A 237,788-nucleotide genomic window follows, 5' to 3' on the forward strand; every position below is an offset into this window, starting at 1 on the left:
ACCTCAAATATTCCTGTCATTTAATTTGTCTCTCACATTCTAAAAACGTTTTCCTTTAAAAATAGTATCAGCCAAACTATATGCAAAGAAAAGTCGTGTGTGTGTGTGTAACTGGATCATCATAAGCACAGAAAATGTGTTACTATCCCATTAAAATGTTGGGAACGTAGGTATTAATGACATGTAACCAATCAGAAATGTACCTTGGTCTAGATTATTAAAAAAAAAAAAAAAATTAAAAAAAAAAAAATCAAAGAATCAAGGTCTTTTTGGACTAACTTATATTCTTACAAAAATGAAAGAAGGGGTAGGGAGAAGAACATGGTAGGCAGAGATCCTTATCTATACAAGGAGAATTATTTCACAATTCTGGCAGAACTGGAAATTGTTAAAGCACATTCAGTGTATGAATTCAAAGTTGGCAATGGTTCTGCCATTGTGATGTTGTTTATAAAACAGGGAGTGACCCTAAGAACCACCACTATCTTAACCTCCAAAATACCAGTAATTTGATTTTTTTGGTCCCTCTCCCATTGCCAGCAAAGGGAAGAGACACTAGCACCAGCATCAAGGAGTTAACAGAAATGTGCTTTGTATCAGAGTCAGCGAACAGTGAAATAATGTGTGAAGGATACAAAGCTGTAAATTTAAATCTACCAGTTATTCCATCACATAAAACTGAAAATAACAAGTGGCAGAAGACTGGAGAAGAAAAAATTCTCTTCTCAAGTCATGATTTAAGGCTGTATACACGGTTTCTATATAACTGCATGACAACGTTTTAGAGCCGTAGTATTTAAGAATATTGCACTCAATTTTGTCTCAAGAGAATTTTCAGTTCCTATGTTTTATTCTGCACAGATGATATAGCACGAGTCCAGACTTCAGTCAAAAGGAAACAATATCATTTTTCTCTGTCTTATCACACTCACTAATTTCAAGAAATGGGTAGGTATAAAAGTATTCCATAATTTGAGGAATCAACTCTAATCAAGAACTCAGCTGTGTACATTTTATATATGGAATACTGAAACATACAGATCTGTATTCTTACCTAAGTTTCTCATGTTTGATGATGGTTTTATGGCTACTAAAAACAAGCATAGGACTTTAGACAGTAAACCTGTGGAGCTGCTACTATTATGGAAGGGCTTGTTTTCACTGAAAACAATTTGATATCTCCTGTATTCAACACATGTAAGAAGATTCTAGGCAACATCACTGACATGAGAGGGAAAAATGTTACATCCTATTTAAACACAGTTGAAACGCTAATATGGAACATGGCATTTAAGGGATCCAAACTATTTATGCAGTTGAGTTCTGTTAAGCCATTGATTCCTAAAAAAATAAAAAAGTTCTCTCTGATTTTAACAATCCGTTTAGTGCAAAATCACATTTATTTCCCTTGGGAAGGTCCTGGATTTTTGCCTCTCATTGGGGGTGGGGCACGCTGCAATGGCGGTGGCTGCAGACCACCAGAAACTGCCTGATACATTCCTCTCATATCTATCTGCTGGTAGGTGGAAGGGTTCATGATTAAATTTGGAGGCTTTGGCATCATGAGATGACTCATTGCTGCTTGCTGATAAGACATTTGCTGCTGCTGCTGCTGATTGTACTGCTGCTGTAGTCTTCTGTTCATGAGTATCCGCTGAACACAACTGATTAACTGTGTGGAGGGAAAGTGGAGCTGTTACAAGTGCATGACCTGTCTTACTGCAGCAAATATCAAGTTTAGAGTTAAAAATCAATTTGTTAGGGGTACCATGGCTGAAGAAAAAAACATCATTGTTATCCCCATCACTAACGTGATGGCATTCACAAGCGGATTACAGTAGAAACCAGTTAGTAACACCACGTAGGACTAAGGTCTCCTAATGACTTGCCTATTGTATTGCAGGCAGCATTTATGTTAGTTGCCATGGTGATATGCACTCTACTGTGAAATTACTCCCCTGTATTAGTTACAGCATTTGTTGTCAGGTACTATTTAACATCCCTTTGAAAATCCTCCAAGTTGATGGGCAAATAAACATTTAGTGACAAACACCAAAGGAGAAAATACTTCCAGTTGGACTAGCACCTACTGGGAAAGTTTCAGATTTCTCAAGATTACTTAGAAAGTCCTAATGAGTTACGTGGTTTTAAGTTATGTGCATTCTGCATAAAATAATTCCTTAGTGCCAGGAGTTAGAACTTTCCAATACAAAGCCTGTGAATGGTAAAGGAACACACCAGGAAAGGGTGATGAGAAAGGTTTCAGAAAGAGCATTGGCATGGATTATTTTGGTTTCTGACTTGTTTTAAGGAAGATTTAATGCACGCAGGAGTGCTGTTGATTTGTTTTCCCATGGAACTAAACTGCTGTAAACAGAACTATCCTGAAGAGATGCAAGTTCCTATATATGATTAGAAAGTTAACATCTTTAAGGAGACTGGGTCTTGTGTAAAGGTCACTGTATGCTACATGCCTATTACCACTTTAGTATTTGGTTTTCCTTAAGCCACTTAGTCTTCAAGCACTTCAAATACATGAATTAATAGCAGAATTCAGGAGATGGAATTTGCAATCTACTTTACACAACATCTCCCTAAATGAGCAATGCTAGTCCAAAACATTGTATGACTCAGCACTTTCTGGTGTGGAGGAGCAAAACACACTGTTGGTAATTACTGGGCCCAAGGGATTGATAAGAAGCTGGCATTCTACAAAAACATCTTTAATATCATGTGCTAGTTCAGGTTGGTATCACTCATGCATCCCAATCCAAACAAACATAACTATCTAAAAGGCATTCAGAATTCTTACCATCTGTTGTTTTGTCAAGACATCATTGTAGATGGCTTCTCGGCGCTTAACATCAAGCTCCTGGCTTGCCTGTCTGCTTAGGGCCAAGGCCTGCACTTGGGTCTCTGTCAGGGTCAGATTTTCCTTCCACTGAAAAGGAAAAAAAATACATTTTATTAGTCACCCTGATAGAAAAGTAAGGGCAATCAAGTTCTCGCAATTTTTTCAGAGCTGGATTAATATAGTTGGCATTGACTGACCGCCCAGTTTCCAGTAAATATTCTGGGGAAGTACAGTTTTATAACTATAACCAGAAGTTATTAGATCTTTATATTGCCAATAAAAATTTTCTTTTAAAAGGGGAAAATGTATGGAGAAGAAAACAGGGGGAAAAAATACTCAGCTGAGCCAATCAGTCTCATTTGCAGGAAGCCAGCATTTTCACTGTCTGGGAAATACTGACATGGAGCTATGGACCAAATTGTTGGCACTATAAGATTCTACTATGCACACAGGTGCTATTACCCAACTACATCATTAATTAGCTGTTATTACAAATTGTGGTAACAGAAATCAGCACTAATTAAAAATACTGCTTTATTAATGAAGAAGAAATAATATGACAATTAACTGGATGACTGTTTATAATCTGTAGTCACTTCTTTGCTTGACACTGCTTCTTAACATTTTTCCAGCTCCTGACCAAATGTGGAATAATATCTATTTTACTTACTATAGTTGAAATTATATCTTCAAGGGGCTGAATTCTCACTGCAGTTACACTGTTGGTTGCTTCCACAACTTTTTCTCTTCCTTGATTAATGAGGTCCTGAGAGAACAGCAGACAATGAATTATAAAGGATAGGTGCAAAGCAAGAGATTAAGTTGTCCACACATTTAGAAATGCTTTTCTCCATCTCCAATTTATGTAACTATATTTGAAACTTTTTTACACAAGTGAACACACAGAGTTGGGTAATATGATGGAAATAAATTCACACACAATTAGACTTTGGAGGTAAGTAAATGAACAGAAAATACAAATAAGTCAACTGAAAACAATTGCTCACTCAGTGCTTTTTAGAAGATCAAAACTGTGTTAGACCTAAGTGACGAATTTTGCACCTAACAAACTTTTTGCAGTTGGCATTGTAAAATTATTACAATTGTCACATTCATACTCACTATGACTGTGTTCAACATTACTTCTTGTTTTAAATTATACTAGTACATTCCTAATATTATACAAATGCTACAGTGATCAGCTTCCTATAATCAGAATACACTGTTGCTATAAACATTTCAATATGCACACACAAGTTAATAGATTTCAACTAAAGAGACATATCACAAACCTACTTTTAAAAAATGTTACATTCAACTAGAAGGTATTACTTATCAGGACGTTAAAAAAATTTCAGTAATTACTGATTTGTAACTTAATTTGAATATCTGAGACATGCTCAAAGCATTGTGGATACACTGTGCCATTTGGATTTCACTACCTACCTCTAGCTGTTGGTTACTCATTGCCGACAATGCTCCCAAATTGAACGGAATATATGGAGTTTGAGAGTTGAAATTGATAGGGGGCATATTAGTCCCAGCTGGCATGTTGAAGCGCATGGTCAGACCCTTAAAAACAAAAATTGTACTTAGGTTTAGCGACTATGAATATTCCTAAGTGCTATAGCATGCCACTGCTGTCAATTCTAGGAAAGAACTGAACACACACACAAACAAAACACACCCTACAAGAGAAATCAAAGATCTTATAAAGTTTTAACCCTTAGAAGTGGAACCATCTGAGTGTATTGAAAATTCTTTCCAAAGCGTGGAATCAAAATGATTAAGTTTCCAACTACTTAGAGAAGCCTCAGTATGTGTCTTGAGATTTGAGTCTAGTTCATCTATAATTATTTGGTATAAACATAGTAAGAGAAGAAAATCCTAACAATGTCTTCAATTTGTCTAGTGATACATACTACACTAATGTAAAAGTGTGTATGTGATATGTATATAATCTGACAAAATACATTGTTTAAGGTTTATATGATAACTGATTTTTAAGCACATGCTGAAGTAGTGCGATATGGATACAGTAGTACACATTTGTGTAGCCAGACACCATTACAGATACATCAACAACAGAGCAAGGACTTCAAAAATGAATTAATCAAATACAGAAAAACTAGCTGAACAGGGTTAGCCTGACTTGATAGAAATGCAGTATGCAGAGTTTTATTCATTGGAAGAAAGAAATACAAGACCTCTTGCAAGGAATAATTCTCAAATACACAAGTCCATTGTTGAAATAAAAGTCAAAAACACCAGTTAGATCACAAAAGTTATTGAAGCAGAAAAATAATTCCCCAAAATATTCAAACAAATTATACCACAAAGCAACTGAGAGGCATGTCAGATTGCACAAAGCCATTAGGATATTCTGGCAAACCTGTATTTCCAAAATGTAGGGACACCAATGCCTAAATAGGCGTAGTGTAACCACCAATGTTCCTTATAAGAACAAATAATCCCACCCTCTGCAAAAAGCAAAGATGAATACTTTTTCTGTAAATAAATTTGAATTACAGACACCAATACAGTAAACCCTTTCCTTTCGGACTGTTAAAAAAGCAGCTATGCCAGGCAGGTATAAAGCTATGCCTTTGCAACAACTAGGTCTCCATAAATCAACCCTATATAATTTTATCTTGGATATCACAGAATCAATCCTGAATAGGTATTATTCTTTTTCTCTTAATCAGAGTCTGATCTGAAGTGGTTAACTTTCTCTCAGATTTCAAAATCTGGTATTTATATAATGAAGTTGGACAACTCTGAGGATGCTTCTTTCAGACTCTATATGTATATAAACTGTTGCTCTGTTTTAGGAAGGGTATGATTTAAATATTAAGAATAGTGGCAATGTGCATTAATTAGTAACATTAGGAGTTGGTAACTAGCTAGGTGTATTAATAGCACTTTCAGCTTTGCCATAAACCATCCTGTGTTTGTTAAGGATTCTCATATACTGTAATTCACATATAGCCTAATTTTTTAAAATTGAAAAAAGGTCTTTTTACTGCAGAATTCCTATTAAATACCAACGAACATAGAATTCTCAAAATTTTGGTAGGAATTACTCAACAATCTTCCAAAAAATCTAAATTTTGCAGGGCTTCACATTTCAAACGAAATAGAGAAAACAGATTTTCAATTGCTTGATCATTCCAGTCCTTAGATTCTAACCCCCATGCATAGAGCCCTGCACGATACAAAATTTAGAACCGCGGATATAAATTGGTATCCGCAAAGCTGAAGGGCTCTACCAGGAACCACACGAGCAAAAGTAGCAGCATGTCGGGCCGCTGGCAGTTCCTCCAGCATGGCAGTATCTCCCCGCCCCACCCACTGGGGTGGGCACTAGAGTCACTGGCAACTGTCCCTGGTCATGCTAGTGTGTACAAGCAGCTTGCAAGCTCCCAGAGAGGAGTTGCACACCACGCAGGGTTGTACTCATGCATGATGTTCTTGTATCCTTCAGGCAGGTTGTTTTGTCTACTGGAAATGGTACTACTTTATATGTTTTTAAAATAAATGTCAAGAGCTATTATGCACTATACAAGATGATAAAACTGTAAAAAGACACTTGTAACAGGAAAAGAATTATTCAGAAGCCTTTCCAGCTGCCCAGGCATGAATGAAAGGGTTTCTTGGGTAATTTTGTTCTAGGTCCTGTTCATAAGTAAGTTTGGAAGACACATGAAATATAGTAAATTAAGGGGTTTTAATCCCTTTTGAGGGGGGACGGGACTCACAGGACATTTTCCTCTGATCATACTCCCCCATCCAGATTGGGTATGGTGTTCTTTCGTGAGAACTTTTGTCCTCAGGACAAGACATTAAAAAAAAAAAATTAAAAACAGATGACAGAAACAAGAAACCGTTCAAGACATGAGTTCATGGTCCATTTCTGGCCCTACACAACTTCATATAGATGACTGTTAAACTTATCCACTTGGAGCCATCCAGATGTTTTAGTGTCATATCTCACACAGTACTTTGGTTCCCTCAGAGAAATTACATTGCTACCAAAAATCTCCAACTACTCTTCATATCTGCAAACTCCTGAAATTCTCCCTGAGTCAGATGCCCACTTAAAATCTTCAGCAACTTTCCATATTTCCCACTTTGTGAATTCAAAAGAGAAAATATCTTAATCATCAGATCTGATCACCCAGGTGCAACATCTTTCAGGCATTTTTCACTTCTGCTGCCTTTACATCCTTTAGAGGAGTACTCTAGCAACAATACTCCTATTTACACCAAACAAACCAATACTTAAGTTCTTATTCTCCTTGTACAGTATGATAATGGAGGCTAGTTTCAGTTTTCTCTGTTCTCCCACTGAGTTAAGTGAAATGTAATTATTTTCAAGACTTTTGAACTAAGTCACAGATTTATAAGCATATTTTAAGAACAAAGATTTTTATTGTCTTAAACACTAGAAAGTTCGTTCTACTTATTGCAATGACCATTCCCACTAAAACTTTCTGTCTTTCTGTTCATAATTCAAACCAAAGTAATTACGTTACCATCAGTGGGTATCTCCCTTTCTGACAGTTTATAAAATCCTTGTTATGCACTCAATTTCCTTCTCCCACTTCTTTTTGATCTAGTAATTCCTGGGTTATAATTAAAAAACAAAGCAAACAAAAGAACTGTCTCTAGTTTAAGAATCTAGGACTTTGGGAATGAATGAACTGCAAACTCTCAAGCCACTTCCAGTATTTACTTATGCCTCAACTGGATTATATTTTCTGGGGTTGGGGGAGAGGCGGAGGGCTTGTTTTGAAATGAGATGCCCATTTTTCCATTAAAAAAATCTCAAAAGGTAGAGATTTTCCATACATTTTCAGAATGAAGTATACTAAAGAATGTCAGCTGGATGTATAATATGAAATGTGAAAACTACAAAGCTAATTATTAATAAAAAAAAGTAACAAACACTAAGTAAAAATATCTTGAAGCAAATACATACAAAAGTCCACCACCAAAACAGCATCTATCTTTTCATTTTTCATAGTCTGTTTAGCTTTTATAGAGGTGATATTTAAAATGACCATTTTACATAATATTATTCAGAAGCCCATTTCCAAGCCTGTAATAGAGCTATTTCTACAAAGATTCATTATGCTTACAGAACAATTATAATTTTTTTTTTAAACTGATGGTTATTTTTTACACACATGACACCCACTTTACGTTAGGGCAGGCATCTTTACCTTCTTTTCAGCTTCATATTCTGCCCAAGCTGCCTTCCTTTCCTCTTCGGTCAATTCTTCCTCCTCTTTATGGTCTAGGAGGGAATCATGCTCATGATAGCCCACTATATGTTCTTTGTGGATCTGAAGCAATTCTGCCAGAATTGTATCCTGTTTAAATGAAAAAGTACCATGAAATGAAGGTCACTTATTAAATATTTTTATCTGTAATAGTGCTACAGTATATTTTTGCTGAGCATGTGCAAGTCATATTTCTTTGACCTGACTTTCACAATAGAGCTCAAAGCACTTCATATATAAACAAAACTAGAAGAAATTAAAAAAAAAAAACAAATGTAGTTTTCCTGATGGGAAAGGTAATGGAGAAACAACCTCATGCAACAGATAGTCAAATCACTTCGTGCACCACTACAGTATACCCAGATTCCACAATGACTGATGCAGTATAGAACCTAAATAGAATGAAATGTGCAAAATAATTGCTTCTTTAAGAGATGCTTGCACCCTGCCCCTGACGGGAGGTAATGATAATCTCCTTCGGTGATGAGGTAGAACCTCCCTGTTGGATTTTATGAGTTGGAAAGTTTTGAGTCCAAATTGCACGTTTCAACCTGAAACTCCAGGAACAGTTTCACAACTATACCACCAATAGCCCCTGGAAGGGGCCACCTTTTTCAAAACGGCAAAATGCATGTGTTGGGATATGTAGTCTCCACATCTCTATATTAAAACGTCACATGTCTGGGTTCCATGTGCTGGATTTGGCCAACAGGCCATGCTTTGGACACTCACATTCTATACTATACTAATACTTTTACACGTTTATAATAACTAAAATATTTAAATGACCTCAGTTGCAAATTGTTTTATTCAAAGTCCTGAATATTAAAGGTCCTATGGAGCTGTGTTAAAAACCATTACTATTTTTCAAAAGTCAGTCACTAACCTAAAAAACCCTAATTTATTAATTAAGCAAATAAAAGAGAACGTGGCAGTAACTAACGTATTTAGGTGCCTTGTCCTTGATAGGAATACAGATGTCACGTAATGAGATCATGTTATCTCAATTAAAAAATGAAATAAAAACAAATGGAGGGGAAAAGAATGGTTGGAACAAAGCTGCTTGTATCTTAAACTAAAGTTAAAGGTTTAGCAGTCTTCATTTTTACTGAGTCAACATTTCCTTCTCCATGGGCACCCAGATGATGATGTTGAAATGAAAGCAATGCCTCTAAGGATCAACAGAAACAAGGCCCATAAGATTGCTAGATCCCGCTCCTGTTTGGACCACAAAGTTCAGATTGTGTTCCTGCTCTGAAGAGCTCACAGTCTATATAGACCTAAGATGGGAGAAAGGGAAACAAATACAAGTAGAAGGTATGGAATTGATCCACAGAGAAAAAGTGACTTGTAGCCAAGGTCACACAGGGAGCCTGTGGCAGAACCAGGAAGCGAACCCAGATATCCTGAATCTCAGTCCAATTCCTTAATCACAAGTGACAACTATCTGCTTCTACACTTTATACTGCTACACAAGCAAAAAACAAACCATAATTTTGAGTATTAAAGCAGTTAACATCTTTTTTTAAAAAGTCAACCTCTTCGTTTCATCCTTGTCCTATCAACTGGCCTCTTCATGTGGGAGCCACCACATTCTCCTTCAGCCCCTCAGGAGCAAATTCTGCGATATATCCGTGTGACTAAAGGGCACATGAATCAAATAATGGGATTTAGCAGAAGAGAAAGGATGTGGTAATAGGATACACAGAAAACATTTAAGGGAGGTGGGTGAAAGTCCAGAAGAGATTACAAAATGAAGTTAACACAATAAAAGCTTTCTCAACATACTGTAGCTGTACATAAGTGTGTGGAGGGTTCTTATACGTGCATATGCATTAGTTTCCATAGTAACACTATTACTGAAAACAATACTGGAATATAATCCACACTCACTTGGCCAGCAGAGTCATCAAAATGTGGTTTAAATTACATCCAACTGTGTATGTTTGCTTTTCTTTGTCTAAACTTTATTTTGTATTAAATAAAGCGATGACGATTGAAAGCTAAGTAAGATACCGCCATTACATTTTCTTAAATGTTTTTACACTGAAAAACTAATTAATTCAATTTTATGTGAAATTCAGCAAAAAAGTTTGATTTGCATTAGTATACTCTGAAATTTAAAAAAAGCATTTAGCAATATGGTTTATAGGTTTTTAAAACGATACTGAAATGCAATTTTGGTGCTGAACTGAAAATTTGCTGGAAAATGTGTCCAAACTTCAAAAATGTTTCTCCCAGTTGTCATTTTCAACTTTTCATGGAACTAAATGCAACAGAAGAATTACATCTAAAAGAAGACTAACCCAGGAGGGCACACAACCTATATACTGAGTCATAAAATAAAGACCTTTTCTCATCCAATTCAGTGACTGATAGAAAAGGAGCAGAGAAATTTACTATTCTGGAGTTAGCAGCTTTTTAAGAATCCACAATTTTTCTCTTCTTAGACTACAGTGAAAAAGCAAACACTTGCTAAATCCCAGACAACTAATGCTCACATATTGCAAACTACTGCTAAAGAGATACTATGCCCAACCCAGTCAGAACTATTAGTTTTATCTGACTTTCCAATCTGCATTAAATGACCTTAACTCAGCCAATCCTATATTTAACAACATAAATACTGTGGCATTAAGGCAGGAATAGTCAATAGGTGGACCACAGGCAAATCCAGACTGCCAGATGCTTTCAAACAGACCCCAAAATCTTTTGATGTACTTACTATAATCATTTTTTATTATTTTCTTTGGAGTCTGGACCTTGACTATATCTTGACAAAAAATAATTGACTACCCCCGCATTAAGGCATTGCTTGCTTTTGCTGATAGGCGGTGCTGCTGGTGGTATTGGGGACATGACGATGACACAAGAATAAATGACAGGGTACACGCTACTGGATGCTCCTAGGGACACTGTTTCATAGAATATCAGGGCTGGAAGGGACCTCGGGAGGTCATCTAGTCCAACCCCCTGCACAAAGCAGTACCAATCCCCAATTTTTGCCCCCGATCCCTAAGTGGCCCTGTCAAGGATTGAACTCACAACCCTGGGTTGGAGCACAGGCTTAAGCAGTACCTCTCCCCACCTGGCCTTTGGTCTGCTCCTGCAACACCTCTTTGGGAAGTCTAGTGCCAGTGGCCATAAGCGGTAAAGTGACAACTGCTTGAACTTGTCACTTCGAACATACCTGTTACAAAATGAAAAAGCCAAGCCAACAATTGGGGAAAAATATTTTGACAGTGACTTTAACATGCGCTAAATCAGGGGTTCTCAACCTTTTTCTTTCCGAGCGCTCCCCCCGCCCCATGACCCAACATGCTATAAGGCATAGCTTGACTTCTATTTTGGGGGGCAGGGCCCAGCGGGGCTTGGGTGGGGTCCGGGAAGAGAACACCACCTCTATCGCCTGATTCATCTTCTCAGCAGGCCACCCGGCCTGTCTCGGTTGGGAGGGGCACACAACCAAAAATTATAACTCAAAGGGGGGAGGGGCTCAGCTCAAAAAGTTTGAAAACTGCTCAGGGTGCAGGCAGGGGGTACCTCAGGGTGGAGGTAGCTGGGGTTTCGGCCCCGCAGGGGATGCTGGGGCTCAGGGCTTCAGCCCTGGGGCTCCCGGCTTCAGCCCCACGGCCCCTGTAAAAAGGGCTTGTGGCCCAACAGGGGGCTGTGGACCCCCCCTCCCCCGTTGAGAACTGCTGTGCTAAATCTTTCCCCCAGCACATAATCCTGTGGGAGTTCAGTGTAAAAATTTGTGGGAATCTATTTAAAAACACTATAATAGTACTCATAAGTCAATTTATTTAAAGCACCCACCTCCATTGCTGAAAAGCCCAACGCAAAGCAAAACATAACATCTGAAATATAATAAAAATATAGTAAACTGAGAGAGTTCTGTTTAAACTATCTCTTCCAAGGAAAGATAATAGCTCCAGTGTGCCTTCTAACCTTATAATCTGCTGTTCTACAAAACTAAAAACGCTTTGAAGTGCCTAAAACTTCAGTCTGGATTAGATAACTAGTCACCAGCATAACAGAAATCTACACAAAGCCCACTGTATATACAGTAATTATTTCTATACTTACATCATCTAAATTGATGTTCATTTTTTTGCAACAGTATTGTACTTTTGACTCATAGTTTGTGATCCATGATAGCCCCCAGATCCTTTTCTGCAGTACTCCTTCCTAGGCAGTCGTATCCCATTTTGTATTTGTGCAAATTATTATTCCTTCCTAAATGCAGCACTTTGCATTTGTCCTTACGGAATTTTCATCCTATTTATTTCAGACAATTTCTTCCGTTTGTCAAAATCATTTTAAATTCTAATCCTGCCCTCCAAAGCACTTGCAACTCCTCCCATCTTGTATCATCCGCAAATTTTATAAGTGTACTCTCTCTGCCATTATCAAAATCACTGAGGAAGATACTGAATAGAATCAAACCCAGGAAAGATCCTTGCAGGACCTCACTCAATATGCCCTTCCTGCTTAACTGTGGACCATTGATATTTACTCTGATTACAGTTTTCCAATCAGCTGTGCATCCATCTTATAGTTGGTTTGTTTAGGCTGTATTTCCCTAGTTTGCTTGAGAAGGTCATGTGAGATTGTATCAAAAGTCTTATGAAATAAAGTTGATAAATATCACATTTACTCCCTTCCTCCCCCCATCCACAAGACTTGTTACCTTGTCAAAGAAGGATATTAGGTTGGTTTGACATGATTTGTTCTTGACAAATCCATGTTGACTGTTACTTATATTATCCTCTAGGTGCTTGCAAATTCATTGTTTGATTATCTGCTCCATTATCTTTCTGGGTACCAAAGTTAGCTGACTGGCCTATAATTCCCTGGGTTGCCTTTATTTCCCTTTTTATAGACAGGTTCTATATTTGTCCTTTTCTGCTGATGGGCTCTCTCCTCTCCTCCACGCATTCTAAAAGCTCTAACTCCTGAGAGATCTCTTCAGCCAGTTCCTTAAGTATTCTAGGATGTATTTCATCAGGCCCTGCCGACTTGAAGTCATCTAGCTTGTTGAAGTAATTCTTAACTTGCTCTTTCCCTATTTTAGCCTCCGATCCAAAACCCTTTTCATGGACGTTTGTTAGTCATCCGATAACTGCTAACCTTTTAGGTGAAAACTGAAACAAAAATGGCATTTAAAACTCCGGCCACTGCTGCATTTTCTATTACTGTCTTTCCCCTCCTCATTGAGTAATGGGCCAACCCTTTCCTTAGACTTCCTCTTGCTTCTCATGAACAACAATAAATTCACAGAACACCAAAAATCAGATATTAGAAGGAAAACTGGTGAAATTACAATAATTAGGAAGTATAGTTATTAGGATTGAAGGCTGGTGCATCCTACGCTACCTTTGTATAGATTTATGTTGATGTTTGTCTTTATGTTAAAGATGCCTAGAGCCTGAGATATACCTTATTTTAAAAAGTGTCTAATTCAAAAGAAACAAAAAAGACAGCCATAAGTAAGAGACAATCAACAATGACATTTATATGCAAAATGTATGGATCAAGAAGCAGTCAAAATGGTTACTGGACTACTCAAGGATTTGTAGGTAAAATAACTCAGTGCTGGAAAGGATGGAACCAAAAATAATTAATCAATTTACAGTGAAAAAATAAATACATCTAAAAAAAGCAAACTGAAGCCAAACTGAATTAAAAAGAAGCCAAAAGAATTAAAGTAAAACTCCAGGGATTCATCTTCAATTTTTTCCATAGTAAATGAAAAAAAAAAAGAAAAATATTTCATGTATACAATCCCCTACCTGATGAAGTTGGAATATTCTGACTCATGTTAGAACCAGTAACAAATATCAAAAGAGGTTGCCAACTTGTGATGGCAAAATAGGACAGGAACAAAATCATTCTCCGTTTTAATGAGAGGAAACAATTCAGTTTGAATCTTAAGTGATTGTTTCTCCTATGTGTAGTTTTGTTTTCTTTAACTATATATATTTTTGTAGGCAGACAGTGTCCCGGACTTTCAAGAGATGACAAGTAATTTGCATGCCCATATCTGATGGTCCTGTAAAAACAGTCTTCTTTCATTGCACACCTTAGCCCAATCCTCCTCGCCCTCTCCAGTGCTAGGCTGCTTGACTAAGTCCCAAAATTCTACTCATTGTAAATGTATAGCTACTTCCAGTTACTCACTGACCCTACAGCAAGGGTTTTGGGGGCGTGGCTGCTGATTTTGGAAGAGCAAAATATAGACTGTTCGTTGGTGGGAAGAAGAGTGGTGGTTGAGGAAAGCTATGAGAATAATGCAACATGCAGGCAAGGAACCTGGCACTTGTGAGAAAGATTAAGCAGAGGAGTGTAAGGAAATAGCTGGTTTTGGAGGAGCATCCAGTTTGGAGAAAAGAGATCACCTGATTATGGGAAAAAAAAATACAAAGTTAAGGCATAAAACAAAGCTACAGAAAAAATGATTGCAGAATCCAAAGTAGCAAAACTGCCCAGTTTCTCCCACTGAATCTAATGGAGATGGAATTTGATTCTGTCCTAATTTGTGGACAGAAAAATGTCTGGCTCCATGTTCAAAGTAATTTTTCTTTTTTATGTTTAATTTTGAAATAAGTGTCAAATTAATTGTACTTGAAAAAATATACAATTGTGAAATCATGGAAATACACACGAGTTGCTTTTTAAGAAGGACTTGCACAAAAACTGATTTTTTTAAAAAAATGGTTTATACTCCTCAAAACTTCACATTTTAAAACAGGTTTGTAAGGTTTCAGCATAAAATGACCCATGATACAAAGAGACAGTGGGTATCATCTCTGCCAGGGGATCTCAACCTTTCTTTCTTTATGCCCCCAAACATGCTGTAAAAACTCCACGGCCCACCCGTGCCACAACAACTATTTTTCTGCGTATAAAAGCCAGGGCCCATGTTAGGGGGTACCAAGGAGGGCACTTGCCTGGGGCCCCATGTCACAGGGGGTTCCACAAACCTAAGTTGCTCAGTCTTCAGCCCTGGCTGACAAGGCTTAAGGCCTGGGGCTTGAGCTTTCTGCCCCAGTGAATCTAACACCGGCCCTGCTTGGCGGACCCCCTGAAACCTGCTTGCCGCACCCCAGGGGACCCCGGGACACTGACTGAGAACTGCCGATCTACACCACACAGTGCTGTTTGAAAACATACATTAAAAATTATACACCTCCTTTGACAGATTCATGATTTGTGCAAGGCAATGAGTGTCTCCAGGGAGCACCCTTAATTCCCAACTTCAGTAGGAGCTGAGAGAGCTCAGCACCTCACATGACTGGATCTTAAACTATCCTACCCAAAAATCTAGTTGAGGAGGAGGGAGAAAAGGAGAGAAAGGACAGACACGTTACACGTTAACAGATCACCAGTATTCTCAGTTAGTGTTGTGAGAATACAGGAACCAGCACACAAGGAATTATTCTGTGCAAGCCAGAAGCTGCTAAAACAAGGAGATAATTAGCTGATAATGTATAGCCTCTCAAGTGAAAAGTTATAAATACTTAGAAGTTTGTACATAGCATATAATGAAGTGTACATCCTTAAAAGAACACCAAACTGGCAACTGGACTGGAAAGAGAACCAAGGCACAGCCAAGCAGAATTACAATATACAGAGATTTTCTTTTTTCTAGCAGGGGGGGACTTGCGTATGTGCAGGAATTCACCCCCGGCCCATCTGTCTCTATCTGGATGATAGGAAGATAACTAATGTGTGAAGTTTAATATTTAAAACTAAATGTTGACACAAACTGTTCTGATATTAAAACCAGCCCTGAATGAGGACGAAAACTGTTTGCTTGCTGGGGCAGTCTTTCTTGAGAGCAATCTACTCACATATAAATAAAAAAAACCTAAACAAATATTTGAAATTAAGCGTTTTCAACAAATGAATGTTTAAAGTCTTGTGCTGAGTTAAATCAGTACAACTTTCCTTTGAAATAGATATACAAGACGTCTCCAGTTCCACATCCCATATGCTGAATGGGAAATTTTTACCTGTTGTGTAAAGGTGGATAACCTAACCTCCTGTTCAGTCTGTCTCTTCACAACTTGCCTATCATCACTTTAGTGGGATGAGGAATTTAGTTGATGTGTGCAAATTTGTTCTGAAGTATTATATCAGTTTGTCAACTTGTATGTGTGTCTTTTTTCTACACTCATGTCTCTCTGTCAAGATATCCATTCTAATGACACAGACTTTTTATTTAAACAAATCTATATTTTTGGAATTTATTTCCAACATTTAACTCCGTAGTGGTATTTTAATATTCACAACTGGATAGACTCTTGTGAGCATTAGTAAAATTGTACGTTAGAAAAGACGTAACTTTCAGAGTATAATTACTACAGAAGATGGTTTGCTCAAAATTCCAAAATCACTAATCATAATCAGATCATTTCATGAAGACCAAAACCAGTCCAAATTTTACTGAAGAGGCATTTTGATATATTATGAAGAACTATTCTTAAGAATATACAAATATCCTGAGATGCACCAACTATTCTTTGTGGAGCTATCAACATACAGTAAATGAAATAATCAAAATAGGGTAATATATTAACTTTATAAATAATTTTCTTTTAAAGCAGATGTTAATTCTAAACTGGAGAAACAAATTAAATAACGAGAGAATTTAATTCACTGACAAAGTTACAATAAAACCACTATTAAGAAAATGATCTATGACTTGCTGCTTGAATTGAAAAACCTCATAATAAGAAGGGTTTAGATAGAGTCAATAAAGTTTGTTTTCAAGTGTTTTAAAATGACCATGCTATAGTGGCTCTGTACTGGGCTAACATCGCCTAAAGCCCTCTGACAGCTGCATGGCACTCTAGGTGGTCTAGTAAAAATCCATCTAAAAAAATGTCTGGCCTAACAATTCAAGGAAAACCAGTCTGGTGTTTAACAATAATGAATCATATTCTAGTAATCTAAAAATAGATTATTTAAAATGGAGAATATGCCATCTTTCATTGAAAAAGAAACAGGGTCACGATAAAGCAGGAGAAAAGCCTTTCTCCCCCTCCAGACAGTTTACAATCAATTAAATACAATAGCAACCAAGTCATTTAGAAATATCTATATTTTCCCTACATGTATGCTTGGAACATTTGCTCTTTAATTGCTTACAACAAATTTAAATTAATACCAAATTACATCATTTTGACATTATTTCTATTCTATTGTATTCTTTTCAGGAGTGCCTTCATTACTGTAGTATCTCAGTGCCTAACAGAAATATATTAAGTTAGATGAGTAGCTTCTACCATGTGTGGTTTATTTCTTTCTCCCTTCCTTTCCTCAAGAATTGCATGGGAATAAAAAAAATTAAATAGTACTTTTTTTATTTGTTAATATTAGCAAATGCAAAGTCAAAAGAATGCGTCTTGCACTTGGTGGTGGGCTGTGTGGTGGTTCTTAGGTCCTGCAGAAGTTTGGTCCACTTTGCTTCAATATTATGAAACCATTCAATACTAATTCAGCTGCAACTGAAAAAAACCCACCTAAAAAAGCCCTAAATATTTTCTCCAGGGGCCAACTACAAAAGTCTTACAAATAAAACAAAGAAATATGATCACTTTACTACATAAAGGACCTACTTAGGTTATTTTATACATGGAAAACGTGAAGTTGTATGAAATGATTGTTATAGTAAGTGAAAGACTTAATTTCACAACACGTTGGTTACTCAGGAATCAACCTTTATCAGACTACATTTAATGTTAAATTTATTTTTATTAACTGTGATCTTAAATGTACTACAAACAATAGCTATCTTACACTTACCTTATTTTCAAATCTGTTTTGAAAACAACGAACAAAACAAGTGCTCTGTGTATTTATGGCTATAACACACTTTCTCTACTTGAAGTTACTGTAAGACTGACATAGATTGACTTAAACCAGGGGTGGGCAAACCTTTTGGCCCGAGAGCCACACCGGGACGCAAAACTATATGGAGGGCCGGGGTAGGGAAGGCTGTGCCCCCTAAACAGCCTGGCCCCTGCCCCCTATTCACCCTCTCCCACTTCCAGCCCCCAGACTGTCCCCCTCAGAATCCCCGACCCATCCAACCCCCCCGCTCCTTGTCCCCTGACTGCCCCTCCTGGGATCCCCCACCCCAAACCGCCCCCCCTGGGATCCCACCCCCTATCCAACCTCCCCTGCTCCCTGACTGCCCCAACCTATCCACACCCTCGCCGCCTGACAGGCCCCCCAGGACTCCCACACCCTATCAAACCCCCTCCTGTTCCCCGACTGTCCCAGAACCTCCGCCCCATCCAGCCGCCCCCTGCTCCCTGTCCCCTGACTGACCCCCCAGGAACGCCCGCCCCTAACCGCTCCCTGACTGCCTCCCGGCACCCCCTACCCAACCCCCCCACCGCCACCACCGCCTCACCATGCCGCTCAGAGTGGCAGGAACCCGCGCGGCAGCAACATAACTGCATGGGCAGGGGAACAGCGAGGGAGGGACCGGGGGTGAGCCTCCCGGGCCAGGAGCTCAGGGGCTGGGCAGAATGGTCCCACAGGTTGGATGTGGCCCGTGGGCTGTAGTTTGCCCACCGATGACTTAAACCCTGAAGAACAAGGTTTAATAGCCGCTAAAAATTTGTCATCATTCAGTGTGATAACTCTGAACATTCCTGACATCCATGTAAATATCCAATCCCTTTTTGAATCTTGGCCTCAATGACTTCTTCTGGCAACAAGTTCCACAGTTTAATCACATGTTGCGGGAAAAATCCTTCCCTTTTTTGGTATGAATTTCCAACCTTTTAAGTGAATTGAAGGTCCCCTTGTTCTTGTGTTGAGGGTCAGGAGGAACAGAAGATCCATTTACCTTCCCTATATCATTCATTATCTTATATACTTTTATCATGTCCCCTCTTATTTGTTTCCCTTTAAAAGTAAACACTCTTTCCCTCCTAAGAAAGAGAGCACTGTCCACTTGAACAGGCTTAAAGATTTATGAAAGATTTGTGAATTATGTTACCTTTGGCAGCATGGGTGTATCCCTCTTCTTTTTCTTTTCTGAATTAGGGTCATCCAGCAAGTCTGGCTCAAAGGTATAGAGCTCTGTAAGCTCATTCATGGTAAAGTGACGCTCAACCTGCTGCTGGTCAACTACTCGGAAAGACAGTGACTGCTTTGTAACTTGACGATCATATATCTTGTCCTCCATTGTTCCCTAAAAAAACCCCAAATATTTGTTTTTATAAATCTAAACACACAAATGGGATCAAGTTATTCTGTCACTGAGAAAAACAGCAATGGTAAGAACAACACTATCATATCATTAACGTTTGTTCAAAAAGATAAAGAACTTTACTCCAATACGTCTCCCGTAGTTTGCTAAATTGTTTAAAAATGAATGTAGTCCCTGAATGAAACACCACAAAGGAATATGAACTGCCAATGCAACTAATGGTGCCTGTCTATTTATTAGAGTAATCAATATATTTTAATTTCTTTAGCTCCCTGAAGAAATCAGCTTTTGCACAACCTCCCTAAATTGTAGTTTTTAAAATATGAATATGAAAAAAATTGATAATTCTGTTGCATCATTCACCTTATTTTAAGTTAAACAAAAACAAAAATCACACTAAATAAGAAACAGATGGGTTACATTCAATGACAGCTTTTAAAAAAAAAAAAACTTAGGGGACATGGGACTGGGCTCAACTGAACATGAGTTCTGGTGTGATATGGTGGGTAAGAAAATGTGATCCTTGAATGTATAAGCAGGAGAATAGAGAGCAGACGTAGGGAGTAGTATTGGCATTCTATATAGATTAAATGAAAATAGCGCGTGTAGTTCTGGTGTTCACAATTTTAAAAAGGATGTTACACTGAAAATGATTCAGATAAAAGCTACAAGAATGATTTAAGATCTGGAAAAACTATCTTACAGTATTCAGAGTAGCAGTCGTGTTAGTCTGTATTCGCAAAAAGAAAAGGAGTACTTGTGGCACCTTAGAGACTAACCAATTTATTTGAGCATAAGCTTTCGTGAGCTACAGCTCATGTTGCATCTGATGAAGTGAGCTGTAGCTCACGAAAGCTTATGCTCAAATAAATTGGTTAGTCTCTAAGGTGCCACAAGTACTCCTTATCTTACAGTAAGAGACTAAAGAAGTTCAAGCTATTAAGATAAATAATTAGAAGATTAAGATATGAATTGAAGACCTATAACTACTTAAATTAGAAAAAATTCTTGTAGTAGAGGGCCTTGAATCTATCAGAAAAAGGCACAAGATCCAATGGCTTGAAGCTGGAGCTAGACAAATTCAGACTAAAAATAAGGCACATATTTTTAAACAGCGAGGTTAAACAAAAACAGGAACAAATTACCTATGGATATGGTGGATTCTCCATCACTTGGGAGTCTTTAAAACAGGACTGGACGTCTTTCTAAAAGATATGCTCTGGCTCAACCAGAAGCTGTGAACTTGATGCAGGAATCATGAGTGAAAATCTGCGGTATGTATTATGTTGTAGGTCAGACTAGCTGATCTTACTGGACCCTTCTGGACTTAATATTCACAATTTTTTTCTTTTCTAATGGTCTGACAATCTTAAACCCCAATTCTACTATCTGATCTACACCAGTGGACCCCTCTTCCTGTGTAGCCCCCCACAGACTTCAAAAAGAGTCCATAAGGATGTAAGGGTCCGTCTTTACAGATAAGACATCAGGATATGAGCCTGAAAGGATGAATGAGAAGCATCCAAATCATACGTACCTGAGCCAAGAACCTGTACACAAACACAGGTTTGTTCTGCCCAAAGCGGTAAACCCTAAAGATACTCTGAATATCATAGGATGGATTCCAAGAGGCGTCAAAGATAATCACTCTATTAGCAGCCACCAGATTAATTCCAAGGGATCCTGCCTTAGTGGAAATAATAAACAAACGACCTCTGAAACAACAAAAAATAAAATTATGAAATGTAATATTTTACAAACTGACTTCTCTTACCTTGGATTCCTTAACTGTTATAAACATGAAGTTTGTGAAATGCTGTAACCTAAATCCTCTGAGGTCCTATTATGAATTATTCATAAATTATTATAGATTCAAAATCTTCTAAAACCATGAAGTTGTAAAATTTGCAACTTATGTTCTAAATAAAAGGGCAAAGCTGCTAACCAGCTGTCAGAACTACAGGACAGGGACTTTAAGAAGTCATTTGTTACCAAGAATTGTTCTGAGAGGAAAAAAAATCTTTTTCTTCAGACATCTGAATTCAGGATCAAATGTAAGAAAATTAGTTATGCCAAGTTAAACCATCATTTAAAAATGAATACATGCTGGTTGGTGTCATTGGAACTATTATCTGGAAAGCAGACTTTAAAAATTCCTTGGCATGAAACTGTTTCTAGGACATTTTTTTATAAAATAACGCACCTTTGTTTCTTTACATGTCACTATCACCCAAGATTAACTTTAAATTAACAACGCAAAAAATCTCATGTAACGTTAAGATTGACATTTTAAAAAACACAAAATGCAGGGATTCTAAAGTTATAACAACAGTAATTGTACCTTTTTGCAAGTGTGTAATATTCTTATTACTGCATAAGTTTTAACTTGCAACTTAACATGTAAGTAGTGGCAGAATTTGGGGAATATAACTTAAGTCATTGATTAGTGCAGTTTTAACACTGCATGAATTAAGTTTATTCCATTTATTGCTTTTTAAATATAAAATTGGCTGCATTACAGATATTAATTTGAATGTTGACATGTGTATTTGGGAAAATTCATGAAACAAAAGAGAGCTTCAATTAATATGTACAATTGCATATTATATACACACACACACACACGCATGCACACGTATATCTATCTATCTGAGAGTAGAGGTAGCTCATGAGGCACCAGGGCTTGGCGATGCACCTTCTGCCTTTACTCCAGATATGAACTTCCAGTGCTTTATGGAAACTCTGAATCCTTATTAAATTAAACAAACAACCATAATGCCTAATTCAACTGTGTTAACTAAACAGATGGACCCACAGAGACCATCATCAACATACCTGAAAAACTCATCTTGAGTGAAGTGGACATTGAGACAGGTCAGACCCAGTAAAGCAGTAATTTGGTAAACTTTCCATTCTCAATCCTGAAAGTTCCCCAAGTCCAAGACATTTGGGATGTAGTGAGCAGGAAGAAAATATTAGAGAGAGGAAGACATAAGGAGGACAGAAGCAAACTTGTTTCCCCTTGCCTAAAATGGTATTAATCTATTTTGAGACAACATTGTTTGGAGACACTTTTCTGTCTGTACTGATATATAAAAGTATCCATGGATGATAAGGTGGTAGCTTCACAGATTTCCTCTGTGGTAGCTGATGTTCTTTCTGACCAGGATGAGATTGTGGAATAAGTTGAATCACGTTTTTTTTTTTTTCCTCTCTCTCTCCTGGAATCAGTCTATCTGTGGCTTAATTTGCTTCAGTGATACATTATTTGATCCACCTAGCCACAGAGTATTTGGATGCATTCAAGGCTAGACATTTAGGGTAAATGGAAATGAACAAAGATGATGTTTTTCTATACTGATCAGTTCCACTTAGGAATATTTTAATTGCTGTTCTGACATATGCTGTACTTATCCTTTCAGGTGTCGAAGATTCAAAGTAAATGAAGACAAAACAATTTCCTATGAGTTAACCTTGATTACCAATAACTACTTTGTCATCACAGAAGATACAGTAAGAAGATGTGTATTCCTAAAAGCAGAGATTTCCAAGACTGTTCTTGCCAACCTGGTTACAACCAAGAAGAAAGTTTTCATGGAAAAGAAATAAAAAAGGGCATTTCAGGCCATTGGATGGTTCATAAGAACTTGTACCACTCTGGGCCAATTCTAGATAAGAAAGATACACCTAATGGTTGGTTTGGACAGTTATACTACTATAAGCTACTTTGATGACATCAGGTATTTAGATGAGCATGAGTTTATGGCCTAGTTTAACACCGAGATATAAGACACTGTGGAAGGAAGCCTAAGATTGAAGTCAAGGCCACCGCAAAGAACTCCAAAAAGAGCTGGAATGCCTGATTTCCTGGTGCTGATTTTTGTATGTTAACATCCTTACGGGCATTCAGTTCAAAAGCTTGCATAGGCAGAGAATAGGACAGCCTGAATGAGGTTAGAAGAGTATACTTTGGAAAAGTATCCCATTTTGTTCAGTTCTTGCTACTCAAAGCCAAAGTTTTAGGCTCGGTCAGTCTGGAACAGAATGCAGGAGCAGACATCTACCTAATGGAAAGACAGAGCAGGGACTTTTGCAACTTTTCCACTAGGTCTAAATACCTTCTTGGCCAATTTGCAGTGACAAAAATGATAGATTTCAGAGTAGCAGCCGTGTTAGTCTGTATCCGCAAAAAGAAAAGGAGTACTTGTGGCACCTTAGAGACTAATAAATTTATTTGAGCTTAAGCTTTCGTGAGCTACAGCTCATTTCATCGGATGCATGAAGTGGAAAATACAGTGGGGAGATTTATATACACAGACAACATGAAACAATAGGTGTTACCATACACACTGTAACAAGAGTGATCAGGTAAGGTGAGCTATTACCAGCAGGAGAGCGGGGGCGGGGGGAACCTTTTGTAGTGATAATCAAGGTGGGCCATTTCTAGCAGTTGAAAAGAACGTATAAGGAATAGATAGATGTTTCCTCTTTTATCTAATAAATCACTTTCTTCCTAGTGGCAGAAGGAGGGGGAGAAGGAAAGAAACCAATCTAGCTATCTGAGAGTCAGCGTGGCCTTGCTAATTTGTGGTCTGCTTCCCTGGTGAAGAAAAGCCACACCTCTGAGTTTCACCTGGATGTATATACTTGAACCTGGCTCTACGGATATCAGAAAGAATACTTCCTGATTCAGGGACCATATAGAATATTGACTGTCTGCAGATAGTTTAACCAGTCTGATTATGTGTTCAGTGACTTCTTTACATGGACCATTTTAATGCAGGCCAGCTGAGCTTTTGTCCAGGAAAAAAAATCTGTATTGTTTCAGCATTTAGACTTGAAACATTTGTACGCCACTACTGATTTATATATGCCACAGTTGTGGGGTTTCCTTTTTTGTCTGAACTAGGACATACTATTTCCCTTAGCACTAATAAAATGCCAAAGAGCCAGCCTAACTCTATCTAGATCTCTTTCAAGATGTTGTTCAGGAACCTTTCTGCCTCTGACCTTTTTATCCACTCTTTGTATTTTGATGGTCCATGTGTGCTCCGCAATCTGAAATACTTGTATCAGTAGACAAGATTTCAGGGACTGGGTAGTGGAAGGAGGATCCTGCCATCATATGGGTTTTTCTATCACCATGGAACCATAGATTTTAAGGCCAGAAGTAACCACTAGATCATCTAATCTGACCTGATGTATATCACAAGCCTCCAACCCCACCCAGCACCCCCATACTAACCCCAAGAACCAAAATTAGACCAAAGTATTACAGCCCACAGGAGACTAGACTACTATGTGCTACAGGCAGAGAATAGGAGGGACTGAGGTATACCATGCGCAAAGCCCCTGCAATGGCAGGGAAATGATTAACTGTGGGATTGTCACTCTTCTCTTTCCTTTATATCATCTCATATTGGGAATGGTTCCAGACCCCAGGAGGAATCCCTGAAGCTCTGTCATGTACGGTCATGTCTCTTGAACACTGATTACTCCTCAGACAGAAGATAAATGCAAGTGACAATAGATGGATGACCTTCAGTTCTGTAACACCTTCCAGAATAGTGCCTGGATCTTTTCAATCTCTACTGTTTCAGGAAGACTCTAGTTCTCTTTGGGTCTCCCTAGGTGGATGATCCTCTTGAAGAACAGCTAAGTTTACCAGGAACCCTTATGCTTGAAGTACAGAAAGGATCCTTAATGTAATTTCCTCTGTGGCCCCTGAAAACGATGCTATGATGAGTCTGCCTTTAATGAATAGATATAGATAAATCCCTGGACTCCTTCAGTAAGTTAGTGTAACTAAATGGCTTTGTGAATACCAAAGGAGCAGAGGATAGATTGAAAGGTAATGTTATTTATTAAAATTGGTGATTTTTGTAGGCAAAATGAAGAAACTGGTGAAAACAGGGCCTGACTATAAAATTCACATAAGGTTCTGTTGAGCCCATGAAGTCCTCCGAAGAGATTCCAATGGTAGCAAAAGCTAGAGTCTCCATTCTGAACTGTTTTCTTCGTCAACCTTTTCACTCTCTTGAGCCTGATCTCCTCTAGTTCTTTTTCATACTTAGAAAAATCTGGAACACCACTTTGGAAGTGCTTGCTCTTTCTTGAGGATGGAGAGGTGATGATGAAGGTGCTTAAAGTTCCAGAGTGACTAAGTATTCATCTTGCACTATCGCCTGTATCCACCTGTCTGAAGCTGATTAAAATTAGACGTCTGAGAAGTGGAACAGCCTGTCACTAAACCAATTTGTGGATGGAAGTAATCCTAGTTGCGTTAATACATTAATATTTGGATTGGAAAGAGGGATTGAACCCATTCTCTGATCTGGACTTCCACTTGGCATCCCTTTTCTGGTATTTTTTGGGGGGAGTAGGAATGAAAGGAGCTTATGCCCTTATATAAGGCTGTATTCGTCCTTGACCTTCATTGGACTTCTCACCAGCCAGAATTCTACCTGCAAATTTTGAGGCACAGAGGATTTCCTTTGAATAGTTATCTGCTACTCAGGAACTAAGCTAGAGTCAATGCCAGGTCACTGCATTTGCTTCCATGGCTCTTGTTGCCAGCTTCCTGATGTCCCATGGATGTATTCACTATGAACACTCTACTTAGCATACCACTTGAATCAACCATGGTTCTGGCAGTTAAGGATTTGTAGGTCATCTGCAGCATGTGGTTGCCCTGTAAGCCCTTATGGGCTGCTGAAATAGCTTCAAGGTTCCCTCTGTGGATGGCTTCTATTTTTCCATCTAGGGAAGAAAACCCCCTCACAACAGATATTGACATATACTTTAACTTTGATGCCACTGGTGCATGTGTCTTAGAGAGTTTAAAAAGAGAATATTTGTGTTCTAGATCCTGTAGATTTTCAAAACTGAGGCAGAGACTTTGGCATGAAAGCAGGAGTGTGGTCACGCCCAAAGGCCTCACTGACAAATCTGAACAGCCTCCCATATATGCAGGAAGCATGACATGGCTCAAATGTCTCAGACTGGGGCAGTATCAGGATCCAGAAATGTTAGCTTCCTGTATATTTGATATGCAATTTTCAAACATGTAATAAAAAAAATTCAGACAGAAGTTCCATAACTGCTATTGTTACAAATAAAACTTACGATAACTAAATTAGACTTGAGGAAAAAAAAAATCCGTTTTTCAGTTTGCTTTATTCATCTGATAAAAAACTTAGTGTATGGCTGGTTTCACTGTACAGCCAGTCTTCTTCCCCGTTTGTGTAGGCCTTTCCAATTGTAACAGAAGGAGAGAAATTTTAATAAAGAGGAAAATATAATTATAAAACCAAAACCAAATTGACAGAGAAATTGAGGGACGGTTTCAGCTGTATGGTTTAAGGTTTATATTTCAAACTTATCCACGCACAACAAGGGGCCTGAAAAAACAAAACAAAAAAAGCCAGCTATATTTTTACTAGAATTTCTCCACAAAAACCAATGTCAACAATCATGAAAAATATCAGCCAACGATTAATATTTTCAAACTGTTATATGCATCTGAAAATAGTCTTTTCCAACCATAACTAAATTATCCATGAAACAGTGCTATAGAAAGAGAACATTTATATTTATGAAAATTCAAAATTGTACACAAATAGCTGTGAAAATGCAATACAAAGCATACCTGTTACACTGAGAACTGTTTATTGGAGAAAACCTAACCTTGTTGAGGAGATATAAGGAATAACCTTTTCATTCATTTTCAAACTAATTTAGTAAATAAATATTAGTGAGATGCATTTATTGTCAGGTTAATGGGCCAATGCTGCAACAGAGTGATTCCCATTTGTTCCATTCAGAAGTTGGCTGAATATGTTCAACATGTGCAAGGGATAGTAAGCTTGCCACATCAAAGGACAAGGCATGTGGCATAGAGTAAACCCTATAATCAACCAACTTAATAGGAAACCTTTAACAAAATGACAGAAGTCCTTTCTTCTCAAATAAAATCCCAACATCAAATGCATTTCTCCTCATTAAGGGCGGAACTACACACTATCAAACTCACAAGTCAAAACTAAAAGTTGTTTTTCATTATTTCACTGACTTAACTCAAAGTTAAGAAAAATCAATATGAAAGCTTATTTTGCTACCCCTTATTTAATTCATTAATTTTTGCAGTCTGGTCATCTCCATGTTTAGCGTAAATAATTGTCTTTAAAATTCATTCACATTTGGCCAGTATTGAGAGAGAGTGTCTAGAGACAAACTACATTACTAATTTAAACGTTAGCAGGTTGGTGCAGTGGCCTTGCACATGCATAGTTTACGTTACAAACACACACACACACACAAAAAATTCTCTCCTGGATAAGACTAAAATTCCCAGACAAAAATTACATGAAAATAGAGTTAATGTTAAGAGTACATATTAGTAATGTAGGGTAATGTACGTTATATGGATTTTGCAATTATCCCAAAGCCAGGTGTATATACCCAGGAAATCCAGAGTTGTTATTAAACTTAAAAGAAAACAAAAAAATTAAGGTACAAAAATACATAGGGTACCGAAATACCTTTTAACTCTGCCATACAGTGGCACCATGTAATAATCTCATGACTGAAGTTTTACATCCCCATGAGGTGCAATGGTATCAATATTTTTTACACAGGGGGAGCTGAGACAAAGAGACTAAAGGCAAAATTGTCAACTAATTCTGGGTGCTCAATTTGAGATACCCAGAGCCTACTATTTCAGCATAATTAGCATTTAATAGCACTTTATATGTTCAGAACAGAATTCCCATTCACCTTTGTTGCAATTCTGAGTGCTCAGCCCTGCTGCAAATCAAACCCCAGGTGTCTCAAGTTGGATACTAAGAAAATGAAGGAACACACTGGCCACCTGTGAAAGTTTTAGTTTACATGACTTGCCTATAATCAGAGGCAGACACCCGACATAGAAAATTTAAATTTAAATTACGTAGGTCAGCAAAGTTATAAGCAACTGAAAACAGGATCTCATAACAGAAAGTGCTGGGACACTTAGCTATAAAATATTACATACATACACACACACACTACAGAGGAAGAAGGGGCAACAGTACAGGTACAAAACCTATGTAAAAGTATCTTTAAAAATAATTAAAGTTCTATCACTGGGAGGATATTTTGGTATCTGCACTATCTTAAAAAGAGTTCATAAGTAGTATAAGTACAAAACAGATGTAGGAAGAAAAGAGATAGGAAATAAAAAGCTACATAGAATGATCTTACCTCACATTAGTTTCGTCATTAAATTCTTCAGCCCATTTCTTTCTTGACTGAGCCGTGGTTGAACCATCTAAACGATAGTAGTCAATATTTCTGAACCATTTTCCTTCACCTAGAAATTTGAAGGTAAGGTGATTAAATGACACCAGCACAATATGAAAATATTAGCAGCACAATAATTTACATACTGATCATTCAGGGCCAGATTGAGACTAAAAGTTAAGGGAGCAATCATGCAACCTCACATGAACCAGCTATTCTATAACAATCAAAATATTTTATACCCAAGGAACTTGATCTCTATGATGTCCGTGCCCCAAAGTACATGTGCACAAATAAATGAAGAACCCATAACGGGGTACCTGCCATTGCTGCTCGTCTCAGTTGAGCTGTGAAAATGATGCAGTGTAACCTGAATTATGAAATATAATCCACAGAAGGATTACAGAAAATAGTGGTAATCATAATTTGGGACAGTAAGTATCCAAAGCCTTTACTCTAATAGTTCATATCTTTTGTGATACTCCCCAATCCTCAGGTAGCCTTGCCCAAAATAAGAAGTGCAGAATTAGAGTTAACCAAGAATGAAATAACATTTATTTTCTGAATAGGATTCTACCCCCTATGTAGGGTCCAGCAGTATTGTCTTCTTCCCAAGGAAAAGTCTCAATTTAAAAAAAATGAACTAAGTGAAACTTCCACAAGCAGCTTTACGCAGCCTGCAATTTAGAGAGATTTATTAAGATTTATACACTGAGGGAAAACTTTAATTGCAATATTTTCAGTAACCTTTAGTTAGCTCTTCTAAGATTCACGTGTTTCCCAGCCCCCTTTGTCATATCAAATTTCTAGAGGTCTGGACACGTTTGCAACAAAATCAGTCGAGTTTCTTGTTTAACCTCAGTGCAAAAGTTAATTGTAAAAAGTAACTACATTTAACCTTTAGGCATTATGCCAGTAACCCTAATTTTCTAATTGATCTTTGGAGTCTGTATGTTTCCAATTACTCTAGGCTGCAGTCTCTCTTATAAGAAATTGTACCCCTTAGGTAAATGCTTGAAAGGGGATTTCAAAAAGTCAAGGTATAATCATTCTGGAACTGAAATTTAGAGCAGCTGCTTGAGTTTAATTAGCCAGTGAGTTATGGCTACTTCTTTCCAAATGTAAAAAAAAATTACAGCTGATAGAAGCAGTTTTTTCTCTTCCCTTTTAGAACTAACCTTTTATTTTTTTCTGCAGGTCAAGGTTTATTTACACAAAATGAACCCCACCGGGCCATCGATTAAAATCAGAGCAGCTCTTGTAGGAAGTAGTAATGCTGAGTGACAATGAATTATGAGAAACTGCATGCTAAGTCATGACAGAGATGTCTATATGGAATTGATGACCTAGTTGTACATCAACAGAACCATCACAAACAGGAAAAAACAAAGACCATGTAAAATTAGCTCAGGTTACATGGACAGGCTATAAAGATATATACAGCTCAGAGGTCACAGATGACCAATGTTCTGAAGCAAAATACTGGAAATACTCTTTAGAAGCTTGCTATATGGACAACAGAGTTCCGGGTAATACAGCAGCAGTGAGCAATAAAATAAATATATAAATAGACAGCAGCTGGAGACCTATCGATGTCTAGCTAGCTAACTATGATATTGATATTTCTAAGTCCCTGTATTACTTGGTATTTAATTGCTCAACACCGTGCTGCCAAAACAAAAATCTTTTAAGGAATGTTATATGAATTCATATAAAACACAGTATGAAGGATCTTTCACTGCAAGATTACAGAGATGTAAAACAAAATGCTACAGTACACATGTACATCTATAGTTAGAGAAAAAAGTTCACACTACTGACACATTACTAAGAAAATATGATCTAATACAATATACCTTGTGCCATGTGTGAGAACATGAAAAAGCCTATTGCAATGCAACACAAGGGAGCAGGTTTAGAAATGTGTGGTTGATTAAAATCTCAAAATGTTAAATTTTTCAGCACAGCCAGTGTCATTTCCTTTAATAACCTCTCTTAAAAATGAGGATCAGACTCAGTGTTTTTCCATTTGTAAAAACTGTTTTCATTTTGTATGGCCCCTGACTAAACCTTCCTCCCCCTACTTCTAGAAGACATCCCATCTGCTTAGAATATAATAAATACATGAAATATGGCACACGCTTGCAATCAGTAGCAACAGCCTAAGATCCACAGCAGGTGGGGTAGACAGCATGCAATTGGACCAATAGCCCTCCCATATTTGGTGATGTTGGGAAAAGTGTAGCAACTCTTCTGGTCTGAGAATGAATTAGCTGTTTCATCTCCCTTCCATCTAGAATGAACAAAGAGCTAAAAAGGAATAATTAGCTTCACAATTTTTAAGTCTGCTGTGCAGGTGACAAGTTGAAATGTGACGGAAACGTGAGCATACTGTCACAGGAAAAGGGTGATAAGCAGCGTTCAACCTGAGTAACAGATCCATACTCTAAAGAGGGTTAATAAACTAGCTGTATAATGGACTCCTTCATTTGGACAACCCTAAATGATCAGGAGGAATGATTTAGAGTATCACATTCTGATTTCTATTTGCAAAGTTTAAGAAACTAATCTATTGTTTCTATTCAGAATGCTCTCTTCAAATATCCAGAACTTTTATTTCAAAAACAATGTTCTTTCAAACAAGACAAAGCACACAGCCCTTACTCAAGAGTATAAATGTACCAAACTGAAAGATTTAAAAAGGAGCTATTTTTGAGATAATCAAATGCAAAATAATTAAACATCTGAACTTTTTTTTAGATAAAATATAGCCTCCTCAACATGTTAAATAAATTTAAAAATGAGGCACACATTTGAAACCAAGCCTGAGAAATGTTACCAGCGAACGTATGTTTTTGGTGTTATGCATAGCGGACCACAGGGTTTAGGTTCAGATGTTAGTGCCATTCTAACAATATTTACTTTTATATTTTACATGTCTGATTAATGTCTGTGCTTCAGTTTGATTCTCATAATACTCATGTGAAGTAGGTATTATCACCCCCTTCTTTTAGATGAGGTACAGACAGACAGATTAAGTGACTTGCTGAAGGCCACCCAGTGAGACTGTGCCAGATGTGGGACTAGTATGCAAGACTTCCTGGCCCTTGAGCCCATATTCAGTCCACAAAACCATAATAGTTTTCCAACTACAGAATTAGCATACACTTATTCAAGAACAAATACATTAAGGAATTTAATAACTAATTAGCATACACTTATTCAAGAACAAATACATTAAGGAGTTTAATAACTAATTTCCTTAATGACTTTCATAGGCAAAAAAGAATTCCTCCTTCTGCAGATGCCTCCATCACCAAATTAACTTTACAGAACAATTCTGAGGTGGAAAGATGGAAATATTACAGATGCTACACCAAGTTATACAATGTGTTGTCCCAAAAATACAAAAACTAGCTAAACATCAACTTATCATATTGGTTTTGGCATGTCTTCGGGAGAACTAAATCAATTTTACACAAATTTATCCTTTGAGAGAATGTTACAATAATCAAATAACATCTTGAGATAGACCCAATGTTTCACTTTTTCTTTAAAAAGGAGTTTGGACCACAATATGTCAAATATTGGGTTTTCTACAGAGATAGCCCCAGTGACGAGCTGGGAAGCCAGAGGAATTGGCAATGGGTCAGTAAAGTGAAAAAAAATCACTGTACCCTGGATTGGATTAAAATTCACACCTATACTATCTGTAGCAGGAAATGACATTAAGAAATTCTCTCCACTGTCACTGTTTGGAAGATATAGAAATGCTATACTAACCTTTATAAATAACAGGTTTATCTTTGTCAGTTTTGTCCCTGCTTGCCAGTTCCAGAAAATCTTCTATCAAATCCAGTGATATTAGAGACTGGCTAAAAACTAGACTGAAAAGAGAAATACGGAAATATACAACATTTTCCACTAAAATTCATTCAATGCATGTAATTATTGTATTGTTTTGCTTTACTTCTCTTCCTTCACCCTGAATGTGATCTTTAAAATGGAGTGAATGTCTTTGGTGGAGTACTGGACAAGCATGGAACGCTCTTCTGATAAAAATAAGTTAAACACACACATCTCTAACACATTGAGCTACAGCTCTGAGCGCAAAATAAGTGTTAACAAAGGGTGGACAATAAAGAATGGTAAGGCAGAATAATATATTTAAACAATTTAAAAAATTTCCACAAATCTATATATTATTTAACATGACTTACACTTTATCTCCAAGCTCTTCCGCCATGCGAAGAATTTCAAAGAGAAGCACCATTTTCCCAGAATGTTCCAACACTTCAGCATCTGCATCAGTGACAAAATCTTTGTACCAGTCTGGAGCTGGGCTGCCTGGGTTGGAAGAGGATGTGGCTTTACCTGTATAACAAAAACACTACTAAGCTAAAAAGAATCTCCTCAAAACGAAAGCATGAGACTTTTCCTAAAAGGCAAATGTTTTAAAAAAAACTCTTAAGACGCCGATTTTTAAAAGTGACACAAATTTTTAAAAGAGGACTCCAGAGGTGATCCCAGCAGTAACAGGATGGTAAGCCTGACTTCAGTACCAGGCAAACTGGTTGAAAATAAAGTAAAGAAAAACATTGTCAGACACACAGTTGAACATAACTTGTTGGAGAAGAGTCAACATGGTTTTTGTAAAGGGAAATCATGCCTCACCAATCTACTAAAATGCTTTGAGGGGGTCAACAAGCATGTGGACAAAGGGGATCCAGTGGCTATATTGTACTTAGATTTTCAGAAAGCCTTTAACGAAGTCCCTCACCAAAAGCTCATGAGCAAAGTAAGCTGTCATCATAAGAGGGAAGGTCCTCTCATGGATTGGTAACTGGTTAAAAGATAGGAAACAAAGAGTAAGAATAAATGGTCATTTTTCAGAATGAAGAGAGGTAAATAGTGATGTCCCCCAGGGGTCTATACCGGGCCCCGTCCTATTCAATATATTCATAAATGATCTGGGAAAAGGGGTAAACAGTGAGATGGCAAAATTTGCAGATGATACAAAATTGCGCAAGATAGTTAAATCCCAGGCAGACTGCGAAGAGCTACATAAGGATCTCTCAATACTGGGTGACCGAGCAACAAAATGGCAGATGAAATTCAATGTTGATAAATGCAAAGTAATGCACATTGGAAAACATAATCCCAACTATATGTATAAAATGATGGGGTCTAAATTTGCTGTTACCACTCAAGAAAGATCTTGGAGTCATTGTGGATAGTGCTCTGAAAACATCCACTCAAGGTGCAGTGGCAGTCAAAAAAGCTAACAGAATGTTGGGAATCATTAAGAAAAGGATAAATAAGTCAGAAAATATCATACTCCCTCTATATAAATCCATGGTACGCCCACATCTTGAATACTGCATGCAAATGTGGTTGCTCCATCTCAAAAAAGGCATGTTGGAACTGGAAATGTTTCAGAAAAGGGCAACAAAAATGACTAGGGGTATGGAACAGTTGCCTTATGAGGAGAGATTAATAAGACTGAGACTTTTCAGTTTGGTAAAGAGATGATTAAGTGGAGATAGGATAGAGGTCTATAAAATCATGACTGGTGTGGAGACAGTAAATAAGGAAGTGTTCTTTACTCCTTCTCATAACACAAGAACTACAGGTCACCAAATGAAATTAATAGGCAGCAGGTTTAAAACAAACAAAAGGAAGTATTTTTTCACACAACACACAGTCAACCTGTGGTACTCCTTGCCGGACGATGTTGTGAAGGCCAAGACTATAACATCTACTTTTTTTGAAGAAAAAAGAAAATCCTAAGTTCATGGAGAATAGGTCCATCAATGGCTATTAGCCAGGATGGACAGGAATGGTGTCCCTACCCTCTGTTTACCGGAGGCTGGGAATGGGTGATGGGATGGATCACTTGGTGATTACCTGTTCCGTTCATTTCCTCTGGGGCACCTGTCATTGGCCACTGTCGAAAGACAGGATACTGGTCTAGATGGACATTTGGTCTCACCCAGTATGGCCATTCTTATGTTCTAAGATATAGAAGGCTTATCCCTTCAACCAAAGGTCCTGCCAGTTAGTGGTATGGAATTAAAGAAAAAATTCAGAGACTAGTGTGTTATCCTTAGAGGGTCACTATCTGCCACACACTTTTTCTGTGTTACGTACTGTTTTAACACACAGTCCTGTCACCTTCCATTTTCCTAAAGTAGCATTCAACTTCTTCACCCACAACTAATATTTGCTTCCTAAAACTCAATCACAGATTTTACAAAAATGATATAACTGCTTTTAAAATACTGATCTTAAATTCCAAGCAAATATCTACAACCCTTAGAAAGGGCACTGTACTTGGGCCTTGGGGTTATCTAGTTCATCAAACCAGAGCTATGCAAGATTGTTCCCAACAATACATTTTTTTTTTTTGCATTTAGGGGGTAGGGGTCTGGGAAAATAGATTTAAAATTCTCTTAGTGATGAGACTTTAAAAAAAAAAAAAACTCTTTGCAAAAGGCATAATATACAGGAAGTACCATCAAAACTAGAGTTTTGGATTTATTTCTTTTGCAATAGTTAACATTAAGTGCAAAACACCATTATTTTTTTAAACACATTCCTGTTAATGGTGTCATCCACATTTGCCTACAAAAGGGATTCTAATATTTAGTTGTTTAACAAAAAAAGCAAAGGAGGAGACAATTTTCATATGATTATTAAAAATCCAGACTGAGGTAATACTCAGAGGCCTTCATCAGGAAAGATCCTTTGTACTAGGCACTGTACAAGTACACACAGAGTCTCTCCCCAAAGAGTTTACATTTTGTTTTGGAACGTAAATGTATTCCTAATTTAAGTCTATATAATGTTATTGACTTGAGATCATAAACAGCTGTCTAATCTGCTATTTACATAAAACTTTTAGTTAACTTGCCACTTCTATACCCTAATAAGCTGACTTCAGTCAAACTTCAAGCAAGTGATGATACTTTATATCCGAGTCACTCCTCCTAAAAATGTAGAAGATTAAAAGTGGTAAACCTGACAAGCTAGAGAGAATTAGGAAAGTCTGTATCTCACTGCATTTCTATGCCAAAATAACTGAATACCCAACAAAACAAGCAACATTTGTTTAGCTCTAGATTTGTCATTCAACAACACCTGGTTGTGAACTATTTGAAATACAGCATGCTCTCCTTCCAGGGTATTAGTATTCTCTTTATCTATTGTGAAACACTTTTGAATTCAAATATACATGTAGGCTTATTTGCAACCTCATCATTTGATCCTGAAATGTAGACAGGAATCAGGAGCTGACTTTATTTATGTTACCTAAATTCTTTTTACGGTGTTGTATGTTTCTGCCTTTAATCTCCTTTGCGTTAGTGTGATAAATATTGATTTATTAGAATTAAATACAAAGCTTCTTTCACTTAAAAACTTTGATCTTACTGAGGTATTTACTTATACAGAATATTTTTCTCTTATTATCTTACTATTAATTCAAAACATTCAACTTTTAAGACCACATATAGCAAACTAGCTGAAAGGCAACTTCATCATGACAGAATAGTCATCCTCAACATTTCTGCAAATACCTCCTTCAGTGCAGAGGAAGGAATTAACCTGCAAAAGAACTTTCATTTGAAAATTTCTTTGCACATATTTTTTTAAGCATACTTTTAAATGAATGCTGAATTCTGTCCCTAATGTAGGCTGGTGTGACTGTTTAAGTCATGTTAGTGACATTGTTTGATGTTAATACCTGACAATGCAGCATGTAAAGGATGCAGGCTGTGCATGCCTGAACTAGAAATTTCCTTTTTTGAAAGTATTATCACACAACATTTAGTTATACTGCTGCTATATGAATTTTATTTAAAAGGTTAAATAAAACTGAAATTGGCATAAGTGTATGAAAGAGCCATTGTATAGACCAGGGGTGGGCAAACTTTTTGGCCCGAGGGTCACATCAGGGAATAGAAATTGTATGGCGGGCCATGAATGCTCACAAAATTGGGGTTGGGGTGCGGGGCAGGATAGGGGTGCGGGCTGGGGCTGAAAAGTTTGGGGTATAGGAGGATGCTTTGGGCTGGGACTGGGGGGTTCGGAGGGCACGAGGGGCATCAGGGCTGGGGCAGGGGTGCAGGTTCTGGCTGGGGATGAGAGATTTGGAGTGCAGGAGGGTACTCTGGGCTGGGATCGAGGGGTTTGGAGAGCGGGAAGGGGATCAGGGCTGGGGCAGGGGAGAGACTCAGGGGTGCAGGCTCCAAGCAGCGCTTACCTCAAACGTGGTGGGCCCCTGACCCAGCACCCCGGCCGGAGCGGGGCCGAGCCACGTGGTTGTGGCCCCCGACCCAGCACCCCGGCCGGAGCGGGGCCGAGCCACGTGGTTGCGGCCCCCGACCCAGCGCCCCGGCCGGAGCGGGGCCGAGCCACGTGGTGCCGGCCCCCGACCCAGCGCCCCGGCCGGAGCGGGGCCGAGCCACGTGGTGCCGGCCCCCGACCCAGCGCCCCGGCCGGAGCGGGGCCGAGCCACGTGGTGCTGGCCCCCGACCCAGCGCCCTGGCCGGAGCGGGGCCGAGCCACGTGGTGCCGGCCCCCGACCCAGCGCCCCGGCCGGAGCGGGGCCGAGCCACGTGGTGCAGTGCCTGACCCAGCGCCCCGGTGGGAGCACCAGAGCGGGGCCAAGCTGCATCATGCAGCTACCAGGCTGGATCTGGCCTGCGGGCCGTAGTTTGCCCACCCATGGTATATATGGTCAAGAACAAGAAACAAATCACGGAAAGAGTGATTACCAGGTCACGGAAAGAGTGCCTGCCCCTCAAAAATACACACACACTCCCTCCCTCCCTCCCCCATGCTGGCCAGAAGGTCAAACTAAAGTGAGTTTCAGTCTACACTGGAGACCCACTGAAATAGGTCCACTGCCTAGTGGGAGAAAAGGTGGTCTATAACCTCAAATTGCAGGAGATGATCTGAATATGATGAAGGGGAAATGTTATTGTTTATTATTTATTTATTGGACCAGGACCCCATTTGTGCTAAGTGCTGAACAAACAGAAGAAAAGGATGGTCCCTGCCCCAAAGAGCTTACAATCAAACTATAAGACAACAGAGGGACAGACAGACAGGGGAGTACAAAGAAACAATGAGACAATATTGGTCAGCATGCTAGACAGTGGTTTCAACACAGCAGCAGCCTAACCGTCATTAAGCATTTTGTACCCATGGCAAAGGAGTGTTTAAGGAGGGTTTTGAAGGCGTGTGAAGAAGTAGGTGTTGAAGATGTTTATAGGGAGGTCCTCCCAAACATGGGAGGATGTATAAAAGGTCCTTGTTTGAAAATTTAACAAGTGGGTGATGGTGGCTGGCAGCATGGGCTGACTGAAAGCAGGAGTTGACATCTCAGTAGTGAATGAGTAAGGATACGTAGGGTGAGGATAGGTTGTGAAGAGCCTTGAAAGAGAAGACAAGTAGCTTATGTTTGATGCAAAAGCATAAAGAGAGCTAGTGGAGGAATGCAAAGATGGGGGACATGGTCAAAGTGATGGGCTAGGAAAAATATTTTTACAATAGCATTTTGAATGGATATGAGAAGGGCAAGATTACATTTATCACTGCCACAGAAAAGGATGTTGCAGAAATCAAGATGTGAGATGAGGCAGCCTGGATTAGTTTAATTGTGTGGATGGAGAAGAAAGGCCACACCTTAGAGACGTTATGCAGAGAGAATGTGCAAGATTTAGATACAGCTTGGATGTGAGAAACTAGAGGTCATATCTTTCTCATTCACTTTCACTTAGGAGTTAGTGGGGAGGACTTGGAGGAGGGGTTCTGATTAAGGGCTCTGTTGAGCTTCAGCTGGACATCCATGTCAGAGAGGCTGAGATTTTAGTTTTGACATAACGAGGCAGATCTGGAGTAGAGGTAGATCTAGGAGAAATAAGGTGTAGAGGGAGAAGAGAAGGAGAACAAGGACAGAGCCCTGTGGAACACCACAAAAAATTGGGAGGGGGGTGGGGGTCAGGAGAATTTTCCAAAGGACATGCTGAAGGAGCAATCAGAGAAGGAGAACTATGAAAGGACAGAGTCAGAGAAGCCAAGGGAAGATAAGATTTCAAGAAGAACATGGTCAATAGTGTCAAAATCAGCTGACAGCTCAAGGAGGACAAGGATGGAGTATTAGTGCAGAGCTCTGGCTAGAAAGAGGTCATTAGAGAGACTTTGGCAAGAGTGGTTTCAGTGGAGTGCAAGGGTCAGAAGGTAGACTGGAGAAGAACCCCAGAGAATGACTGTAAACAGCACATTCAAGAACTCAGATGAAAGGAAGAAAGGAGAGGGGGCAGTAGTTGGAGAGGCAAATGGATCAAAGGTGTGGCGTCGTTTTTTAAGATGAGAGAAACTGAAGTATGCTTGAATTGTGAGGAGAAAAAACCAGAGGAGAGTCAGAGTATCGGAGAAGAGTAAGGAAATGGATGAGAAGGAGGGTAGGTGAGCAGGAGATGGGAGGACATGGGGTCACTGGGGAATTAGAGGAGGACAGTAGATGAGAAACATCTGTGTCTTTGAGAGAGGAGGAGGGTAGAACTATAGGAAAAGCAGAGAAGGGAAGGCAAGCCTAGCGGAAGGAGAAGGTCACATTGTATTTTATCAACTTTTTCTTGGAAGAAATCAGCAAGATCCTGTGTGGGAAGAGAAGTGGAGACACAAAGGAAGGCAGTCTTCATCCCTTCTGTTACTGAACCCCACCCTTTCAGACAAGACCTGGGACATGATCCAAGATCCACCAATAAATCCAGATGAGTCAAATACCACTGAACGAGCTACTTAGTTCAAAATGATACCTGCATGTGCGAGGGGACAAGCCTAGACTTATAAGTGTGATGGGATCACATCTATTCCCATCTTAATCTCATTCCAGGACTTGCACACAGGAGACATACTCACAGCAGTCTACAGTGCAGGTGGACCTTTTATATCTGAAGCAAGATGGAAACAGGGCAAACCCTCCTCAAACTCACACTGTACCAAGCATCCATTTTAAAACTATGTATATGAAGTTAGATGAGGTCATGGATAGTAGAACCTTTAGTATTACCCACTAACATTGTAGTGATTTGAGATTAGTAAGAAATGGTATGACAGATTGTTTCCTTTTTATTATTATAAATTAATGCTGATAATATATTCCTATATATATTATCTCTATATAAAAGGACCACCACCCTTTTACAACTGTATTTTAATCACAACTGTTTATAAAAACAAGGGAGAACATATATTTACAAATGTATTTTAATTATGAATTCAAATTCACTGTCATAAGAGTAATTTATCTAGGAAAGGTTATTAAACCCATAAAATGAACCTGCCAAAAATTTACCTACAAATGATTCCCATCACTCAGCAGAAAAGGAAAACAAGATTATTTAAAAACAACCATTTGAAAGTGAAGTTTACAGATGTATGCAGCTGAATAATAATCTCAAAACAGCCACCTTATTCTAGATCTGTTACAGCCATCTGCTAGGTCAACATCCAAATAAAATTCCAGATGCATCAATGCATTATGTAGAATATTCTTGTTACTAATCTTTTTATTCAGATTTCCTCATAGACCCCATTTAGAAGGTGAAAAGTAACACATTTATCTATCATCCAGCAGCACTGTTCACCTCTGAATTCTACTCCGAATCGACCTTAAGTTTTACAAGAATGAAACTGTTGGTTTGTGTCACCTGAAGCAGGCTTGCAGGGTATTTTGCTCAAAAATAAAAGAAAAACAATAGTTAGTTGCTCTGTCACAACACAAACTCACCCTTAGGCTGATTCTCCCTTTGTTTTCTAAAAGTATATCTATATTAGGGTTTGTTTTGTGGGGAGGGGAATTGGTGGGGAGAATGGCTTTATTGAACTGAGGACTCACCAGTTGTAACCAGGCATAGTATAAGCATGGACTGCACTAATTCCCAGCCTTGTCACGATCACCTTTTTCAACATGATGCAGCATCATATCCCGGTTTACTTGTGCATTACACTCACCTTCGTCTGACTTTACAGCCGACGGAGGGTTGTTTGCAAGTTCCTCTGTATTTCCTTCTCCACCCCCACGAGATCTTGAATTCCAGACTTTAATCACTTCCACATCATTATCACTTCCACTTCCACTTGAGCTACTCTCTTTCTTCGCTTTCTTCCCCTTGGATTTTTTTTTCCTAGAAACATAACATTGTATGTTCACTATTTAAAAATCTGCAGGTGAGAGATCCAACAGCTGTAACAGTAAAAAAACAAAAAACCCCAAAAATATTGCTTAAATTTTTGTAACTTTAAAAGAAAAGAAATCTAACAGAATTTAAGTTAAGCACGTATGTTTCACACAGAAAAGCTCAATTTACTTAGCATAATCATCAGAGCTTAAACTCATTGAAGTTTCATCTGAATCTGAAGCTATGAACTCATCCAAACTGTCTTCATCAAAGTAGCCCTGAAAAACAAAATTAATATTCTTAGAACACAGATTTTTATTAAGTACCATCATCTAGACTGAAGCCTCTATTAAAACACAAACATCTGTTTATTCTTCATTTAAACAAACCAAGAGTTCAGTGAAAGATCAACATTTCAAAATGTTTTAATGATGACAAAATTTCCCGGGGGGGGGAGGGGGGGGAATTAGTGGCCATAAGTGAAATAGCTGGCAAAATCACTGTGCCCCACACCAACAGAGATTTCCATTAATTTGCCAAAAATCTACCTAGCATTTGTCATGTCTTATTTGGAAAGCTTTCAATAGAAGCAGAAGTATGTATTTTGATATCTCTAATTTACCTTATTTTCTTTACTAATATAGTCCAGCTGCAAACACCAAGGGTGAGTCCAGATTCTGCTTAACATCTGGAAGTCCTGGAAGAGCTTAGCTCCAGCTTTGCCTCTTCCACCTTCACTGCTACTACCTACACCTGACAATAAAGTTCAGATTATAGAATGAAAGCTTGAAGTAAGTTTTCCAAATACTGTTCCCCCTTTGAACAACACATTTGTTTAGTATAGAGTGTTCTCTCCAGGTGCACATCTCACATTGTAATTTCTCTTTTAGAGAGGTCAAGTTACCTAGTTACAGGATTCTTTTCTAGTTAAAACGGTCAAAACTAGATTTCCGTCTTTTTCTTGATGAGTTACATGATAACATTTTTACAAAGGAGTGCATTCTCTCCTCAATGGGAATACATATAAATCCCAGTGAAGGGGCACTCAGGTTTATTCACGTTTATAAAAGCAATTATTTATAAAACCTAAGATTAATATAAATGTTATGATTTTGTAAAGTTTCAGTTAATTCAGATCATTGTTTAATGTAACTATTTCCTGGCATATTTTGTAACTTTAAAACTGTGCTAATGTAAAACAGCCAGAAGGTGTAAATACCTTGTCTATTTTCATTGACTAAGCTGAATTTGCTGCAAAAAGTGAACAGCATTTGTGGTGAACGACTGGATTAAAAAAATTCTTTTATTTTTAATAGCCTAAAGCAGGGGTATCCAACCCATGGCCCACCAGAGCATTTCATAAGGCTTGCGGCCTGCTTCAACACAATATACTAACAGATGATTCATTAGCGTTTTGTCATCAGGTTTACATCATTGTGTGCGCTCTTTGCTGTTTTTTTCCTGTTTTCTATAATGCTGATGCACGTTTTATGCACTGGATTTCTTTCTTTGTTTTTAAATAGACAATACTGTACATAGAAACAACCTATCTAAATACATACAAAACAGAATCTGTTGGCTCTCACAAATTTGTGCTTAGGTTTATGTGGCCCTCCTGTGTAATAAGGTTGGGCACCACAGGCCTAAAGTGTTGCCAAAGAAACTATGTCAACTTGAAGTTTTTGAAACTGACTTATCTGTACAGTGAAGCCTGTTTAAACAAAATAACTGGAAAAATCATACATTTGCTGAATCACAAAAATAAATGCCTGTGGGTGAACCAGGCTCAAAAACTTATTCAAGAATTTCAGTCAACAGGCTATAGAAAGAAGACTGTAGTAAAATGAAGGCATAAGGGAAAGTATGATAGCAAGCTGCTTTTTGCCACATTATGAAGAGTTACTCTACAGTTAGCTCCATGTAATAATTATTCCTTTATGTTCCTAATAAAAGGTAAAAATAATACTGTGGTAGCTGGGATGGCTCTTATGGATTTGGAAGGGTCCCTACAAAAGTGCTAAGTTCAGATGCCCTAACTCCATGATACAGAAACAGAGAAGAGACCACCTCCTCTAAAATCTGTCATGCAATTAAAAAAATTATTACAGATGATATAATATTTTCTACATTAATGAAAAGTAGAAAAACTATTTTCATATTTGGAGTAAAAACTAACTTTCTAAGATTATGTATTCTAGCGGCAACTTGTACCACATCTGAAAGTACTTCGATAAAACACTGAACTTTTTATTTTTATTTGTATTTGTGGGTAAAAAGAAATTTCTTCTACTGGAACTTCAGCCTCAGTAGTAGGATTCATTTTTCAGATATTTAACTAATACAAATCAGAAGGTACTTCGCTTAGTTGAAACTGCTGGAATACCAAATGCAGAAAGTGGCACTTAACTTAAGGACCAGTAAAAAGGCTTAGAAGATAGCAATATGGATGTATATTAACAAGGAAGACTCAAGATCTAGATAGATTTGCGACACTGTCAGTCCTTGAGTGAGCTGGGGAGATTTAGTCTCAATAAAAAAAAAACTAATGACTTATCACAGAACATCGTACATCCCTGGGGTGTGAGAGACTCAAAGCCCATTGAAGTACATGAGAACCTTTCTATTGACTTCAGCGGCCACTGGATCAGGCTGTTTGCCTTCTATCAGCTACAAAGTAAAAGGTATGCAAGCAACTGCTGTCCAGTAAATGAATAGGGAATTCTTCAGTGGCAGCACAGAATAAGAACAAAGTAACAGCACTAAAAGATTAGTCACACTGGGCTAATTTTTCAGTCAGTATGTGCCCCATGAGATACATATTTTTAAGGGTATGTTGTTTGTAGCATGGTAGGTAAAACACAGTTTATACCAGGAAGCCTAAAAATTTCAGCAGACAAACACAAGTATAAGAAGCCAGCAAAAGTTTTGAAGACTTCACAAAACTACTTCTATTGCTTTGATAGAAAATAGTTGTTCTGAGGAAGCAGTGTGTTTTCACCTACTGAGCTGTTTCGATGAAACTTACAGCTCACTTATTTTTAAGCACACGGATAACTTTAGGAGGATATGCATTTGGAATGTTGTAGTAATGAACAGAATACAAATATATTTTTCTTCAGTGCATTTATATAGGTGAGAGCCAATACTGAATAGAGATTTCAGAGTGGTAGCCATGTTATTCTGTTTCAGCAAAAACAATGGAGTCCTTGTGGCACCTTAGAGTCTAACAAATTTATTTGGGCATAAGCTTTCGTGGGCTAAAACCCACTTCATCAGATGCATGGAGTGAAAAATACACAGTAGACAGTATATATATTACAGCACATGAAAAGATAGGAGTTGCTTTACCAAGTGGGGGGCCAGTGTTAACGAGGCCAATTCAATTAAGGTGGAAGTGGCCTATTCTCAACAGTTGATAAGAAGGGGTGAATATCAGAGGGAAAATTACTTTTGTAGTGCTAATGAGGCCAATGCAATCAAGGTGGATGTTGACCAAAAACAGTTGACAAGGTGTGAGTATCAGCAGAGGGAAAATTACTTTTTGTAGTGACCCATCCACTCCCAGTCTTTATTCAGGCCTAATTTGATGGTGTCCAGTTTGCAAATTCATTCCAGTTCTGCAGTTTCTCATTGAAGTCTGTTTTTCAAGTTTTTTTTGTTGAAGAATTGCCACTTTTAAGTCTGTTATTGAGTATCCAGGGAAATTGAAGTGTTCTCTACTGATTTTTGAATATTACAATTCTTGGTGTCTGATTTGTGTCCATTTATTCTTCTTCGCAGAGACTGTCCGGTTTGACCAATGTACATGGCAGAGGCGCATTGCTGGCATATATCACATTGGTGGATGTGCAGGTGAATGAGCCCCTGACGGTGTGGCTGATGTGGCTATGATGGTGTCCCTTGAATAGATATGCAGAAAGAGTTGGCAACGGGGTTTGTTGCAGGGATTGGTTCCTCGGTTAGTGTTTTTGTTGTGTGATGTGTAGTTGCTGGTGAGTATTTGCTTCAGGTTGGGGAGCTATCTGTAAGTGAGGACTGGCCCGTCTCCCAAGGTCTGCGAGAGTGAGGGATCGTCCTTCAGGATAGGTTGTAGATCCTTGATGATGCTGACCCCCTACTTGGTAAGGCAACTCCCATCTTTTCATGTGCTGTAATACATATACTGCTGACTGTATTTTTCATTCCATGCATCTGATGAAGTGGGTTTTAGCCCACAAAAGCCTATGCCCAAATAAATTTGTTAATACAGAATAGACTAAGTTATAGGGTTGATTAGTGATGAGCTCTACAAGACTATTAAAACACTGTATGTGTTCTGCTTTGAAACACACTCACGTGGGGGGGGGGGGGGTTTAAATAAAGGTTTTACTCCTTATTAAAAAAAACAAAACAAAACAAACAAAACCTGAAAAAGAGCTTTTGGTTTTTAGACCTGCAATTTTTATAAATGAAATTACCAACACTGGTTGCGGATGACTGTTTAGATTAGCATCTTAACTGAAATAAAGGAAACAGCCCACACAAAGTTTGAAAAAGAAAACCTAGCTGGCAATTTAGCTAAGACACCACAAACTACACCCAGCTATAATCCAAGCAAGTAAGACAACACTCTGAATATCATATCCAAGTTGAACATCTCCTGTAAATCACAGTTTGATACAAAATGCAATTAATCTTTTATCATCCTTTTCTTGAATTAAACTTGGGAGGGTAACTGCAACAGCAAAACAAATCATGAACAGTCACTGCAGCAACTAGATACAATCAATTTAAACTGTGCCACATACTTCAGTCTATCTAATGCTAAAAAGATTAAGTTAGTACACATTTGTATGATGGACTAATTTAGTAACAGTTCTAAAAAGCAAATGTATGCTAGGTTATTCATTAGATAAAAATATGACTGTATCATCATCATGACCATATATTCTGCAACTACAGAATTTAACATGAAGAATATTTCATTATCATAGAATAAATTAGTGTTGCTACAGAGTTTAGGGATAGTTGCTGTAGAACTTTAGAGCTGCTGCTGTGGAATTTGGTCCAATTGTGCCACTGAGTGCATAAGGCCTTTGCTAGCTTCTTGAGTTACCATTATTGATGGTAAATACAACACTATCACTTTAGAAGTGCTGCTGACACTGGCAGGTCTTGCAAGATGCTGAACTGCAAGCCCCAAGAAAACCACCAATGTTTTAGAGTCAAGAGCACAGCAGTTCTCAGCATTTGAACATGCCTTTGCTCAAGCTGTAAGATTTTTTAAATTCAACAAGTTTGTGTGTGGCCTTGCTTCTTCTAAAATACTAAGGAAGTTAAAAATTAGAAAGGCAAACTGGTCCTGAGACATCACGGAAATCTAAGGACAAACTTAAGTCTTTTCACTACCAGACCAGTGGGATGTGGAATGAGACAGAGGGGGCAACTCCATATCATGCTTGCAAATGAGTAACGTGAAAGATTAACCAGTACTGCCCTCGGAACAAAGGCACGCTGAAAGATTCTGAGGACAAACCAGGTCTAGGATGTGATCAAATCAACTAATTTCCTCTTGAAACAAATGTGGGTCCCCAGATGTAAAAGACTTGTGTAATAATCCAAAGTCCGCTTGAAATAACGTGTTTGCTTAAAGAGTACCAGCAATTAATCCACATAATGTATGAATTACTTAAATTATATTTTTGGGGAGGAAGAGAAAGGAAAGGAGTAATGAACCACAAACAAGAAATGTAAGTATTCGTATTCTTCAGTAAATATTTAGTTATATGTAACCATCTGCGCCAAAGTGGACTTCTACAGCAAACCAAAAGGGACCATTTATAGCGTGTTATGAAAACATTAAAAAAAACCTGATTAAATGATGATTAATCACATTACCTAAGTGTACTTTAGTTACCTACCTGTCAAGTGATCCAAGTAGTACTGATACAGCTTACACTGAATAGATGTCATTCTAACTGCTAAAACATATTCATATTTTGGTGGCAGGAACTTCGTTAATGCTGTGTAATCTTTCCTCTGTTAATTTACAGAAGGATGTTAGTCAAACAGATAAGTGTGTATAAAGCAAGTGGATTCTTACTCAGAGTTTAAAAACCTGTGGCACCTTAAGAGACCAAATGTACCACAAAAGCCACCTCTAGGATGTTTTCTAACCACAGAGAAAAAACTATAATACACAATGAAAGCCAAATTATACCAGCCCATCTGCACAAGACCATTTAATCTAGTGCAGCTGGTCGCACACTACACATATCTCCTCTATGCACACATTTTCCGTCTCTGCTGTGTCAAATGCAATTTCAATAGTTGTTTCCAGTGACTGCTTCTCTTCAGCATAGTTACCTTCTTCAGGTCTGGGTGAACGAGCCCCACATGACAGTGTTTGTATTATGGACACTGAATGTGACTCCACAGGAAAGCCACTCATGATTTTGGAGGGTGGGTGTGATTCATGATTTTTGAATGCTTGTTTGGCAATCCTATTTCTAATCCCTTTCCTCATTCACTTGCCTACAGTCTCTGCTACTCTTCATCTGCCTCCTCACCCTCAAAATGGTGGGTGTTGACAGTTTGGGGGCTGACAAAACTCCCCACAGTTTGTCACAGGGCTACTCCCTTTATGGCAAACCAAGAGAAGTTTGTTGGACCCAGGGACTAGTTTAGGACATCTAATAATGCTTAAATATTAAGTTATTTGTGTATTAATTAAGATTTTCATAGTTGCTGCCTTCCTTCTTTCTGATATGAGCAGGACAGCTCAGTGGGAATGGCTTGTTTTCCAGTACTGTACTACTGTATATTTAGCTTCAGCTGCGTAAGGCCCCTCTTGCTACTGTGTATCTTCAAGTGGCTTTCCATTTTCAGATGTATTGGTGCAGGAGATACCAAGAAAAATTTCCAGTGTGGACCATTTTTATTTTTTATTATTATTATTTCTTTAAATAGAGACACTGCCTGATAGTCCAGCCCCCTTCCCTATTTATGACCACATGACTCACCATCACACCCCTTCATAATCATTTATAACATCTCTGTGGCAATGACAGCAACTGCCTAAACATGAAAAAGTAATATTGGGGAAGGATTTATGTATTTTTAGGTGTCTTTCGGGCAACAGGTGTTTCGTCCTTTTAAAAAAAGTTAATCAGTCTTCATCCCCCCTTGCTGCTCTTCCATCTATTTTGATTCTCTCAAATGGAAACAGGAGAGCCAGCTTCAACAATTAGACAGTTCTCCATGGACCTCCATCTTACCATACATTTTAGGAAACAGTAAAAGGCAGGCTGGTTTTTAAGTTTAAATTCAGAATATTTCAAAACTGAAGTACTGATATCCTACCTGATAATATAGATTACTTGTCCAGTAAGTCAGGAAAACAATTCTCCAAGTTGTATGTGTCCTGCCTAGGATGCACTGACAGGGTTTGTAAAGACTGTGAAGCTTTTACAAGATTTTCTGTTTATATGGGATTTCTGAATTATTTACAATTCAAACTACTTATGAAAACTATACATTGAGTCAAAATGATAATGAAATTACTGGACTATGTATGTAGCAATTGTAGATGCAAATTTAGAGGACCCAAACCATAACATTTTTTTAATTCAAAGGAAAATAGATTACTATAATGTTAAGTTGCTTGAGTTAACGTGAAGGTAAAGTATTTCCATACCTGAACACATCCAGCTAGCATCTCATACAGTATGTGGGCACGCTTCTTCATTACTCTAACATCTACCAAGGTGGAGTCTGCACACTGACCATTCTGGATGGGATTTATAAACCGATTTCTGAATTCCTTAATTGACCCAAGCAAATTTTCCTTGATAAAATTAACCATGCAGTGATCTGGAAGAGAAAGATCAACTCCAGTTCTTTAAAATTAAATAGTTCCTATGGAAAAGTTTGTTTTAAGAAAAGCAGACAATGGGTGTGTGTACACCATTCATAAACTCTTTTCTGTTAAGCAAGGTAATTTAAGGCCAAAATTTTCCCAAGTGAGTCCTTAAAGTTAAACATCTACCATCCATATTTAGGTACCTATGTACTTAGATTTTCAGAAGGTATTAACCATTTTTGAAAAATTGGCATAAATGTTGATCTGATGCATTGATGTAAGACTTACTTGGAATGTCGTACTGCCAGTGGGCTTAAACATGCAGGGAAGCAATGATATAGAAAAATTATAGTTATAGTAGGTTTTGTAATAGTTGAAAACAAAATTATGGCAGTCAGTAGAGGCACGCATTACCAGGGGATTTCATTCTAAATTAACTAGACTTCCAAGAGTGACTTAGTGTGTAAGCATCAGATTTCTAAAGCAGTTTACATAGCTAAAACATCTCCAATACATTTATCCAGAAGGTAAACTAAAAAGTAATGAAAATTATTCTACTAGCTGTAAGGTGTGGTCTGGTACCACCAGGAACACATTATTTTCTCCTACTTCAAAACTAAATATATTTATAATAATATATTCTACACTGGCAGAAATGTATTGAAGGAAATGTTTTCTGCACTGACTACAGAAGCATTTACTTACATTCTATAAGATTATTCTGCAGGGGTGTTCCTGTAAGAATTATTCTCCTCCTGGATCGTATAGAATTCATAGCTTTAGAAACAGCAGAAGCTTCATTTTTTAATATGTGCCCTTCATCACAAATAACAAAGTCAGGGCCTAGAAGAAAATCAAGATGTCTAATGCAATTAACTTTATTTTCTGTAACCACGAGGACGCTTGCCATCTACAAGAGTCTGACTTTGCTCTATTAACAGGCAACCATATGCTGTTTTTAAATAAAGCTCTCTAGATTTAAGGGCTTTAAAGCCCATACCCTTGGCTTGCAAATGCATTCAGAGTAGTTGATTTTTCCAAGATACATAACGTAGTGCATAATGTATTAGTGGGTAGAATTAAGCAAAACGTTTTACAGTACATTCCTATTAAAAACGTCTAAACGCACACTATAGAGACAAGATGAGTGAGGGAATATGTTTTATTGAACCTAAGGAAGAGCTCTGGGTAGCTCAAAAGCTTGTCTCTCTCACCAACAGAAGTTGGTCCAATAAAAGATATTATCTCACCCACCTTGTTTCTCTAATATCCTGGAATCAACACGGCTACAACCACACTGTAAAACGTATATTAGTAATGCACGTTTTCCCTGTCAAGTTTCATAAGCACACATTTTTAAAGTCACGTTACATTGCCATCTATTGGTGACTGAGAAGAAGTTATAAAGAGAACCAAAGTCCAACAGCAACTTTCTGTATGAAGACAACAGAGCAGTATGCAATATCCTACTTGACAACAGATAGAGTTGAAAGCCTGATGAGTTATCCAAGTGGTAAACTTGATTTGCCCACTGGTAAAAGGCAAATTTTATTTGATGTCAAATAATATCAAAGGCCCAGCTCAAAGTTCCCCCAAACTTTTTTTTTTTTAACATTAATTTTATAATTTCAAGCAAAGCAACAACTTCATTTTTATTGGGTTTAATGCCAACACATCTCAATCACTTCTTGATACTTAACTTACACAAAAATTCTTAAGATTTAAATTTACAACTACCTCTATAAATTTGGATGCCAAGATAGCAAGAGAGAAAAAATATATGAAAACTTCTTTTAGAAAGCCAGTTGCCTGATCAATCCCTCATAAAGATAGTTTGTTTCCAATACAGCTTTGCAAAATTCTACCTGCCCGTTCATCCACGACAAGTAGACTTTTCTAACAAGTAACCATACGATTTGTTTCTTTCATTATCACAGTCAAAGCCAAATAACTAGGTTTTGTGCTTAGACTAGTACTTTTTCATGACAAATATGCATGTCTAATCTAGGCCATTGTAGAATAGCTCCTCATCATTCTCCTAGAAGCTAACGCTGAGATCAGAGACCCATCACTCAAGGTGTACCTATTAAATAACACAATGCATTTATATTGTATTTTCCATCAAAGAATCTCAAAGTGCTTGAGAAGTATTAATTCAGCTTTACAAATGGAGAAAACTGAGGCACAAAGAAGCCCAAAATCAAAGAGAGACAGATCTCAGGGCTACTAATCATGTGTTTTAGTCACAAGACCATTCTTTCCTCATCAGTAAGAATAAGCTAGCAACTCCTTTATGACTAAATGCATCTTGCCTAATGCACCTTCATGAAGCCAAAGACTTAGAATTTAAAATTAATTTGTCTTGCTTTGTGGTCATTGTCATTTGATCAGCCATTAATTTTTCCCATGCTGCTGTGAAGGACCAACCCAGAAAAAGGACATGAGTTTGGACATGATGGAGATGGAGACAAGGCAGAGCACAATGAGCCATCAGACAGCCAAGAACTATTTAGGGTCTATTCATCAGAAGAGTGGTGCAGGTCACTCTTCTGATGAATAGCAGTTTCAGCTGAAGAGAGTTCACAGCTTTTCTTCACTCGTGTTATACTTCAGTGGCCTCCCTACTGGATGAAACAGGGAAGCCAAGGCTGTCTGTAGCAGGGAGATTACATATTAGGCAAACAGTTTTGCCCTGGCTCTCCACTTTAGGCAGCTGGCAGCTTTCCAGACTCACGACCCGCTCAGAATATCTAGTTCATTGTTGACTTCTTCCCTCCCACAGATACTGATTTTTCCTTAACTTTTAATTTCCCTACTCACAGAAAAAAAAGCATTCAGGGATCTGAGTTTCCCAATTAGTAGAACTGTGCATTAATCAAACACTGGGGATGCACATAAGTTTCATCAGTGTATCTTAAAATTTCTTTTCACTGTTTTAGGTTTTTGAAGGTTTAGATCCTCCTTTCCCTCCCCCCCCGCAATTCTCTTGTGTTACCCATTCATTTAAAATTGTTGGAGGAGGAGTCTCTGCATGGCGACCATGGAGGAGTGGCTCCCACTGGTGCCGGTGACCAGTGCCAGGGTGGGGAAGACAAGGACTGAGCCAACATGGCTCGTTTCCCTTTAAATGGCACTGAAGGCCCCGGTACCAAATAGTAACCAGTGGCCACATGCTCCCTTCCACCAGCCAGCACCACCACCACCAAACTCTTGTACTGTCTGTGACTCTGGTACCAACAGCGAGAGCAAGTTTCTGGCCGAAGCTAAAGCCTCAGCCGTGGACGGCATTGCAATAATCCCGGCACCATGCTGACCTCCCAGTGCTGACAGTTCGGCTGGTACCAGACTCAAAGGAGCCCACATAGGGGCCGGAATCAAAGCATTAACTGAGCTGCCAGAGCCAAGAAGTGACCTGATACAGGTCACACTTTGCTCTGGTCTCCATGTCTGGCCATCCTTGGGGTCGGAGAACATCCTCTCTCGGTCAGCAGCTTCTTCTCTTTCTTCCTTGGCATTGGGGATGTCAAATGGCTCTGTGACTGCTGGACAGTGGAAGGAGCACTCCTCACTGATGCTGAGGTACTTGGTGCCAAGTCCGAATGGCATGGTTCCAAGGAGGGTCTCACCTCTGCTTCCATTAGTTCAGTCTAGCCTCTCCATCCTTTTTGGTATGGGGCTTAAAGTCTCTGCAAATTTTGCAGAAGTCCCCAATATAAGCTTCACCCAAGCACTTAAGACAACTGGAGTGCAGGTTACTCAGGGGCACAGCCTAGTTGCAAGAAGCACAAGGCTTGAAGCCTGGCAACCGAGGCATGCCTCGGTACTGAGAGCGGACGCTAAACAGAGAGAACTAACTGAACTAACTACCAAGACGTAACTATCAACAGCAAATACTGAGAAGACAAAGTCTACTGAGAACTTGCAAGAGTGAGGGGAACAGTCCCAGCAACTGTCATGGGTGGTAAGAACGAACTCAGGGGGTGTGGGGTTGGCAAGGCCCTTTATACCGGTGCAATGGATACGCAGCACCAGAGCCGACCCGATGGATACCACTGAAGAAAAAATTTCTGGTGACTGTGCTCAGGGCGTGCACATATCTGCACTGGAATGGACATGTGCAATCACTTGAAGAAAAAACAAGGTTGACCAAAAGGGATATTTAAGAGATGAGGAAAGGTCATCAACATATTTTTTGTACCTTGTATCTTTTTTCATTTGAGTACATCTCATTCATATCCACAAGAGAGTCCTAGCTTAAAATACTCTGAGTCATAACTGAAAATTTTTGTAAGATACCTGTGTTACAGAAATCACCCGTGCAGAAACTAAGTTAACTGTAAATAAAACAGCTTAGTGGGTTCATTAATACATCATTAAATGATTTTCCTAAAAGTATATGTAAAAAGAAAAATACTAAAACATTTCCCACTTGCAAGAGTTCTAAATTCAGCCCATACCCTTAAATGGACAGCTTAATTGCTACTCTGAGTCCTTACATTAACAACATTCACTTACCTGGATCAACCAGAGCCTTGTTAAATATTTCCTTAAGTTTTCTACTTTTCACATTCCTGCCTTGTGCAAGATTACGGTACATCTCATAACCTATGATCATAACTCCTCCATCTTCCTGCCATCGCTGCAGCATATAGGATCTTTCTTGAGGGCGTTTTACAGTTGCTAATTCAGAAACCTTTTGAAAGAGAATATTGGATGTTGGACTCTGCTTTTAACCAAGACAAAACAGGAGTCTTGCAGAGTACTACACAACTTTTACATACCTAGATCACACCTACTACATCAGTACAAGTAAATTTTCTGTATACATAAAACACAATCTCTAGTGTGCACTTTGAATGGTGTAATTTTGTCATAATTACTCAAACTGTTCAGCTATATAAGGGACTTTTAAAAAAAGAAAATTCTTAAAAATGAAATACCTCTAGTTTCTCATCATCTTCTAAACCTTCTTGCCATTTTTCAAACTCATTCAGCCAGTTCAAGGCAGTGTTCAGTGGACACACCACGAGAGCTGTGCTGAAATCCAGTTTATCACACAACAGAACTGTATGGAGAAAGCTCACTACCTGTAAAGGGAACCAAGCAAACTACTACTTAATAGGAGAATACTTAAGGAAAAAAAAAAGTTGCACACAGACACACACAGCACTACCATCATTACACACACATCCATGTCCAGTCTTCATTTTCTCCAAATAATGTATAAAAGTTTACAAACAACAATCTTCCTACCCAAACAGCCTCACCCTTTTTGGGGGAGTAGTAGTTAAAACTTTGGGAAGAGGCAGGGCAGAGCAGAGGCCGGGGGTTGGGGGAAGGGATGGAGTGGGGGCGGGGCCTGGGGTGGAGTGGGGGTTGTCCCGGCCCCACACCCCCCTAGGGACCGCCCTGTGTGTTTGAGCCTCCTTTCTTCCCCAGTGAGAATAAGCCCAACTCCTTAAATTATTTACAAGGAAAGACTGGAGTTTCTTGAAACTTGGCACCAATCTTGCATTACATGCTTTCCAAGTTAACAATTCCTTCAGTATGGTGACCAGTTCTGTACACCATAAAACAGTTCATTCCAAACTTCAGGACTGTGCTGCAAATATGCAACGTTCAATGCAAACTAAGCTGCTTTTAGCCCTTGGAACTATGCTGCCATCACCAGGGGGAGAACTAGTATACCTGCTCTTATTAAGATGCGAGCTGCTGTTAACATCTTATGCTAAAAATACTCAAGAGTGAAAGGAAAGAGTGCCCAAAGAAATTGGTCATTTAAGCCATCCTGGAGACTTTGACCACTCATTTTACTTGACCTTCATCTCCTTGTTATTTCAAGGTGTTATAGAAAATCTCTTAAAACCTGTCTTAAATCTACTTCTTACAATGGAAATAAGTGGAGGACAAAAGAACACAGAAGCAGCCGAAGGTTAGAGAGGAAGTACTGAAAAATAATTGTAAAGGGGGCAGGAGGAACCAATTGTGATTAGATTATAAAGAATGCCCATGAAGACACAATGTATGTTTGTTACTGGCCTTCTGTCCAATTACAGGAGAGTTACATCCATTAATTCCTTAATCATATGAGCAGTTATAGGTGACAGAGAAAAAGAAACCTTCTGCTGTGAAAATATTTCGTAGTGATAGAAAACTCTCTTGTTTATCATCTGGATTATCAGATGATCCAACTTGCACATTTGTCATATTAACAGACTCCAATATTTTCCAATGTCCAGTATAAGGTACTAAAGGTTTGCCTAAAAGTCAGATTATGCCAATTCAGAATTGTTTTAGGAAATACTAAAAGGTCAATTTCAGGATTTATGTGAAACCATAACACGTCCTATGATTTAAGATTGACAAAATAATCGTTTGTGACATCCATAAATGTTGATACTCTTAGAGGCATCATATCTTCCAACAGGATGCTACTTCTAAAGACAGCAGTCTCTTCACACTGGAGATGAGACTATTTTTTTAATATATTAAAACCTATACTGCATCTGAGTTGCCTGATTTTAATACAACTTCCCCTTGAGAAAATAAGGGCTAAATCTCTACAGAACTCTGCTATAGTAGTACTACAAATGAAATCACTGATAGTGAACAGACAGGTATCTCAGACATGAGCAGGGGATAATCCGGAGCCACTGAGGAAAGGAACCAATTTAAATAGCACACTCACTGAAGAAGGAATGTTTTAGAGAGCACAGCCTACTTGAAAAATAAGAGTAATGTTAAATAAATTCAGAAATATGGGTTTCAAATGAAAATAACAGATGCTTGTTCATCCCCCTGTAGCTACGTATTATTTTGGAATGCAAAGAAGTTGTATGTATTAACTCTATACAGATCATACGCTTTTAAACTAAGACCAAATTTATTACCTAATTTAGTTATTTTTAGGCAAGTATAATATGCACATTGATAGAGCTCAGGGTGCATGAACATATTTTATAAACGGCAAATACATATTAACGCCAACTCTTTCAGAAAAGAGGACCAATCTCTACCAACACGCACTTCCTCTTTTTAAGCAACCTCATCAGGCCATTGCCTAGGAGAAGGGGTGGGTCTTACACTGTGTCCTGAAAGTGATTAAACTTGGCCTCTGGTTGGACCAGTTGAGAGAGTGGGTTCCAGAGTACAGGATGCCTCACCAAAAGTCCTTTGCCACTTACCTGCAATGTTTTTCCTAGACCCATGCAGTGGGCAAGAATGCATCCGGAACCTGCAGATTTCTTTGTTTTTTTCAAAGATTCACAACAGCAATCCCACATGAACTGAACACCTGGAGAGAATTTTTTTTAAGAGCTCCTTTAAAAAGTATTAAACGTTTTAAATTTATTAAAGAACTTATCTGAAAAGATATTTTTATATAAATCAGCAATCAGATTAAGATATTTCCAACACAATAAAACAAAAACTCATAGTTAACAGCATTTCCCAAGTAATCGTACATAAGACACCAGTTCAACATGTAGGCCCTGCCAGCACAAGGGGAAAAAAAAAAAAGTTCAATTAACATAATTTTCTTTATATTTTCTTACCATCTACTTGATGTGGTTTCAGTTTGGTAACTATGTTTCTGTGAACCTGTACTATAGGTTCTTTGGTTTCTTCATCTTCATCTAAAACCAGTTTAGTTGTGATCGGACACTTCAGAGGTGAAGCATCTTCTATTTCTATCACCTGGAAGCAAAAAACAATGTATTATAGGAATGCTTTGCACATGATTAATTCAAGCCCTTTTAAACACACAAGTTCAATGAAATAGCAAGGCCCTGTTTGCTAAATCCAAAAGGAAAGATTTTAAGCAATCTTCCCCTTTTTATCCCCTAACATCTCAGTTCCAAGATTTGTCTCCACAAAAAATAATTTCAACAGTTGAGACACGAAACAATAATTCCTTATTTATTGATCATTAACCTTAAACAAAAAAGCTTTATTCTGCAACAAATTACAAGTTTAAGTATGAATGTGTGATTTATGGTGTGACTGTCCCTTTCAGGGAGATCAGTCAACACCTGGTCTGTGGTGTGTCCCTTTAAGATGGTGGTTCTCAACCCATGGCCCACTTGCGGCCCAATCAGCACGAGCTGCGGCCCATGCGACATCCTCAGGGCCATAGAGGTAGTACATATATTGTGTGGATGTGGTCCCATAACACAGAGAGCTGCATATGCGGCCCACAATGGTAAATAGGTTGAGAACCAGCAGTTTAAGATACCTGACCACTAATCCTTACTATCCTTAAGGGGATTGTCATCCTATTACATATGGTTCCACAAATCTATAATTTCTAAACACTTAAAATTCCTTACCCGCAGCTAAATTTATGATGTCTTTAAACACCATCAGCAATTAAACTTTCAATCAATATCTCATGCAAAAGTAAAAAATAAATAAATGAGATGTACCTCTCTTAATTTCTCTCTCTCTCTTTCTCTTTCTGCAATACGTTTTCTTCTCTCTTCCTCCTCCTTCAGTGCATTTTGTGTTTCTGTTCTAAGCTTATCATCTTTAAGAATCTTTCGTATTTTCTTCCGGCCTTTTCCAGGAGATTTTGAATCATTGTCATCTTCATCCTCAGAATTACTCTATTACAAATCAAACCAATTAATCATTAGTATAAAACCTGAGACACGAGGACTATTATAATCCTGACTTTTGAATAAATGATCGAACTTTGTGACACAGTTCTTACCTAAACAGAAAAAGGAGTTTTCAAATTGAATTATCCAGCATAATTTGAAAGATCCTTTACCAACTTGTGTTGACAGTTTAACACATTTAAAAAACACAGGTTACATTATTTTAAATTATGCCTACACAAAGATATTAAGGGGTGTTTTCAAATGATATTGCTAAAAATGAAAAAAGCACTCTTTCCCTCTTCAACTAGACATACCCATACCTGGACCTAAATCCACTTCTACCACCAGTAATTTCAGTTGTGACAACACAAAGGGAAGCTTATAATATTTTCCTCCCCATTACTGCTATTCAATACGGTATAACCAGAGAAATCCTACAAGACCTGGTTGACTCCTCGCTCCAGCTATTGCCACTGGTCAGGTGGATAATGACTCTTCCAAGTTTGGTTAAGAAATTCCACTTTACTTAAAAGTAATAGCTGTGTGTCTTCACATAACTCCAAAACGTAGCTGGTTTTAGTTTCTATTAATGGAATTTTATCTAGTCTAGTCAACAGTTTTCTTATTTAAGAAAAAATAGTTATGTAACAGAGTTCTGTTTTGGCTTTTTTTACTTAAAGTATTCGTTTTTACTGTTTGTATATTTTCCTATTTGGTCTGTTTTATGGCTTGAAAGAATATAAATCAAATCTAAAGAGAAATCAAGTATGTCCTAACTCAAATAGTTTACCAGCAGGAACACCTGATTTTAAAATAAAGTCTGATATCTGAAATGTCCTTCATTCACATGGCTAAGTAGCTATTTCTAAAACAGAAAAAAAATCAACCATTCGAAAGTCTAAGGACAATGAAAGAAAAAAAATCCTTCCACTGTATAATCCATAGGTTTAAAATCTGAGTATTCTGTAAAGCAGTTAGAGAAAAAAAGGATTATTCTGATTGAAAAGTGATCTCTATAGATCAGCAGGTTGGAAATCTGCAGGCGAAATCAAAAATTGGGAAGAACTCTCTCACTCCTTCACTGTAATGGCTGCAAACTGGACTGTTCACTGTAAGAAAATGATGTTTCTTTGAGCTCTAAATGTGAATCCTTGGGAAATATTCTGAAAAATAGAAATGTAACAAAAACATTGGATTTTCCCTCTCACAAACAATATATTGAGACAAGTTTTAACTGAAATCTGAAATAATAATCCAATTGACAGAGCCTTTTAAATCTCCATTATGGATATAAACTATAAATATCTGGATCCTGAAGTAGAAAATATGCCAGCTGAACTATTCTCTTCAGACACTAATTCACACAAGTTTCATTATTTCCAAAGTGAAAGAGTTGTAAGGGGTTTATTTAAAGTTGTGAAATACCTACTAACTAGTCTAAACAACACTACATAAGGGCGTTACTGTCAATCCCCGCATTTTAAAAAAATACCAACAGAGTTACTGTGTGCTATACTCTGTTAAATTAAGGGACAAAACTTCAAATAATAAATGTATTTTTTAAGTTTTTGACCAAACAAAATATTTTCTTGATACAACAATTATGGAGAACAGCTTTACTAAAGGTTTCAGAGTAACAGCCGTGTTAGTCTATATTCGCAAAAAGAAAAGGAGTACTTGTGGCACCTTAGAGACTAACCAATTTATTTGAGCATAAGCTTTCGTGAGCTACAGCTCACTTCATCGGATGAAAAACTAAAAACCAAAAACAGCCAGGACTCTCTTTGAGCTGATTTTGATGCCTGTATCTATCCCTTAGACAGCTATACAAACTATTCATCAGAATAATTCCTTTTCCCTTCCATTACCTAAGATTATGATGACCTCTAAAAGAGCTAGCAATTATAACTTGTGTGCTAATTAATTCTCTGTTTCCGTGAATTAAATAAAGATACTAAACTCAACAATCTGCTTAGTACTTATTTTATTTTACACTATTGCACCTGGAAGAAATTAATATAGTTTTTTTTATTTTTTCTTTCCACTTGAATAAACTGAGGATCTTTCTGCATATACGAGACAAACATATTTGGTGGTTTCCCTTTTTAATCTTGAATATTTACTATTACTGCATGCCTGTATCTTTCAGAAAATGTCCACTGATTAAACAAAATGTACATATTATTCTATAGGTAGTCATATACAGAAATATATTATCTGTGCATTCATAAAGAGGACATTCCAAAAAAAGTAAGACATTTTAAATCATCTGCTTTACATTTTTTCTCCACGCTGTTCAGAGTCAGACACTATAATTGCACATACTGTGAGATATAATGAAAGGTGTTCAACTGTTACCTAATGTGTGTTTTTGAATTTTGTCTAAAATCCAAAATATATGTATTGTTCAACATTTAAAAGATCAAAACCATTGTCTAGAATCTGGCCTATTGCAGACAGCTTCTCCCCACAGAAATCTGCCACTGCTCCTCAAATTGATTTCTTAATAATCCATATCCCTACCATTCCAGCACATGGTCTCTGACTAAAGGGTAGAAATAAAACAAAAAAAAAAAATCAAGTGTATAGAGGTTTATACTACGTATTGTTAGTATTAGAATAACATTCTATTTGAGGTTGTCTGGACATGCAATAAGAATGGAAATGGGAAAAGAATGACCAGCAAAGAAAACGTGGGAGGAAGTTTGAAGAGAAAGGGACTGGAAGTCGAAGACCTACAAAGAACTGCCATGGACCAGAAGGCGTGGCGAAGAATGGTGGACGCTTCCGACCCCATGTAAATAGGAAAAAGAATCAAGAAGTGAAGTTTACATTAGAATAGCATCCAGAAGGTCACCAAATCAGGACTGGTGTCCCAATGCACTGGGATTATACAAACACCTAGGAGACCACCTCTAACCCCAACGGACTACAATTTAGTTTAAAACAAGATGCAACAATGGAAATATTAGAGGGATGGGGGACAGAGGATGTGAGTGACACTGACAAGAAAATATGATTATACAAACAAGCTGCATGTAAAATTAACAGGTTTTAAGTATTTTTTAATAAAGAATGAATGAATAAAGTACTGAATTGATAGAGAAATGATTATTATTAATATCAGTAATTCTATTAGGTACCTATTATCAACTAGCTATATATTGGAAGTGTCACAGAAGAAGAGAATCTCAAGTACGAATTTGAAGGCTGCCAGAGTACTGGGCTTTATGGATTAGTTTGTAGTGTATAAAAATATGCCATCAGCAAGTAGGATCATTTAGACCAAACTTTTTTCACTGTAATTTAAGTTTGGACTGAAGTCTCATAAGGAAGAACAAGTGCCAAAAATAAAGACTCTTGAAAGACTTCAGAAGCTTAGGTATACAGTCATCTGCATTTGAAGTTTAATCTGGTTTGGCAGACTCAATCACCTACTAACAGTTTAATGTAAAAATGTAATTGTAATAAAGAGAATATGCGAGTTAAAAATTTTAAAATGTTACAAGACATACAGAAAATGAAGACTCCCTAATTGCACTTTGCAAAAGCAAACTCTAGTTATCATTAAGGTTACAATTTTTTCCACGAAGGTCACAGAAGTCACAGAATCCGTGACTTCCAGTGACACCAGTGACTTCAGCCCGTGGCGGCTGGGAGCTGTAGGCTACTGTGGGTGGTGGGGGCACCCGGACCTCTGAGCGGTCCCCTGCAGCTGCCTAGCCACTGTGGGTGGTGTAGGGACCCCCAAATTGAGCTCCCCATTTTGTCGTGGATATTTTTAGGGAAAGTCCCAGACAGGTCACAGGCTTCTGTGAATTCTTCTTTATTGCCCGTGACCTGTCCGTGACTTTTCATAAAAACATCTGTGACAAAATCTTAGTTATCATCGGTTTCAACAATTTGTTCAGAACATAAGGCATTGCTATATGGTACCTTATTATTGTTTTCACTAGAAGAATCCTCCTGAACCTTTATGCGTCGTCTTTTCTTTTTCTGCTTGTAACTCCGCTGATTTTCTTCTGCCTCAGCTTTCTTAGCAGATCTGAGAAATGGGAAAAAATTTCATTGATAAAAAGGAGAACACTGATGGATCAAATGTTTGTTTTCCTCTTATAAAATACTCTACTACTCAATACAATGGTGTATTTCTCTCTTTTCACCCTATAGACTAACATCCTCTTACAAGAGGAGCATCACTATTATATCAATTCTCTAGATGAACTGTTTATTCCTTAACAGAAATGCAAAACAATATGTTCTTCTGTAATGTGGACCCCTTTACTATCTTCAGATATGCAATAATGATGAATTATTGACTTTATCAGGCAATAATGGAGTAGATTGCACAGTTTACCAATAGGGTGCTATAATTTCTAAAGGGGTAAAGGAAAATGCCACATCGTAGTTTTGCATTGAGTATTGCGACACCTATATTGTAACTGGTTTGTACACACATCACTTCCATAGCAAAATAGTATCAATGTTAGTGGTTTATTTTCCACCTGTCTCTTTCACACTACACAAACAAGAAGATTACATCCTAGACAACTTCCCATAACCTCATTAAAACTCAATCCTTAATTAGAAGCCATTGTTCCTTGACTGCAGCAAACGTGTTAGAAAAACACCACGTGTTTTTAATGGTCTTATCTTCTCGTATCCCAACTCTCCTAATTATACTGAGACATAAACGAGGAAGTTCGAACTCTCACACTCAACTCAACTTCCAGGCTTTTGAAATAAATGAAATTGCAGATACCGAAATTCTGTAACAAACAACTAAAATTTGTTTCAACTCAGATGAAGTGAGCTGTAGCTCACGAAAGCTTATGCTCAAATAAATTTGTTAGTCTCTAAGGCGCCACAAGTACTCCTTTTCTTTTTACTAAAATTTAGTGTCTGATCTAAAAACCATTGAAGTCAATGGCAGTCTTTGGATCAGGTTCTTAGAACACATCTAAACATTTCAGACATGACATGTGATAGGATTGTACCTTCCCAATAATCAGTTTTTAAAAAGCTCACCAGAGATGATTAGAACTAAAGTTTATTTATACCTTGTTCTAGGACGTTGCTCATCTTCAGATTCACTGACTTCTTCACTAACTCCAGATTCATGAAATTCTGAGTCATCTGAATCATCACTGCTCACTTTAAGAATAAAAAAAAAAAAAAAGAACATATCGACCTCTGTTGTAACCTAAAGTAATATCAATATAACTTTACTAATAATACAAAAGTAATTTGTTTGAAATTAATTTCTGCTGCTCGTAGCACTTGTAAATTCTTGGTCAATAAATGCCCTCATGTGCAGGTAATAAAATATCTCAGTAAGGTAGTGCAGCAATAGTTGTTTCAATAGACAGAGCAGAGAAGATAGCATGAAACGCCTGAAATGCAATTGAAACACATATGGCTTTGAACTGCTACATATTAAAAACCCAATGCAAATTTTTTTAAAAATAACTCAAAAGGTAATAAAGAGGTCTTTTAAAGGTATATTGTAAGTAATATGTTTTGTTAGAAACCCTAATATTAACAATAATATTTTAAGATTCTTTTTAATTCACTGAACAGTTTTGTTTGGATTTGATTTTCCCTTATTGGTCTAGTACAGTGGTCACCAACTAGTCTATCGGAATCGACTGGTCGATCCTGGAAACTCTCCCAGGCGAACGCGCTCTCAGGCGGTGCACCAGAGCTGCTGCTAAGGTAGGCTCCCTGCCTGCCCTGACCCCATGCCACTCCCATAAGCAGCCAGCATGCCCCCACGCGGGCGGGGATTGGGGGGTGGGGGGGGGAGGAGAGAGAAGGGATAGAGGTCTTCTTCTGCGTGCTACTCCTGCCTGCAAGCACCACCCCCACAGCTCCCACTGGCCTGCACCCAAACTCCTTCCTAGAGCCTGCACCCCCTCCTGCACCCCAACCCCCTGCCCCAGTCCTGACCCCCCTCTCTGAGAAAGCACCCCATACCCCCTCCTGCAGCCCAGCCCTGACCCCATTCCTAGAGCCAGCACCCCCACACACACCTCAACACTCTGCCCCAGCCCTGAGCCCCCTCCTGCACCCCAACCTCCTACCCCAGGCTCAGCCCGGAGCCCCCTCCTGAACCCCAACCCCTTACCCCAGCCCGGTGAAAGTGAGTGAAGGTGGGGGAGAGAGAGCAAAAGAGAAAGGGGGGATAGAGTGAGCGGGGCGGGGATTTGGGGAAGTGGCAGGGCCCTCAGGGAAAGGGCGGGGTAGATCCTGGGTTGCCCTTAAATTCAAAAAGTGATCTTGGGAGTAAAAAGGTTGGAGACCACTGGTCTAGTACATGAAAACAAAAAAGTGAAAACCAACTGATGAGAATCACACTTGATGAAAAGCAAGGCTTTGGTTACACGAAGCAGCAATTCACACTACAGAGGCATGTTTTCTAAAGCACACTAAATGTGCTGTGCTTTTATTGGTCTATGTAGACTCTGCTGGTGTGCACTAAAAATTCCCTAGTGTTTTATAACACTGTGCTTGGGATAGGTTAAAGCGCAGTAGGACACTTTTAATGAGCACCATGAGGATCTACACAGACCAATTAATGTGCAAAACATTAGTTCACTTTAGAAACCACACCCCGTACCGTGCATTACTCCACCATATAGACAACCCCTAAATTAGATTAAAATATGAATAGTCTACACTGTTAGTAACATAGATAATAAACTGTTGTATAAAAAAAAGTATATGAATTTTTTGCCTGACACTGCCCATTCAATGGAACATTTCTTGAGAATTACAAACATGAGGATAGTTTCACATTTCTCCCTTTTCCCCACCACCCAAATAAAAAGCTTTACAGATGGCCTTCAGCTATGTCCCAAATAAGATTTCCATATTTCATTAAATTTATCCACTACCCAAGAGTTGGACCTCATTGCTTTAAAGTTTCAGACCAATTTGGATTGACTTTTCACACATCAGACCAAAGAATTTATTGGATATAAGCTAACTGTTGAAAAACGATTTAATATATATTTGCAACGGATAGAAAGTTGAACAGTTTTTCCCATTAAAATGGGAGACGGGGTAGTTGAAATGAGGTATACATAAACAGATACTTATTCAAAACAAGTAAATACTCTCAGGGATGTTGAAGCCATTCAAGGTCCCCCAACCCTGATAATGACAATACAGATTCAGGGTACATTCAGAGGTCACAGCTGTTACTCGAGAGCTAGAAGAGCAGGCACAGAGGATCTACAGAGCCATCCTGCACTGCTTCCAAGGATTGATAGTAGTGTTTCCTTCAAGCCCTGTACAGTTCCTTATTTATAGCCATTGTAATCATGCTTTGTGCATATAAAGTGGAATGTAGTATTTATCCAATTCATATTAAAGTAAGTACTACAAAAATCAAGTTAGTGATGTAGAAAATAATCCCAGATTAAGACTTTTCTATCTGAAAGGAGTTATAAACAGAGTCAACCATACCACCATTAAAAGTTGATATACATAACCAAGTTTTAAAATATACACAAATCTGAGTATTTTATATGAAAACAAGTGCTCAACCCAGATTGAGAAACTGTGATTTTTGGTGAAGTGTGTGGATTTAATATGCTGACGCAAAGACTAAGTTAGAATACAGTTGCTTTACTCAGTCACACTAAACGTTCACTGCAAGGGCTAGTTTGTTATCTCCTTTTTATGGATGTCAGTGTTTTCGGACAACAGCACTGCCAACGCCAACGAGCATTGTCAGGATCAGCAACTTCTACGAAAAAAAAGGCAAATCTAAATCCTTTGTGCTGAGAGTTCATTTCATTTCTCCCATCTCATGCAAAGTGTGCTACCTCTTTATACCAGATTGCCATCTTTAATGATTTTATCATGAGTTCATTATGTTTAAGTCATGAAGACTCAAAAAGAGGCCAGTGTCTATAGTTCATAATTTTGGGGGGCCTGACTCATGATTTTTTAAAGTCTGACATTTATAAGCAGCTAAAAATACAGTATGCTATTCAGTCCTATTTTATCATTTAAGATTAATTTTGAATACACTGGAAAGCTATACGAGTTTCTTACTAAATGGTATATGTTGCAATAAGTAAATAAAATGCTACTCAGTAAATAACAGAATATGAGTAACTGGGAGTTAGGTTTTTGTTTGTTTTATGTACTTGGAGAGGTATAACAACGGAGGACCAAGTCACTGAGCTATTTGAAGTGAAAGAAATTTTACTGCTCCAGGTCAGGGTTAAGGTAATTGAGGAGACTTATGACTAAAGGGTTCTGGAGATTGGTCCGGCCATGCCTTGGTCTGGCGTTTTATTTGCTAAAATACTGTAAAAGTTACAACAATATCACAGAAGATGCAAAAATGAGAGACTTTTATGGGGGAACACTGTAAATATAATACAATACAGGATGATTCATCCTTAGGTACATGGAAGACTACACATGTATGGTATCCTGGCATTACTGCAACACTAAAAATATAAATCTACTTTCAAATTGTGCAATAGGGATAATTTGCTTCCAATGTAAATAAACCATTTACACTCTGAAATGCCATGGTTATTGGAGTCTGCAGTGTTGGTCCCAGTTGGTCCCACGGTTATTAGATGTAAGAAATCTGCACTAACAGTCATTCCTTTGCTCCTCAACCCAGAAAAAGCTAGAAGAGCTGCATTCTTAGCTTCTTAAGACAAGAAAAATGAGAAATAAACCCAAGTTTTCATTTAAGAGTTCCATCTGCCGTCCTATTGTGAACCACTTTAGAAGAACTTGGAGAGATGTAGAGTTTAACTCTCTAGGATGAAGGAAATTTCTGGTGACACAAGGGCCTATGTATAGTGTGAGGAAGAGATAGCAGTTGCAGGAGGAAGGAGGAGGAAAAATTGGGTTTTCCTGAATTATACCTATTTGATTTGGTATTAAAATTTCATGACTCAACCAGATTAACCCAATTTTTTTGAGTGTGGGGAGAAGAGAGGGAGGGAGATTTAACAGAGAGAAGGGGATTAAATAAGAGTAAACTATCCTGGAATAATCACTGTGTTATAATAAACCTAGTAAATGAACAAAAACAGACAACAGTCTGGGATGACAGCACAGGAGGAGATGTGTAAAAAATATATTTTAAAATTCCTAGTTCAAAATCTGAGTTCTTTCCAAATTGTTCTAGTTTTAGATATACTGATTTAGTTTAAATGGACTTTAAGAAAATGTGTTTGAGTTAACATCATTTTCTTTGAATTTGCTAGCTTTTGCCCTTGTAAATAAATATTTCAAATAGTTTCAATGATAGGTTTTTTAAATTATTATTTCATCAAAAACTTACCAAATAATTTCATGGGGAGTTCACTGTCCCATGATTAAAGATTATAATTAGAGTATTTTGAAAACACACACACACGAACAAAGAACCGTATTGACAAAAATTCAGTGACAACAACACTGTTTTCCCTTATTTGCCTGTAGAGAGTTGATGGCACTAACTTCCTCAATCTCAACTGCAAAACAAGAAACAACTATAGGTGTGAAAGAGTGAGAGGAGGTGTGAGGAAGACAATTTGGAATTCCGGGAAATCTTTTGTTCACTGGAAATCTCCATTACGCCACATAACTGAACATATTTCATCCAACCACAAATACATTCTGCCACACAAACATTTAAATTTTGTACCTTTCCTTCTATTTCTGCGTTTGCCTTCTTTTGCATCTTTAGATTTTCCCTTTTTTTCTTCCTCAGATTCTCCATCACTCATACTTAGCTTGTGTCTCAGCAGTCTGTGTCTATATCTAGGCTTCTTAGACTCTTCATCATCTGAATCTGATTCAGAATTATCTTCCTTTTCATTCTCCTCTGTCAGAGAGAAGAAAAATCAGCACAGAACTCATACAGGTAGCTATTTGCTCATTTAAGTTGCATTTCATCTATTAAATATTTCCAGGAAGATGTGATCGAACAAATGCACATATGCACTCCCCCCCCCCCTTATCTTTGCAGTGGAAATGGTTTGATCTTACAGTTATCACATGGTTTATCAACTGAAGCAATTTTGTTTTCGTCATACATATCTCACATACTTTACTCCTGGGGGAATTTTACATCACTGAGCACGCACAGAATTCATATCTCCGACAGATTTCTTTGTTTCCCTGCGGAAAAATGAATTCTCATGGGGAAGCAAAGGGAAGCTACAAGAGTGGTCACACGCCCCTCCCCGGCAGCGCAGGCAGGTCAGTTTGGGCTCCTGGAGCAGCCAGTAGAGACATCAATCGGGGGGGGGGGGGGGAGGAAGGGAGGGCTCGGCAGTCATGCCTGTGAGAGACAGACAGACAGACACTGTCCCTCTCACTTGCTATTGTGGCATGCTCAGCATGGAGGGACAGGGCGTTGGGCTGTTTCTGAGGAGGCAGGCGTGGGGCAGGCTCCGTCCCCTAAAGCAGAGCAGAATGCAGCAGCCGGCCTGCTTAGTGAATTGTTCCCATTGTCTTTGTGAATTCCCCCAGGAGTAAAAAACAGGTATAAAAGTTTTAAGGCTCCTTTACACATTGCCAGAGTGGTATAAAGGACCGTATGGCCTTATAAAAGCTTATGGTGCTTTAGTGATTAGAACTGAACTAAGTTTTGGGACTGAAAAAATTTCCTATCAAAATGTACTCCATGAACTGTTTGCTACTGACCTATCTGGACATGGTCAGTAGCCAACATAAATTGTGAGTTTGATTCCACAGCCCTCACTTGCTCTTCAGTTGCCTATGATGTACCACTGAGCATATGGCTGCATATATTTGTTGTCTAATAACTAGAAATAAAAGGTCAAACCTAGTTACATTATTATTAGGCAAGGGGGTTTAGGGATTTTCTCCACTGCTCCCCACTCCCATTCTCCATCCACTGTATTGTAGTTTAAATAAATTACCAAAATAATTGAAACCAGCGTGATTATATTGCATTATTTTGACAAATAAAATATGCAGAATTTTAAAATGTTGTAAACAGAATTTAACTTTTTGGTGCAGAATTCCCCCAGGAATAATACTTGTATGTCTTATTGTCTTTTATTAATCAAATATTGCTTAGCACATACTCGATTCTAAATTGGTTATAACGATATGATCATAAAGTAAAAGTACACTTTTACAGAAGTCAAACAGAGAAACCCACAGAACCATACTGACTGAGTTCAGTTTGGCAGTTGGTATAAAAAAATGCATGATGTTGTTTGGGGATTGTTTACTGATTTTGCTGTTATCTTTCCCCGAACGACTTCTGAAATTATGACAGATTCTAAAGCACCACTTTTTTCCTGCCACATTTTGGTGCTCACCATCATCTTCTGCATTTTCATTTTTCTTTCCCGTCTTCTTTTTTCCTTCATCTGATTCTTCATCTGAAGATACATCCTCATCAGAGGAAAGATTGGCTTTGATTTCTTCTAAAAGCATTTTCTTGGCAATTCTTTGAAGTAAAACAAAAAATACTATGTATTCCATCGCTTACACAATAGATCAATGAATGACAAATGTAATCTTATATAATTCAGCACTTCAGTAACAGGGTTGTGAGCTCAGAAAGAATTAGGAATGGAGAGCAATCATGGTGGTAATGAGAGGATATTCTAACTGACATTTCATATGTTAAACATGGTAATCTGCTTTGGAAAAAGTTCTTTGCAGTGCTCCCAAATAAGCACTTTCCAATTTTAAACCATGTTTACTGCAGATTTTGCTGAAATGTGTTTTTTTTAAAGCAACATTTAATAACTTGGGCCCATTTCATTCCTTCCCACCTGTCCCATCTTCCAGGTCACTCATCTTTTCTAATAAACTGTGATGCAATATTAAGCTGATTTTATTATTTATTTTTTTTTAGTTCTAATGGCCTCAGGAACACTAAGTGTTTTGGGCCAAGTCTCTAAATGATTAGAGACAAAAAACCAACAGTCAATCTCTGGACACTTTCCTCTATGCATTTAATTTGTGGTAAAGGCAGTATGCACTGAACACCTTGAATTCTGAAGATAAAGGATATGCACTAAAACAATTTTTTATACTATAACTCCACATTTTGCTCCTGACAGCTGTTCCTGAGGTATATGTTACAATCCTTTATGTCTGTGCCCTTGTACTTCAAAGGAGATGCAGCAGGAATAAGTGCAGTGTTTTATAGGGCACACACGGTTTCTCAAGAAGATGTGGTTGCAAATGGCTGGAAAAATCTACATCAGTAGAAGACCAGAGAAAAGGGATGAGAGCAGTCTCACATCCCCTCAAACATCTGCCAGCAACCCTCTTAGGCACAGTGACCCACAGATGAAGAAAACAGTGATTTGTCAAAAGTTACGGGTCTATATAAACTTGCAGAGTCAGACTATTATCCCACTTCCTGTGGAACAAAAAAAAGGTTGATCAACTTCTCATAGCCTCCCATTCCAACCCAAAAATATTTTCAGTTAAAATACAATAATTTAGACTATGAAAAATGCATTATTTACAGGATCTTTCAACAAAGGAAAATCAAGTATGAAAATACATACAGGGAAAAGTGATGTACAAATGGACAAGAAAATTGTGGACTTAATCTGATACTTTACTTCAAGGGGGAAAAAAGAATTGTCCCTCATAGGGGATCAGGTCCTATGGAATTGAGGAATAAAAATAATAATATTTTTAAATATATTTCTCCTGTCTGCAATGTTAACTGCAAGATTTCATGTATTTTCTCGATCAGATCCGATCATTTTAGCAGTAATGATGAAAAGCATTTTATTGTATGTATGTATGTATGTAAATAAAGTAAGTAAGTAAGTAATTCAGGAAAGGGAAGTATCTATAGCTAATCAGAAACCCAGTTCAAAAGCCAGGAATTTGAACAGTTCTATTCTTCATTCGGAACTGGCACAGAAATAACTGACCCTAATGTGTTGCTTTTTATATTACACAATTCAAGTAATTAGTAGTCACATTGAACTATAAAATATATTTTATTTTATTTATACTTTATTTAAATTTTCCAGGAATTAATTTGTGCCCCCAAAACAATGCCAAATTTTCCAAGACCACTATTTTATTTTCCCCACGGTTTTTGCAATTACACTTCAATCATACAATATTTTCCATCTTTTAATACACTTTAATATGATTTCAAATAAGAAATTCAAGACAGGCATGTGTTCAACTGTTATTATTTAAAAGAAAAGAAAGGGGGGGAATTAAAAATTATCCAAGAGCATGAAGATGTTTATGGTTGGTGCACTAAGTCACACTGACCTGCAGCATCCACAGAGGAAATATTAAGACATTAAAGAATTATCTGACCCATATATAACTAGATGAGTCATGATATCAAACTATTTTTTTAAAACAAGTTTACCTAAAAAGTTGCTTTTAATTACTTATATCAACAGACTTCATTTTGTGGACCTGACCCAACATTTATTGAAGTTCATATGGACAAAGTCCCATTCATTTCAATTAGCTTTGTATCAGTCCGTGTAGGAGAAATAAGAGAAGAGAGTAAATTTTAAATATTAATGAATGTGTATAATATCTGACCGGAGGAATAAATAGTTACCTGTATTTGAAATTTAAATCTTCCCCCTTTTGTAGTTTTTTTGAATACTGTACTTATTTGCCCAGATCAGTTGTAATTTTCTTCAGAATACAATGGTTTGGATTCCCAAAAAAGGGGAACTATTTCCTTATTTTTAATTATTTTGTAACTTTCATATATAAGTTATTTTAACCTTAAAGTATAATCTAGGTCATGTGGACATCACCAGTAGGTTTGCTAACTTTTACATAAGAAACACACTCAACACCAGGAAAGGAATAAGGTACCGATGAAAAAAAACATTGCAAAACTTAAAATTAAGTTCACAAGTCTCAACATACTGCCCTGTACCAGTGCACCTAAATGATTTCACATTATCCTCAATAGTGCTAAAAGAGTTAATAAAATTTGAAATTGGATAACAAATTCTTACCTGCATTGCAAACCATCTTTTAAAATATACATATATTTATATATTTATTTAAATAAAGTGGATTTTGACTCTTAAAAGGAAGGGTTTTTTCACATTTACAGAATAATGTTTGCTGAGAGAAATCTAAAGAATACATTCAGCAGAATTTCTTCACAAGTACAAACTTGAGTATGCACACATAGAATACTATTTCTTCTCTATTCCAGCCTGCTCCTAAGGATACAGGTCACTGTCCACAGTACCATCATCATCTGAACTTCCTCAAGCTGAATAATTTTAATTATTACTAATTAAATAATATTAATTAATAAGCATTTCTGAAATTGGCAGATTAATAACTAAATACTTTTATGTTCCACAAGACATTAAAAACACTAATTTTTCACCTAGTGAAAGAAAGTTCAAACACTGCACATCAACAGGGGATGCAACTATTTATTTAGTAGAAATAAGATACAAATTATGGTCCTCAAAAACTAGATATTCTCTAGTATGTTCCACTGAAGTGGTGCTCTAGTCTGAAAATGTAAAGCATGTTTAGAAATTAGGACTATTTTTCCACTTTTGGTGTAATCAAAGGATTATATATAATGAAATTGGTAAACAATACTGAAAAGACAGTGCTGAACAGATCAAACCCTGTAAATGCTTCTGATAAATATTTGGCATAACAGTATTCACAGCATCATGTGAAACTGGATGTTTAGTTCTTGAAATCAGTTTTATTAAGTTAAATTATATCTGACCTCAAAGTAATAAAATCTATTGCAACTTCAAGTTCAACTTCCAAATCTTTAGAAAGTAATTAAGACCGAAGATCAGCAGTTACCTACACTGACAAACTTTTATTCTTTTCAGCACTTGTTTAACCATCAAACTGTAGAAGCGCCAAGACAATACAGATTATGATAGTGTGCAAATCTGTTTCCCCCAACAAATCTCTGGGGGATTTTTATTTATTTTCCTGGGATCGGGGAACCGAGGTGGATTCTTAGCCAACATCAATTACAATTAAATGCTATAAAATTTTTAAATAAAAATAAAAACAAAAAAACTGGGGCCATGCGATCCACTCAATAGTATACTGGGCTGCAAGTGAGGAGACCTGGATGCTATTCCCAGCTCTGCCACAGACTTGCTGTGTGATCTTTAGCAAGTTATTTCACATCTTTGTGACTCTGTTCCCCACACCCTGTAATGTCTAAATAGGCAGTAACCCTTTGGCAAGAACTGACTCATTTATAGCTTTTCAAAAATCTTGAGGATACAATGTTGCCACTGTAAAACAAATTTAGCTGAGAATTTAACTAAAAATAACGATTAACACTATGTGTTAACATTCTTAATTAAATTAAATCAACTCACAGGTGGTGTCCATAAACACATATTAGTTATATGTATAATCGAATTGTCCAAAATAAGCTGCTAAAGAGACAAAACCATAAGGCTGCGCTAATAGAAAGCAGCATCCTTTAAGAGTATTAGAAATTTAATTAAATTTCACCTTTAGCGTATTTTTAATATTTAGTTGTATTCGTATTTATAGTTTTATATATGTATGTTTGACTGACATTTAGTACACACACAAAAATACTTTCCTTCAGATTAATAATTTACCAAATACTTTGTTCTATAGACTGTATTATGCCTTTGTATCAACGATCTGATTTTCCATCTCTCATAGAGGTATTACAATTAAATTAAATGCTTGGACAAGAAAAATGTTTTACAAAAATTTATTGCATCCATCAAATACTTAAAAGGCATTCTGCATTAATACACTATTTACCTCTTAATAAACAAAACTACTGCGAACATATTAACAGTACCATTTAAAAGATCAGAAGGACCAACAATAAACAAATACACAACATAAGATGACAGCATACAGCACTGCCTGTCATATTGTGACCAACTCAGATATTGCACTTTGGCAAAGATGATTTCAAGACTTATTAAAAAAATTATTCATGTCATTCACATTCAAATGTATTCAAACAATAGAACTTCTAAACTAAACTAGAGACTTGCAACCATGAGTGCCCACACTATAAATATCTCATTGGGTACTAGGTACCCTCTTTGGTCTGGTAGAAAAGAGGCAGCTTGTCTGAGTAACACAAAATATTTTTCTAAAGTTGTGTTGAGTAAAGAAAAAAAAATTTTTTTAAATCTTCTCAAAATGTTTTCCATCTTTTTACAGTTTTGTACCAGTGATTACGGTACAAAGTACAATGAGTGTTGAATGTAATATTAGTGAGTTCAGTTATCAATTACTTCCTGAAGGTTGAAAAGTGTATTTGGTAACAAATACCTCCCCCTACACCTCAGAAATGTATATTCAGAATATTTCCTAGATAAAAATTTAAACAATGATTCAGTTTGAAAAGTTACACAAACTGATTTTAAAACCTAAAAGAAAATATAATGATATTTAGTGACCAAATCTATTTTGTTCAAGACCTGTAGGGGTTGTACGGAGAAACACGATAATCCCCTCCACAGTAACAGGTCAAATCTACCAGTTAACATTTGTACTGTAAAAAGCTGAGCTTTCAATGATAAATATTTGCTTTAAATCAGCTGAATCATCAACCAGAAATGTTTAAAAACGTAACAAAGGTAGAGTGAAATTAAAGTATATTTAAATAAAAGTAAGGTTAACAATGTTTAAATGTTGTGCTTATGGACCTGTGCTGTCAGTCCCTTAAAAGTTATTTTTTAAGAAGTGAATTAAAATGCTTAAATTTTAAAACTGAACATACAGAAGAGCTAGATTAGCAGCAATATTTCTGTACCCAACTGAGGTCCATATAACAAAATTCTGTTTTTAAATTCACTTCAGCTATGTAACAAAACGCAGCTATTTTGTGGAACAGACACAATATTCTATGCTAATAAGGCTCAGAAGCAGAAAAGCAGACTCCATCAACAGTTATGTTGTAAAGTTACAAAGTCGGTCCCACATTTACTACAGGACAAAGAATTCAGTTTCAGAAATACTGTATAAAGTTTTCTTGGAAAAACTTAAACTACAATAGCTTCCAAAAAGAAACTCCTGCTCATAATTGAGTGTTTAGCATAGAGTCCCTTTAAATTAATACTTCGTTTATGCTGTTACTAATTCAAAAGCCAAAAACTTTTACATTTTATTTCATTCACTATCCAAACTACTTTTTGAGGACTACATTGTAATAGTAAAATATGACATACGTTTAAAAAAACAACCACCTAAAAGTAAAATTACATCTATTAGTTTTTATAAATTTAAATTTTAAAACTAAATAATATATAGGCCCAGATCCTGAAATCACTCATTCACATGCTTCACTACGCATGTGAGTAGTTCCCTTCATGGCAAGTAAGCCTATGTATGAGTGCATGTAGCATCAAGACCTTAACCATCATGTAGGTGATTTCAGGTACTCATCAATTTATTAAACCTCAATTTCATTAACAGTCCAGAATATCCATGAAAATGTTTTCTCCATAAACGTGTTCCCATATTTTTGCTTTATCTTTCTAATGAGAAAAGGTGTTTTAATAAAAAAAAACAAATTATGTAGCTCTAATAATCAAGATCCACTATAAAGATTTTGTCATTGTATATTGCACAGATGCCAATTTTTATCATCTATTCATGTAAGTAGCTGAAATTCACATTTATCAAAGCAGGCTTTTACTTGTCTCAATGAAGAGCTTATCACAAAACCCACATTTTACATAGGAATATAAAACAGACAGTGCTGCAATGCATTTATAACACACCCTATGCAAGGTGTGTTAGTTAACACTTCTAAATATTTTCTTTACATTTCTGGATTTTGGCCTCTGTTTTCTGGCCTCTCGTTCAAACTTGCGGGAAGCCTGTGAGCGAGTCTTTACAAGGCAGGCAGTCCTGGTTTTTACAACCTGCTTGCTGTTCCGTTGCGCCGGTTTGCGCCCACGCCTAGGGTGTGTTATAATCTTTTTAAAGTCCTTATGGATGGAATCATACCTATTCTCAGGATCGTCGTCATCCTCCTCCTCCTCCATTGGAACAGCCCCCGATTTAGTATCTCCTTCATCCCCTGGGAAAAAAGTCAGAGATTTGACATAAGGATAAAACCAGCAATGCACATATCAATTTTCTATTATATGTGACCTGTTGCAGCACACACTCAATTTAAAGATAACTTGGTACTAAATATCACAACCCAACCTTTAAAAAAATAAAAAAAGCAATCTTGAATAGACAAAGTATTCCCCCATACAATATCTAATAGTAGAAAACTCTTTGAAGCAAGAGCCTTGTTAACATCTATATTTACTATTGTAATTTTCAAGCAAATCTTTAATACCATATAAAATGAAGCCATAATCTGTATAGATTTTACTTTAAAATGCACAATAATTGAATGCTACACTCTTCAGGTATTTTAAAAATGAAAATTTTAGGTTTTCTTGTCCACTTCACGACTGGATTCCCATCACCAAATTCACAGAGACTGAAAAGATGATGGCAAATAAGCTACAGTACTATCAACTTCCAAGTATACAAGAGCTTGCTTACTCATAACTGAGCTGCCTAGTCTTCACAAGAAATATTTCAGCAGGAAAAAGTTTCTCCTGATGATCTACTTCCCTCTCTGTACTACCAAGGAAAACCAAGCAACATCCATCCATCTTGGAGCATGCACATTTATGTATGAAGACTTGTATTTTGAGAACTATGCTGATTAGCCTTAGAGCAACAATATCAAAATTCAGCTTATTATATAACATACCTCACAAATGCAGGAAGTTAATATACCTAATTTATCTATTAAAACCAGAAGTCAACTTAAGCAGGAGGAAATTTTTTCCTTCCTTAAAATTACACGAGAGAAGGGAGTTATACATTCTGATCTTGACCCTGCCAACTACCTTTTTAGTTCACACACACTATTTTTCCCTAAAATGTTTTTAACTCTTTTAAAAGTTGATTTGCAAATGGAATTATAATGACACAAGAGTATCCGGCAATGTGTGCTAAACTACTTCCAGTATAGTCTATGGACATTCAGTCTACACACTGAAAATTCATTTTTTAAAAACAAATTTCTGATCGTCCAGTGACGTCTAGCCAATGAAAAGAGGAATTGGTCCACAAGTGGTCAAGTAAGTATTCTTTGTTGCTACTTCATATGGCTTTCAAGGTTCTCTAGTTGATGTAACATTGCCATAGAATGGGAGCCAGCCAGCAATCAGCAGTAGGACTGGGTATCAGGGGACCTACTAAAGAAGGGTGAAGCGTCAGTAGTTCTTGCGTTCAATACGTCCCTCTGCTTGGTTAGTAGGGACTTTCAACAGATATTGCTAGTATGTTGGTGGATTACTTTTAAATTCCACTTGTAGGTCACCTTTAATAGTTGAATCTTCTCTTCCTTTAGAAGTCCACCCCACACACAAATTATTTTCTCCTCTGCTTAAAGTCCCTTAAGGCCCAATTCTATTCCCATGGGAATCAAAGGTGTAAAGAAATCCAAGGGAACAGGACAAGTTCTTTAGTACCCAATTCTTGTAACTTCATGCCATCATGTGCTTGAGCCTCATCCACCATTTCCATATGATTCAATCTCTCCCCCCACCCCCACCTCCAATACCCTTTTTTAATCCACAGGTATAAGCTTCAGACGCTCTCTCATTCCTATTGTTGCCTGACCCTTTTTAAGGTTGATGTTTAGATTAATGACCAATTGATCTGACTGCAATTAGGTTCTTCCCCCCAGAATCAGGCTATACAGAATTCACACTATGGAGTTCAATATTTTGTGGGGCGTCTTGGTGTGAGTAACAAGGATACTCACACTGAGGGCAAAATAAAGCCTTAGATACCTTTATTAAAATAATGGAGAAAGCTAGAAATGATCCAAGCCACATAAGAAAGATAATACAGGATCAGGGTAATCTGTGGTATCATTCTATGTATAAGCTTTAGAATTGCATGCTCACACCCTTAGTTGGGGACAAAAGGACCAACTCTGTCTCCGTCATGCAGTGTCCAATGGTACAAGTCCCCCAACGAGTTGAAGGGTCAAGTAGAAAAGAAGCAGACGGCAATGGAAGAGGCCCAGGGAAAGACCAGCCCCGGGCCACATGGTGACTGCCCTGTTACAGGGCCTTAGCATCATCTGTTCATATGCCCACATGTAGCCTTTTTACCAGTATAATACCAAGGTGTACTTATTTTATATGTTAACATATTGATCTGCGTGACTACCATTTCAGCGCATGATCATACCATCATCCCTTGCTTAAGTGGATTTGCAGTTATTACTTCCATGTTCCTTGCAGTAGCACTTACTGGAACATTCTAGCTCCTACTGGTGAGCAAACTCTTCTTAGTTCCCCAAATCTAAAGGTAACCGCTGATCTGTGCTAAGGGAGACGGCCTACTTAACCACACTTATGCTCCAGCTAATATCTTACAGGATATAGGCCTAATGGTTTCTTGCATTACAACAGAATAGAATAGAAGGCAAGCCAGTGCATATAATGGGGTGAATATCATTGGGCAAACTTGCCCTATGCTACACTGCTACTTACTGCTTTACAATTCTTTGATATCATTTATGCAATATGATTCACAAAATGATGAATCATTTTTCTTATAGGGTATCACTATTCGATTAATTGATGTAATTTTATGTAAGGATTTGGGGAAGAGAAGTCTCTCTTTAAACTGTATAAAATGCTTCACCTTGCACTTTCGTGAAGCTGCAGAAATGATGTTATCTTGTACATTACCATTATGGTTTGTGGTATACTCCTCTACTATATACGTACGCTTGAATTCCTAAATGCTGCCAGACATTGAGATAATTAAGTTTCCATTTGTGACCAGTAAATCCTTGTCTGAGTAGTGTCTTGAAGTTTATGGCCCATTTAAGGAAGAAAAACATTCTATATCTTTAATGCTATTCTCTTTACATTTTTATATTAAATGGCATGAACTTGTGTAAATTTAATAGCCCACTGAAAAATGGACTAATAGTACTGGCAAAAAAGTCAGGCATAGTGAAATCTTTTATTAATGCTCCACAATACTGAGCTATATATCAAGCACCTTCACTTTTGAACCTCTACTTACCAAAGACTGTATATGTCATGTCAAATTGTGTAGTGGTTTTGCAGTGTAAAAAAAATACTCTTTTGGAGACTAAGATTTCCTACTAGTTAGGTAGATGACTGGCACGATAAGAATTGTTGGGTAGAATAATCAGCAAATGTAAATTAGTAGCAACTCGGGCACCGTTGTTCAATGTCACTGCCATGGGTGGTAAGAGGAATTGAGGAATGGGCTGCAGCTGCTTCACCCTTTCTCCCCGGCACTGTAGCATAGTAGACAAAGGGCACATACATGGCTCCAAAAGACATTTCTAGTCCAAAGACTCCAATCTCACACGTATGCGATGCATGCACAACTACACTGGAATCCATACTTACACATACTCAAAGAACTGGTTACCCTAAGATGACCTGTTGAATTTGGATAATGGCTCAGTGTTAAATAGCTCTTATAACATACCAAATCTCCTTTAAGGTATTCTTGAGGTGGAACACAAGGGAGCGGTACAGAAAACTTTGTTAGATCTTCTGCTTACTGCATATTCAGAGCAGAGTTAATTGCACTGATTCCAAATCAAAGTAGCTTCAAACAGGGAACGTATCTTATAAACAGAACAAGTCTCTTGAACTATCTGCAGTTGCCAGACTTTTTGAACAGTCTAAATTCTTTATATAAGAGACCAGCAAAGAGCCTTACATTTTTAATTTAAGAATGGTTAAATTAATCCATTGATCCTAGATAGATTAGAAGCTCCTACATTAACACTGAGCATGTTATCTCTCCCTAAAGCAGAAAATTTAAAAAACAAAAACCCCTAGAAGACCGAATCTTCAGACCCATTATACCACTGCTTGTTAGGTAAATTAGCATGTTCCAGTTCCACTCTAACGGTACATGAAAATCAACTTTTTTACAAGATTTCTGCATAACTGTGTTAGATTTTGACCCTATTATAATCGGAATAGTAATATATGAACAAGATGTATCAGTAACAACTACTCTAAAAACAATAGCTCAATATATTGTTAACAAAAGTGTGCTCTTTTATAGTGCCTTCTATCCAACGATCTCAAAGTAATTTACAAACATTACTGAATAAAGTACCATTGGCAAGTATTCTCTCCATTTTACATACAGGGAAAATAAAACACAAAGGTTCAGTAATTCTCCTGAAGTCAAACAGTCTGTGGCAGAACTTGAAACAGAACCTGGGAGTTCCTGAGGTCTGTGCTTTACAGGAACATTGTCAACTTGAATTTTCTGAATTATCTAATTTAAAATAAATAAATAAATTTTCTGATTCAGTACCCTTTGAAATACATTTTCAATTTTTTTGTTTTTGTTACTTTTTTGAGAAGGAAGACCCAGAAGCAACAATGCCCTCTTGTCCCCACCCTTTCCCTTTCTGTGCATACTCCTGCCTACTCAGGGGCAGCTCTACCAATTTTGCTGCCCCAAGCAGCTGCTGCCGAATTGCCGCCACGCCCGGAAGAGCAGCGGGGCTCCACCAAATTGCTGCAGCGGGACACGGACTGCCGCCCCATTCTCAATGCCGCCCCAAGCACCTGCTTGGAAAGCTGGTGCCTGGAGCCGGCCCTGTGCTTACTGAATCTTCTGTTTCAGCTTCAGTCTCACAAGCCATGGGAAAGGGTGTGCATCAACTATAATGCAGTGAAATCAAGTACAGAAAAAAAAGTACTGTAGAATGTCAATGGAAACAGTCTGGAAAAAGTTTCTCTCTCAGAGTAATCTTAGTAACAACCATAGATATAAATTGTTCAGCTGGAAATGAAACTTGATAGTGCCCTTTTAACCTCAAGATCACCCTTCGTCCTTATTTTTAGGTTCTCCAAACCTAGAAGTTCCAGCTGTGCTACTCTGAATTTTTTAAAGAATAAAGGACTAATCAGATGCTGATCAAAGGGGGTCCTCCTCTCAAGTCTGGGCAAGAAAAAGAATTAGCCCCCATGCTCTCAGAAGCACTTTTAAAATGCATAAAAATCTGTTCAAATAATAAATAGCAGCCTGATAGACGTTAGCAACAGATGTCATTTTCTAGAATCTATTTCATGGGACACAGAGATAATCTGGCCCAATATAAAAAGTGCACATGCATAAACTATAGCTAATTCTCCAAAGGACACATTATACCACAAGGCTTGATACTCTTCTCCATTACATGACCCAAAGCTAGAAGATCTGATGTGAGCTCTCCTGTTCTCTACTACCTAAACCCAATTCATGTTCTGTATTCATTAGACAAACAAAAGCAACTAAGAATAGGCATAAGAAAGCCAACCCACAATGGTATTACAGACTATGGTTCCAGTTTCTCAAATATTTTCTTAGAAAACGTATTAAAATTAAATAAAAAGTCCAAGGTGATTTGTAAATTAAGTTAAATGGCTGTTTGCCGAGGTTAGCACAAGTCAAATGGTAACTGGTTGCAAGTGACATCACAAAACTTCTGAACACATCACATTAGAAAATAGGTTTTAGAAATATGGCTTAAATTTTGGAATGCACAGTCACATTTACAGATATTTTCACTTAAGCATTTGCACTACTAGATTATTAAATTAATATGACTACCCAACTCATACTATCAACCTCCCTGTATTAATATGCTAATCAAATTGTAGACCTTTGCACACCTGAAGACTGACAAAATCCTGTGTTGGAGGACAGTATTAAGCTTTCAGTCACGGGCTTAATCTTCTGCTCATCACTGCTTCCATCGCCTGCTGAATTCTGGTCCTCATTTTCTTCCTCATCTGATGAGGAGGAACAGGTGATGTCATCCTTCTGTTTAGACATTCTTTTTTCCACTTTTAAGTTACCCTTTTTATTCTCCTTAGCTGAACTCTTTTTACTCTTTTTTTTATTGTCTTCATAAGGCTCCTCATCAGAAGAGGACAATGAATCATTCCGTTCTTTCTTGGAAGTTTTCTTTTTGTGGCTTACTTTTTTCTTTTCTTTAGCTTCTATTCGTTTTTTATTCTGTTTAACATCTTCAGAAGAACTCTCCTCTTTCTTTGGGGACTTCTCAGCATCTGAAGAGGAATCATTCTGCAACTTCTTCGATGTTCTCTCTCTCAAATTTCTCTCTCTCTTTTCCTCAACAGCCATTTCCTTTTTACTCTTATTTTCAGAGGAAATGTAGCTCTTTTTCTCTGGGGATGATTTATCTCCATCAGAAGAAGAACCATTCTGTTCTTTCTTATAATTTTTCTTTTTCAAGTTTTCTTTTTTGTTTTCTTTACCTTCTGTTTCTTTTTTATTCTTGGTTTTGTCTTCTGAAGAATCACAACTCTGCTCCTTCTCTGCAGACTTCTCAGTTCTGTCCAAAGAATCATTCTGTACCTTTCTCTTTTTCAAATTTCTGTTTTTCTTTTCTTTTGCTTCTGCTCTCTTTTTACCATCAGAAGAATGACAACTCTCCTCTTTTTCCAGGGATGATTTCTCAGTATCAGATGATCCGTCATGCTTCGCCTTCGAAGTTTTTTCTTGTAAATCTCTGCTTTTCTTTTCATTGACTGTTTGCCCCTTCCTAATTTTTTTATCTTCAGAAGAATGACTAATCTCCTCTTTCTCTGGGGATGACTTCTCAGCATCATCAGATGATTCAACCTGCTGTTTCGTCAAATTTATTTTTTTCTTACTAGTAGATCCTTTTTTATTCTGCTCATCTTCAGAAGAATCATAATTCTCTTCTTTTCTGGGGTATTTCTTTTTGGCTTTTTTTGCAGACTCTATTTTACTCAAACTCTTTATCTCTCTTTCTAACTCTGAGTCATAATTTGAAGAATCTGAAGGGTTCTGTCGTTTCTTTTTTGCAGAAGTGGAGCCTTTAGTTGATTTGCCTTTTTTGGCAACTAAATCGGAACCAGAAGTGGAGCTTTTTCTTTTGCGCTTTCCATTCTCATACTTCACTGGTTGTTTCGTTAGATCATTTAAAGCATTCTTCTGATTATTGGATGTCTCACTATTGCTGTCAATATCTGAGGAACTAGGACTCATCATGGCTACTTCTTTAAGGACTGCTGGCATCTCATCCGAATCTGAACTTTGGTCCAATATGTCTGCTTTTTTTGATTTAGAAAGCTTATTAGGTTTAGGATGATCAGTAGTACTGTCAGAAGAATTTCTTTTATCTTTTTTTCTCCTTGACTGGGTTGATGATTTTTGCTTGCGCTTCTCACAGTATGTGTCATTGCTGTCCTCTTCTGAATTAGATGTTAAAGGATTCATGTCTGTTTGACGCCTCAGAGGTGTAGTCTTCACACGTGGAGACCTCCTGAGATCAGATTCCTCTACCAAGAGGACAGTTTCATTTTCAGGTGAGTGTTCATTACCAATGTAATGATTTTCTTTTCCAGAATCACAGTTTTCTGCCTTGGGTGTTACATCAGCATTCTGATCTCCCTTTACTGGATTACTGTCTTGATCTTCAGCTTTAACTGGAGAATCAGAAAGGGAAACAGGAGTCAGTTTTACAAACAATTCTTTTCTTACTTTAGCTGATGCTTTTAACTTGGTACCTCCTTTAATGTCTTTTGAAGGTGTAGTACATTTTATATTTGCATTTACTGTCTCCAGCTCTGTTGCTGTACTTCCAGTGCCCTGTTCATCTGCTGCACTCTGAGTTTCCATAGCCGATTCTAGAGTCTCAAAAATATCTTCAGGGACTGATGAAGGAACAGACACAATATCCATGTCTAAAGCCTCAGTACTATTAGGTTCATACTGAGGCTCTTCATTTGTCTCAGACTTTTTATCTTCACTGCTAGTATTCTTGTTTTCTGTTTGTTGTGTTGCTGGAACATTTTGGTCCATGGGCTCATTGTTAGGCTGTTCTGACACAGCTTTTTTCACTGACTTTACAGCGTCCTCTTTCAACTCTACATGTTCCTTTCCTTCATCTCTTTTCACCTCATTTTTTTCTAGTTTAATATCAGTTTTTTTCTCTTTGGTATTCTTCTCTTTGATTTTAACATCCAAAGCTTGAATCTCTTGATTCAGACCTTCTTCTAATGCTAAATGAGCTTTTTTTATGTCACTCAACACAGATTTAAAAGCTTTCAGCTGACGTAGCTGTATGGTAGAGTTTATTTCTGAATTTTCTACTGCCGTTTTCAAAAAACTTACAAAACTAGCGTTCATATTAGTTGTGGTCTCAACCAGTTTTTTTGTCTTTTTAAGCATGTCTTTTGGCACCATTAGTGCTTTATAGGAATAGGTTAAAGAACCAGAATATGAGTCATCTAATTTCTTTTCTTCTCCATTACAATTTGAAATATTTCTCTTTGGAGAAAATTTGAGTGTGTGATCATATATTTTACTTTTTTCACTCTCAACTCTGATCTTCTTCTTGTTTTGTTGCAATAACTGTTCTAAATTTTCAAAAACACTGTCACATGCAGTGACCAAGTCCAACAAAGGTTCTGGGTGGCAAATGTAGCAATGCCATTGGTTATTTTCATCCATTATGGCTGACAGCTCCTTTCGACCCAGGTTGCGCAAAATGCACTTTTTGCAGAAGGCATTATGGCAAAAGTCGCAGCAAATTAAATTTCCACCTTCAGCACACCATCTGAAATGATGATTGGGAAATGTTAAAAATGCTACCCCAAAACAAATTACATTAATTGTTTAGACAAAAGTTTAATTGATCATTTTTAAAGTTTGATTTAAAAAGTTAAAATATTTTAAAAGTTACTAATCAAAGGCAAAATTTTCATTTCAAAAGATGGCAAGCAGATATCTACTAATTTAGAACATTACTGAAACACAATAATTAACAAAAAAGACATTGAAAGGCAGTAGATTAAAATGCTGAACTAACAGTTCAGAAAACCAGAAATATTCAAGTACAGCTCCAAAAACCCTTGCCTAGCCTCCAGGAGAACTTGCCTGGCAGGGGAACCGAAAAAATTGCCACATGAAAGAAACTTAAGTCTTCCCTGTTCAGTACGAGAATTATAAGAGTATGGTCTTTTGTAATACAATGATGCAAACTGCACCTCCCTTTCTGACCCATATCACAGGTACAGGGCTACTGAGGCCCATTTTGCAGGGGTTCATGAGGTACTGGATGGGGGGAGGAAGGTATCCTGAACTGTGTATACTCAGTGTATGTAGGAGAAAATTTTTCTTTTTGGAACATGTCTGGAACACACAGTCTGACGAAGACCAGAAAGTGACCAGGATAGAATAAACCTATTCTTGGTTTACTGGACAGATGCAAAGTTCTGAGTGGACCATATCTGGATAGTAATATGAGACAATGTGGCCTCTGGTTGATGACATAAGAGTGAGTGAGGGTTTTAGCTTCTACCTCTTACATATATAATTAGTGGGTTTGCAGTTTATAGACCAATATATCAAGTTTTCTCTGGGAAAGTGAGCTTCAGTGGCCCACCTGATAAATGCTATTTATGGGATAATGATCAGAAGACATATATAAAGCTGGTGTTGGAAACTTAACTAAGTATACATAAACTGATGTTTAGGTTTTAAGTCATGTGATAGTCAACTTTTAACTAAAAGGGCTAATTACTTGATTTCTTTATATTTATGTTTTCCTAGTTTGTGCTAAAATTTAAAATTGAAATATCAACATAATATTATGGGTCTGTTAGCTGGACAGTGGGCATTTCATTATTGTTTTAATTGATGTGGGTAATATTATAGTGGTGTTTACATACTTACCTACACTGTTCATCCATTCCATCTGAATCACGGCTAATGTCATCACTCATATAATATTTGTAGCAAGTCTGCAAGGCAAATAGGTGGACAAGGAATTTTTTTTCAATTAAAGTGGGATGGAATTTAATAAATCTTTATGACTTAATCTAATGAATGCATTAAAGTCAGACTCTTAAAATGTTCTTAGAACTTCAGATCACTGTCTATAAATGAAAACTAGAAACCCCTTTAAGATGTTCTCTCTCATTTTCACCTGCTGTTTACAAAATTGTAACTAATCTTAACAACACTCCAAAGACACAGCAGCTCCTACACAATGACTTTTCTGAACTGAATGGTACAAGCCTTATTTGAAAATTAAATATGTTTGCCTTCTTTTGAAGACCACAGGTTTTTTTTATTCTAAAACTTCCAAGTTGACTATTATTTTTTATATTCAGTATTGGTCTACACTTATCTCTGCATAGCTACATTGGTCAGGGGCGTGGAAGGAAACAAAAAACAAAAAAAACCACCCTGACCACGATAGCTAAACCAACAAAACCCCCAGCGTAGCTGCAACTATCATTTCAACCTCATGTTGTTGTTGATGTTAGCAACGCAACAATTCGTACAGGAACAGAGTTTATGAAATTAAGTTTAAAACTTTTAAAATAAGATTTGTGCACTACCAAAAGCTGCTAAACATTAAGCCCACTTGATTAATAGTAATGACTGCGGTTCCTGAACTGGTTAGGTCAAATTCTGAAGTCCTTATTCAGTCTTTTTTTAAGTAGAGCTCCAGTGACTTATCAGTTTTCCTTGAACAAGAGCTGACAAAAGACTGTACACCAAATGCTGCCCTCACTTGTACCCACTGTCATCACAATCCTGAAAAACAGCGTCAGGATCTATCCACATGTGGTGTGTGTAAAGTAATGATGCACCCTCGCCTGGAATACAGAGTTCAGTACCTGGTCATCCTATGACAAAAAAAGTTATAGCAAAAATATGATTCAGAGACAGACAACAAGAGTAGTTAAGAGACGTAGGAAAACACCCCCATGATGAGATATTGAAAAGTCTGGAACTGTTTACCTTAGTTAAGAGACAAATAAGAAAGGAAATGACACAGGGATAGAAAATAACGAAAGGTACAGAGAATTCCTGATCTGTTCTCCCTTCTTAAAATATTAAAAAACAAGGCAGCATTCAATGAATTTAAAAGAAAGGAAATGTAAAACTGATAAAAGTAAATATCACCTTACAATTAATCAGTAGAACTCACTGACACAAGGCATAATTGAGGTTAAGAGTTTAGCGAGATTAAAAAAATAGATTGGACACATATAGAAAACTAGTTTCAGAGTAGCAGCCGTGTTAGTCTGTATCCGCAAAAAGATGGAAGTGAGCTGTAGCTCACGAAAGCTTAAGCTCAAATAAATATATATAACTTGACTATTCAGAGTTACAATGGGACTGGAAGCAATGTTCCTTGTGGACTGGTTATTCTGTACCTACTTTTGTCAGAGATTTTGTAATTTCCTGAGAAGCAGCTGGTATTGGCCCATTGTCTGAGTCAGGATACTGGTCAAGATGGACCTCAAATCAGATCCAGTGTGTCAATCCTTAAGGACATAGTACTAGACCAACTGAAAAACCTGAAGGCCAAATACAGCCCACATCACAGACCCTACATGTCACTCCACCCATAGGTGCTGACTTCCCTCTTCCCAGTGGGTGCTCAACCCCTCCCCTGGCCCCGCCCCTGCCCCGCCCTTACCCTGTCCCCATTCCCCAAAGTCCCCACCCCCTTCCCGCCCCCTCCCCTCAAGTCCCTGCCCCTTCCCCGCCTCCTCCCCTGAGCACACCATGTCCCCGCTCCTCCCCCTCCCTCCCGGAAAGTCTTAAGCACCGCCAAAAGCTGTTAGGTGGCGGGAGGGTGGGGGTGTGTCCGGGAAGCGCTGGGAGGGAGGGGGAGGAGTGGGGATGCAGCGCGCTGGGGGCGGAGGAAGGGGTGGGGGAAGCTTGGCTACAAGTGGATGCAGAGCGCCCACTAATTTTTCCCTGTGGATGCCCCAGCCCTGGAGCACCCACACAGTCGGCACCTATGACTCCACGAGCTTAAAGAATTGACACAACAGGGCATGGGTGAATTCCCCCATTGCAGGCACAGCATTGGGCCAACATAGGCCACCCTACACTGCCTCCTTCAAAGACTTTAATGTAGGGGCATGATGGAATGGACATGGGTTGGAGGTGATCTACCCATAGTGGTCAGTGCTACAGAATTCTGGACTGTGGTGCTGCCCATACACAACCAGTGGGAAAGTTGCCATAAGTTAGAGCGGACCCTGTCATTGATCTAATTTATATCAGGGGCTGTTTGAACTCCAGGTAGCTGCCTAGTTCCAAGTAGTGCAAAGGAGTCCTTAAAGTCACCTCTTCTTCCTTACCTTGGTGCTGAGCCTTTTGTGCTATGCCTCTTGGGCGAGGCAGACTGATTTGGAACCCCATTATAGCATATAAAACCATAAACATCAAAATGAGAGTAGTTTCATGATATATTCCAAAATTATTAACACTTTAAAACTAATTCCAAAGAAACCACAATAAATTAAACATTTGTGGTGTATAAGCTTTATCAAAGTAACTGCACATTTTAATACTTGCTTTTTCCTTTTCTGCTACCAGTTTCCTTGTTTATGTACATTGCAAAGTTTAACAGGCTAACAAGAGAAAACAATACACAGAGAACATGTAGTGATAGATCACTTTTTTTAAGAAATGAAAAGGCACATGGAGGCACAGTTTATTACATACCTTACAGATAAGAACTTTCAGTGTAGGATGTCTATAGATTGAATCCTTTTGAAAATGGTTCACTTGTTGCCCACAGGCTGTACAGCTTACAATTCCATGCAGTCCTTCCTCTATAGGGGATTATAAATGACATATTAGTTTTTAAAAGAAATCTATGAACAACTACTGTGTTTCCTTATTACAACATTTTGGTTTGTCAAATTATTTGTTTACTTCAAAACCCATTCTAATGCTACACCACCCAGCTTTAGAGGAAGCTTTCTATAACCACTCACCTTTTTTTAAAGGCTAATGAAGAGGTTTTGGGCCATTATCTGCTTTCCAGATAAAATGTATCCAGGGGAAAAAAAAATTCTTCCTTGGTGAGGTTATATACTTGGATTAAATTGTTATTTTATGAGGACATACTTGAACTGTCAGTAAAAATACATTTAATCATGGTCCTACATTGTACAGTAAAATCCCTCAACTTTCAGTTATTCTTCTTCATTAAATACCACGGCAGTTTATAAATAAATATTTTAATATTTCCTTCAGATTTTTAAATTTATTTCTGAATGAGAAATAAGGAAAACAAGTCTATGAAAAGTTAAAAATATAAATAAAATCTCTCTGATTTTGTGTGAAACGTTGTATAAGATCAAAAATAGATTAAGGCAATATTTTGTAGCAATTGTACAGGACACCTCCAGACCATTCTGCTCAACACACTGTCCTGGAAGTTCACATTCATTTTGTCATCTATAAATGTTTTCTGTATCTGAAATGACAGTTTGACAAAATACACTTTGACCATCCTACTGGTAGCTACTACTCCAGTTTTCCAGTTGGTTTAGTCCTGTTTGCTGTGGTGGGGCTTCCACCTGTAGTGTGGTCTTTTAGTACAAACTGTTCCATTTAACAACTTTTATTCTTACTTATAAGCAGTGATGCTGCCAAGAAAAGAAGGGAAGCCAGCTGAGAAACCCCACAGCCACTGTATTAAGTTGGAATCAAGCAGTAAAGCAGGAGAAGGCTGCAGGATGACTTATGTCAACTGCAACCTGTCTGCCTGTATCAATTCAGGAGGCTGTGAATCCAAGAGATGAGACTTCGTTTAAAGGCTTTAAAACACATACACAGAATCAGGCACAAATACCAAAAAGAGTTCAGGAACCTACTGAACTTTTCAAAAACAAAAATACAGACTACTGGCAAAGATTCAGAGATTTTGAAAATGGAGACAGAGCCTTAAATGGACTCAGAGTCTGTTAGGCTTAAGTAAAGAGGAAGAAAGCTTTACAAAGAAAGGTGAAAACAATAGATCTCATTCAGAGTCAGACATTTTCATCTGCTGGGTACATCAGTGTGTGTTAACAGACTTGAGAATATTTTGGGATTCTTAGAACAAAGTACTTGATATGAAATGGAAAGGGCATTTCAAATCCTTGAACCAACTTCAGGCTTAAGATGGGTTTTGTAAAATAGGTACAGCAAGTCAGCTTTCCGGCCAGCCCGTTGTATACTCTTGGCTTTTCCTTCCTTTGGCTAACAAGAAACATATTTTTGTCATTGAAGGAAAATAAATTATCTTGTTCATGAAAACCTCTATGCTAGTACTTGAGTCTCGAACACCTCACAACAGGATATACAAGTTTGACCTGCTCAACCCCATTTTTTCCAAGTACTAGTCTAGAAACAAAGATTTATGGTGTTTTATCTTACAGAACTGTAGGTTATATTTCGATCAGAATCAGTATATTATCCTTAATTTTGACAAAATGTAAGATCTCAACTGGTAATTCAGCTTACCAGGAAGAGGACAAGAAACATTTGGCTGGAATTTTCACTTTACAATCCTGTTCAGCACCACATCTATAAAAAGAATACATGAAGACCTGACCGATCCCAGGCCAGTTGCACCATTTCTGTAATTCCTCAAACATTCTGAAGATTTTATCCCTCCCATAGTGTCTAAACTAGTTCTTATAAAGGTCAGAACCAAAGAATAGGGAAAAAGCTGTAGTTTTATATTATATAATATTATGGTATTGGCTTGAATTCAAATTTCTGGCAGTAAAATTCCAAGGAACTCCATGCCCACTCAAGCCTCATCCTTTAGGACCTTAAGCTTGGTTCACTAGATTGATATGAATACAAACTGTGGAAAGCAGCTCTTGACGGAGTGTGCCACTTTGAAAATGGTAATTAAAATCCTGAATTTCATCTAGAAGTTTCCTGGCTGCCAAAGCCGAGTAGGAAGTATATGTTTAATATTCTCTTGCTCAGAAGGTAAATAGCCACCACTTGTACTAAGGTGTGTGCCAGATACAGCCTATTTCAATACTGTAGACTAGTAGTATGGATGACCATGACAAGATCTGAATCAAAGAATATTGCCATTAGTATATCTGGTCAGTCATTTTATACTACATATGCTATTATAAGTGTTCTATTTTCATGAATATCAGTGTGTTCAAAACTCTGTCTATCCGGACAGAAATTTCACCAGATTTGCATGGTAAATAAATACCTGGTTATATCAATATTCTGAATGTTATGCTAGTTTTTATTCAAGCTATACTGCAAGGTTACAGTATTTTTTTAAAATAAAGTTACAAGGTCTGTTCTTGCTCAAATGGTTTACATTACCATTACGAAAAATATTTCAAGATAGAAATTAAGGCCATGTCTATCAGTACATCTGCAGGCAGCAAGAGTCTCTGAAACATTCAGTTTAACCAAAACTTGTATTTTAGGGGAAAGGAGGAATAGTTAAGGAAGACAGGAGCTAGATGGTTATGGGGCAATCACTAATGAAATACAGAGCCTTCGACAACTAGGTCACAAGACCAAACGTGGCCCAAGATGATAGCTGTCAAAAGTCATTATCAGCCAATGAGTGCTTGGTATTTAATGTAAGATGAGTTGCTAGTCTCTGTCCATTACACGGTGGACAGGAAACAACACACAAAACATTACCAAAACTGTCAAATTTAGAAGACAGCCAAAGATACATTGACAGGTTTCAGAGTAACAGCCGTGTTAGTCTGTATTCGTAAAAAGAAAAAAGAAAAGGAGTACTTGTGGCACCTTAGAGACTAACCAGTTTATTCTCTAAGGTGCCACAAGTACTCCTTTTCTTTTTTCTTTTTAAAGATACATTGGACACTATCTAGAGGTTAAGAGGCTAGTGCAGACAGAGTCCCTCCAAAATATGGTGGAAGCATACTACCATGTCAGCGTGGGGAAAATCTGCACTGCTTCAGCCTATGCTATGCTTGTTTCATGGATGGAACGAGGGTTTTCACTTCCGGGGTACCAACTTGGCAGTTTTCACAAGTACTATGTTCATTTAAATATGTTAGAAAAATACACAATTAAGTTTCCACAAAGTAATGAATGCTACTCACTATGTAAAATTTTACATAACACCGCACTGTTTTTATAGTGTTTTGCAATCAACACAAAGCAATCACTGGCCCATCAGCTGGACATGAAACAGTAGAAAGCACCAGCAAAGAACACAAAGGCTCTCTCTATACACAAAGTTGCACCATTTTAACTAGAGATATGACACTGCACCAATTTATCATCATCTCCCTTACAGACATTAAGATCATCACACCTTCAGTTAAACCCATGCATCATCTTAGTTCATACAAGCCTAATGATTCTGAGATAAAATAAATATCTTTTGGAATCAAAACCATGAAGGAATTCCAATGTGAAACCATATAGAATTTCCAGGAAGACACATGAAAAACTGTAGAGTTGCTGCAAAACTATCCTCTCCACATCCCACTCACCCCTTGCATGTATTAGACCTTTAGATATTTCTGTAGGAACAACTATCACCAAACTCAGCCGTTTGGAGGCATCTATTTAAATATATCATATAAAGATGACATGAAACATTGCAAAACAGAAGGTTACTACCCCAAAAACTGAGTTGTCCAAACGTGTTACCGCTGCAGAACCACAGTGCAGGAATTGTATATCACACTCAGGAGCCAAGAAACCTTTAACTGCATAACTATTATGGGGTCCTTGGATCTGAGCATTCTAGAAAATGGTACTATAAAAGGTCACATAACCCTTCTACCCACTCTCTGACCCTCACTCTTCTTGAGTATTTATAGACTCTGAAGAAGGAAGGGCTGATATATGAATCTTCAGAAGCAATATATTAGGAAAATTCCATTTAACAGAAGGTAACCTTCTGAAGGGAGTGCTTATTTTACTCCTGGGGGAATTCTGCACCACTGCGCACATGCAGAATTCATGTCCTGCGCAGAATATTTTTTCTCCACAGAAAATACATTCTGCCGGAGAAGTCCTGCACTTTCACCGACCAGAAGCTGCTGTGGCGCCGAGGGAGCAGCCTCAGCTGCACATAGGGAAAAGAAGAGACTGCGTTCCTCATAGCACCCTGCCTGTGGGGCCAGGTCAGGAGGCATAGGATATAGGTGGATGGACAGCATGGGGCACATGGGGCTGCTGGGGGGAGGGAGGGAGGGGTGTCACAGACTGCAGTTCAGAAGGGCTGATGGGGAGAAGACGGGGGGGGGAACTGAATGGGAGTGGGGGTGCAGGGACACGAGGACGGGGGAGGGGATGGATGAGTGAGGGTGCAGAGACACATGGAGACAGGGGGAGAAAGTGGCTGAGTGGGAATGCAGGGCCACATGGGAACAGGAGGGCACACATGGGGACGCATGCGGCAGTGGCAGATGTGCCTGACTGAATTAGAGGCTAGGGGTCAGCCAGAGTCTGCAGGGGGAAGACTTCTTAACAATCCCTTCACCCCACAAAAAAAAAACTCAACTGTTCCATACTCCTCCTACCCACATCCAACAACCCTCAAGGTTCAATCCCAAGCTCCTTTCCTCTTCCTCAGCTCCTCCATTACCCCTGAGTCCCCCAAGCCTTTAAACTGCTTCTGAAGCGTGTAGGAAATATGTTTCTGTATTATAGTTTAAATGAATTATTCAAAGTTTTGTATTAATATGCCTAGTAAGGAATTTATTTGTCAAAAAAAATGTCCCTCAATCTTATTTGTTGTCTGTAACAGTTACAGACATACTTGTTGGCAGGTATTGTGAAATAAATTACCAAAGTAACTGAAACTGGCATGACTGTATTGTGATATTTTGACAAATAAAATAACTAGAATTTTGCAGAATTTTAAAATGTGTGCAGAATTTTTCATTTTTTGACACAGAATTCACCCAGGAGTATTATTTAAACAAGGACAGAAGCAATCCCCTACTAAACCAATCTTTTGATCTTGCTCCAGACTCAAGAGAATAATGCTTTGTGAACTGAACACAAAAGAGCAGATTTTTTTCCAGTGGAAGCTGCAGATGCTCCGTAACTCTGAAAGGTCACTTCTATTTAAGCAGCTAAGCAAGAATTTAGGAGCCTAACTTTAGGCACTTAGGTTTCAAAATTTTGACCTAAGCCCAGGACAAAACTGAATAACATGGCCTGCATTCTTATTAAATTGATGTAAGCCTCCCTTTGAAATTTCTGGGCAAAAGTTCAACTTTTTTTCTTCAAAGACTGCCCCCCTGGTAACCACAACATCAGAAAGTGATGTTAGTAAGGAAGAGGCGGTTATGGCTAATCCCCGTTACACTGTATTCCACAAGGATGGTGGAACTGCCTGAAGTAATAACATGTAATAGTTATTTAATATCAGTATATAATGCTGCCTGTATTTTTTCCTAAGACTTATAACTTGCTAGGAAATGGAAGAATTTTTTCTTGGATCAAATTAACAGGCAATCAGTTAACTAAACACCATTATAAATAGCAATCTAGATGCTCCACAAATGTTTGTTACAGGACACAAAGTTGCGTCATTTACCCATGGCAAATTAAAACAGGACTACAAACTCTAGTCCAGATATATTCCCTGTATTTTATGGTATAGGTGTGAGGGCAAAAGACTCTCCAAAAAGCTCAGAGGTCAGAAAAAGTAGAATCACCTCACCATTGGTACATGGCAGGCAGAAGCTGCTTATAAATGTATACATATTGATGATACAAACTTTTCTATTTTAAAGGTAAGGGGATTGAACAAAGCTTAGGTTTAACACTGTTAAACCACTTGCAAACACTTGAAATTTTTTAAGTATATGTTTTCCTTGGTTCCTTCCATTCTAAAAAGAAATTTCTTAACTCTAAAGAGAAATGAAATAGTTTAACCTGTAAGTACTCAGAAACCAAGATGACTGATGAAAAGATTTAAAAAATTCATGAAAATGGCTGCTGTTCTTTTAAAATAAGAGATGTATTACTAATGAGAAAAAAGACAAGACATTCCTTGTAAAGGGCATTGAATACCTAACTGACCCAAGTTGGAGAAGTCAAATTAATCTGGTCCCTGCCCTATCTTTAAGACTTTTGGAAACTAAATGAAACAGGGAGAAGGCATGTAACAGTCCTTTCACCCACAACATACCAGGAAAGCATGCAAACCCAAATCTTGGTCCTTGGCTGCCCTGGAACAAGATAGTTTACATTTGCTGATCTTTTCTCCAGGTTAAAACAACTAAATCTAACCAATGTTTGCTCTGGTGAAGAAAAGCAGACCAAGCCACGGAAAGCTTCATAGATTCCAAAGCCAGAAGGGACCTTTGTGATGATCTAGTCTGACCTCCTGCATAACACAGGCTACAGGACCTCACTGAATTAGTTCCTGTTTCAACTAGACCACATCTTTTAGAAAAAGATACAATCTTGATTTAAACATTTCCAGTGACGGAATACCGACCAAAACCCTTGGCAGGCTGTTCCAATGGTTAATTACCCTCACTGTTAAAAATGTGCACCTTATTTTGAGATTGAATTTGTTTAGCTTCAACTTCCAGCCACTAGATACCAGTTTGCCTTTGTATGCTAGAAGGAAGATCACTCTAGTAACAAATGTATCTTCCTTATTTAGGTACTTACAGATTGTGATCTAGTTACCAGTTAACCATCACTGAAAGCATGATTCCTTTAGTCTCATGTTTTCCAATCCTTCAGTTATTCTTATGGGTCGTCTCGGAACCCTCTCCAATTTTTCAACATCTTTCTTGTATTGTGGAGACCAGAACTAGACACCCAGAATTCCAAAAGATTTTGCACCAGCACCAAACACACAGGTAAAATAACTTCTCTACTCCTGGATATTTCTGTTTGTACATCCAAGTATCACATTAGACCTTTTGGCTACAGTCTCTCACTGGGAGCTCACATTTAGCTGATTATCCACCATGACTCCCAAATCTTTTTCACTGTCACTGTCTCCCAGGTTAGAGTTCCTCATCCTATAAGCATGGCCTGCGCTCTTTGTTCCTAGATGTGTGACTTTATATTGGACTGTATTGAAAAACCGTATTATTTGCTTAAATTCAGTTTATGAAGCAACCCAGATTGCTCTGTATCAGTGCCATCTTTATTATTCTACCACTCCCCTAATCTTTATGTAATTTGCAAACATTCTCTGTAATTCTGTTTTCTTTCGGATCACTGATAAACGTTAAATAGCATAGGGCTAAGAACCAGTCCCTATGGGACCCCCGGTACAAAAAACACCTGCCTGATGACAGATTCCCCCATTTACAATTACATTTTGAGACCTATCAGACAGTTTTAAATCATTTAACATGTGCCATGTTGATTTTATATCATTTTAGGGTTTTTTTTTAATCAAAATGTTGTACGGCTCCAAGTCAAATGCCTCTCACAGAAGTCTAGTACATCAATACTATTACCTTTATGAACCAGCCTTCTAGTCTCACCAAAAAAAAAAAAAAAAAAACTGGTAAGATTTATTTGCAATATGAGGAAGTTACATAAATGTAACTGGAGGTTCTTCAAGATGTGCGGTCCCTCTGTATTCCACTGAGGGGTTATATAAATGCGCCATGCATCCAGAACCAGAGACTTTGAAAGTAGTAGCGTCCGTTGGTCCATGCATGTGCTCTTGCTCCACCTCATAGTTTCGTCTGAGGCGATAAAGGAAGAGGCGGACCAACCATGCCCTCAGTTCCTCCTCCACTGCAAACCAAGAAATCCACAGCAGAGGAGAAGGAGGGCAGGACTGGAATATAGATAGGGACCACACATCTCGAAGAACCTCCAGTTACACGTAAATAACCTCCTCCTCTTCTAGCAATGGTCCCTAATGTATTCCACTGAGGGTGATTAACAAGTAGTACCTAGCTAAGAGGAGGGTGTGAAGAAGATGATGGAACCGTGGAACGGAGAACAGCTGCACAGAATGAGGCATCCGTCGCAGAGTCTCACATCAAAGCGTAATGGAAAGAGAATGTATGTACTGAAACCCATATGGCCTCCCTACATATGTCCGTAAGCAGTACGTCATGAAGCACAGCTGTGGTCAATGCTTGCGCTCTCATGGAGTGGGCTTGTACCCCAAGGAGTGGAGACAGTTCTGATAACTGATAATAGGGCATAATGCACCCTGAAACCCACTTAGAAGCCCTCTGAGCGGAGATCACTTGCCCTTTAATTCTTCCCACTCTAGCGATAAAAAGTCTAGTCCTCTACAGATAGATAGTCAGGGCCCGGCAGATCTCGTCCTCTGCAGACAGACAGTCAGGGCCCAGCAGACGTCGAGGGAGCGAAGGCAGTATTCTTCTGGAAAGAAAGAGGTTAAGTGTACGAACTGGTTAAGATGAAAGCAGGATACAACCTTTGGCAGAAACTTAGGGTGCAAGCTCAGGGAAATTTTGTACTTATGAATATGGTGGGGGGGGAGGTCTGCCATCGTGTCCCCTAGCTCATCAACCCTTCTCCTGGCAGTAATAGGTACCAGGAAGGCACCCTTCATGGAGAGGTGAGACAGGGAGCAGGTTCAAAGAGTTCAACACCATCAGAACAAGATTGAGGTGCGACTGGGGAGCGATGCGTCGAACAGGAGGATAAGTCCATAGGAGGCCCTTCCAAAACCTGGTAATCAGGAGGGATGAGTAAAGGGAGTGCCCTTCCAGAGAGGGGTGGAAGGCACTGATAGCGGCTATGTGCACCTTGATGGAGTTGAGAGCGAGGCCTGACATCTTCAGGAAGAGGAGAGAGTCCAAAAGAAGGATGTCCACATGTTCAGAAGCAATACCCCTCTGTTGGGCCCATGAGGTGAAATGCTTCCACGTGGCCTATAGGACCACCTTCTGGGCTTCTGTCTGCTACTTGAGAGGATTTCTTGTACTGCTGATAAACATTCCCGCACTAGCGAAGATGCCCATCCAAAAACCAAGCTCTGAGGTGAAGTCTGTAGATTGGGATGGCGGATCCTCGTGCTGTGTTGAATGACGAGTTCCAAGAAAGTTGGCAGCGGAAGCGGGGAACACACTGATGTGGAGAAGAAGGGGAAATCAGAACTGGCAAGGCCAGAACAGGCTGATCAGAATGGCAGTCATTCTGTCCCACCTGATCTTGTGTAGGACACTCCACAGGAGCAGTAGGGGAGAAAAGGTGTAAATAGATCTGGTCTAACCAGAGGAGGGAAAGGGCATCACCTCGGGAAAGGGAGCAGAGTCCCCCCACCCAGAGCAGTACTGGGTGCATTTGCTATTGATGTGGGAGGCAAAGAGGTCCAGATAGGAGTCCTCCAGCGGTCGAAAACATTGACGACCACAGAGTCATGGAGCTCCCATTCGTGGTCAGTCATGAATTTCCTGGTGAGAAGTCCGCAATTACATTTTGAGTCCTGGGAAGGTATGCTTCCGACTAGGGATGTAAATATGGTTTAAAAATATTAAGCGTTAGAACTATTAAAATTCTATTGGTTAAACAGTTAACCATTAAGGATTTCACATACACGGGGAACTAGGGGTGCGGCGGGTGCTGCAGCACCCCCACATCTTACGCGGAACCCGGCTGCCGGCCCTGCGCTCGCAATGGAGTCTTGGATGCGGGGCGGCAGCAGAGCCCCTGGGCCGGCGCTGGGATGCCGGGCAGCAGCCAGGATGCCAGGTGGCAGCAGAGTTTAATCGTTAACCTAAACCGATAACACTGATGCTTATTGGTTAACTGCTTAAACTTTTACATCCCTACTGCTGACAACAGGATCTTGTGGGCAATGCACCAATCCTAAAGACAAACTGCCTCCACACAAAGTGTAGGTCCCATGTAGCAAATGGTGGTGGTGTTTTCTGACATGATAAGAACATAACAGGAGTGGATGGACGGGAGAAATGCACAACATGCTTTCAGCACTGCCCGAAGTTCCAGGATGATGATGTGCATCCAGGATTCCAGAGCAGTCCAACTCCCTTGAGTCATGTGCTTACCCATGTGGGCACCCTACTTGACGAGCAACACGTCTGTGATGATTGTCGTGCTTGGGGAGAATGGAAGGAATGGTATCCTGGTGTAGACCTGTCCTGGGTCCGTCCACCAGTTGAGGGAGGAGAGAACTTCGTGGGAAACGGTCAGTAGGAAGTCTATGGCGTGGCATGTGGGAGAAAAGGGCCTCTGGAGCCACAACTGTAAGCAGCAAAATTGGAGATAAGTGAAGGTGGTACCATATGTGCAAGCCGCCATGTGGCCAAGAAGAGAGAGATAAGTCTTGGCCTGAACAGAAGGACTCAAAATCACCTTGGAAACTCAGCTCTTGTAGGGTCTGGAACCTATCCTCCAGTAGGTAGGCGCATGTCAAGATTGCACGGATGTGGGCCCCAATGAATTCCAGGGACTGTATAGGATCCAAAGTCAATTTTTCAATGTTTATACTCACCCCCAAAGAGGAGTGGAGTGTGAGCAGCATGGAGTCAAGGTGCAACCCTCCCCTTTTCATTGTGCTGTTAGCAGCCAATCATCAAGATATGGGAATATAAGGATCCCTTGGCACCGGAGGTGGGCTGCCAGTACCGAGAAAACTTTGGTGAAGACCCAAGGAGCAGTGGTGATTTGGAACGGTAAAATCCTGTATCAGAAGTGACAGAGGTCTGGCGTGAATCTCAGAAAATGTCTGTGGGTAGGATGGATATCCACGTAGAAGTAAGCGTCCTACAGACAAGGGCCATAAACAACATGCCTCTTTCTAACAAAGTAATGGTGGCTGCTATGGTGACCATATGAAACTTTGGCTTGCATATGAAGCGGTTGAGATGACAGAGGTCTAAGATCAGTTTTCTTCTTCAGCATGGGCAGCGGGTGGAGCCCCCCTTCAGGAAGGCCAGCCCCCTGCTCTGCCACTTCCACCCGTGCTCCCCCAGCCCGCAGCTGGAGACATAAGTGCGACCTCCCCACCGCCCAGAGAAGCCCTGAGCATCATCCCTCTGCTCCCCGGCCAGAGGAGCCCTGGGCTGACTGAAGCTCCGAGCACCCTGCCCCTTGGCCGGAGGAGCCCCAGGCTGGCTGAAGGCCAGAGCGCGTCCTCACTCCCCCACATCCCTGGCCGGAGGAGCCCTGGGCTGGCCAAAGCCCTGAGCGCCCCCCACATTCTTGACCAGAGGAGCCCCGGGTGGGCAAAGCCACGAACATCCACCCCCCCTTGGCTGGAGCAGCCCTGGGCTGGCTGAAGCCCCGAGCCCCCATCCCACTTGCCCGGAGCGCCCCCACCCCCACCCAAAGAAGCCCCAGGGCAGCTATAGCTGCACCTTCCCTCCCCAGACCGCAAGCCACCCCAGGGAAAAGCGTCTCTCCCAACACTTTTGATATGCCCAATGCAGGTTCCGGGGCGGCTCAGATGATATTTCAAATTCAGCTTCGTGGGTTCCTCAGTAATCTCTCTGGAGTCCAGGGATATTACCGATGAACCTGGGAAGCTGAATAGCACATACCGCCTCCTCAGCTGCCCCAGAACCTGCATGGGGCCTAATGAAGCAAAAACTTCGGCTCCAAACATCGCAACCAGGGTCTGGTGGCCGTGACAGGAGAGACAGAGCCTCCCCAGGCCTATTATACCCACCGCCTATGTTCTTGGGGACTAGGAAATAAGTAGAATAAAACCCTGCGTCCAGACTGGTCACAGGAACATGTTCTATCGCTCCCCTCTGCAGTAGGGAGACCACTTCTAGAGCAAGGATACTGTCGTGAGAGTGGTCCCTGAGGCAAGGCCAGATGACGTGGATGAGGTAACGTCACAAACTTGATCATATAGCCATGTCAAATGACATCTAGGACCCATTTGTCCGTTGTTATTGCACTCCAAACTAGAAACAAGCGTCATAGACGCTCCCTGAAGAGGGGACTCAGAAGTATAGCATGAGGTAGGGTGGTTGCCGGCTCTCTAGGTGCCCTCAGAAGTATTGCTTCTGCAAAGACTGAGTACGAGATGCTGTAGGTTGTGATGAAGAACCCAGAGGGTGGGGCCATTGGGTCCTGCCATTTGCAAGGCAGCTCACAGGACTGCTGATGGAAGAAATGGGGAGCTCTAGAATGTTGACTGGTTGCGGGTGGTAAAGCTTGGTAAAACTTGGGTGCTACTATGTAGATACCCAGAGACAGCAGAGTGGCGCTGGAGTCTTTAAGGGAGTGGAGGGACTCATCAGTCTTCTGACTAAAAAAAGAGATGAGATTCATTGAAAGGGAGGTCCTCTATGGCAGTGGTGCCCAAACTTTTCCTGTCTCACCCCCCTTACCAGTAATGGAATAGGTCTAAGCCCCACCAACACCACCATTACTGCATAATTGGCTCACCAGATGAGACTAGGCTGAAGGCAGAGCTGGAGGCAGAACTGGGGATGGGGGAGGAGCTGGCCTGGGGCCAGACCTGTGACTGGGGCTGGAGCTGCAACTGGGTGGTGCTCCCTCCCTACCTAGCATGGGGGCTGATCCAGGCTTCATCGTGCGCCCCCTCAAACATTCCTCCATATCCCCCCAGGGGGGCATGCCCCACAGTTTGGGGACCACTGCTCTATGTTGTTCTGGACTTCCCTTGGGAAACCTGACAAAGGCAGCCATGACTCCCTCCACATAGCAATTCCATAGCCATCATCCGTGAAGAAGTGTCTGCTACGTCCAGGAGTCTCAATATCACAACTAGTTTCCCCTCCTGTAGCATAGCCTGGAAGCGAGCTCAGTCCTGCTGGGGAAGTTTGTCTGCAAAGTCTCCCAACTTCCTGTAGGTAAAGAAACTGTATTTAGCTAATAGAGCAAAGTAACTGGAGATACGAAATTGGAGGCTGGCAGAGGAGAATACCTTGCGACCCAGGTCGAGTTGCTTGCCCTCTTTGTCTGCTGTGTGGAGTATGCATGTTGTTGCTGCTGGGCCCACTCCATCGCTGCCTGTATGATGAGGGAATTGGGTGGGGGGATGAGAGAACAGAAACTCAGACCCCTTTTCAGGTACATCGTACTTCATCTCCACCCCCTTGGGGGTGGGTGTGCAAGTGGCTAGAGTGTGCCAGACAATATGGGCTGGTTGAAGAATGGCATTTTTGATCAGTAGAGCCACTCTGGCTGGTACCGAGGTACATAAGATGTCAAGCAGCTGGTGCTGTTGGTCCTGTACTTCCTCCAGTGGAATGTGGAGAGCAGCAGCCACCCTACGTAAAAGTTCCTGGAATTGACAGTAGTCATCCAGGGGTGAGGAGGGAGTCAAAGACACTGCAGCCTCTGGAGTTCCAGCAGTACCTTTGGAGTCAGACTAAGTGGAACAGCCTCCAACATTGGTTTGGAATGCCAACTTGATGATGGTTGAAGAGACAAGATAAAAAGACACCTCTCAAGTGGAGCAGGAAGGTTCTGAAGGGGGATACTGCAGCCACAATCCCCAGTAGGACCAACCAGGCAGATCCGGCAGCTGCTATGGAGAGCCCCAAAGAGCAGAGTACCAATGGCTCCATTGCTGGGGAAAGAGAGAGTACTGCCACTGAGTCAGCAGAACCTTGGGGTACTTATATTGGCAGTATGGGAGGGCCAGACCCTGCACTCTGTCAGAGTCCTCCAATGCTGAAAAGTCAGGCTGGTACAAATGGTGGTGCCACTGGAACCAGCGGACCCACGGGAACCATAGAGTAACAGGCAAGTCTAATGTAAGAGAGCATACTCCCCTAGAAGGCGATGGCACTTGAAAACACGGAGACCTTACCTCCTCCATGACAAAGAGCTCATGAGCCAACTCAAGTCTCCCTGGTGTCAGCGATACACACTGTAGTCGGAACCAGAGCCGGAATGGGAGCCAAACAGAGGACTGCCTCAGAACCGAAGATTCCATCGACTTAAGCAGTGCCAACCTGGAAGGAGTATGTGGCTCAGTGGATGGAACTGGCAGATCCAATGGGCTATACAACTTTTTATCATGCTTGTGAGCTTTGGAACTTTCTGCTTCCCTATGAACAGAACTCGTGGACAGGGCAGTATCCTTCTTGGGCTTGGAGGAAACTTACTGCTGCGCTTATATTCACTCACGACTAAGCCTCAGCCTGAGGTCCATAGCACTGGTACCAGCAGAACCAGACTGGAGCTCCGTGGTAGGGAGGCACACTCCTTGATTGCTCAGACCAATCTATGAGGGGGTTCCCTGGTCTGGATCCTACTGCAGCTTCATGGCAACCTCCATGAGGTGCTTCTTGAAGTGGAGAGCACAGCCTTCTCAGGTATGGCTTGGGAAAGAGAGGCAGATACTTCACTTGGATGCAAAGTGGGCTTCCCCTATGCAGTAAAGGCAGCATTGGTGCTTGTTGTTGACTGAGAACAAGCAAGGGCAGAAAGCGCAGATCTTGAACCCCAGTGTCTTCAGCATAATCCAGTACCCAGGAGGGAGACCAGCAAAATGGCGTCCCAAAGACCTTAAAATCCTAAAAACTAAAACACACACTAAAACTACTATAAAAACAACAAAAATACCATTTACAAGAATAAAAGTCTTTTCGAAGGTATATCACAAGAGACCATGTGGTGGTGAGCAGGAACGACCTCAGTGATCGCACTTTATCACTTCAGACAAAACCATGAGATTCTGTCCTGAATGTAACATCTAATAATATAATTAAAAATGAACCATGTGGTCCTTCAATTAGCCAATCTAGTTAGAGGAAAGATCAATGTTCAAAAAAACCCCTAAAACACCTCACACATGCACACAAAAGAGTAAGTAAACTTTTTCACGGTCATTATTTTTGGTTCCTATTAAATACCTAAACTACATATGAGGGGAAAAAAAAGTTATTTATATCAACTATTATAATAAAAAAAGAAGTAACTAGGCTGAAGTAAGTTACTGATTACTATTTTTCGTATGTGAATTACAAAACTGCCTGCACTATAAGGGGAGAAAGGAATGTACAGTCACTTATTTATATTTTTTCAGAGTAGTTTATGCATGGCCTCTTGCTTGTTCTTTTCTGTTTTCCAAGTCCATAAAAGATGAATTTATATTATCCATTAGCATCTATGTACTTGCATATCAATTCTAGTAGATGTCGAGAAAAATTGGCTGGCATAACAACTTTCCACAGATGACCTAAGGTATATAACCAATAGCCAGGGAAGTGCCAAGAAATTAAATTAATCTGGGATTTCAAAACAAAAACATCTTCCTTACCAACTAACGTTCTGTCTCTGCTTACATCTCTATGGATTTCTTGGAGCCTCAGAAAATACATTCAGTGGAGTTCCAACATCATTCCCTAGCAGTGGCATGCATGACATTTTTAATAAGGCATGCAGTTATACTTGCATGCCTTTGTAAGTCCAAAATGGCACCCTCCACACAATGACCTTGGATATACCGTATGTATAAGGTCACACTATGCGGAGGATGCCATTTTGTTCTATACTATGTGTTCAGGGGCCAGACGGAACTATCCTGCAGGTGAAATTCAGCCCACAGGCTACTGGATCGACCATGTTTTTTTTTAAATTCTGGGGTATGCAATGGTATGCCACTATTCCCTAGAAAAGGATATGGCAAAATAGCAGAATGGAATCAAACTCCTGGGAACAGAGTGAAGAAGATTTACACAGAATACCTAATGAAGCATGCTATGGCTACCCAAGGCAGGAGATTAGTTACTGTAAAATCTTAGCTTTCACTGCTGCACTGCAAGGACAGCAATGGAGGCTAATTTCAGCAGGACAGAACCCTTAGTGAACTAACAGCCAGAAGAGTGGAGGTATTTTTAGGAAATATGTACAATTTTTGGATGTACCAAATGTGGCTATAAACAGCAGTTTAAACCCATTTTAAACATGTTATAAAATGTATTTACCTCCACGCTTTTTGGGAGCTTCAGGTTTCATTTTAACGATATTTCTGCTTCTAAATTCAGGCCCTTTAAAATCATCTTTGTCTTCATTCAGCACTGGCTCTGGTTGTACAACCACTGTACCTAGAATGATTTCATTTAAAAGGTGGAAACCATTACATATCCAAGTGACATTCCAGTGAAGTGCAAGACTCCTGTTTAAATAAAAGCCAACATTGCATATAGTTTTCCCCCAACAAGCTATATGATGACTGACTGATAAATATATCCTACTGCACAGGTGTCCATATTACAAATATCAATACCACACACCTCAAACTGGCACTGATATTGCAATTGTAGGACAGAGATCCAAGACTGAATCGACCCTGGAGAGCGAACTACCCTCTCTACCCCCAGATGCAGTACATGAAGAACAGAATAAAGCATAACAGTGAGACAATGTGGGTGAGCTTGCAATGCAACTGTTCCGTGGCTCCCGGAGTTTTAGGACAGCTAACTGAGCATCTCTCAAAAGCTGTAGAAATTTCTTCCCTCCCCCCACCAACAGGGCAAAATCTCATTTTCCTTTTTTACAAAATTATTAAATTTACTAATGTTTTAACAAAACCGAACAGTGCTAACCAAAGTTACGTGAAGAAAAAAAGTGTAATTTCACATTTAGAGCTGGGTTTCAAACCTGTCTCTCCTGGGAATTTGCAGTAATACAACATTCTGTAAAAATAACCATACAATGACTGCTTCTGGGGTCTCTGCTATACTGTGTCTTTTATGGAGCTAAGAAAGGCAAGCTTTTTTGTTGTTCTTTTTAAACCATGCTAAAACCAAAAATATCATAGAATCTCAGGTTTGGAGGGGACCAGGAAGTCATCTAGTCCAACCCCCTGCTCAAAGCAGGACCAATCCCCAATTTTGCCACAGATCCCTAAACGGCCCTCTCAAGGATTGAACTCACAATGCTGGGTTTAACAGGCCAATGCTCAAACCACTGAGCTATCCCTCCCCCCATGGTGTAGAGGGTGTTTTAAAAGTATTGCATTTAAAAATAATCCAATAATGACCAGCTTTTTCTGTTTTGTTTTTAAACATATTTCAAGATCTGGCCTAACCTCTAATACTTTTAAGCAAAGGGTAAAATTTTCAAAATCAGTCACTTACGAGAACTAAATCCCATTCTCAAATGGGACTTAGGTACTTCTGAAAATTTTACCCGGAATGTTTACAAAAGAACAAAAGCAAAATACCATTTCCTGTTTCATGTTGTCTTTATTTCCACAAAAATATGGATTCCAATGCATATTTTGAATTAAATAATCAGTGCATCCTGGTAGATCCAGTGATTTATGTATGTGGGGTTCAAAGTAGACATTTGAAAACAAAATATTTTAACCTTTTGAATGCTATAATCATAGTAGGGCCTCAATATCCTGCTTGCTAAGGTTGGCACTTTACAAAAAAAATAAAAATAAAAAAAACCAGACAAAGTATACAATGTTTCCCTTTGTGGCTATTATGCATATTCCATCATATAATCTTGACACTAATTCGCAGAATTCAGACACACAGAAAATGAATGCTCTACCTTTAGGTAAGCTTTTCATATCAACATCATTTTCTGAGTTTTCATTTGAAACATCTTCATTTACAGTTTCAGGTAAGGTTTGTTCATCATCTGATCCAACATATTTTGTTACAACTGTAGGTTTCCTGTATGAACAGAAAAAAAAATCCACATTTGTGATAAATATTTTATAGCAATTTAGGTGTACATGGTGCTTTGCAATCAAACAATCTCCCTTGGGTCAGGAACCTGGTAATTTTAAATTCTATTTTTTAAATCTAATTTAAACTGCATGAGATGATGAAGCAGAGAGAAGTAGACTGGGCAAGCATGACAACAGTAAACAGAAGAGGAATTTTGTTCTTAGAGATACATAAATTTTTTTTTATTCCCCCCAGAGAAAAGATTATATGTTGTTTTGTTTTACATATTTTAAAAGGATCTGAAGGACAGAACCGTAAGGTTTACCAAAAGATGGCAAAAGACAAGAAGGAATGTGATCAGCGTAAGGTTGATAAAATGCAGTTATTTTTGGCCACACAGAGAATGTGTTTTCTTTAGGCACAAACTGAGAAACTATTACCTTAGTGCATTACTTCTTGAAAGAGAACAAAAAAACCATGAATAAACTGAAGTGCATCAGACTGGCAGTATTTGTCTGAAACACCTCATACTGTTACCAAGTCTTGATTTTGTTGGTAAAGTATTGATTTTATTGGGTATTAGTGACTCACTAAGACAGGGTAAACTCATTACCCCACTTGAATACAAAGAAATGACTTTTCCAAGGGAAAAAAATCCTGGGTGTAGGGTGATAGTCCTGAAGGAGGAACCCAATGAGCATTTATGCCTGATGAGCCTTGAGACAGAAAACAAGATACCATCAAGACTTTGTTAATAAAGCCATACTCCAGGAAGGGGGTAAATTTGAACTTGACACAGTGAGCCTCCTCAGCTGGTGTAAATCAGCCTGAAGTTACATGGCTCCATACCAATCTACACTATATAGTAATCTGGCCCTGCATAGATTGTTTCTGTAGACCAAGTTAGGGAAAGCACCTAGTTACAAATAGTATTATTCACATTTTCCTTTTCAAACTAACCTTTTCGAACGTGATGATCCTAAAGATTTGGATCTTTCTGAAGAGCTATTGCCCTAAAAACAAGGAAAAATTTTGAAGTCACAAACATCTGTTAGTGTGTGACCAGAACATACACCAACAAAAAATTATTTTCTTGGATTCTTAGGTATACAGCAGCAACTCAGAAGTCAATTTCTAGCTGGGTTTAAACCAATCATATCCCATTTCTTGTTCATACTACATTTCATATCAAGGGTAGCAGAACAAAAATTAAAGTTTTGCTTGTAAACGTAGTGTTGTAATTAGCTGGATTCAATTATGAGACTTTTTCGTTTATAAATTACTACCTGGATTAAGATCTCTTAAAATGAATATATATTTTGAGCCCCACCAAGCATACACTGCATCAGAAATTATAAAGAAATATTATTGTGATCTGAGAAATTCACAGAATCACACACCATATTTCTTATGCACCAAATTTGCAGGAAATTGAGGAAGTATTAAAAATAGTAGAGGACCCCTTCATAAGATTTTATTTCCCTGCAATCCTCAATCCCAAAGGGTCCATTTAACAGTTACGGCTCGCACTTCACAACTTTCTGGGCTAAGGACTGGGTGTGGCTCACTCAAGAGCATATCATCAATATTTGTGGGTCACTTGAGGATGTGATTAATTGCACTGTTAATAATAGAATACCAATTGAAATGATAAATTTTTTTTGTTTTTTTTTTTTACATTTTCAAATATATTGATTTCAATCATAACAGAATACAAAGTGTACAGTGCTCACTTTATATTATTTTTATCAGATATTTGCACTGTAAAAAAGGTAAACAAAAGATACTGTTTTCAATTCACCTCATAGAAGTACTGTAGTGTGATCTCTTTATTGTGAAAGTGTAACTTAAAACAAAATCTACACTTGTGTTATATAACTGCACTCAAAAATAAAACAATGTAAAATTTAGAGTCTACAAGTCCACTCCATCCTACTTCTTATTCAGCCAATCGCTAACACAAACAAGTTTGTTTACATTTACGGGAGATAATGCTGCCCGCTTTACATGTGAGATATGCTAAACCTTCATATGTCCCGTCATCCTTCGGCCACAGTTCCAGAGAACATGCTTCCATGCTGATGATGCTCATTAAAAAAATAAAGCATTAATTAAATATGTGACTGAACTCCTTGGGGGAGAATTCTGTATCTCCTGCTTGGTGTTTTACCTGCATTCTGCCATATATTTCACATTATAGCAGCCTCGGATGATGACCCAGCACACTGTTCAATTTAAGAACACTGCAGATTTGACAAAACACAAAGGAAGAACCAATGTGCGATTTCTAAAGATAGCTACAGCACTCGACCCAAGGTTTAAGAATCTGAAGTGCCATCCAAAATCTGAGAGGGACAAGATGTGGAGCATGCTGTCAGAAGTCTTAAAAGAGCAACACTACGATGCAGAAACTACAGAACCTGAACCACCAAAAAGGAAAATCAACTTTCTGTTGGTGGCATCTGACTCAGATGATGAAAATGAACAAGCATCAGTCCGAATAGCTTTGGATCATTATTGAGCAGAACCCGTCATCAGCACGGAAGCACATCCTCTGGAATGGTGGCCGAAGCATGAAGGGGCATATGAATGTTTAGCATATCTCGCACATAAATACCTTGCAATGCCAGCTACAAAAGTGCCACACAAAGCCCTGTTCTCACTTTCAGGTGACATTGTAAATAAGAAGTGGGCAACATTATCTTCCATAAATGTAAACAAACTTGTTTCTCTTAGCAACTGGCTGAACAAGAAGTAGAACTACATGGATTATGTCGGCTCTAAAGGTTTACATTCTTTTGTTTCTGAGTGCAGTTATGTAACAAAACAAAATCTACATTTGTAAGTTGCACTTTTATGATAAAGAGATCGCACTACAGTACTTGTATGAAGTGAACTGAAACACTATCTTTTGTTTCTCTTTTTTACAGTGCAAATATCTGTCAAAAATAATATAAAGTGAACACTGAATACTTTGTATTTTGTGTTGTAACTGAAATCAATATATTTGAAAATGTAGAAAAACATCCAAAAATATTTATAAAAAATGTCAATTGGTATTCTATTAACAGTGCGATTAAAACTGCAATTAATCACAATTGTTTTTTAACCGCGATTTGTTTTTGTTTTTAGTTAATTACATGAATTAACTGTGATTAACTGACAGCCCTAATACTTTCATGAAAAGGGTATTACTTACTGTTACGTAATTTGCCACTTCCCAACCATGATAATTCACAAAATTGCAGCAGCTCCCCACTTCTCAGCAAAGATTTAATAGTGGTTAGAAGCCTCATAATAGTACAATGTGATACCTTCCACAAAGTATACATTTACTCATGCATTATGAAGTACCATAGGAAAAATATGAAAGTAGTCAAAACTATGAAAGTACATTGAATTTATTATTTTACTTTTTATTTTTAAATTGTGATTGCTTCATTGCTTGCCTAGTCATAATGGATGTCATTCATATCCATTTAAAAGGTTATATTGTGTTTTTTTAATTCAACTTTTAGAAAAAGTTCCCTAATCAACGTTCACATTCAGCAGATATGGTAGTGTAATCCAATACAGATTTTAATTAAAATTTAATCTATACCAGCCATTTTTGAATTACCAGCATTACTGTAAATCAAATGCACCATATACTTTATTCCTACCTCTTCCCTGTTATTTTCCATTGGAGTTGGACTATTTTCAGGCCCACTACTTTTACCTGTACAAGGAGGGAAAAAATGTAATTCACTGAATGGTAGAAATCACTAACAATTCTTTAAATTATAAATGATGGTTGGTATAAACTTTTTTACAGCATTATTAAAACATTACTAAATGGACAATTAGTCAGTGGGGATGAGGAGTGAGTTTTATATAGAATCACAATAAAACCTTTGCATAACACCATGGCATCATCTATTGCACATATGCCAAATAATTTACAGAAAATTTTATTTAGATTTTTTTTAAAAATACCACTGCTACTATTTTTCAACCTTTTCCCACCAATAAGGAAATCATACTAGAGGAGCCAGAGAGCCAGAGTGCAACTACACATGCTTCACATGAAAAGCAGTAACAACCAATACATTCCTGAAACTTCTGTACATAACATTGTGATTTTAAGGACTGATATATCAAAGACCTAGCTAGCACAGCTAAAAATAAGTGATGTATCCCATTTGATATTGTGGAGTCTCCTCTTTCAAGATATACAGACCTCCTATTTCTAGCCCTAATGGGTTGTGGGATATTAAATCTTAAACATGTCATTGATCCAGGACTGAACCCCCATCAAGTGTAATTTTGAGAGAAATGTTATAGGTTTTTTGAGGGGGAGAAGGGAATATTTCTGTTTCAGTATTCTTTATAATGCAGCTATATGAAGTTGCTCAAAAGCTTAGAATGTTAGAAGGAGCCTGACAGGAAATGGATTAATGGAAAGTACAAAAACGTTATTTTTCATATGGATATCACATGAATATTATAGATTAGGCTCATAGCACTCTTTACATTATAAGACCCTATTTTCAGTTTCTTATAATTTTGCAAACTGTTTGGGCTGAATTTTTCCACACTGGCTGTGTCTGCCTCAGGCTTAATCGTTTTTTTTGGAAAATTTCAGCCAATACAATGCAGATGTTTATGAAAATGACAGTAAGGAAAAATGTTTTCTCTGTATTAAATTCTTCAGACCATTTCTCTGAAGTGCTCTCGTGTCCCTCTGTTTTGCAGCAAGATATTTAGCTGGATTTTTCTTGCTAACATCCTCAGGCTCTGATCACCATGTGGCGTCAGGAAGGAATTTTCCCCCAAGTCACCCTCCTATTCTCTGCCTGTGGCAAATAACCATGTAGTGTCCTGCGGGCTGTGACATTTTGGTCACATTTCAATTGTTGGGTTTAGCATGTGGGCGCTGGGTGGTGTTGGTGGCACGTGACATACAGGAGGTCAGGCTAGCTGATCTGGTGGTCCCTTCTGGCCTTAAACCCTGTGACTATTGTGACAGATATTGCAACCATATGCACTGTCTTTGGGGGAACATATTATATTATGCTTATGTATCACTGTGGCTCAGGAATTATATGTATGATTGTGTTCTACTCCATGGGGGTGAATTACTACACCTCCTTCAGGAACTAAAACACTGTAGGGTGATTAAGGAGAATCACTCATTGTACCAGACAGGTACCACCCACTGGGGTATTTGCATATAGGGACTCAAACTGGGTTACAAGAGACTAGGAAAACCAAGAAAGGGCTTTTGGCTTAAAAGGGCTGCATTTAAACTGACTCAAAGCCTTCTTTCTGATCCAGCAAACAGACAGGACCTTCTGTCCAAGCGGGGCTGAACCCTTGTGGAGGGCTGGAAAGACTTTGGCCTACTAGGGCCCTATAAGAATAATGGGTGACTTACTGTAAGCTTTTAGCATGCCTGAAGGAGCTTTTGTTTTGTTTTCTCTATAATGCTTTTACCTTAAGAATAAACATGCTTGCTTAGAAAGAGCAGTATGGTAACTTGTAGCTGATGGTTATATGCTGTTCATAGCCTTTGGGGAGAAAGCAAAGCACAGGTAGACTGGCCTTTAAGTAGACTGGCTTGCTAGGGATATCAAAGTGCAGGGAGTTGGGAAGGGAAGCCTTAAAATCCCCATCAAGAGGAAGAGAGATGCATGTCTCCACTTAACAGAGGTGATGGCTGAGTACTGAAAACCTTAAGCGGGTGCCCTTAAGAGACCAAGGGAAGGGTATAAGGTACACTCGTGCCAAAATTGTGACAACTAATTACTTGAAATTTGGCTGAGGGGTGATGTGCCAAGGATGTGCCTCTTGGCATCCTCATCAAAATTCGCTTAACTTTGGTTAAGTTGTAACAATTTCAGTTTGCACATGCTCAGTAGAGAATACTTTGATTTTAACAGCTAAAATTTCAGAAGATTCCATCTTCACTGGGCATGCTCAAATCTCACTGCGCCTACATGTGACCAGACTGTCACCATACCCACAAACTGACTAAGCATGTTGCACCCCCTCGTATCACAGTGCTGACCAGACTGAACATGCCGTCACCACACAGCAACTGAGCATGTTCTCTCCAGTCTAGGGGTACATCAAGATGGGGAATTGAAAGCAGGGAGCCTGTCTTTCCTATGCTCTCAATGACACCTATACTCCCTTGTAACACATCCAGGCAGTGCAGTATGAAGGAGGAAGCTGTCCGATTCAAATACACAAGAGACAGAAGCCAGACTGGTCAGGAAGGAGAGTATATTGGCACACAAAGTCTGGTGAGACTGAGACAACAGTTATGCAGTAGGAGGTGAAGAGGCTGGAGCAGGAAGCTGCTGGGGGCAGGGGGGGGCCAGACTTGCTGGGCAAGAAGACTAGGAGTCACGGTGGGGAAAGGGTAGACTAAGACTGGCTGGACAAGGAGAATACAGTGAGGAGCAGGAGGGGTAGGGAGGACAGATTGTGGGCAAGGAGCTCAAAAGGGAGTGAAATCAGAACTGGCTGGGAAGAGACCATGACTAGGTGTGAAGACGGGATGAGAGAATGATGAAGTCAGAGATCCGAACTATGACAGCAAGCCTGGAGGGGGAAATAAGAACTTGCTGGGCAAAAAGACTGAAACGAGAAGCTTGAGTAGAGTCTGGGACTGGGAAGATAAGGATACTAGGACTGGTGCAAGGAGCTGGGGGGGAGGGGACAGGACGGGACATGACTGGAACACCTTGGAAGGGATGAGGCAGAAGGGGGACAAGTCTGGAGGAAATGAGCCGAAGTGGCTGTGACCACTAGAAAACACTCCCTTCCAGAGCCTGGAATGCCAAATTCCTGAGTCTCACTATTCCTCCTCTGCCAGCAAATATCTGTGAAAATCACTGTTTAAATGTGTGTCTGATGTCCCTCTAGTACTGATCCACATAGAGGATAACAACTTACTATTGCTATCAGTTACTCCACTAGTTCAAGTGGCAGAAGTCTGTGTAGTGTATCTAAAGGTTCCACCCATGTGGTGTTGTGATGCCACATGACAGCAAACTGAAAAAACAGAAGTTCTTCTTTAAAAAAAAAAAAATGAGAAAGTTACACACACACACACAAACTATGTTAAAAGACCACTAAAGTTGCATAATCAGGCACACAAAACTTAGGAACTTTCAAGATTAAGGTTGCCCGAATAAGCTTCATTCAGCCCCCTTGTGTGTATGCATTGCGATACAGTGTTAAACTATATGATCACATAGTATTTTTCTACAGGACTACAGTCTCATTCAGTGCACTGGATAAACAGTGATTAATGAGCAGCTATTCAATATTTTGTTTTCTCCTCATTGTTCAATTTATTATAGACTGTTCAAATCCTGTTATGAAGAAAAAATTATTTCCACATGGCTTTTTTATGGTGCTCATCACTATAGTAAGCTGAGTGCTTCAAAGAAAAATTAATTAGTCTTCTCAAAACTTCTCTTGAGATGAGGGGGTGGTATTATCTCACATTTACAGATGGGGAACTGACGCACAGAGAATATGGTCAAAAGCATTCACTAATTTTGGGGAGCCAACTTGAAAATCCTAGGACCTGATTTTTCAGAATACTTTCAGAATATGTTCTAAGGACAACTCCCATTGATTTCAATTATGAGTGGTCAGCACTTCTGCCAATCAGACTTCAAGATATCAAGCTAGGGCCAGGGGTTCTCAAACTGGGGGTCAGGATCCCTCAAGAGGTCACGAGCTGTCAGCCTCCACCCCAAACTCCACTTTGCCTCCAGCATTTATAATGGTGTTAAATATATAAAAAAGTGTTTTTAATGTATAAGGGGGGGGGGTCACACTCAGAGGCTTGCGGTGTGAAAGGGGTTGCCAGTGCAAAAGTCTGAGAACCCCTGAGCTAAACACACAATTAGCGAGCACCTCAAAGGTTTGGTTTAAGTGACTTGTTTAGCATCACACAGGAACTCTGTGGCAGAGGCAGGGCCAAAATCCAGTTCTCCAGGACAACAGTGAAGACCATGAGACCCTCCTTTCTCTTTCTGCAATCCTCTGCCTCATTCACTCGACACCTTCCAACAAATGAGGAGGGTCTTTAAAGGGTCTTTAAAGACAATCTTTTTTATTACACAATTCATCCCCAGAGCAGGGCATTGCATGAAAAATATCCTATGGAAAAATAGCATGCGACCAAATGATTAAAGACTATTATAGTTCATACACACAAAGGGACAGTAGTTTTTTGTAATTATATATAATGTGTATGTGTGTGATATCACACACATACACCCTTGAAATCTGTCAAAAGGACTAAGCAATTGGTGTATCTCTGCTCCACAGTAATTCTCTTTCACGGACAAGAGCTAGAGTCACATTTGTAACTACACAGGACTGGGAGAGAGGTGCTGCAAACAGTATCCTCCCCAGAACAACTTCACAATGACAGATATCTGTTTATCCATGTCACAGTTTGGTTTTGGCAAAGGTGCCCTGAAATAAAGCACTGAAGCACCAAACAGGAATTGAATCGTACAGTCAGTGTTGACACTACAATGCAGTAATAAGGGGACAATATTGTCAGAAATGCTACACTTAAGATGAAATTTTAAGCAGAACTCCAGTTAAATCAAAGGGATATTATCAAGTATAGCAGAAGTTTGTGACTCTAACAGAAGTTTTACATAACCCAATATGAATATAAAAGATCTTCAGTTGATGTAAATTGTCTTAGCTCCATTGAAATCAATGCTGTGTATCTGACAGAGCACTTATTTTTTTGTATAAAAAGAATATTTCAAATATTCCTAAACATTAGAAATGCAAAACAGTTGCATCCTGTTATATAAGGAGAATAAGAAAGCTGAAGTAAATACAAAGTGAAAATGACCAGTCTTATTTCACTATATGATCTGAGAAATATAAGAAAAAACACAGGTGATAATCAAGTAAAATTAGATTTTAAATTTCTGTCAATTTTAATAAGGTAATGAGTTGTTAGTGAAAAGTTAACTATTTCTTTTGACAGCATCCTTTTAGAGATCCCATGGATCTGTCTGAAAATAGAACAAAATACATTCCTCGGCTAATACAATCCCAACTTTCCTCACACAGTCACTTCATTGCTATGGAAAGCGTTTTAGGAAAGTTGGAGTCTGAAAAGTTCTATATCTATAACAAATCCAGATTCCTACTATACATTAGATTATAATTTTCTGCTGTGTGTTTATTTTAAAAGCCTTCATTATTGACAGTAGTTAAAATGAAGTTGTTGTTTTTTAAATCCAGTACTTACCTATTAGATATTTTGGAGATACCAATAATTTTCTAGAAGAAACCTAATCATTTGCTTTAGAAAAGCCCTTTTGTTTTAGTGGTTTCTGACTTAATTCACAAATTGTTCCCACAATTAACATGAAAACAACTCCCCCGCACTCTGTTCCACAATTGTGAGGGTCAAAAGATCTTAACTTCAGCAGAAAAACAAGATGTTTCTATTACGCATTGTTAATATAGGGAACCATGAGAAATCTGAACCAAAAGCATCCCAGAGGAGATACAAACATCCCCCACCCCAAGGACACACAGATAGTTTAACTTCCATGAAACGGAATACTGAATACTTTGTTGGTTTAAAAGTGTCATAACATACAGAATATTTATATTCACAAATGAAAAGCAATTTATACCAAGAATCTACTGTATATTTATCCAGATATCTCCATTTAAGAAGGAAACAGCAAGAACAATATTGCATATCTGTACATCAAAATGCATTTTATTGCACTACATTCCAAGATGCTGAATAAGAGTGTACATTTAAAAGAGAGAAAATATATATATATTTTACCTATACTTTTGCTCACAGATAGTCTTGGAGGCGAGTTTGCATCCTCAGATTCTTCGGAAGAGTGAGCCAAAAAGTCATGAAGCTTCTGCACCAACGTATTCAACTTGCTTTCACTGATAAAACACAGAAGTGTCACTTGAAATTAGTCTCACTATCTCATGCTACTTTATTAATTAATATATAGTGCAAGCTTGAAATGAATGCTGCTTGTTCTTAAGTACTACATATCAATAAAGGAACTGAAGATCTTCCAAAGCAAGGCTTTTTTTTTTTTAACCAAAACATCTATCTCAAAACAGGATACCAAAATATGCAAAAATAACCCCCCTGTAATTTTGAAAAAAAATCTGTAAGTGCAGATTTGGCACTGAAATATAAGCATTTAGGACTACATTAGTATAAATTTTACAATAAAGCATGTCACATTTTAAAAAGCCGTATTTCATGTAATTAAAAAAATGAAATATTTACAGAAGCCAAGAAAAGTGCACTGCTATTCAAAGAAATTAAAAGGAAAGAACATAGCAAAAACATTGTGCATAACTAAGAGATTAATTAAATAATAGCTAAAAATGTGAATCACTTATATTGGTCTGTCTGTGGATACATAACCCAAACAGAAATTGCAAGCAGTTTCTCTACATGGCCTAAAGAAAAAAAATTGTAACGATGCATGGAATCAGACATTATTTTAACTTACCCATACAAAGCTTACATCAAACCAGCCATCCCAATTATTTACTGAGTGTCTCAGAAGACAACCAGCAACACGTGTATCTTGTCAAAAGACAATCGTGTACGAGCAGATGACTGCCTGATATCTTTATTTGAATTAGTTTACTGATACTATTGCCAACAGAATTTTCAATTAGCCAGTTTTATAGAACAGGAGCCATTGGTCATTTCTCTCCCATGTACACAATTTTTCTTAAGAATAAGACAAGGCTCTAATTCACCAGTTACCTTATTAGCACTACTTTTTAAAAAGGTTTCTTGTCTCAGGCTCTCCACATATTTTTCTCCCACCTCCTAAAGCAGTGGTCACCAACCAGTCAATCGCGATCCTGGAGCCTCTGCCAGTCAATCGCTGTCTGGCAGCGCAGCAGGGCTCAGCAGGCTGCCTGCTTGCCCGGGCCCCACGCCGCTCCTGGAAGTGGCTGGCACGGGTCTCTGTGTGCTGCCCGCGCCCGCCGACCCCATTGACCGCAGCTCCCAGCCAATGGGAGCTGCAGAGTTGGCGCTGGAGGGCGGGGACAGAGGCAGCACACAGAACAGCCTGCTGGCCCCTGGGCCGCAGAGACATGCCAGCCACTTCTGGGAGCAGCATGAGGCCAGGGAAGGCAGGCAGCCTGTCTTAGCCCTGTTGCTCCGCCGACCAGGAGCTGCCTGTGGTAAGCGCCTCCCGGCCAGAGCCTGCACCTCACACACCCTCCTTCATCCCAACCCCCTGCCCCAGCCCTGAGCCTGCACCCCCAACTCCCTCCCAGAGCCCACACCCCTCACTGCACCCCAACACTCTGGGTGCAGGAGGGGGCTCTTGGCTGGAGCAAACTCCCTCCCAGACCCCACACCCCAACCTCCTGCCCCAGCCCTGAGCCTGCACCCCTCATCCTCTCCTGCATCCCAACCCTCTACCCTAGCCAGGAGCCCCCTCCTGCATGCAAACTCCCTCCCAGAGCCCGCACCCCTCACCCCCTCCTGCACCCCAATCCCCTGCCCCAGGCTCAGCCCTGAGCCCCCTCCCAAACTCCAAACCCCCCAACTCCAACCCAGCGCCGCATCCCCTCCCGTACCCCAACGCCCTGCCCCAGCCTGGTGAAAGTGAGTGAGGGTGGGGGAGAGTGAGCAACGGAGGGAGAGAGGGAATGGAGGGAGGGGGCAGGGCAGATCCTGGGTTGATCTTAATTTCAAAAAGTGATCTTGCACATAAAAAGGTTGGAGACCACCGTCCAAAAGCTTTCCTGTGCTCATATGTCTTTTTCCAGCTGTTGGTACAGTAACTGAAAAATCATACATAATCAACTAGACTAACCCCTGTGTAAGATAATCCTTCAACACTGCCATTAAAGGGGCACATCCAAATTGTGCTTTTTAAAACTATTTTCAAGACATCAAATTTTCTGATAGTGCACACTTTAAATGGTAATTTTTAATAATTTCTTAAGAAAAAAATCAGAGATAGAATAGAACCATTAAGTCCTACAGTCTATTCCTTTGCCATGTAGCATTGTTCCCTACAGTATATTTGCTAGTGATCTGCATTCACAGCGGTGTTGTAAGTCTTAATTCTATAAGGATAATCTAGGATAGGATAAAACTTTTTTTTTTTTTAATATCAATTAAAACGTTTTAAAACCTTAGCGTAGACAGAGAAAGTTAAATTAAACTAGGGTTTTAAAACTAGTTAAAGTGCCTTACAAACATTTAAGGTATATCTAGACTAAGATAAATGAGTAAAAAAATTTTCCTAATCTAGATATACTCCAAAAATTTTGAGATCCTTAGATGGAAGTGCTTTAAAAATACAAACTATTAATTTGTTACCTTCCAAACTGTATTATTTAGAATTACTTTCCTCATGCATCTTCAAAATACAGGTATGGACTACCTCATAAAGTAATTAGTTATTCTCACTATAAAAGTTATCCACATATATAACATATTGAATTTTTAATGGTTCCTGACAGTCAATGGTGTAGGAACCACTGTAAAATTAAAAATCTTTCAAGAACATCTCTGAGAGCAATGTTTGTGTTCTTCATTAGTTTACTTTTTCAGAGCACTAGCTCACATGTCTGCAGATTCTTTAGTCAGTTGTAGCTTTTTTTTTTAATACTTAAAGTACACAAGATTTTCACTGCCTTTTTAGGCAACTATAAAATGTTAAATCATTATCACTTTCCACTTTAAAACGTAAAATGGCATCTTGCAGCATAATGAGAACTCAGTGGCCACAATTTAAGTAGCCCTTTACTGATTGTAAAATCTATGCAGATTTTTTTTTTTTAAATTGCAGCCAGATGTTAGGTAAATTGTTGTAAACAGGAGTATTAATTTACTTTACTCTTCCATCCTCTATAACTTCCGTTTCACATAACAGAGAGACAAGGTGGATGAGGTAGTATCTTTGACCTGAAAAAGAGCGCTGTGTAGCTCAAAATCTTGTCTCTTTCACCAACAAAAGTTGGTCCAATAAAAGATATTACCTCACCCACCTTGTCTCTTTCATATCCTGGAACCAACATGGCTACAGCACTGCAATTTCACACAATTAAAATTCTGGGGAGCTGGACGGCTAAAGTGATTGGTAACAAGAGTGATTTTCTTCTCCTCAAAATCACTACTGCATATAACCTATGTCAACAGTGACCAACGTCTGTCCAGTATTAAGTACTTACAACATTTAAATGTTTACTTCCAAAAATGTCAGTTAAGTGGTAAAGCCAATTATAATGTGATGGATTTTGCATCTGTGAATTCATATTTCATCTACAGTTGGGATTCTGATAAGATGGAATGACTAAGAGAAATATAACTACTTCTTTAAGGGGCTGAAAATTAACTGATTTCAAAGTTAACACCTTTGGTTAAGACAAGCACACAGGGGGACAGAGGAGATGCAAACAAGGGCTGAAAATCTACTGTGGCAGGAACGCACCTTCCAATAAATATATGAAAAAGAAAGGCAAAGTAAATAAAATAAAACCCCTCGAATAAGTTTAAACAAGACCAGTGGACATTAGAATGCATGACTTTAAAATATACAATTGTGATTTCATAAAAGGCAATGATGACCCCATCAGAGAGAACATTTATGTAAATAACTCTGAAGTGTACCTGGTATGATAAGCTAGCCATAGCCAGAGTGAAAGGAGAGAGAGGAAAAGTGAAAAAGACCCTGAGGTTATGTCTCCAAAATGTTCCCTGATCTAAAGGATAGCAGACAAAAATTGGAAGTATTCTTATTTCATTGTAAGTAAAACCATAGTGAGGCTACCTAGTTAAGGTTTTCAGTTTCAAACTGGACTTTATGCATACAGTTATTGATTTTTCTCTCTAGTTTTTATGAATCTTTTTTTATGAGACCATTACTTTCAGACAGTTGTTTCAGAACTTTCACATAGATAACCCTGAAGAGACACTACACCCAGAAGAAAAGATGTCTGGAGCCTTACCCCAATTCAGAAGTCTCCCATCAAAAGGCCAGAGACTACATAGTACTCTCCTATAAAATGTGTTAAGGCTGTGGTCTGATAGTTGTACGCATGAAAAATGACTCAAGAACATGGAACAGACAAATTGAAAGGGCTGAAGTAGACAATGTATACAATTAAATATATTTTACTCATTTACTGATAACCAGTCATAGCAGAAGTGAACAAATCTGCCTTGTACTAAGGACTTAACACATCATACAGTATACAAACAGTAGTCCAAAATACACTGTAAAAAAAATCAAACCATCCTATAACATTAAAAGTATGTTTTTACTACTATATTTTTATAAAACAATTTAAGTTATGTCCTTTGTGGTAGTTAATGTTCAAAACTCATTAACAGTTTTCAACTGGGGCGGCAGTTCTGTGGTAGCTCAAAATATTGGGCTAAAACTGAACATTTTTGTAAATGATTTCAAATGTATATGCTAATTAAGCAATTTCAAGTCAGACCTTGCTTACATCTGTTACCAGGACAATTTAAATTACCATATATACTCGTTCATAAGCTGAATTTTTTTAGTAAAAAAAAAAAAAAAAAGGAAGCATCAGAGAAGGGGGTCGGCTTATGAACGGGTATAGATAGGGAGAGGTGGGACACAGCCCCTCCACACAACAGAGGAAGCAAGAAGAAGCAGCACAGCCAGCAGAACCAGAAGGGAAGAGGCGGGGCCAGAGTCTCTCGGCTTCTGGCCATGCTGCTCTCCCCACAGCCTCCAAATGAGCTGCAGCTCCGGGGCTGGCAGGCTGCAGCCACACTGCTTGGCCCCGCCCACCAGAGCAGGCTGTGGCCGGCGCCCAGCGGAACACGCTGCAGCCGTGCCACCCAGCCCAGCCCACTGGAACATGCTGAGGCTGTGCCGCCCGGTCTGGCCTGCCAGAGCAGGGCCAGCCAGGCCAAAGACATTCTCCCCTGGCCCTCCCCAAATAAGGTGGGAGAGGATGGGATGGGGAGAGTGTGGGGGGCTAGTGGTGGGTGGTCCCCTTACCCCCAGCTTCTCCCCACAAAAAAATTTCCCCACCAGTTGCTGTCCCGGCCCGTCAGGGTAAGCAGCTAGCGCGCTGGGACACTTTGTTTACTTAGGTTTACATCCATGCCTGCGGACACTCAAGGTAAACAAGCCATCTCGGCCCGCCAGCAGCTTATCCTGATGGCCCAGGAGCCAAAGTTTGCTGACCCCTGAATTATAGGGTTGGCTTATGAATGGGTCATAAAAATTGTCCATTTTTACTTATCCATTGTGTGTGGGGGGGTGGGGGCGGTGTCGGCTTATAAACCAAGCGGCTTATGATCGAGTATATACGGTAATTTTAGTGTGGTAACAACCCGAAAATTCAAACTATGAATGTCCTCAAAAATAGCAGACTATCAAAGTACTCATTTTTTAAAAAAGACAACGCAGGCATCGTGTCCCATATTACTGTGTTATATCCTGAGGTGCTATTCTTAGATTTCATTAACTCATTACTTGATTAATATCTTATTTTGGTAAGAATTGACTTTATAATCACAGGGGTTTAATCAAAGGATACCCAGCAAACTTTAGGACATTTGGGGACATGCATGAAATGCCCTCGGAGTATACTGAGTAAGGAAAGCAAATATCACAAAAGACTCTCCAGAGACACTAACTGCTCATAAAAAGGAAAATGGAGAACAGGTGAACAAAAGTTCACTAAAAGAATCCGTACTCTGTTCAAGGAAGATTAAACAATTTAGTTTTATTCAAATGGCATCCAAACTATCTGACAATAGCATGGGTTTTCCTGAAGGCTGCACTGTTGCACTAAAAGGCTAAATATTTTTCTTTTCAAATAACCAAGCTGAGAAGTTGATAACTAGGAAGACTACTTAGGACAAGCTTGAGAATAGAAAAAATAGGTACCGGAGAACAAGTAAAGGAATGTTAAGCATACAGAGAACTTTGATAGGTAAAAATACCATATGGCAGTGTTTCTCAACCTGGGGGTTGTGACCCCCACAAGGGCTGGTGGAGGGATTGGGGGGGGGGGTCACAAGCAGGGCTGGTGTTAGGGGGTAGGAATCAGGGCAATTGCCCCACGCCACAGGAGACCCTGCAAAGCTAATTTACATGTTTCAGCCCCATGCTGGGCTGAAGCCCTGAGCCGAGAGAAGCTGAAGCTGAAGCCCCAAGCTTAAAGTGTGCGATGCGGGGGGCGAGGAGGAGGAGACCTTTTTTTTTTTTTTAATGTCCAAATGAGGTCGCCAGCATGAAAAGGTTAAGAAACACTGCTATATGGTAATGCTAGATTCCCCCAACAAAAGCATAATCAAAGCAAAAGTTTAGCATAAAAACACAAACAGGGACAGGCAGGCAATAGTCATTTTCATGTAAAACAGTTTTAGATATACAGAAGCAAGGATTACATCCAATAACAGATAAATACTTCACTGCTTTAATACAAAAATTGCTTTTATTATTTTCTGTTTTTTCCTCTGAACTGTTTACAACAAACTCTCTATGATGCTGCATCATTACCTCATTTTGAATGAAGGCCTCCCTATGACGTTGCCAAATATCTTTGTCATGGACTAGCGACAGCCAAATAGGTCCGGCAAAGGTTCCCAGGTTAGTGTTTCCTCACATTAAAGTCTAAAGGTTGGTCTGTATTTCATTTATGCCTGCAACAAGGACACACCAGTGCTTAGGACATTAGTTGTCTTGGTTTGCTCTATTTTCGCTCCAGAGTTTTGCACAATTTTCATTCCTGCTCAGTTTTCTTGGTAGCCCTATGTTTCTGTTAAATGTGCAACTGCTGATAGTAAACAAGCAATAAAAACTGTTTAGGCAGAGGCACCTTTGGTCTACATAATATTTATTTCACAGTCTTATCCAGGCTCAAGTCTCTTCATTTCACCTTGAGCTTGGATAATATAAACTGAACACCACAATTCCTCCCTCCCTCCCATGCTCCCCTCCCTAGCCCCAATCTATTTTAGTCTTTAATACAGTACACATTTGCACTGAGCTTAATTTCATCCTAAAACCACACATACTCCTACCTCTGAAGAGTTTCATTTTTCAATCAATGCTTCAAAAATTAGCGTTTCAGAAAAAAACAAAAAAATTAATGATAACTAAGGCAACTCAGATACTATTTTGAAGACTTCTTCCTATTCAGAGTTTCTGAAGATGTTCCCCAAACAAGATTAAGTTTATCCTATCACATTCCTTGTGGAGACTGTTACTGTTAAATTCATTTAGATATATGTCTGAACTGATCTTGTTCTCCGGTCTTCATCCAGTGCTCCAGCACTGCCTGTTTCCACAAAGGTGGCAACCAATTCATAGTCCACAAAATAAATATATGACCCCCTTCTCTCAGCTGCGCATTCCTGAGTTTTAGTTATCATTTCACTAATACATATATGACTAAGGTTTGTTTTTGGAGTACAAAAATCAACATTTGAGGACTTGTAATTCTTCTCAATATTCAGCCTGTTAAAAGGAAAGGGGGAAGCTAAATGGACTTAGAAACAAATTCTGGATGTAGAAGTTATGTTCTTATACTTAGTGTGCCTTTATCCATCTGAATTGCCTTGGTGGTGCTGTGCAATTCTTTCATACATACCCTCAGCTACAGCCATTCTTCCAGACTTCTACTTTCTCTTCACTTCTTTCAAGTAGAGAAGCACCTCTTTTCTGTTAAACTGGGTGCAGGCTGTACTATATACATTCACAAATCCATCTGATGAATGAACCTGCTTTGCTGATGAATGATATTTCAGACAAAATGGAATTGGGGCAATACAATTCTACTTCACTTTCAATAGACAGGCAGTTGTGATAAAAAAAATTGCCACTGAAAAGAAACCTGACTTACGGAAATAAGGGATGAAGGTGAGATTAAAACTTCCATGGCTTCTGCAACTAAGGAAGGCTGGCGATTCCTTCAGAAGACAGACAAGTCTATGGAGTTTCTGCTAGAGAAAAGTTAGTTGTGGGTTTTGGCCCAAGAGTGATCTGTCAGTTTGTTTTGCAATGTTTTGCAGTCAGCATCAACACCACCAAGGGTAAACTTCTTTCCACAACTATGGGACAGTAGAAAAACAGTCTAATAATTAAGTCTTAAGTTCCCTTCAAAGGTGATTTATGAGTACTTGATAGTCTGATAGCCTCCTAAATTCCTTCAAAGAAGATAAAAATGACGGTGATGGGATCCCCGGGGTGCAGCCTGGGACTGTGAGACTGCTGTGCCCCCTAAACTCTCTTCAACCTGGGCTGTCTCTCATAATGCCTTGCTAGTAACCAACAGCAAACCCCTCCGGGCGCTGTGATCACTCAGCACAAACACATGTGGAGCCCCACAGCCAGCTAGATTGCATGAATGCTCCCAGAGCCACTCATGAATCACACAGAGAAAAGCACCAGAGCCAAACCCCCAGCTCCCAGCACTGTATCTCAGGAATATACTGTCTTGCACTGCTCAAGATGAGCAATGCAAATTTATTAATTGGTTCATCAATGGAAAGTGGATCTACACCAGCCTTTGCAAAACCTGAGCAGATTTGCCACACACTTCATACAAACTCACTGGTAAAGATAAACAGTAAAACAAATGTATTGACTACAAGAGATAGATTTTAAGTGATAGGCAAAAAGTCAGAGTTAGTTACCAAAACAAAAGAAAATGTAAGCATGCAGTCTAAACTCTCAACCCTATTAGACTAGGCAACATCTAGATTAAGCAATTTTTCTCACCCCACAGTTCATAGTACAGAGATTTTACCCTTGAAATCTGGGGCAGTCCCCCCAGTTGGAGTCTTCTGAGTGTCCTTGTTCCTTGCAGTACAGGTGGGTGAAGGAGAAAGGCCAAGCATGAGCCCCCTGTGTTCGGTTTTATACCCTTAGTCCACGTGCTTGGAAAACACAAGTCCAGGCATGTCTGGGGGCATTGCTGAGTCTCCAGGCAAGGTTGAGCAATTCCCCTGGTGTGGCCTCATGCAGGTAAGTCATTGCATTGTAGTTCCCTTGCTGGACAATGGCTGGTGATGGGTTGTTTGACACCCCACCCGGGTGTTGGCTACTTTCCTTTCTGTTGCCTCTGGGGAGCTAATATCTGACTGATTCTCCAATTTACAGCATGTTTTAGTGACAACCATACAACACAATTCTCATAACTTCATATGCATGAATGATATATGTACACCTCTACCCCGATATAACGCTGTCCTCGGGAGCCAAAAAAAATCTTACCGTGTTATAGGTGAAACCGCGTTATATCAAACTTGCTTTGATTCACCAGAGCGCGCAGCCCCACCCCCCTGGAGCACTGCTTTACCACGTTATATCCGAATTCGTGTTATATCAGGGTAGAGGTGTATATGGATAGAGAAATTACTTTCAGCAGACCATAACCTTTCCCCCGATACTCACAAGCCCTGCTCTATATGCAAAATCACAATCATATATAAATGAGGAATATGGGAGTTACAGGACACTCCCCCAAGGTACAGAATGTCTCCAGGTTTTCTTTGCACTTGGGAAGAACAAATTTTCTAAAGAATGTTTCTACCCTGTTTGTGCAGGCAGAATCATTCATATTCAGCCCTGAAATAAGTGTTTAGTGGGTTCAGGTGATCAAAGATGTTAACAAGGTAGGCTAAATATGCCACCCCTATGAATTAATTAGAGTGTCAGCAAGGGGAATGTAGGAGGTTGGGTTCATCCCTCCCCGTCCATCTGGGAGGGAGGCTACGTCCCCTTGCTGTAGGCGTCAAGTTCAGGAGGAATTAGCACTGGCTGCTTGAGCCTCCGGCAGGACGGAACACCAAACAGTTAAGTAGCCATGCCATGCAGTCAGGGCAAAGGACTCTAGGGACCCTGCCCCTAGGCAGGGAGGAATACCAAACAGTTAGGGGTTCAGCCCTCTGACTGGGCAGACAGCAAACAGTCTGATGTCCTAGCTCTGGCAGACAGCAGACCAACGCAGGCCTCTTGGCCTGAGGTGGGGAGGCTGCCACCCCAGGGGTGGAGTGGTAGGGGGACCTGAGCCCACCCAACTCCATCGGGTCCCAGCCCAGGGCTGGGCAGAATGTTCTGTCACTGGTCAGCAGGGATCTGCCCGAAACATACTGACCTAGTTTCGGGTCACAATACAACCGGATTATCACCTGGTTCCCATGGGCTACTTCCTACACTCCCACTGTGCAGTACTCGGGTCTCAAGGTCATCATCAGTCTTCCCGGGGTAGACAGCTAATAGCAACCCCTACAGGTCCTCTGCACCCCCGGCAGCTCCTCTGGGGCTTTGGTGCTGTAGTGGTGTCTGTCAGGCCACCTGCTGCTAGAGCTTGAGGAGCTCCTGCAGCTCTGGCCCAGCTGAGCTTGAAGACCCACCCATTATATTCTGGTTCCTGTCCCGCCCTTCTATTTCCAGCTGGATGGGTGTGGATGCCCTGGCTCTGCCCACCAGGAGGTGGGTGAGGGAGTTTCCCTGTCCATCTGGGAGGGAGGCCACGCCCCCTCACTACAGGGAGATTTAATTATTATGGGAAATCTCCACTTTTGCTTGTAATTAAAAGAATTAAGTTAACACTTTACTTGTCACTACATCTCTTTCCCACCTGTGAGACAGGAGGAAAATAGTCTCAACTCTTCAGTTTGAAAGCATTGTTCGTAGTTACAGAGCAATGCAAAAGTTCTGAATTCATCTATGACATGACACAGACATTCAGGCATTTTCTTATCATCAAGAGTTTAGCAGTTTATGAAACAGTGAGGCAGGGATGTATTTAGTGTGATGTTCTGGATCAGTGGACTAGTATACTACCCTTATCTGTCACCACCTTGGCACGATGCATCCAGATTATCATACATAGCTCCTACTAAATGTGGAAGACTAAACACGTTTTGAAATGTCTTGAATAGCATTCTGCTGTTGTGCTTTACAGAAGATCAACTCTCCAACAGAACCATCAGAAACTTACCTCACAAATATTAGCTGTGTAGCACTAGAGATATCAAACAACCCCTCAGATCAGGCAGTATCTCAGGGCTTGTCTACACCACGCAGCTTTTAGTAGCAAGGCTGTGTCGACACAGCCATGTCATTAGAAGTCAGCGTGTGTAAACGCTCTTTGTCAGTACTTTGTTGGCACTTTTGCCCTCAAAATACTTCCAGACTCGTGAGCGGCGTTAGCTTTGTCAGCAGAAGACAAAGCCGTGTTCACACTGCCACTTACGTAAGCAAAGCTTTTGTCTTTCGCGCGGGGGGGGGGGGGGGGGGAGGAAAGAGGTGGCTTTAAGTACCCGTGAACGATAAAAGTTTTGTAGACAACTTTGCAGTGTAGATGCGTCGTCAGATGCAGAGAGACATCTTCAGACTTCTTTTGACTCATCAAGCTGAATTGCCAGCTACAGACTTTTCCAAAGTTATAAAAGCAGTTTGTCTCATATATCGTTACCCATGTGACAAACATGAGAAACCATGTTATCTGGTAGGTGTTTCTAACCTTAACAAAATTCTGAAACAATCATATACACCATATAAAACCGTGTGATTTGCAGTTTGCAGATACACCAAATAAGTCACCTGAAGGGCACTGGTATTGACACTGCTAGTCTGAGTAATCAAGCCCTGAGGATTTTTCAAGGCTTCAAGCTTTCTCTGAAAAAAAAAAAAAAAAAAAAAAGCCTTCCTTTTATCTTTAAGTGTCAGCTGTCTGGTCCCTAAATGTTACAAGAACTTTGAAGGCACCATATACTCCACAGCTAGAACTTCAGAGCACACTACATACCATGGTTTCAAATCAGTGTAAAACAATACATCATGTTTGCCATTATATTTCTGCATTTTTTTTCCCTTTCTGAGCCATCATTGGAACAACTTGCTACTGCCCTATTCACAAACCAGTTCATCTTTCTGTATCACCCGTCAGCCAGAACTGAGGTCCAATGACATGAAATATGGTCAGGTGAGCCTCAGCAGTACACTAAGGCCTTACTGCAGATACATCCAATATTCCAATTCAGTGACATGTTTTGTCATGGACTATGCGCATTTGCACCTGCACTTTGCCTCACACAAAATACACTTAATAAAGACATACTGTTTTTCCTAAGATAAATCCAGGCACAGATAGATACAGGTTTCATACTGTTTTTTCAGCAGAGAGTTAACACACACTTATTCTGCACTAGTCTACAGTGAAAATATGCTCCTCTCCTTGTTTGGGCTGCTACTGTTTCTATCCTTTTGTTTTTCTTCCTTTTTTACCCTTCTTTCTCTGTTTCTCTCCCGCTTCCTTGTCTTTTTGTATCTCCTCTACTTTTTCCTCTGTCTTTCCTTTCCTGCAGCAACTTCTATTCTCTGTACCCCTCCTGTGAGCTTCACTCCCATCCCTTTCCATCTGTTAAAATGATCAGCAGTGCAACAGCTAGTGTTCACATTAAAATGTTTTTGTTGCCATTCCACTGAGATTAATAGAGGATACGGGAGTTCACTGTTTGGAACCATTGTTTTAGGTTGTTTGCAGATTCGGGAAGGCATCACTACATCTCTTTATTGTTGTTTTTCACATTTGGAAGGTTTTCTTCAAAACCAGGAGGGCCAGAAACATTTTTTTTTTAAATGAAAGCTGGTATTTTGCACAATCTGAATATCACGTAGGCTACATAAATACATCAATTGGGCTGGATCTGGCCCATTGCCCATATGTTTGATGCCTGTTCTAAACAGAAAGAAAATAAGTAAAGTCATTCGATGCCCAGCTCTGATCCACTTATTTAACTCCCCTTCTCAGCCTGAACTACCTGCTTTTCATAATCCATAGCCCAAATATATTTCATCTTGAACAACTTGCAGCCTTTGTTCTACAGGTGAGTAAGGCTGTGTATGAGGCTGTAGGGCACCATGGGAAGTAAACAGGGAATATGATTAAAAAGTTGGGCTTAAGCTGACTTGAACCAGGGGAAGAGGTGGAGAGGAGAGCTGGAGTATGAGGGTAGCCCTTGATGTAATAATGCCTTGGCACAGAAACTGTGCCACAGATGACTCTTCCTTTAATCATCCCTGCTTAACCCCATTCTCTCCCACAAGGACCATTCTCTCTCCCCGACTCCTGCATCTCTGCTCACCACCTGATATCACCCCATAGTCCACCCCAGAGCCTACTGCTGTTCAGCAAGCTTTTCTGGTTCATCTTTTCTGGTACGGAGCACAGCTGGCAAGTCAGGGATAGAACTGATTGGAAACCCAGACAAAAATGAAATTTTATTGAAAATAAGACTTTTGGGGGGTCATGATTTTGGAACCCAGGTTGCCAGTGTTTAAAATGAAAGTAACTGAGTAGTTCTGCTGCTAATCTTGGAGGGACTAAGGTTATGACAAATAAGGAGACCTAACTAACTAGAAGTTTAATGTTAAACATTCAGAAGTGGCCTACATCCAAGATATTACCAGAACAGATGTGAAGTTTGAGTGGACTATGCGGAACTCAAAGAAATATGAAGACAGAGAAAACTTTGAAAGGGAGTTATTTTAAAATGTTTCTTCTGCAGTTAGAAGTGACTTCATACAACATCTTTGTAGAAAATTCACCTGTCATCTGCTGAGTAAAGGGGCCTTTTCAATGCAGCCTTAATGATGCTATAGATGAATAATGCACAGTTCAATAGAACTAACAACTTCGCTTTAGCTTTTAAGTTAATACATTCAATATTTGTCTTGTACAGAGAATATGTTGACAGATTTGCCCTAACATCTTGGTGGGAAACCTGATCTCATTTTTCTTTCTTAAGGTAACCTGCATCCATTAACTCTGAATGAGTGATGTTGCAGCATGACATGATACATGTTGTGTAATGCAGCAATAATGTAATTTGAAAGAAGCCAGTAGTAGATATTTTGAACTCAATCAACTTTTGTAAATATTTCTACATACATTCCAAAGTTATCAATCTTTCACGCCATACTACCAGCACAGAACAATTCCCTGACTAATTTCTTCCTCTAGGAAAGTAACTTCAAGTTTGTTACCCTCTCCCATACCAATCACCCCCCCCCCCCCGCCCAAACCAGTGTGTTACCATTACTCATGAAGGTAACCCTTTAAGGCAGTGATTCTCAACCAGTCGTCCAGGGCCCCCTAGGAGGCCGCAAGCAAGCTTCAGGGGGTCCGCCAAGCAGGGCCAGCATTAGACTCACTGGGGCCCAGGGCGCAAAGCTGAAGCCCAACCGCATAGGTCTGAAGCCCAGAGCCCTGAACCCCATCACTGGGGGTTGAAGCAGAAGCCTGAGCAGTGTAGCTTCGTGGGGGCCCCAAGCAACTGCCCTGTTTGCCCCCTAATGCTGGCCCTGGCTTTTATATGCAGAAAAACAGTTGTTGTGGCACAGGTGGGCCGTGGAGTTTTTACAGCATGTTGAGGGGGCCTCAGAAAGAAAAAAGTTGAGAACCCCTGCTTTAAGGGGTAATTTGTTCTAGTGACTACACTGCTTCTGTTTTATATTCTCACACTGAACTCTTCAACCCAGTGTTTCCCATACTTTGGAGATCATGACCCAAAGGGTCATGGAGGGTGTCTGAGGGGAGGAGTGGGGGGTCTGAAGAGATCGCTTCTTCTGTAAAATAATCAATTAATTTAAAATAAAAAATGTATATACAACAGACCCTGTGATGGTTTATCTGTTTAAGGTCACCCTATTTTATGTTAGGGACAGCTTGTTTGTTGTAGTTTCTGCTCCTGGAATTGATCAGCCTGCTTTATGTTAACTTTGTTAATATTTTTGTTTACACTGCTAGAGGCCTTCAGGCACAGCTAACTAAGAAATTAAAAGGCTTTCAGGGCCGGGAACATATAAGGGGAGAAAATTACCATTCCTATCAGTATTGGCAGAAACCCTACTGGGAGTTTATGGTAAATAAACAACTACACAAACAAGGGAAAGCAAAGGAAAAAAATCAGACCCCTCTTTTGTTTTGACTGAAAAATAATACAAAAACAAATAGAAATGTAATCAAACCCAAACTTCACTAAAAGGATGCTGTACTGTTAATGTGCTACCAACTGCAAAGATGCCATAAAGAGTTTAGAGCCACAGAGGAAAAAAATCCATGTAAACAACTATGATTGCTTAAGAATCTTTACTGAGAATCTTAATACAAGTTCACGTGATGCTACTTTTCCTTCAATTTTTGTTTTGATTTTGTGAACAAGGCTAGACAATGTTCATGAAGGTTAACTGACAATCGTTTATTATTCATATCACATCTTAAGCATTCAGAGTGCTGTGCAGTTGATGGACCATGCTCCTTGGTCACCTTCCCCTGAAATGTCTGTATGTTGGAAGGCACACAAAACTAATTATGTATTAATGGTAAAACATAGCACCTGTTCGTCAGCACTGAAGCTGATTTGTGGCCTGGTATAGCATAATTTACTGTATGCAGCAAAGAAAGGAATTTAACACAGCAGACAAGAGTAGGTCCTAGAAAGCAAAGAGCTGCAAGAAGCCTCCCCTGCTGGGAGGCAGGAGAGAACGTTTCCAGTCTGCAAGCTAGAGAAAAGTCTGCCTATAGACTAAGATGCTTAGGGTGAACACCTTGTATGAAGATCAGCTTTCCTGCGGTCGCAGACACTGATTGTGATGTAAAAATAGATCCTTTACTGTGGAGGGCCAATAGGGGAGAAGGAACTTTCACTGTGGATAAACACGTTGGAGGAGGAGGGGAGAGGCGGCAGCACCGCTATGGTACCAAGACATTCGCTGACGCAAAAACTCCATCCAGGGCTGGGGGTCAGGAGAGGGCACCGCCCCTCAACCTGGTCCGCCAAGCCAGGTCCCGCTCCGGCTCTCTCCAGGCAAGGCAGAATGGAAACGAAGCATCAACGCCCCCAACCTTAAGAACGCGAGCTTCGGAGCGGGGCCCCCTCCACCCCGCGGCGGGACTGGCCGAGGGAACAGGCCGTGCGCCTGCCCCGGCCGAGCCGGGGGCGCAGCACTACCCCCGAGCACACCGGCGAGGGGAATATAAGCGCCCCCGGGCCCCTCTCCCTCAGCCCAGCCGGGTTAAGCCCCGCGCGCACAGACAGCAGCCAGACCGCACTTAACCTCCGTCCCGCCGGTCCCCTCCCCCTGCCCGGCCTCTGGCCCGCGATCCCTTACTCTGCCCCGCGGCCTTCTCTGCCGATGCTTTCCCCAGCCTCCCCTCCACCCTCCTGCGGTACCGGCCCGCAGCGGGGAGCGGCGCTGCCGCCTCTACTCCCTGGGTGGGAAGAAAGTGACTACAGTATCCCCAGCCGCCTCTCCGCAGCGGAGGCTCGTCAGACCCTAGAGGGAGAGTGTTTCGGTCCGTACCTCATGGGCTCCGCGGTCATGTCGCCGCTGCTCGGTACCCCCGGCCAGGCCGGAACCGAGCTCAGGCGCTGAAGGGACACAAAGCCGTTAGGGTCGCCATCGCCAGCACCGCCGCCATCTTGTCGGAGGGAAGATGAGGGAGACGACCGGCCTCCTGCCGCCTTCCTCCCTCGCCGTATCCCATTGGCTGCCTGCCACCCCCATCGATTTTCTAATTGGCCCGCTCGGACTGGGCCTGTTGCTAAGGTCGTTTACGTCATCTTTCTAGCTGTGATTGGCTGTATGAATGGTTACGTCATCCTTGAGGACTTGACGTCAGACATGGAATGGTATGACGTTACCCATGAAAGGGAGAAGAAAGCTTGTTCGCTTTGTCTTCTCCGCGCCTACATTGGTCATTCGCCCAAGCAAAGAGCTAGTAGCAGCTGCCGCCACAGACACTTAGCAAGGCAATAGTGTCTCTGTCTCTAGCTATTTTTTGTACAGGATCATCGCCATGATACTTAAACATAGTGTCACTCATGACCGAAGGAGAGAACGTCCTTTCAAAAAGCCCATCAGTGTACTAATCTGTCAAACATCAATATAGATAACGCCTGTGCACTGCAGCATTTACAGATTTAAAAATTAAAACTCAAAATAAAAAAATGGATTGACACTTCAAGTCATTACATCACTCTGCTGGTATGTTATGTCCCTTTCCTCACACGTTTTGCATAAATTAGGCCCTGATATGACCACTTACGTACATGATTAACTTTACTATTGTACAATCAATGCAACTACTCACAATAGTAAATTTAAATGAGTAGACACATAGAGAATCAGGACCTTAGATTGTCATCTATTTAGGTCACTGACTATCTCTTACTCTTTGTATAGGACCTAGCCCAGTGGATCTTCAGCTCAGTTAAAGTCTCTAAGCATAATTGTAATATTAATAATTTCTTGGGAACACAAAATATTTTGGGGGACTCATTAACATGCCACAAGTTAGGTTCCCAAGAATTCCTGAATTAAATCAGTTTGAATTAATGGACTATAGAAATATGGCATCTGCAAGGGAAATCCAAATGCCACTTTACTCACCTACTCACTTACTGGAGATGTCAATTATCTGGCCTCAGTGTTAACTATGGGCATCTTTCCTGTCAATTGAGAAATCAGTGACAAAGAGAAAAATCATGGAAATAACATGAGTCAATAATATATTTACTCACAATAATAATAACTCATGTTATTTCCAGGATGGCCTATCCCAGTAGTTTGATGCCCTATCCCATTTGATGGCCTATCCCAGTAGGTATAAGTATATAAGTATGTTTATAACATTTTAAATATTCAAAGATCATAAACAGAATGCAGCAAATACCCAATACGCTGTATACAAAAGCACCCTTGCTAAAATACTTGCCCAGCATCATTAACTAACTTCAGCTAAGATAAGACTTAAAACAGACAGTCAGCTGCAGCTTTGTAACTTTTGATTTGCTGCCAGCCTCTCACCCTTTGATGAGAGCAACAGACTTGTTGCCCTGATTTGGTATCTGGGACAACGCTCAGTGGAGGACTCCATCCTGCACCTATTGAAGTCAATGGTGCAGGATCAGGCCTTAAAAGAACTGATGATTTTTCTACAGCTGAATAAAAAAAGTTGAGAAATACAAGGGGCATAAGCCTGTGAGAAACAAGTAATAACCAAGTGTGACGGGATCCCTGGGGTGCAGCCTGGGACTGTGGGACCGCTGTGCCCCCTGAACTTTCTCCAGCCTGGTCTGTCTCTCACAATGTCTTGCTAGTGACCAGCAGCAAACCCCTCCAGGTGCTGTTATCACTCAGCACAACCACATGTGGAGCCCCACAGCCAGCTAGATTGCTTGAATGCTCCCAGAGCCACTCATGAATCACACAGAGAGGAATCAACTAAATCACCCCAGCTCCTAGCACTGTACCTCAGGAATATACTATCTTGCACTGCTCAAGATGAGCAGTGCAAATTTATTAATTGGTTCACCATTTCATCAATGGGAAGTGGACATACACCAGCCTTTGCAAAGCCTGAGCAGATTTGCCACACACTTCATACAAACTCACTGGTAAAGATAGACAGTAAAACAAATTTATTAACTGCAAAAGATAGATTTTAGGTGATATTAAGTGATAGGCAAAAAGTCAGAGTTAGTTACCAAAAGAAAATATAAACACGCAATCTAAACTCTCAACCTTATTAGAGTGGGCAACATCTAGATTAAGCAGTTTTTCTCACCGCACCGGATATTGCAGTCCTTAACATATAGATTTGTCCCTTAAATCTGGGCCAGTCCCCTCAGTTGGAGTCTTCAGAGTGTCCTCATTGCTTGCAGCATAGGTGGGGTGAAGGAGAAAGGCTAAGCATGGGCCCCATGTGTTTGGTTTTATACCCTGAGTTCATGTGCTTGGAAAACACAAGTCCAGGCATGTCTGGGTGGGCATTGCTGTCTCCTGGCAAGGTTGAGAAATTCCCCTGGTGTGGACTCATGCAGGTAGGGGCATGTCTTCACTAGCAACGTTAAAACGCTGCCACCGCAGCGCTTTAACATGGCTGTGTAGTCGCAGCACCAGCACTGGGAGAGAGCTCTCCCAGCGCTTTAGAAAACCCACCTCCATGAGGGGAATAGCTACTAGTGCTGGGAGCGCGGCTCCCAGTGCTGGTGCACTGCCTACGCTGGCACTTTACAGTGCTGAAACTTGCAGTGCTCAGGGGGGTATTTTTTCAGTTGCAGCGCTGTAAAGTGCCAGTGTAGACAAGCCCTAAGTTTTTGCATTGTAGCTCCCTTGCTGGACAATGGTTGTTGATGGGTTGATTGACACCCCACCCGGGTGTTGATTATTTTCCTTGCTGTTGCCTCTGGGGAGCTAATATCTGGCTGATCTCCCAACTTAGGGCATGTTTTAGTGACAACCATACAACACAATTCTCATAACTTCATATGCATGATATCCATATATGGATAGAGAAATGACTTTCAGCAGATCATAACCTTTCCCCTGATACCTTTACATGTAAGATCATGATTATATAAAAATGAGGAATATGGGGGTTCCAGGATGCTCCCCCAAGGTATAGAATGTCACACCAGGGATGAAACTGTAGGGAGGAAAAGAAAAACCACATGACATGCTCCACCTTGCTACACTACTGTAGTATTTTAATATATATTGAAAGTACTGTATGTTCCATGGCAAACTAGATCTATTTTTTCCCCTTCTTGCTTTAACAGTTTCTCGTAAGAGGGGTCCCTGAATAGAGATAGGGAAGCAGGGTTGGGTAGAAAAGGACTCAGATTGAATGGAATACTCCAAGTTTATTAATTTCTAAGATCCAGTGGTCTAAAGTAATGAGGTTCCAGGTGTTTTTAAAATAAAAAATGTTGTTGCCAAAAAGAGGTTGGGGGAGAAGGGCATAGATCTTTCAGACTTTCTGTGCAGCTCTTGATGATGGTATCAAACTTGCTGTCATGAGGTGGACACAGGGTGTGCAGTAGAAGAAGAGTTCTGTATTGGAACATCTGCTCCTTCCTTGGTGGCTCTAATGATCTTTAGGGGTTGTAATAATTTAATAATAATATGTAATATGTAATAATAAAATAACTTCGTTACCTGTATTGCTTTCTCCTAGGAGCTGGCATGTAAACTCCCAAGGAACAGAGACTGGCTCTCACATCTTTCAGAGAATTCAGGACTTCATCAGTTTTGCATTAAGCAGATCACACCCTTTGAATGGGAGGTCCTCAACTGTTGTTTGGACCTCCTTTGTTATTTCTGAAGATTAAAGCCAGGAAGTCCTGTGCATGGTGATGGAGGTGGCCACTGAGTATGCTGTGGTATCCAACACATCAAACGCTTCCTGTAGCAGTGTGTGAACTACCAATTGTACCTCAGATACAATAGATTTCCGTTCCTCCCAATGTTCTTGAGGGAATTTCTCTATACACTGTGATACCTTGTCACAATTAATGTAATCATACTTTAACAGAAGTGCCTGGTAATTTGAGATGCAGACTTCATTATAAGTAAATTTTCCTGCCAAATAAACCTATCTCTGGGGAGGAATCCATGTCTCTTGAAGTAATTTTTTGAATCCTTGCTATGTGGACCTTTCATGCACTATCAGCATTACCAGAGATCAAGGAACTAGATATGTCTTTAAAATATTCAAACCCCTTTCAAGGGAGTTCATAATATCTATCTACCATTTTTAGAGGTAAGTGCCAAAGATGCTGGAGACTGCCACAAATGTTTTTCTTGTTCTAGTAGCCCCTCATAAATGATCATGGTAATCTGTCCAGGCATAAGAGGAGTGCAGAATATCTAGTGGTTTATGCAGTTTTTCTTGCACAAGCACCACAGGGATTTCTAAAGTCTCTTCTATGTGACACAAAAAATCCTGAAATATTTTAAAGTTATCTGGCTGAGTAGGAGTGGAAGGTGTCAAGGTGTCTTGCAGTGGCTCAAGTCAAGTGTGAGTACCAACCTCAGGACAGACTGTTAAGAAGCAGGGCACAAACTCCAAATTAGTTGTGAGTTCTATACTTAGATTTCAACAATGAATTAGCAAGTGTAAACCCCTCAGACACTATAAGAGCCCTTACATGGAGTCACAGACTTGGGTACTCTGATCTGTTTTGCCACCCACGTAAGCCTACCTTTGTGATAGATGGTTCTTTACACCAAGGATCACAGCAACATACTGGTTACTCCAAGTCCCAAAGGACCAGTCATTGCTTGCTCCCAAACATGTGGAGGCCTATGCAGCCACAAGGGACCTTCTAAGCTTCTCAGTACCGATATCCTCAGCAGCACAAGAAGTACTTTTCACTCAGCACCGACGCTTGTGGTGCCTCCCTCACTGCATCAGGAACCCATAGTACCATTACCTCCCAAGCTTCCGCAAAGGCTGGTGCAGTCCAAGGGCAAGCCTCGGATGATATCCCTGGTACCAGGCTACCTATTCCCAGTCCCAGCTGTTTCTGGCCCCTGTGCCCCATTGTCCGACATTTCAGATTCTTCCTCATCGGACTCAGAGGTGCATTCATCTTTATGACATCCAAGACAGAGGGCATACCGTTCATCAGAGACGGGGACCATAGGATATGCCACAGTCACAGCACTGGCTTCCTCCTAAGGAGCAATTGCCCAGTCAAGGATGGGTCTCAGATCCATATGAATGGCCATTCTGGACAAGTGGGGTAGCCCTCTTCCCACTAGACCCCTCCTCAACCACCTAGTTCTTTGTCATTGAGACTGCTCTCAGGGCATCTGCACCAAGAGCATCAATCTCCAGTACCCACTACTGAGCAGCCAGAAGTCATTTAGGCAGCTTCCCCCAGCACAAGTCACGGAGCAGCCACCACCTCAGAATCTTGTGTCATCCTCTTCCTCATTGTCAGATGAGGCTATTGAGGCAGCAAGCAATCCACCACCACCAGAAGACCACAGAACTCATCTAGATCTATTGAGAAGGGTGTCCTCTATTCTTGACATTCAGGCAGAGGAGATGAGTGAAAGCTGTCTCAAGTTAGTGGACATTCTTCCAGAGTGACTCTTCCAATTAATGAAGCCATTATGGAGCCAGTCAAGGCACTGTGGCAGAACCATCCTCCTTACCCCCACAGCAAAGCAAGCTAAACAGAGATACTATATCCCCTCTAAGGGATATGACCATTTGTATTTTCTCCCTTCTGCAAGTTCCTTGGTGGTGGCAGCTGCTATTGAACAGGAGAGCATGCTAATGAACAAGGACACCAACCATCGACAGCCAAAGGCAAACTTTTGAAGAGGCTGGACTTGTTGGATGCAACCTTTCTTCTACAGGGAATCTGCAACTCAGGATTGCAAACCAACAGGATTGCTCACCTACTATGACTTCACCCTTTGGGATAGCATTATAAAATTTAAAAGACAAGTTACCAGAGGACTGTAGGCAGAATTTTGAAGTAATAGTCGATGAGGGCAAGTGTCAAGGTTCCTTCCCCACTCTGAACTCTAGGGTACAGATGTGGGGACCTGCATGAAAGACCTCCTAAGCTTATTCTTACCAGCTTAGGTTAAAAACTTCCTCAAGGTACAAACTTTGCCTTGTCCTCGAACCCTATGCTGCCACCACCAAGCGTGTTAAACAAAGAACAGGGAAAGAGCCCACTTGGAGGCGTCTTCCCGCCAAAATATCCCCCCAAGTCCTACACCCCCTTTCCTGGGGAAGGCTTGATAAAGATCCTCACCAATTTGCATCAATGAATACAGATCCAAACCCTTGGATCTTAAGAACAATTAAAAAACAATCAGGTTCTTAAAAGAAGAATTTTAATTAAAGAAAAAGTAAAAGAATCACCTCTGTAAAATCAGGATGGTAAATACCTTACAGGGTAATCAGATTCAAAACATAGAGAATCCCTCTAGGCAAAACCATAAGTTACAAAAAGACACAAAAACAGGAATATACATTCCATTCAGCACAGCTATTTTACCAGCCATTAAACAAAAGAAAATCTAACGCATTTCTAGCTAGATTACTTACTAACTTAACAGAAGCTCTGAACAGCATTCCTGACCTGGTCCTGGCAAAAGCATCACACAGACAGATAGACCCTTTGCTCCCCCCTCCCCCCCAGTTTTGAAAGTAACTTGACTCCTCATTGGTCATTTTGGTCAGGTGTCAGCGAGGTTATCCTAGCTTCTTAACCCTTTACAAGTGAAAGGGTTTTGCCTCTGGCCAGGAGGGATTTTATAATTCTGTATACAGAAAGGTGGTTACCCTTCCCTTTATATTTATGACAGCAAGCTAGTTGGCAGAACTGCTATTCGGGACAGTTTAGATGGCACAAATGTGGCAGCTCAAACCCTGGCATCACCCATTTCTATGAGATGTTCATGGTTATAGTCGTCTGGGATCTCCTCAGAAGTCCAGCAGACCATTGAGGACCTAGAAGCCTAAAAGATTCCAGGGAAACATTAAAATCTATAGGATACTATACTTAGGCAACGAAGAGGAAACAGTTCAATCCTCAACTGCCATGCAGATACCAGGATTTTGCTTCCAAGCCTCAAGATCCGCTGAGGAGAAAGTACAGGGGTTATAGAAGACAACATCCACTGCCACTCTTCAGCATCAGTGGGCTCATCCTGTCCAGCCCCCTCATCCAAACAGACATTTTGATGCATTGGTCAAAGGCGGTGTACCAGTTCCATTTGTTTCCCACCTTTTGTTTACAAATTGTTTATCCCACTTCCTAAGTGCTTGGGCCCAGGTAACATAAGATTCATGGCTCTTAAGCAGTGTTCCCTCTAATTTTTTACATCCATATGTGGAATGAATGTTGTTATATGCACCAGTACAGAGGTGATGTGTGATGGGGCCAAGGGGTTTGGAGTCTGGGAGGGGGCTCAGGGCTGGAACAAAGGGTTGGCGTGCGGGGGTGTGAGGGATCTGACTAGGGGTGAAGGCTCTGGGGTGGGGCTGGGGATGAGGGATTCAGGGTATGGGAAGGGGCTCAGGGCTGGGGCAGAGGGTTGGAGTGCGGGGGGTGTGGGCTTTGGGGATGAGCAGTTTGGGGTACAGGCTGCCCTGGGGCTATGGTGGGAAGAGAGGACTCCCCCCAGCCCTCTCTCGCTGCAGCAGCTCAGGGCTGGGTGAGAAGCACCTCTCCCCAGCCGCGGCAGCTCTGGTGGGGCTGGGCCAGGCCGAGGGAGAAGTACCTCTCCTGGGCAGTTCTGGTGGGGCTGGACTGGGCCAAGGTAGGGGCTCCTCTCCCTGGCAGCTCTGACAGGGCTGGGCTGGGCTGCCAGAGGGGCTCCTCTCCCTGGCAGCTGTGGTGGGCATGGGTAGGGGCGTCTCTCCCCGCCTGCACGGCCCTTGATAGCCTGCCGCGTGACTGCACAGCTTACAGGGAACTTAGGTCTTAACCATGGTGTTGTTCTTTGAGATACATTGCAACTGTCCATTTCACAACCCACACTCCCTCCCCTCTCTCTATCAGTGTCTATCCCGTATGAAGGAACTGAGGGGGACTGAGGATGGCTCCATCTCTTATACTAGCACACGTGATGAGAAAGGGTGCTCAAGACACCGCAAGAGGTACCGCTGAGGGAAAAAGTTCTCCAACAACTGTGCACAAGGTATGCATACACCTACAGTGGAACAGATATATGCAATATCTTGAAGAACAACAGTTATAGAAAGGTAGTAACCATTTTATTATGTATTTGAACAAGTTTAGAATGAGCTATGCTATGCAATTGGATATGTCTTCTATTCCTTGGCTGGGAGCTTCTATTCTTAGATCATAAAGCCCTTGGGACAGAGACTCTATCTTCTACAAGCACAATACTATTCAACAAGCAAATCTCATCTATGCATTAATCTTCACATCTTACTGATGTGAATTGGAGAGGTTTGTTTGGATAGAGCCAATTTCCTGCATAACTGGGAAGAGGAGGAAATGTTATAATATTTTAGCCCCACACAAAATTTCACAATAGGTAGGTGTTCTTACTGAAACAGTCAGTGACATAAATGTTAGGTTTCAGAGCAAACATTCCATTAAGAGGATTGGGGAAGACAGGGCTTCAGACTCTGGAAGAGAGCATTTAATTGACTAATGTTCAGAAGATTATCTTCAAAAGCATCCAACCTAAAACCTTAACGCTTAAATTCTGGAGAAACTGATACGGCCAGCAGAGGTCCTTGTTTGTGATCCCCATGTCCTGGTTCATGCTAGTCCCTGTCCATAACTGGTGAAATCCTGGTCCCATTGACTACAGTAGGAGTAGGAATTCACTTTTTTCAAAAAATGGAAGTTTAGGTTCTATGCATTGGGTAACTTTTGCTACACAAGCAATAAAAATAATGGGATTCCAAAGTTTGAGCTGATTTTTTTTACCTATTACTATCTTTAATCACAAGGATATGCATCCGATGAAGTGAGCTGTAGCTCATGAAAGCTTATGCTCAAATAAATTAGTCAGTCTCTAAGGTGCTACTAGTACGCCTTTTCTTTTTGCGAATACAGATTAACATGGCTGCTACTCTGAAAAGGATATTATAGTTGCTAGTTAAACTTCACAACACCTCTGTAAGTGAATTTCTAATGGTCTCCATTTTACAGAAAAGGAAATGGAAGCAGTACTCTTTGATGGCCATTGAGACAAATGATCCAATTTTAGCGTTAAAGCACAGTTGCACAATGGCTTTGTCTTGCTTGTGTAGATGGAACCAGATTTAAAGTCATTTGGATGCTTCCCTTTTTGTAGGACAACCACCTACCTTAGCACCCAAAGGGCTCCCAAAAATTGCATTCAATTACTATTATTCTAAAAACAGTGTCTAGCATACACAAAGAATTCACACTCGCTCATTTCTTCAAAGGAGGAAACCAGCAAGTTCTGTTGTCTGCCATACTGAGGAATCACACCTTCATTGTCAGGTCTTGTTTACATAAACAAAATCACTCCAGTTGTTCATTTTCCACTCAATTTCCTATTTCATTAGAGAAAAAACTGCTCTCCCTCCCCTCTTCTACTTTAATTTTTTTTTTTAATATAGTGAATTGTTCTCTTAATTGCAGCACTTCTGCTACATAAAATGCTCTCACTTTGGTTTGTGGGCACAAACTTGCTCTGTCGGCAGGAAATTTAATTTATAAGGACTCTCCCTTCAAAGCATGACTGTCTTGATCTCCTGCGAAGAGGAAAAGGTAACGTGAAATGTGGCCACCGCTGTATTACACGAGCCCAGTGATGAGCTGCCAAAATCTTAACAACGGGTTCCCTCCTCACCCCACGAGGGGGTCGTTGCCCACCCCCGCCCTCCGGGACTCCTGCCCCATCCAACACCCCCGCGTTCCCTGACGCCCCCCCCCCCAGGACCCCTGCCCCATCCAACACCCCCGCGTTCCCTGACGCCCCCCCCCCCAGGACCCCTGCCCCATCCACCTCCCGCCCCTGTCCCCTGACTGCACCCAGAACCGGGCAGGAGGGTCTCGTGGGCCACCGTAGTGGCTGGAGCACCCACGGGGAAAATTTGGTGGGTTCAGAGCACCACCAGCAGCTCCCCCCCCGTGCCCAGCCCCAGATCACCTCACCTCCGCTCCGCCTCCTCCGCTGAACGCGCTGCCCCCCTCTGCTTCTCCACCCCCTCCCCCAGCTTCCCGTGAATCAGCTGTTCGGCGGGAAGCCTGGGAGGGCTGAGAAGCAGGTGGCGGCTTCCCGCTCAGGCCAAGGGTGGCGGAGGTGAGCTGGGGCGGGGAACAGTTCCCCTGCATGCCCCCCCGCAGGTTACCTGCTGCGGCACGGGCAGCCCTCCTCTCACCTCCGCCTCCCTTGGCCTGAGCAGGAAGCCGCAGCCTGCTTCTCAGCCTGCCCCAGCTTCCTGCACGAACAGCTGATTCGTGGGAAGCCTGGGGGGTGGGGGTGGGGTGGAGAAGCAGAGCAGGGCGGCGTGTTCAGGGGAGGAGGCGGCGGCGGAGCGGAGGTGAGCTGGGGCCGGGCGGGGAGCTGCCGGTGGGTGCTCTGCACCCACCAAATTTTCCCCCTGGTGCTCCAGGGCTGGAGAACCCATGGAGTCGGCGCCTAAGGCGCCACTTTTGGCCAGTTAAATTTAGAAGCCCTTTTAGAACTGGTTGTCCCTCATGGAACAACCAGTTCTAAAAGGGCTTCTAAATTTAACAACCAGTTCTAGCTAACCGGCTCCAGCTCACCACTGCATGAGCCCCTATGTTCACTGCTGCTGCATTACCCAGATAAAGCTATTTGATTTCTCTCCACCTCCAGAGGAGAAGTGGTTTTATTTGTTTTTTTTAAAAGAAGCAGAATTAAATTTTCAGACTAGAAATGCTTAGTCTGACAGTCTGGTTACATGATTTGGTAAACCCAATTTGCATAGCAGACTACAGCCAAGCCTACTATACTTGCCTTATGCTGTCTGCATAGTTTTACACTTACACATAGTCTGTAATCCCAAAATATTTAAATGTATAGCTACCACAATAGCACAACTGAGGGCAGCAGTGCTGGAATTGGAAATTTTTGCTGAGAAGGCCAGCTCAAAGCCCCTCACTCTTCTGAGCAGCATAATGGGATCTTTAATGTCTGCACAGAACAGACACAACCCTTTGGTCTAAAGGCATACACAGAGGGAATTGATGGTGTTCAGTTGATGTAGGTGGATTGAAGGGGCAAGTGGAATCTGCTAAAATTCAAACTAATGGTTCTACAGAGTGTAGGTAGTTCAACCCTGACTGTTAGATCCCTAAGCAGATCTCCTTGGCACAAAACAGGGACCTTACAGGTCTTTATTAGAGCACTTTGTTTGCTCTATTTTAATTCACCTTGCCTCCAAGTCTATGCATTGTATTTACAGTCTTGGTAGAGAAGACAGAGAAATGGTGAGAGACGTAAAACATTATCCCCATTTTATAAGTGGGGCACTCAGCCACAGAGATTAAGTGGCTTGCTCAAAGTCACAGAGCAGGAGAATCTAGATCTCTTGCCTGTAAATCCACTGCCTTAACCATAAATGCCATCCTTCCTCTCTACCCACTAAAATGGTCTGGTCCACAAGTTTCCTACAACTGCTTGAAAGCTAGTAAGTCATATAAACTATGTGCTCCTCTGAAGAGCCTATAAAATGTACCTCGTGTATTTAAAACTATTACTAGAAACAAGCCTAACAACAATAGTTAAAGCAACAAAGACTTTACCTTCTCAGAAACAGAGTCCTTAGTAGCTACGGTCTGGATAGCTTAGATATCATGACTATGTTCCCAACAGTTGAAGTTCAGCAAGTTTGAAAATAACTAATGGCAGCATTCGTGGAGTACTGATGAAAAAGCAACAGCTGAAGCAATTCATAATTGCATTGCAAACATCTTCAAAGTTCCAGCACTCAGTGCTAGCTTGCTTCTTCCTATACAAAATGCCATACTGGATAAGACCAGTAGCCCATCTAGCCCAATATCCTCTCTCAGGACAGTAGCCAAATGCATCAGAGGGAATGTACAAGAAAATCCATAAGACCAAGATAGAATTTCCTAGCCAGAAGAGTAGTTTTCTCCTAACACTGTTGTATTTTGGGACTATATTTTCTGTCCTAGTCCAGTAGGCCCCAGACAGTTTATCTGGTCATACTGCTGACAAAAAGTCTATTAGGTCAATATACTGGAGTGAGAAAAATTAACTTCACTTTCAAAAGGAATCACAACTTTCTATTTTATTAATAGAATATTTTATAATATATGTTTAAATTTCAGACGCAAGAACAAGGATCAGACTGTAAAACATTTTATTGAAAGTTGTCCAAAATCCAGTCAATCATGTGATTATCTGTGCCACTAAAGCTCATCATTCTGAGCCGTACAAAAACATCTCAATATTTAAATTGAACCATTACCAAAAGACTAGATTAGTGTAGTTAAGGCACTTGAGATGTAAGTTAACTTAGCGAACTTGCATAACAGTAATATTCTAGTTTGAATGAAGCGGTTATTTCTCATGTACTCTTCAGTCTAAAGAAGACTTCCATAGCCCTTGCCCCTTTGGGACAGAGAAGAGGACAGGAAGTGAGAAATTACCTATTTATAACATCCTCCATGATAAAACTACCTCCAAGCATTTGTTCTGCCCTGCAGCAGGTAGCACTATCTAGTCAAGCTGAAAGAGTTCCCACCAGTATAGGTGCTGGAATTCCTAGTCATGGAATTTTAAGACTATTTGGGCTGAAGCACAAGAAGTCAAGTCTCCTCCTTCTTAGGGATGGGATGAAGAAGGAAGTTTCTCAGGGGCACACCATTTTCTGCTCTTATTTCCTCTAACAAGCAGAAAGGGCTACTATAAAACTAAGAGAATCTCCACTGGGATAGTAATATTTATCCTAGGATCATACCCGTATTCCCCCCACCCAATCTCCCTGGTAAGTAAGGCTGAAGGAAATTAGAACAAGTTAAAGGAGGTGGCAAGTTACAGTTCCAAGTGATACTGACTGAAAGTGCTTGCATGTCTGCTGGTTTGGCAGGATTCTGAGAATATTTTTAAACCACATTTAGGATCCCTCTGCTTTATCAGCTGAAACTGGCTATCTTTTGGGCTATGTTTCAGATTAGTTTTTCAGAATCAACTATTTAGAATGAAGAAAAGGCTAAGAACATTCCTGACCTTGGGCTATGTAGACTGGACTCACTATGCCAGCATTTATTGCATACAGGGGAGTTTCAGTCTTAGGCAGTCAGAATCCCCACTGGCCAATTAGTAACAGGACAATGTGTTCAGAGGGGAAGGGGGGATTTCCCAGACCTATCAGACAGCTCAGGATAGCAGAGACTGCAACAAATGGTGGTAATTTTATTAAAAAAATATATCAGTGTCTTTTTGGTAATGGGGAGTGTTGAGCATTGAGGGGAAAACTCAATATTAAACCACTCTAGGTAACTTAATTCAAGATTCCACATGCATTCACCAGTGCTATATGTTGATGACTTTCCCTTAATCTATGGGGGTAATCAGTTGCACTGCATTGCAGTCAAATACAAGAGATTCAAGTTGAGGACTGTAAGATCTGCACATTTGCCACTAGAAGCTGGAGAGTGTTCCAGAAAAAAGGAAGAGGTTTCCAGGTACATGCTGAATTTGGCCCCTTCATTCATGAAAGGGTATGACTCAGGCATCAGAGTTATGAAAAAAGGGAAAGGAAAAATGCCAGCAAGAGTAGCAACAGGTAGACAGGAAAGAGAATGTAATTAAAAAAAACGAAACAAAAAACATACCACCCCCCTCACCTATGAGGGAGCAGAAAACAAAATGAGGCAAACAAATTATCAAACTGAATGTAAGTACTGTTTCTAGTTATTTCAAAGAAACACTAGTAGTCCATAATCTAAGTTTTGAATTCCACTAGGTTTAAAGTAAAATGGTTTAACATGATGTAAAGCTTATGAAAAAAGACTGAATCTTAATACTCCATGTCACATTAAGGCACTACACATTTTCTTTGGTTCAGTGTTTAACTATCTCATTCGCTTTAAAGAGAGGTAGCATGAACCATACACATTTAGCTCTTCAGTTCCATTACACACAATTTCAGAGTTGACATCTTTCAAATGCTCCCAGCTTGTGGAATCCTTTAACTCATCAGGAAACTGCAACAAAACATAGGATATTTTTGAAAAAAGAACTGAATTAAAGTAAGAAATATTCCATTTAGTTTTCTAGACGGTTTCATTTAGAATGATTAGGGGCATATGGGAGAATGTAACATGACATGAACTGGGTATATGGTACAGCTGAGGTGGAAGTAGTTGGGGAGAAGTCCCTTTACAGCAAGTCCTATAGTAACTCATAAAGTTGATTGGCTCTGGAGAGAACCACATCCATACCTCCTGGGCTACAAAGTTGATTAACATACAAAGGTCATTGATGGTAGGAGAATTAAAAGCTGAAAACGTGGGGGTTCTGACAGTCTCCTTCCACATCAGTCACTAGAAAGAGCAGTGATCCAACTTTGTCCATTGCTCTAGAAGCATGCCCTCATTAGTTCCAAAACACAATATTGATTTTAATAGAATTTTTTTTGAAAGAACGATTGCCCTGGCAGAAAGATGAAAATATCAGCCTACAGAAGCAAGGGCAAATCAAACTAGCAATAGAAGAGGAGGTCAATGGGAGCTGGCTTCCTAACTCCCATTTGAACTTCTAAAAATTTTCCCCAAAAAGGATAAAATAGTTACAAATCAAAACCTGGTGTTATATAGAGTCCTATTGATTAGGACTTCAGCCCCTCAAAAACTGTACCAGATGCTCCATATAACAAATGCAGAGATACAGACAGCTTTGAAGATCTCAGCCCAAGAAATTTAGAACTCCAGGTAGAATTTGGGTTCCAAATCCCTTAAGCAGCTTTGAAAAAAATCTCATCTCTAATGAGGTAACGATTAAGAAAGAGGTGAATTGGAAAAAAAATATAGGAAAAAAGCTTTAAGGTCATCAAATGCTTCACTCCTATTACCGAATTTATGGCGAGTAATGACAATGGGGCATTAAAGATGTTTAATACTAAGTAATCTTTGGGTTCTTACTTACTCTATACCTGTCAGATTATAAAAAGTACCGTAGCACTTTTTCTTTTGTTTTGAATAGGATAGAGGAAACAGGGACTAAACTGTTGACCACAACAGGTAAAAGTTTCTGGTCATTACTGCAATCAATTTGCTTTTACACCCCTAGTTTCACCAAAAAAAGGGTTTTCAGGACAGTTTGTTTTCCATTTTTCTTCTGAAGTGGACTTCAGGCAAAGTATTGTTTTTTATAGTCACCCACTTTTGTCAAAAAACTGTTGGGAAGGGAAACCCCAATCAAAATGAATGTAAGGTAACAGTTTATTGATTTTTAGTTACACTGTAAACCATGCAAGTAGCACCCCTATATTTTTATAAAATCTCAATGTTTTAAGTCACTGTATGTTTATTTACTAGAATATTCTCTGTTCTAATCAATATAATATAGCTACACCAACACTTATGTATTAAAGCACAATAATTTAAACAGCAAAAAAGCCATACCTGTATGGGTAGCCATGGTATTTAGATCTGAAGACAGAGAGCAGCCAGCTGAAGAATAATACCACCAGGCCAACACCAGCTACACACATTACTGTAGATAAGCAACACAGTGCAGAATAAAATGACCAGACAGGTAAGTCTACCCTGAAAACACCACTATGGATAGGGCTTTAAAAATGCTCAATAACAGCTAAATCTCCACCTGCTGCACTCAATGGGCATTTAACTGTGGATGTCAACAGGAGCAGGATTAGGCGATTGCTGAGTCCCTTTGAAAAAAATCCCACCCTGTGATGCTGGCAGACCAGGTGCCAGCTCTTGTCAAGGCTTTAGACCTCAGCAGAGCACTGACAAATTCACTGCTGGAAACCAGTCTGTTTTTTCCTGTGTGTTAGTATGGTTAAGATGGGTACTGAACTTACAACCAGGTGTTTAGACTTTATAAAATGCTTGTGAATTGCTGCATGCATTAATCTCACTTATAATATGTTTATCACACGCTATCAGGAAATATTTAAGTGTTTGCTTTGCAACTGTAAAAAAAAAAAAGTTTGCTCTGAAACTCTGAGCCCAGTCAGGAGGGATCATCTCCTGTTCATCAAGAAGGCCTATCAAAACTAAATGGGCCATTGTGGGACACCACAATACAAAGGCTTTGGCTATGTCTACACAGCACACCTTATAACGGTATGGCTGTGCTGCTGCAGCCTCGCTGTTGTAAGGTGTGCAGTGTGTGGCTCTCTAGCTCTCTCGAGCGACAAAATAAAACTACCCCCTATGAGGAGCGGTAGTTCTGTTGACAGGAGTGCAGCTCGCGACGACGAAGTGCTGTCCACAGCAGCGCTTTTTGTTGCTAAAACTTGTTCCCGGGAGGTAGGTGGGGGGTGTTTCACACCCAAGTGACAAAAGTTTTAGCGACGAAAGTGCAGTGTAGACATAGCCTTTATTAATTGCCCCTTCCACTCTTGAAGAGGCTACATGCAAAAGGGCTCGTCCCATCAGCTTGAATTCAGGAAGAAGAAAATACAACTAGCTGACAAGAACATTTTTCATCTCTTTTGCTGTTTGGACTCACAGGGCCAGAGCTATGAAATAGAAGCAGAGATCTGCAGGGTCAACCTGGGTTAGTCCTAAAAGACATTCAGAGCTGACAGATAACAACAACTCTGTCACCTTTTGAAACTATACACTAACTCATTTGTTTATATGTGTTTGCTTGCTTTAACCTTGTAATAACTAACTCTCTCATTTCTCTTCTTAGTTAATAAATTCTTAAATAGTTTACTATAGGATTGGCTACAAGCATTGTCTTTGGTGTGAGATATAAGGTACAAATTGACTTGGGTAGCTGACTGGGGTCCTTTGGCTCTAGGAGTAACCTGAATACAGTATTTTGTGATCTTTGGTGTATAGCAACCACCTATCACTAAGTCCAGCTCGCCTGGATGGCAAGATAGACTGGAATGCCCAATGTGACTGAGACTCCATGGTAAGACTTATAGTGCTTTAGGAGTTAACACTTGTTACTGGGTTGGTGAAATCTAATTATAAAACATACAACCAGTTTGGGGCCTTTGCCCTACTTCTTGACAGTCTGCCTTGAGGTTGGCACTCATGGTAGCGGGCCACTCCAGACAGCGTGACACACCCTATATAGATAATGCAGATCCAGTATAGAAAAACAAGCCCCTCCATCTCTTTTAATTAACAAATATTACATAGCACTTATAAAAGTCCATATAACCCAGAATGCCTTTTTTTCCCCCTCTCTTGCACCTCACTAAGCTCCTCCAAATGCTTCTGTAGAAACAGAAAGTTCACCTCTTTCAGGGTATACTATGCACAACAGTTCAACTGGGTAGAGGAAAGCATCTCTCTCTCTCTCACACACACACGTACGTACGTACGTACGTTGTGGAGCAGCAGAATAGGGGAAGGTAATTTCATCCCTAGGTTGGGAAGTAGCAGGGCAAAGGAGACAAAGGCTGGTGTCAATAACTCCCTGCTCCCATCCACAGGGCTGAGTGTGCAGGGGGAGTTTGAGCAGAATTAACAGTTGCAGATAAATGAGAGGAGCTAGTGCACGGCCAAATAAGAGTTCTTGCACATTATAATATAGAAGGTTGTGGTTGGGTCAGCGTATACTTTTCTGCTGAACCAACCGTCATGAACCGTAGAGAAGGAAATGTGCAAAACATTTCTATAAAACAGACAACACAGATGATATACAAGCATTTAAAAAAACCTGAAGGTGACAGTGTCCCTTTAAGAAGCAGCCTACAAATAAATGTTTGAGAACCTCTGTGATAAACCATAACTGCCACAATCTATTAGGTTAATAATCTGTGAACTGACAATAGACTGAAAGAACATTAGTCGTCTTTGTTACACGAACCAAATGTACATAATGTTACTTGAGGTGTACATGCTTTATCAGGTTCTAAAATAGAACTGTGGAATGTGACAAGCTAAAGGCACCCCAGTGTGTAAAGGATTAGCAGGTCGCTGCCTGTCACATTGCTATTCAGGATGAACTATAAAAAGGAAGGGGAAGGTGAGTCAAAGAAGAAAGCTGTATCTTCTCCCCTCCTGGCTGGTTAAAGCAAGGAAAGCCTCCGAGGAACTATTGCACAGTGTTTTCCAGCTGATTTGCTCTCTGCTTCATGATAATCTGTGCATAATAAACAAATAAACCCTGAGGAAAAGGCTTTAAAAGGACTAAGGCCTGGAGCTTTATGTCCATTTCTTGGATGATGACTAATCTGGATTTTTAGTTAAAGGCCATTTTAGAAAATCAAATATATATTTGACAACCTGGAGCTACCCCAGTGCTCATCCCTCAATTATGAGTTTAATAAATAGTTGAGCTTTTATCTTTTAGTAGTCTCTCACAGAGAAACGAGACAATAGTGAGACACTATCTTGCTTCTCTCCTCTGTGCTCCAAGTCCACTCCAACAATTGTATGAATAAAAGAGGGAATGTGAATTAACTTTGAATTTTATGGTTTTGCTAGATTTAGTGAACGAAGAATTAAGTGCAGAGAACCTAAACACCTTGGGGCGGGGCGGAAGCTAATAAGAGTGCCAGCACTGTCCTAAACCATCACACTGGAAACATTTCCTGAATGCATCTTCCCTTGATGGAGATTCAATTAAGCAACAAAATGCACTGCTTGGATTAGAAGTAGTACTTACTTTTTCTTTTCCCCACCTCCATATCAGAGGTAGCAGCTTCATGCAGGAGTACCATTCCTAAAGTAACACCACCATCTGAAAAGCTGTTTAAGGCTAAACTGACAGAGACACCATGTACTTATTTTTAAATTTAATAAATCCATTCAATCATAATCACATATGTGGCACATACAAAACTTATTAGAAAGATTAAAGACTCCCCAACCAAGATAGACACTGTAGAAAAATTACAACTAACATGCAGTAATGGTACTATTATTCCAGGAAACACAGAAGAGCAAAAACCAGGAAAATGTAAGGGATCTGTTTAACTGCACTAGCTACAAATCATAATTAGACTAAGCAAGCTTGCAACAAATAGTACTTTTCCCTCAGAAAGAGGGAGGTATGAATTAAGACCTTGCCTCTAATTCATATTGCTCTACCTTGTTCACCTTCCCATTCCTGATGAGAAGTGACTCTCAAAAGCTTGTCCATGTTATTTAAATTCTGTTGGCCTAACAAGATGGTAGTTAATATATTTCTGTTTTTGTTTAATTTGACAGACTATAACAGGCACAAACAGCAAAGTCTGGACTTTTCTGTTATTCAGTTTGAACTATTATTCACCAGTAAAAATACTGCTAAAATTAAGGTCAGGATTTATAAGCTGGTTATGCTGTATTTGACCATAAGGAAATCTAACATAGTGAAACTCTTTTGAAAACAAAACAGAACGCAAGCCCTACATTGTTTAATTGCATTCTAATATGTACATTTCAGGCCTAATCCTGCTCCCACTGAAAAAGAATGGGTTTTTATCATTGACTTATAGACCCTTCAATTCCAGTTGAAATGACTCTTCAGTTAGTGAAGCTACATGAAAAGAATGACTTAATTATGAAATGATACTACCAAATTGTGCCTTTTTTGAAGAGCTTTAATGATTAGAAAATTTGGTAGGTACATGGAGGGAGTGGAAACACAGACACACAAAATGAGAGCACTTTAAAGCCCCCAATTTGTTTTAACATCTTGTCATTGCAATCTGCCTGACACCTCTTGATAGGTGGAATTTGACTAGATTCAGAACCAATAGAGGAGAGTAATAATAGCTAAAAAAGGAAAGAAATTCCCTCTGCCCCAAAACTGGTCTTTATGGCAACATTTTTGCCTCAAAAAATATCTCCCATGCTGTTCAATAAATGCACTGAAATTTGGAAACCCTTTCAAAACACAGAGTCACAAAACACTATCACCTGCTTAAAACAACCAGAATAAATCAAAAGTGCAGTGAAAGAAAACAAAGATTCCTGGTGCTCTGTATCAAACTTAACACTAATTTCTTCATTCACCTGAACTGACAAGTTATCATATATTGTGACTACACTGTAATATTGTAAAGAGACAAAAGACTGAGCCTGTCATTTACTGAAATAAAGAGAGACTCTGGGGGGGAAGAAAAATAATTCACACAAGACCCATTTTGGAGCCTGATGAAACCGGATACGAGCTGAGAATTACAAGGTCAACTGTAGTTTTTTGTTTTTGTTTTAAAACTAGGAATGTGAAACAATGAGAAAGTTAATGCGATTTTAAGTTTTGTATCATTTATATAATGTGTACCTCCAAAATGCTTAGCAGAATTAAACTACAAAAAGGAAAGGAATTGGGGGTGGGTGAGTAGAAAAAAGGTAGACTGCATTTTCAGATGAGAAGAGAGCTTGAGGTGGAGACACCCTAGAAAGTCTGCTCCAGATGGCAACAGCTGTAATCGAGAGGCTCATGCACCAGTGACCTTACTACGGGAAAGGAAAGGTCTACAGGATGGCTGCAGTATATTATGGAGAGGTTAAAGGAAAAGGGAAGGGAATTTTGTACTAGATCTTAAAATGAACTAGTAGATGTGGAGCCAATGCACTAGCTTGATGTTATTATGGTACATTTTCTGCTCTTTGTACTTTGAAAATGCAGGCAGGGGTATCTGAAGAGCGGGGACTTTGAGGCTGTAGAGAGGTTGTTGCTACAGAAAAGGCGAGGAGACGAACACCTGGACGAAGATTTCAGTAAGGAGATAAGGCAGTGGCATACAGAAGTGATGTGGAGGTCGGAATTGGTGGATTTACAGAAACACAAAAGATGCTTGAGGAGGAAAGTTCAGAAACAAGGACAACTAAGGTTACCGACAGTGGAAGGAAAAAAGTTGCACATCTGAGCTGAGGAAAAATAGGAGAGAGGAGTTGAATTGGAAGATATTCCTCTTGTCCAGAAGAAAAACTTTAAAAAACACATGTGAAGGCAGTGGTGACAAAGCTATAAGTTTACTCTGTCAAGACAGGAAAACAAAAGGTGTGAAACATTAGCATAATAGCTAAGATTAATATAATGATAGGAGAACTTAGAAGTGTGCAGTGGCCCATGAACTAAGCATCTATGGGATTCCATTGGACAGGAAGTCTTAGTACAGAGGAAATACTCCACCAACAGAGAGAGAAAGAATGATTAGTTCTGCTTCCACTTACCTATTGCCAGACACTAACACAGGCTGTCTCAAAGAATGCAGTCTTCCACAGCTTCATTTAAGGACATACGAAGAGAATGATACCTAATCCTGTTGAATTGGCAGATTGTGGGCATAACGAAATGTTAGCTGTTGACATATTATAAAGGCACTGCAAGGTTGTGGTCACCAATATCGGTATTATGTGATCAGTTTGAATCTTAGCAAACTACTCCTGTAGTGAAGGGAGAAGGTATATGTTTGGCAGAAAATTAAATTGCCATCAGATATGTATATTTCATTATAAAGGATACTAAACAGTAGAACAATGTGTGTTTCAGCCACAAATTGGGCTTGGCTGCTTCCATGGATATAGTTCTGTAAAAGACAAAATTCAATTAAGAAAGAAACTTTGGAGCAGAGTTTAAAGTAATTAGTAATGGATATAAAATCTGGCCATTGAGAACGAGATAAACAGAAAGCAATAGCAAAACACAGGAAATGCAGATAAGAAAAATATTAGAAATGAAAATTATTTTCACTCAATGTGGCTTAGACAATAAAATATTAAGCATGGTTTGTTTGATATTAAAAGGTTGCAAACTGAACAGGTTAACAAACAGCTTAGACTATATGGAGAATAAAATTTTACTGCTAGTCAGTTACATATGGAAAGCTTTGCGTATGCAGGGCTATGTTAGATCCAAGCACAACAACATTTTTGACAGCAGCTCAGCAATACTTTATAACACGCAGAGAATTAAAAAGGAACATGTGGTTTGAAAGTGTATGTGTCTGTCTGGGTAAAGATCATGATATAATTTCACATTTTACTCACAAGTTAATTTAACGATCTGTGAAGCAGCATTCAGTTCAGTGTCAATATCTGGGGCACAGGCATCTCAAGAGATGTCATATACCCAGTACAACTGAGAAGCACTTGAGTTGCATCTTGCCTATCTGATATGCAAGGCAGAACTGAAGAGGACAAGACAGGCTGATATAACTTTTTAATAAGTCATAGGATTAAATTATTATAAAAGTTCAGTAAAACATTGCCAAAGAGAACAAAAGCATGTCTGAGTACATACAAATAGAAATAATGGCTTTACATACTAGTTACTGGGTATGTGGAGGAGGTGAGGAGAGAAGTTGTACATGTTAAAAAAAAAAGGCAGGCCAGGTTCTGGGAGGCAATAAAATGGTTTAACACAGAACCTGAAAGCAGCAGAAGAAAGTTGCTTAAAAGTCCAACTGCTGACACTTCTCCCACTGCCTGGAGAGGTCTTAGTTTCATTTTTTAAAATGTGTGTATGGAAGTGACAGAGTAGAGCAGCGGGGGGCATATGAGAGATGGAATTAAAATTTATGGAGACAAGACAAAGAAGGATGGATGGGCTTGAGATAAAAAGTAGATTAAAAAAAAGCCAGTTCTGTTAAAATAATGTACCTCCAGAGTCTAAGCAGACAGTGCAACTATTGCGCTTCCTCTAAAATAGATTAGTAACAAGAATATATTCTAGAAGAAAGCGGTTAGCAAAATATCTATAAAATGTAATTCCAAGTTTGGAAGTAGAAAATAAAACAGGTATCATTTCTGACTCACCTAACACAATAATTTGTACTTATCTATCCTAAGTAATTCTTTTTTGTATCTTCACTTAACTTTTGATATGTCTACAGCAAGAAATGGAAGCCTCCTCTTAAAAGGCAGCATACCTGAAACTAAGAAGTCCCTCAGCATTTAAAATAAATAAATGGAACTATAGACAATGGAGTTGTCTCTTCTGAATTGTTTTTCCCTGCTCCTAATACAGGGTTCTGTCTAGACCATTCCCTTTTTAGTATTAGCTATTACATGCTATCTAGTCATGAATTAGAGTGATTTATCATACTGAGTTGAGCATGGCATGTCATCAGGCTGGTCAAAATGATCATTCTTAGTCTGATTAGTGACTACATTTCTAGTTTTATTTTTATGTATTTTATTGCACACAAGAGAAATAGCTACAAAAGACAAAACACTTAAACTGAATCACACATTAAGCAGCCTTTGTTCTTGGATCATAGGGTTAATAGCACCATTCTTGTGGCATTGACGCTAAATTATAAGGCACTACAGCAAATAGCAGTCTGGTTGTAATGAACTTCAAACCAATTTAGTATATACTGTCACATTTACTTTATGTTCTCTAAGTGCTAACAACTATGTAGTAAACTTGATTGGCAAATTCTGACTTCATTGCTTTGTGATAACATCCAAAATATTAATCACAATCCATAACAAAAAGGTCATGTTTCTTTGTCCTTCTTAGTCAAAAGAATGATAGGACCCGATGTGGGTCCCTCTAAATCCATGCTGGAGCCCTGAGGAGATTCCTGTTCCCACATCTTACTCTCGAGGCCCTTCTTTCATGATTCCTATATTTCTGGCAGAGGATAAATAGGTATTCCTTCTAAACCAGTTAATACAACTCCTCAAATTTGCCCACTGACTGCTCAAGAGCTCCTTCTATAGTATTCCTACTCTTGCTGACACAGGAAGCGAGAAGTCAGAAACAAAACTCGCATCCTGGATTTTGTGTTTTTTAACATGGATCTTTTCACTGTAATCCTACAAAGATAAAGACTTACCACTTGTCCTGTATGGGGATTCTTATGAGCATATGGTGGCCCTCTGATGTGATTCCACATTTGGCCTGATGTCATTGCTAGCACAAAACACTAGAAAGGAAGAACATAAGACAAATTAGTATGGACCTCATACGTCTCTCTATTCAGTTTTCATCTTTGCAATTCACTTCACCCAGGAATGTACAGATGTTGATGTCGCCTTATACAACGCATACCACAATATCTATTCTTAACTGATAATGTTTCTCACAGTTTGAACTGAAAAGCTTGCAATCAAGTAGTACTACCAGACAACCAAGAAAAAAAGCTACATGAACCTCATCTTCACTCTAACCAAAAGTATGGACTTTTCCTTCCAGAAGTCAGGTTTTTCAAAAATCATCTGCACTCAAACCTGAAAGTCTGTGGCACAAATAACCCTTTATGTAAAATATGAATACTGTAGTAATATGATCTGCATTACACCGAACTCTTGGTCCCCGTGCTTCTGGATTTTGCCATTAAGATCAAAAGACTCTTTACAGTGTACTACGTTCTAGCCAAGATGTCCTCTCTTCTTAGAAGAACAATAAGCTCACATTTCAAGGAACACTGGATTTGCCAAACTAGATCAGGCCGCTGTCCCATCAAGTCTGGTATCAACTAATAGCAAACAAAACCACACCAAAGCCGTATAGCAGGGAAAGATTCTTTCCGATCTTCTGAATGCTATCAACATATGCCCTGATATATAACATTTGATTGACTGTATCTTGAATAACTTCAAACACTGTTGGTCATAAAATTATTCAGCCCTTTTTATATACCCAGCACCTGTACCAATACTTAGGACTTTAAGCTGCAATTCCGGAGGCCAAATAGCAAATGTTTGAGTCTGAAGCCTGTATTTTAATATCCTGAAAAATGAGTTTTTACTGAATTAGACTAGGGATAATCAGAGCCTAAGTATAAACTGGGTAAAAAACTCATTTTAAATAAAATTCACACTAACAATCTGTGTGGAGGGATGTGGCATGTAGTCTGGCCTCATCTGTTTGGTTACAAATGCTCTCCTAAATTGCTCATGTTCAGCTTACTCTGAGGTCAGTAGGAGAATCTGGTTTATAATACGCCCAGTTGACGGAAAAAGGTTATTTGTTTCACCACTAAATAGTTTCCCACGCAGGAGAGGTAACAAAGCAAATGCAATATTTCCTTCCCTTTCAATTCAATCTGGATCAAGTATTTTTGCTTACCAAAGCAGCAAAAGCCCAGCCAGTTTTGTTATAGAGAAAATCCAGGTTGCTTCTCCGTAAGTACACAAGGCCACCAATGACCGCCAGCAGCAGACCCAACATCAAGGGACCAGCATAATTTGGAGGTCTTATCACTCGAATCTATGCAAGCAAACGGTTATCTTAAAAAAATTCTTTTTTAAAAAAAACAGGATGAATATGGAGAAATAAAACCATACCAATGTACACAACACACCAACTTAATATTTCTTTAATAATTCTAACTGTAGTTCAGAAATGAATGCCTTTTATCTTTTGTTTCAATAATACATACTATAGAGCAAAATCTGTTAGGCCATATTTAATATTCTTCCTGTGATAATGATAAAACAGCTTTATTTCCATGGAGGTGGATGCTTTTACTGGTGGGTGAATCCACACAAGTTTGTAAAGGGATTTGGAATCATTCTAGGGGGAGAGCATTAAATAAATGTAAAATATTATAATGTGGCATGTTAAACAAGTTGCCTGTTTTTAAGAGATACTTCATCTCCAAAGCTCAGCTAGACACAGCTGGGCTTAGGACCTGCTTTTAACAGTGTCACTGAGTAGCCAATTAGAATAGATTTCCTTCCCCATTGTGTATATCTGGCAAACAGACTCTCCACAGCTAGATTTACATTGCAGGAAGGAAATGAAAGTCCATCTGTACTTACATTGACATCAGTCCTATCAGCTATCCAGCGAGCAAGCTGCTCGGCCGCAAAACCTCGCACTTGCAGCTCATACGTGTCACCCCTTTTAGGTTTCCCTTTAGCTGGGAAGTTAATGAAGGTTGGAGCCGAGTTCATGTTTAGCTGCATTAAAAAGATTAATAAATAAAAGTAGAAGTGAAGCATCAAGAATTAAAGTTATTTAGCCATTTAAACTTTTTTTATTTTATTGCACTTTTCTTATTTTATTTGTTTCTCATTCATGTTTTGTCCTGTAGCTTATTCACGTAATTAAACAGAAGGGCTATTCATAAAATAGATCTCATGGGTATTTCAACAAAAAATGGTATTGTAGCTTGAATGTTTTTTCTCAAAAAATGGTCTAGGATATGCAAAAATCCATGACACAAAATTATGTATACAGTACATTAGTCAGACACATTCTTCTTGAATGCTCCATACTTTCTTCTCTCTTTAGTATCCAGAATGTCCTGAGACACCCACAGTTATTCGATACCCAATGCTAACAATAATGCACATCTCAGAAAGCAGTTTGAAACTGGATATTCTCCCATTAGGTTTAACACAGCACTGTTTATTTTCTAATATAAACAATATTCTCATGTCTTCAATACTGACATCTGTGGTCAGCAAAGAACTCAAAAGAAGGCTGTACAGTTAATACATGTACCTGAAATCAGCTGAGAGATAAAGCTCCTGAGAGTTGTCTATATGGTAAAGTACTATTCTTGCCGTTGCTCATAAAGGAAGGTTTTTTGAGTCTTTGTATACAAGTATATCTATAAAGAAATCTATATAGTAGTGTCTAGAGTAAACGTATTGGCATCAAAAGATAATCGCATACATCTTAATGAATACTGATGAGCCTTCTCTTAATGTGTTCTAGCATATTTCTATAGCGAAGCAGCTATTTCTGTCATAAAAGACCTGCATAAAATTTCCAACAGCACGGCTTCACCAAAGTTTCACTGTGAGCCTAAATCTTAGATAGGATGTGTAAACCTTTCAGTGACCCTGGACTGAATTATGCTTTTAGACTGAAACAATCATGGCACTCAAAGCTTGGCAAATCAGCTACAAAATCTGATTTTCCTTTTGAGTTGCTTCAACATGAAACAGAAATCACAGTTTTGTAAAGGTCCAACTGTAAATCTCCAAGATCAAGATTTGATAATTCTCTGAAAACAAATTAACACAAACATAATGTACATTCTGGATCAAGTACTATCCTGAATAATCTGTATGATTGAGCTGCACAGGTTCCAAGTAACTTGAAAGACTGCAAGGAGGGTGGCATTTCTAGTTTCTTCTGAGGATTTTGCACTTCTTTCAAAAACAGATTTTGTGTCTTAAGAGACAGACCACAGATTGTTTGCCTATAACTAACATGGTCTTTTATTTTTAGGAAAAAATTAAGTGGACATTTTAAAGAGTAATTTACTGTGCATTCCTAGTAACTTGTCACATTTCTGAAAATCAGACGGACATGAAAATATTTCCAGTCAGTTAAAAAAAAAAAAAAGAATCAGTTTTCTGACACTGCTCCTTTAAATGGGACACCGAGTTTCTTAAAAATACCTTTATAACAAATTAAAGGTTTTTCCCTCCCCCATCACTGTTTAGAGTTAGAAGTCTTTTGCAAACTGCCAAAAACATTTAAATTAGTTCCGGTATTTTACAAGTCACTGTAATTCCATTATTACACTGAATGGCATTACAAGAGTTAGACATAAAAGACCTAATCAGGTCATCCAGTCTATCACTCATGCCTATTCAGCACTGTTACTTGCATATTATTAGTAGTTTGGCCTATTAGTGCTACTGTCACATTAGCAAACAAATCTTGCATATTTCTCATGGATTGGAGGGTTGCTGTGGTTTTAAAAAAAATCTGTGCAATTTCTATTTTGCAGCAGTTTCGTTACAGATTGGCCAGCATCCCTCATTATGGTAATACTGTACCATATCTTCTGTATTGTAGATTTCTTTATCACTACCCCCCCCCCAGTTCTCCCCAACTAAAAATCACTTTAAAAAATGAAAAATATATTACCATCTGAAATACATCCGAGCCTTCATCAAAATCCACCATGGCAAAAAAAACCTTATTGGTAAATGCACTGGAGTATCGCCAGGAGTTTGCCAGAATCTGGTATTCTTCATCAGCTTGCCTGAAGAAAAAAAAAAAAAACATATAAAACCAGATGCTATACACATGAGGCTATGTCCAAAACAGAGGGACCTGTGAACATCCTTCCAGCTCTAACATCTCACTGGAAGTAACATCTCCCAACCACACCAAAACTCCTTTTCAGTTAAGATTTTAAAACTAACAAGATGTGTCATGCTTCATTGCTCATTCCTCTGTTTTCAGCACTGGGCACACAGAGTTTTTTGTTTTTAAGGTGTGGGGCAGATCTTCTGGACTGGTCAAGCTGCGCTGGGCCCACCATCAGGAAGCAGGGCATACGAAAAACTGATGCTCAAGGCTGTTTTTCATTGTGCCCAGCTGCCTGTGCTCCAAGGTGCTGCTGTGACAGCTGAGGATCATCAGAATGCAGCAGAATTCAAGGTACGCCCTCTTCCCCCAACATGCTTCTGTACATGGAGGTGACCCAGAGATTTCCCTGACTAGCCATTAAAGCCATCTTCAGTGTCCCTTTATATCTCTGGAGCAATGCAAAGTGGCAGAAGCAGAACCCAGAATCTGATACAGTATAAATGTAAATAAATACTCTAGATATGAGCAAAATCTTAAACTGCAAGGCTCAACAGCAAACTCTAAAAAAAGTGTTTAGCCATTCACCCAAAAAGATTAATGTTAACCCCTCCAAAAACTTCCCTTTTTCATACTGCACAGCTGCAATTATTGCAGCACAGAGATCAACACAGTTAATATGACTTTAGATGATCTGTGCATGTGCATATATAAGAGATTGCATTAGAAAAATACTACTACAGTTTATTGTGTCTTAATAGCTCTCTCCCACTCTGAAACTGCTCAAATTCAAGAAAAAGGTATTGCAAAGTAGGTCGGTACAGCTTTTACCCACTCAGAACATATGGCACCTTTTACAGTAACCATTACATTTAAGTTCTTTAGAATTTAATTAAGTCCATACTTGCACACGGCACACTGTCTGTGAGGCTGAAGAGCAGTGAACATCACAACCACTGAGTAATTTCTTGGTGGTGCCTTTACAAGGCGACGAAACTTGTCTCCATTCATTCGGATAACAGCTCTTTTGCTGGCCCACTCCATCAGCTGGCTAACTTTTTCAGATAAAACCATCTAAAAAATGAAGTCAAAAATGTTTATTTTAAAAACTGGACTGACATTAAAAAAAGTCTTGTCTTTTGATACTCTGAACCATTAACAGTCTCATGGTGACATTTCAACAAGATGACTGAAATCCAAAAGAAAGCAAGACACACATTATGTGGTCAGGTTGAGAGAGTCCACAGTTTTTTATTATAACAATGTTCAATGGGAGTTCTGAGTGTTCAGTACTTCCAAAAAAAATCAGGTCAAAAGCCAATGATCAGGCATTAATGTACCAAGAAAACAGATCCTAATATTGTCCAGTAATACTAAACAAGCCTACTGATTTAAATTAAATTATAGATTAGTTTTGGATCACTTCCTGTAACTTAAGAACATTACCTTGTTCAAAAAATAACTGCTCAGTTGCAACGATTTCTCTATTCGGGATACTGTTAATAGGCTCCATTCTCTTTAGCTAATCCAGACAAACCCATACACAAGTAGTGCAATCATTTTCACATATAAAAACACTTATCTGCATGTAAGCTCGGACACATCTTAGTGACAGCAACTAAGTAAGGTCCACAATTCTTCCCTACCGATGACCACAGATGACCTCGCCTCAGCCACGACCCGGCTCCCCACGCTGCCCCCCTCCAGGCGGACGGCTCCCCACAGGCGGGGGCCCGGCTCCCCACGCTGCCCCCCTCCGGGCGGACGGCTCCCCACAGGCGGGGGCCCGGCTCCCCACGCTGCCCCCCTCCGGGCGGACGGCTCCCCACAGGCGGGGGCCCGGCTCCCCACGCTGCCCCCCTCCGGGCGGACGGCTCCCCACAGGCGGGGGCCCGGCTCCCCAAGGCTGGGCAGCCCAAGGACATGGCCGGGCTCCCCCAGCGGAAGGTAGCCAGGCAGACTATGGCCCTTATAGCTCTGGGAATCCCGGGCCGGTTTCTCCCTCAACCCAGCTGGTGGCGGAGGGCCCTCACCTCCTTCCGCTTCTGCCCTGCAGCCCAGGGTCCCTCGCAAGCCATCAGCACCACCAAGACCCCCAACATCAGCACCCGCAACGCCGCCATGTCCGCTCGTTCCACCGGCACACGCCACTGATTGGCCCTGCCGCTTACTCGGAGCACCACTCTATTGGCCGAACAAGGCGGACAGACTACTTTCCATTCACGTCCTTGGCTCCAGCTCATTTTGTATTGGTCTAACGTCCTCAGCCGTCAGCCAATCATAAAGAGGCAAGCTGTTGTAGTGCGATTGGTTGTTTGATGAATTGGGAGGAGTCGGTTCGGAGGGCCAAGGAGCGGAACTAGTAGTCGGATGGGCTGTGATAGGGACCGCAGGATACAGGGCGGAGCTAAACTGGCCTGGGTGTTGGAGTGCGATGAGCTGAGGCAGTAGCGTCACTGCAGTTAAATAGTTGGAGTAAGGACAGCATTACAGACAGGGCACAGGGCAGCATCAGCAATGCAGAGAGGGGTGCCTCGTGGTACCGAGGTGTCCAGTCTGGCTTGCACATTATTCTAGGTGCTATTTCAGCTATTATTTGTCTGGGAGTCTCATCCGCAGCTCACATTGCACTGACAGTCTTTTCCTGTCCTGTCACATTGTGAATGTGAATCTTAATGTGCTATCCTCGTGAAGCACCCCAGGATTGCATTTTCAGCGTTACTGATGACTAACCAGTACTTCTCTTCAGCTAAAAGTCCGTTTTCCAGATTGCTTTCCTTGGCTTCCATTTTTCTGAGCACTGTGCATTACGTCTCTGGTTCTCCATTTCCAAGCTTCATTGCTCCACGGTTTATGGTGCAACTTTCAACTGTTTGCCCCTGAAATTGTTACTATATTAACTACTAACCATGTTCTTCAGCGTCTATGAAAAGTCCATGAGGTCTGAAGGCGCCGACCCTCTGAAGGCAGATGGGTCTGTTAATACACAGAAGACACTTTTATTATACATTTATACATTTTATTATATATTTATATTCGGTTAGACATAGGATAGCAGGAGCAACCAACAGGATGGCTGGATGCCTCTGAAGAAATAGTGCATGCCGGGAGTATTATAATTAGGAAAATAATCTTTATAGTAGATCCTCAAATACCCCTCTCATGCAGCTACACAATCCTATATTCCTATTCTGTGGTATTTATTTTAAAGTATCATCTTGATCCGTCAAGTTTTATTTCTTGTATCCTGTCATACTTTGTGCAGATTTGGACCCTCGTGCTGTAACTGGGTCTACCTAAGAAGACCCTTGCACGCAAGTGGAACCTCGTTGACCTAAGCAGAGCAGTTTCGCGGTTTGTCTCTTCATGGATCATAAAAACTGTCTGGAATATATCAGTATAGCTATAATAAATCAATATCGATAACATACATAGTTATATACGAATAGAGATTTCCGCTATACATACAGGAATGCACGTTCTTTGTATAAAGACAAGGCACTATCATGCATGCATCTATATCACTATCAAGAAAGAGATGGAATGTACTTCCATACCTATATCTTTCGATGTATGACATAGGTATGGATTTAAATTCTATCTTTCTCGACATATTCTTACTGAGAGATTTTAATTTGGTAGCCATTACATATGCAAGAGTTTACGTGATTTAAGTATTTAAATATGTTCTTTATACTTATTCTATGCACCTGTTTGTATAGATATAAACTGTGATCTTTCAATCATATAACTACATGCTTAATTTTACTCATATGCACATGTATTTGTAAAATCAGAGCCACAGGGATTTTACATTATTAAGATCGATACATCAATGACCATGTTAGATCATGCCTATGAATCAGTTAAGACTTTCTCTGAATATATAATGTAAATCCCTGTCTTTATTCAGTCATTTTTATAATGTAAGTCCCTATTTAATGGGCGCCACAATGTATATTTATATTATGTAAATTCCTGTCTGCGTGAAGTGATCCCTACCCTGCCGCGTAGTAAAACGCTTCCTCGGGTGCTTATTACAGTTAAACTCGGTGTTTTACTCGCACAAATACCGAAAAGAAAAAAAATGTGTCAGAAGTGGGATTCGAACCCACGCCTCCATACGGAGACCAGAACACCCAACCCTCGAGAGAGGAAGGCACTTTAAGCCTTGAGTCTGGCGCCTTAGACCACTCGGCCATCCTGACACCGCTATTGAAAAAGGCAGCTGGGAGATCCTTATTCTTCACTGCAGAGTCAGCGCCACTAAGATTCTTCTCCTGACTGACTAATGCCCATAGCAAAAGCCATCACTAACGTAGGGAGTGTGGGGGAGCCCGTGGGAGTCCCGAGCCCCCAGCTTCCCGGGTACAGCGGCTTCTTCCCATATGGTTGTAAGAGCCCCTCCACGCAACCGCAGAAACTACATTTCCTAGAATGCCGTGGGGCCGCACTCAGGAAGAGGATGGAATACATTCCCCACGGGGCGCATGCGCAGCGTGCGGACTTCCTGGCTGGCCACCATTTTGTTTTTCACTGCTCGCAAGGGTATAAGGCGCAGAAGGAGAAGGGCAGAAATTATCTGTCCGAGACGCCAATATGTTGCCTCTGGCCAGATCCGCCATGCGCCTGAGCGGTGAGCTGTGGAGGGGTCTTGGGGCACAGCTGGGCGGGTGTTCCCAGAATCCCAGTCCCCTCTGAACCGAGAGCTCTTGAGCCGTGTAGCGCTCCTTCCCCGCCGCTCCGCAGCGACCTGGTCCGCACTGGAACCGAGCCCCCCCGACCCCTGCAGTCAGTTGCCGCCGCGAGCCCGTTCCCCGTCCGGGTAGCCTCCGCCGAGGCGTGGGGAATGGCGTGGGCACAGGGGTTTGCTCGTATGGATGCTGTTGTAGGAATGAGACCTTGGATTGTTACTTTCCAAGGCAGAGTGGGCGCTATTGATATATACTGGAAGCCTACGGATTGATGGGTGATGTCTTGTTTGAGTACATATGTAAATGTTTGGCAAAACGCTTAATTTAAGCTCAGTGGTTTTTAAAGTGGAAGCTAAAAAAAGGGCGGGGGTTTAATGTTAGGGAGACCATGTTTTAGTGTGTGACTCTTTCAGTGCATTGCCTACGTAAAATGCTCTGGAAATAACATCAGGTTACAGCCTTCTTGAAGTTGGTTGTCTGGGCCTTGATCTTACCTAGTACATTTAATTTCACAAGAGTAAGTTCATACAAAATTTTTCAGCTCTTGGGATTTATATTTCAATTAGCATTGTCTACACAGTGCGTGAGTCTTTTTCCTGGTTTTGTGTGTGTGTGTGTGAGAGAGATACCATCATAAGTTTTCTGGCTTCTTTGCTCCTTCTGGAAACACTTGGATTAATTACAGACATTCTTTGTGAAAAAGTGTGTATTGATAAGTTTATAGACTAACCATATATTTTAGCATTTGAGGACGTGATTGTACCTAGAGTAAAAAGAAAAGGAGTACTTGTGGCACCTTAGAGACTAACCAATTTATTTGAGCATGAGCTTTCGTGAGCTACAGCTCACTTCATCGGATGTACCTAGAGTGGCACTAGAGATTCAAAATTGAGTGAACAAAAGGTCTTCATTTCTGTGGGTGTATTTTATAGTTACCTGCCTAATAAGAGTTTTAAAGTAGCTTGCCAACCAAATAAAATAAAATGTTAACAAGTCTTTGATGGATTTGTCTAAAATGGATCATTTTCTCTGTTGCAGCAATTGTGTGGCTTTGTAATGCTGCCAGAATGTTACAAAGTCTTGTGTCTAGCTCTTTGTTTTAATGAAGATCATCCTTACTCTTAGTGTTCTGAAGTACATTTTTTCTAGGGGATGGATGGGAGGACTGCCAGAGACTTGAATGGATGTGTATATCAGTCCATTGGTACATCTTACATTTTGACAATTTCTCTTAGCTCGGGGCACTCAGTGGATTGCAGCAAGACAGAGTCACCACAAACATGCATCTGACTTCCATGATAAATATGGCAACGTTATACTACTTGGTGGAGCCCTATTTTGTGTCTCCATTTGGGGATATGTAAGTACTATATGATTGGTACTATCACTAGTGTCTGCTGTAACTATAGCCCTGAATTTGCAAGTCCTTATGCACCTTTATAAGGATTTGCCTGTACGAAGCAACTCGAAGTGTAGGGCTTTGGGTTTCCTGAAAGAGTAATTTTGTATGCATTAGTACCCCAAAGGGAAGCGATTCATTAGTACAGCTTTATATATGTAGGGCTTCAATAGGCACTTATTTTGAATATCAATTTACTGCAAGTCTTCAGAACTGTTAAACAGCTTGATTAAATATAAGCTAAGCACACTTCCTTTGTCTAATAATGCATTTCCAAAATGGGCAGTTGGATGAGTGAGCTATTCAACTCAAGTTTTCTTTTTATGTTAGTAAAAATATTGTGTGGCTGTACTATAAGAGCAAGATATTGGACTGATGCTGTTATCCCCTGAATTTCACAGTATCCGTTTTTAAATGTTTTAAATATAGATTTCTAATACAGTATGTGACATAAGCCTTCTTTTATTTAGAGTTTAGTAAAAGACAGGTGTGGATGTCAAGTTATTAATATTTCTGTAATATCAGTTACTGTTGTAAAATAGTATAAATGTAATACCAATGGAATCAGTGTAAGGGGCTGAATAAGATGTCAAATCTGAGAGTAAAAATAATACTGATAAGAATGATGCCCTTCAACTGTTCTTTTTTTAACTTTTTGTTCTTGAACAGTTGCATAGGTTAAAGATACTATAAAACTGTCACTCCTAAAAGGAGACACCTAATATGCATAACTTTTACTCTGTATAGCTTTATTGGATTTGAGGGCTACTAACTATTAATAATGGTTAGGGTCCTATCAAATTAATGGCTGTGAAAAATGCATCACAGACCATGACATCTTTTGTGTACTTTCACCATGTAATAGGGTACTCTTTTTATAGTAAGTATTCTATGCTACAGAGTAAAAGTACACAAAAGTACACAGCTTTTCTCAAACGGGGGGTCCCCACCCAAAAGGGGTTAGCAAGGCTATTATAGGTAGCAGTGCTGCTCCTGGTGGCAGTGTTGCTTTCAGAGCTGGGCGCCCGTCCGCTGCTCTCTGACCACTCAGCTCTGAAGGCAGTGCAGAAATAATAGAGGCAATATCGTGACCCTCCAATAGCCTTGTGACCATCCTTTTGAGTCAGGACCCCCAGTTGTAGAAATACTGAATCTTAAGGGCTTTACATGTTTATATTTTACCATTTTTAAATACATACTCATGTTAAGATTTAAATATCTGAAACTGTGAAATTCAAGATTTTAAAAATGCTATAACTGTGAAATTTATGAAAAATGAACCATCAATATGGTAGGTACCTAATAATGGTCTCTTCAGTCTAGCAGAGCAAGGTATAACATAATCCAATAGCTGAGAGTTGAAGCTAGACCAACTCAGACTGGAAATAAGGCATAATTATTTAACAGGAGAGTAATCAGCCACTGGAACAACTTATCAAGGGTCATGGTGGATTCTCCATCACTGACCACTTTTTAAAACAAGATTGGATGTTTTTCTAAAAGATATGCTACCCAAAATAATTTGGGTAAGTTCTATGATATACAGGAGATCAGCCTAGATGATTACAGTGATCTTCTGGGCCTTGGAATTAGACAAACTTGTTCTTATATAACTTTTTAATCTATTACAGGTGGCAACACAAACTGGAATTGAGTGGAATTTATCACCTGTTGGCAAAGTTACCCCAAAAGAATGGAGAGAGAAATAGCCTTTCCTTATTCTGGACTGAAATGTGCAGTAATCCTGAACTGGTCTGAAACTTTCATTTATGCCATACATGTAATGGCATCTGTTCACTGATTATTGCTATCTGTGATGTGGCATTACTGGTTTAATAAATATATTTAAAAATTCTTTTGTTCATCTAGGTCTTATTCCTGTCCCATGTTTCATAGCTTGCTATAAAAGTATAGTGAGCAATTTTAAGACTATTGCTTGGTTATAAAATCTTGAATTTTAGATACATGATGTTCCTTAAGAACCACTGATATGAGTTTAGGATAGATGCAGATGATGAAGTAACTGAAGGCAAATGGATCTTTTTGCAATAACCAGACATTTAAGAGCATGTGGACAGACACGTCTACTTGTGTAGACTTTATTCACTTCAGCTGGACTCTGGATGCAGACTTACTGCAGGGACACATCTTCCATTCTTAAATCATAGTTTTAACAAAGAAGCATTGTATTGTCTTTTTTTTTTTCACATAGCAGTCGTCTTAAGGGCTGCAAGGGGCACTAGTTTATCAAGTCTCCCTTTCAGGAATCTAGCATCCCCAGCATCCCCTACTTCTTACTGGGTAATGGAAAGTGAACTTATCTGAGTACATTTTAAAAGTACCCATTAGCCAGAATAATCATAGTGTGGAGATAGCAGCAAGAAGTATATGCTTACAGTCTGCAAAACTAAGTACCGGTAGCTAGTGATAATATAGAGGGGAGGCCAAAATGTTCAAGAATAGATTGCCTGTATAAGAGGGCTAAACATGGCTTCTGCTTGACATCGGGCTCCTGCTGAAATGGTTCTTGAACTCAGGAGGTCGGTGGGAAGTTAGTAATGCCTGCCTTCTTGCCATTGGTGGTGCTGTTTGGAGCCATGAATGCTCTTAAGTCTGACTGAGGCTCTGGCTATACCAGAAGCATTTTACCAACATTGGAATGCTGGATGCTATACCAGAAAAGCACTCCTAGTTTGGATGCAGCTGTGCTTTTCACTGGTATAGTGAAAGCCTATACTAGTAAAAGTGCTTTGGTGTCAGTGAGGATGTAGATGCAGTTATACTAGCAAATCCCATTAGAGGCTTCTGCCAGCATAACTGTCTGTCAGGGATCACTCTTCACACACCTGATCAACATACCTATGCTGGCAGAAGTCTCTGTAGGCTGAACCTGTTTTTAGACTGAAAGGCAGAGGCACTGGGTGAAATCCTCATCCCAATTGTCTATAGAAATTGTCATTAATTTGCTGATTCTTTGTATATTTAAGTAGTGCCTAGCACAATACACCCTAGACCAGTCTGAGGAACCAGTTGCTGCCTGACTTCCTGTTGCAGCACTTGTGCAAGGGTGCCTGATAACTCTGGGGTGTTCTGACCATCTTACTTCCTAAACTTATGTTGACACTTAATACTTAATCCTGTCATGAATGCAGGGGGCTGGACTAGATGACCTCTTAAGGTCCCTTCCAGTCCTATGATTTGAAACTCAAATGTATCCTGCCATATAAGGCTGAAGACTGACTTTCTGGCCTAATTGGATGTGGGAATATTACCTCTGGTGATTATAGGGCCCTTTTTTCACTTTGCAGGTATATGACATTAGTGGTTTAAGACTTTGATACCTGATCCCTTCTGATTTTTAAGTTATATCCCAAAAGGAGTATTTTATAAACAAATTTTAGTAGCTCTTGATATGTTTACTGGTGCAATTCTCTGCACTAAGATCACAGTTAGAGGTGTGTAGGGCATGTGCCCCGTCTTTCCCCCACCCTCAACTGTGGTGCTAAAATACATTAATATAGTTTTTGGAGTAGCAGCTGTGTTAGTCCGTATTCGCAAAAAGAAAAGGAATACTTGTGGCACTTTGGAGACTAACAAATTTATTTGAGCATAAGCTTTCGTGAGCTACAGCTCACAAAAGCTTATGCTCAAATAAATGTTAGTTTCCAAGGTGCCACAAGTACTCCTTTTCTTTTTATTAATAGAGTTGTACTGCTTCCTTTTTGGGGTATCTGGTAAAGGAACCGCATCAGTGTGCGTATGAAGGTCAAAACACAGTACTTAATTTAAAAGAAATTTGTATACACTTCTGCGGAAAGGTGCTAAAGTGAAAACTGGGAAGAATGGAAGTGCCTGAATATAGCCTCTTCCTAAGACACCCTTCTCTAATGGGAGTACTGTATGACACCCACCCTCATATGCTGAGGTTACAGTAGGTTTCTAAACTCTAATCACTTTTAGAAAAATAAACCAGGGCAGCAATCTGCCTTAGTCACCACCTCCTCTTCTTCTTCTATGTTGTGTGCTGGGTTCACCCTCCTTGCCACAGAACTCCACTCCCACTTCCTTGAAAAATTTGAACGAAATGACCTTGTTCCCCCATTGCTCGCGGACCTTTGATTTTGTAAACGAGATCCTTAAATTAACCTGTGATGTTCCATTCTGCTTTTCAAAACTAAACCGCAGCTACTTGACCAGAAATGGTATTGGGGCGGGGGGAGAGAATCAAACTTCCTGTACAGTCCTGTGACTGCGATGTCGCCAAGGCCTTGCTGTAGCAAAAACGCTTGACTGAAAATGTTCCACCCTTCCCCTTTCTCGCGGGGTTGGGGACTGCGGGTCATTGGGCCCCTTTCCCTTGAGGCTCCGGTACAGCTTTAGTCACTCCCTTGTCACGTGATTGGAGGGACTAGCCTGAGCTCTGTCACGTGGCTTTCTGCACGGGGACGGCGCAGAGTGGCTGGCAATGGTAGCGGGGTGGGGCTGTCAGGGGGCGGAGTCTCCGCTGCCGCGCTGGGGGGCGGGAGTGGCTAGCGCAGCTGTTGAGGAGCCGGAGCTCTGCTGGCGGAGAGCTGCTGGGTGAGTGCGTGTGCGCGCGCGCGCGCGCGCGTTCCCTCGCCCGACGCTGAGGGGCCCGTCCCCGGACAAGGTGGTCATCGCGCGTATCTCCTTCCCCAGTCTGCCTTGGTCACTGCTGCCCCCCGCGCTGTGGTGGGCTTCAGCCCGGCTCTGGCGTGGGGTGGGGGAAGCTGTGACTGCGGGCAGCGCGCTCCTCAGGCCCAGCAGCCACGGGCTCTGGTGACAGCTCTTCCCGCCGCCCCGCTCTCTCGGTCGCTGAGCTTCTGGCCGTGGTGGGCGCTCCAGGAACATTGGGGGGGGGGGACAGTTTTCCCATCCCGCAAAATGTTTGAGCTGTATGTATGTTGGGGGAAGTCGGGAGGGAGAATGCATTAGACCTGCCGCTGGTGTGAGGGGCTATGCCAGCAGGAGAAGCCTCCCCTCTATCTCTCCTTCGCATCCCCTACAGGTATGTGTGACTAGGTATGGCCAGGATGATCCATGCAGGATTGTTGAAGCTGTTGGTCCCAGGGTATGAGGGACACAAGGTGGGTCAAGTAATATCTTTTACTTCCCTTGGTGAAAGAGAAACTTTCTAGTATACACAAAGCTCTATTTCAGTAAGAGCTGAAGAAGAGCTCAGTGTAAGCTCAAAAGCTTGTCTCTTAACAGAACTTGGTCCAGTAAAAGATATTACCCGATCCATCTGGTCTTTCACGATGATCCAGGTAATTTCGGGAAATATAAGGTGGTGATTAGAAGGTTACTCCTGGCTTAATAACATGCCATAATCAAACATGACTCTTCACTTTTATTGGTAACACTCTAGATTATTAAAGGGTTCATAAAATCTATACATCTCTTATGCAGATTTGGATGGTGTATTTTGTTTTATTTTCTTTTATTTCTCCCAGCTTGGATAGTGAAAGTCCACCTGCCTCTCCCACAGGTGGTGAACAGGCAAAACATGTCATTTACTGTTCTTACTGTTCTCATATTTTTATTTATGCTTGGATAATTAATTATGCATTGTTCTTGTTAGTATTTTGAGACTAACCTAAAAAATAAGACGCCTCTGTTAGTCTTATTATATACCCACATAATTAAGATGCATTCTATTCCTTGATGTTTAGAATGGTCCTATTTGGGCTATATTCATATTGTCCAAAACCCTCCATTTGCTATTGTCGACAGTGGTTGCTGGGAAGGATAGAAGCAAGAAACAGGATTTGCTATTAATTGATCTCAAGTTTTATTAAGCTCTTGTTTGAACTGAAGTAAAAATATTTGCCATGTATACTTTCTGATGTGCATCTTATAAAGAGCTAGAAGCCCTGAAAGGATTTTTCATAGTCTGTATAACTCAGGCAGGATTTGTTAATATCTGGATTTTTTTAGTTTTTAATTCAAGCAATGTGAAACATAACCAGTTGAGAGTCTCACAAAACTTAGATGTGCGTTTAGGATGTGCTGTTATCCCTGGACTATCTAGTTACATTACTGCATAGATAAGAGCAGTGCATGTAATGATTTGCCAGTAAAGACCAAAAAGTTCAATTTGGCTAGCCTCACTGGCAAGCTCTGGTGTAACTTTCCCTCCAGACTACTCAAAAAACTCCACTTCTGTAATTTTACAAAGAAATGCTTTAACAATTAGAAATAATAAATTACAACATAGCTGGCAACCTGGTCCTAACAAGACATGTGCCTGTTATCAGCCTGATCATATACCTTGTGTCCTATACCCCTTTTGCCCAACCTTTGCCTGTTTTGTATCTTTGCAGATTGTAATGTCTTTGAGGTAGGGGCCACACATTTTTTTTTCATGCAATTTCTAACACGTCTTTCATGCTACCATAATACAAATAATAAATATGAATACGTACAAATAAGGAATCACTGGTTTATAAACCCAAATTTATCTCTAGCAGTAAACAGAATACTAGTGTAATACCTTTGGGATTCTGTTCCAACCAGCTGTATGATTTCAGATAAATCCACTGACCTCTCTTAATTTTTGCCAGCTGTAAATTGAGATGTTGACCCTCCCAAAGGTATTTTGAGGATGAATATTTGTACAAAACTTAAAAAAATGGTCAGTGTTGTATATGTGCTATGTATCCTTATTGGTCACAAGGATAAAACAGAAAATACAAGCCCTTAGTTTATTTTAGGTGGGACACCCAGTTGAGAGTCTGGGATTTTAGCAGTCTTGCAGCCTTCATTTTACATGACTGACTTTTTTTTTTTTTTTTTTAATGTCCACATAGTAACATGCAGTTGAGTGATTATATTTTGGACCCTTCAAACTTCATTTGATGCCATTTGTGATTTTTCTACTTTCAAAATTCACTGTTTGCACGTTAGGAACGGTGGCTTAACTGGTTGTGGCGCTGTATCTCTCTGTTATCTCTCTCTGCCAGATTACAGCTTCTTTTCCTCTTCTACAGGGAAAATTGCCTTTGAGAAATATAGGTTCTTTCCCTTCGTGTCTCCTCAACCACTTATTGCAAACACTTTTTAGTGAGTCCCTTGGAGAAAATGTGGTATTTGGAATCCAACCTAGAGAGACAATCAGACCAAATAATGAAGCCTACAGGACCTCAGTCTAGTGGCAAAGGTCCTGTGGAGTCTAAATATTTACGATAAACCAGCTACTCAGCCACTGAGAGCATCTTCACTATTTGGTATTCTGCAATTGCAGAGCCAGCCTCTTTCTAGTATTGTGCTGACTTCATTGATGGTGTTGATGTACAAACAAGGAAGTAGTATTGTTTTGTGTTTTGTAAAATACAGGGAGAAGAATAATGGGAAAGGATAAAAACTGGCAGAGAGAGGCATTTCTAAGGATATTACACAGTAAAGAATATAATAAAAAGTACAATAAAAAGCTATCGGGTGCCTTACAAATGCCATTTGAGGCCAAGCTTGTATATAAGGTGGTGATGCTTTTGACTTTCTTCCAGCACAGCAGCGATGGATTGAGAACCTTTTGGTTTCTTGCATCCTAGTTGTTTCTATTTAAATTAATGGTAGAAACTGCCTCCCTTAGACTGACATGCTGCTTGTTTGTGATGGCAAGTCCTAAATCCTCTTTGTTTGTAGAGGGTCTACAGTTGGAACAATCCCTTGGTTTTGAGTTCAACCATTTTTTATCTCTAAAACAAAGTCTGATTAATACAGTTTTATAAATGTGTACTTGATAATCTTGTATTACAAGTTACTCACTAGACACTGCTTACCTGCTGGTGTAATGGTTACGATCTTAAACTTTAGTATATAATTATATATGCTACTTGGCATACTTTTCAAATGCTAAATAGGATTTTGATTTACAGATGACGCTTCAGCCAGATCTTGCCTCTACCATCATCAGACTTTAATCATTCCTTGTAGAATGAGCTTCCTGTCTGAGCTACTGCAGATAAAAAATGCCCTTGAGTTTATAGGTAGCCTGTGTCCTTCTAAATGTATCAATAAGACCATATTGTAGTTTGACCCACTACAGTCTTGATACAGGAGATAATCCTTCAGCCTACATTCCACAAAGTGGAAGGTACTTTTCAGATTTATTCCACCTCACAAATGACCATGATTTGGAACTTAAGATGGTAACAGTCTGTTGCTCTACAAATGCTATCTATTTTCTGAGTTTCTGTTGAAAGAAAGTAAAGTAATGTACAGCATTGGTCCCACAGAAGCCAAGTTCAATATTCATGGCATGCTGCAACACTCATCTGTTTACAAAGGCATTTACTGATTTAGTTGCTTAGGAGAACTGGTGTCTCTTTGGTCAGAGAGGTAACATATTTTAGGGCTTGTCTACACTTAAAATGATACAGCTGTGCCCACTTCAGTGTAGACGGTGCCTATGCCAACAGGAGGGATTCTCTTGTCGCCATAGGTAATCCACCTCTCCGAGAGGTGATAGCTGGGTCGACAGAAGAATTCTTCCTTAGGCCTAGCACTGTCTACGTGGGGACTTAGGTTAGCTTTATTATGCTCCTCAGGGGTGTGGATTTTTTATATCCCTGATTGACATAGTAAACTGACCTAATTTTTTTTGTGTAGACCAGACCTTAGTTGTTTTGAGTAATCATGGGGTAGCAGTTGTTTAATGCTTATGTGTTTATGGTTGTTTGAATGCATCTAGAGATTAGCAAATCATATTAATGCAAAAAAAAACCCCCAACATAACATAAGCCAGAGAAGTTTTGAAAACCATCTGGGTGGGCCTTCTAATTCATTAGAATGGTCCCTTCTTATGGGAGTTTAAAAATGCCCCAGGACGGTTTTTAAAAATTAATTTTCAGTATTGTTGCTTCTTATAGCTGGTAGAGTATGTCCTACCATATGGATTTGAAGATGATGGGGTGGAACAGTTCAATAAACAATGGTATAGTGATTGACATGATTGGGAATCAGGAACTCAAAAGTTAAAATCCTGGCTCTGTCACTCTCAGCTCACTGTAAAAACAACGAGGAGTCTCATGGCACCTTAAAGACTAACAAATTTATTAGAGCATAAGCTTTTGTGGGCTATGACCCACTTCTTCAGATGTATGAAGTGAAAATTACAGTAGGCAGGCATAAATATACAGCACAAGAAAAGATTGGAGTTGCCTTACCAAGTGAGGGGTCAGTGATTCAATCAGGGTGCATGTGTCCCATTCCCAATAGTTGACAAGAAGGAGGGAATGTCAACAGAGTAAAAATTACTTTTTGTAGTGCTAACGATGCCAATTCCATCAGGATGGATGGCACATACTTCACAGTTGATGGGAGATTACTTCTTGTAGTGACCCAGCCATTCCCAGTCTTTATTCAGGCCTAATTTGATGGTGTCAAGTTTGCAAACAAATTCCAGTTCTGCAGTTTGTGGTTGAAGTCTGTTTTTGAAGTTGTTTGTTGAAGAATGGCCACTTTTAAGTCTGAAATTGAGTGTTGAGGGAAGTTAGAATGTTCTCCCACTGGTTTTTGAATGTTATAATTCTTGATGTCTGCTTTGTGTCCATTTATTCTTTTGTTTAGAGACTGTCCTGTTTGGCCAATGTACATGGCAGAGGGGTATTGCTGGCAAATGATGGCATATATCACAAACCAGTGGGAGAGCATTTTAACCGCCCACTTGGTAAGGCAACTCCCATCTTTTCTTGTGCTGTATATTTATGCCTGCCCACTGTAATTTTCACTCTATACATCTGAAGAAGTGGGTCATAGCCCACAAAAGCTTATGCTCTAATAAATTTGTTAGTCTTTAAGGTGCCACAAGACTCCTCGTTTTTGCTGAAATAGACTAACATGGCTACTCCTCCTCAACTCACTGTGTGGCTTTGGACATGTCATTTAACTTTGGTGTCTGTCCCCACATGTGAAATAAGGGTAAGATGTATCTTGAACACAGGAGTATAAGGATTAATTATTAATATTTGTGCTAGCCAAATTATATAACATAATTAGCATGTCGCAGGCTATTTAATGGAGAGTTTGTCTTCATTTAATATTATCACTAGGAAGAAATTGTGGTCACAAAGTTCCTTTTCAGCTTCAACCAGACGTTTCTACCCTTAGAAGTAGTACTGAGTGTAGAACCTTGTGACTTAGGGCACGTCTTCACTGGCAATGTTAAAGCGCTGCCACGGCAGCGCTTTAACGTGGCTTGTGTAGTCGTGGCATAGCGCTGGGAGAGAGCTCTCCCAGTGCTCTAAAAAACCCACCTCCACAAGGGGCCTGGCTCGCAGTGCTGATGCAGTATCTACACTGGCACTTTACAGCGCTGAAATTTGTAGTGCTCAGGGGAGTGTTTTTTCACACCCCTGAGCAAGAAAGTTGCAGCGCTGTAAAGTGCCAGTGTAGACAAGCCCTAATTCAGATGTAAATTTGTTTGTTTTTTGTTTAAATTAGGTTCAAACTGTTGTTTTGGCCATATGTGAAGAAGAGGAAGATGGTATCATACCCTATTCTAGGATTTTTATAACATCCTTATTCTAATAAAAGGGTACTTACCACAAGAACAGTTTCAGTTTCATGACATCGGAAGTTCCTACATGATAGGATAGATGAGTGAGTTGTCTTCGTCTCTGGTCGCTCTGCCGGAAGGAGAGAGTGAGCTGTGAGTGGAAACTGCACAGGTTCCCAAGCTCTTGTTTATCTTGCTGTCTTTAAGCATGACCCCACCCTATCAGAATAATTGCTATCTGAACTGGCAGCATCTTCTGTCTGCCTTAGTTTGGATTTTATACCAAGAAACAGACTCCTTTTCCTGATAAAGGAAACAGTTTAGCAGGATACAGCATAACTGGAAGATATCTTCAAAAGTCAGAAAGTAATTTCTTTTTCCTGGTCTTAGCTAACAGGCATAGATGAGAGGAAAAATTAACTGCTTTCAAAGATGACTCTTCTCCTTTCTTTTTCTGCACGTCTCTTGCAAAAAGTTTGATGTTGCAAAAATATGCCTTCTACTTCTCTTGGATATTTACTCTAAAAGAATTGTCATTTCTTTTCATATATTGTCTTGTCAAAAATCGAGGTCAAAAGTGACATTTCCAAGAAGCTCCATCCAGTTAGGAGCTGTATTTTCCAGGAACCAGCAGATCCTGGTTTGTGTGCACATCTCATTTGCAAACAATTTAATGCTCTTAATTAAAAATAATTTTATCATGCTTCTGATATCTTTTATTTTGGTAGGTAGAATCAGCTAGTAGTTAAACATACTGAGTTAGGAACTACCAGGTTCTGGTTACTGATATGCCATATATTGCTGCATGACATCCAGCACCTCACATAATGTTGTGTTTCAGTTTTCCCATTTGTAAAATGGGGATACTTCCCTACCTGACAGTGGGGTTTTGAGACTGAGTTAATGTTTTTAAAATGTAGGCCTACATTTTCAAAATGGATCAGTGACTTTTTGGGTACTTTTCATTTTTGGTTGTCTAGTTAATAACACCTTGAAGGGGCCTAATTTTAAGTACTAACACTTGTTCTCTGAAGATCAGACTCCTTTAAAATGTCTCAACATGAGTATCCAAAAAAGTTGGCACCCCAAATCACCAGGCACACTTGAAAATTTAGGCTATACAAATTATCCAAGTGCGAAATGCAGTATTTTGTCACTACCTGTATTATCTTTTGCCATTCTGCCTCAAATAGTGTGTGTACCTAATGCCAAGAGAATGATCAGGGTTTATGAAGAATGAAAATTTGAATTGTTATAGACAAGGATGGCCATATTGTGTCATGGTACAGCATGGTCCACTAATTTCCACAACATGACTTGCTGCTAATCAATAAGGAGGTGCACCCTATGCAGATTCCAGGTCTCAGTGTGGAGTGCTCCATCTAGCATTGGAGTAAATGAGTAGTGGCACAACGTGCACAAACACCTGTAACTGGAGGTGGTGTAGTGGTTAGAGCATTTGGTTAAGAAGCTGGGGCTGCTGGTTCGCCACCCCACCTGCCCTGCAGAGTTACAGCAGCTGGGTACCCTGTGCAGGGGACTCCACCCCAGTGGGTGTAGCAGCTCTGACAAAATAACTACATGAAACTGTAGCAGAGAGTATGGCTTTAAGATCTGTCTCAGTAAAAACTGTGGCTCTCGGATTAGGGTAGACCGTGCCATGCAGAGCCTTGGGAAACTCTTCTCACATAACCAGGGGTCAGACAATGAAACTAAGAGGCAGCCAATTTTGAACAAAGGGAAGTACTTCTTCACACAATACTCAGTCAACCTGTGGACCTGTTTGCCAGGGGATGGTGTGAATGCCAAAACTATAACTGGATTAAACAAATAATTAGATAAATTCCTGGAGGTTAGGTCCATCAGTGGCTATTAGCCAAGTTGGTCAGGGATGCAGCGCCACACTCTGAGTGTCCCTAAGCCTCTGACTGACAGATGCTGGGACTGGATGATTGCCTGTTCTGTTCATTCCCTTTCAAGTATCAGGCTTAGGGTTAGATGGACCATTGATCTGACCCAGTATGGCCATTCTTATGTTCTTCTTGCATGTCAGAAGTATGGGATGTCAGACTAGATTATCACAGTCAATCAGTGTTCAATAGACATAACTTTAAAAATCAGTTTTATTTGAAAATGCTTCTTTACCTGTCACCTTTAGATTTGGGTGCAAGTAAATCAAATAATAAAAATAATCAAATGAATGTTGTCAACCATTTGCAACAAGTCACATTAACCCTGGTTTTGGTTGCAGGCCTCTGATAAATACTGTTCTTATCATAAATATCTCTTAACAAGGGAATGCATAACAGTAAGTACATCGTAAAGATCTAATAACTTTGTCTAATCTAAGGGTGAACTTCTTCCCTTGGGTCTATATATGACTTTAGCACCCTGAAAGAAATTGGAGAACCTAATGAGAGGCTGTATAGTCCAACAGATAGGGCATTGGCACAAGTGAGAAGACCTGGATTCTAATTGCAGTGCTGCTGATCACCTGATGTGTAACCTTTGGCAAGTCACATCCCCACTGTTTCTGCTCCCACTTGTCTGGTTGGATTGGAAGTAAGTGCCTGTGGAGTGCTTAGCACAATGGTTGATTTGGGCCTATGTTGGGCCTGATGTTGATTTGGGCCTATAGGCATTACCTTCGTACAAAAAATAGCTTTTTTATATATATATATATATATATATATATATATATATATATATAATAAAATCAATTTCTGACAAAACTTCAGCCAACTTAGTAATCCATATCAGGAATGACTAGAGCTCTTAAAAATTCTTCAGTATCTTTATGTTAGGGAAACTTTTTTTCACATGAACTGCAAAGCAAAAATCTTGTGCTTTTTACTAATTAATTATGGTATACAAAGAAGGCCTCAAAGTTTTAACAACAACAAAAAAAGCCTGCCCTTCTTGATAGAATTTGTGAAAGTCCATTGGAGATATATTTTGCTCCTGGTGAGGATCCTTTTTGGAGGAAAAGTCTTTTTCTGTACATGAAATGTACACCTTCAAACCCATCAAACTGGAGTGACATAATCTTGAGATTAATTTATTTAGATATTATGCTGGACGGACAGTATGAAAACTAGCCGTATAGGTGGTAGGGTTGCCAGGTGTCTGTTTTTCAACCAGAACACCCGGTTGAAAAGGGACCCTGGTGGCTCCGGTCGGCGTCACACCGGGGGCCCAGGGCTAAGGCAGGCTCCCTACCTACCCTGGCTTTGTGCTGCTTCTGTAAAAGCGGCTGCCAGGTCCAGGTGGCCAGGGACTGGGAGGCTCCACCTGCTGTCCCCGCCCCGAGTACCAGCTCCACAGCTCCCATTGGCCAGGAACCATGACCAATGGGAGCGGCGAGGGGCGGTGCCTGTGGGCACGAAGGCAGCGCGCACTGCACAAAGCTGCCTGGCCGCCTATGTGCCTAGAGACTGCAGGGATCTGGCGGCCGCTTCCTCGAAGCCGCGGTAGGCGCCACCAGGACCTGCTCCAGCCCCCTGCTCCAGCCAGGAACCCCCTCCTGCACCCCAAACGCCTCATCCCTGGCCTCATCCCCCTGCACCCCAACCCCCTGGCGCAGCCCAGAGCCCCCTCCTGCACCCCAATCCCCTGGCCCAGCCTGGTGAAAGTGAGTGAGGGTGGGGAAGAGTGAGTGACTGAGTGGGGGGCTGGAGTGGGGTGGTGCATGGATGGGGCCTCGGAGAAGGGGCAGGGCAGGGGTGTTCGGTTTTGTGTGATCAGAAAGTTGGCAACCCTGCTAGGAGGTCATGATTGGGTGCCTGGCTGTAATCAAATTAGTTCCTTCCACATCTGAATGTCTCAAAGCACTTTACTAACATGCCTGTATCAGGCCTTGCTGCACCCCTGTATGGTGGGAAAGCTGCACTGTTTTTCTTTTTCACCCTTTGTCCCTGTTTTAAAAATAGGGAAATGCAGGTTGACTTGCCACACAGGAAATCTATGGCAAAACCCAGAATAGAACACAGATCTTCTGACTTCATCATGTGTTTTAACTGTTAGAACATGCTTCCTCTTGATATGTTACTTATTTGTTCTTTGGTTTGTCATCTATTTTATCCTTATTTGAGATAATATTGACTACAAGATATAATAGTCAGATACTGTTCAGTATTAATCTACCATCACAGCTGTTACTATGAATGTTCATGTAACAATTCCATACTGTAAACTCTTGCTTTTCAAAAATTGATATTGTGATTTATTTTCAGCATTTTTTATATTTATTGTTACGCAGCTTTTAAGCTCTAGGAATTTTTTAATAAATTATTTAATGGTTATTAAATTTATTTTTCAATTACTTAAAGCAATGTAGTCAATTTTTAAAATAACGGGTGTTTTTAGATAGTGCTATTATAGTTGCTTTTCAAGTGTGAGGTGAAGAGACAGCTCCCTCTTGGCTAAAAAGAGAGTTTAGCAATTGCCTCTGTTAGAGCTATCGACAAATAATTGATTTTTTTGGCTTAAACAAAATATTAAGTTCAATTAGAAACAAACATATTTTTTTAAATTCCATGTAATTTTTGGATGTTTTTTATCCTTTAATTTTTTCAATAAAGCAAGGTAAATTTTGAACTGAGTTTTGAAATAAGTCTTTTTTGGCTTTCAGGGTTATTTTTTCTTCTTTTTTTGTCTGACACTATTTGCTGAATTTGACCTAAATTCACGAATAATTTTGGTTGACGCCAAATTAGATTTTTTGTTTGGTGAATTTTACCCACCTCTATTATCAATAAGGGTGCTAACTGAATTGGTTGTATTATATAATGGTTTTGATAAATAACATATTTTATAAAGCATTAAAGTAATACTGCTAGTTTGCTTGTATCTACATATAATGCAACTTCACAGATTTATACTGAACAGCCTAAAATTTAACTTTAACAGTTAATATTTCCCCTGATCCCATAATTCCAGGGAAAAAATCGTGCCTTTGGCATATGTGCAATTTTGCAAACTAATTGCATTCCAGAAGTCCATAGTGTTGTTTACATAACACAACTTCCTTCTGAGTATCAGTCCTATGTTACTGGCATTTTTTATATATGGACTTTTAAAAAGAAGGTTCAAGAGGTGAGGGGTTTGGCTGGGTGATTGGCTGACATCTGTATTGAAGAGTTGTGACTGAGCTTAACATTTTCTAAACCAGGCAGCTGTTTTAGGCTTTGAAAAGCTGGAATTCCCCTCTCTTCTCCCCCCCCCCGCCCCCCCCCCCCCAAGAGATATAGCTATGGAAGGCTATGCTAGATAACTTGGATTGAAAAATTCAGAAATAAGGCTGTGGCTTATCAGGAACTCATGTCAATGGATTGTAAGTCCTTCATGCCTCTTGGCACGATTTTTTATGTTACCATATCTTAACACACTGTTCTGTTTGCCTTTTTTTATCATTCCTAATGCACAGAATCTTTATTAATGGATTAGCATTTCAGTGCATAACAGTTGTGGAGGCTACCATGAAAGAAGCTTATTAAGCATCATTAGGCATTTTGACTTGTGTTTAAAAAAAACACGAGCAGACTCCCCATAGCTAAAAATTACTAATGAAAAATGAGACTACTAGATGAAAGATGAGGACCCATCACATGGGGTGCAGTCAATAATTATTGTGCCAGTTGTGATTATACTGCGTGTCAAGCAATAGATCTGCTGGCTATCATTTGTGTGCATTGTTCTTAGCCCCTTTAGCACTACTGATCTCAGAATTCTTGTTTTTGTAGTAGTTGTAGAAGAATAAAATGTCTTCTGTTTGTTCCACCTATTTATTCATTTTTGTTGTTTGGCTCTTTGAGGTAGTAGCTCATGATTATTCTAGTTCATGCAAGTGTTAATACTGACTTCTACACTAGCCCTAAGTACAAACAGAGCCAGTGGCTGCTTGGGGCCCCACATTTCCTGCAGACTCTGCAATCAGCAGACTGACCCTGTCTTCTCTAGCAATGAGACCAGGAGAGAGAGAAAATAGCTTCCTGCCTAACATCATCTTCTCTTCCCAAACCAATCCCCAGCAGCAGGACCAAAGGCAAAGGTAACTTTTGTCATTTCTGATCCTCCAACTTTGAGGAGTTTGGAGTCCTGCTTCTGCCTGTTGCCCTTGCAAACCAGTCTTGGTTGGGATGAAAGGATGAAACCAGAATAATCTATTTTAAATGATTTTTGCAAGAAGCATGTGGGAATTAACCCCATCAGAAACTAGATGCAGAGTACTAAATTCAGGGAAATTGTGCTGTACCTAGTTTAGAAATCTGTTCAAGGGCATTTGTTCAGCAGTTTGGCATTCAGTGGTTTGTGGCTAGTTTTGCTCTTTACTTTTTCATTTCAGGTTGTATCTTTTAAATAGTAATCTTGCAACTACAAGGAAGCAAGTAACATACACAAACTGGACAGAATGTAGTTACAAACCTCAATGGTGCCAAGGTTCTATTGCATAAGATCACACTGATCATAATCTTCTTTGCAGAAATACTGAGCAGTTTGTAAATTATGGACAAACTCAGATCTGATTTACCATTCTGTTTTGTTGAAACTGAAATAAAGCTTTGGCAAAATTCTAGCTTGAAGAATTTTAAGAATAATTTGAATCTATAGATCTGTGGTTTTTATAACCTTTTTTTATTTATAGACCTCTAAAAAATTTCGAATGGCAGTACGAACCCCTTTGGAAATCTTAGACGTAGCCTGTGGACACCTAGGGGTTTGCGGGTCACAGACTGAAAACCACTGCTATAGATTTTTAAAGGAAATTGTGGCTGAAAATGAATACCAAAAAATGTTGCTGATGGTATTCAGACGAGGCCTGATCCAACCCCCCTTTGAAATCAGTTCACTGACAAAAAAGAAGCTTTGTTAATATGGAGTTAAGGTTGCCTTTTGGTATCTCCTATCCTTCCAGAATGTCTTGTTCAGCAAAACCGAACCTCTGAAAACCAGGAAATATAAAGTTAAGATACATGTCAATGAGTCTTTAACTCTGACTCTGGACCTGGCAATAGCCACTGGGAATTATGTGTATTCGCTCCCGCTGTGAATACAATGTGTTGTGTAGTTGGAGGAAGCAGCTTGGCATAGTTGTGATTGTGGTAGGAGGAGATCTGGGGGTCTCTGCCCATTTGTGGGGGAAGGGATCTGAAACCCTCCCCTCCCCCCCCCGCTCCCCATTTGTGTGATCAAAGTCAGAAGATGCATGTATTCCTTGAGAAATTAGCATGCCTCATTTCAGAGATGATCTGTAGGATCAGAAAGTTCTGTAGTTGTCTCAGTAGCTTAGTGTCACTTACCATGGGGCTTATGAGCAGCGAGGCCTCAAATGAGACTGCTCTGTGGGTTTAATGATAAATATAGTGTTAAATGGCATCCTGTGCATAAGGGTGAAGGGGTTATAAAAGGGAGTGAAGGTTTCTAAAAATCTAGCAGCTGTGGTGGTGGTTCTGTGGGCTAAATGTTTCAGTGTAGGGCAGGTGTAGGTAGCTCCTATTCAGTACAGCTCGCCTAAACATGAGTTTTGTCTTTACCAAAGAGAAGGCATTGTTACAGGTTTCCCTCCCCTCCAAGGTGCTACCTGGGACTGGGGTACCACTGAGCCTGCCTGACCCACCAGCTTGGGCTCCCTTCACGCTGTACTTCTGAGGCAAGTTAGCCAAGCCCTCCCTCAGGCTTCAGACTGCACTTTACCAGCACACATACAGGTAGGGACACACCCAGCTGCAGAAACACACACACATGCTGAGATCAGCTCTGCATGAAAAGACACAGCGAAGGAATTGCCCAATACTCAAGTGCATGACCCCTCTAGAGGTTAGACCCAAAATTGTACCATCTTGCACTGCACAGAGAACTATACAGCGTAAGCTCATGAAATTTGCCCCTCCCTCAATGTGGAGAGAGATATGCAACAGCTTTTTGCACCCCAGTTATGAATTCCACACACTGGGTTTTAGAGAAAACAAAAACAAGTTTATTACTGCAAAAGAGATTTTAAGTGATTATAAGGGATAACAAACAGGTCAAAGCAGATTATCCATCAAATAAAACAAAAACGCAATCTAAGTTTAAGATACTAAAGAAACTGGTTACAAGTAAAGGAGGACTTGTGGCACCTTAGAGACTAACAAATTTATTTGAGCATAAGCTTTCGTGAGCTACAGCTACCACAAGTCCTCCTTTTCTTTTTGCGGATACAGACTAACATGGCTGCTACTCTGAAACCTGGTTACAAGTAGTAATTTCTCACCCTAAATAATGTTTTAGGCAGATTGCAGAGATACTTGATGGCCAGCTGCACTTTCCTGCAGCTTAAATCTTCAGATATTTCATTTGCAGTCTAGACAATCTTCCAGCCTGGGCTCAGTCCTTCTCCCCTTATTCAGTCTTTGTTTCTTATATGTTTACAGCAGTCATCTTGGGCGGGGATGCAATGAAGAACCAACCCTGATTATGTTACTCCCCTACCTTAAATAGGTTTTACATATGGCGGGAATCCTTTGTCTTCCAGTGTGATTCCCACCTCCGGTCAGTGGAAAAATACTAGTATTATCATGGAGTCCAGTATCAGGTGACTTGATCACATGACCCTGCAGCCTTAGAGGCTGTTTGCAGCATCCACAGGAAGCCTTTCCTGGAGAGAGATTAGCATCTTCTATGACCTATTGTTTTTCCTAATGGCCCTTTCCAGCCATCAGTTTAGACTGATTGCATTCTGTCTAATGACTATTCCCCAGCTGTAAACATATTTGTAATAGGTGCATAGATAACATTTCTAACTTCAGATACAAAAATGACACATGCATATAAATATTATAATCATATTCAGTAAATCATAACCTTTCCAACGATATCTCAGGTGCCTTGTCTTGCACAAAATACATCATAATTATGCCATATTCATATCATAATATTACTATGAAGAATATGGGGCATAATGCCACAGGCATTAGACACTGTCTTATAGTGGTCATGTACCCTTTTCCTGAATGTTCTGCAATATCTGCAAAGGCAGAGTGCAAGTATGCGTTAAGAATGTACCAGAATATTGCTCAAAGAGGTCAGAGTTAAGGTTGTCTTGGAGTATACCTTAACTTTGTATTTTTTGGTTTTCAGGGGTTTGAATTTTGCTGAATTTGACATTCTGGATGTGCATAAGATACTATCCGGCAACCTGAGCTCTGCATTAACAACAAATTACAAGACAATCTGAGTAGATGTGCATATTTTAGAGCACATAGCAAAGTCAATCTTTAAACAGAGAGGTTTTCTTAACTGTAATTACAGCAGAGTGCCAGAAACATCCCATTGTCTTTAAGAGGAGTTGGATTGAGCGTGGTGCCAGGTTCTAGTCACTTTGTGCCCAAACCTGCACATTTTTCACTTATTTCAGTTGCTGTTGAGGGCACTCAGCACGTTGTTGTATGTTCTCAGCTCATTTCAAGACCAATCCCTTAACCTGCAGTAGCAGAAGTCTTCCAGAGAATTACTAAATGCATTGAAGTATGGTGACTTTAAACTAGGTTGTTCAAGTTTTGTAAGGGTATGGATCGAACAAATCGGAGAATCATCTCTAATTAAATATTTATAAAACTTTTGAAATGTTTGCACTAAATGTCATGAGATAAGTAAGTGCTTTAAGTAGGACTGTACCCTAAAAAGTGATTGTTAAATTGGTGTGTGAGGCTCTATATTCACTGTGTTCTGCATCATCATCAGATGAACTTTTCTCTAGCAAAGTTGTGCCATATGAAAAAATTTAGTTAGTTGCCAGAAACTTTATAATTTTTCCTATTACCAGCTTTGCACTTAAAAACCTTTCAATAAGTGAAAAATGTTAATGCTTGTGTGCTGGCATTTCATCATTACTCTGTTTTACCCTTTAAAAAGGCACTAGATTAATTCCTTTACATGTAGAGTTTTTCATGCCATTAATTTTTTGTGTGGCATTTATTAGTTATTTATATAATTATACAAAGCACTATATGTTTGTGGGGGTAGAGGGGGTATATGCCAAGCAAATAACAGGCATCTTGCCCTGTCCAGTGATGCAAACTAGTACAGTATAGAACAATAAAATAACAAAGACAGAGTAGTGGGGGTTATTGTGGTTGGAGCACATCACAGGATAGAGGGTTTTAAAGAGATTTTTGGAGGAGAAGTTGGGAGGTTGGCATAAATTAGTGGGAAGGTCATTCTGGGGGCACACCCAAAGTCATGAGTGAGTGAAATATAAAGGGAGTGTAGAAGTGCACCTTAGAGGGCATGTGTTGGAGAAGATAAGGGCAGCGAGATAGGCAAGATCCATTGTAAGCTAATTGTAATGTGAACAATAAATATGTCAAGCTGTATTAATGTATTACAGAATTAATATTTCCATTACTGGAAATCCCAGCATATGCACACACTATGTTACTCACTGATGTCTAGGGAAAAAAGTGGAGAAAAATTCTGCTGATAAACATATATATTTACTATGAAGGATGTTTGGATGAAAAAGGCCTTTTGAGTTCAAGTGCAGCTGCTGCTTATTCCTCACCTGAAATCCTTTTTCTCTGTTTGTTGTGGAAAGAAATAATCTTTACTGAAATTATTTGTTGTGTAATAAACCAGGTTCTGAATCTGGGTGACAAATAAGCAGCAGGTGCAGATGAACTTTTAAAGATCCTGTTTTCCCTATGAAAATTTTCTAGAAGTAATATAAAGAGGAGGGGAGAAAAAAACCTGAAATTTGTACTAATGATGCTCCCCCACTAATTAGGCCATCTCTTTTCTCCCGACTGTTGTAGAGTATCCACAAACACTGACCCTGATTCAGGAAAGCAGTTATGAACATGTTTAAATCTATTTTTATTCAGGAGAGCGCTCAAGAGTGTACTGACTCATTCTCCTGAATATGAATAGGGATGTATTTTTGAACTGGGAGCATGTTGAGTACACTTCTGCTCCCTTTCATTAAATGTCTACCTCCATGAAGAAGCCAAGTACCATCAGTCTCTCGGGTGGTCACTTAAAACAGGTTTCACTGTATAGCAGCAGCATTATGTGGAAAGTAGGATGTCTTTCTGAATATTCCCTTAGGGTGTCAACAGGGCTATAAAATGGCAGGAACATTCCTGTGGTTGACCTTGAAAGAGCATGAGGAGGCAAGAGTAAAGAGGGAAATAGTTGTTAAAACTTCAAGAGTTTTATTAAATAATCAAATTAAGAAATTCCCATATTCCTTAAAGTTAATTCATTTTGTGCTGCGTTTATGGAGCTGAAAACCACCAATTTATATAGCAAAAGAAGGAAGATAAGACACACACTTGTCATGTTTGTTTCCAGAGAGCTGGATGAATATAGCCATTCCTACTTCTTAAAAACTGAATTTTGATTCCATTTACTCTTCTCCCATGCTATAGTGGCTGCCTGACAGACAAGTTCGTTAGAGAGACAAGCTTTGAGTTTACACCGAGGTGTTTTTCAGATATGTTCATTGTTACATTTCCCCTTCACTTTGAAATCTTCTGAGGAAAAACATATATTCTTAGTTTGTTGAAATGGATGCTAATTAGACCAAAGTGTCACTCACCTTTCATCTCATTATGAAGCATTCTTCAGAAGAGTTTCAACTTTTGTGTTTTTTCTTGTGATAGTCATGTATGTGAGTTCAAGATAAGAGATAATCCTGATATTAAAGTGGTTGCTTCACAATCTTTGGGCTGTTCTAGTAGATTTCAAAGCGAAACCAGATATTTTCATGCCCTTGTGTCATGGGGAGGAACAGCATATTCATTCTGGATGAATTACAGGAGGCAAAGTCTCTCTGCAAAACCAGTTTTATGAAACATTTTGAATGTTATACTGTAGTTTAGTTTTCTCACAATAAATTCCCATTACCAGCAAAGCACTTAAGCTTGTGGTTTGCTTTAAATGCATGAGTACTCCCGTTGAAATCATCTATACACTCTGCTGTTTTCATTGCTGTCAGACATTAGGCAGTTAATTACTTTTTTCTTCAGCAATTGCTCATACTCTTTCCTGGTCAAATGTCCGTTGTAATTTTTATTTGTAAAAGACATAAATTCCTTCCCCTTTTTCTCCTTGTTTCAAAGCTTATTCTTGTTTTCTATGACTTAATTTTTTTTGCCAATGGCTTACATAATCTAAATATTTTGCATCAAATTCTACTTTTGTTTGTTTACTTCTCCTAGTTTAATTTTCAAACTTGAAAATATACTTTTAATTACCTTCCATTTAATTATTTGGTTCAGTACATTTTAGCATTTACACAAACAGAAATGAATGCAACATCATGCTAAGTAGTAGTAAGTAGAGCTACCTCAAGGACACGTCAGAAAGGCCCCCTATCTTTTCCAGTTCATTTCTTAGGACTACATCCCATATGGCTGGTGTTCTTGTTAGTCACACAATAATGTGTAAAACAAACAGATCTGTGGAAGAATTAATTCTCTTCTTGTGCATTCTTCTCTCCTTCAGATTTCACCCAGTTCCATGGTAATTGACATTACCAAAAGCTACATCTTATTGGGTTTTTTTTAACTCCTTGCTTGGAGGTAGAACACTAGTGATTCAGAACTGATACATGCAATTAAATTGTCTTGTCTATAGCATAGAGCAAGTTTTAAATGTATGAACTCTTTTCTTCCTGAATACTTAATAAGTATATATTCAAAGGTAAAGGATGTATGTAAGTGGTTAAAGGATTCCTTTTTAGACATCTGTTTCTCTGCAGTTCCTAGCCCCCACCAAGTTGTTACTTGTACTTAATTTATATGTTCCCAGTTACAATATCTATTTAATCTTATGCGGGTCACCTTGTTTTTGACCTTTAATGCAATATGAGGTTGGATTGCTTTCTTTTTAATTCATGTCTCAGTATTTCCTTTTGACTGATAGGAATGTGAAGACTGAAGCAGAATGGATCCGTCACTGGGGGCAAGATCCATGGTAGTCTCCGTGGAGGGGATGACATGCAATTCTTGTGTTCAGACCATTGAACAACACATTGGGAAAATGAATGGAATTCACAACATCCAAGTAAGTAACTCTACCAAAGTCTCCTACGTGATATGGTTCTGATGGGAGAAGCCATGATAAAGATTGATCTGAAGTATGCAGCAGAGGAGGAAAGGACTTAAAAACTACATAGTCATTTTATTATCTGTGGATCTGCTGTTTAGAGTGGCTTTGGCATATTTCCAGTGCCAGAGAAATGCAGAGATATACTTTTCCTGCAACTGATGACAATTCATTTCATGTTTTTTCTAAAGCACCTTTTCTCTCATACTTAACCGAGTTCAGCAATGTCATGTATAGAAAGCAGAGGAGAGGACATTATGTAGAGTCCAAAAGAAGAGAGCAGATAGAGGTCAAACTACAGGAAAAGTGGTGGTGGTGGTCCACTTTTAATCCCAGTAAAATAGTAGTAGTAACACTTAGCTCCTACGTAAGGCTTTCCATTAGATATCTAATAACACCTTTACAAAGGCAGTAAGCATCATTATTCTCATTTTACAGATGGGGGAAACTGAGGCACAGAGGTGACGTGACTTGCCTAAGATCTCCTAAATCACAATCCAGTGTTCTGTCCAGTTGCCTTCCTGTGGCTGTTTTACCCTAAACCTCTTCAGGTCTTTTCTTCCAGACTTGCAATGTAGTGAGGCAGCTTGTATAGCCTGTGAAAGGAGAGTGTGCCTTGAGTGGCTCAGTGAATCCCAAACTAATTAACCATGGTGCCTGTCACCAGGAAAAGGAATGTCACTACGATGTGGAACTTGAGAGTGGGGATGGGGAGTAATGCAAGGGAAAGGGGAGATTCTTGATGTCCCTGCCAGGCATTCAGAATTCCCTTTCCTTTTTACTGTGTTTATATGGGAATGGGAGGTGGTATTAGCTGCATTGTGCTCTTTTAAGAGAAAAAAGTAGTTCTTTTTCCTTATTAATTTAACTATTACTATACAAAAGTGTTTTAAAAGGGGTTGAGCTTTTAGTAGAAAAATTTATCTACTTTTAATCAAAACTTCGTGCTTCAGAGATTCTGGCTCAAACAAGAAATACAGCTTTTGTAACATGGGCTATTCTGGAAAAAAAAAAAAAAGAATCTGTCTAACTTGAAACAAAACTGTTTTAACGGGAATATTTTTAGCAATATAAGCTGTTCCATTCTAACCAATACATCCATTTTACAATATGTTTATAAATAATAAAGCAATTTAACACCTGATCAATCCATTCTAGTCTTGTGACCTGTTGTTTGGTGCCAGAAAGCATATTTAATCCTACCAATTACAACAACAGTGTGCTGTTAATCCCAACTGCTTGGTGCATAGGTGAAGTTTTCCCCTGCAAATGAGGTGTTAACATTCTGTGGCAGTTAAATGATCCTGCATAAAACAATGTACCCCTGCTTTCTGTAGGGAGGTATTTCCATCTTAACAGATGTGGTCTAGACAAACATTGGGCTTGCCAAAACAGTGGAGCCTATTTTTTGGCACGCAGTCACTATAACTAGCTGTGATGCGCAGCTGTTTATCAGAGGATATGATGCAACCAGCTAGTACAGGTTACTTCTACCTAAACAAGGAGTTGGTGCCGGCTACAGAGATCTGTGAACAACAGTGGTATTTACACTAGATCCTACTTTTGATCTCCATTGGTGACTTAATAGAATTTGAACTTGATTGATTCTGGTAACAAAAAACAGATCCTCTGGTTTTATTCATTGTTCATTGTTTTTAGCAAGGGTTACTACTTTAATAGTAACATTGAGAGATCAGACCAATAAATAATCCTCCACCAAAACTAAGTAAAATGAAGAATTAAATGAATGAAAAATACTATCTGCAAAATAAAATTATTTTAGTATCCTTCCCTTGGTGCCTTTGGAAAATTACCTGAAAGTTTTGACATTATAGAATCTAACATAGTTTAAATTGTTCCACCCTCCTCCTGAAAATTGTACTCAGAAGCCTATGCTAGGAATGAATGATTCATGACCTCCCTGAAGATAACATGCTCTGTATAGCCCCATTAGTAGCAAGTACACTGTGAAATGAGTGTTTAAAAAAAAAGGCATTAACCACTTTGTTTTGAAACAGTGGGCTAGAAATATTATTCTAATACAGCTCTTGCCAAGCCATATTTGGCCAAAAATATATTGTAGACACTAAAAGTTTAAGTGGAAAAGGCTTATAATGAAAATCAAGAGGTCATAGTTAATACTTAGTCCACATTACAGAAACAAAACTTTGAGTTAGGTGGACAGATTTATTCTCCCCTTGGCCCATGCATAATCTCTGTGAATAATAAGGCACTGCTGTGTTTAAGGGTTATCAGATAGGCCAGCAAAGGAAGCATATGTTGGACGTCTAATGCAGCCACACACAGCTTTAATTTGGCTTATTTTGTTTTGTAATTGCAAGAAAACCAATAAACTACGGTATCCTTGTTATTGATTCTGCCAAATTGCGTAATTGATGACAGAAAAGGAGGAAGGTGGTCATTAAAATGATTAAACTGATGTAATTTGATCACAGCAATGGTCTCCTGGTTGTTTTTTGCCCAAGGAAAAGATAAAATTGGAAGATAATGTGTTGGGCCTGTGACTGGTATTGGTTTGCCCTTTCGGAAATTGAAATAATCATGTTTGATTCCATTCCAATTGGGAGCAAATTAAATTGGGGGTATTTGTATTGTATCACGTGAAAGAGTAGGACGTCTGTGAACCTCTAAAACTTTTTGTTCTCATGTTGAAATTCTAAAGCTGTGTCTCATTCAGTAGAATTTGATCCTCTCTATCCCTGCTTCTAGGATGCTAGTCCATGCTCTGGTGTTATCCTACCTCCAAGTACTGAAGTCTTCTCTCCAGTTTGTCTCCTCCCTTATATCTCAAATGTTGCTACTAACAACACATTCTGTTCTGTCCATTTCTTTAATACACAACCCTGCTCTTGGCTATTTGCATTAACTTTTCCTCATAAAATTGAAACTTCTCCTGACTTTCAAAACTCTGTCTGGCACATCCACCATTCCTACTCTATAGCCTTCTGCATCCCTGTGCTCCACCTAAACTTATCTCCTAACCATTCCACTTCATCTATGTCATCTCATTCACAATTCTTCTGAAACCCACCTGTTCTGCAAAGATTTCCAGCTATAAAGATTTACTATTCTGTATTGCATTAATTTATGCCTTTGAATTGCAAGCTGTGACCAGGGTCTTAGTGGGGAGCCAGCTATGGTCACTCAATTAGGGTGAACTCCAAAGAATGGGGCAGACAATCCCCATAAAGCTAGTGGATATTCCAATATCTAGATTTACCAAGACAGCATAAAACAGCTTCTTTATTACCTCACTGGTTACTCAGGAGTCCAAACAATACAGTTCCCTTAAAGTGATCCAGCCTCAGGCTTCCATCCAGGTACCTACGTCAAATATGATAAAAATTTCTGTAAATCTTATTTCATCATATAAAAGAAAAGGTTCTACCAACCCCAAAGGACTGGACACATTACCTCCCAGGTTAATGAATGTTTCAGATCTTACCCAAATACACGCTACACCTAATTCTTATTAACTAAACTAAAATTTATTAAAAAACAAAAGAGAGAGTATGGTTAAAATATCAATATACATACAGACATGAATTCAGTTCATTGAGGTGCAGATTCATAACAGAGATGGTGAGCTTCGTAGTTGCAAAGAGTCCTTTTAGAATTCAGTTCATAGGTCAAATGTCCAAATCTCATATTCAGGGCGTACCAGCATAACTGGGACCTCAGTCTTGCTACTCAAACTTCCCCAATGAAGTTTAAGCAGATCTGAGATGACAGAATCAGGACCCACGGGTCTTTTATACAATTTCATGTCCTCTTTGACAAGTTGGGATTTCCTCAGGGAACAAAAGGAAAAAGGATGATTTTGAAGGAGGTCCATCACTGGTGCTTAGCTATATGAATTAACATATGGCCATTTGCTTGTTCCTCCACCATTTACAGTACATTTCAAGGAGATGAATACCAAGATATCCCATGTTTACAATTCATTTAAATGATAGCATCGTCCTTTGGCCTCTGAATTATCAGAATACAGCATAGACAAAGACTGTTGATTACATTGTCGACCCTACTTATACATATGTAAATACACAAAAACACAAACATTATCTCCCTACCTGTCTTTTGAGGGTTATTTATTTTGCAGGATGTTTAACCCTTTCTAGCCATGCGTCACACAAGCTCTTTTGATAGAGACCCTGTTTATTTGGCAGAATTTAGCTGTCATACTGCACCATGTACGACTGTAGTGCTATATAAATATGAAACACCCTTATAGAAAAGGTTTTTCATATGTATATCTTTTCCATTAGATTATGTCCTTGTAACCAGTTCTATTCAGAGTGCACTGACATTAGGGATGTACATAATGTGTAAAAACAGTAACCATGTAACTAATTAAAATTCTATTGGTTACACAGTTAAATGTTTACCCAGGGAACTAAAGGTGCAGGGGTGCTGCAGCACCCCCATGTTTTACATTGGGATCCAGAGTCCTGGCCACGAGGCTGGCAGCCTGGAGGGACTCCGGGTACGTGGGGCCGGCAGCTTGGAGGGATGCTGGGCACACCTCACGGCAGCTGGGACACTAAGCAGACTTTAATCTTTAGCAGAAACCAATAAGCATCAAGCTTGTCGGTTAACCGGTTAAACTCTTACATCCCGAACTGACATGTTTGGAATATAAGTAGGATGTGACAAAGTTATGTTTCTTCTATTGTATGTTGTTCTAACAGTTGACATGCATCTCAGGGTAAAGTCAACAGAGAGTTTTTGTACTTTGGTTTCAGTTTTCAGTCTGTATGTCCTCACTCAAGATCATCTGTGGGAGTATTTTATGCCATTATATTATTTATTTGTATTGTGGTAGCACCTAGGAGCCCCAATTATGGACCATGACCCCATAGCCCTAGGTGCTGTACAAACACAGAACAAAAAGATGGTCCATTCCATAGAGGCCTTAAGGAACCATATGAAGAACTGGAAAGAAGGTTTCCTATACAAGATATCTGTTTCCTCAATAAACGGTTTATGCAAACTTCCTTATTTCATTTTAAATTGGATTTAAATTATGACCTAAAGATTGATAGTTAAACACGACATCACAGAATGTAGCAGATAAAATTTAAAAAGAAAACACAGTGTAAAAAATTTGTCCAGTACCACTGCAGGAAGCTGCTAATTTTCTCCAGAAATGTGTAATTATGGCAGGGTTTACTGCTAAGTACGCACATAATAATAGGCATGAAAGAGAACATCCCTTAGGTACTGATGGTGGGGAAAGGGACATGCAGAGAGAATTACATTTGCAGCACAAGCAAATGTGAAATGTAACTCTCACCAATATGAAATTACTGTAGAGTCTGTACAAAGTCTAGTAGAATAAGCATGTTTTCAATAATTATAGGTCAGCATCAGGAATTAACTGCTGATATGGGGAAAAATTACACTAAAGCTAATTCTTGGCTTAGCTGTAAGAAATGATACACCTTTTATGTATAATTTTTAGAGATTAGCAAGCAGGCCCTATGTATTTCTGCTTGTTATAATGTGAATACTTGTTTGTAGTTTAGATATTTTCTCTCTAATGGGTAGCCACCCTCTTGAACTTCTCATATGCTGGCAGCCTGTGTATGCAAAATAATTCCCCTGAGTGGAACTGTGCTGCATCTCTACAAGATCACTGGGCCAGCACCAACCAAACACTTCTTAATTTGATTTATTTGTTACAGCAGAACCATACTGAAAATGGGAGGGTCATTGCAAATGATTGAATTTTGCAAATGGAGGAAGCAAATATAATAAAAAGGGAAAATACACTGCAAAATCTTTATTTGTTTTGACATTTGTATTTTAGCACATTATGAAGTGTTCTCAGTAACTGAAAGTTGTAAATATAAAGTAACAAGAAACCTTACTCCAAGACGCTGGTTTTAAACCTTTGCTGCAAAGAAGGGAGGGTCATATTTTTTTGAGTATCCAGATTATAAAGTGTGTGTGTGTGTGTGTGTGTGTTAGTAAAATGAGGCTTAGCAAAGTTCTACTAATGTGATTTGGTGAATTCATACTAGGAATTTACAGCTCTTTTGCTTATCTTAAATAATAAATGGGGTTATATCACCTTCAGCGTTGGTTTACATACTAAACAAACTGGCCTGGGTTGGAAGTGACAGAAAATTTACTATCTGATGATGGTGTAAAATGAGTTAGTGGTCACCATCCATTGCATAGTGGACAGGTGTTGGCATCACAAAAATATTGACAACTACTCCGGGGTTCCTCCTGCCCCGGAGCACCCGGCCACCGTGAGAGGCAGGGGGGACCATGGAGCTCCCCGCAGCTCCCAGCTGCCACGGGCAGGGGGACCCCGCAGCTCCAAGCCCCCATGGGCGGTGAGAGTCCTAGGGGGTCTCCATTTTGTCACGGATATTTTTAGTAAAAGTCAGGGACAGGTCACGGGCTTCCATGAATTTTTCTTTATTGCCTGTGACCTGTCCATGATTTTTACTAAAAATATCTGTGACAAAATCTTAGTGTTGTTAATGAGGAGCTGACCAGGCTGAGGTGTCTAGGCACTACTGCAACATACATTTTAAATAATAATAATAAAGTCTTGCTTTTGCAGACTTACTTTTTCAGCCATCTGCCCATCCCCTAATGCTTTCCCCGCCCCCTCCTGTTTTCTGTAAATAATCCATTCGTTCTAAAACAGGCTGTTGTAGACCACACAACTCAGATTATATGTAAGGCTCTGTTTGAGTAGAGAGCTATAAACAGATTCAACAGATGTCTGGGAATGTTACAGAGTTAAGCCCCCCACATCTCTGGTTTGTTTCCTTTCTTTTTCTTCTCACACTCCCATAATCCATTACTGCACCATTGTATGACAGATCAGAGTTGTGCCTTTGCGCAGTTTCTGCTTTTTAAGATTAGATTTGATACATTTGTTTGCAATGACTAATCCAGTTCAACAGACCTTCACTTTAGGGTTTTAATATGTACTGTAAAAAGCATTGAAACAATGTATGAAAGTTGCTGTGTGAGAGCAGTGTATGCAGTATAATAGAGCATAAGATTCTGAAATTGGCGGACTGCTTCTGTGGTAGAGCCTCCCATATCCAATCATGATGTTGTCACACAGGTGAACATAAATTAATTTATGGTTTTCATAAGTAGAGTCTCAGACTTCGTCTTCAGGTGAGCCCTCAAGGGCAAATGATAATGGAGAAGTGTCACTATGGTAGGTGTTGGAATTATTCATATTTGAAATTATTAGTATGGGAAATGAACAAACACTAATTTAACCATACATTTTTCTATTAAATCCAAAGGCCAAATGATACTTATACAATTGCTCTAAATAATAAGCAATTTACTACATACAAACAATAACAAAACATTTATAAACATTTGATCAAGATACTTACAAACAAGCTACACCCAGGGGCACTTAGCAGAGGCGATGTGTGTATGGGCTTGTGGGGGCATGTGCCCCTCCCCATTTGCTGCTTGGCTTGTATTGAGCATGCTCACATGGACTGAGCATGCACACTAACACTGCTGAAGCTGGCTGCCCTCACTCTGCCCCCTCACTATTGGCAGGCCTGGGTCATCTCTGGTGCTTAAACCTATATTGGTTGGCTCCAGTGTGGTTAGGCAGGTATTAGCAATGCACCTTTTAAGAGTTTACTTTTTTAAACTGTTCAGCAGAAAAGTGATGTCATTGCCAATTACTGACTTCAGCTAAAAACCAATTTGAGACCGTTCACTCTTATTTCCATTCTTAACCCAGATAAGATTTACAAGGCCATTCCCCCTTCCCAAGGCCATTCCTACCTATCTCCTCCCCTCCTTCTTGTGGACCAACAGTTTTTCCGTTGCACCGGGTTCACATAAGCTTTAACACTGGTATGTGGTTGGAAAGGCCATGTTGTCTCATTTTAAGACAGATATTTTTTGTCTTCTTTAAAACCATCTGCAGTCACCCCTATCGATTAGAGGCATTCTTTTTAGCAACTTTCCCTTATCTCATTAGTTATTCTTTGAATTGGACATCCTCCCTATTTTATTCCTTCTGGCTGTATTATTTTCAAGGCCTTCCTTCTACTTGTTAATCAGGGCCTTTCTTTACAACGCATATAAGAACATAAGAACGGCCATACTGGGTCAGACCAAAGGTCCATTCAGCCCAGTATCCTGTCTACCGACAGTGGCCAATGCCAGGTGCCCCAGCGGGAGTGAACCTAACAGGTAATGATCGAGTGATCTCTCTCCTGCCATCCATCTCCACACTCTGACAAACAGAGGCTAGGGACACCATTCCTTACCCATCTGGCCAATAGCCACTAATGGACTTAACCTCCATGAATTTATCCAGTTCTCTTTTAAACCCTGTTATAGTCCTAGCCTTCACAACCTCCTCAGGCAAGGAGTTCCACAGGTTGACTGTGCACTGAGTGAAGAAGAACTTCCTTTTATTTGTTTTAAACCTGCTACCCATTTAATTTCATTTGGTGGCCCCTAGTTCTTATATTATGGGAACAAGTAAATAACTTTTCCTTATTCACTTTCTCCACACTACTCATGATTTTATATACCTCTATCATATCCCCCCTTAGTCTCCTCTTTTCCAAGCTGAAAAGTCCTAGCCTCTTTAATCTCTCCTCATATGGGACCCGTTCCAAATCCCTGATCATTTTACTTGCCCTTTTCTGAACCTTTTCTAATGCCAGTATATCTTTTTTAAGATGAGGGGACCACATCTGTACGCAGTATTCAAGATGTGGGTGTACCATAGATTTATATAAGGGCAAGAAGATATTCTCCGTCTTATTCTCTATCCCTTTTTTAATGATTTCTAACATCCCGTGTGGATGTCTTCAGAGAACTATCCACGATGACTCCAAGATCTTTCTCCTGATTAGTTGTAGCTAAATTAGCGCCCATCGTATTGTATGTATAGTTGGGGTTATTTTTTTCAATGTGCATTACTTTACATTTATCCACATTAAATTTCATTTGCCATTTTGTTGCCCAATCACTTAGTTTTGTGAGATCTTTTTGAAGTTCTTCACAGTCTGCTTTGGTCTTAACTATCTTGAGCAGTTTAGTATCATCTGCAAACTTTGCCACCTCTCTGTTTACCCCTTTCTCCAGATCATTTATGAATAAGTTGAATAGGATTGGTCCTAGGACCGACCCTTGGGGAACACCACTAGTTACCGCTCTCCATTCTGAAAATTTACTGTTTAGTCCTACCCTTTGTTCCCTGTCTTTTAACCAGTTCTCAATCCATGAAAGGATCTTCCCTCTTATCCCATGACAACTTAATTTACGTAAGAGCCTTTGATGAGGGACCTTGTCAAAGGCTTTCTGGAAATCTAAGTACACTATGTCCACTGGATCCCCCTTGTCCACATGTTTGTTGACCCCCTCAAAGAACTCTAATAGATTAGTAAGACATGATCTCCCTTTACAGAAACCATGTTGACTTTTTCATAACAATTTATGATGATCTATGTTTCTGACAATTTTATTCTTTACTATTGTTTCAACTAATTTGCCCGGTACTGACGTTAGACTTACCGGTCTGTAATTGCCAGGATCACCTCTAGAGCCCTTCTTAAATATTGGCGTTACATTAGCTATCTTCCAGTCATTGGGTACAGTAGCTGATTTAAAGGACAGGTTACAAACCATAGTTAATAGTTCCGCAATTTCACATTTGAGTTCTTTCAGAACTCCTGGATGAATGCCATCTGGTCCCGGTGACTTGTTACTGTTAAGTTTCTCAATTAATTCCAAAACCGCCTCTAGTGACACTTCAGTCTGTGACAATTCCTCATATTTGTCACCTACAAAAGACGGCTCAGGTTTGGGAATCTCCCTAACATCCTCAGCCGTGAAGACTGAAGCAAAGAATTCATTTAGTTTCTCTGCGATGACTTTATCGTCTTTAAGTGCTCCTTTTGTATCTCGATTGTCCAGGGGCCCCACTGGTTGTTTAGCAGGCTTCCTGCTTCTGATGTACTGATGTTCTGATGCTTCTCATGTACTTATATATTTCCTTAACTAAACTTAAGATAACTCTAATACTTTAATTCCTCTTTGAGTGATTGCTCATGTGTATTCCACAATAGGTGTGCGTGCTCGCCACATGCACCGGTGCCGGAAGTTTTTCCCCAAGCAGTGCCCGTAGGGGGGGAGTGCCCCCTGCAACCCCTGGAGTGGCGCCTGCCTGGTGTGGTAAAAGGGGAGCTGCGCGCTCCCCCCCACCCTCAGTTCCTTCTTGCTGCCAGGGAAGGTGCGTCGGAACTACTCTGCTCCAGCTTTGCTGTAGCTCGATCCCCAGTACTGTTTGTTTGTTCAGTGTTAGTATCTGTAGTTAGTTAGCTGTTTAGTTAGTTTAGTCAGTCAGTGAGCCTGGGCCGGGGCATGCCCCGTGGTTTAAGTCGTGTGGCTCTTGTAGGCGTTCTATGCTGAGAAGTGACCCACACGCAGACTGTTTGCGCTGTTTGGGAGAAACCCATATCAGCGAAAGGTGCAAGATTTGCAAGTCGTTTGAGCTTCGGACCAAAAGAGAAAGGGACATTAGGCTACTGATGGAGTTGGTGCTGGCCCCATCTCCAGCACGCCGCTCCAGAATGGTCCCCGGCACCACGGCGTTGGTACGTGGCGACCCTTCGGTTCCATCGACCAGTCGGCACTGCTCCCCGTTCACAGGGCAAGCCAAGAGGGCCAGGAAGACTCCCTCTTTGCAGCAGCACGGAGGGAAATCCAGGACAGAGGCTAGACCCATGTTGGGCAGTTGTCACTCACCACTGGGCCCCAGGACTCTGACTCACATCGAGCGGAGTAGCTCAGCCCCTTCGGAACAGGCTTCTCTGGATGTCCAGATGCCTTCCATGCCTGAAGCCCTCCAGGCGGCCCGGGACGTTATGTCCATACCGGTGCCAGGAGCGCCGCTGATGTTGGCCCCACTCTCCAGAGGGAAGCCGCTGCTGGGATCTCCACAGTCACCTCTGGCTCGGTCTTGGTTGAGGGAATGTTCCCAATGCAGTTCACTGCCCAGCGACCGCTCGGGGCAGAGTCCAGGTGGATCGCCCTCGACGCCGACCAGACTGTCTGGCTGGGTTCCATATGGCCGGGACTCTTGGCACCGCTCGTCCTCAAGGAGTGATTATTGACGGGACCGCGGCAGGCACTGCCAATGGTCCTTGTCTCAGAATGGGTACCACAGCCAGTCACGGCATGATCGTCGACGCCGTTCCCGCTCGGACTCCCACTCCAAGTCTCCGCCAAGACATCGCAGTCCCGGGCGTCGATTGCTGGCGTCTCGCCATTGCGGGTCCGCCCATCGAAGCTGTTCGCGGAGCAGCTGCTACCGTCGGTACCAATCCTTCATGTTTAGATTGTGGTCCCATGGCCGATGTCGATCCCGGCACCGCCGCTCCTCCCGGTCCAAAGGCAGCAGCAGATCATACGCCAGCTCGGCCTCCATTCGTAGCTGCCCTTCGATGGTCCAGGCCAGCCAAGCCGAACAGCTGGCCCCACTGGTGCAGCAGCAGGTGCAGTGGCACTGAGCATCGTGGCTGCCCCAATGGTACCAGTGGGCACCGTGGCCTCTGGTGCAGCCCCCGGTGGGGCCTCGCTCGGTGGTCAGAGCTTCGAAAGCACCATCGGCCTCCCTCTCCAGACCCCCAAAGATGAAGTCGGTGGGACGTATGTCCTCAGCACTGTTCCTGAAGTCCAAACAGGTGATGGACCCTCCGATGCTGGCTGATACCCAGAGCACCGCACTGGCCTCCTCTCCCCGTCCAGAGGAGGCGATTGTGGCCCAGCCCCCCTGCGCCTGCAGGAGGACTTCAGGGCCCATCAAGAACTCTTAAAGAGAGCGACAGCAAGCCTCCACCTCCAGGCAGAGGAGCTGGAGGAGCCCTCAGACTCCCTGTTTAACGTGCTGTCCTCGTCGGCACTGGGTAGGGTGGCCTTGCCTCTCCATGAAGGGGTGGCTAACATTTCAAATGCCCCGTGGCAGACACCAGCCTTGTTGGCCCCATCTCTAAGAAAGCAGAACACAAATACTTTGAACCCACCAAGGGGCATGCGTACTTGTATACCCACCTGGCGCCCAACTCCCTGGTGGTCGAGTTGGTCAACCACAGGGAATGGCAGGGTCAACCAGCCCCAAACCCAAAGAACTAAGAACTCTCGGAGTCTGGACTCTTTTGCAAGGAAAATTTATTAGTCTTCGAGCTTCCAGTTGTGAGTGGCAAATCATCAGGCTCTCCTGGGCCGGTACGAATTCAATCTGTGAGGACTCCCTCCAGGAGTGCGATAGAAAGGAGTTCAAGGTGCTAGTGGAGGAGGGGGCAGCGGCCACTAGGGCGTCCCTGCAGGCAGCCTCAGATGCTGCAGATACGGCCGCACGATCCATGGCCTCCGTGGTGTCCACGAGACGGGCGTCATGGCTCCTGCTCTCTGGGCTTTCCAGCAAGGCGCAGTCCTCCATGCAGGATCTCCCGTTTGATGGGAAAGCCCTGTTTGCGGAGGAGACAGATACAAGGCGTCACGTCATGAAAGACTCCCGCACGACCCTCCAGATTCTGGGCCTATATGTACCGGCTCTGGCAAGACCTAAGTTCAAGCTGCAGCAGACTCCCGTCCAGGTCGCCCTCCCGAAGTATGAGGCCGCCCACAAGAAACAGCGAGACTATAAGAGATGCCCTCAGAGGCAGTCTCGACAGCCCCCCAACCTGGCTCTTGTAAGGGCAAGCAGGCGGGGAAAAGGTGCTTTTGATGGGATGCTTGGGGGCACGCCACCAGTCCTCATCAGGGATCCACCCTCAATAAAGCTCCCCTTCTCCAACTTTCTGAACGGCTTGGTCTGCTCGAGGTAGAAAGCCAGAACCAGTTGCACATCGAGTGCTTATCACATGGGTCAGGACATTTTTCTACCGGTCCCCTTCTCCAACTGGCCAACCTCAGACTGATGGGTCCTCACACCATCTCCCGAGGTTACACCCTCCAGTTTACTTCCTCCCCGCCCAGCCACCTCCCGCTCCCGTCCCTATTGGGGGACCCCTCGCATGAGGCTTTGCTTGAGCAGGAGGTGGGGCGGCTCTTAGGACGAGGAGCGGTAGTGGCGGTGCCCAAGGAGTTCATGGGCAAGGGGTATTGCTCCTGATACTTCCTTATCCCGAAGGCCAAAGGGGGGCTCAGACCCATCCTGGATCTGCGAGGTCTGAACCAGTACATGGTGAAACTCAAGTTCCGCATGGTTTCCCTGGCCTCCATCATCCCCTCCCTGGATCCCGGGGACAGGTATGCTGCCCTCGATCTGCAGGACTTGTACTTCCACATCCACATATTCGAGGGGTACAGGCGCTTCCTCCATTTCGTGGTGGGACAGAATCACTACCAGTTCATGGTCCTTCCATTTGGTCTGTCCATTCCTCCCAGGGTGTTTACGAAATGCATGACAGTGGTAGCGGCCTACCTCAGACGGTGGGGGGGTCCAGATTTTTCCCTATCTGGACGATTGACTGGTCCAGGGCACCTCCCAGTCCCAGGTGAGGGATCACGTGGCGCTCCTCCTGTCCACATGCACTGCCTTGGGCCTGTTGGTAAACAGCACCAAGTCCACGTTGGTCCTGGTCCAACGCATAGAGTTTGTTGAGGTGCTCCTGGACGCAGTGTTGGCCACAGCCTCTTTCCTGCCAGACAGATTCGAGACCCTGAAAGGTCTCATTGACTTGGTCTCAAAGTTCCCAGTGACAACAGCCGGGGTTTGCCTGCAGCTCTTGGGTCACATGTCGGCATGCATGTACGTGGTCCATCTTGCCAGACTCAGGATGTGGCCCCTCCAACTCTGGTTGGCCTCGAAGTTCTCCTAGGCCATGGACAGGATGGACAAGGTCTTCACTGTGCTGGACTCTGTGATCACCTCCCTACAGTGGTGGTTCACCCCAAACAACATGCTCCAAGGGGTCCCGTTCAGGGACAGAGCCCCGTTGTTGGAGCTGGGTTGTGGGACGCGTCGGACCTGGGTTTGGGGCCCATGTGGGGAACTTTCAGACCCAAGGCCTGTGGTCGGCCCAAGATCTGACCCTACATATAAATGTCAAGGAAATCAGGGCGGTGCGGCTGGTGTGTATGGCCTTCCGCTTGCACCTGGAGGGCAAGGTAGTCAGGGTCCTCACGGACAACACAGTCTCCATGTTCTATATCAACAGGCAAGCCAGGGCCTGATCCTCTGCCCTCTGCCACGAAGCCCTGAGGCTGTGGGACTCTGTGTAGCCTACGACATCCACCTGAAGGCCTTCCACCTACTGGGCGCTCGGAATGAGAGAGCGGATTGCGTGAGCAGGGACTTTTCCTTGGAACATGAGTGGTCCCTCCACCCGGAAGTGGCCCACCGGCTCTTACGAAGGTGGGGAACTCCCCAGGTGGACCTACTCGCGACTCGACAGAACTGGCGATTTCCCCGGTTCTGCTCCGGGGGGGCCTGGGGAGGGGCACTATCTCCGATGCCTTTATCCTGTCCTGGTCAGGCCGGCTACTCTACGCCTTTCCCCCGCTCCCTCTAATCAGCAGGGTCCTGGAGAAGATAAAGACGGACAAGGCCTGGGTCATCCTGATTGCTCCGACGTGGCCCAGGCAACATTGGTACGGGACCCTCACAGGCCTGGCGGTAGCTCCACCGTGGCCGTTGCTGCTCCTCCCGGACCTGCTCTCTCAGGACCAGGGTCGCCTCCTCCATCCCAGCCTAGCGGCTCTTCACCTCATGGCGTGGCTGACCAGTGGTTAGGCAGAGAGGAGAGGACGTGCTCAGAACAGGTTCAGCGTGTCATCCTTGAAAGTAGATGGCCCTCCACTCGCCGCGCTTATTTGGCCAAGTGGTCTCTTTTTTTCTAGATGGGTGGCGGACCATGGTGTCTCTCCCATGACCGCCCCGATCCAGCTTATTCTTGACTACCTCCTCCACCTGAGAGCTCAGGGCCTGGCGCCTTCGTCAGTCAAGGTGCACCTGGCAGCCATATTGGCCTTCCATCCACCGGTGCAGGGGCACACGGTGTTTTCCCATTTTATGACTGGCCAGTTCCTCAAGGGGTTGGACCGTCTTTTTCCGTATTCTAGACCCCCAGTTCTGCAGTAGGTCCTAAACTTGGTGTTGACTCATCTCACGGGGCCCCCGTTTGAACCATTGGCCACGTGCTCCTGGTCTCATCTCTCATGGAAAGTGGCCTTCCTGGTTGCAATCACGTTGGCCAGGCGAGTCTCGGAGCTCAGGGCCCTGACCTCCGAGCTGCTGTACACGATCTTTCATAAAGATAAGGTCCAGCTCCGCCCACACCCCGCATTCCTCCTGAAGGTGGTCTCTGCTTATCACATGGGTCAGATCATTTTTCTACCGGTCCTCTGCCCCAAGCCCGACGCGTCCAGTGAGGAGCGCCGTCTCCACACACTCGATGTGCAACTGGTTCTGTCTTTCTACCTCGAGCAGACCAAGCCGTTCAGAAAGTCCTTGCAACTATTCGTCACCTCAGCTGAGTGCGCGAGGGTCCAGCCGATTTCCATTCAGTGGCTTTCCAATTGGATCAATTTGTGCATCTGTTCCTGTTATGAGCTGGCGGGTGTCCCCCCATTGCCCATTGTGAGGGTACACTCGACTCGGGCACAGGCCTCGTCAGCTGCCTTTGTGGCCCACGTCCCCATTCAGGACATCTGTAGGGCCGCCACGTGGTCTTCGGTTCATACGTTCATCTTGCACTATGCAGTTGTCTCCCAGGCCAGGGATGATGCCGGGTTCGGCAGGGCGGTACTCTGTCCTGGGAACTTGTGAACTCCTACCCACCTCCAACAGATATAGCTTGGAATCACCTATTGTGGAATACACATGAGCAGTCACTCGAAGAAAAGACAGTTACCTTTTCTGTAACTGGTGTTCTTCGAGATGTGTTGCTCATGTCTATTCCACATCCCGCCCTCCTTCCCCTCTGTCGGAGTTGTCTGGCAAGAAGGAACTGAGGGTCCGGGGGAGTGTGCAGCTCCCCTTATACCGCGCCAGGCAGGCACCACTCCAGGGGTCGCAGGGGGCGCTCTCCCCCTACGGGTACTGCTAGGGGGAAAAACTTCTGGCACCGGTGCACATGCTGAGCGCGCACACCTATTGTGGAATAGACATGAGCCACACATCTCGAAGAACACCAGTTATGGAAAAGGTAACTGTCTTTTTCATGCTTATCCTACAGTAGATAAAAGCTGTTTGACATTAAACTAGTGGGTGGTATTAGCTCTAAGTCATTTTTTTTCCTCTTCAAGGTATCTCTGGAAGGAAAGAATGCAACCATTATCTATGACCCCAGACTCCAGACTCCAGAATCCCTTCAGGAAGTTATAGTTGACATGGGATTTGATGCTACCCTGGCTGATTCAGACCCACAACCTGTTTTACTTGACACTACTTTTCTAACCATTCCTACTCAGTCACATGTAACATGTGAACAGATCTGTAACGCCCTACTAAAGAACAAAGGTATCTTAGGTGTTAAAATTTCCTCTGACCAAAAAACTGCAGTTGTGACATTCATTTCTTCTATTATAAATGGCAACCAGATTATTCAAATGGTGCCAGGCATAGATTTAAATACTGCAGCACCAGAGAAGACATCAGGGACTGGTGAAGATTCCATTTGGTCTCAAGCATGTGATGTTGTGCTAAGGATGAAGGTAGAGGGGATGACCTGCCATTCTTGCTCCAGCACCATAGAAGGAAAGCTTGGCAAACTGCAAGGGGTACAGCGGATTAAAGGTAATGCTTTATTTTAATTTTACATGTAGATTGTTAATTGATTACTCTGTCCTTTTTTCATATCTGTTGATGCGATCTGTCATGAAGTTAGGTCGTTCAGTAGGATGATTCACCTGTGTATCAGTGGAATCACAGTTTCACGTTTTAGAGCACAAGTGAAAATGAGTTTGATCCGATTCTAGTTTCTAACAGGAGCATTCTAGTCTCTTTCCCTTCCCCAGTGAATGAGCACTTGCCTCCTTTACAAAACCGGTTTACAGTTTGGTAAAGTGCATCATCTTTGCTTAGGAGACTGCCAGGCCTAGAGACAACAGGATGCAATTAGTATTGGAGTTTGTTGACAGAGTGTCATAAAGAAAATAACCCAGTCTCTGACCAAGCTATTGGTCTCACATGATTACTTTACGTTTCGATTGAGACCGGAGTAATAGAGCTCCTCTTTCTTTCATAGCTCTAATTATATTTAACTTTAAATAACTAATAATGTTGTATGTAAGGTAGTATCATAAATGGAGATGGCAGAAACACATATTTAATTGTCTATAACATAAAGAAAATGACTTGGGGGTCTATGATGGAAGAGTTTGTTTAGCATTAATGTAAGAAATGACTAACACACTGTTAGGCAAGGCATGAACTTTCTAGGAAAGGTCAAAAAATGAGGCAACAGGAGATTAAGACCTGTTGCAGTATTAGGCACCAAAGGTAGGAAAACTAGATCACTTTGGGTACAGTTTTCAAAAGTATCTAAGTCCCCTTTTCAGTGATTTAAGCACTTAAGAGCCTAAGTCCATCCCATTGACTTTCGGTGAGACTTAGTGATTAAATCACTTTTTGAAAATTTTACTCCATTGACAAGATGCGCTGTTCATAGGACTCTCTATGGTCAGTGATATTTAAATAGAATATTATGAGGAGGGGATGGGGAGCAAAGACACTAATACATTTTTCTGTTTAATTTTTAGTTTCCCTGGACAATCAGGAAGCTGTTATTGTGTATCAGCCTCATCTAATTACAGCAGAGGAAATCAAAAACCAAATTGAAGCTGCAGGTTTCACAGCATTTATCAAAAAACAGCCCAAACCCCTCAAGCTGGGTGTTATTGATGTGGAGCGTTTAAAGAACACCCAAACCAAATGTTCAGAGGGAACACTTCAAAAAAGTCCAAAGCATATTAATGACTTAAAGGCCATTGTTTTCAGAGTCGATGGCATGCACTGCAATTCGTGTGTCTTAAATATTCAGAGCAGCATATCAGCACTCCCATCGGTAGCGAGCATAGTAGTTTCTTTAGAGAAGAAAACAGCTACTGTAAAGTACAACCCAGACTTCATCAGCATAGATGCGCTGAGAAGAGCCATAGAGGCAGTATCACCGGAGACGTTTCAAGTCAGTCTTCCTGATGAATATGACAACGTTGAGCTTTTCAATGCACAGATATCTCCAGTGAAATCTTCTCAGACAGCTTTAAACAGCACCAACCAATCTGTTACTCAAGTTACTGTGGTAAATATTGAGGGAATGACTTGTAATTCTTGTGTGCAATCTATTGAGGGAGTCATTTCCCGAAAGCCAGGTGTAAAATCAATATCTGTGTCTCTTGTGAATCATAATGGGACTATAAAATATGACCCTCTCCTAACTTGTCCAGAAGACTTAAGATCTGCAATAGAGGACATGGGATTTGATGCTTCCTTATCAGGTAATGCCAAGCTACATTTTTTGTACCGAGTTTGTATAACTAATTCACTTCCCTTCAGCATATCATACTGCCTAGAGTTAAATGTACAGACGTATGGGGTACAGACTCAACTTGCTGAATGAGGTACTATCTGTATAATTACTTTTCATGCTAATGGGGTTGTACATGTGGAGACCCACCCCTATAGTGTGGAGACTCATTTCCTTAGTCCTCTGGATTAATTGCAGATTATTACAATAGAGGGTAAGGTGTAAATACAGCGGTGCTTGGTGTCACAACTAGGGCAGGTCTACAGTGCAATGGCGCCGCTTCAGTGAAGACGCTACCTACACTGATGGGAGGGCTTCTCCCGTCCATGTAGGTACTCCCACTCTGCGACAGGTGGTAGCTGTGTCTATGGGAGAAGCCCTCCTGTCAACCTAGCACTGTCTATACCAGGGGTCAGGTCACTTTAACTGCTTTGCTCAAGAGGGTACATTTTTCACACCCTTGAATGATGTCGTTATGCTGACCTAATTTCCTAATATAGGCCTGGCCTGAGTACTGTTCAGACATATAACAAGGAGTCATTCCTTGCCCCAGAAAGCTAACCATCTATGTAACAGACAGGATACAACAGAAGGACAAAACAGATGATGTGGGAGGGTGAGTAAAAAAGGTAACAAAATGAACACAGCTGAGCAGAAAAACAGAAGTCACAGTTTGTCAGTTGCCTAACTAGTATCTAAGGGAGTGGTTTCTAGGCATCAGAGCAGAGGTAGGCTTAGTTATTTGACTTAGCACCCACAGAGCAAATACATGCATCTTTCTGATAAAGTGAGTGCAATTCAGCTTCTCAATCAGAAATACTACAGTAATGTGCAGTCATGCTATGTTGTGTATGGGTCATAACTTGTTTCAGAGGTTGTTAATAAATTCATGATTTATGATTTTTTTCCCACTCCCCAGCAAAGACAGAACCATTGGTATTAATAACTCAGCCTTCACTGGAACTGCTGTTAGACTCTCAGGATAATATGCTTTACGAAACAGCGCTACACTCCAAAGTGTCACCAGTCCATGATGATAAACAGGAGGCAAGGACTCCATCGAAGTGTTACATCCAGGTCACTGGCATGACCTGTGCTTCCTGCGTAGCAAATATTGAGAGAAATTTGAGGAGAGAAGATGGTGAGATATACTTCAGTAAAACCTGTTAAATCTCTAAACGTGTTTTAGAGATACCTTTACAGCTGTCGTAGTGGAATTTTAACGTGGGGTTAGAGGGAGAAACAACCACCCGTTGAATTTTGGTTGTTTTACAGTGTACATCCTACACACTGTTGCATTACTGGGTATAAAGTATGTGGTCCTGCACACTAACTATAAAGCTCCATTGCCACACTTGATACATACTACTCTAAATTGCCTTGGCAGGAGTGGAATTATAGCACTCAAAGGATTAAACACATTGTAAAATCAACTTTCTGATTTCTAGGGAGATTAAAACAGTTTTATCGGCTGCAGCCCCAAAGCACAAGGGAGAGCGTAGAGGGTGACATAAAGTTGAAGCTTCTCATTTCATCAGTACATCACTCCCCTGTGCATTGGGGCTGCAGCTTATAAAACTCTGATCTCATACTTACTCCTAGGTACATACCCTCTGTTTGCCTGTCCCACCCATAGCATGGTATTAATTAGCATTCAACATGTGCAACACATTGACAATGTACAATACAGAGAGTCTCCTGCACTTTGAGAATAAACCAGTTACTGATGTACACAGTGGATCTTTAATCCTTAAAAACTCTGGTCAGTACAAAATGAATTGTTTCAACTTTTTAGAGGGCAAGTAATTCTTTTTAAAATGGCACTCATTTCTCCATTCAGTTTTTGTTTTTGTATTCTCTCTATTATTGCCCTTTTAGAAGCTAGACAATTGCATTTTGTTTGTTCAGCACGCTTAAAATACTTTCCAGATTTTCAACTCAGTGTTAGCTAACTCTCCCCATTACACAGACAAGCCCATACTGAGGCCAAGTTAACCATGCTTTTCCTGCTTTACTTCCTTGTGGTAACTACTTTCTCCCCTTCACTCCTCCCCGCCTTAGGTCATCAGTGGGGATGGAACCCAAGGTCCCCGGAACTAAAAGCAATGAGCCTTTACTGTTTGATCTAAAGGACCAGATAGACCTGGTAACTTGGAGGCATTGGCAGACTCATAAAAACTGTTTGTGGTCTAGCAAGTAGGGAGGGATAAAGAGCCAAGCTCTTACACCGTTACATGGTCCTAAATGTAATTCATAGTTATGACCATAATTCTGTGCTCCCTTTGCTAACAGGATGAGGAGCTCTGCAGAAGCAAAATACTGCAGGGTCAAATAACAATGGCAAATGAAGGCTATACTTAATCAGTTTAAAATAATGTGAAAGTTGGACAAATCTTGGATTATTTGATGCTTTAATCCTTTGGTGCTGGGAGAAACTGGAAAGTAGAGAAAATTCTTTTGTTCTGTGTTTGTCAGGACTGCGTGTTAGTTCCTTTCTCTTTTCTCACATATATTCAATCAGTTTATTTCTTACAGAAAAGGCCTTTGGAAATACAAATAGTGGGGAGCCCTAAAACCCTTACAAAGTGTGTTTCTTAAATTTCTTAAAAGGAATTTTTGAAAAAAAAAATTGAGGATGTTTTCGAGCTCCCTTAATGTATCATAAACTGGAATTTTTGAAATTAACCAACTTAAACAAGTAGTAAATCTGGCATTTCCCTCAGTTTTCCTCGTCTTCCTTTACCTCTAGACTTAGATTCGTCCAGTACACGTGTTCTCTCAGAGCCTACCTTTTATTGCTTGTTCTGAAAGTGCCCCCACACTATGCTAGGTGCAGGCTACCTGTTTCACAGTTTTAGTGAATGTGGGTAATTGCTAGCCTCCTGTAATATGGTGATTGAGGTGCAGTATGTTTACTAAACTAAATGTGTTTGCACATTGTTCTAATACAATGTTTAATTAACACTGTACTTTCTGGTTGTATATTTCTAGGAATATGTTCTGTGCTTGTTGCTCTAATGGCAGGGAAGGCAGAAGTGAGATATGACCCTGCTATCATACAGCCATCACTCATAGCAGATCTAATCCGTGAATTGGGATTTGGAGCTACTGTTATGGAAAACTATGATGGAGATGGAATTCTAGAACTTGTTGTAAGCAGATCATTTTAATAAATAAAACCATATCAATAATTTATATTTATATTTATTGTTCAATGTGCATGTGTAATGTTTTTACTTCCTAGAAAGCTTTCCATACAGATAGGATTGTCTGATTCAAAGAAAAATAGATATTTGTAAAATAGATAGCTGCATTTGGCTGTTACCGTTGGATAAAATCTATAGTTAAAATGACAGTGTAAACTTCTGTATTGATTGATTGATTAAAAGATAAATTCAAGATTCTGATAAAGCACCTTTAAATAGTACAGAGTTAAAAAATATTTTAAAAATTTTAAGAGTTCTTATGTTCCTCTGTTGATGTTTATAGGAGACTTATGGGCAGATCTGAGAATAGCAACACCAAACATGGTTTTACATAAGTCTCTCTGTCTTAATGGCACCCATTACCAATAGTACTTGAATGCCTCACAATTCTTAATGTATTTATTCTAACAACACTCCTGTGATATACAGAAGTAAAGTTATCCCCATTTAAAAAGCTTGCCCAAGGTCACACAGGAAGCACCAGGGAACTGGTCCCAGGTCTCTTTAATCCCAGGCTAGCGCTTTAGCCAGTAGACCATCCTTCCTCTCCAGTTGCCTCTTCCCCACCTTCCTCTCCATGCATACTCCTGATTGCTGCATGTGTCCTCTTCGGTGTCAGTTCCAGCTTTGCTGTTACTAATAAACATGCTCTTCCAGAGCTTAGGGATAGTGCATGCGAGTATCCCTAGAGCAAGACTTGAGAATGATGTCATCATGCTAAGTGTGAGACAGAAAATGTGACTGACCATCAACGAAACAGCTGAAGTTAACTTTTCACCCAGTGCAGTCCAATGCACAAACACCTTGGTCTACACTAGGAACTGGGTAAAAAGGGGGGAAAAGCTGTTTTTCCCCTCTAATCTTTTAATCTTTGTTAGAGTAATCTTAAAGATTGCTTTTACCAAAAATAAGTAGACAGTTTTTAGCTGAAAATGTGACTTTCAAATAGAATATCTGCTTCTATAAGGTTAAATGTCAGTGGAAAGCTATGCACAGGTGGGTTAGAAACAAATGCAATAATACATGTCAAATAGCAACAAACCTCCCAAATATATGACAAATGTACCTTTTCCCAGTGTATTCAATCCATGCCTTTTATTGAAAGCTTGAAATATTAGCAAGGATGCAAAAAGCTGAAATGCTGACCTTTGTACCACCCCTTCAGTCTTTTTAAAAATTGTATATTGACTATAAATGGAAAAAGGTAGCATTCAGAGTTTTTCAACCTTCTGTGAAGATGTGCAATTTATATGCCTCCACTAGAGGCTTTGTTATTGCAATTGATTTGGTAGGAAGTGGCTCATATACTGTGGTGATGGGCAGCAAAATAAAACCTAAAGATAGATAAATATTACAAACTATATGTGGATTTGCTAACCTACACATTATTCAAATATCAAGCCACAGTGCCACCTGCTGGTCAGATAGCTGTATATTCCAAAAGGTTTTTTTGTTTTTCTTATACCATCTAGGGATGCTATAACTCAGATAACAAAAGCACAGTTTATGGTTTCCTAATTCTTCTCAGATTCTCTGTTTGTAATAGATGAAAAAGTATTCACTATTATTTTAAAAAATCAGTCTTTGGTTTTGATAACAGGCAAGAATTTGTGTTTAACAGGTGAGAGGAATGACATGTGCCTCATGTGTACATAAAATAGAATCCACCCTTATGAAGACTAAAGGTGTATTATACAGCTCAGTGGCTCTTGCAACCAACAAAGCACACATTAAATATGATCCTGAGATTGTTGGTCCTCGAGATATTATACAAACAGTAGAGGTAAGTGCTTACGTGGTATTAAACTGTTTCATTGGGCCACTGAAAATCTTATAGAATATCCAATATGCTTCCCGGAGTTCTAAACCCTGGAATACAAGAACTCTTGGTATGTAATGGTTATGGAACAGAGGTATATCAACACCAAAATCCTGTCCCCTTTCTCTTCCACCCACTCTTCTCACCATCGGTGTAGAGAAGTCAACATAGAGAACAGGTGTTCTGGCAGTCAGGGAAACTCCATATGCCAGCAGAACAGTACTCCTTGGTGACTTTGTCCATGCCCTGCAAGGAAAGGCTGGAAGAGCATTTTAGAACAAGTTGAAGCCTAAGTCTGACAGCTATTTCTGAGGTACCTTTTGACATAGAAAGTGAAAGAATGACCTTATAAATGTGCTAATGAAGCAAGCTGAATGCATGGCCTGCTCCACCAGATAACCTACAAATATCTCTATACAGCACAAGATGTCTTAAAAAAAGTAGAAATAAGTTTACATTGCCCGCATAAGTATGTTCCAATTGTCTGTGCCAGTGGGCAAATTCCTTTTTCTAGATGGCAGGGAATGGCTTTTGTGTACTGTAGAGCAGTTAACATGTTCATGTATAAATTGTATAACTATAATATCACAGGTGATATTTACTTGCCTGGACAAAGAAATACAGTTGAAGGTGTTTTCTCCTTGTGCAGTATTGATGACTACCTGCAAATCAAGATGAAAGTGTATCTTTTGTGATATTAATCCTCTGTATGGTAAAATCAAATCCTTGCTACATTTCTCTTCTAGGATTTAGGTTTTGATACTTCTTTAGTCAAGAAGGACAGATCTGCTAGCCATCTAGACCACAAACAGGAAATAAGGCAGTAAGTATTACTCAGTCTGTTTTAAATTCTACTTAAATGTTCATTGATTCTTCTTTTAAAATTTGAGGCTGTTTTTGAACCAGTAGTGTAGTTTTCACAAATTACTTTGTTGGTCTCTACAGACATTGTAGCTAAAATGTTATCTGTGTCATGATTAATTATCTGTTACTTGCAAAACAAGTCAGATTTTCATAATTTTTTCCCCTTATCTAAGGTGGAAAAGATCTTTTCTTGTGAGTCTGGTTTTCTGCATTCCTGTAATGGTGCTGATGATTTACATGATGATTATGGACAGTCACTTCTCAGGTGTTCACCAGCATCGCAACATGAGCAAGGAGGAAATGGAGGCCTATCACTCTTCTATGTTCTTGGAGCGTCAGGTCCTGCCAGGATTGTCCGTAATGAATTTTCTGTCTTTTTTATTGTGTGTCCCTGTTCAGGTAAATAAAAACATGGTGACTTTCAGTTTGCTGTCATTAGAAATTCACAAATAGAAATTGTCTTTTTATAATGGAACGTTAAAAAAATTAAGCATAAAAGATCACTTTGTGAATGCTTATTGAAACTGCTATGGGGCCTGCTTTCATTGAAATCAGTGGGTATTTTGACTTCAGTGGGAGCAGGATTGGATCCATCATCTTCTATATTTTAGCATTGTAATTATTAGTCTTTTTTTAATTTGCGCTCCCTTGATTTGCGGTAGACTTGTTAAATGTTTGTTCTTCATATCAATTGAAATATTAATATTTAAACTTTTTTAACCTGAACTTTAAAAAAGGATGCACGGAAAAGAACTCTGCACCTCTCACTTTCAATAAAGTAGCTTTAGAGCAGTAATTTTTGCCTTTGTATTTTCAAATGAGTAAAGTACAGTTGTGGTTGTTATTGTTACAGTTATTTGGGGGCTGGTACTTCTACATTCAAGCATACAAAGCCCTGAAGCATAAAACTGCTAACATGGATGTGCTCATTGTTTTGGCAACCACCATTGCATTTGTCTACTCCTTCGTTATTCTTCTAGTTGCAATGGCTGAAAAAGCAAAAGTGAATCCTGTGACTTTCTTCGACACACCTCCTATGCTATTTGTGTTCATTGCATTGGGCCGGTGGTTAGAACATATGGCAAAGGTAAAGCAAAATAAAAGTACCTGCTCATGTGGTTGACATGAAATAAAATACTATAAAATGTTTGAGACAGGTTGCACTAGAAAGCATGAAAGATTAACTTTTTAGTGAGATACAGAGGCAATACTTAGCAAGCAAAATCGCAGCTTGTAAGAAAACAGAAGCAAGACTGAACTTTGTATTTTTATAAATATTTGGTGTAAAGTGTTACATCTACAAATTGCAGGAAATTACATGTGTGTAGTTATAGGGTGTGCATGTTTTAAAATGAAATCACATGGGAAAGTGTTATCCTGGTTGCTTATCATTTGTTCATGTTGCAAAACGATTTTCAGCAATTCTGAAAACTATTTAAAATGTCAAATTTATTTTTTCTAGTCAGTTTGCAAGAAGTGTTTGTTTTAAAGGGTGAATTGTATTGCATGTAGCTGTTTAGCCTGTGATTTATTTTTTGTTGATAGCGTGATCAAAGGGAAATGTGTCAATTCATATTCTAGGGTAAAACATCGGAAGCCCTTTCAAGACTAATTTCACTACAAGCTACAGAAGCAACTCTCGTTAACCTAGGACCAGACAACATTCTTTTGAGGTATTTTGCTTTGTCCTTCCTTTCTTTTCTTTGTTTTTGAACTAATACTTTTACCTTGCTGAAGATGTGCACAACAAATAACTTGTTCAGCTTAAGAGAATTTGCCAGATGTAACATTAAAATGTAATAAAATTGATACCATTCTGATATGCCATAGTGGAACCTTGCTAATTTGCGCTTTGAAATTGAACGGATTTTCTGAATTGGCAAGTACACAAATAATAAATAATAAAACAAGTATAAAGCATCACAAAATGCCCTTTGTCAATTAGCAATGTATGAATTGGTGAGATTCTGCTGTATATAATCCTGAAAACTGCTTTTTGACTTGGTAACATCACTAACCATGTTTTATTAAATGTACTATACTCCTTCTCAGTGAAGATCAGGTTGACGTTGAACTGGTTCAACGGGGTGATGTTGTCAAAGTAGTTCCAGGAGGAAAATTCCCAGTTGATGGCTATGTTATTGAAGGACAGTCTATGGTAGATGAGTCCCTCATCACAGGTAAGCTGTTTGCTTTTAAAAAAATTTAAAATATTTCTTTGCATCAAATACTTATGAACAAGGGAGATTAAAGTTCACTGTTTTGCTTGTATGTTTTCTAATTGTATGTTAGGACTAGAGAGCAGTAGGAAAAATAACACTGTCAAAATCAGAATTTGCCAGCCTAATGTCTGCTGTTGGCCTTTATGTAGGTGAAGCAATGCCTGTGACTAAAAAACCTGGCAGTACAGTTATTGCCGGTTCTATTAATCAGAATGGGTCACTGCTGATCTCTGCAACTCACGTCGGAGCTGATACAACTCTCTCTCAGATTGTCAAACTTGTGGAGGAGGCACAAACCTCAAAGGTACTTTTTCTGAATAGTGGCATTCATTTAAACTATTAGTTTCTGCCTCTTCATTTAGGCCTCTATTCAGCAAATCGCATAAAGTTTAGAGTCTTTTAAACCTCAGTATAACTCTTAAAATCAAGACACCAAGCAATGTCGATATATCAATCAGAGAAACTTTGAACTCAAAACTTCAAAGTTCTGAGTCTCTTAATTCTCTGAAGTCATGTCAAAATGTCAAAACTATTGAGAGACTATCTAGGTTTTATTAGAAGTATATGTTGAATATGCTGAGATACTCTGTTTACACTAGTGCTTAAAAGCATGGAAGAGAGTATCATGTGATTAGAATTTATGTTTTTGTATTTTCTCTCCCATAGGCTCCAATCCAGCAATTTGCAGACAAACTTAGTGGCTATTTTGTTCCTTTTATTGTGGCTGTCTCTGTGGTTACCCTTTTTGCTTGGATTGTAATTGGGTTTGTCAGTTTTGAAGTTGTGGAAATATATTTTCATGTAAGTGACTCTCTTAAATCACTTTCTTAAATGTTATTAAATAATAGGTGTAATAGAAGTCTGTTTGACTGCAACAGTTCCATCCTAGAATATCCTCACAGTCATTTGTCTAGTATGTTGTTCACATGCTGCAATGTTTTTCTATATTTTTGCTTATGAAAGGAAAACTGCAAAGTCATATAGCACGTGATAGTTAACTAAGTCTTTACAAAATATTTAAAACTACTTGGAAAGCAGCTATCTTAGCCCTGGTCTACACTGTGTGTGAGGGGTCAACCTAAGATATGCAACTTCAGCTACGCAAATAGCGTAGCTGAAGTCGGCGTATCTTAGGTTAACTTACCTGGCCGTGAGGATGGCAGTGAGTCGACCACTGCCACTCCCCCGTCGACTCCGCCTCTCACGAGCTGGAGTTCTGGAGTCCAAGGGGAGCACGTTTGGGGATCGATTTATCGCGTCTAGACGAGACGTGATAAATCTATCCCCGATAGATATATCGCTACCCGCCGATCCCGCAGGTCGTGAAGGCCTGCCCTTATTAGTACTACTTAGTAATGGCTCTGTCTGATACAAATTAGGACTGAAAGTGTCAGCTTCTCTACTAAAAAGACTCAGAAATGGGAACTTTATTTTGAAAAAGTATCAAACTTACAAACCTGAAAGAGTTCAATGATTAACAAAAATATCTTGTTTTTAAAAAATATTTTAATTGGTTAACTTAATTATTAAACTAATTATTAACTTTTTAAAACAAACAAAGCAATAACTTGACATTACAAAAACCTTGAACCTTCCAAATTTCCTTTCCTTTGGGAAAGATGATCTCTTCAATATAGGTCCCAGTTCTGCATCAGGATCTGCTGGCACAGCCCCATGGAGAATCCAGCTTGAAATCAATAGACTTTACACACTGGTGGATCTCAGTATAGGACTGGGGCCCTAATTTGCACCATCAGACAGTTAAGATGGCAGTTTCTTGCTTGATTATTTTTTCTGACAGAGGATGCAGATGAAGAGTCTAGTGGAGAATATTTATAGGCCATTAATCACCATATGTAGTGATTAGAGTATTGTTTATTATGGTACAGTTTAAGGGAGTCTCATGGCTTATATTCTTTAGTTTGAGAAAATAAATAGAATGAGGCAGGTGTCTTATGGGTAAAATTAGCATGTGATATGTATATGCAATATAGGACAGAATAAGGTTGCGTGGGCAATCAGAATTCTGGTACTTACTAACTTTCGAGTGCTTTACTTTTCAACTTTAACATTCTTCAAACATAGATTTTTTTTTTATGTAATTACAAATATGCCTTTGTGACTAAGAAAATGTATAGTTGACTACATGGTTTACAGTGTTCCTTAATCTGTTACTAAAATGTGTTTCTGTGTCCACAGGGTTACAATAAAAGCATTTCCAAAACCGAAGTAGTAATCCGCTTTGCTTTCCAAGCCGCCATCACAGTTTTGTGCATTGCCTGTCCTTGTTCATTGGGATTAGCAACCCCAACAGCTGTGATGGTGGGTACTGGGGTAGGAGCTCAGAATGGCATATTGATCAAAGGTGGAGAACCACTAGAGATGGCTCATAAGGTAAAAATGCTATTTATTTTTCCAAGGCTTTAATTTATAGTAGGACTCTACGTGCCAGTATTCTGCATTTGTTTCCAAACACAGAAGTTATCACTGCATGTTGTCTGTAAGTGGCTAGGTAGTAACTTTGGACAGTAACTTTGCATCTGAATGATTCTGCAGTAAGACCTTTATGCAACAATGCAGTTTTCTGTTTTGCTGCAGGTAAAGGTGGTGGTATTTGATAAAACAGGAACCATTACCCGTGGAACTCCAGTAGTGATGCAGGTGAAGATTCTAGTGGAGGATAACCAGATGCCACGTAATAAGATTTTGGCAATAGTTGGGACTGCCGAGAGTAACAGTGAGCACCCTCTGGGGACAGCAATAACAAAATACTGCAAGAAGGTATGGTACTGAGATTCTTTTAGATGGGCAGAATATTTTGCAGTGATAGAGATCCTCTCCTATAGAGCTTTGTCTCAATATTGTGTGTGCGTCTGTGAATAACCTTGCACTGACTAGAAAGTGGTTGGCTTATTGAAGTGGCCTTTTACTCGGAGAGTTCTGAAAGTTGAAAATGATGAAGGCATGAGAGTGATTTGGTACTGTTTACACTGGAGCCTGACACTTAAACTTGTGTTTTGATGATTGCATTTTATCTGCTCATGTTCTAGATTTGGGTTTGGGTGTAATTTACTGTCAGCACTCTTATAAATGCAACTGGTTCTGTATTTTTCAGAAAATGTTTGACCTTTTCTCTTAGGAACTGGACTCAGAAACCCTTGGAACCTGTACAGATTTTCAGGTAGTAGCAGGCTGTGGCATTAGCTGTAAAGTCACCAATATTGAAGCATTGCTGTACAGGAGGAATGAGAAGGTTGAAGAAAATAATATTAAGAATATGACACTCATAAGAGTTGATGAGAACATTGAGGAGTCAATGCAACCTGCCTTGATTATTGATGCCCAATTGCCAAGTAAGCTGACACATGCGTGTAAAATAAAATTTGTGCCAAGAATGATGATCTGGTTTTGTCTGACTTTTGTTGAGGATGCTGGGGGAAGAGGCTGCCATGGGTCACTAACCTTTCCCCTCTGGAGAACTGGGTCTGCAACCTCCTGGAGGTACAAAGGAGTTGCTCTTTACTTAATTTAATAGCTGTGTATTTTATTCATCTGTGGAATGGGGTCACTGATGCTTCCGTATCTCTAAGGAACGTGGGCTAAAAGGAGCTCTATTAAAATGGGACACAGAGATTTTAAAGTTCTGTGGTAAAGGTAATTCGTGTCAGAGCTGGAAATAGAACATGGGAGTCTGCTCCCACTGCCCTTCTGTGTTCTCTTTAAAACTGTGCTTCTTCCCAGATGATTACTACCCAAAATCTTCATGTAACTTACGCTCTTGACCAGTCTTTGCTCAAAAGAGGCTCAGCTCATGGCTTTCATGTGTATTAGTTGTCCCATGTTACAACTGTAGGTCCAAGTAAATGCTATCAGCCTCCTATTGCAGAACAGTTAATTCATTTATCAAAAAATAAACAGGAAAAGAAACGTTTGTAAGAAGAAAACAGTTCCTAAGTATTATTTAGATTTTGGGTAATGATGCTACTAATCTGTCTGAGCACCATGTGAACTCCTGTCCGGATTAACTTAAATGTATCCACATGATTGTAGGATTGTATTTTCTTCCTTCAGCTACTTTGAATCATCAAAAGTATTCTGTTCTCATTGGAAACCGGGAATGGATGAATAGAAATGGCCTCCTTCTTAAAAGCGATATTGATAATGCCTTGATTGAATACGAATGTAGAGGTTGCACTGCAGTCCTTGTAGCTGTTGACGGTAAGATTGTTGTCCCTTTTCTGTGTTGTTGGAATTGACTTGTGAGCATTTAAATAGAAAGTGATGAGGGAAACAATTGACCCTGAAACTATAATCTGGATTATTATTATTAATAATAATAATAATTAATAATACCTTGCTCTTGTATAGAATCATGTGACCACAAATGAGTCTCTGGCTTTCAACTTTTTGTAACGTTTTGAAAGATAGAGCCTCGTCCATTTCTCCTTTACTGCACGGATGTTTGGGCACACTACAAGGACTTTTAAGGGTTAGGAGACTAATAAAGAAGGAGAGAGGATCCTTTGGGCTCTGAGAGGGTCTTCTAGGACCCACTGCCTGCTAAAGGTGGGGAAAAGAACTTTAATAGGAACACGTTCATTTTCATGCTGTCTGTATTAGGAGTGCTGTGTGGCTTGATAGCTATTGCTGATACAGTGAAACCTGAAGCTGAATTGGCAGTCCACATTTTGAAGACTATGGGTTTAGAAGTTGTTCTGATGACTGGAGACAACAGTAAAACAGCGAGATATATTGCCTCTGAGGTAAATTGCTGAATATCTAATTGACTTACAATTTTCTTCATGGTATTCTCCCTACCCCCCCAATGAACTCTGTTATGCTCTACTCCAAGGGGAGGGAATATCTCATTTCATGTTTTAGTGTGTCATCGTCCCAACCGCCCCCCCCCCCCGCTCATACATAGCAAAATTGGTTGAAGGTGAAAAGTGCCAAAAGTGTAAAAAAAAATCCAAGATGTTAGTAACTAGTACAGAAACACTTGTAGGTTTTTTGTAAGCAGCTATAACTCTGACTTCAGTGTATTGCAACTTCTTACATCAGATTTGGACCAGGACTTTTAGCCTGATGATGTCCCTTTTAACCCTCATAGTGCATAATAAAATCAGTTTATTATTGAATGATCCTCAAGCAATTATCTGTGTAAGTATCTCTACTTAAATAGCTGGCATGAAAATACATTGATCATTGGAGAAAGATTACTCTTCTTGAAGATTACTCTTCTAGATCTCCTTGGTTTCTTTGAGTTGTTATAGCAATTAGTGTCTTCTCAGCAGTCTGTAAATTCTCTGCTAAAAGGGTGAATTAGGACTGTTTCCTGCTTTATATCTTCCTATTAACTTTTTAAATTTCAGCTTTTTTAATAGAATTGGTCTCCCTTTGCTAATCCAGTAATCACAATTACTACTTTTCTTGCTAACATCAAGTCACATCCCTAAAATAGACTAGGCTCTCCCTTGTGCCAGTGACCTCATTGGGGAAATGATAAAATAGTGTGGCAGTGGGGGGGGAAGTCTCCAGTGTGGTATGTTACTTAAAGTGAAATTGGATTGTATTTGGTTCACTCAGAGGGATACTGTCTGCTCCTCACCAGAGAGAATAGAAAGCATATAAATTCAGAGACAGAGTCTTGGACAGCACATGGAAGAGTTGTAATATGGTTTTATTCTTTCTCTTCCTTTAGGTTGGCATCACCAAAGTGTTTGCTGAGGTTCTTCCCTCGCACAAGGTAGCCAAAGTGAAACAGTTACAAGAGGATGGCAAGCGGGTAGCAATGGTGGGAGATGGTATCAATGATTCCCCCGCTCTTGCCATGGCTAATGTTGGAATTGCAATTGGCACAGGCACTGATGTAGCCATTGAGGCAGCAGATGTGGTTTTAATTAGAGTGAGTAATGGAACTAAGCTTGTTTCGTTAAAGAAAAATGGGTGGGGCATGCCAGAGGCAGTGAAGTGAAAGCTGTTGTTTGGGACCTGTGCTCAGTCCCTCACTCCAACACTGGCCTGACTGGGACAACTGCAGAGATGATGTGCTCCATCCCTACAGAGCAATGGAATTGGAGCAGGGAGGAAACTATCTTTCTCTGACTCCTAAAGGTGTGATGTTCATTGGCTCTGGAAGGAAGCTGCAGCCAGCTTTCTTTTGCTGGATGTATTGTGGCAACAGTGCCAAGTTTGAGGATGGGTAAAGGAGGGGGAATGAGGGTGACCTTTGGGGAAGGAATGGAACATTGAAAATTAAACTTTATTTTGGTAGGACGCTATAACACCTAGATCACACCTAGAACATCTGTTGATCACATCTTCCTGCGTGCTAAGTTGCACTTAAGAATGAATTTTCACAGCCTGGTTATAAATGCCTGAAAAACAGAGTTTGATAGGAACCCTGACAAATGACTGTATCAACACTAATGTTGCTGTAAACATATTATTTATTTGTTTTGCATCAGTGCCCAGGGACTCCAAACACTTATTGTGCTGGTCACTGTACAAACATAAAATAGAGGAAGGACTGACAATCTAAAAACACCTACTAGAGAGACACTTGCATCTTTTAGAAATGCTCAGTGCACAGTATTTAGCTTTGAAAACAGTAATATGATAACATTTCATATGTGACATTAGTTTTCTTTGACTTTTCCTATAAACACTTTAATTTGCAGAACGATTTGTTGGATGTGGTGGCAAGTATAGATTTATCAAGGAAGACCGTCAGAACAATCCGGTTCAACTTTGTCTTTGCTCTAATTTATAATCTCGTGGGAATTCCTGTTGCTGCTGGTACGTGAGTGTTCTGTTGTAGTACTGACATTGTGCTTTATTAATAGATGATTGCAGTGGGGTTTTTTTTCCATAAAATGGTACCCATCTTTCTTGTCTGTAAGTGATTATCAATACAAGTTCTTTACCTTTAAAGAGATGGTGGTGGAGTAACAGGGAGCTATCCCCTATTATGATTAATATAGAGATGGTCTGTACATCGACATATATTTAAGAGAAACGTTTTGTTGAATGAGGCGTGAAAACCCCTGGTTTTGACTTCATGAAGAGAACCATTTACTGCAGGGAAAATAAGCTATGCCTACACTTGAACTTTCTGTTGTATTTTAACACATGCTAGATAACCCATTTTAGCTAATACAGCTGTAAATTTTAGTATAGAAATGACAAAATGATTATTCCTACCTGTGTTTCTGTTTTGCATACACTAGAACTTAGTCATGTTTGTTAATGTTAAAATGAAACTAAAACTTCATGTATAGTCATCCATAGGGACACTTGCTTGGTTGTATACAGTGCATTAAAGGTACTGTATAAGGAATATTCTGTTCTTATATGGTTTTTCTGGAATCAGTGCTGGTTTCTTTCCTAGGTGTCTTTCTGCCATTTGGTATCGTTTTGCAGCCATGGATGGGCTCTGCTGCAATGGCTGCCTCTTCTGTTTCCGTTGTGTGTTCTTCTCTGTTGCTAAAGCTGTAAGTGAAAAATTCTGTATTTATTTTGATTTGCAGTCATAGGTCTCTTAGTTTAGAGGCAGAGGGGTCTAGTGAACTGAGCACAGGATGAAGAGTTAGAGATTCTTAAACTCTAATCCTAAATCTGGAATTCAGGCAAGTCCATCTTTAGTAGTGGCTGTCTCCAGGATGGTCACCTTCTCAATACAGTTCCTTCTTGGTTTCTTTTTTGTCCGTTTTGCTTCATCGGTGTAGCCAGTTGATCCAAAATATGTCAGGCAGTTTTGTTAAACATGTGAGTTTGAACTGCAACCACGCCAGGTGTACATGATGGGAGTTATAAAAATCAGTAGTGCACTTAGTATGTAATAACTCTTGTCACTGAAAATCTGTGGGAAGTTTTGTTGCCATGCTGGCTTTTCTACAGATTCTGTGGCTATGATGCAACACAGCTGGGAACACCACACCTGCTGGCATTGAGGACTTAACAGTATGAAGTATTGCAATAAACAGTACCCTGTTAAATGCTATGGCTTGTGTTATTTCTTACCCCTCAGCCAACTTCAATGGAGAGCTGTGGTAGATGTGATACCATATAGTGTGGGAACCAGCGAGTGCAGGCGTCAAAGGGCCATGGGTAGAAAAGGCGATGATTTCCTAATTATAGTAGAACACTGGCGCATGCTTCTTCCATTAACAAAACCTGTAGATGCTTTCTACCAGGATGTACCTTGGAATTTTAATACCCAGTCAAGCAGTTAAATATAAGAAGTGGTACCAATCTGTTTTGCTCTCCCTTCCCCGTCTGTGTATTGTTTTAAAATAAAGCTCTCATTTGGTATTAGAATCAACCAAAAGAGGAGAAATTAGATGTTTTTAACACTGCACTATGTATTCAAATTATGAATGGCAGTGGGTATTAACTGTACTGATTTGTACATGAGCATCTGCAGTACAGTTTCTTTCCACATCGGGTTGTTTCTATTCACAGTTACTGCCAACTAATTTATACTGGATTTTTTTTCCTTAGCTACAAGAAACCAAGTTATGAGAAATATGAGCTCCGTGCCCATGGCAATATGAGACAGAAGAGTCGTTCGGAAATATGTGTCCATGTTGGAATTGATGATACTGGGACAGCTTCTACCAAACTGAGCTTAATGGATCAAATCATCAGTTATAGTAGAGCCTCACTAAATTCCCTGTTCTCAGATAAACGCTCCCTCAACAGCATTGTTCTCAGTGAACCAGATAAGCACTCACTTCTAGTGGGAGATTTCAGAGAGGAAGAAGACACAGCATTATGAAAGGCTCTTAAAAAGATACAGTTAGCTAGAATTCTGTACGCACTGATAAGTTCCAGAGGTCTTACTTGTTTTAAGGATTTTCCTCTTATCTTCTCTAGGTATAAATTGCCCAATTGTACAGGAAAGAAAATATTTTTTCATGTTTTAAACACTGAAGCTGGTCCATTTATTTGCAGTGACCTTCCAGTATTTTTTACCAGACACAGCAAAGAAAGAAAGGGCAGTGGCGGCTGGAGCCTGCAATTGAAGCCAGGTAATGTAGCTAAGAAGCTATTAATGTCACACTATTTTTCTAGAAGATGCTGAAATACAATTAAGAAAACACACAGGGGAACCAGAAATGGAGTAGAGGACTGACCAACAGGCAACTGGGGACAGTTTCTTGATGTGTAGCATGGCTGATATGTTTGCTGTATCAAAGATGTTGATGACCACAGCTATAAACACTGAAAGTGCTCTTCATTTGCAAATGGATGTGCCTTATTGCATAACTTTTGGGATTTCTCTCATTTATAACTTATTCCATACAAGAAATTGTCCTGCAAAAGCTTAGAATGTTTTTTTTTGTTTGTTTTTGTTTTTAAACCAAACCCCTTGCCATCTCTTCTCCCTTGTTCTGGATCCTGGTCATATAGAGAGAGAGAGAACTGAGGGAGCTTTGGTTTATTTCCCTCCATCTTCTCCCCGCTAAACTTCTTTCCTTTCTCTGTATATCTGTGTCCCAATACACTCCTGCGACTGAGATTGTCTGCTAGAAAGCACATTAAGTACACACAGAATGGGTTGATATGTCTTGCCTCTCCCAGCCTCTGCTAGCTCAGAAAACACACCACCTGCGATTTCTCCCATGCTCTTCTGAGGAAGTAATAGAGTATGCTACTACCTGAATTTTTTTTTTTTTTTTAAAAAGCCTGTTAGCATTCAGTGGAGTTATTATTAGTTACCAGCACCTGCCAATTCCCTTTAAATGAATTGCGGTGATTCATACTGATGTTACAAGGTCCACCATTGTAATCTTTACAGTTACGCCTTCACACTTAGGTAATGTTACCACACAGTCTTTGCTCCATTTACTACCTACTGAGCTAATGTCAATTGCTTGTAAAGATGTTAATAGTGTACCAGAGCCCTGAACCAAAACCCGGGTTCCCAACCACGTCAATTTGGGACTATCCAGATCCAGACTATGTGAATTGGGCCCACCTTCACTTGTTATAATACTGAATTCTCAAAATTAGATTTTTGATCGCTAATCATAAATATTAAAAATGAAATTTCTCACTGAGAAAGCAACTAGGTGTTTATCAACCATTTACCTCCCTGGAATATTGGCTAATCTGCAAATCTTATTCTTGAAATCCTTTGCTGAGAGAGCTGTTTACCACTTTACTAGGTAAATAATGATGAGGAACTATACCATGAGGTCTAATCCATGGTGTGAGAGTTTAATCCTCATTTGTGTTTTTCAGAGAGGTCAGTCCATCTGTCAGAGAATAGACACAGAGAACAGTAAATGTTAGTGTTCTAGTTTTTAAATTAAGAATCAGTGGTTATGCACAGGTTATGTAAAATGTCAAAAGCAAATGTTTACTGTATTGTATAATTTTCACTACTGAAATGACTGTCGCTTCACAAGGGAAAATATAAAGTCTGAAAACAGGAAGTTTTGTGCAGCAGAATACGTTGTCCCTAGGGTGTGATGAGAGAGTATTTTACACACATCGTAATGCTGAATGCAGTATATAACTTTTTGTTGTTTCCACATTAAAGAGAAAATAAGGAGTAGGAAAACATCAAATTTCCATTCGGGAATTTGGTTTCATGAGATCACAAACTGATAAGATTTTAAGAAATATTTCAATCTAGATTATAAGTATATTTGTCCTTTTTAGTGTCAGGAAACTTTAATTTATGCTATAGTAAAGCCATTCTATTAAGTGGTATTCTCAGTCTTGAACAACACAGCTATTTCTGATTAGTGGATGAATTGTTATGTAGAAACCAATAAAATATTGCCATGCAGCATTTATTGCTTTAAGATCACATATGTTGCTTCCATGATTCCAGTTTTGTTTTTCACCTACCCTCATTTTCAGAGGCTCTTTCTGGCAAGACTCAGCAGGTGCAATGGGGAGTATTCTGCCTGATTTGTTTTCTCAAGGAGGAATTTTACATGGCAGCAGCCTGTTTCTTTATACAAGAGAACTGGTTTTGAATTATGCTAGTAATTGGTCATCTTCTGCCTGATCTTGCAACAAATACAATTGGGCCCTGTCCTACTCAAAAATGGGAATTTTGCCACTCACTTATGTGGGAGCAGGAACAGGTTCATAATCCTATGCTTATCACATCTGTTGCATGGAAAAAATATCAAAATTAAGACTTTTACTTCAGGAATCAAGAATGGTCACTTGGGACAAATCCTGGTTTTAAACTCTTGGTTGGTAGTTAGCAAACATACGGTAATGAGAACAATTTATTACTCAGTGTTTAAGATGAATAGATGTGGTTAAATCTGCAAGTTTTCCTTGTATGAAAGTCCCTCTTTAATTATTTCTGTATCATTAAAACCAGTATTTGATCCAGTTACTGCACACGCACAGTGGTATCCAATAACAAGGAGCCTCTTATTTTAATCAGGTGATTGAAAGTTTGTTTTGCACTTGAATGAATATACATTGCATTGACATACTCAGTATTGTACATCTGGTCCAGAAAATCTGAGTCAGTCTTTTTGAAAACAAGGTTTTTTCCTGGTAAATGTCAGTATAGGAACTTGCTGACATTTTAGAATGTTTATGTTGATGCTTTGTGAATAAAATATTTCATGCTGTGCTTGAAGTTAAAGAACCAAAATGTTTTCCAGTTTGAATGTACAGTGCAGGTGAAGTAGCATAAAAGGTAAAATGTTTGAACACATGTAAATGTGCTAATTTTTTTCTGTAAATATACTTTACTCCTGTCTATGGACATCTTGAAATCCTGTGATTATGTGTCATCAAAACCATTTTAAAATATTCAGTTAAAATGAAACTATGCATCAAACTAGTTTATTTATTATTATTATTTCCTGTACTGTCATTAGATAGATGTAAGACCTCTGGTTTATTTAAAAAAACAAAACAAAGCCCTGAAAATAATCATTGTCTGAAATTTTACACTGGATTTACCAGTAAACTTTTACAAATGATACAGGCATGCCTCTTATTACATGTAATCAATTTGATACCAAAAGGAGCTGTAAGACCAACAAAATCAGAACAGACGCAGGGCAATGTTTAATTACATGAGCCGATAAGAATATTTTGTTTTCTGGCCAAGAAACCAGAAGTTCCAAGCAAATATTTTTAACTTTAGAGGAATCTTTTTTTATTAAGTTTGGTATCAGAAAAGGAACGGTGAACAATTCTGTGAAATACTAATTTTAGTACTGTTCTGTCTGTTTAAATTTACACCTATAAGTATGTAATATTACACTATAATTCTGTCAAGATTGTGCCTTCAACTTTATAATTATAATGTTGTCAAAATGTAATGTTCAATGCCTGTTTTTTAAAGTGCTTTCCAGAATTCCATTCTAATACTCCTGTTGTGAAGCTGTATTGCTGTGCTTCACTATAAAGCTTAAAATATATGGCTTTTAGAAAGTATTCTTTATTCACCTAAGTAGAGTTGCTTTGCAGCATATTTAAATAGTCACATGTAGTGGGTGGGCATTATGGAACCATCTGTCTGGCACCACAAGCTGTTTCAACCTTGCTCCCCCTTTCCAATTTCATAGATGACCCTCTTATTTGGGAATGTGATTTACTGTGAATTGGGATTTTTTTATTTTTATTGTCAGCTCTGCCATTGGTCTGCTACAATATATGATCTTTGGCAAGTAATTTCACCTTTGTGCCTCAATTGGTCCAGCTATAAAATGGGCTGGGATGCTGTGGGCATGGTCAATTAATGTTGGTTATGCACACTTTGAGATCTGTGGGTAAAAGATATCAGATAGCATTATTGCAGACTGGAACCTTTCATTTATGTAGTCACTCCATATCCAAAATAAACTGCTAACTAGCATAAAGTTGTACTTGAAGCATCCTAAACAGAGAAGAAATTTAACCTGAGGGCCCCTGTGTGAGGTCATGGCACCCTTTGTTCTGACCAGAGTTTAAGTCTAAGTCCTAGATCTCTGCAGGTACTGTGCATGGCCAGAATGATTGCTGCAATAATTCAAAGGGCTCAGAATGAAAGATGCAAGGACACAAAAATGACAGGCAGTGGGGTGGGGGTGTTGCTGTTGAGTTCACTGGCTAATCTGCTGACTTCCACAGTATAATCTCCCAAACACAACATTTAAAATAAAAACAATAATAGAACTGCCTCTAACATTTTGCTGTCTGCAAAATATACACCTCTCCACCAAAGCAATTCTCCTACCAGCGTAACAGCTGTGTTAGTCTGTATTCGCAAAAAGAAAAGGAGTACTCGTGGCACCTTAGAGACTTAGAAACTTCTGCAGTTTCCACAGTATGCATCCGATGAAGTGAGCTGTAGCTCACGAAAGCTTATGCTCAAATAAATTGTTTAGTCTCTAAGGTGCCACAAGTACTCCTCTCCTACCAGCATGTTTGCTGAGGCTTCTTTCTGTTCCCCTTCCTGTGATTGCTTTTCCAGCATCATGCACACTTTATCCCTGTCTCTATGAATGTATAAGTAAAGGCATTGTTGGCTGTGAAGTATTTCTGTCTTTTGTGAAAAAGTCACAGTTGCTTAATAAGTCCTCTCTGTCACTCTCAGGCTCTGATTCTGAAAAGATCTACATAGGTGCTTAACTTATGCATGGTAAGGTCCCATTGATTTTGTTGGGACTGCTTACAGTATGGAAAGTTAAGCGTGTGTGTGAGGCTATGTCTACACTGCACTTTCGTCGGTAAACTTTTGTCAAAAAGTTTTGTCAACAAAAAGTGTCAGTGTGGACAGCACTTTGTCGACGGGAGCACTACCGCCTCTCGTTGCGGGTGGTTTTATTTTGTTAGCAGGCAAGCTCTCTCCTGCCGACGAAGAATGGCTACACTGCACACCTTACAGGGGCATGGCTGTAAGGTGTGCATGTAGACATAGCCTGTGTCTTTGCAGGGTTGAGTCCTTAGCTTTCCTTTAAAAAAACATTAGCATGGGAATCCTGCAAACAGGTCTGCAGGTGCAGATCGCCATTGAAAGTAATGGGGTGCCACACACATAGGTCTGGGAATTTTAGTGCAGGGATGAGACCTATGTTTCTAGCCATTGTGGTGGTGAATTTAGGGGCTTGTTTACGCACAAACTGAAACCAAAATAGCAACATTGGTTTTAATTCACACCTTTAGCTATTTTGGTGCAAGTCTGTGTGTGGACACACTTATTTCAGATTGAGTGTCCTATTTTGTTGAGGTCTATTATTTTTTACCAATTTAAATTAAAATAGAACATTCTTATTCCAAAAGAAGTGTCCACATAGATTTGCACTAAATTATCTAAAGGTGGAGACTAAAACCAATTTTTAGTTCATTTTGTGTGTGTGTGTACAAATCCTAATCTTTCAAATATGAACTAAGGAGTAACCCCTTGAGGCCTAGTGGTTTGGAGTAACCTAGTAAGATGAATTTGGTCAGAGAGGTGTGTTCATCTCTTCATCTTCATTTGAAACACTGAAAGACAGAATAGGTAAGATTATGTGGTAGTAGGATCTAAAGAGAAGAGGCCAGCAACACTGTGACCACTGTGGATTGCTGTTTATAGAAGAGGAGCAAGAGAAAAAGCAAGAACTCTTTGCTGTTAACAAGAATGCTGGGAGCTGCCTGAAAGCCACCAGAAGAGAACCGATAAGTCTATCTGTCTACTTATATGGCTGTTTTGACTGAGCGTTTCCCCCTCCGTAATGGATTTCATCCTCACAACTAGAGTTGGACAAATGACTCTTTACATTTGCTTGCATTTGTGAAAAATCAGAAAATAAATCCCATTCTTCCTGTAACAAAACCAAAAATTCTAAAAAAAAATTCACCAAATTAAAAAAGTTGTCAAAAACTTAATTTCAAACAGCCATTTTGTTCAACCTGAATAGAACTGTTTCATTTTGTTTCTTCGCACTTTTTTACCATAAAAGCAAAGAAATTCTAGAAATGTAGGATTGGAAGGGATCTTAAGAGGATATCTAGTCCAGCCTCCTGCAATGTGGCAGGACCAAGTAAACCTAGATCATCCCTGACAGTGTTTGTCCAACCTGTTCTTAAAAATCTCCAATGATGGGGATTCCACAGCCTTCCTTAGAAGCCTTATAGTTCTTCTTCTTTCATGTGGCTTGGGTAGGTAGCAACAACTACAAATTTATATCTGAGTTTGATAGTCAGCACATTGCTGCAGCAGTGAGCTGGTGAATGTCCTTCAGGCCCCGTCAAAAGAACAAAGAGGACATTCAGATATGATGTGCTCTATCGTTTGTGCCTGGTGACCACAGTTGCATACAGGTGTTTGCCTCATTTTCTGTTTAAAGAGGGTTTGTCTACATCTCCCATGAGATGTTCTGATGTGATTCAATCTGCACCAGTCTTTCCGACATAAATCAAAACCCGGTGGTTCTTCAACAGGATCAATAATAAGCGGTTTGTTTTGAGTGGTCGAAGTGCTCCATGTGACTCTCCATTGAGCCTCAGCAGCAAAGTTGGGCGTAAGGATCTTGATACGGTTCCGTAGAGGGTTGCAGGATTTTAATCTCGTCTTTGGCGGGTTCTGCAGGTCATGATGCATTGGGATCCTCATATTTGCATTGACATGATTAAGAAAGCAAGATGTCTGAGCAGCTCTTCTAATCTGTGGAGGTTGGATGTGCGATAGGAGCGGGAGCCAGTCAACTGGAGTAGATTTGAGCGTCCCTGACACTATGTGCATAGCATTATTGAGTTGAGTGTCAAGGAGTTTAGTGTGACTTCTGTGAGACCACACTGGTGCACAATATTCAGATACAGAATATACCAAGGCAGTTGTTGCGGTTCGTAAGGTCCATGGACTGGAGCCCCATGATGTTCTGGCCAATTTTCTGATAAGCACGACACAAGACCTGACCTTATTGTGGGTGTTCTTGAGGTGCTGTCTAAAGATCAAACTCCAGTGTAACGCCAAGATACTTTGAATTAGCTTCTTGGCTGATGCTTTCACCACAGAGCTGCACATAGAATCCTAGAATATCAGGGTTGGAAGGGACCTCAGGAGGTCATCTAGTCCAACCCCCTGCTCAAAGCAGGACCAATCCCCAATTTTTTCCCCAGATCCCTAAATGGTCCCCTCAAGGATTGAACTCACAACCCTGGGTTTAGCCGGCCAATGCTCAAACCACTGAGATATCCCTCCTCCATAAAACACCTCTCCACCTGCCACCCCATTGGCCACGCCCCTCCACTAGCGGCCCACCAATATGTCTTCAGGTCCCCCCTACTTAACACAGCTCTCAGTGATCTCAGCTCTTAGTAGGGGAGCCTCACTGCTGGTGCACCTGGATAGTCTTCTTGCATCAGAACCGCTAGCCCAGAGTAGGTCTAATGCATAGACCCAAATATCAGCAGTTTCAGCTCTGTAGCGTATGTAACCCTTCTGCCCATCAGAGTTGGCAGCAACAAGGGCCGGGTTCAATATCTAGGGGATCCATTCCAATAACACAATGCAAACTGGCTCGAGCCCCCACCCAGTGACCTGGGACAAATATATACCACTCCCGCTGGGCACCTCCAAGAGGCAATACTTCCCCTCTCGCAAGCACATAGTCTGAGTGTAGCAAAAAGCCTTTTAATAACAGAGAGAAACAATGTGGCATTATGTTGGGGAAACACCACCAACAGGATTCATAACACAACCCATGAGCAAAAAAACCACCCCAAGCAAATTTGGGCATGCCCCTTTCCCTCGGGTTCTTGAGTCCCAGCACCCAAACGTCTCTTGAGTCCAGCAATCCACAAATCACCCAAAGTCCAAAAAGTCCAGCCCCAGAGTTCAAAAGTTCATCTGCATAGTGTTACTCCCCAGTCTGGCTAAAATGTGCCTGTGTGTGGGGAAAAGGGGCAAGGGGCACCTTACGTGTCCTGAAGCGGACTGCCCCACAGGGCTCTGCTCTGCTACGCTGTCTCACGAACGGCTCTGATCCACCACGACCGGCTCCGCTCTGCACCGCTCGCCATCTCACAAACAGCTCTGCTCAGCTCGCCGTCTCACGAACACACCGCTGTCTCACGAACGGCTCCACTCCACCACAACCGGCTCTGCTCCGCTCGCTGTCTCAAGAACAGCTCTGCTCAGCTGGCTGTCTCATGAATGGCTCCGCTCTGCACAGCTCGCCGTCTCACGAACACACGCTGTCTCACAGACAGCTCCGCTCCACCACGACCGGCTCCACTCCGCACAGCTCGCCGTCTCACGAACAGTTCTGCTCAGCTCGCTGTCTCACAAACACACCGCTGCACTCTAGATCTTCCGGCTCCCCACTACTTGACACAGTGCTCAGTGATTTCAGCTCTTAGTGAGTTCAGCTCTCAGTGATTTCAGCTCATAGTAGTGGGGGCCTTAGTGCTGGTGCACCTTAAGGCCAAAGTGAATGCAGCATAGTACCTGTAGCAAGACTCTTAATAGACCCAAAATTAGCTCTGACATTCCACAGTGGAGAGAGACAGAGGTGCAATTGGTGCTTCAGGCCCTCACAAAGGGGCCCACACCACCAGGTACTAATACCTGTCTCAAGTCTCTCTCAATTCACACAGTTTTGGAACCCATGACCCTTGCCTAGCGAGTGCTACTTAGTTGATGGTGAGTCCCTCCATCATAGCAAAAGGCCAAGTACAGTTCCAAGCACAGTTCCCATAATCAGGGTAATAACAATTTATTCTTCCTGCCCCAATAACAGAGACACTGGGGATCCCACAGCAGCCGAAGTGACCATTTGGGCAGCTATGGCCTCAGTCTAGGCGGCGTGGGTGTGCCTATGCAAATGAGATCAGCCCCTGAAGTTTTTTTTTTTCCACAACTTGCCACACCTCACCACCAGATGTCAGGGTGGAGCTCATCCTGACACTGCTTACACGTATAACAAGACTCTTACTTGAGTTTGATATCAAGTTTGATATTAGCCATTTTATAGTTCAGATGGAAAGCAGTTACCACGTTTGTTTGGAGTTTTTTTGGATTAGGCCTACGTTTCCAGCATTGAAAATAATCAGCCATAGTGCTAAGATATTGGGTTAGGGTGCAACCGATGGTATGAAGGCTTGGCAATATCATCCGCATACATGAATTTTCTTGAGTCCATCGCTGGTATATAGCCTTATAGTCAGGTTAGATAATAGGAAAAAATGTTCTAAATCTCCCTTGTTGTAGATTAAGCCCATTCTTGTCCTACCTTCAGTGGATATGGAGAACAATTGATCACAGTCCTCTTTTAACAGCCCTTAACATATTTGAAGACTGTTATCAGGTTCCTCCCCACCCCACCCCCATCATCTTTTCTGAAGACTAAATATGCCCAGTTTTTTTAATCTTTCCTCCTAGATCAGGTTTTCTAAACCTTTTATCATTTTTGTTGCACTCCTCTGGACTCTCTCCAATTTGTTCACAGCTTTCTTGAATTGTCGCAACCACAATTTGGACACTACTGCAGCTAGCGTCTCACCAGAGCCAAGTGAAGTGGGACAGTTATCTCCCTTGTCTTAGGCCTGGTCTACACTGGGGGGGAGGGTGGATTGATCTAAGATACACAACTTCAGCTACGAGAATAGTGTAGCTGAAGTTGACATATCTTAGATCAATTTAGAATCACTTACTTCGCGTCCTCGCGGCACGGGATCGACGGCCGCTGCTCCCCCGTCGACTCCACTTCCACCTCTCACCGTGGTGGAGTTCCGGAGTCGACGGCAGAGCGATCGGGGATCGATTTATCGCGTCTACACTAGACACGATAAATCAATCCCTGATAGAGCAATCACTACCTGCCGATCCGGCAGGTAGTGCAGACATGGCCTTACACATGACACTCCTGTTAATACACCCCAGAATTATATTAGCCTTTTTTGCAACCGCATTACATTGTTGACTTTTATTCAATTTGTGATCCGCTTTAAACCCCATAACTAGTTATTCCCTGTTTTGTATTTGTGCATTTGATTTTTTCTTCCTAAGTATAGTGCCTTGCACATTGCTTTATTGAATTTCATTTTGTTGATACCAGGCCAATTCTTCAGTTTGTTAAGGTCATTTTGAATTCTAATCCTGTCCTTTGAAAGTGCTAGTATGCAGTGTGCACTCCTTCTTGACCTCCAAACAAGTATATACGTTCTTGATGTATAATGCAACACCTCTTCCCTTTTTTCCTTGCCTGTCCTCCTTGAACAAGCTATGCTTCTCTATACCGATATTCTAATAATGAGATTTATCTCCTCAAATCTGTGATACGAATTGTCATAATTCAGTTTATGTACTAATAGTACCAGCTGTTGCTGTTTATTCCCCATATTTCTTGCATTTGTGTATAGACATCTAAGATGCTGAGCAGATTTCCCCCACTGTTATCCTTCTTGTTTCTATGACCCTACTGTAATTTTCCATTTCCCTGATAAACACCCCCCCCAACCACAAAAAAACCCATCTATCCCTGTTTTTGGTCACCTTTTTTTACTACCTGGGTGTGGGCTTTTGTCATCTTCCCCCTTTGAACCTAGTTTAAAGTGCTCCTCACTCAGTTGGCGAGTAGGTGATTGAAGATGTTCATCCCTTTCTTGGTCAGGTGGACCCTGTCTCTTCCCAGCAGTCATTTTTCTCAGAACAGAATTCTACTATCAAGGAAGCCAAAGCACTCCTGTCTACACCAACTGTGCAGCCATGCATTCATCTTTAGGATGCATGTGTCCCCTGCCTGGGCCCTTATTCTCAACCTGGAGGATGGATGAAAACAAAACCTGTGTCCCTAACTCCTTCACTTTTTGCTCCCCGAGCCCTGCAGTCACTGCTGCTCTGCTCTGTATCATATTTGGCAGTATTATTAGTGGATGATTTGGATGTGGATGATTATCATGGGGTAGTGGTCAGAGAGATGGATGAGCCTTTGCAAGCTTTCCATAAGGTAGTGAAACACTTACACAATGCCCTTATCATACAGAATTGGATATAAATGCATCACAGTAAATCTACTGTGGTTTAGGATCATATTGTAAGGAGTCAGATCTCTCCTTGGGAGGGTCTAGGTATATTGTGAGTATGGTTGGAAAATACGTGTGTGTACACATTTTAAATGTTACTGTTTATTTTTCCTTGTGATGTTCCATAGACAGGGCAGTCTGTGGCTGTGTACGTCGTCAGCTGCCCCATATCGTAAAAGGAGTCAGCATCCACTGTCGGTGTTCTCTGCTGATTCATCTTAGTTTCCACCCGAGGACTGAAAGAACATGATTTTTACAATGCTTAGAATCCTAAAAAAAATGAACACTAGGTGCTCCAGGAACTGCTGTCTAACACAGAGGACAGAGCATATGATCAGTGGATCATTGTGTGCATATTTGGACAGGGCTTTGAACATGTATATTTAGACAATCCAATACTTAAAAATGTGACATGAATGGAAGGCAAGATTATCTCAGAGTATATATGTTTTCAACTCTATCTACAGAACTGTGGACGTATTAATGTGTAATACACTAGGACTTGTTCTGCAATGAACACCTCTATCTAAAGACCTGCAGAAGAGCTCCCCGAAGCTTGAAAGCTTGCCTCTTTCAGTAATAGAAGTTAGTCTAGTAAAAGATAGACCACCTTGTCTCACCCTATCTAAAGACATTTATTATTATGTATTAATACTTTTACATAGGCCATGCCCGTAGTAAAAAGAAGTGGCAAAATTAGTTCTATTGAGTTCTCTCACACAGCATGGAACATCAAAGAGGCTAGAACTAAATGTTCCAGACGGTTCTGTGTGCCTGTGATCTCTCTGGTGGAAGGACAGGGTCTTTACACACTCATTACGCTGAGCAGAACACCCCTCACCCCTACCTGTCACTGGCGTTTAGCGTGTTATTTTTATTTAGCGTGTGCATAGTCGTTTAGCCAAGCGATGGCATCTTCAGGGGCGTGATGCATTTCTTCTAGGCCACCGCTGAACCGAGTTGGCAGGCATTCATCGACAATGTGCGTCATCATCTGTGTAGCGCCATAGCTGCGCAAAGAGCTGTCATGAAGGTTCCAGCGATACTGGTTGGCTGCACAGAGACCTTGCCCGGTCCAGAACCTGTTCAACAGGGACCATTGGTGATGGGCCAGGTCAAAACCAGGCGGACAAATTGTGGGGTCGGCGCCAAGGGACTGGTTGGGGATTATAAAACATATCCATTCCTCTCACCAGTGTTTCCTCCCTAACATCCTGGCGTGGCGGATGAGATCATAATGGGCAATGCGAAGGCGAATGTGCAGCTGGTGGTTTAAAAAGGTCATTGTGCAGCGGTAGGCTTGAGCTGGCGCGTACTTTCTCCAGTAA

At 40.2% G+C, this 237,788-nt stretch overlaps 4 protein-coding genes, 1 long non-coding RNA gene and 1 other non-coding gene across 9 annotated transcripts; 2 read left to right on the forward strand and 4 right to left on the reverse strand.

Annotated features, from left to right (window-relative positions):
- Nucleotides 1–214: 214 nt before the first annotated feature.
- On the reverse strand, nt 215–132,243 carry ATRX (ATRX chromatin remodeler). Of its 3 annotated transcripts, XM_074962446.1 has the most exons (36): nt 132,092–132,238; nt 122,273–122,415; nt 115,555–115,667; nt 109,376–109,431; nt 106,674–106,726; nt 105,592–105,716; nt 104,013–104,132; nt 87,859–87,968; nt 85,057–85,124; nt 81,000–83,938; nt 75,253–75,325; nt 68,598–68,728; nt 66,947–67,126; nt 62,340–62,433; nt 61,216–61,324; nt 57,103–57,282; nt 56,233–56,374; nt 55,864–55,973; nt 53,620–53,766; nt 53,195–53,372; nt 49,385–49,522; nt 48,515–48,690; nt 46,740–46,857; nt 41,462–41,592; nt 41,029–41,117; nt 40,673–40,845; nt 32,869–33,022; nt 32,432–32,535; nt 28,610–28,718; nt 20,907–21,084; nt 19,157–19,351; nt 8,080–8,229; nt 4,301–4,426; nt 3,525–3,620; nt 2,813–2,941; nt 215–1,672 (listed from the first exon to the last, which is right to left on the reverse strand). In XM_074962446.1, exons 2-36 carry the CDS (start codon nt 122,320–122,322, stop codon nt 1,400–1,402), a joined length of 7,317 nt encoding a protein of 2,438 aa, XP_074818547.1. In that variant the 5' UTR covers nt 122,323–122,415; nt 132,092–132,238; the 3' UTR covers nt 215–1,399. The 3 variants fall into 3 exon arrangements, with proteins under 3 accessions (XP_074818547.1, XP_074818548.1, XP_074818549.1); XM_074962447.1 differs by lacking the exon at nt 122,273–122,415 and having other exon boundaries at nt 132,092–132,243; XM_074962448.1 differs by lacking the exons at nt 115,555–115,667; nt 122,273–122,415; nt 132,092–132,238 and adding an exon at nt 112,656–112,673.
- Nucleotides 100,669–101,920, reverse strand: LOC141993608 (uncharacterized). Its single transcript, XR_012640905.1, has 3 exons — nt 101,891–101,920; nt 101,000–101,085; nt 100,669–100,919 (listed from the first exon to the last, which is right to left on the reverse strand). It is a non-coding gene; the product is annotated as an uncharacterized LOC141993608 (long non-coding RNA).
- Nucleotides 132,244–135,566: 3,323 nt separating the features above from the next.
- Nucleotides 135,567–162,398, reverse strand: MAGT1 (magnesium transporter 1). Of its 2 annotated transcripts, XM_074962449.1 has the most exons (10): nt 162,184–162,397; nt 161,055–161,224; nt 159,986–160,103; nt 157,915–158,055; nt 157,220–157,360; nt 155,985–156,074; nt 153,665–153,728; nt 150,872–150,946; nt 147,676–147,766; nt 144,397–146,256 (listed from the first exon to the last, which is right to left on the reverse strand). In XM_074962449.1, the coding sequence occupies exons 1-10, from the start codon at nt 162,391–162,393 to the stop codon at nt 146,241–146,243; spliced, it is 1,116 nt and encodes a 371-aa protein (XP_074818550.1). In that variant the 5' UTR covers nt 162,394–162,397; the 3' UTR covers nt 144,397–146,240. The 2 variants fall into 2 exon arrangements, with proteins under 2 accessions (XP_074818551.1, XP_074818550.1); XM_074962450.1 differs by lacking the exons at nt 144,397–146,256; nt 147,676–147,766 and adding an exon at nt 135,567–135,667 and having other exon boundaries at nt 162,184–162,398.
- Nucleotides 162,399–164,240: 1,842 nt separating this feature from the next.
- Nucleotides 164,241–164,358, reverse strand: TRNAL-CAA (transfer RNA leucine (anticodon CAA)). Its single transcript has 2 exons — nt 164,321–164,358; nt 164,241–164,286 (listed from the first exon to the last, which is right to left on the reverse strand). It is a non-coding gene; the product is annotated as a tRNA-Leu (tRNA).
- Nucleotides 164,359–164,625: 267 nt separating this feature from the next.
- Nucleotides 164,626–168,071, forward strand: COX7B (cytochrome c oxidase subunit 7B). The gene is made up of 3 exons (XM_074963154.1): nt 164,626–164,786; nt 166,080–166,204; nt 167,875–168,071. The coding sequence occupies exons 1-3, from the start codon at nt 164,750–164,752 to the stop codon at nt 167,950–167,952; spliced, it is 240 nt and encodes a 79-aa protein (XP_074819255.1). The 5' UTR covers nt 164,626–164,749; the 3' UTR covers nt 167,953–168,071.
- A 2,740-nt stretch (nt 168,072–170,811) lies between these two features.
- ATP7A (ATPase copper transporting alpha) lies at nt 170,812–231,411 on the forward strand. Its single transcript, XM_074962451.1, has 23 exons — nt 170,812–170,891; nt 189,663–189,803; nt 206,145–206,634; nt 207,600–208,337; nt 209,286–209,507; nt 211,358–211,518; nt 213,194–213,355; nt 214,138–214,214; nt 214,429–214,654; nt 215,109–215,342; nt 215,837–215,928; nt 216,308–216,435; nt 216,627–216,781; nt 217,144–217,278; nt 218,677–218,871; nt 219,076–219,258; nt 219,617–219,830; nt 220,549–220,695; nt 221,098–221,240; nt 222,179–222,382; nt 223,158–223,275; nt 223,868–223,970; nt 224,980–231,411. Exons 2-23 carry the CDS (start codon nt 189,684–189,686, stop codon nt 225,254–225,256), a joined length of 4,524 nt encoding a protein of 1,507 aa, XP_074818552.1. The 5' UTR covers nt 170,812–170,891; nt 189,663–189,683; the 3' UTR covers nt 225,257–231,411.
- The last annotated feature ends 6,377 nt before the right edge of the window (nt 231,412–237,788 follow it).

This window comes from Natator depressus, chromosome 9 (assembly GCF_965152275.1).
Source record: "Natator depressus isolate rNatDep1 chromosome 9, rNatDep2.hap1, whole genome shotgun sequence".
Taxonomy (NCBI): domain Eukaryota; kingdom Metazoa; phylum Chordata; order Testudines; family Cheloniidae; genus Natator; species Natator depressus.

Coding starts and splice junctions, on each gene's coding strand:
- ATRX (XM_074962446.1), bottom strand. CDS start 122,322: ATGACAAAGATATTTGGCAACGTCATAGGGAGGCCTTCATTCAAAATG. Junction 61,325..62,339: donor GAGCAACGTCCTAGAACAAG/GTATAAATAAAC, acceptor CCCATTTCTCAG/ATCTGCTAAGAAAGCTGAGG. Junction 1,673..2,812: donor TCTTGACAAAACAACAGATG/GTAAGAATTCTG, acceptor CCCTCCACACAG/TTAATCAGTTGTGTTCAGCG.
- MAGT1 (XM_074962449.1), bottom strand. CDS start 162,393: ATGAGCTGGAGCCAAGGACGTGAATGGAAAGTAGTCTGTCCGCCTTGT. Junction 158,056..159,985: donor GCTCGGATGTATTTCAGATG/GTAATATATTTT, acceptor TTTTTAATGCAG/CTAAACATGAACTCGGCTCC. Junction 147,767..150,871: donor GGAGGTGGGGAAAAGAAAAA/GTAAGTACTACT, acceptor GCTTATCTACAG/TAATGTGTGTAGCTGGTGTT.
- COX7B (XM_074963154.1), top strand. CDS start 164,750: ATGTTGCCTCTGGCCAGATCCGCCATGCGCCTGAGCG. Junction 164,787..166,079: donor ATCCGCCATGCGCCTGAGCG/GTGAGCTGTGGA, acceptor AATTTCTCTTAG/CTCGGGGCACTCAGTGGATT. Junction 166,205..167,874: donor GTGTCTCCATTTGGGGATAT/GTAAGTACTATA, acceptor AATCTATTACAG/GTGGCAACACAAACTGGAAT.
- ATP7A (XM_074962451.1), top strand. CDS start 189,684: ATGGATCCGTCACTGGGGGCAAGATCCATGGTAGTCTCCGTGGAGGGG. Junction 222,383..223,157: donor CAGATGTGGTTTTAATTAGA/GTGAGTAATGGA, acceptor TTTAATTTGCAG/AACGATTTGTTGGATGTGGT. Junction 223,971..224,979: donor TCTTCTCTGTTGCTAAAGCT/GTAAGTGAAAAA, acceptor TTTTTTCCTTAG/CTACAAGAAACCAAGTTATG.